The sequence below is a fragment of the Zootoca vivipara genome, chromosome 1 (assembly GCF_963506605.1).
Source record: "Zootoca vivipara chromosome 1, rZooViv1.1, whole genome shotgun sequence".
In the NCBI taxonomy this organism is placed as follows: domain Eukaryota; kingdom Metazoa; phylum Chordata; class Lepidosauria; order Squamata; family Lacertidae; genus Zootoca; species Zootoca vivipara.
In genome coordinates, this window is record NC_083276.1 from 46,627,322 (window position 1) to 46,915,679 (window position 288,358).

The window sequence follows — 288,358 nt, forward strand, 5'->3', positions numbered from 1 at the left end:
AGTGCTGGAGCCGGTGCCCAACGCCCCCTGGGAAACTCCAATTGTCACACCCGTCAAGCCTAACGGTTCGGTCCGCATCTGTGCAGACTACAAATGCACCATAAACAAGGCTCTCACGGCCCATGCATACCCAGTGCCAGTGGTCAGCCATGTCCTCGCCACCCTGGCTGGGTCAAAAATCTTTGGCAAACTGGACTTGGCCCAAGCATATCAACAGTTGCCTGTGGACGAAGCCACAGCAGAGGCTCAGACGATTGTGACGCACAGAGGGGCATTCAGAGTAAAGCGGCTGCAATTTGGCGTTAGCGTGGCACCAGGCATATTCCAGAATCTAATGGACTCTCTCCTTAAAGGGATTCCTGGCGTCACCCCCTTCTTCGATGATGTACTAATCGCTGGGCCCACACCAGAGGAATTTGAGGACCGCCTCCGCTCCGTCCTGCACCGTTTCCAGACGGCGGGCCTCAAGGTGAAGCGGGAAAAGTGTTTACTGGGAGTGCCGCAGGTGGACTTTCTGGGATTTAAGGTGGACGCAGAAGGGGTCCATCCAACCGGTGACAAGGTACGGGCCATTTGTGAGGCCCCAGCGCCCAAGAGCAAGCCCGAACTTCAGTCATTCTTGGGACTATTGAACTTTTACCATGCCTTCCTTCCCCATAAGGCAGCGGTAGCGGAGCCCCTACACAGACTCCTAGATAAAAGGGCCCCTTGGGTGTGGGGCCAGCGACAAAGGGCCGCATTCCAGGCAGTCAAGGACTTGCTCGTCTCGAACTCGGTCTTGGCACACTTCGACGAGAGGCTGCCAGTGGTGCTGGCATGCGACGCCTCTCCCTATGGCATCGGCGCTGTCCTGGGACACCAACTCCCGGATGGAAGAGAGGTGCCGGTGGCATACTTCTCCCAGACGCTTGCTGCAGCCGAACGAAACTACTCACAGATTGACAAGGAGGGTCTGGCAATCGTGAAGGGCGTAAAAAAATTCCATGATTTCTTGTACGGGCGCCCCTTTACCATAGTGACTGACCACAAGCCGTTGCTTGGCCTGTTTGCCCCCGAGAAGCAGACCCCCCAAGTGTTGTCTCCACGTGTCCTCAGGTGGTCAATTTTCCTTGCCGGCTACCAGTATGCACTAATCCACCGCCCTGGGAAGGCGATGGGCCACGCAGACGCACTCAGCAGGCTACCACTACCAGAAACAGGCCCCGACCCAGCGCCTGCGCAAGAGGTTATGACCCTGGAGCTGCTTCCCGACCGACCCATTCAGGCACAAGAAGTTGCGCACCATTCCACAAAAGATAGGGTCATCTCCCGGGTCCTGGACTGGGTGTGGCGAGGATGGCCCAGCAGCAGCCCCGGGCCAGAATTCGCTGGCTACACAAACCGCAAACATGAACTGTCGGCCCACAAGGGGTGCCTGTTATGGGGAGGCAGGGTTGTTGTTCCCCAGCCCCTCCGCAAAAGGGTCCTCACAGCCCTACACGAGACACACCCAGGGGTAGTGAGGATGAAGGCCCTTGCCAGGAGTTATGTGTGGTGGCCGGGGATTGACAGAGAGATAGAGGCCTGGGTCCAACACTGCCAGACCTGCCAAGAATCCCGCCCGGATCCCCCAAGGGCCCCAGTCCAGCCCTGGGAGTCCGCCCGACATCCATGGTCACGCTTGCACGTGGACTTCGCTGGCCCCTTCCAGGGAAAAACATTCTTCATAGTGGTGGATTCCTACACCAAATGGCTGGAGGTCGCACTGGTACCGTCCACTTCTACGGCGGCAGCCATCCGGGTACTACGTAAGCTGTTTGCAACCCACGGGCTCCCTGACACCCTCGTCTCGGACAATGGAACCGCATTCACGTCAGAGGAGTTCCAGACCTTCACAGCGCAGAACGCCATCCGCCACATCCGCTCAGCACCATTCCACCCTGCCACCAATGGCCAAGCGGAGCGCATGGTGCGGACCACCAAGGACAGCCTCCGCCGCATAACACAAGGGGACTGGGAATACCGCCTTGCCGCATTTCTTCTAGCACAGCACAGCACCCCAAGCACAACGACGGGCCGGAGCCCAGCTGAACTACTCATGGGCCGGCGCCTTGCAACTAGACTGGACCGACTTCACCCCGACAGAGCTCAGGATGAGGTAGTGGTGGGGAAAGGCAGGAACCCCCGGACATTTGTGGCCCAGGACCCAGTGTATGCAAAGAATTTTGGGGCAGGCCCAGCATGGGTACCCGCCACAGTCACCAAGGTGACCGGTCCCGTGTCGTACGAGGTACTAACGGAAGGGGGGCAATGTTGGCGCCGCCACTGCGACCAGCTACGGCAACGATTCCCAGGAGGAACCCGGGAGGAGAGCGGGACAGAGGGGTCCCAAGGGGACAGCAGGGCAGTGAGGCCTGTAGAGCGAGAGGGGTGGGCAGGGGAAGAAGAAGCAGTAGGCACAGAGGGGCGCCCCGAGGCTGGAAGGACACCGGAACCAGAGTCACAACCTAGTGGTTCAGTGGCGCCAGACCAGACAGCCCCGGCACAGCCAGCAGCCTCGGAACACGAGCCAGAACCAGAACCCCTGACCAAGGAACACCCCAGGCCACAACGCACACGGAGGCGGCCAGCAGACCTTGGGGACTACGAATGCAACTTCCCGGGCAGGACTGGAACTTAGAGGGGAGGGGTGTTATGTACTGAGCTGAATCCTAGAACAATAGGATTCAGAATCAGCGGGAGCTACCCAATCCAACTCCAGGTGGAAGTGAATCCGCAACCTGATTGGCCTGCTGGAGCAGCCAATCAGGCGGCTGGCAGAAGTGAATCTGCTACCTGATTGGCCTGCTGGAGCAGCCAATCAGGCGGCTGGCAGAAGTGAATCTGCTACCTGATTGGCCTGTAGGAGCAGCCAATCAGGCTGCAGGCAGAAGTCAATCCACAATATAATTGGCCCACAGGTGTAGCCCTGAAGTAGCCAATCACGCAAGGCCCATTGTGTAAATAATGTATATAAGCAGATGGTTTTGGGAAAAGAGCCATTCGTCTTCTCTTCTTCTCCTTGATGAATATGAGCTGAATAAAGAGCATGAAATTCACTCTCGACTCCGAGTATATTTCAAGAAGTCTCCTCTACCTCCTGATATAAGGACTTCACGCACCTATACTCTTTCTACATGCAGGTTTAATAGACAGAAACTGATACGGCACAGTTCTCTCACGATTCTACCACCTTAAGGCCAATTCAGACATGGATGATTAATTATCAACATCATGCAGAGAATTTAACGTCTGAAGTGTTCATATTTTAAGTCTCTGAGTGCTCATTAAACAGTTCCAGCACAAGTGGAATGTATGATGCTATGGTTGGAAAGATTTGGACTTGGTGCCATATACAGAAACTGCATGAAATGGTAATCAAATTAGTTTTCATATTAATGTATTTGCGTGGTGTTACATATATAGCCAAGGGATCCTGCTTTAAAACAAACAATTCCTAGCTCATGGTTCAAAGCTGGCCATTGCTTTAAACCAGAATCCCTGGTTTATGACGCTAACTTGAGATTTTTCAAAAGTGAACTAAACTTAGCAGAAGCCCAGTCAGGTGGGAAGAGAGAGGGGGAAAGCATGAAAGCCGATGCTTCATTCAGACTCATAGACATTCATCCTTCCGCTATAAGGTGACCCCATGAAGGACTCTTTAGGACATTGTAGGGCCCATACTAATGTCAGCATGCAGGCAGCACCTCAGTTCTCTGAGATGACACAGACTTGACAGGCAAACAGTGGTACTGTTGTGCTGAGGAACAATTCACTAACATGAGTCTTGCAACAGTCATGCAGGCCATGACTTTCTCTCCTGCTGTTTCTATACAAGGACAATTCAAACCAGGTGGAAGAGGCCATGGTCCCTCTCATTAGCATTCTCCTAAAGGGAACCATGTTTGCACAAAAGGGTGTGCTCTCAAAACTGGTTTAGATCCTGGGAACATATACACACCAGAATTCATGTTGAGTTGCCATATGGGTTGCATGTCAACACTGAGCTCATGCAAACTATGCAGTGATGCAGGTCAGTTGCGCAGTGCCATGCAGCTCATCTGAGAATTGATACTGTGCATGTTAACTCAAGAGTAAGTCCCACTGGGTGGTATTCAACCACCATGTCCCATCAGCTCAAGGATTTCCACTTGCACAATGGGACTGCTGCCCCCCTCCTCCTACATATTCCCTGCGTCCTTCCCAAATGTTCTCCAGAGGGCTGGGGTACTACTAGAACTGATTTAGGGGACACACCAGGGGAGAAGAGGGGGAAGACATTCCATTGCTCAAGCAGAAGTCCTTGAACTAAGAACATTCATGTAACACCACTCTGGCTGCAATCCAATGAGTTCAATGGGCTTATTCCCACACAGATATCGACAGGAGCACAATCTTAGCTGGGTGCACGGCAGTCACAAGCTTTCAGCCAGTAGCAAAGGGGCAAAGTGATAGGCTCTAAGTCTGCTGAGAAGAGTGACGGGATCAGGAGGAAATCAGCAAACGGTCCAAGTTCATGTTTTATACTCCAGGGAGGAAGAAATAAATAAACACATCCCAGGAAAGTTGGCCTTACCTCGTGCATGGATGCAAAAGTTTGGCTTTGGTCGCGGGAACAGACTGTGAAGCAACTCCTTTGGTCTTAAGAAGGAAATCCAGTTCTGATTGATTTGTTAACATGGGCCAGGCACAAGAGCACAAGCTGCGCTTACAAGAATATGGTAAATAATGTAATGGGTTGCTTTCTGCATGTGAATGCATCTCTCATGCATGTTGGTGAAGGCAGAAGGGGATGATATTTGTTCTCTTCTGAGCCCTTCAATCCCTTTCGCTTAGCACAGAAAGCACCAACACTTTTAACACAGGCTGTCAGTGCAATGTTATTGAATGCTTCTGGATGAGACTTAATGGATGGTTCCCTAGCAGCTGCTGCCTCACATTTATCAGTCTCAAGAGTGACCTCCAATAACCTATCCACTATAGCTTAGGCATTCATTTTCTGAACATTGTTTTCCTAGTGGCGGAAGAAAAGAGGTAAAGACAGTACTAAACAACAAAAAGCATCACTTATGCCGCATCCTCTGTAGGGGAAAAGGGGACTTTTTGTCTATGTGCTTTCAGACAGCATTTGTGCCTCAGGACTCAATTTTTTTAAAAATAAAATAAATGAAATAAAATAAAATGAAAATACCAACAGACCATTTAGCCAGTCAGGGTTTTAAGTTTCTTCCTGCAATGTACCACCAACCCTATCAGAAACAGCAAAACAAGAAGCCGTACAGAGAATCTCTGCGATGAATTATATTAACACACGCCAGTGAGGAACCAAACACAGAAACAAAACAAAAAACGACAATAAAGACCCTAGCTGCTGCTTCTTTCATCCCCCACCCCCCACAATTAGGCATCTCCCAATAACTTAGCCACAACAATTCTTGATAGTTTTCTCATACAGCATTTTTGTACAACACACATGCAAAATGAGAAGTGATGTCAGGTCGAAATGCCAGTGAAGCCAAACAAATCCACCAGGAGTTCATATTAAGCGTTGTCACAGACATCCATTGCAACAACTCCATGGGGCCAGAGAGCACAAGTTTCCCTGGAGAGAAAGGAATGGAGGAGAAGAGCTGTCAGTCAGTCTTAGTCACACCTAAGTCTGGGCTACTGGGCTGCACCTTTCCTGAGCCGTGAGCTGCTGTGGAGTTTCTTATGGAGTTAATCACAGGGGGGGAACGGCTAGCAGATGGGCTATTTCCAGGGATCTTTCCATTTATCTCGGAGTGCTTCGTTAATGGATCCAAAAAACACTGACATTTCAACTGAAATAGTTATCGGCTGAGGCTCACAATCAAAATACTTAGGGTTTAAAGATAATCAAACTTCATTCCCCACCCTAACCCCTTCCATTCCCAAGAGTCTCATGCAAAAGCATCAGAGAAGTTGCCCGGCAACCATCATGTGGCTTGAAGCAGCTGCCATTGTTGGCCCAATATGTCTGACTGGCAGATGTTGGTCACTAGTTTGCTGGACTGGCTTTCTAAGCAAAGGCCACTGACGAAGTGCTGGATGAAGTTGCCTTTCATCTTCCATTTCTGTGAGAGGAAAGAAGGGAAGGAAGACAAAGAACAACATCAAGCGATTAAAGCTGACCCCTTCTTTACTTAAGTCTCTTGCTTGTTATGTTTAAAGCACACAGCTGTGCCTGTGACACTACACACTCAAGGAGTGCTAAATAAATCATATTTGTTCACGGTGTTAATTAGTGTCACCATTTTTAATTTCTGGCATGTGCATGAAAGTTTCAAAGCTTTCCCCTTCTAACTCAGTGGCACGTCTCAGTGAGAAAGGTATCCAAGTTCTTCCAGCGTCTCCAATGGTTACAATAGTCACAGCACTATGCCATGCACACTCACCACAGAGCAAGTCCCATAGAAATCTTATTTCTGAGTACAGTAAACATGCATAGAATTGCAAGTGTCAGTATGAGGCTTGGGACATCAAGGATGACCTGATTAAGGGGGTGGAGCAAGTGGAGAAGGCATCAGAAATTTGGATCATTGGGATTCTGACTGGGAGTGGGGATGAATGGCAACCAATCCTCTAGCTTTTGGAATCACATATATTTTGTACAATCAGTGGCATTGGGCTGCTACACCCCCCCCCCCCGCCGCCGCCGCCCCGGCAGATTCTCTGTTATCTTTTTCCTCTTGTGAATTGCCTCCAGCAAAATTTCCATGTCTTGACTCGGGGCTACTTCTTACGAGGCAATTTATTTTTAGGCACTGCTACCCAAGTTCTAAAATACCGAAGTGTTGCTTGGATTAGTTAGGATAAGCACACATGAGTATAAATCATATCCCCCCACTTTCAAATGTTTTTGAGTGGACCCAATGGTCTCCTCGTCATCACCCACACATATTTATTCACATGGACACTTCACGACTGAGATAATGTGCAAGCATTTTGTGCCTGGATATGTGTTATCTGAGTGCAAAGCATCTCATAAGAAGATGCAGCCCCGAACCTCTTGGCGCAATGTGTGCACAAACTCTAAGTTTCTTTTAACTAAGGACAGTTTGGCTTATTAATATAAAACCAGTAATTTATGTGACCAAGTGTCATTTTCTGCCCTCCCCTACAGCTGTGGCTCAGCTTACTTACTCAATCCTTGTAAGTGGCATTTTGTAGTGTGTACACATTTCTGATCTTGTGGCATATGGTGGTGCAAACCATTGATTTATTAAGGGCAAGTGAGTGGGCAGCTGATTCTGCCAGACTTGGCTTGCTTCCAACTGCATAATTCCATTTTTAGTGCAGGGCAAAGATGGGCAATCTGTGGTCCTCCAGATATTGTTGGATTCCAACTCCCAGCACCCTTGATTATTGGCCATGGGAATTGGAGTCTAGCAACATCCCTGTTATAGGTTCTTATAGCACGTGAAATTAGACCCTCTCTCCTGCCCCAAACATGGCCGCTTGGTGTTTTAACCAGTCCTGTGTGCTTAGAAGCCAGCTAGTATAGCTGTGAAAACTCCCCAATGCCAATTCTGTGGCACGTTAGAGGAGACTGCTCAGCAGTTGAACGGGCTGAACCTTCCCAATGGCTTGTCTTTCCCCTTTTGCTTCTTCAGCCAGGTATGACAGAGGGCCAGGGTGCTCTTAGCAACTAATTGCCATTTGTCTCAGCTGCTTGATTGATGAGGGCAAAAAGGGATAGCTCATCAGCCTCCAACCCCATGGCACATCCAGGTAGGAAATGCTGAGAGCTAGCAGTTCCACCCAGTCTGCCTGGCCCCTTAAAATCCACGCTAGCACACAGTACACATTCATAACGAGCAATTCTTCTCAGGTTGACAAGCTGAACAGTTTTAGACAACCAAGACATATGCCTTAGGTTGTAGGGCAACCAGCAAACGTCCAGATGTTAAAATCTATAAACACTTGAAGTAAAGGCTTCATTAGCCATTATCATTAGTTCATTCTCTTGGAAGTACCACATGCTACACCTGATTTCCTTTTGCAAGATCATTATTTGTCTTGAATCGATTGTGCCGTCTTCAAAGCACTCTACCTGCTGCCATGTTGCGGAATCATTTAATGATTTAACATTGGCATCCTATACATTGATATTTAACCCACTTCCATGATCGGACTCCTTCAGCTCTGTTGGTGGACTGACCATATCTCCCATACAAGCAGAACCACCCAGTCGAGCAACAGTGTGCAGGAAGGTGGTGAAGAATCAGCATGAGAGACAGAATTAAAACTCTCCACAAAAATCCAAGATGGGCCCCCCTTTCTAATAAACCTATTTGATCTCAGTAGCCACTTTTTATATGGTAAGGTTGTGTCAGTACCAGATGTTCTCTTTGTGATGATTTGAAGGGAGGGGTGGCTAACACCCCAGAGGACAGGATGACACTTCAAAATGACCTTAACAGATTAGACAACTGGGCCAAAGCAAACAAGATGAATTTTAACAAGGAGAAATGTAAGGTACTACACTTGGGCAAAAAAAATGAAAGGCACAAATACAGGATGGGTGACACCTGGCTTGAGAGCAGTACAGTGGTACCTCGGTTTACGAACACCTCGGTTTACGAACTTTCAGTTTACGAACTATCCTAACCCGGAAGTTAGTAAACCGAGGTGCCGGAGGTCTACTGAGCGTCCGATGCCTTCGGGGAGGCCGGGCCTTTGCTCCGATGCCTCCTGGAGGCCCGCAGCGAAGGCCCGGCCTCCCCGAAGGCATCGGAGCAAAGGCCAAACCTCCCCAAAGGCATCGGAGCGTCGGATACCTTCGAGGAGACTGGGGCTTCGCTCTGATGCCTTTGCGGAGGCCGGGGAGCGTTTCCGTGACTGGGCTGCAGTCACGAAAGTGCTCCCCGGCCTCCGCAAAGGCATCGGAGCGAAGCCCCAGCCTCCGGAAGGCATCGGAGCCGGGACTTCGCTCCGATGCCTTTGCGGAGGCCGGGGACCGCTTTCGCGGCTCCCCGGCCTCCGCAAAGGCATCAGAGCGAAGTCCCGGCTCCGATGCCTTCCGGAGGCCGGGGAGCGTTTCCGCGATTGGGCTGTGCAGCCGCGAAAGCAGTCCCCGGCAACCAGAAGCTGGGGACCGCTTTCGCGGCTGCACAGCCCAGTCGCGGAAACGCTTCCGGCCTCTGCAAAGGCATCGGAGCAAAGCCCCAGCCTCCGGAAGGCATCGGAGCTGGGACTTCGCTCCGATGCCTTCCAGAGGCTGGGGCTTTGCTCCGATGCCTTTGCGGAGGCCGGGGACCGCTTTCGCGGCTGCAGCCCAGTCGCGGAAACGCTCCCCGGCCTCCGCGAAGGCATCGGAGCAAAGCGGTTAATCCGTTCTAGGGGGTGTTTTTCCTCGTCTAGAACGGATTAATCAACTTCCCATTACTTTCAATGGGAAAGTTCACTTCGGTTTACGAACACTTCGGTTTATGAACAGACTTCTGGAACCAATTGTGTTCGTAAACCGAGGTTCCACTGTACATGTGAAAAGGACCTAGGAGTCTTGGTAGACCACAGACTTGACATGAGTCAGCAGTGTGATGCAGAAGCTAAAAAAGCCAATGCAATTCTGGGCTGCATCAATAGGAGTATAGCATCTAGATCTAGGGAAGTAATAGTACCACTGTATTCTGCTCTGGTCAGACCTCACCTGGAGTACTGTGTCCAGTTCTGGGCACCACAGTTCAAGAAGGATATTGACAAGCTGGAACGTGTCCAGAAGAGGGCAACCAAAATGGTCAAAGGCCTGGAAACGATGCCTTATGAGGAACGACTTAGGGAGCTGGGTATGTTTAGCCTGGAGAAGAGAAGGTTAAGGGGTGATATGATAGCCATGTTCAAATATATGAAAGGATGTCATATGGAGGAGGGAGAAAGATTGTTTTCTGCTGCTCCAGAGAAGCGGACACGGAGCAATGGATTCAAACTTCAAGAAAGAAGATTCCACCTAAACATTAGGAAGAACTTTCTGACAGTAAGAGCTGTTCGGCAGTGGAATTTGCTATCAAGGAGTGTGGTGGAGTCTCCTTCTTTGGAGGTCTTTAAGCAGAGGCTTGACAGGCATATGTCAAGAATGCTTTGATGGTGTTTCCTGCTTGGCAGGGGGTTGGACTGGATGGCCCTTGTGGTCTCTTCCAACTCTATGATTCTATGATTCTATGAAGGACACCCAGTACCCTGTTTCTCATATTTTAAGACATACCCATAAAATAAGCCATAGCAGGATTTTTAAGTATTCAAGGAATATAAGCCATACCCCGAAAATAAGACATAGTGATAGGCGCAGCAGCAATGTCGGCCGCGGCAGGAGGAGGAGGAAAAAAATAAGACATCCCTTGAAAATAAGCCATAGTGTGTTTTTTTGAGGAAAAAATAAATATAAGACGTGTCTTATAATATGAGAAACACGGTATCTGCTCTGCAAACACTTTGGAATCTGTAAAACAATAGGGTTACCACGCTGAATGTTAAGCGGCTGCAGTTCTTCTGATGACCAAGAGTGGCAGGTGTGATTTGCAGAACACTGGGCTTGGTGAGGTCGAGAGCTTCAAACCTGTCCACTTTAGCACTATTTCCCTGTTGTGGTTTTCCCCCCCCTTTTGCCTTCACGTCCAAAATTGGTGTAGTCTTGGGATTTGCTGGGGGTGGGGACTACCCCTTGCCTGGAGGCAGCGAGTATAGACCCCTGATCTAGAGGCAATGGGAGAGGATGAAATGCTTCCTATAAGCTTAGCCTGGTAGGCCAGCTGTAGACTTTCCTGGAGAAGACAGTCACTTAAAAGAGCTCAGAAATTTCAGCCAGTTCAAAATGCTACTGTCTGACTAATAACAGGAGCTGGCTGGGCAGGGTATATTAATCTGATACCATTTCGCTGGAATTGGTTGCCTATTTGTTCCCAACCTCAATTCAAAGCGCTGGCTCTTATTTTTAAAGCTCCAAGTCAGGAGTGGGGAACCTCTGGCCCTCCAGCTGTTGCTAAACTACAACTCCCATCAGCCTCGGCAAGCCTGGCCAATGATGATGGGAGGTTGCAGTTCAGCAACGTCTGGAGGGTGGGAGTTTCCTCACGAGGGTCCCCTTAACTGCTTTTAGTGGACTAGGACTACAGTGCCTGGAGAGCCACCTTTCCCTATGTGTCAGCCCCCTCCCCATCTCAGATCCACAGATCTAATGCATAGTCTTTTGACAAAATTCTGGTGGGTTAGACTTAATCATCCTGGTACTCTTTACTGTCTGTAAGGGGACCAGCTGTGATTTATCAAGCTCTTCCATTGTACAGAGATTGCTGACAATGGTAATTAGCTGGGGACATTTCCCTTCCTTTGTCCCCCAGCAGCATCCTGGCCCCTTTGAGAGACCCATGTATCATGCTGTTTTTCTGGACTAGAGGCCCACTGATCTGTAAACCTCTTTAAGCAGGATTGATATCCCTCGCTCATTCCTTAACAGCGGCTTGCAGCAGTAGCAGGGCACCCAGCAAGCATTTTCTCCTGCTAATGAACAGCACCAAACGAAAAAAAACTCCTCTATTAATTGCACGACTTGCAATTTCAAAAACAGAATCTTTTTCAGTCGTTCTGATTCAACAGAAAGGTAAGGTTGAGAGAGGGCACAAGAGTGAGAACGGAGGGCAGGGGTGACATGTAGGGAACTGTATTACCGCAATTATTGCCATCTTGTAATTAGTTAGCTGTAAATGGAGGGCTTGGTTTCATTAACCTCCCACCCCCACCCCGTCTCACACATCTAGGCTTGCCACTGCATTTTCCAGGACACGGCCCAAAGAGCAGCAATGTGACTGTACAAGACACAGCTTCGTTTGAAATTTCACATCTGATGGCTTGAGTGCACAAAAGAGTTATTAAAAATAACCCAGCCTTGGGCCAGCAGAGTGGAGATGAGATCTTCCATAGCAAAAAGAAAGAAAGAAGAAGGCACTCCAGTTTGACCTTGGCTAATATTGTAGGTCTGAATCATGCATGCAAACTGGGTGGCCGTTTGCAAGCCTGTGGGCCCAGATCTACATCAAAATTTCTCTAACGCTGGGCCTCACTGAAATGGTGTCTTCTCACGAGTGTCTAGTCTTTTCACAGGCCATGCTGTGCTTTTTTAGTTGGACCAATGCGAGTACCAGCAGTTCCCCACATGCTGAGTAAAGGTGGTTGGGAGAAAGGGATGGCTAGGAGCAGGCAAGGAAAATAGGCTCTCCCTCCGCTGAAGGGAAAGGCTCAGAGGCTGAATGAAAGAAAATTAGAAAAAAGGTAAAATGTTGATCAGAGTTTTCCTTCTCCTAGAGCGGCTAACTTCCCAGGTTGATAAGGCCCATCTGCCCCTCACTTCTCTCTATACTAGCATGTGCATAAACTGCATTAAAAACAAGTGTTCTGGAATCAAAGATTGTGTAATACGTGGACTACAAATGCTAATCTCTCTCATTCCCACTTTGAAACCCTTCCACTTCAAGCTATGCACTAAATAAAACCAAAAGAATTTAAGCTGTGGGAAGCTAATGCCTACTAAAAAAAAACCCAAGTACTATTCTGCTGCAGGGGTCACATTCAGAAAGGAACGTTGTCTCAGCACCTGAAAAATCTCTCTGTGTGTGTCTGCAATGGCAGAGTGTCTGTCTGTTCCTGTAGCGTTCCATTTCCCCCTCTCTGGAAGCAAGCAACAGAAGAAACTGCATGATAAACTTCCATCACTTTCCACTAGCAACTAATGTTTCATACCCAATTTGTCCATAACAAAATAAGATTTTCAGACTACTTGGGAGTAGGTGTCACCCTCCTCCTCCTCCTCCTCCTCTGAGAGTACCCAGATACTTATCTAACATAGAATAATTACTCCTCAACGTGGCAATTAAGTCATTCCAGTGCAAATATTATAGCAGGTTAAAAAAAACACCTATTGATAACACTTCAGAAATACAGCAAAAATATTTTTAATGGAAGAACAATTTTCCATTGTCCCAATTCTTACATAAAAAGAAAATGTAAGAAGTTTGGAATTTTAAGAATCATCATCTTTGCCTTGTGACAAACATAAACCAAGTAGAAAAGCTGACAAAAATAGGATTGTTTGACTAGTCAATAGATTTATTATAATTATAATTATAAGATTTCTTACTCAATATAAAAATGCAATATTAGAACAATTTATGCTAAGAATAAGGTGGATTCTAACATGTATCTATCTCAGGTGCCAAAGACTAGGGAGAAGAGATGTTCCTTCAGCGGATGTCAGAAGATATACAAGGGACTCTGCCTCTTGGCATCAGGCAGGAAATTTCACTGTACTCTTTTCAACACCAACTTAAAATATGTTTGTTTAGGTGAGCCTAGCCAGACATGTAGAAGTTGCATGTGTTTTATTTCCTTTTAGCTATTGCAGATTTTAATCATCTTTTGGATATTTTTCAATACAGTACCTGCTTTTATTGTTGAGTCTAACGTTTTGCCAAATAATATTAAATCATAGAATCGTAGAATTGTAGAGTTGGACAAGGGTCCAACCTTCTTCAATGCAGGAATCTCAGCTAAGGCACCCATGACAGACAAAATAAATAAATAAATAAATGAATGAATGAAGGTGCCAGACATTTGTCTGCAAGGAGGGGAGTCCACAGTTTAGGGGCAGCAGGAGAGAATGTCCTCTCCCTTTGAAAGATTGATATAACTACCACATGTGCAATTTTAAGCTATCTCTGGTGCTACTCTACTTTCAGTGCTATAACGTTGCTGACCCCGCTCACTGCTATTGAGATCTTATCTGGTCCCCACAAAAGGGATTCGGCTTTACTTGTTTATTCATCTGCCACAGTTGCTGATAAAAAGGGGAAATGTGTGTTAAAAATTGCAACGGGTATTTTTTTGTATCAGTGCTGGAATGAGAATGTCTTTTTTTGGTATCTTTTTTGGATGGGGTGCAGGTACTCATATGTTGATAAAAGTGCTGGGACTCAAAAAGGGGGGTGCTGCGCTGGTACTCATATGCTGATCAAAGTGTCATGGGTGCTAGCACAAAATGCCTGCCACAGGCAGCAGAAAAAACAGTGCTAGTAGTCCCTACCAGTGAGTGCTGTCAGGAAAAAACAACAACTGTTGTGTGTGTCTTTAAACAAACATGTGAGACTTTCAGCATTAAGGGGAGTAGGAATGGGGAAGCTTCACTGTGCTGGTGTTTCTGCACAACTAAATTGGCTGAGACTTGGGGGTCCCCCCCTTGCCTCCCACCCTCAGAATGGGTAGCTTTTTCCTGGGATGCTTTGCTTTGCTCTTAATTGGTCCATCCACAACCCAGCTTATTTCAACGCGTTGCCACTATTTCCAGTGTCTGTCCGAGTCAGGGTCTAGTTTGTTAGCCACAGCACATCAGTGGCAGCCTGATACAAACTGCATGAGTTCTACCAACTGTGGAAGATGGCCATATATTTTGGGGACATTTTGGTACTGTGTTTAATAATTGTTATTTTTGTACAGTATATGTTTGTGTTGTATCAAATGCTTATTGTGGAGGGCTTCATTTGCAGAATGCCGTATGGTTACCTGCACTGCTGTTGTGATAGAATTTCTAAGCACTGCTATAAAGCAGCTCTTTTAAATGAAGTGATGCCAATGGGGAAGCTACAGGAATCCAGTGATTTGGGAAGGATGCCATCTGGGATTCTTAAGAATGATGGAGAAAAACGCCAATGAAAAATAATAAAATCAACAGACAGAGCTCAATGCCATATCCACAACATCTATTTCCTTTCCAGGCCAAAACAGGATTAGCTTATTTTCTTACTTTAGCCCCCTCTTTGCCCTGGTCTGTTCCTGAGACGAGTTTTGAGTTTGTGCATACAAAAAGCAGCACGGGAATTGTTGTAGAAACATTCCTTGCTAAATGGCTCATAATAATGAAGGCTTAAAAAAATAAAATGAAAAAGAACAGTGCTTCTGAGCTTTTAGATTCCATTTGAATCCAGAAGACTGCAGAGTACTGGTCTCCTACACAAGCATGGCTCATTCATTGTTTCCTTTTCAAAAAGGACACCGGCTAAGAGCTGCAGGTACCGCAGACAGAGAGTTGGCTTCTTAGGCACAAGAGACAATGGAGGATGAGTTCTGCAGCAGCAGCAAGAGTTCGCTATGCCACAGGGAGGAAGATTTTGTGAAAGCACTTAAGAAGAAATTAGTGACCTAGTTCCAAAGCAGGCCAGTGTGCGTGTGGTCACCAGCAGAGGAGGAAGGTAGGCCTAGGCAAAAACAACTCACTGGGGACATTCACACAGCCCAAATTTCAACGGCAAGAGTTTATCCAGGGCATGTGTTGTGACAGTTTTTATGGGCGCTCCTACATTAGCCAGAGCTCTTGGGAAACTTGTGCTTATATTCTCTATGGGCAAGGTTTTAAAAGGATTTCAGTTTTTTTTATATAAAAAAAACCAAACACAACAGAGACGTATAGGCAATTAGGAGTACCTGAACAGGTCGATACTGCTGGAGATGAAGGAGGGGCTGCACATATTTAGTTTAGGCTTGTCAACTCCCTCATGCAGAACAGATTCATTCTGTGTCGCAGCTATTAATAGACATAGAAAAATCTCCCATACCAGAAATTCAGAACCTTTTCTGATCTATGGGTTAGATGAAATCCCACCCCTACTTTCCATCCATTTAGCAGGTAGCAAACTGTGGGGAGGGTTGTCAATTTTTGGAGGGGGACTGGAAGAATTCAGGGAGGCATTTTTCAATGGTTTCTCTCTTTTCTGCCCCTTTTCTTATTTAAAATCCCCTTGAGGCTTCAAATTGTATTTTTGCTGCCACCCGTGTAAGTAGCTACAGCAACAAGCGGGGCTGCTCTTAGAGACCACCAAAAAGCAACAGTTATTTTGCTGTGACCTCAGAAAAGTTATTTTGCTTTGACCTGGAACAGCACTTTGTCATGATATAGCTCTGTTCCAGGGGTATTCTGGAGAAAAAATAGGAGTTGCCAGTCATGGTCATATGTCTCCCTCTCCCCCCCCCCCCAGCTCCCTTGAAATGACACTATGCATAGTTGAGAGGAGCTATAAGTTGCAGGAGGGGTGGGGCATGTAATCTGGCCACTTGTTGAGGGCTGCTATGAATAACTGTGCTTCAGCCATCCCACCTTAGGTGATAGCAAAAATACAGATTATTATAGTAGGGTTCAAAATTGGGAAAGGAGTATGACAAGGCTGTATATTGTCTCCCTGCTTATTTAACTTATATGCAGAATTCATCATGTGAAAGGCTGGACTGGATGAATCCCAAGCTGGAATAAAGATTGCCGGAAAAAATATCAACAACCTCAGATATGCAGATGACACAACCTTGATGGCAGAAAGTGAGGAGGAATTAAAGAACCATTTAATGAAGGTGAAAGAGGAGAGTGCAAAATATGGTCTGAAGCTCAACATCAAAAAACCTAAGATCATTACCATTGGTCCCATCACCTCCTGGCAAATACAGTGGTACCTTCAACAACCAAACGACTCGACTTCCTAAGGTTTCGACTTCCGAAGTCGACAACCCCGGAAGTCTTTTCGCCTGCACAGAAGCGGTGCTTGCGGTCGGCGCATGTGCAGAAGCGCAAAATCACGCTTCGCGCATGTGCAGAACGGGCGCTTCGAGAACCGAAGACTTCGACTTACGAAGATGACCACAGAACGGATCGTCTTCGAAAGTCGAGGTACCACTGTAGAAGGGGAAGAAATGGAGGCAGTGAGAGATTTTACTTTCTTGGGTTCCATGATCACTACAGATGGTGACAGCAGTCACGGAATTAAAAGACGCCTGCTTCTTGGGAGAAAAGCAATGACAAACCTAGACAGCATCTTAAAAAGCAGAGACATCACCTTGCCGACAAAGGTCTGTAAAGTTAAAGCTACGGTTTTCCCAGTAGTGATGTATGGAAGTGAGAGCTGGACCATAAAGAAGGCTGATCGCCGAAGAGTTGATGCTTTTGAATTATGGTGCTGGAGGAGACTCTTGAGAGTCCCATGGACTGCAAGAAGATCAAACCTATCCATTCTGAAGGAAATCAGCCCTGAGTGCTCACTGGAAGGACAGATCGTGAAGCTGAGGCTCCAATACTTTGGCCACCTCATGAGAAGAGAAGATTCCCTGGAAAATACCCTGATATTGGGAAAGATGGAGGGCACAATGAGAAGGGGACGACAGAGGACGAGGTGGTTGGACAGTGTTCTCGAAGCTATGAACATGTATTTGACCAAACTACGGGAGGCAGTGGAAGACAGGAGTGCCTGGCGTGCTCTGGTCTATGGGGTCACGAAGAGTCAGACACGACTAAACGACTAAACAACAACAACAACATAGTAGGGTTATTCAGACACAAAAGTAGTTGAGCTTATAGCAATAGCCCCTCTGGCGCTCTTGAGCCAGGGTTGCCTGTGCCAGAGCCAGACCTTCAACAAGAGCCACACACACACACACACACACTTTTTTTTAAAAAAAAAACCAAAATCCAGGGCACTTGCTTTAAAATGTAAAATTCCCCCCGGATGGCCATGTAGGACCACCAAAAAAGGACATGTCCAGGAGTTCCCGGACATATTGCAAACCTATATTATAGTAGCTGGGGGGGGGGAGATAAGTCACTGCCACTCACCACCAGTGGTAAGTGTCATCACATAACCTTTCAAAAAGTTCTCCCCAAAATTCCACCCTCCGTTTTGAGATACTCCCCCCCACCCGAAAATTTGAACCAGAAATTTGAAGCTGAGCCCTAGTTTTCAAGACTCATGCAGGGAAGCAGCCAGCTTTTACCTTTTCCAGTATAACATATGCTATAGCAAAGCAGCACATTTCCGTATCCTTTTCTATAGAGTTGTACCAGTGCCATGAACACATATTAGATATGACCTGTGCCATGTACTGTGATGTGCAAACCAACCCCACCATTCCTGATACCTGTGCTGTAGTGTGACTTCTAAAATTGCTACTAGTGTTCTTTATTTATTCTTATTTTAAATGCCTTAGGGAAGCCTTTCCCAACTGGATGCCCCAAATGTTGTCTGACTCTAGCTCCCATCAGCCCCAGTCAGTGTGGCCAGATGGCACTCACATCACACACACACACACACACACACACACACACACACACACACACACACACCAGCTTTATGATATCACCATGGATTGTATCCCATCTCCGGAGCCAAACCACCCTTAAACAATAATTTTTAAAACTAAACTACAATGGCACCACAATAAAACAGGGGAAGTGTGATTAAGGAAGCACAGTACCTGTCTGCCATCTTTCTGATTGCATGCCTCAATTGTGATCTGAGAGCCAGCAGTGAAAGAGGTGATTGAAAGACACTTGTCCTGCTGCCTGATTAAAGGGTCACTGAATATCCACTCCTTTGGAAGATAAAGAAAAAAAACAGAGTTCGGTGATGGAAACACAATACCTCTTTCAGACATCAAGTGCTCAGTGCATGTTGCTTTTGCTTGTAAGAAAAGGGCTGACTCGGACCTTTTCTTCACCTGAATTTCTCTATGCAATGGCCTTTGGGCACGCATGTTCCTGTGATCGCAAGGACAAAGCATGGTGCGATATAGCAGGAGGGGTCCACTTACTTCTTCAGAGGTTACTGAACCTGCAGCAGCAGCAGCTTTCAGTATAGAGGGGAAACATAGCAGGAAACAGTCAAGAAACACTGCATATGTGAAGGACACTTATATCAGACTGAAATCCTGATATAGTTTGGGAAAGATTGGGCACTCAAAGAATTCAGGGTTCAAAAAAAGAGCTTTTGGGGTGTGCTTCAGAGGATACTAATTGGCTCTCCCTCTTGTTAGACAACAGCTTGTCCAAGGATTTCAACCTTTCCCCCCTTTTCCCATGATTGGCAGAGGTGGTAAGCCAGGGCATGCGGGGAAACACCTTTCACCTAAGGGCTACATCCTTTTATGGAAAACCTCCCAGAGGTCACATGACAGTAGTGGGTGGGGCCAGAGGCAAAGGTGAGCAGTGCCTATTACCTTCCATGCAGTAGCCTTAAAGGTAAAGGTAAAGGGACCCCTGACCATTAGGTCCAGTCGTGACCGACTCTGGGGTTGCGCGCTCATCTCACATTATTGGCCGAGGGAGCCGGCGTATAGCTTCCAGGTCATGTGGCCAGCATGACAAAGCCGCTTCTGGCAAACCAGAGCAGCACACGGAAACGCCGTTTACCTTCCCGCTGTAGTGGTTCCTATTTATCTACTTGCATATTGACGTGCTTACGAACTGGGACCAAGCAACGGGAGCTCACCCCGTCACAGGGATTCGAACCGCCGACCTTCTGATCAGCAAGCCCTAGGCTCAGTGGTTTAACCACAGCGCCACCTGGGTCCCCCTATGCAGTAGCCTTACCTTAAAGGTAAAGGTAAAGGGACCCCTGACCATTAGGTCCAGTCGTGACCGACTCTGGGGTTGCGCGCTCATCTCGCATTATTGGCTGAGGGAGCCAGCGTACAGCTTCCAGGTCATGTGGCCAGCATGACAAAGCCACTTCTGGCGAACCAGAGCAGCACACGGAAACGCCGTTTACCTTCCCGCTGTAGCGGTTCCTATTTATCTACTTGCATTTTGACATGCTTTCGAACTGCTAGGTTGGCAGGAGCTGGGACCAAGCAATGGGAGCTCACCCCGTCACAGGGATTCGAACCGCCGACCTTCTGATCAGCAAGCCCTAGGCTCAGTGGTTTAACCCACAGCGCCACCTGGGTCCCCAGCCTTACCTTACAGCAATCCAAAAATCAGGTTTGTTTGTTTTTTCCCTACATACAGCCCATACACCTCTTTCCATCCGGATCAGCAAGAGGCAGTATCACAGTGCAAGGACACATTCCATGCAAGAGCATGCAAGGAAGGGACAGAGTGGGACCAGTGAGGGATGGGGCTTAGGGAGAGGCTTGGGGGGGGGGGCAAAGCCTGGGCACCGTTCCAAGGGTTTGATGGAGAGATCTGTAAGGACACATTCAACCATCAGGCCTGAGGATCCCCCCTTGCTTTTTCTAGAACAGGCCACAGCTTCTACTTATCTTCCCCAATAGGGAAACTTATCAACCTGTTTCTAAAACACGATAGAGTAGCTATTGTCTATGGTGGGAAAACATGCAATTTATCATTAGGGAGACAGCATAGACACCCACCAGTAACAAACACAGAGCAAGAGGGCAAAGCCACTTCATTGATTTACCCTCCCACCTAATAACCATCCTTCCCAACAGACAATTAACATTCGCCTTCTTCGCTGGGATAATTCCCAGGACAGAGATACAGTTCAATGAATTTCAGCAGTTTCAAACAATGTCAAAATAGCACAGCAAGTCAAATCAAACAGCTTGTTGGACGCTGTCTGCCGGCTCATTCCCAACCATTAACAGATGTGAGTGAGCATTTGTTGGCATCCAGTATCCCACTGCGACCTTTTGCTGACTCAAGCTGCTTCCTTGCTATCTGAATGAAGGGTTCCCAGTCAAGATTGTCAGCTGGAATAAATTCCAAAGAAGCCACTGAAGTTTAAAGGGTTTTTGCGAAAATCAAGATTCTGTAGCTACATGTTATGTTTGTGGCTATTTACTATGTACTCCAATAGCTTGTTCTGTATTTTATTCTGTATTGTTCTCTTTCTGGGAAATAATTAAAAATATATTTTTTTAAAAAGTACTGTATAGAGGATTTTGCCACACAGAGCATGAGCTGCTAGGTTACAGAGCAGTTCTATTATGAATGTCCATAATGAATTATAAAGAAAGCAGCTACTATTTCAATTTTGAGAGCATTTGCAACTGATTCTTATTCAACATAAAGGGGATTTTCTACCTACTCCAGAATAAGCAGAGCCAATATTTATTCACAAAGAAATTCCCCCTGGGTGGCTTACAAACAAAACAATACTAATACATTATAATCAGCAATAGAAAAAATACAATTTTGTTGCAAAAGGGAGAAGAAACACACACACACACACACAACCAGGAGATTTAAAACACCAATATAAATGAAAAGGCTCTGTTGTCTGGATCCAATGCACTCCCAGCACTGCTTTGGGAAGCAATGTCCATACAATCCACATTTCTCTACAGGGGTGTTCAAATTTTTTCAAAGAGGGCCAGATTTGATGAACTGAAGGGCCGTGGGGGCCAAGCAAAGTTGTTGAGCTTTTTTTTAGGGTTGACGCTGTTGAGGTTTTTTAAAGGATTTTACTCCAGATCCACAGGGGCCGGATTAAACCGACTGGCAGGCTGGATTAGGCCCCAAAAACGGACTTTGGACATGCCTGCTAGAGGAATCCAACATCCTGCTATGACCTAGCTGCATTTTAAACTGGTAATGTGTGCACAGCCTTAAACAGATTTAGAGCAGTAAATTCTTTACAACAATCTGTCGCCATAACTTCTAACTCCTACTACCTATAGGAACTAATTCTGTGCCTTGCATTCTGTGGGATGCTCTCCCCGGAGAAGTTCGCCAGGCACCTTCATTATACACCTTTAGGTGCCTGGCAAAAACGTTGCTTTTTAACCACACCTTTAGTTGATCTGATTGACATCCTATGCCCTTTTAAAATGTGGCTCTTTATTTGGGGGAGAGGTGTTATTGGGTGGTTGTTTTTATTTTGATTGGGATTTTTATGTTGATCTTTTCTGTGAACCGCCTTGAGACCTCCAGGTATAGGGTGGTATATAAATTCAAACAATATTAATAGTAATTCACATGTGCAACCACACCTAGGATCAACATACATATATTCCGTGTGTGATAGTAGTGCCATTAACTTTCGCACACCAAACAGAACTGGTGAAAAGCTCAGGGGGGGAATAAAGTGGGCATTATTCCCATATCCAAAAAATCTGGTTGATTAGGAGCTACAAAATGATATTTTACATGGCATCACTATTTATAGAGTTCCATGTAGGGAAAAAGTGGTCTGTAGATTCTGACCATCACATCCATGGTAAACGTGTCGCCTCCCCATGTCTTGTACATGTGATGAAATAAATGTGTGTGCGATCACCACAGCTGCAGATATTACACATTGATTTCACTTCTTTTGTCCTTCATTGTAGTTCAGGAAAACTGTGTACTGTGTGAAACAGCCTCAAGACATAAAAGTTTGTTTTCACAATACCATAGCTCCCAATGTCCTTTAAATAGCTGCCTCCTCCTCTGTTGGACAGCTCCTGCATGTGGCAAGGGACTTTCTGTCTCTACGTCTGAACTATGTCCTTAAGGCAATAGTAAAACAGAATAGCAATGGAAGTGTAAGATAATAAGTGGATCTGGGTCATTCTTCACATTAACTCTCCATTCTCTTCCCTGCTCCCCCAATTCCAAACAATGCTATGTGGGCACTGTAGCTCAACTGCTGCCCACACAATGCTGGAACTCTGAGGGCTGGTTTCTGTGAGTTGCTCTGAATTTTCTCCCTCTCCCTCTCCCTCTCTCATCCGTTCTGGCTGTACACCTACAGGCTGTGCTGATTTTCAAGGGCCAAGGAAATGGCCAGAGGGGAGATGTCTGACTGGAAAAAAGCTCATGCCAAGCAGCACCTATTCAACCAGGCTTGGCCCAAGACATATTGGTACCTGAGGCGAACCACAGAAGGCCTCCCCTGCCAAAGAAGAAGGGGCGAGTGAATATCTACATCAGGAATAAGGGTGTGGGGAGTGAAGATCAACAATGGGAATGGGGCCTAGGCCTAGTGTCCACAAATCCAGCCAAGGGATCCACCGAGATCACCATGCTTCAAATGCACACATTTATCTCCCCCAGTAGGTAGTCGAAAAGCACCAGAAAAGAATAAAGGGACCAACTTCAGTTCACCTCACCTGGGTGGTCACAGGATTGTTCACTGTCCCTTTACAGCTTCCAACCCCTGCTAGAGAATTCCCTGCTGTATCCTGTCCCTGAGACTCCAAGCAATTTGCTCCTTGTTTGATGATGCCGGGAATCAGCTCCTTTTCTGGAACCCTGAGAGACAAAACAAAACCAGAACACAAATTGCCAAATTATCAATACCATCTCTATATTTGATGGTGATTATCCAGAAGAAAATAAAAATAAATCTTCCATATACATATGAGAATAGTATCACACGACACAGAAATGCTATCCCACCTCCGGAGTGAAACACAGCAATAAAAAGAATATTGCAATCAACTGAAGTCACCAAGGGAATTCAAGAAGAACACCAAAGGGCTGTGAGAATGATAATACCACGTTAAAGCAGGTATATATATGAACCGTTTGTTTTTCTTGGGCTACAAATAGAATAGAATAGAATAGAATAGTTTATTGGCCAAGTATCAACCATACTTGGAATTTTGCTTCGACTACATTGCAATGTATTCAAATTGTATACAAGAAAGTCTGTTTCCCCCAAGATTAACTATGCCCCTTAACTAACCCACTCCTGCTCTTTTGTACTTCAGTAATTAAAGGAGTGAGGTGCATCTTACACCACATTTACCTCAGTGATACTACCGTAACTAGTTTGCACCAGTTAAGCAAGCACACTTTTTGATCTTTTTCAAATTATGGCAAAAGGTTTCAGAATCAGCCTTATTCATTTTAATTACAACAGATGATAACTTCTAAACATATTACAACATATATATGTTTTCTCATTTCCATTACTCCAACTGATGTACCACATAACTCCATTGTTCTCTGAGTGGGTTATATATATTTTTGCCTTCTAGGATGCCTCATGAAAGAAGGCTACACCTTGCTTATGAGGGTCTGATGCTTCTATCCTTTCACAATAAATTAAGCTCAACCCAACTGTGCCTTCTACCGTTTCCCATACCAACTTTTCAGAAAACCTGATCTTTACCACTGAATCAGAGCAAACATCAATCGTGTTTTCTACAGATTTATGTTTGCTCCAATTCAGGGCTAAGGAGCAGGTTTTCCCAGGAAAAGCAGCAGAGGAAACAGAAAACCGCTCGGAACCATGCCTAGAAACTTGAGCCAAGTGGAGAATCCCTTGGACTTATGCTTTCTGGGCACGAGACAAAGCAGAAGTGTGGATGAGCTCCCAGTTGTCTAATCCCATCTCAAAAGTTCAAGCTGCCATAGTGAAGAGGCATGGGTTCAAACAGAGCCATGTCAGACCCATGGGTGGGAGGTGCTGAGATACCTGTTCCAGAAAAGAACCTCCAATTTGCCATGCATCTTTCCAATGTGCTACAAGCATGTTTTACCTCTTGGGAAGGTACCTGCCACTTTCCTCCCTCCCACAACGTTAAATACACATCCTGCAGTTTTACTTGAGATTCAGAGGATAACTCACTTGAGCTCAGGGTAGACATTCTCCAAGTACCACTGGAAGGATTTACAGTTCAGTTTTCTGCGCTGTTCCACCCGGTCCACAATACTGGAAGCAAAAGCAAATTGTTCCTATCTTCGTTTGTGAATGTGGACAAAAGAGATTCTCATAACACAGGCAGAACACAAGCAAAGATTATAAAATGCCCAAATGTGTGAAGTACAGTCACATGCTACTGAAACAATACAATGGCACATTTTCACAACACCTATGCTAACAGGTCCTAGCAGAGGTGCTTTTGTAATTTCTATTTTAAGCTTAGTGCAGGGGGAGGGGAGGAATCTCAGGCTGATGGGCTAAGTCAGACCTCTTCTGCCTGTCTCTTCCTCCTTTCCCATGGCATCTATTAATGTAGTCCCACTCCTCTGTTCATCTTGAACCCTTTTGGGCTGCATGGGCCAGATATGGGTGTATCCTGCGGCTCACTGTGAGAAACTGAAGTAGCATGGGTGTGTTAATTCTGCTCCCAGTAGCATCTTTCTCCTTCCTTTGCCTAGGACAGTGATGGTGAACCTATGACACGCGTGTCAGACATGACATGCAGAGCCCTCACTGCTGGCACGCGCCCTATCGGCCCATTCATGCTGTTGTCCCCCCCATTTGTTCTCCCGCTCCTCCTCACGCTACAGCTTGTCTCCGCTGTTAAAACCCCATATCCTTTTTTTGTTGTTGTTGTTGCTGGTAGCCAGAGATTGGTTTTTAACCCTTTCTGTGCTGTTTTTTCTGGCGCTTTGGCAGACTATGATTGCGTGTGACAGTGTTCATTTTTTAACCCATTCTGTGCTGGTGCCAGGGGTATGGGCAGGAGTCAGGCTCTGGGGCCTGTAGTGCTTTGCAGGACTGGGGCATGCCTCAGCTTGTGCTGGAGAAGCAAGGCGTGGCCACACAGGTGAAGTCCTCAGCTTGTGCTGGAGAGGCAAGGAGTAGTCACCCAGGTGAGGCCACTTGAGATCTCACTGCACCTGGTGGCAGGAGCTGGGAGGGATAAAAGCTGAGCATTTCCCTTCAGCTCTTTGCCACAGCAACGCTATCCTTGCCTGGTTGCATCTGACCTCCTGCTCCTTGGACCCTTGCCTTGCTTCTTGTTCCTGGATCCTCCGCCTTGCTCCTTGCTCCTTGGACCCTTGCTTCGCCTTCGCCTTGCTCTTGCCCCGTGGACCTTCGCCTTGCTTCTTGTTCCTGGATCCTTCGCCTTGCTCCTTGCTCCTTGGACCCTTGCTTCGCCTTCGCCTTGCTTCTTGTTCCTGGATCCTTCGCCTTGCTCCTTGCTCCTTGGACCCTTGCTTCGCCTTTGCCTTGCTTCGTGCCCCGTGGACCTTCGCCTCTGCCTTGCTCCTCGACCCTGCTTCTTCACCACCATCTTGCCTCTGGTCCTGACGCCCGCCGACCGGACCGTAACAGCTGGTTTTTTTGGTGCTTTGGCAGACTATGTCGGTGCTGCGTGTTAGTTCCAGCGAAGGTATTATTCGTCATTTGTTTCTGTTCTCTCCCCCCCCCCAAAAAAAGTGCAGCAGCTTTGGGGCATCCTCCCAGAAAAAAGAAAGCAACTTTTGCACACACACCCCTAAAAAAACCTCCAAAACTTTGGTCAGCAGCTCCCCCCAGAAAGCTCAACAACTCTGGGCACTTTGTGATAAATAAGGGATTTTTGGTTTGGTTTGGTTAAATAATTAGTTTTGGGTTTATTAAATATAGTTATATATTAAAATTATACATTTTTGTCATTTAAACTATAAATATCGTGAAATTATGGTTTTTTCCTCGAAGTGACAAACCACCCGAGTTATGCTTGGTTTTTTGGTAAATTTTGACACACCAAGCTCAAAAGGTCGCCCATCACTGGCCTAGGATCTAGTTATGTAAGGGTAAAGAGAAAGGTAATATACAGTAGCATATGGGGCAGCGCTGGTTACCTAACCTCCCAAAGTCTCCACAGCCTGCTGCAAGGAGCAAGGCGGTGGGGAAGTTGGCACTGCACAAACGCACCAGCTAAGCCAATGAGGTTCCACAGCAAACAACCTCTTCACCGCCTTGCCTACTCTCACTGCCAGGAGGTCAGGGAAACGCCGTCACCTCAGCCCAGGGTCTGTTTATGGTGATATAAAAAGTGAAGTCACAATGGATCCCTCAGCTGCCAAACAAATCTCATTTGCTCAGGCTTCACAAACTGAAAAGCAGACATACATACAAACAAATCATATGCTGGTACATTCACTGGTGTTGCCCTTCTCTCAAGATGTGCTTCCTTTTTATGTTTTACAAGTGTGATGCATTAATTTGTTGACTTAAAGGTAAAGGTAAAGGGACCCCTGACTGTTAAGTCCAGTCACGAACGACTCTGGGATTACGGCGCTCATCTCACTCTATAGGCCGAGGGAGCTGGCGTTTGTCCGCAGACAGCTTCCGGGTCATGTGACCAGCATGACTAAGCCGCATCTGGCGAATCAGAGCAGCGCACGGAAACGCCGTTTACCTTCCCGCCAGAGTGGTACCTATTTATCTACTTGCACTTTGACGTACTTTCAAACTGCTAGGTTGGCAGGAGCTGGGACCGAGCAACGGGAGCTCACCCCATTGTGGGGATTCAAACCGCCGGCCTTCTGATCGGCAATCCCTAGGCTCTGTGGTTTAGACCACAGCTCCACCCGCGTCCAATTTGTTGACTTAGTTTAAAACAAAAAACAAAAAAACCCCTAACCTGTAATGGTATTTTAAAACGCATAACTGTTCTGGGGGTGAGAGATTTCTTAGGAACATGATGTGTGACAGCCAATCAGTGTCATATATAGCAGGGTTCAGCTATGAATCTGCAAAACATTTTTTTTTACAAAAAAAATCCCCATAGCAAAATCCCTTGCTTGAATCCCTGGCAAAGCGCTGCCTTGTCAGGGTAGACATTATGCCTAGAAACATGCTAAGAAGAGCCCTTTTTGATCAGACCAACAAAAGGCCTAGTATCCTATACAGCATCCTACAATGGCCAACCAGATGCCGAAGCCCACAAGCAATAGCTTTCTCCTAGAAATGGGTATTGAGAGGCATATATATAGTAACCCCGATCCCAGAGGCAGGGTATAACCATCATGTTTATTACTGGTCACTTTTGATAGGCTAAAGCTCCAAAAAAATTGCCTAATCCCCTTTAAAGTCATCTAGTTCAAGCCATTTCGATTATACAGAGCCACTACCATAGGAAGCAGGAGATGAACTTCTGTTTAAATATAAAACAAATCAATACAAGAATGTGTTAATCTGCTGTTCGAATCATGTTTCCAGCAGCATGTTAGTTATGGGAGAGTGCCTATGCTGTCAGCTCTCCCTAAGAGTAGCTTATAAGAGCTATCTGACACGAATACCCATTTGCCTGGTTTGGGATGCTTACCTTCCAAATGACTTTCCAATGGCAGATGGCCGGGCCTCATAGTAATACTGCTTGTATTCGTCCATCCATACTTCTGCTGTACGTTTGGTATTTCTGCAGATGGGAAAGGTGAACCACCGTTATTTACTGTACCGCTTGTAACAACATGGAATTAAGTCACCCTTATGGAAACTTCAACCTTCCCAAATTCTCATCGCCTGCAAATTTGGAAGCATGGGGATGTCATCACTAAACTTGTACATTTTCCCCCAAACAGGAACCAATTGATGAGTGGTGGTGTTTGCACCCCACCTCTGAGCTTGCAAGGCCACAACTGATTGTGGTGAGCTGAGCTTGGGAGACACTCTGTAGGTTTTGTGGTTTTGTCTTTTGGGGCTGTGTGTGAGTAAGTTTGTGTGCTTATTTGTTTTCTTACTTGTTTGTGTGCTTGTGCTGGTTTTCTAGGGCTGCTGCCTCTTGGATTTGGGTGACTGTCCAGGCTTGTGTGGGTGTTTGTTTCTGGCTGTGACCTTGTTTGTTTCTGGCTGTGACCTTTCACCTAGAAGTGTGAGTCAGGAAGTTCAGGTGATTAGCTGTGGGCGGAGCTAGTCAGAGCTTGGAGTGCAGCGGCGCGCGCCTAGCGGCGCGCGCAGTTTAACCCATCTTTTTGACCTAGGGCAGCAAGTCTCATACGTTTGTTAGGGGGGACCTAGGCCTCTTCCTCTTTCCCCCTTGACCTCAAGGTTTTCAAGATGGAGGTGGAGGGAACAACCATTGTCACCTGCAATTCCTGTGCAATGTTTGTTTTCTTGCCAAAGGATGTGGGTAGCTACACCTGCAACAATTGCAAGTTGGTTTCCCTACTAGAAAACAAGGTTGCCCTTCTGGAAGAGAAGGTGCAGCAGCTTCAGGGGCGTGTATCTACGCTCCAGAGAATTAAAGAGCTGGAGCTTTTCTCGGATGCAGCAGAGCACACTGTCTGCACCAAGGAGGAGACAGGGGATCTCCCTGAGGAGGAGGTCAGTTCCCCAACACAGCAGCCAGATGTATGGAGGAACGTGACTCATAGAAGTAGAAGGCCCAGGGATCGCTCTGAGTGCTTAGAATTACACAACCGTTTTGAAGTGCTCATGGAAGACGAGGAACAGACTCCACCTGAGGATCTATCCCTCATCACAGTTGATGAGGAATATGAAGACGAGCAACCAAGTCAGTCCTCTGGAAATATGCAGGTAACCTTGGAAGGGACAGCACATAGAAGAATCCCAACCAAGCCTATGAAGAGGCGTGTAGTGGTGATTGGGGATTCCCTACTGAGGGGTACAGAAGCAGTGATCTGTGGGCCTGACAAGATGTCTCGAGAGGTGTGCTGTCTACCTGGGGCCAAGATCAAAGATGTAACAGAACGGCTGCAAGGAATCATAAAACCCACTGACAAATACCCCTTCCTTTTGGTGCATGTGGGTACCAATGACACTGCAAGCCATAGCTTACAGAAGATCAAAAATGATTATGAGGCTCTGGGCAGGAAGTTGAAGCAATTAGATGCACAAATTGTCATCTCTTCTGTCCTCCCAGTTGAACGACATGGCCCAGGGAGAGAGGGAAAAATAGGGGAAGTGAACAACTGGCTTCGCAAATGGTGCAAACAGGAACGGTTTGGATTCCTAGATCACGGTCTGCAGTTTCTTGAAGATGGACTTCTGGCAAGTGATGGACTGCACCTCACAAAAGTTGGGAGGAATGTTTTTGCCACAAAACTCAAAAACCTCATCAGGAGGGCTTTAAACTGACTTATGTGGGGGAGGGAGACAGTGGTCCTGAAGGTAGGAGTCTATCAAATGCTGAAGATGATCATCCAAATGTCAAGGACCAAATGGAGCAAGCAGCATGCAGACCTAGTGGTGGGACAAAAATATCCTTAAATAAGAGACATGGGGGAATGATCAACGGTCTTCAATGTCTGTATACTAATGCACAGAGCATGGGAAATAAACAAGATGAACTTGAGCTCTTGGTACAGCAAACTAAATATGACATAATAGGCATCACTGAAACCTGGTGGGATGAGTCTCATGACTGGAATGTAGTAATAGAGGGATACAATCTATTTAAGAGAAATAGACCAAACAGGAAAGGAGGAGGAGTAGCTTTATATGTTAGGGATATGTATACCTGTGAAGAGATCCAGGATTTAAAACTTCAAAGCCAAATTGAGAGTATCTGGGTCAAAATTAAGGGAGAGAAAAACAACAGTGATCTCATTGTGGGAGTTTACTATAGATCCCCAAGCCAAACTGAGGACACAGATGATGCCTTCCTGGAACAGATGGCCAAGCATTCCAAAGGAAGTGAGATAGTAGTAATGGGGGATTTCAACTATCCTGATATTTGTTGGATGTCAAACTCAGCCAAGAGCATAAGGTCGAACAGATTCCTCACTGGCCTTGCAGACAACTTCATTGTCCAGAAAGTGGGAGAAGCAACAAGAGGATCAGCCATTTTAGATCTGGTCCTAACCAATAGTGATGACTTGGTTAGTGGGGTAGAAGTGGCAGGATCATTAGGTGGGAGTGACCATGCTCTTCTGGAGTTTATTATCCAGAGGAAAGGAGCAACCAAGCATACTAAGGTCCAAATTCTAGACTTTAAGAAAGCCGACTTCAGAAAACTTAGGGAAACGCTGGGTGAAATCCCATGGACAGTAATACTAAAAGGGAAGGGAGTTCATGATGGTTGGGAGTTTGTTAAAAGGGAGATATTAAAAGCACAACTTCAGGCAATACCAATGAGACGGAAACATGGAAGGTGCCTAAAGAAGCCAGGCTGGCTATCTAAAGAACTTTTGACTGAGTTAAGATTTAAAAGGGATATGTACAAAAAATGGAAAAGGGGGGAAATCTCCAGAGAGGAATTCAAACATATAGCCAGCACGTGTAGAGACAAAGTCAGAAAAGCTAAAGCACAGAATGAACTCAGGCTCGCTAGAGAGGTTAAAAGCAACAAAAAGGGCTTTTATGGGTATGTCCGTAGCAAAAGGAAAAACAAGGAAACAGTGGGGTCACTCAGAGGAGAAGATGGTGAAATGCAAACAGGGGACAGAGAAAGGGCAGAACTCCTCAATGCCTTCTTTGCCTCAGTCTTCTCCAAGAAAGAAAACAACGCCCGACCTGAAGAATATGGAGCAGATGATTCAGCAGGGGAAACACAGCCCAGAATAAGTAAGGAGGTAGTACAAGAATACTTGGCTAGTTTAGATGTATTCAAGTCTCCAGGGCCAGATGAACTACATCCAAGAGTATTAAAAGAACTGGCAGAGGTGATTTCAGAACCACTGGCAATAATCTTTGAAAATTCCTGGAGAACAGGCGAAGTTCCAGCAGACTGGAGGAGGGCAAATGTTGTCCCTATTTTCAAAAAGGGGAAAAGAGAGGACCCAAACAATTACCGCCCAGTCAGCCTGACATCAATACCAGGAAAGATTCTAGAGCAGATCATTAAGCAAACAGTCTGTGAGCACCTAGAAAGAAACTCTGTGATCACTAAAAGTCAGCATGGGTTCCTGAAAAATAAGTCATGTCAGACTAATCTGATCTCATTTTTTGACAGAATTACAAGCCTGGTAGATGAAGGGAACGTTGTGGATGTAGCCTATCTTGATTTCAGCAAGGCCTTTGACAAGGTGCCCCATGATATTCTTGTAAAGAAGCTGGTAAAATGTGGGCTAGACAATGCTACCATTCAGTGGATTTGTAACTGGCTTACTGACCGAACCCAAAGGGTGCTCATCAATGGCTCCTCCTCATCCTGGAGAGTAGTGACTAGTGGGGTGCCACAGGGTTCTGTCTTGGGCCCAGTCCTGTTCAACATCTTTATCAATGACTTGGATGATGGGCTTGAGGGCATCCTGAGCAAGTTTGCAGATGACACCAAATTGGGAGGGGTGGCTAACACCCCAGAGGACAGGATCACACTTCAGAATGACCTTAACAGATTAGACAACTGGGCCAAAGCAAACAAGATGAATTTTAACAAAGAGAAATGTAAAGTACTACACTTGGGCAAAAAAAATGAAAGGCACAAATACAGGATGGGAGACACCTGGCTTGAGAGCAGTACATGTGAAAAGGATCTAGGAGTCTTGGTAGACCACAAACTTGACATGAGTCAGCAGTGTGATGCAGCAGCTAAAAAAGCCAATGCAATTCTGGGCTGCATCAATAGGAGTATAGCATCTAGATCAAGGGAAGTAATAGTACCACTGTATTCTGCTCTGGTCAGACCTCACCTGGAGTACTGTGTCCAGTTCTGGGCACCACAGTTCAAGAAGGATACTGATAAGCTGGAACGTGTCCAGAAGAGGGCAACCAAAATGGTCAAAGGCCTGGAAACGATGCCTTATGAGGAACGGCTTAGGGAGCTGGGTATGTTTAGCCTGGAGAAGAGAAGGTTAAGGGGTGATATGATAACCATGTTCAAATATATAAAAGGATGTCATATAGAGGAGGGAGAAAGGTTGTTTTCTGCTGCTCCAGAGAAGCGGACACGGAGCAACGGATTCAAACTACAAGAAAGAAAATTCCACCTAAACATTAGGAAGAACTTCCTGACAGTAAGAGCTGTTCGGCAGTGGAATTTGCTGCCAAGGAGTGTGGTGGAGTCTCCTTCTTTGGAGGTCTTTAAGCAGAGGCTTGACAGCCATCTGTCAGGAATGCTTTGATGGTGTTTCCTGCTTGGCAGGGGGTTGGACTGGATGGCCCTTGTGGTCTCTTCCAACTCTATGATTCTATGATTCTATGATTCTATGATTCTATGATTCATCCATCCCAACGGCTGCATCGACGTAAAACAGCTATTCAACTGTTATTTTCTCTAAGGTTATTTATATCCCACAGAACCTTGGATATGCAGGGAAGAATTCAACATAGTTACTAAGCTTGCCTGATGGAATGACTGGCCTTCTCCTTCCCCTGCATGCTATTGTGGGGGCTCTCCTAAACCTACCCCAGAGCCAATTTGGGGGAGCATGCATGGAAAGGAGGGGGGGGTGTTCAGATGGAACAACACCGAGCACATTCCTGCGAGAAAACCCCTGTAAAGGAAGAGGTACACTGGTTTCCCACCATGGTAGCTAACGAAATTCTATGGCAGTTGCCCTTCCTGGGTTGTATCCAGTGGTGTTTGCGTGTGAATGGGACAGAGTTCTACTTGCACAATGGGACTTCTCCATCCTCTTCTCTCCCTTTCAGCTCTCTGCTCTGGAAGATTGACAGCACAAGGGACTGCAGAGGAAGGGGAAGTCCTACATTTCTGAGCACAGTTCAAAGTGTTGGTGCTGACCTTTAAAGCCCTAAATGGCCTCGGTCCAGTATACCTGAAGGAGCGTCTCCACCCCCATCGTTCTGCCCGGACACTGAGGTCCAGTACCGAGGGCCTTCTGGCGGTTCCCTTGTTGCGAGAAGCCAAGTTGCAGGGAACCAGGCAGAGGGCCTTCTCGGTGGTGGCACCTGCCCTGTGGAATGCCCTCCCATCAGATGTCAAGAGAAAAACAGCTATCAGATTTTTAGAAGATATCTGAAGGCAGCCCTGTTTAGGGAGGCTTTTAATGTTTAATAGATTGTTTTAACTCATTTTTCTGTTGTAAGCCGTCCATAGTGGCTGGGGAAACCCAGCCAGATGGGCGGGGTATAAATAATAAATATTATTATTATTATTATTATTATTATTATTATGCAAGCAGAACTTCGTTCACATAATGTTGGATTCAACCCATTGCCTCCACTCAGAGCTGCTACCACTCTGTAGCACATGTGGAAGATCCAGGCGCCTCTTAACCCTCCAACATACTTGGGGTCGTAACAGGTGCAAAATATGTAAGAGGGTTGAGACATCTGGATCTTCCACATATGCCACAAAGCAGCTATGAGGGGAGGGTAATTGAACAGGGATTCACTGGCTGCCATGTGGGGGTAGAAAAACTTCTGTTGCTGGTGAAGAGAAGAGGAAAACCGGGGCTGCTGTTTTTGGCAGGAGCCGCATGTTTTCCATAATGTCTTATTCTGGCCAAAACATATCAGCGGTTTGTGAGAACCCACACAGAAATTAACACTGGGTTACTATAGACCACAAGTATCGAGCCTGTGCAGCTGTACTCAAGCAGTCACCCTTAATTTAAAAATCATATTTTTACATTAAATAGGGGCTCATTGTCAAATATACCCTATTTAATTAGGGTATAGCTCACACACTATTCTGAATTAGTATAGTGGGGTTTCCCCCCCCAAGTATATAAGTATATACCCAACGTATATAGAGGCTTTAAAATACTACAGTATTTCCAGAGTATTAGAGAAGTGTTTGCTATAAATACAAATAAACAAAAACAGCAGGAAAAGAGATAGATTTAGCCAGGAATATCCAAGCAGCTTTCATGAATTCCATTTGGGTTCATACTCAAGCCCCTGAGTGAAGGAAGGCAAACTGGCAAATAACTCAAGAAGTGTCTTTTCTTTCCTTCAGGCAAACACTATATCCTACTTGGGCCTAAATGCACTCTGCCACCCCCGTTTCCTGAACTGGGATCAAGGAGTCACCCATTCCTACTTGATATAGGTCAGCGCATTTCCCTCAGGGAAGTCATACGGATGGCGCTTCCTGAAAACGTGGCCTACTCGGCTGCAGGGAACGATCTCCAAGCTGCCTCCACACATCCAGACGCGGAAAGAAAGCTCTAGAAAAGATCAAAGACAGCAGAAAAAGAAGGTGAGAGAAGAAATGTGAAGGTTTTACGCCTTATTTTTGCACTCCCACCTCACCTTGTACATGACTAATACAATGAGAAACCACAAAGGCAAGAACAGGTAAAGTGATTTCTTAAAGCAGAGATGATGCTTCTTGCTGAGGGGGGAAATAAATGCATTTCCAACTGATTTCCCCTCCCTGGTCCCTCTGATCAGGATAGTGATGAGCTTCCTGGCCTTTTTAGGTGGAGTCTTGGGACCCCTCCAGACATCCTTTCAATTACACATTCAAGATTATTTTGTGCGTATGATGCTATCAAAGTGATCACATGTGATTCCACGTTCAATACTTTTTGTGCCTGCAGAAGGTTTGCGGTGGTCACACTGCTTCATTTCCAATCAGTGCACATCCAGTAACTTCTTGCTGAAATCCTGTAACTTTATAACCCACAGATGTTCTAGTGTATTTTTTTTATCCCACTTCTGTTGTCCCGTAGTCTCTCTGGACAGCAATAACGTGGCAGCATTTGGGGAAGCATCGCAGAACAAACTAAAGCAGAACAAATCTACCACTAATGCACTATTATTGTGTCAAGAACATGTTGTAGAAAACACCCACAATAAAACACCAGTCAGGAGGGGCCTTCCTGTAAGCTATCAATATGCATGGCATTATGTCGTAACAGTGACCAATTAAGATTCCAACAGACTTGTTCATCAGAGTAAGTTTTTCTTGATATAAATGAGCGGAGTTCTACTCCTGCAATGGGACCTCGCCTTCTTCTCCCCTCCCCCAGCAGCCTCCTGTGCTTCCCCCCAAATCTACTTGTGGGGTGTGTGTCCCCCAACCCCCCAGAGCACATGGGGGCATGCAAGAAGCTGCAAGGGGGAGGAGAGGAAGGAGAAGTCATGATGCCAGAGACAAACTTGGTTTACACAGTTGGATACATTCCAGAGGGTCTAAAGGGAAAGACAGTACATATTAGAGAAGATTGTTAGAGTAAGATGAAAAGAATCAATTTCAAGGGCTGAATCTGTGTGAGAGTACAAAGCGAGGGATAGGAAATGGAAGATGAATGCATGATCTTAAGGGCACTGGTGAAAATAGGCATTGAAAAACATTGTGGTATTCCAAGCAACATGTTTCACATTTGAAATTAAAGAGATGCCAAAAGATTGCGGGAATTCTAGAAAAACGTGTAATCTGCTTTAATCACTGCTTAGGGGGATGTCTGCACTGGTCAATGTTTGTGCTTTTTAAAATATCTGGACCACTAGAGCTTGTGCAGGTCCACACATATTATGGGAATCAACACTGGAACGGCAAACACCTGGAAGCATAACGGGCCAAAGAACCTGTCTGACACCTTCCCTTTTCTTAAAATTGGAGTTGTCTCTCTTTATTGTACAACCTTTCAGTAAAACCCCAAACCCACTACTGATTCACTTGCTAAGCAACTCAGTTTCCTACGGCAGCATCTGACTCTGTTTATTTAAACAGATATATTCTCACCCATCCGCCTTTGCTTCTAGACGTTTCGCTGCCCTAAAGTAAAATTCACTTTTATTTCTTTGTTAATAGGATCAGAGGACCACCAGGGCTTTGATGTTCAAAAGCTCATTTGAATCACTGAAGAGAGGTGACCTTGCGAAAGCTTATGGGCCCATCCTCCTGTGCTTAATATCTGCCACTCTGGTCAAGCTCCCTATTTGAATATTTATTTGGAGGCACAAAGAAAACACCAGGGAAGGGGCTGCCAGATCAATCACAAAGGAGGGGAGGGGCTGTAGAAAGGGCTTTCATGGATATTTCATATTATGGATTGCCTTTGATATGTTCTTTTGTCTGGCCGCTGAAGGTCAATACATGATGGTGAAGACCAATAGCAGCTACTGCAACAGGTGAAGTAGGAAAAATAGACTTAGCACCATCCCCAACTGATATGGATCTTTGCCTTTACCCCAAGCCTCTTGTTCCTGCCAAGACCCACTATCATTGGAAGAGTGGCCCTTACCGGGAACTCCTGGGAGAGTTGGATCTGGCCAGCATGTTGCAGGTTTTTTCTTTTTTTAAAAAAGTAGGTGAAGACCTTTCTCACCACCCTTTTATGGTAATCTGGTTTTAATGAGCTGAGTTGGGAAACATTTATTTGCATCTTTCTTCTATCATTACTGATTTTGTGGTGTTTAATTAGGATTTAATTATGGTTTTTATTGTGTTTGAATTGGATTATTTCTATAAGCTGCTTTGGGAGCCTGCTGGCTGTAGCATGGGATAGGAATAAATAAAACAGACCTGTGGCCAATATCTTAACTCAATTTCCCCTCAATCTGGAACACTAGAGCCCTTTGAAAGCCCAATGTTTGTTTTCCAACTATGACCCAGAACTGTGTCCAGTTCTGGGCACCACAGTTCAAGAAGGATACTGACAAGCTGGAACGTGTCCAGAAGAGGGCAACCAAAATGGTCAAAGGCCTGGAAATGATGCCTTATGAGGAACGGCTTAGGGAGCTGGGTATGTTTAGCCTGGAGAAGAGAAGGTTAAGGGGTGATATGATAGCCATATTCAAATATATAAAAGGATGTCATATAGAGGAGGGAGAAAGGTTGTTTTCTGCTGCTCCAGAGAAGCGGACACCCAGCAATGGATTCAAACTACAAGAAAGAAGATTCCACCTAAACATTAGGAAGAACTTCCTGACAGTAAGAGCTGTTCGGCAGTGGAATTTGCTGCCAAGGAGTGTGGTGGAGTCTCCTTCTTTGGAGGTCTTTAAGCAGAGGCTTGACAGCCATATGTCAAGAATGCTTTGGTGGTGTTTCCTGCTTGGCAGAGGGTTGGACTGGATGGCCCTTGTGGTCTCTTCCAACTCTATGATTCTATGACCCATTTCCTTCTCCAAGCTCCTAGCTACCACCACCCTCCAGCATCATGGTCAAATCCGTAGCAGTTTTGTACTAATCTAACTTACAGTTTCTATGACATTTCCTGTTTCTGGACCCCTTTCAAGCTCCAAGTATGTTTCTGAGCACAATGCAAATGTTGGCACTGACCTTTAATGTCCTAAATGGCCTCGGCCCAGTATACCTGAAGGAGCATCTCCACCCACATTGTTCAGCCCTGACGCTGAGGTCCAGCGCTGAGGGCCTTCTGGTGGTTCCCTCACTGCAAGAAGTGAAGTTACAGGGAACCAGGCAGAGGGCCTTCTTGGTAGTGGCACCCGCCGTGTGGAATGCCCTCCCATCAGATGTCAAGGAAATAAACAACTACCAGACTTTTAGAAGACACCTGAAGGCAGCCCTGTTTAGGGAAGTTTCTTATGTTTGATGTTTTATTGTATTTTTAATATTTTGTTGGAAGCCACCAAAAACACATATGCATGCAAACCAGTAATAAAGGTCTTGCAAACGTGTTGTCTAAGAATCTATAGAGTGAGACTGACATATACAGTGGTACCTCTGTTTAAGAACAGCCCTGTTTACAAACTATTCAGTTTACGAACTCCGCAAAACTGGAAGTAGTGTCCCAGTTTGCAAACTTTACCTCAGTCTAAGAACGGAATCCGTACAGTGGAAGGGCACTGGCAGCAGGAGGCCTCATTAGGGAAAGCACGCCTCGGTTTAAGAATGGTTTTGGTTTAAGAACGGACTTCTGGAACGGATTAAGTTTGTAAACCGAGGTACCACTGTACATAGATCTGCAGAGCTTCCATCCCTGGTGGCTGGAAACAGATCCTCTCCGTCTGCAAGTAGTTTCTTAATGAGGGTGAAAGCCACAATCTACGATGCTCGCAACCAGAAGGAAACATTGTGTGACCAGGTGACCTGGGAAGAACTGAAGAGAGTAGACAACAAAAGTAGAAGTCACCATCAACTCACCAAAGTTCTCTCCTCCCCAGATGTCCATCTGAGTGTCATATTTTCCAAGATGGTTAAACCAAGATTTATCTATCACAAAGATGCCTCCTGCTATGACAGGTGTTCTAGGGGAAATGAGGGCAAGAAAGGATTTACACATAATATCAGGGAAATATATTTAAATGCAACAGAAACATACTGCATATATACAGCAACATGTTCCATCTAAAGTCATTTAGAAAGAAGAACCATCAGACTCCAGAATTTTCTATGAGCTGGTGCAGACTTAATTAGAGTACAACCTTGACTGTAGTTAAGAGACAGAAGCAAGTGCAAGATCACTCATGTTCTTGCCCCGCCCATATATGTACATACACACAATCACACACACAGCCGTTAACTGCAGTTACATTGGCAGCAATTATAACCTGGTTTCTGCATAACCAGAGTATTGTATTGTTTAAGAACCAAGCAAGTAAGCCAAACAGAAGACCCTGAAGCAAAATGCAAGTTGACCGATTTCCCACACCCATGCTAGAGGCACACCTAAAGATTCAGCTGGCAGTGCAAACAGGCACCTCCATTGCCCCCAACTGAACCATCTAATCCCAGTTGGGAAGATAGGGAAAGGCAAGTAAATGCTGCCATATTAATAATAATTATTATTGATAATAATAATACAGTGGTACCTCGGTTTACGACCGCAATCCGTTCCGTGGAGGAGGTTGGTCACCGAAGCAGTCGCTCCCCGAAGGTACGCTTCTGCGCGTGCGCGAAGCACCAATAGAGCGCTTCTGCACAACCACACGCTGCGTAGATTACTTCGCATGCGCGAGCTGCGCAGATCGCGTCTGCACATCCAATGCTGCGGAACCCGGATGTAAACACTTCCGAGTCTGCGGCGGTCGCTCCCCGAAGCGGTCGTAAACAGAGGTAGCCGTAAACCGAGGTTTGACTGTAATACATTTATATCCCACCTTTGTTCCAAGGAACTCAAGGCAGCACTCATGTTTCTCCCCCTCTCCATTTTAACTTCACAACAATCCTGTCAGGTAGGTTAGGCTGAGACACAGTGGCCGTCCAATGGGTTTCCTCATGGAGGAAAGGGCTATTGAAGGCTAATACCCATCATAGCTATGCCCTGCCTCCACAGCTGGAGGAAATAATGCTTCTGAACACCAGTTGCTGGAAACCACAGGAGAGGAGAATGTGCTCTCCTGCTTGAATCCTGCTTGCAGGTTTCCCACAGGTACTGTGAGAACAGAATGCTGGACTAGATGGGCCCTTGGCCTGATCCAGCAGGCTCTTCTATTGTTCTCATGCTCTTAAGAGTTTCATGGCTTAGTGGGAATTTGAACCCCAGTCACCTAGGTTCAACACCCTGACCACTACACTGAACCACAGCACAAAAGTCAGGCAGAAGAATGTACAGACCTTGTGATTGTCCCAATCAGCCAGGTGGACCAGCAGACACTAGAACAAACTTAATCATCCTGGATGCTTAAGACTATAGAAGTTGGGAGTACTGTACTAGAGACCCAACACCCACAAATTCAGGCAGACATTTCCAATATGAGTGGAAATCAGCTGATAAGATTATGCTTCAATCCACTTATAATTCTTCTTTTAATATGCCTTGATTTGGTGGTCCTTATCTCCATTATAGTATGTGTGGAGAGAGAATGTGTGTACAGTGGTCCCTTGACTTACGAAGTACTCGACTTACAAAATTTTGAGTTACGAATGAAAAAAAATGGCCGCACACTTACGTTTTTTTCGACTTCCAAAAGGAAAACCATTGCAGTTTAGATGGAGTTTTCTCGACTTACTAATTTTAGATGTGGTTTACTCGACTTATGAATTTTTCTGTTTCCAATGCATTCCTATGGGAAACCGCTTTTTTCGACTTACAAACTTTTCGACCTACGAATGTGCATTCAGAACGGATTAAATTCGTAAGTTGAGGAACCACTGTATATATATCAGAATTAATCAGGCAGTGAATATGTAGCTCACCACCACAGAATGTGCAAATGGTTTTGTTGAAACCTTGAGGAAAAAGGATGGCCTTGTGTTGGTCGCAGTAGACCCTATTCTGGTCACACGCCAGCTTGGAAAAGTTCATTGTTCCTGCTAGACAATGGTAACAATTTCTAAAATGAGGGCCATGACATCTCCCCTGCCTCAGAAAGGTGATGGCCGCAAATATTCATAACAGCCTGAAAAACCAATATACTATGCACTGCATATTATAGCAGTGCAGGCCACTCAAGCCAACAGATTGAGTTGCAAGTATTTGTCAGGAATATTAAAACTCTTCAGGGAACAATAGATATTGATTAACCGCAGCTCTTAAATGAACCACACATGACCTCTGAACACTTCCTGAGGTAACATCAACAAATGGAACAGCTTCTCATATCAGACAAAAAGATGAAGTTGTGAGCAAAAGAGCTTACCTGATGGACTCAGTAGGATCTGTTCTGGACAATTTTTGCTCAATGGGGATTTGCTCCCACTTGAAGTGAAGGCTCCAGTCAAACCCTAAAATGTGGAACAGAGTAGAACATGTTTGCAATTTCTCAAATACAGAGGAAAACCAGAAACTGACAAGAATTTCTGGAAAATGTGAAAATAGGCTTCAAGTCTCCATTTAGGATACATTGGGAAGAAGCTTAGAACACAGCAACACATGTTGTTGTTTAGTCGTTTAGTCGTGTCTGACTCTTCGTGACCCCATGGACCATAGCATGCCAGGCACTCCTGTCTTGCACTGCCTCCCACAGTTTGGTCAAACTCATGTTCGTAGCTTTGAGAACACTGTCCAACCATCTCGTCCTCTGTCATCCCCTTCTCCTAGTGCCCTCCATCTTTCCCAACATCAGGGTCTTTTCCAAGGATTCTTCTCTTCTCATGAGGTGGCCAAAGTATTGGAGCCTCAGCTTCACGATCTGTCCTTCCAGGGAGCACTCAGGGCTGATCTCCTTCAGAATGGATAGGTTTGATCTTCTTGCAGTCCATGGGACTCTCAAGAGTCTCCTCCAGCACCATAATTCAAAAGCATCAATTCTTCGGCGATCAGCCTTCTTTATGGTCCAGCTCTCACAGCAACACATACTGCTTAGCAATAATCAGATGGTGTTGACACTGCTTATTCGCACATGATCTCAGGGCAGCAGGAGACATGCAGACTTGTGTTAGCCAGGCCTCGAGGTATCCCTATAGATGCGCCCTGTTCCTTAGCGGTATTTATCTGAGCTCAATTGCATTCCAAATCTTCCAATGTGTGTTCCCAGAGAGAAATGCAATAATTAGTGCTTCAGCCTTCCACTCAGACTGTCCTATGCCTCATTGGCCGCCAAAGTTATGAGACGTTAATCAGCACTCTCAGTGGGATGACATGTATTTCCGGGAACAAAGTCTCTCTGTTCGCTGTAATTGGCTTTTCCCCATGCGCATCACATAAAATGCTGCCTGATTTACCATTTTTGCAAATTGGGTAGATCCTGTGGGAAGAAAGGTGAATGGCAGGAGCTGTATGCAAGTGGGCTCTGCAAAACTGAGCGGGAGGGGAAGTTGAGACCTGCTCTTGAGTAGAAACAGTGTTTTCCCCAACACTTGGGGGAAAGGGTGGTGGATGTGTAGATGCCCCCCCCCCCGCAAGAGAACAGAGTGGAGCAGCTGGACTTCTTGCATTTGGGTTCCTTGTCAAAAAATAGGGTGGAATAAAAGGACATTCTAGGGACTTATCAAATATAGGGCTTCCCCATATAAATCACTTAGTATGCTGGTCATCTGTATCAGTAATCTGTGGCAGGTGGCACTGAATGGGGAAAGACATTTGTGTTTTCCAAAGCAGATTCCTCTCCTTATTCAAGGAAATATTTGCTTTCCTCTTCCTTTGTTTTTTTGTTATTTTTATTTTTCTCTTTTACTACTCTTTTTTTAAAAAGCAAGTTCTTCTCTCCCCCCCCCAACAATCAACCCCCAACAAACATGCATAGATCAGCTGAGGAGGAGGATAGTGCGCATACAGCATTTTCTAAATTCAAATCTGGTTCTCTCTTTCCCTCCCTTGTGTGTGTATGTGCTAGGAATGTGTGTTAAGGGGGTTGTGTGTTTGTGTATGCTTGACCTTACCCACTGGTTGGAATACGGCCTCTGAGAGCTCTCCATCCAATAAATTCAGCTCTTGGGCCGAAACAGCTTCTCTAAGACATCACAGGCTTTCCCTCCTCTAAGAATCCCTTACCGCTCCATGTATTGCCTCCTCGATTAACCTACAACCGTCTCTAGGCACACCAGCCTTTTCCCTTGACACCAAAAAGTGGGTCTTTCCTGCGATAAATCTGCTTGGCAGCAGCAGAAGAGAAATATCTCCCCAATTTGCACCTCTCTTTTCCAGTTTCTTGCCTTGGCAAGCATCAATGCCATCACCTGCCTATGGGAGGGTTGCACCACATGACAGCTCCTGATTCATGAAATTCCCTCCACCTGTCAATCTCCCCCCCCCCCCCTTCCTGGCGGCACAGGATAAAGGCACATCTGTGAAGACTTAGGCCAATTGCATGTAAGCCTTTCTTTTTGAAATTTAGTCTATAACCTGCACTGTTGTGTAGAACATAGCCTGTTTTGTTTGATTTTGTATGCTGCTTTCTTAATTTCTATCCTTTCCCTTGGAGCCTGATAAAGCCTTCTCTGCTAGAGTATGTAGTTTGGCTGCCTTCTTCTGCTAAATGGGAGTAAGCAAGGAAAGGGCTGGAGCTTTTCCAATCACATCTGGTGATCAGCTGGAGGTGCCCCTCTTCCAAGTTAATAATCCATAGGCTATGGGTAGCTCACAAGCCCAAGGGGTAACTGCTGACCACAGGCTCATAGAATTGGAGAGCTGAACAGGACCACGAGGGAAATCTAGTCCAACCCCCTGCAATGCAGGCATATTTTTGTCCAATGTGGGGCTCAAATCCACAACCTTGAGATTAAGAGTCTCATGCTTTACCGACTAAGCTATTGTCAGAACTAATTTAAAAAGAAAGGAGACTGTGTGGCACTCAGCCAGAATCTCTTTCACAGTGCATATACAGTGGAACCTCGGTTTATGAACACCTCGATTTATGAATTTTCGGTTTATGAACGCCGCGGACCCATCTGGAACGGATTAATTCACTTTCCATTACTTTTAATGGGAAAGTTCGCTTCAGTTTATGAACGCTTCAGTTTATGAACAACTTCCGGAACCAATTGTGTTCATAAACCGAGGTACCACTGTACAGTATATTATTAAACTTCATTTTAAGGTGTGTGAAATTACATATACAATAGATGGATCCACAGTATTAAATGCAAAACGAGAGATAATGTCATGGGCTTAAAACAAGCATGAGCTTCTTTTTAGAAACCACAAATTAAGGGTGTTTGGTCTATAAGGTTGAGGAATAAGGATGGGGAACAGGGAAGGAACTGACAGAGAGGTGATTTCCCCCCATTCAGTTGTAACTTGAACCCCCTTCCAAGATTCTTACTGTTTTCATAGAAGTTGCCAATGCATTTTCAGGTGTTACCCACAACAACTATGAAAGGCTAAATGCTACTCTCTCTCTCTCTCTCTCTCTCTCTCTCTCTCTCTCTCTCTCTCTCTCTCTCTCTCTCTCTTTCTGTGTGTGTGTGTGTGTGTTTTAAAATGTGAAAGCTGGATTCTGCACAAACTGTACAAGGCTGTACTCCATAATCACAGCCATGAAGATTTGCAATTACACACATATACACACTCTGAGCACAGGCTCAACTGCTGATGAAATCCTAGGCTTTTATTCTGGCATATTTGGCATCAAGATCAAAAAGAACCAGCTAGGTTGGGCCTATCCAGAGGGAGGGAGACTTTTCTTAAGAATTTACTTATTCACCTTACCTACCTCCCCTCAAATCTGCTGATGCTGCTAAGTAGGCAAAATTTTCCAGGCTTATCACATCGATGATAGGACTCACCACTCGAGTATAATCCTGAAAGAAAAGACAAGGAAGGAAAGAAATTAGAATTTTGCCAGGAGGGAGGGAGATTAAGCGTCAGGAAATCAGAGACCATGAGATTTATGCACATAGCGGAATGAGAAGCATATTTGCATACTGCCTTACTTTCTTAGTCCCAGCACGGAACCTGGAGATAAGGAAGGGACAAATCTGTGGCTTTTGGGGGAGATTTTAACCTCTCAGTGTTTTTTTTTGGGGGGGGGGGGGCGGTTCCAGCTTAGATTCAAAGGAACTTCTTCCACAATTAACAGAAGGACAAGGAGGAAGAGGGGGGGTGGAGATTCATAACACAATGGCTACTGGTAAAATGTCTGTTCTTGATTTTCTGGTCACATATGCAGGACATGTTTTCAAAGGGCTATTGATCAGAGTCACTATCAGATCATACAGGTGTACTGTTAAGCTTCTTTGATTTCCTACAGTCATCCTAGGAAAGCTGTTGACAGGCTAGAATTATGCAGGTGGGAAACTGATGCTTCTGACAGAAGCCATTTCCCTTTCTGATTCCACGAGAGAACTTGATGGAGAAAGCCCCCCCCCCCTTTAGCACTTGAGATGCACGGTCGTTTAAAGCCATTTTATCCGCATCCTTCTCCTGATTTTGCTCATACCGGTAGTTTCGTGAAGTCTGCTTGCTTAGGCAATGTTAATTGTTCCACTGAATCATCTTGCAGGGAAATCTGTCTGTCTCTCCAACTGTTCTTATTACTTCTGTGGGTGCATCCATACCAGATGTTCCCAGAGATTCATCCCAGGGACAGCTGGTGAAGTCTATCTCGTATCCCAAGTGGTGTCCCTAACTAGGGCTTTAATTCCAGGTTTCGTCACTGCAAAGTGAATGCCTCATTAAAGAGATACTCAGTTGCCCTGAAATGGCCTTGGTAATTAGGAACATTTACTCCTAGCAAGGTTGCTGCTTGAAGCAGCCGACAATGGGTGCTTCCTGGCGGTTGCTATTTTGGGGTGGGATTCCGTCACATACCATTAAATTCAGGCTGCACAATTATAGTTGATTGGGTTGGTTTGTGCAACAAACCCACTTCCCCAAAATATCAGACTTTCACAATAATAAAGGTGATGGGGAAATGCACTGGGAAATAAAAAGAAAAAAGGTAAAGGACCCCGGTTAAGTCCAGTCAAAGGCTGTTGTAGGGTTGTGGCACTCATCTTGCTTTCAGGCCAAGAGAGCCGGCGTTTTTCCGCAGACAGCTTTACGGGTCGTGTGGCCAGCATGACTAAACTGCTTCTGGCGCAACGGAACACCATTATGGAAGCAAGAGTGCACAGAAATGCTGTTTACCTTCCCACCGCAGTAGTACCTGTTTATCTACTTGCACTGGCATGCTTTCGAACTGCTGGGTTGGCAGGAGCTGGGATAGAGCAACGGGAGCTCACTCCATCACAGGGATTTGAACCGCCAACCTTCTGATTGGCAAGCCCAAGAGGCTCAGTGGTTTAGAACACAGCGCCACCCGCTGGGCTATAGCATAATACTTGCTGTGGTAAGATGCCATTTAACCGACTCTCCACAAACAGATCAGAATGAATGCTCATTAAACAGCCAATGCAGTCTTATCTCCCGGTCAACAAATAAGGACAAGCATTCAATAAACAAGCCATTTGGAAGCATCCTATGCCAGGTATGTACTCACAGGCACATCTAATCATGGATAGACAGCCCAAGAGACTGCAAATTTTGGCTCTAAGGGTGGGAAGAGAATGGCACCTACCCCCTTAGGAGTGAATAAGGTGACTGTTTGCAGGAAAGTAGGACTGGTATCCAAGTTTGGCCTGGCTACTGAACTACCGAGGCCCAGCCCTTTGGAGCTTCTGCTCATAGTCATTGCAACAAGCTTGTTCACCCGCCTCTTGCTCTGGCCCAGACAACCATGGAGACAAAGGAGGATCAGCAGATGTCACTGCCTGCTTGCTCACTGTCAAGCAGGGAAGGTGCTGAGATCTCCTACTGGCAGGCAGGAACATCCTTCAGCCAGAGAATCCATTAATGACGAATCATTTAAGCAGGCTCAGGACTTGGGTGAAGAATCCCTGTTGTGCTTTTTAACACATGCTGCCTGCAAAATACAAAAGGCAGCGCAGAAGCCTATGAAGTGAAGACAATGGGAGTTTGCCCCAGGCATAATTTTTGAAGGCTGTGCTAGAGCAGGCACAGCCCACAAGGAAAACCCATCGGGAGGGTGGTTAATTTGGACAGTCGGGGGCTGCCTACCTTTAGAAGGGGTGAAACGAGCAGGCAAAGGGGTCAAAAGCTGTCAAAAGCTGGTCTCCCTGCAAAGTGGTTGGAGGCCAACAGACAAGACAGATGTTTCATGTCTAGGCAGTAGAAGCCTAGGGGTCAGAGATAGCTGGTGTTGACAAGCTCCAAGAGATCTAAATTCTAACCAGCTCACAGCACATCAGAGGCAGCAACTTCAGAAACTGCGACCTTGAAAATGGTGTGGGAGAGATGGCTGTGGCAAAGTAAGGGAAGGGGCCTAGACCCTAACTCTTTGTGACACTTAAGACACACGTGGATTTTTGAGAATACCAGGCATAGCGGGAAGAAGGGAATTGCCCTCAGAAACGCAGCACATGGTCCGGAGAGGTTCAAGCCTCTCTTTCCCGAGGGCCATGATAGTGCCTCCAACAGGGCAACTTACACTAGGAAGCGAGCGCCAAGTGGTGTTTTCCTAATGTAAACTTGCCACATGGAAGGGAGCAGTTTTCACTAACATGCTAATTTTACTAACAGGCTTCAACCAGGGTGGGGTGGGGGGAACCTGCTGCCCTCCAGATATTGCTGGATGCCAATTCCCACCAGTGCCAACTAGCACGGCCAGTGGCAGGGGATGATGGGTCCCGTAACTTGCAGCAGAACACAGATTTCCTCCTCCTGACTCCTAGCTTAAACTTGCCCTCACCAAACACCACATTCCCAAGGGCAATCACTTGCCACCTTCTGCACTAGGCATTTAATTAAACAACAACACAATGTAGTTGAGAATCACATCACCTGCATCACATATAGTTAGGCTCTGAGATCTGGGTGCAAAGATGAAATGAGAGGGGGGAAATGTCTAAAGCTATGGGGTTTGGGGGTTGTTGTTTTTCCATGTGTCTAGGTATGTTAAGCCTACTAGTTTATGTTAGTTTATATCATAACTGACATTGTTCACCCCCCCTCACCCACCCAAATAATCCTGGGAATTATAGTTGGGCGACAGTGCTGAAAATTCTTTTAGAGGCTCCAAGCTGCCCTCACAGAACATCAGTACCTGGGAGAGGAAAGGGCTGGTAAATATGCTCTACTATCTGCAGCACAGATATATAAGCAAATGTGTTTCTTGGCACTGAAACAGGCGTGCACCTGACAACGAAAAGGTAGGCCTGCAATAGAGAAACTCAAACACAATAAACTTCTTGAAATGTCTGGACTCAAATCCTTCTCTGCTGCTGAGCTGTCCGGGCACATTTCCTTCCGTGCAAGAGCAGTCAATGAGCTGCCACTGCTATTGTTGGTCCTGCCAGCAGCATGATTTTATGAGCAAATATAAAGCAGACATTTATGGGCTACTGAGAAGGAGGATTTATTGAGCCGGGGCTTTTTAAGTCACCAGTTCTAAGGTTTCACCTTCTTCCTCCCTTTGGCATTAAGCTGAACATACATGTAATTTGCATCTATAGCAGTTCCTCCCACCTGCCTCCTGGGCCCTGTTAACTACCTAAAAGCTTTCCCTCCTCTTCTCTTGTCTTCCTGAGGAGAAAGCAGGCCTTAAATGCGGCAGGGAGATCGGCCCTCCCCTCCCAGCTCCGAAACGGCAGAGTTTTCAGCAGCACTGTCACATCCTTTCGCTGACCCTCTTGGCACAGGCAGGATGAGAACTGCCAACTCAGCTGCATCGTTTTTCTCTCTCCATCTACCCTGGGGGCTAGCGCCTCCCCCCCCCACTCCCAAATGAATGCCACACAGTGCATTATTTATTACACAACTCCGGAAAAAGGACTCCCATCTTGGGCTATATTTCGGTGTAACGAATGCATGTGGGGAGAGGGAATTCAGTCATAGGAAGCTCTGCTTTTCTCCCTCTCTCGTAACGCTAGAGCTCGTGGACTTCCAACGAAGCTGAATGTTGGAAGTTGCAGGACAGATAAAAGCAAGTACCCCTTTGAGCAGTGCAACTATGGAACATGCTCTCATGGGAGGCAGTGATGGCCACCAACGTGGATGGCTTTCAAACAGGATTAGACAAATTCATAAAGGAGGGAGCTATTGATGGCTACTAGCCGTGACTCTGCTGGGAGGCAGCAATGCTTCTGAATACCATTTGCCAGGAGTCACAGCAGGGAAGAGGGCTCTGGTGCTCAAATCCTGCTTGCAAGTTTCCCACAGGCATCAGGTTGGCCACTGGATGCTGGACTAGATGGGCACTGGCCTGATCCAGCAGGCTCTTTTCTATTTGCAGTGGCTATAGTCAGCCCCACCGTCATAGGGGTCAGGAGCTGGTAGCCAGCCAATAGCAAAGAGGGTGGCGTGAAGCAAGGCCAGGAGGCCAGGCTGCCCACACTTACCTCTTTCACTCTCTGAAGCATCGGCTGCAGCCATTCGCTGTTGACTTCACAATGGCTGTCCAGAAAAGTAAGGATCTCGGCAGTTGCCGTATCAGCACCTCGCACACGAGAACGGATCAGTCCTGGAAAAGTGTAGAGAAGAGAGCTGATAGCATAAAAAAGGGAGAGTGGAAAAGAAAAAGGACGGGACTATTTAAGCCGATATGGCCCTCACCACTGAGCCTGAACCCAGTCTGGAAAGCATCTATATAATCAGTATCATCTAGCAGTGCCTGCAGCTGAATTGACACCTCCCTTCTGAGCACTTTGCCCAAGAAGAGAGTATTAACATTGGAGTGGTAGTTGTCAGTGACCTCTGGGTCCAGGGCAAGGCTTTAAAAAAGAAAAGAAAAAGGAGTGGACACCCCACCTAAAGGGCGGCAGGTGGCACTCCTTCATGCTGCATCAACCGCCCCCTGGACCCACCTGGCCAGTCTCCCTTGGCTAGCTTGAATCAGCTAAAATGGGTAAAGGTCAAAAGGGCAGGTGGTTGGCCAAACAGCCGCAAGCAGTTTGTCCACATCATCAGCTGCAAAAGCTGGAACTGGCCCCCCTAAACCAGACCAGATGGCGCATTGGATGCATTTTTTTGGACCTCTCCCGACCACGGCATTTTAAGTAGACTTGCAAGTTAGCAGTTTGATCCCCTTGAACATTCTCCTTAGCTAGGAGAGGAAGTAAGCTTGGTATGGCACCCAAAGACTTGAGGACAGGTGGGGGAAATTACAGGTGTCTGGTTTTCCTAAAGCATCATCATCCTGACATGGCTGAGACATGCATTTATAAGCGTCTGCATTGCAGTTCTTTTTGCTCTGCTCTTGGCTTACTTTACCATGCAGTGCACCTATCCCTTTGCTCACAGTTAGGTTCATTCAGGGGCAAACAGGCCCTGCACAGGGATGCACAGAGTGCCACAATTCTCACACTTCCCCCTCCTGCTTCCCCGTTTTCCTCTCACCATGGGAAGCACTGAGCTGAATTCGAAAGGGCAGCTGTGGTGACTCCTTTTTAGAGACGTGCAAAACACCCCTGAGAAATGTCACCTGTCTTGTTAAAACCCTTTTAGCTTCCCTCAGAAAACCCTCTTCGGACATTTCACCACAAATTTGCATGGCATTTTTGTTTTCCGTTGTTAGGGTGAATGCAGCTGGGGCAATGAACCCATTAGGATGGCCTTATGGATTCAAATGGCCTCCAGATAACCTTGGGAGGTTCTTTTAAACACTGATTTTGCCAATTACTTTTACTGCAACCTTGGGACAGGATGTTGGCAGGCGGCTGACACAAGAGTTCTCAGGCATACTTTTCCCGCCTGCCAAGGCACAGGCCTCACCATGGCTCAGTAGAGTGTTCTGTACAATGAGGCAACAGGGATGACAGCTTGAGTGCAAATAGAGGAAAGCCGACAACAAATCTATCTGAACACAGCTTAGAGGCCACTTGAAGACCTGTTCCATGGTGCTATTTCTTCTCGCCTACCATTGTGTCTGTGCAACCTTACCCAGTGGAGCTTTTCTGAGCTTTTATAACTTATTATTATTATTATTATGATGATTATTATTATTATTATTCCCCGCCCATCTCTAGGTGGCTTCCAACAAAATATTAAAAATACAATAAAAAAACCTAACTCTCCTTCCTTGGATTGTTATGAATCCTCAGGCCTGCTGCAACATTTCTGCAATGTTCTTTGTGGACACAATCGCTCCTCTCTGCTCTGACCTTCACTCCACTGCAGACGGAGTCAATAGCAGGTGCATCATCCTCTGGTCGGGTTTTATTGGATTAGTTTCAGCTTTTAAAATCCAAAGATGTAGACAGAATACGTAGATCTGCACATACCACTTTGTCTCAGTCTGACCTCTGTCCCCAATTCCTAGATTTAATAAGCTGGGAGAAAGTGATGGTCATCTTGTGGAAGATAATCGAAGGGGGTCTTTGTACCAACTAGCCCTGTGGTGGGAAACCTGTAGCTCTCCAGATGTTGTTGGACTCCAAGTCCCATCAGCCCCAGCCACAATGGCCAATGGTCATGAAGGATGGGCGCTGTGGTTCAGCAATATCTGGAGGGCCACCATCCCTGCTGCAGCAAGACCATTGCTAAAAGAAGCCCTCCTTGGATTCCTATGAATTGGGGAGGAATATCCAGTTTATTTTCTAGCCAAGTTGGCTGAACTGTATTGTGGCCAAATCTACAGTTGCATGTAGTGCTTCCCATATCTAGACCCGTTTCCACCTGATTCCTAACTAGAACTCGGGACTGAGACTCTCTTAGTTTATTATCTGTGCAAGGAGAATTACCAGGGAGTGTAACTCTGCTGATTGTTTTGAACTTACTAGATTTTTTTTTATCACAGCAATTTTCTGAATCAAGAATATGGGTTAGGAATAGGAAGCTCTGCTTTATAGTAGTTCTGCTCCTAATTGCTGGAAAATTCCAGCTGATTGCTGTTCCTCCCCCATGTGCTTCCCTGTGGAATACAACAGACGTCTATCCTTTCCATCATACTTTTTCACAGTGAAACCACTGGGAGAAGTCGTGCTGAGTTTTGGAGCAGATTTTTTATCAGTGTACTGATGGCACCTAGCTCTATTTATCTTTTCCACCTGAATAAATTGTGGTGCTTTTTTTGCAATTGAATCACTGCCTGAGGTTTGCAATGGGGTGAAATGCGAGTGAATATATTGAAATTCAACTCAGACAAGACAGAACTTCTTGCCGGCGATGGCTCTTCGTCAGATGATGATGGCAATGAAACTAGATATAGGAAAGGGACCTTGTTGGTTCAGAGGAGGAGGCCCACAAGTATTAATTTGTGCTACCATTGGGTCCTTCTAAAAGTGAACGATTCTTGCAAAATCGGTCATACTCACCTTCTCGCCGACTGTTGCGAAGACACTTGACCTTTGGTATCTTGGTAAGGAGCTGGCAATCCTCAGCTGAAGAGAAGAGAAAACAGTTGGCGCCAGTGCCTAGTTTGTTTGGCATCGACATAAAGCTGCAATTAACTCTCCCCATGTGTCTCAACAGAGGGCAAAGCTTTGCTTTCATTTATGATATTAATCAATTTGTTGATCCCAAAATAAATGGCTTTAATCCCATCGCCTCAAGTTATCACCCAAAGAAGTCTGCTCACCACTCAGCACCTCCTCCCCTGCCTCAAAGGTTTTAGTCAGCATTTCTAAGATCTGTGGAGGCACACTACACACTACACTGCAGCCATGGGTTGCAAAGTCTAGCAGATCCTTCTCCTTCTCCAAGCTCCTATAGAAAAGGGCGAGCTTTAGAGTAGGAGAGAAGGGAGTGCTTAACCTTTCCTCTGCGAGCCTACTTTCACTCAAATTTCCCTCCCAGCGAGGGGAAGAGGAGAAGAGGGAAAACAACTGGCAAGGAAAAAGTTAAGCACTTCCATTGCCACTGTGTCTTCTCTGAAGCAAATCATTCTTTCAGCGTACGCTTAAAAGCAGGGGTCACCAGCTTTTTGGAGGCCCTGGCACATTTGCACACCGGAGAAAATGTTGTGGGCACCCCACACACCCCACAACCAAGCATGGACTGCAACCTATTTTATTAGCTACTACAACAGAGAGCTGCTTTCAAACCCAACTGCAGGCAGGAGGGAACCTGCCTCAGGATATAACAACACGGCACATCAGAAAACATGTGTTTCGCAAACACATATTTGGAGGTTAATGGTAAAGCAGGGAGGAGAAACAGCATGGAAGAAATGGCAGACTGATTTAGCCCCCAAGACTCCAAACCCACATTTCCTTTTTAGCTCAGCCAACTCCAGGGCTGGAAATATGCCTGCTTGTGGAGAAAATGGGGGGAGGGGGAGGTTGTGAGCAGAATCAGCAGGTGGAGGAAAAGTTCAGCTCCCCTATTCATGCCCTGACTTTGCCAGGCAAACGCCACTCTGATCCCTGCGTCACCATTACTACAAGACAAAGAGTTAGGGTCCTTGTGTTTACTCTGTAACATGTAGCTCTGCCTGTTGACCTTTAGGAGACACATGAAAGAGACTTATGGCAGAGGGACAGGCTGGATGCTAAGAAAAAGAGAGGGAGTGAATGCAGTGAAACAAGAAAAGAGTTGAGAGAGGAGCAAGACATTCAGACTCAACTCTTTTATCTGTCAAGATAGACACAGCAGGACATATCATATGGCTCTAATGCAGAGCTGCCAGTCTACATGCCACATAAAATGAAGCACAGTTGGATAGGATAGCTATTCTTGGATGGCCGTAATGGGGATTAGACGAATTCAAAGAGAATAAGGCTACCTATGGCTACTAGCCACTATGTCTGTGTAGTGTTGGGTGCAGTATGTGTCTGTAAACCAGTTATTGGGAATCGCAAGTGGGGAGAGAGCTGTTGCACCCAGGTCCTGCTTCTAGACTTCCCATAGGGATCCTATTGACTGGTCTGAGAAAAGGTGCTGGACTAAATGGACCTTTAGTCTGACCCAGCAGAGTACTTAAGTTCTCTCCCATTGGTTCTGCTCATTCTGGAGTATTTAATACAACAATACTGTAGATGATACATATATTTCAATGGCTGACCACTGAAAAATGGGCTTTCAGAGGTCTCTGGAACAACACATTCCAGAGACAAAACTTATCTCTCTGTTCACCACTTTGATACTCTCTTACTACCCAGCACCAGCAGTGTTTCGATTGTGTGCTTTGAGAAGCCCCTCGCTTATCATCTTCCCACAGCTTCAGTATCCTGGCAAGACACACAAAGGCTACCAGCCAAAGTACTTTTCTTGGCACTTCTATCCTGGAGCGTCTCCATTTCTATAGCTTCTTGCCGCCTGAAATATTGCTCTGGTGAGGGCAGTTTGTCATGAGCTATATTGCTGAGATGCAGTGACAGGAACACTTGATTAAAGGATACTGAGATATTGCTGGACATGTGCTCAGCAAGGAAATCCACGTACAAAAATAGCCCATGAATCCATTTTAGGTAATTCACACTCCAAGAACACAGCAGAATCCCATTCCAGTTATATTAGCAACATCCATTCGAAGGGCTTCATTTGAGATGCTACCTTCATAGGTCTGATAGCAATTCCCATATTGTTGAAAGCATATGTTGAAAGGTGGTTTGGAAATACTGCTAACGAAATGTAAATAAAAATAATGCTTAGAGAAAGTGGAGATTTGGAGAGTAATTCTGTATCTATTTGGGTACAGTGCTTTATAATTGCATTGTACATGAAAACAATGAAATGTATTCCAAGACTATCAAAATGCAGCATGTGCACAAGTGAATTTCAGGGTCTAGGTATCTGATATGATGTGACATGGCATCTTCTGACACATCGAGGAAAGCGAGGGAAGTGAAATGACCTCTTTGGCTTTCCTGCGAAGTCAAACCTCCGGAGAATCACAGCGCCCGCTGTGGCTGCAGAGACCGTAACTTCTAACTGCTGCCTCCTATGTTGTTTTCTCTGCATTAGCAGTACCAAAGTGACTTCTCTGGAACATAAGCCTGAGCGGCGTGTATGGAGGTCCTGGGCTGCCCAGACCACAAGACCCCGCTCTCAGCCTTGCTGATGTGGTCCAAAGGAAAGCAGAGCAATACATTTGGCACCAGCTCGGCTGCAGGAGTCGACAGAAGGAGGCATACAAGGCGCCATCCAACAGTTTTGGAACTGCACTCTGGATTTGTGCAGGATGTACTCCTAGCCTTTCCTTCTCCCAAATACGTCCCACAAGGCAGCGGATACAGATTGTTCTTCAGGGTTTACTCCTAAAGTCTTTCTCACAAATGAGTATAGCCACAAGGCAGCAGAGGTTTAGCATCTGTTTCCCTTCTCCTAGATGGGCTACCTTCCCAGGTTGACGAGCCCCATCTTCCCCTTCGCCTGCTGCATTCCCAATGGAAATCCTTCCAGCTGAAATTAGAAGCAGGAATTCTTCTATTGGTGCTAATAGGAGCTTTACTTGCAGGGCTAAGAACAACTGGGGGGGGAGATTTTCATCATGACTGGGGGGTGGGGTGGAATTAAACCTCCCTTTCTTGTGTGCCATGACCCCAGTGAAACCCCCCCCCCCCCCATTCCTGCTGTTAATGATTTGTTTTCTCTCTCTTTTGAATACAGACATGGGCTTGTATCCAATGCAGTTTTAAGTAAGCATCCTGTCACCGCAAGGGTTTCTGCTTGCACCTTTACCTGCTCTCTTTCCCCATGCACTCCCAAAATTTGTTCCAGAGGGTTACAGAAAACCTCAGAACAGACTTAGGGGCTGCACAGGGGAAGGAAAGTCCCATTGTGACATGGACATTGTTGCATTGGGGGGGATGGTTACTTAGTGCTGCATTCGATACAAGCCATGATTGTTAATGACACATTTGGCCCTCACTTTGGTTTTACAAAAATTGAAGAATTGAAATTTCCTAGCCACTTCTTTTTATTACTGGAGAAAGTCACTTAAAAGTCCACCTTCAAAGCTGGAACAAACATTTATTCTCTTGTGCTGTTTTTCTCAAGAAAGGATAGTGCCTCTTGCAGCAGAATTCCAGGTGCTTATTGTTCTGGCATAGTTTTGCTGTATGAAAACCTCAGCAAGAATTTGTGGATAACAGTCTTAGTCTGCCAAAACCACAGTGCAGCATACATTATCTCCTCCCCTTTGAACCTATATAATTGGGGCTCCTAGCTGTGCACACCACTTGTTATAGTTACAATAATGACCCACAAAATGGTGGTTAATGAAACCAAACTGAGCATTCTGGCTTCCTGGGCAGGGTTGTCACACTGAGAATTGACGGAAAGACACCATAACAAGAGAAAATTGGCTAGTTTCTTTTCCTCAGGTGGAAATTAAAACAAAGCGCAACAAAGCTTTGCTCCTGCCTTTGTTCTCGCTCTTTTCCTCAGATGAAAAAGTGAGGAAACATCCTGAGCGGAGCAGAAAAAAATGTATACAGCCACATGAAAATGAATAAAAAAGGAAATAAGATAATTAGAGAAACAAAGAAAAGTAATACTTACGATCGGAGCTGAAGTCATCCACTAAAATTATTTCCTGAATTAGGTTGACAGGAGTGCGGTTCAGTACACTAAAATGAATAACAAGAACATCAATTAAAAATATAAGGGTTTGCCTTTGATATTCTAAATAAAATAAGCCCTCTTTAATAGTCATGATCCGCCAATGATCCCTTTCTCGCCTGCAAAAGGCTGCATTTTTCTGAGAGCCGTTTCAGCAGATTAGACAGCAACAATTGCCACTTACCGTAAGTTCCCCAGGAGCAGTGGTTTGTGGCCTGGTGCAACCATGGCAGAGCCGGGCGCCATCTTCCCACCATCCTATGTGGCAGTTGAAGGGGGGGGGAAGGCCCCTCTTCCTGTGGCCCCATGGGTTCGCAGGAGCCTGCCTGTTAGAATGGGCCAATAGCAGGCCGCCCATGGGACGTGATCACATTGTCAATAAAAGAGAGTCGCGATAAAAGCTGATAAAGGGGTCCTAGGGGGGGTGCTCATCCTGATGCCCCAATGGGGGCTGATGGGCCTTGGCACCCCTCCTGAGTGGTGGCTCTGGCAGGATCGCCCTGATTTGATGTACGTCATAGGGTCCACCCAGGGTTCACCCAGCCAAACAATCTATCAGCAGTCAGGCTGACTGATTCAGGATACATAGCCAATGCCTATGTCAAAACCTACTTACATCTGTAATCAATAAAGTTGTATGTAGCCTATTCGAGCCCAATACTTTGTTCTGTGTTCATTCACCATTCCTTTCTGGGTCCCCGCTGGCTGCGTGCACCTTGCGCCTGAGCCCACAAATTAAATCCTAACTCGAATGAGTACATTTTCTTACCGAATGTGTGTTTTCAAAAACCTGTTTGTTGGGGTGTCTATTCAAAATAATTTTAGATGTATACTTTAAAACCTGATTTTTGACAAGGTCCTGTGAATCTTCCATATGAAACAGATTGAGTGCTTTTCCAATCCAGAAATTTGTGACTGCAAATCTGGCCTTGTGACAGCAAATCCCTACCCCTCTTATCTTTTGCTTGAAAGGGAAAGTCGTGGGGGGGGGAGGGAAGAGAGATTTAGGAGCACTGCTCATTCTGCAGATCTCTGGGAAAGGATGCCTATCTAGTTATCTATGTTGAGCGTGTGCCCTCTCTGCTAACGGAAGTCGTTGCAACCAGATACAAATATCAATTGCTGAACTATATTTCAAATCCCTGAACTCTGTTTCTTAATTCAAATGGTTGTTTGTTACGGACCCCTCCATATGCCCTCTTTACTGAGCATCCATCATGATTTGTGCTCACGCTATTTGTGATGGTTATACGTGATTGCACTTTCAATACTGTAAGGGGGAGAGATTACAGAGTACCTCCCCCTCTCATCAGAAGCAGTTCGTCCCCAAGCAGCCATGAAAGCGCGGGGTCTGAAGGGGCTAGTCAGGAAGCGGAGGGAGAGAGCCAGGTCTCTGGCAGCATGGGAGAGCCCCTGCTCCACAGGCGGGAAAGGAGAGAGACAGAAAGGGGGGAGAGGGAAAAGACGGAGCGCAGACCCTTTCCCCCGGGACCGGAATTAAGGAGGAGGAGAAAGGGGAGGAGATTCGCTGTCCCGAGACTGCTATGTTGGTCCAAGTCACGAAAAGGGGCAGTGCCGGATTCTGAGACGGAGTAAGCGGACCTGAAACCGACAGCTCACCACACTGTAAATAACGTGCACCAATTAAGACTCTTTTAAAGACAAGTATGTGGAAAGTCGTTACTCAAGAGTAGCCGTAACAACATCTGACAAATACCATTTGCGTCTGCAAATGTTTTGGGTTGCTCACACTGATCCTTTGCGCTATGTTCCTGTCCCATCGCTCCCTGCTAAAATCCTGCAATTTTTCCTTCCACATTCTGAGTGTTGCCTGGGTGCTTGCCCCACTTTTGATGTGTTATAGCACCAGAGTGCCCCTCCAGAGAGCAATAACACCGGGGAAGCATGGCAGAAAACCTAATAAAGCAGAAGAACATGTGGATAAATCCAGCATTAATGCACTATTGTTACATGAATGACATGCTGCAGAATATACCTACACACGAAAAACAATCATTCTGGAGGGGCCCTTAGTCATATTTCAATCACCTGTCTCCTATCAATATTATTCCCTATAGATCTGAATTCCCATTAGCAACTATGGGAGTAAAGCAAAGGCAGTTAGTGTGGGCGATTAGCAGCCAAACCTAAAAAATGAATATTCTTGCTAGTTAGCATGAGAAAGGGCTAAGTCCACAAAGGTGTACTGCTGACAGGCAGATACTAAGACCATAGAAACACAATTCATAGAGAGGACTCTGTGTGATGTCATTTCCCTTCCTCACCTAGAGAGGAAGGAGTATATAGTACTTCCTGTTCCTCTCACCCCTCCCTCTTCCTTTGAAACATTGGATGCAGATATGCCTCTGCTTGCTCCAGCCTTAGGCATGTGCCTGAAGTAAGTACAAGTATTTTGCTTGCACAATTTTTTATTGCTGCTGTTGCTGTGATGTAATGCATAAAAAAATAAAGTAAATTTTATTTTTATTTTTAAATTTACTTCCCAGGTTGTTTCCTGAATCTTTATAAGCTGGGTAAGAAAGGGGAACCAGCTTATTTCATAGCTGGACTTGCTCAAAACAAGGTTTTACCGCGTAATTCATATGCTTTTAATTTTGCTGCCAAGGATGGGATTTTGAAAAGCTGTTCTCAACTCACATATGTGGGCAGCTGGATGGATAAATTGCAATTAATATATCCTCTCCTACCCATTACAACCCATACCACCATTGGAATCTTCTCTCTAATTTTGTTCTTTGAAATGATCCTCTCACACAGGAAGAATCCCACTTCCCTCTGGCATCACCAGCTCCTGATTTCTGAAATATAATCAACCTCTATGACATCCCAAAGACAGAGTTCTCTCTCTCTCTCTCTCTCTCTCATTTGTCCACACACCTAGTGTCTATTTCTTATCACAGATGTGTCCACTTTCTGGGGCAAGGAGGTACGATCTACGTGCCCTCCTCAAATACTTTTCCTGGTACCAGATTCCTGGTACGATCTACGTGCAAATAACAAGTCTTTATTCTTTTGGCTTCTGCTCCCCCCCCACACACACACCACACCACAAGGTGGAGATAAACATTACTGAACCACCTTCAGTTTTGTGGGGTTTCCAGAAAAAAATTATTGCAGAATAGGGAAATTTGCCTAAGGCAATCAGAAAAAATATAGCGCTCTAGAGCAGAGCGGAGGAGCGATTTTGCTGCCTGAAGCCCACATGCCTTTATGGACAAACTTCCAGGGGCTCCATCCCAGGTGTGAGCAGGGCCAAAGCAAGGACAGGCCAAGCAAATGAGGTGACTCTTGCCTTTGTATAGAAGGATAATGTTTAGCCTTGCAAAAGCCAGAGGTTTATACACACACGCGCGCCTCTCCCCATCCTCCATTGAGGGAAGCAATGGGCATTATCAATGTTCAAGGTTACGTTGCAGCCAGACAAAAGTATTTGAGGAGGGCCACAGAGTGGGGGGATGAGGGATGGAAGGTGGCCTGGACTAGGGAGATTCCCGAGGGCCAGACAGAGAGGCCTGAAGGGCCCCATTCAGCCCACGGACCAGAGGTTCCCCAACTTTATTCTAGAGAATGATCTATTTCTGCACAATCATTTTTCCTTTACAAAGGAGATCTAGTTGTGTGGATCTAGTTTTGCTGACTGCACTACATCAGTGGATTTCTAGTTTGAATAATAAGGAATTGCTTTATAGAGATGTTTTAAAATTTTATATATTGCATTTTGTTGTTGTATTTTATGTAAACTGCTTTGGGAAGACTTATTCTTGAAAAAAATAAGTACAAAAGAGGTACCAAAATAAAGAAGTAAAATAAAACACCTTAAACAAAGCTAAAAACAGCCACACTTGCCTACTGTAATTTGCAGTTTGCATCCATTCTTTGTTGAAGAAGAAGAAGAAGAAGAAGAAGAAGAAGAAGAAGAAGAATAGTAGTTTGGATTTGATATCCCGCTTTATTACTACCTAAGGAGTCTCAAAGCGGCTAACATTCTCCTTTCCCTTCCTCCCCCCCCCAACACACACTCTGTGAGGTGAGTGGGGCTGAGAGACATCAAAGAAGTGTGACTAGCCCAAGGTCACCCAGCAGCTGCATATGTGGAGGAGAACCCAGTTCACCAGATTACAAGTCCACCGCTCTTAACCACTACACCACACTGGCTCTCGTGAAACAGACAATTCTCCATGAAAGAATTAAGCACTAGGAAACACACACACCCTCATCACTGCCTACTTCACGGGTGTTGTAAGAAATGCTGAAATAAAATGTTAAATAACCACTTAATGTTAAAATGTTAAATAACCACTTAATATTATTATGAGGGGCTGATTTCCCTGAGACACCATCCGGGATGAAGTCCTGTAGACTTCACCACCTGTTCCAGGATATATCTTGGAGCAAGTAGTTGGTGTAGACACACTTTCACTGACACGAGATCTTCTGCAGAGCAAGTGAGGGGGTGGGGGATGCCAAATGAGCAAGCAGTTCATGAGAGACAGCTGCTTCTTGCGATGCAAAAGATGTCAAGCAAACAGGCCAACAACCACCACCACCCCACCACCCCCTGCAGAGGACATGAGACGCCAATGGGAAAGCTGTTCAAGAGGCCATTTAAATGTTTCTGGAAGACAGGCTGCGCCTGCACATCACACTTCAGGATCCCTGCCCTGCCAGTACTAGGGCTCCCAAAGGCACAAATACCTTAATGTTCAGCAACAGCAAAATTTTACACAAATTTTGCCTGGATCAGATAGTTGGAGATCTGTTTCCCCTAAAACATGCTCTATTCTCAAGAAGTTAAGCGCATTCATCCCTTTGCACCCAACACAACAGCAGATGCAAACATGTGTGCATTAATAGCAACACCCATGAGGAACAAAGATAAACCCTCAGAGAGTGAACGGCTTAAGACAATCCTTGCCAAGTAAATATTTCCTCAGCACAAAATCAGGTATGTAATTCTGAATGACTTTTATTCTCTGTTTGTTTTTTCCACTTCTGCAAAAAATAAGGAGCCCCCTGACTCCAAGCTTTAGGTCTCTCTTACCATGTTTGTGCCCCTCTCAAACACAAATCCATAATTTCAAAAGGGGCTGTCAGTATATACATTATTTCTCCTGGCAGTTCCTCCATATCTAGTCCAGCTTGCTATCACACTAGAAAAGGGGAAAGGCTTCCGATGGCAAGATTAGTGAAACGTATTATTCCTGCTTTATGGAACTTTAGACTCCAACTTCCATAGTTCCCCTAAGTTCTACATTTAGCCACACATCAACATAGCTACTTAAATTGCAACCCCTTTTGTGTGAACTGTGGATTATGTTCACTATGCAATTCATTAAACTTAGATCATAATAGCTATTCAATGGTTGACAGCCCATGGTACTTGCTTCCTGCATGATGTGTGCCAACGATTGCATAAATCAATGACTGTGTTGTTTATATGCACCTAGAGATAAAAGGCAATTAATAGCCAGACTTTCAAACCACATTTTCCACTCAAGGTTCTGGAATTGTATTTTTTTCCTCCCCACCAGACTGTAGCTCATCAGGATAAGGCGGCCTGTTGTTTCTATGGTAGTGGAAGCTGGCCTATTTGGGCAAATGGGGCACTGCCCCACCAACCTCAGTCTGCCGTCAGTGAATGCCCATGTGCCTGTCTTCTTACCTGCAATCTGCCCAGGGGTGGCCCTGCCTGTCAGCCACCTCCTCCTGGGTCTCAGCACTACCTTTGTAGAACTAAATGAGGATCAGCATGGGGGACAAACCTAGAATTGCTTCCATCTGTCATGGGCTCTGGATACTGTTGGCCTCCCTACTTACCAATCTCAATTCATAAACTTGTTGCTTGTCAATCTGTACATTTAGACCAAATTGTATTTGCACTGTTGGTATGAAAGTGAGTGGCAAAATGTTAATACACTATTGGATCTTCTTTTGGGGTGTGTTGTTGTTTTTTGGACCAGTTTATGATAAGCCTAAAAACCTCAATTTGTGTTCTCAAAGCAGTGGGGATTTTTTAAAATGTCTAATGGTGTTAATGTTTTAACATCAACCATCAATGTTGTTGTTAATTTATATAAGGTCCCAGAGTGGGTTATGCCATTACAAACAATATTAAAAACAATTCAAAACAACAACATTCCCCAATAGTAATAGCTTCCTCTCACCCCACTCCACCCCCACCATGGGCCACTTGAAAATTCCCAAGGCTTTGGCAAACTACCGCATGGTTTTTCTGCCTATTGTAGCACCTGCCATGCCTTGTGCTAGATGCTTTGATATTTAATTGCACTTCATTGTTTCTTTTATTTCTTATACTGTATTTTATTGTGTTACATAAAAAAATTCCTTCAGTAGCACCTTAAAGACCAACTAAGTTTTTATTTTGGTAAAACTTAGTTGGTCTTTAAGGTGCTACTGAAGGAAATTTTTTTATTTTACTTCGACCCAGACCAACACGGCTACCTACCTGTAACCAGAATTATTGTGTTACATTTGAGTTCCGTAGAATCCCACGGAAATTCAAATTGTAAGTGTTCTTCACAAACATGCCAGGGGCCCCTTCAAGGAGGTTTGTGATCTGTAGACCCCGGTCTATAGTACATGCCAGTATTGTGAGACTGATTCCCATTCCCATTCACTTGTCCAATCCAAGAAGACAGGTTCTCGGTCACTGCTGGATCTCCTGTATTGCAGCCATAGGTGACCTGCCTTCCCCACCAAGCCTTTGCTCCCTGCTGTCTCCCATCGTATCTGCAGACATTGCTTTCACGCAACCTCCAGTTCTTTGGTGCTGCACTGCTTCAAACGAATTGCCCCACATACTGGCCACTCATCAGCAATAAGGCTTCATCCCTGGCCATCCCCACCCCATTGCAATTTCTCTCTCTTTGGGCTCCATGCTCAGTCAGACCTACCTGATGCTCCTCTCCCTGCATCCTTTATCCTAGCCTAGGCAAGGCCTGAGGCAACTCCAGCTATTCATCTAGAAGCCTCCTTTAACTCCACTTTGCAAGTTCGAACGCCCACCGGCTGGCGCTAATCAAAGCCCTCACTACCACGGCTCCTTAAGAGGCCTGTAGCATTACTGGTGTGCCAAGGGCTATTAGAAGAAAATGTAGATGTGGCCATCCCTGCCTGGAATGCTTCAAATGTACTGTACAAGATGAATACAAAGGAAATGTCAATGGCTCTGTCACCCATGAGGAAATGAGGAGGGCCATTAAAGTCAAAGAACAATTAAACCATGACCAGGGAAGCGCTGTAAGAAAATGTTGCCATGTAACCCTGGTGTGCACATGTTAACTGTGCAATTGGCTGAGGGGGTTGGCTATATTTTATACGTGTGTGTGTGTGTGTACATACACTTTCCCCTTCTCAGCAGTTAACGTTCTGCCAGCACTAAGCACGCTCAGTGTCTGGTTTGAGGGACACCCCCCAACACACACTTTGAATCCCCCGCTTTAAATTTTGGGATTGCTCTGAATCTGCTGATCCCTTCCTCTTATGCTTTGCTGTGTTGGCTCCGTAAGTCACAGCACTCAGATCAAAATGAGAACCTAGGATGATTTTTAAGATCTACTTAAAGGCAAGAACTAAAGCACAGGAATCAATATTTTCCAGAGGATACTAGAAGAGACACCAGTAGTGATAAACAACAACAATTAGCATTTGAATTATATAGCACTTTAAACAACTCAATCCCTTACAAGGACACTTTTAAAAAGGTCATAATTATTATCCCCATATTGTGAGGCAGAGTACAACTTTTCTATTCCTTTGACCATTCACTGCAGTAGGAGTGAGATTCAAAGCAAGGACTCTGGAGTCTTAGCCGCAATGCTACATTCAGCTCAGCGTGGAAGTTTATTTTCAGACTTCCCAGTTGCCCCCAGATTTCAAACAGACTGGTTGGGATCTCATCATCTTTGAAATAGGAGCCCCATGGGGCATCAAGCCACAACTCAGGCATAGAAACTCATTAGCCGGTTTTATAGATTTTTGGCCTTAACGTTAACTCGTCAATCGGACTTCTTCACCGCTGCCATTCCCCAAAGTGAAATTAAACTTCTGTTTTGGAAAACAACTCTGTAATCATCTATAACAATTTAATTACATATAATTTTCAACAGGTGCTACTCGAATGGCTGATTAATCAAAATCAAATCAACCCCTAATTGTCACAGAAGGCCAAATCCACCTGCTGTGCTTTTGGAAAGGAAGCAGAACGGCATCAGAAGAGCCACCACAAAATAGGCAGGCAGCACAATTTTTACACCATCACCTCCTCCTTGCCTGATTTTGCTGCGGTCCTGTGCAGGCTTGCAAGAAACCAATAGTTGGAACAGAGCAGCCCTTTTCATACTTCAGGTACCCCACAGCACTTTACAGTAATTACTTAGTGGTATGGACTCCGGCTGTGTAGGCGAAGGCAGCAGCAATTATACTCACAGTAATAATTCATGCCCAGCCTAGTGCATTCAGATCCATTTTATTGAGATACATGGCTTACCTCAAGCACCTTGAAAATTGCGCCAGAGTTGTTGTTGTTTCTATTTCTATCAGCAAACCAAGAATAACAAGTGAACCTGAGCAAAAGGGAACTTTATGTTTCTTGCTGGTCTCATGAAAAAGGCACAAACTGCTAAAGTGTACATGAGCACCATGGTTTCATTCACATATGCACAGTGCAGTGGTACGGAGGAATTTGCCCCCACAGCAACAAAATAGCATGCCAGAACCTATTTCCCCACATGAAATATCAGATGGTACGGCCCCTTTTGCCATGAGAGGATGTTACGAGGCTCATCAGAAGCAAATTGTGTTCCACGGTTTCCGTGTAAATAAAAAATAGGAAACAAAAAAAAGGTCCGATTGGTTCTCATTTGTTACTTCACACTGGTGGAGCTCTAATGTAAATAGGACTGTGGCTAAAACCAGGGCCATCTTTAGCATATGCAGCACTGGGGTCCAAAGATCCGCCCAGCACCCCAAAATTTAGGGCAGCCTGGAGGGAGGGAAGCCAGCACCGTGGTGGGTGGCGGGTTCCCCCGGGGGTAGCGCGCACGCGGTCGGCGGCCAGGTCAGGGGCTCCACCGTGGACAGCAGTGGCGGCAGCTGTTGCTCGGTCTCCGAGGTGGTGGTGGTAAGAGCGTAGGCGGCTTCAGCGGCGGGTACCTGGCGTCCCCCAGAATTTGGCACCCAGGTGCCCTGCAAGCCTTGCACCCCTGGATAGAGACAGCCCTGGCTAAAACAACAACAGTGCTCCCTTCAGGGCATTGGGCTTGGGGATATGTGTCCTCTTCAAGAAAGGGTGCTGTACATGCAGGATATAAGGCCTTCTGAGGAGATTCAGACTCTGGTTTTTTTCTGGCTGGAGTCTGATATCTTAGCTCCACCACTTCCACTCGGGTGGTGATGGTTGCCCAAAGACCTTCAGAAAAAGGAGGAAGGAATTAGGCTGCGGGTGTAAGGCTAAGAGATCAGGAAAGGTAATTTCTTGGTCACAGAATTTCACCAGTCACAGAAAATTGCTGATGTGTTAACCAGACTGAACTTGGTTGATGCAAACCCTGTAGATACACCAATGGTAACAGGTTTTCAGGTGGAAGATAGACAATGAAGCATTTTCTTATATTACACTGTACAGCGGTGTTCTAGGCAAACTAAACTTCATTGCCAGATGTTCAAGACCTGATATTGCAGTCAGCACTAATCTGCTGAACACACACACTAACAATCCTACAGTTAAGATTTGGAAAGCACTGAAGCGCATAGCACATTACCTGAAAGGTACTATGCACTGCAGACTGAGATACACTGATCAAAAGTCTGGAGGACTTGAAATATTTGCAGATGCAAGTTTTAGAAGTGACACCACAGATGGTAAAAGCACATCTGGAGTTCGCTACATGTACAACCAGAGTCTGTTTAACTGGTCGTGCGCGATGCAAACAACAGTGAGCCTAAGTTCTTGTGAAGCTGAACTCAATGCTCTTTCATATTCACTTATGGATTGTGAATGGTTCTTGCAATTGTGTAAAGACATGAGAATTCATGTAGAGTGCCCTATACAGGTTTATCAAGAGAACAAAGCATGTTTGGCTTTGCCAACCTCTGAGAGTTGTAAGCAAAGCACAAAGCACTTGCAGTTAAAATTACGATGTGCAAGGGAATGTGTTCCGAACGGACTCGTAACGGTGTCCTACATGCCAGGAACTGAGATTCCTACAGATTTGTTGTCCAATGTCATTCCCAGGAAACGACGGGGTGAGCTCCCGTTGCTCAGTCCCAGCTCCTGCCAACCTAGCAGTTCGAAAGCATGTCAAAATGCAAGTAGATAAATAGGAACCGCTACAGCGGGAAGGTAAACGGTGTTTCCATGTGCTGCTCTGGCTTGCCAGAAGCGGCTTTGTCATGCTGGCCACATGACCTGGAAGCTATACACCGGCTCCCTCGGCCAATAATGCGAGATGAGCGCGCAACCCCAGAGTCGGTCACGACTGGAGGAGACATGTTTTTCTTTTGTTCTGCCCTACGCTTAATAAAGTAGCTTTTAGTACACAACCTCAGCCTGGCTCCGTCTGCATTTTATCTCTGCTGGACTCTGAATATGTGCTCAGTGTCTCCAAGACATGAGTCACAATAAATCGTTGGGAAGAGCTGTCAGAACTCCCTAGAGCTGCACACTGAACACTGATGGGAGAGACAGGCTGGATTCGTTCCTGCATTATGCCTGTGGATCATTCCTGCCCCCGGCTGACCCAACAGTGTTGACTTCACTACTAGGTGGTGCCTCTCCCTGACATCCCATTGAGCCCAGCAATGGGGCAAACCCTGGCAGGATGTCACAGAGGGCTCCCTCCAGATGTTCTTGGCTTGCGACATCCATCATACCTCACAGTGCTGGCTGGGGCTGATGGGAGTTGCAATCTAAAACATCCCAATGATGGAGAAGGTTGGGCTCTATATCATCTCAATTGGCATGTTTGAACCTATCCTCAAGATTAGCTGGCATGTTTCATGCATTACCCAATGTAGCACAGCAGCTGCGATCTTGTGATTGTTCTCACAGCACTCCTGATAATTATATTTCTACAACTTCTACCTATATAAATAGGGCAGACCTAAACAGACTGGTGAAAGTTAAAAACACTGCAAGTGTTTTGTAGGAGAATGATGGGACAGTGACTATCGCACTACTCCACAGGAAATGTATCAAACAGGCCACAGGCTTTTGTGTCCCTGCAGCACCTTCTCATAAGGATTTGATGACTGACCGTTCTCAAAGCTGACTTCCTCATTGGCCAATTGGCGCCTTTGCTTTCGGCCCCAGCTGCACCACAGACACGCCACAATCTATTGATTTATTTACTCCATTTATCAAGCGCCCAACAATAGTTTTCTGGGTGACGTATAAAATAAAGCATTAGAAATCACAGTTTCAATAAATCAAGAATCAATAAAGCAGGAAATAAAGCAAATTAAAAAAAAGAAAACCATTCCAAGGAAGAGGGTCTAGAGATTAAAACATCACAGCAACAATCAGCTAATACAGAAAGCCAAGAGATAAGTTCCACAGAACGAAAGCAACCATGCTCAAACCATAACGTTATACAGATTTTTTTTTTAAGATCTTTAAAAGCCTGGGTGTAGTAATGAGTAATTATAGAGCTAAGCACCATCTCAAGTTATTATGGATCCTAAGACTCTACAATTTAGCTTGTTCTTGTGGTTACTTTTATTTTCCTATCTAGTTTTGTGCTAAACTGTTCATCAAGAGGCTGTTGCCTCTTTTCTCAGTCTTAAAATATAGTAACCGGGTCTTAAATATCAAATTAGAACCGTGGAAACAAGAAAAAAAAATCAGATATCCTATGGGAGAATTAAGGGATTCAATCCAGAAACAGAAGAATGGCAGCAATATGTGGAAAGACTAGGCCGCTATTTCTTTGTTAATGAAATCATTGAGGGAAAACAAAAATGCCTATTCATCTGGTATCAAAAAGATTCTGAGGTGGGTCTCTGATGGGGCACCCTACAGTTCACTATTCACTAAATGTTAGCATGGGGGAGCACTTAAGAGACAGGCCTCGTTTGAAGATCTTGGGGTCTTTGAAGAGAATATCTTTCAGATATTGAGGAATCAAGCTATGAAGGGCTTTAATGGTGGACTTGGGCCTTGAAACGGGCCAGGTGCTACTACGGAAGCTTTCAGTACCTTCCAGCACTGAGTCTCAGCCTTCTGGTTGCCATTGCAACCCCATACCATCCCTGGTTCAGTCATAACCTTAACTGTAACATTTTGCTGAAGGTCAACTCCAACCATTCCTCTGATTTAGATAATGCAAAGTCCAGGAGATATATGACTTCATGGATGATTGCCTGCTAGCCTTATACTTTACCCTTGAGTGTAGCATAGCCACAATTTACACTTTATCACCATGAGCAAAGACTTGGAGCTATAAGTATTCTCTTAACCGTAGAAGACAATGGGAATTTAATAGGAGTCAAGATTCGCCACGTCTTAATCCCAGAACCTGTTTTTAATGCTGTGGTTTAGGCTCCAGAGATTTCAAAATGATGTGACTGGCAGAATGCCTCCCCCGCCCCCCCAAAAAACCTCCTAACAACCAACCCTCATTCATTTAGGGGCAGGTTATGGGGAAAGAATCTCCAGAATGGGAAGGAATTATGACCCACTTCATTTCTAGCCCATTCCTAGTTGGAATTAGAGATAAGAAACCATTTCTAGTCGGAATTGCAGTCAGGTTTAGGTGTGCTATGAAAGAATAAAAAATTATCAGGATTTATCCCTGCCCTTGCCTCGAACCTAAGGTCTCCTCAGGTGGAGCAAAGAGAGCTGGACCCTCCAGCAGATCTCCACCCTGCAATGATCCTGAAGTGCCATCAAACCTGATATTCCTGCCCCAGCCATGATGATTCCTACACCAGCTGCCTGAGCTTCTGGCTGGCTCTTAGAGCTCCCCTCATCTCCTCCAAGGGCTGGAGAAGCAGAAGAGATGGTGAGAAATGCAGGTACTTCAGAGATTTGAAGTTCCCAGCCCATGACGTTGCTCTGTGATTGAGACCCAAGAAAGGGTGGAATCCGCAGCTCCTATGTAGGCTTACCATTTGAGTTGCTCCCCTGATTAGGGTTGCCATATTTCAAAAAGTAAAAACCAGGAGCTTTTGAAAAACACACACACACACACACACACACACACACACACACACACAAAAGCGATTTTTTCAATTGACTTGCCTAAGATCCAGGACGAAGTGCAGCCTTTCAGAAATCCCTCCCGGACGTCAATTCTGCCTTTGAAATCCAGGTAATGTCCAGACATATGGCAGCCCTACCCTTGATGAAGCAACAGCTCTCCTCAATGCTCCAAGCTTCAGCCTTCCTGGCCTGCGGAAATGGCCCCAAAACAACAGCCATCCAGGAATACTTGAGACCTGGCACCTGTCATTCTGGAAAGGAAGCACTTAGATGGGCAATATATTCCCATCTAAGTTGTATAGCTCCTGCATTGCACTGCTGAACCCAAAAAAGTTCAGCTATCCTTGCTGGGAACTAAGCAGCTATTCAGCTGATGTGTGCTGTCAGTGCCCCTGCTTCGAAGGCTGGCTTTATTTTGAGGCAGTTATTGAATATGATTGTTTTACTGCTGAGGGGGGCACATAAAGATTGTGGGTCCGTCCTTCCAGCTTAACTGCCTATTGTTTGGAGCAAAAGTTTTATGCTCCCCAGGGGCAGCCTCCCCAAGACCAATACTACCTTGCAAAAGATTTGTTCTGTTTTCACCAATGCACAAAAGCACCCTTGCATTCATGAAGCCCAGCCAGGATGCACTCGAAAGAACCTCTTATTTATTCACAAAGCAGTCTTCTGCAAGACCCTAAGACCTGGAGTGAGGGAAAACAGTTCCGATGAATAATGCATCACTGCCAGAGGTACTCTCAGCTGCCTTCCAGCTGAGAAACACTCTCCCTTTCTCTCTCCCTCTCCCTCTCCCTCTCCCTTTCCCCACCTCTGTGTCCACAGAGAAAGCATTTCTCTAACCTGGAAGACTGCTTAAAGGACACTTTTAGCAAAAAATTAATATCTCAAAGGGAGCAGAGGACATTTTCTCAGGAAAAAACAACAACCCCCAAGAGTAAACAGTCTTGCTGCATTCTTTAGCCTGGAAAGATATTGGAGGAAATGGTCATTGGAAATGTTTATTTGCAGCAAAAAGAAAACCAGAAGCAGCCAAGCCAAGGATGCATGAAAAGAATATATATTAAAAACTGGATTTGTCACACATGCTTGAACCCTATTCGGGGCTACTTGGCCTGATGGAGACTAGGCAGGCAGGCACAAGGTCTGCTAGTTTGCAGCAGAAACCAGCTGTGCCCAGCACTGATTGGTTGCTGCTTTGTGACAAATTCCTCCTCCTGAGAAAAGTTTTTCAGCTGAATTTTTTTTTTACCATGTTTCTCCGAAAATAAGACACTGTCTTATATTTATAAGTGACCAGAGGAGGAATGACCGTCGGGAGGAGCGCAGAAAGAAGAAACGCCATGATGCATCTGCAGCAGCACAACTGGACACCTTCATCTGCCCCAGCTGCAACAAAACCTGTCTCTTCTGTATCGGTCTCTACAACCACAGCAGTCGCTGTAACTGTCCAACAGTCTGGGTTCACCCAAAAGGCACACACCTCCATTGTCTCTTGAGACAGATGGATGGCAATATTATTATTATTTATTATTATTATTGTTGTTGTTGTTGTTGTTGTTATTGTTGTTATTATTAGGAATGCACTGCATGAAGAAGCTCCCAGTTCAATCCTCACACCAAAATACCTCTCCCCATCACTACCACATCTCCATCTGCTGCTTCATAAGTGCCCTGAATTACTCTGGGGAATTTCTCAAATATATACCGTGTTTCCCCTTTTTTAATACGTAGTCAAAAAGTAAGGCATGGCAGGGTTTTTAATCGTTTGAGAAATGTAAGACATACCCCGAAAATAAGCCATACTCCCGCGACGTGCGGAGCAAGACCACCTAGCGCCCCAGCCAGCTAGCGGGACCCAGTACGCCAGCAGCAACAGGAGGAGGAAGCCTGCCGGGTTGGGTCGGTGCCCGGAAGCGGTGGCTGCTGCTGCAGCGCTGATAAAGCGTGCAGCAGTGCCGCACGGAACACTGAGGGCACAAGCCAGCAGGACCCAGCTCCTGCAATGCCGGCCGTGGCAGGAGGAGGAAGCCTGCCAGGTCGGGTTGGCGCTCGGAAGCGGCGGCGGCTGCAGCGCTGACAAAGCGCGAAGCAGCACCGCTCTCCCTCTCTGTGTGGGTGTCAGTCTCTTTCTGTGTGTGTGTGCGCGCGTCTCTCTCTCTCTCCCCCCGTGCGTCTTTCTCTCTCTCCCCCTGTGTGCGCGTCTGTCTCTCTCTGTGATCGCGTCTCTCTCCCCCCCCCCTGTCGCGGTCACACAGACCTGCACATCACCCCCGGACGTTTGACGGTCTATTGGTGATGTGCCAACGACAAACAAATACTCTCAATCACTCACACACCTCAGACCAGGATATAGTAAAATAAAACAAGTTGGTTTATTGAATGTTCTTATGCGTATTGGTTACTGTACAAAGCTTAAAACAGTTTCAAAATCACAGATGATTCCTATACCGGCCTAATACCTCTAAATAAGAATTACCGGCCTATTACCTCTAAAAATAACTAATAATAATTATCACTAAACTCATAACACTATATCCTGTCTATCTCACTATTTAACTGCCACCACAATAATAACCAGCACCAGCTCCTCTCAACTATCTCACTCTCCTCACATCTAACTCTCCCAACTCTCTCCTCTCATCTCATCTAACTCTCCCTCAACTCTCCTCATCTCCCGCCTGCCTGCTTCTCTCTATATACACTCTGCTTCTGGCTGGAGAGCTCCCATTGGTCGTTTCCCTCCCTGGCAACTTAACCCCTTCTAGGCCCTCTAGAGGTGAAACGCCACATACCTCCCCCCTTAATTAAGTTTGAAACAGGAGGGTTAACTTCTTACAGTTACTCTCCTGTTCAAACAACAATAGTTCAAAATACAACATTTATACCTTTACCTTTACCTCCTCCCGTCCAAATATACACATATACATACCACTTCTAAATGCATAAAACAACTTTTTCTTTTTTTCTTTTTTTCAATGTCCACTCAGTCCTCTCCCTCCGGTCTCCTGGACAAGGCATCTGCCATGGTGTTCAAGGACCCTTTTACAGTTTTTATGGTAAAATTAAAGTCTTGTAGTTGGAGGGCCCACCTCATTAACTTACTGTTATTGTTCATTGTCCTCAACCACAGTAATGGTGAATGATCCGTACATAGGGTGAATTTCCGGCCCCACACATACGGCCGGAGTCTCTGCAAAGCCCAGTAGATCGCAAGACACTCCTGTTCCATGGTTGATAGATGTCTCTCTCTTGGAAGCAACTTCTTGCTGATGAAGGTGATTGGGTGCAGGTCATCTTTCTCGTCTGGTTGACACAGCACGGCCCCAATCCCGGTGTTGGACGCATCTGTGTAGATGGTGAACTCCTTCTCATAATTGGGTGCCACGAGGACCGGTCCAGATGTTAAGGCACTTTTTAAAGCATCAAAGGCCTTCTGACACTCCGGCGTCCACTGCACCTTATCTGGCTCTTTCTTCTTGGTTAAATCAGATAAAGGGGCTGCTATCTCACTGAATGCCGGTATAAACTTTCGATAATATCCAGCTAGTCCTAGGAAGGCTCTAACTTTCTTTTTGGTGGTAGGTGTAGGCCAGGTGGCAATGTCATTCACTTTAGTTTCTAACGGCTTCATCACACCTCCTCCTACCATATGTCCCAGGTATTTAATAGTGGAGCCTCCTATTTGACATTTACTGGCTTTGATTGTCAGGCCAGCCTCCTTAATTCGGGAGAACACTTCCCTTAAATGCTCCTTGTGACTCTCCCAAGTTGGACTATATACAGCAATATCATCTATATACGCCATCGTGAATGTTCTTAACCCATTCAGGATTTTATCTACCAGCCGTTGAAATGTTGCTGGTGCATTTTTTAACCCAAATGGCATGACAGTAAATTCAAACAACCCTAGTGGACTTCTAAAAGCTGTCTTTTCTTGGTCTTTAGGATTCATTTGTACTTGATAGTACCCCTTTGTCAAGTCCAAACAGGTGATATACTGACATTGGGCTATCACCTCTATTAGATCATCTAGTCGTGGCATTGGATATGCATCTGCCTTCGTCACGTGGTTTAATTCCCGAAAATCCAGGCAAACTCTCAATGATGCATCTGGTTTCTCTACTAATATTAGGGGGGCCGCCCAGGGGCTTTCCGATGGGATTATTATTCCCGCTTTCAGCATCTCCCTGACCTCTTTGCTTACTTTATTCACATACTCCCCAGTTATTCTGTAAGGGTTTATAGCAATTGGCTTTGCATCCCCGGTATCAATACAGTGCACCACTCCCTTAGCTTTCCCCGGAGTGTCACTGAAAATACTGGCATATTCTTGCAGGATCTTGGTAGCCTCTACCCGCTGTTGTGGGGTTAGTGTAGGAGCCATTTTTATTTCTTTTAATGTACACCGTTGCTCCCCAATCCCCTCCCAACATTTTATTTCAGTCTCTTCTGGATCTTCCTTCAAAGCATATAACGTCCAGCATTCAGACCTAAAATATGGCTTTAACATGTTTACATGTACTACCTTCCGCCCTTCTTCTCCTTTTTGGATGACATAATTCACTTCACTCAATTTTGACACTATCTTATAAGGTCCTTCCCATGCCAGTTGCATTTTGTTCCCTCTAATTGGTCTCAATAACAACACCTCACTGTCGGGTTCAAACGTTCTTTCCCTGGCTTTCTTATCATACCAAGTCTTTTGTTTTGTTTGTGCAGCCTTGAGATTTTCCCCAGCTATCTCTAGTGATCTTTTTAAAGTGTTTTGCAAATCATACATGTAATCTGGTACTGTTTTTGGATCTTGTTCCGGATTTTCCTCCCAATTCATTCTTAGCAAGTCTAACGGCCCCTTAACTTTTCGTCCTAACAACAACTCGAATGGACTAAACCCGGTGCTCTCTTGAGGTATGTCGTGATATGCGTACAGCATAGGTTGCAATTTCCTATCCCAATTGTTAGGATTCTCAGCTGCGTACGCTTTGAGGATCCTAATTAATGATCCATTAAATCTTTCCACTAAACCATTGGTCTCAGGGTGATAAGGCGTTGATGTTATATGTTGAATCCCACACATCTCCCACAGTTTTTTCATCGAACGTGAGGTAAAAGATGTTCCTAAATCCGTTACAATCTCACTTGCAAATCCTAGCCTGCTCATATAATTTATCAAAGCCTCAGCCACTTTCTCAGTATCTATGCTACTCAATGGAATTGCTTCAGGGTATCTTGTGGAATAATCAATAATCGAGAGAATATACCGATTCCCTCTCTGGGTTGCTCTGGGCAAAGGTCCTATTATATCCAGTCCCAGTCTCTGAAAGGGAGTGGATATCACTGGTAAAGGACATAACTTTGCCTTTGTTTTGTCATTGCCTGTGCCCCTACGCTGACAAACGTCACAAGCCTGGCAATATTGTTTAATCTGCTTGCCCATGTTTGGCCAATAGAAATTTTGACCCACTCGCTGTTTGGTTCTGGTGATCCCCATGTGCGCTCCAAATAAGCTGTTATGCGCCTGCTTCAGGATCCTTTCTCTGTAGACTTTTGGGATCACTAGCTGCCTTTTAATCTCATTTCCCTGTCTAGATGGTCTGACCAGGATTTCTCGATATAATAGTCCATTGCTCAAACAAAATCTGTCAGGGCTTTCAGGAGTTAGAGGTTTGCCTGCTTTGGCTGCCTCAAAACAAGTTAACAACTCTGAATCTTCTTGTTGCTCATGAGCCAAACTAGATTTTTGTTTTCTTATAATAGGAACCAACAGGGCTTCATTTCCCCCCTCACAGTTTAGTTCCTCAGCTCTAGCTTCATTGGCAACAGTAGCAATCTCCTCAGCGTGAGGTGACTGCTGACTCACTTTAGTACGTGTTAATACAAAAGAACTCTGTACGTGCTCTATGAGATCCCATCCTATTAACACGGCAGAGGGAATCTCTTCAGATATTGCCACTTCCCATTCTCCTGACCAATTCTGGTACTGAATTTGAAGCCGTGCGACTTCCAGCACCACTGGCTGTTTAGAAATTCCTTTTAATCTCATCAATTTTCCAGGGATTATTTTAGAGGGACAGACCAGATCGGCATGAACAATTGTCACCTGAGATCCTGTATCCCGAATCGCAATAACTTGCTTCCCCTCAATCCCAATAAATTCCCCAGCATTCTTCAACAACTGATTTTCATATTTAATGGTATAGCAATGAGCTACTGTGTCTTCAACTGCCACAGCATGAAGGCTGAGTGGAGCTGCTGTCGTCGGGGTGACTGGGCTAGCTTGACTTGCCTCAGCTGACTGGACACAATAAGCTTGCTTCTGAGGGCTAACACTTGGAGCTTTGTCCTGCTTGTTTTTACAATGAAAACTTTTATGGCCAAATTGATTGCACTCCCAACATTTTATTTCTTTAGGATTTGTGTAATTATTTTTCCTCCCCTTCTCTTCATTACTACTAGTGCTGCCTTGGGTTCTGTTTCCTTTCTCTGTCTCTGAGGAAAGGTTTCTCTTCACTGCCTGGGATTTGTTTTTGGGAGACCCCCACAGTTTCCCGCCAAAACTTGGGTCATCAAATCTATGGTCCCGTATTTCATTTATCTGATCAGCTAAATTAGCAGCTTCTTGAAGGGTTCTAGGGTGTTTCTCTTTTATTAGATATCTTAATTGGCCGTGTATAGTTTCATAAAATTGTTCTAAAGCAAACACCTCTTTTATTTGTGATGTGGTACTGGCTTTCTCTGTGTCTAGCCACTTGGTGAGGTAATGTGAAATCTTGGTGCCCAGTTGAGCATATGTTTCCTCCTTCCCTTTTGTCACACTTCGGAACCTCTTTCTTAGCTGTTCTGAGGTAATTCCGAAATGGGTAAAAGTTATTTGTTTAAATAATTCAAAGTCGTTTGCTTGCTCTTCTGGCATATTAGCATAAATTTCAGCTAACTTTCCGCTAATTCTAGCCCTTAAAATGATCATTTTCTCCTCATCTTTTACTTGAAAATCGTTACAGGCTCTCTCAAATGATATTAGAAAAGCTTCTGGGTTATCTTTCTCCTTAAATTCAGGGAAACGTTTCAAATCTACCTTCCCTTGTGTTTGGGAATTAGTATTGTTGCTATTATTTTGATTTTCCTGAGCTGTTAATTCTAATTTTTTCATTTCAATTTGAAATTGCATCTCTTTCTCTCTCAGTTCTCTTTCCTTCTCAATTGTTAACATCATTTCTTTCTCTCTCAGTTGTCTCTCTCTCTCTCTTTCTCTTTCTTCAGCTTGTAACTTTTCTAATTCTAGTTTCAAACTATATTCTTTCTCTAATTTCCATTTCTCAAATTCCTCAGACATTTGTGGAACCCTCCCCTCAGATGGGGTTTCACTAACTGTATCAACTCTAGGCTCTTCAATTTGTAAGGACCCATTTTCCTCCTGGGTTCTTTCAACAGAGGTTTCCCTCACAGCTGGTTTACTTTTCTTAGCTGGCATTTTGTGTGAGAATCTCTATTAAGCTTAACAACTCTAGAGAAATTTCCTCTCAGTTTCTGTTCCTCTGGTTAGGCTCTTCAAGATTCCTGTCACAAAGTTCAGCTAGGGGTTTTCTCTCTCACCCTTTAGCTAACTTCCACTGACTCTGAATCTAACCCACAACCCGAACAGCTTTTGAGTTCTCTTCTCTTGTTGTTACAGCTTCTTCTCAGTACCTCAGAACCACACACTCACACCCCCAGGTTAGATAATTATTCCTCAGATTATCCTCCCCTCCAGGTGTAATGTTGTCCCTATTGGTACTAGTGTTCTAATTCGAACCCGATGCTGTCACTTTTACAGCGTGATAAATCGGATCCCGACGCTGCCACCAGTTTATGTCGCGGTCACACAGACCTGCACATCACCCCCGGACATTTGACGGTCTATTGGTGATGTGCCAACGACAAACAAATACTCTCAATCACTCACACACCTCAGACCAGGATATAGTAAAATAAAACAAGTTGGTTTATTGAATGTTCTTATGCGTATTGGTTACTGTACAAAGCTTAAAACGGTTTCAAAATCACAGATGATTCCTATACCGGCCTAATACCTCTAAATAAGAATTACCGGCCTATTACCTCTAAAAATAACTAATAATAATTATCACTAAACTCATAACACTATATCCTGTCTATCTCACTATTTAACTGCCACCACAATAATAACCAGCACCAGCTCCTCTCAACTATCTCACTCTCCTCACATCTAACTCTCCCAACTCTCTCCTCTCATCTCATCTAACTCTCCCTCAACTCTCCTCATCTCCCGCCTGCCTGCTTCTCTCTATATACACTCTGCTTCTGGCTGGAGAGCTCCCATTGGTCGTTTCCCTCCCTGGCAACTTAACCCCTTCTAGGCCCTCTAGAGGTGAAACGCCACACACCCCCGACAGAGAAAAGGTGCCGCGCAGGTTCCTCTTTGGCTCGTCATTCAGCTGCCCCAGCCTCCTCGCCGAGAGCTGACGCCGCTCCTCTCCTCCTCCTTCCCTTCCCCCCCCCTCCTTCCGTCGGTCCGTCAGTTGGGGTTGCGTGCGCCAGAGCCGCAGGCCCAAGCCTCGTCCCCCTCGCGCTTCCCTCACTAGCGTCTCGGAGCGGGACGGGTCCCGGCCTCCCTCCTCATTCCCCGGCCAGCGTGAGAGAGCCCGGGGAGCAGCCTCTATACCTCTGCGCACACACACACACGGCCGCCGCTGCCTTCGAAGCCATGGCAGCAAGCGCCAAGCCGAAGCAGGAGGAGAAGCACCTAAAGCTGCTGAGGGAGATGAGCAGCCTCCCAGTGCTCCCACCCAATCGCGAGTGCTTCGACTGCGACCAGCGCAGTCCCACCTACACTGACATGACGGTGGGCAGCTTCGTGTATACCTCCTGCTCCACCTCACAGAGTGAAGTCCGTCCCGCCCCCCGTGTGCACGTCTGTCTCCTAGGCAGGTGGCCATCCAGCCTCAGCTTAGAAGCCTCCAAGGAAGGAGAGCCCTTGATTCAGGATGGGGGAGGAGGGGAAACGGAGAGAATAGAAGAGACAGAAAATGCGCGCGGGAGAGAGCGCCAAGTTGTACCGGCACTTAAATAAAAAAGACACCCCCTGAAAATAAGCCACCGTGTGCTTTTTTGAGGAAAAAAAGTTGTAAGGCGGTGTCTTAAAAAGGGGGAAACACGGTAAAGAGTTGTCAGGTAGAAATGCTACCTATTCTGGAATTTCATACCGTACGTTGAAGTGTTAAATTACTTTGTTACAGGGCAGAAATATATTGTGTCCCTGCTCAAGCACACGTCATCATTCATGCTTTGCCCAGTTATACCTTGTATATTGCAGTCATATAAGATATTGCCTCAGGCACCATCGTAGCCAATGAGGTTAATCTGAGGTTCAATTATTGCTAATTGAAAACTTCTCCTGGCTTAATAAATGGTAGTCTATAAAAAAAAACCAGGAAAAGGAGTTAAGGCTGCAGATTCCTCACTTCCTACTTTGCACTTACTTCAGCTTTTCAACCCTTGTCTACTTTAATCTATTGCATTAGGGGATTTCAGTCTGTGAGCCTGCATACATATGTCCTATACATGACTGATGAACATATAATCTGGTCTCTAAAAAAAACAACTGGGACAACCCAAAGTTCTTATGACAGCCTATTTGGAATGGTGGTGACAGCCGACAACTAGAGTTTGGGGGACTTTAAATGAGTTTAAACAGGGAATGGGATGCAGGTATATTGTTGGGAGTTGGTTTAAACAAAAACAAAACCATTTTTTGGCCCCGAGTCTCTAACACGTTGATACCAATGCTGTGATTCAAGCAGAACCAAAGTTTATGAAAGAGATGGTTGTGGTCATAGCAGGCAATATGGGTTAACTCCCATCGCCAAGCATCCAGTGAGCAAATGGTCTGCAGGTTTATCCAAAGAGAGGTTCAGGTGCTTTTTTTGACTATCAAATGAGCTAAACAGCTCGATTGTAACCAAGTTACTTGGGCATAAGTCCGGCTGAGCCCGGTGGGATTTTCTTACTACTAAATACACTTGGGATTGCAGTCCCATCGGCGCTAAAAGCATGCCTTACCTTTTCACTGTGCGGAGCAAGGTGGAACGAGCCTCATTATGGAAAGTGATAATGATGCTGGTTGCTGGCAGGTCGGCACCGTAGTGCACAGAGGCACACCTGTAACAAACAGAGAGAAACAGCATGTGATGAAATGGGGGGTTTGCTAGGAAAGTAAAACTCCCAAAACTGCTGCCAAGCTCACAAAATCCCGTGCACATCTTTACCAAACACCCGATAACGGAATTTTGGTGCCCTGCCAACCTTTTCCCCATATAGCTTCTTTTATTACGGGAGTGCAATTCATCACACGCTGGCAGTTCCGACAGCAGTACTTAGTATCCATCGGATTATAACTGCCAGTAACACCAGTTAACAAGCATGTTGGTTTCAAACAGCACTAACAAAAAAAAGTTGGTAGCAACCCATCCTTTTGGAATCTGCTTCTTGCTCTGTCCAAAGGGCTGGGAGAGGGAAATCTATGGCAATCTATGGCTCTATAGAAGCAGCTGCACTGTTGATTCCTACAAGGCCCAGCAGCAGCTGATAGGATGATGTGGTAGGATGTATATGAATTGGCCATAATTATGGAGAAGTGGCGGTTCCAAGCTTTTATTGATGGGAGTCACATAGTGGTGCTAGTGGTGCAGGGCACCATCCAGACCAGCCCCACACCACATGGGTCATCATCCTCATCATCAGTTCAATTTATACACCGCCCTGTACCCGGAGGTCTCAAGGCAGTTTACAAACAAGACCACAACATATAAAATCAAACCAAAAACAATAACCCATTTCCATTTGTTTCAGCTATTACTCTGCAAATAGCTCCAAAACCAGTTTCAAAATGGTTTCCCCTGCATTTTACTTTTTAAAAATGGGGGGCTTGTTCATGAAGCTAGCTCTCTTTTTAGCGAAAAATAACAAAAAGGCATTTTTTTAAATAAATGATCCTCAAACCAGTCAAAATTGGAGTTCATATGTCAATTTTAAAAGCTACGTTATAGAATGCACATTTAATGTACAAGTGGGTCTATTGTGCTTTGCAGTCTATGTTAACAACAGCCCATTTTGCATGTAAATGGCTTAATGTAAATTAGCAGTGTGTTAGTACCACAGGCAAAACAAACCAGAGTCTGGCTTCTATTGTCTGAACCTGGCTCATGGCTTGTTTTTTCCCAAAAACAAACCCGTAAGCAGTCAGCCAAGAACAAACTTTGGCTACCATTCATGGTTTGTTTGAGAGAGAGCAATCACAAGCCCAGGTTCAGGTGACACAACCAAGTGACTCTAGCTTGTCTTCTCGGTGGTGTGGTAGCACCAGCCCACTGCACATTCTCATTAAACTATAGTTTGTTTTAAGCTATTGTTCAACGTGACACATGAACCAGGCCATTGAGACCAACAGCTGCTTTTAGCATTATTTGTGAAAACACTCTTTTAAAACACAGATGAGGACATAGGGGAGAAGTGGGCATTGGCAGAATGAGACAAAGGGCGCCAACAGATGTCACAGACCCAACTTGCAGGGCGGATCCAACACATTAAAGTGCTGAAGCATGAAAGGTCAGGAGACTCCAGAATAGGGGATTTTTGGAGCATGGTACAGCAAAAGAGAAGACATAGAGGGGGCATTGCAAAGGAATAGGGGTGTGACAAAGGTATATATTTGGCCAATCGGGGCTACTTTTACAGTTCCTTTTCCCCAGGAGCTGGGAAAGATAGCTGTTCTGCCCAGGACTTATTTGAACTATATATTGCTCTAGCATTTATTAGTATTGGTTTATGGCTATCACTAAACTGCTACTATTTTTTATCCCAATGTTCATTGCTTTTGTTTTATGGCCGCTCTAAGTGACAACTATTTTTTAACGCAGCATTTTATTACTGTGACAGTGGCCTATTACTGCAATTTCTAAGCATAAAAAGACGCTCTGATGAAGGGTAAGTGGAAGAACTAGAATCAGGCACAAGACACATTATGTATATCATTGCACTAATTCACATTTTCTTTTTCTGCTGTTTTTTTAAAAATGCTATTAAGGCCACATGATATAGAGAGAAATGACAGGCATTTTTATTTTCCAGAGGGATAGCTCTCATAGTAAGTCTTGTGGAGCCTTAAAGACTAACAAATTTATTATGGTACAAGCATTCATGAACTATAATCCACTTAATCCACTTCAGCATAGGCATGAAGTGTTATCCTGAGTTGCAGGTATATTACACACACACACACACAGACACACACTGTGGAGAGGAGGCCATTTGTGGATCATAAACAACAGAGAGAGTACATTACATAACTAACAGTTGCAATTTGCATCACAGTTGCTAATAATACAGATATCCTGGCATTGGTAAGCCAATTAACATATGCAACGTGCTAAAAATCATTTGTCTTGGTTCTCTCCACAAGTTATAGCACTGAACCACTTGATGCATTGTTAATTCTGCAGTTTTGCTGCCTCCCTCCTGAATGTCCTTTGCTACTTTAAGGGAATTTGCAGGTGTCATTGGAGGGTGAAAAGTGCCCCCACTAGCTTTTGAATATTATCATGTCTGGTGTCAGATTTGTATCTGTTTATTATTTTGCATAAATACTGGTCTGTTTGTTCTATGTAGGATATAGATGATGGGGTGTGTGTGTGTGTTTCACAAGGGAAGATGAGGAGGCAAATGCTTAAACCCCTATTGTTGTTGTGAATAGCATTATTAGATCCTGTAATAGTGTGCATGTGGACATAGCTGGCATCTGGGTCTGCCGCAGGGGCAGGTAGCCTGTTGTTGCCAGTGTGTGGGTGTTTTTTGTTGGGAGGCTGGCTGTCAGTAAGCAAGTACAGCAAAACTGACTATCTGAGGGCAGTGTCACTAAAGATACTTGGAGCAGTTTCAGCTGATGTTCTGGTTTTCTCTTCTGTCCTGGTATAGATTGTTCATGGCTACTTTTCAATGTTACATTTCCTTGTAAAATGGCTTTTACCTGATTGTCTGCTAATTTAAGTACTGCAAATAGTGGAGCTTGCATCTCCAATCCAAAGCTAGTGCATGGTATAGTACCGTATATGGCTTTGGGGTTTGTTTGTTTTTTAATGAAAAAGCAGTACAGTGGTATCTCGATTTACGAACTTAATCTGTTCCGGAAGTCTGTTCTTAAACTGAAACAGTTCTTAAACCGAGGCATGCTTTTCCTAATGAGGCCTCCCACCGTCGGTGCCCTTCCACCGTTCTGCTTCCGTTCTTAGACTGAGGTAAAGTTCTCAAACCGGGACATTACCGAATAGTACATAAACAGGGCTGTTCTTAAACCAAGGTACCACTGTATCTGAATATCCAAATAAATATTACAGTTCATCCTCATCCTCAGTGTGGGGGATGTAATACTGACTTCCTTGATAGTGTGTTGTACATGTTATAAAGCCTCTTAAACGCTTAAGACCCAGTGGTGTGATCTAGTGGTTTGAAGAATGTTCAGTCAGGACATTCCTTGTGTGACCATGAGACAGTTACCATCTCTGGGCCTTGCCTACCTCACAGAGTTGTGAGGAGAATACATTGAAAAGGAGAATGATGTGCATCACACCGAGCTTTGTGGAGGAAGGGCAGGATAAAGAATAATGGTGTCATAATAATCGGTAGTTAAGTTCCATGCATGCCTGTGAAAGCACTCTAGTGACCTGAATCCAGCAGCTTGGCTTGGGCAATACAGCATATACCTAGCTTGGTCCAGGTAAACCAGGCATTTTCAGGTAAACATGGCATTTACATAGCACATCCACACATAGCTGCCAAGTTATCCCTTTTTTAAAGGGAAATTCCATTATGCTGAATAGGCTTCCTCGTGAGAAAAGGGAAAACTTGGCAGCTATGCATCCACACTTAACAAACCCAGAGTAATGAACCTAGGCAGACAGGGCGCTATAATGAAGTTAAGATAAAGGGATTACATATACAGTAATGATATGTAGCACCTCCTACAAATATATGGCATCATATTTTCTGCTACTACTTTGCTATTGCTGCATTTGTTGGAATGTTTTTATTTTGTCCTGAGAAGAAATCTGGAAGATAAGCCATATTCTGCTGTTAGGAAGACTTGCACAGATTTAACAACATTGTTTCTTTAAGCATTTGCATAAGCCTTACCACAAACACCTCATAGTATGGTAAATATGCACAAAGAGCTACATGGATACATGCATAATTTTTATTTTATTTTTTGCCCAACTTTCCATAACTCAATCATGGAAAAATGCATAATTACAACATAACAAAATGGTCATAAACAAAACATTTAAAAAATGCAGAACAAAATCAATTTCCACTTAAATCATAAGATCTAAAATAAAGGTAAAAAATTGTATCGACAACAGCAACAACCCCCCACCCACCCAACAAACCCTGCTAAACAATACTCTAGTCCAATATTCAGTTCAGCAGCCTCAGCTTTTGTAACTGGAGTCAGTCAGGGCCCTCCCCTCCCAGGTGGAAAAAGGTCAGGTGGAAAAAGGTCTGCAAGGTAGGGAGCAGTTCTTCCAGGACTCACAACCAAGATCTCAAGTCGTAGGGAACAGCTGGCCTTTTCTTTTTATTTTCTTTTTACCTTTGCAACTTTGTATTTTGTGTTCCGTTGAGGGGGGCAACAATAATTTTGTGAAGACACTAACAAAACACTCAGATTTCAAATGTATGGTCTCCAGGTATTTGTCAGCAATCTCAAGACCCCATCAGCATTGTATATTTAATGCAGTATCATACCGCTTTAAACAGTCATGGCTTCCCTCAAAGAATCCTGGGAACTGTAGTCCATGAAGGGTGCTGAGAGTTGTTAGGAGACCCCTATTCCTCCCAGAGAGCTACAATTCTCAGAGTTCCCTGAGGACCACTCAGAGGACCACTCTGGTATTTATAGTTCTGTTAGGGAAATAGGGGTCTCCTAATAACTCTTGGCAAACACGTGGCGCTGTAGGTTAAACCACAGAGCCTAGGGCTTGCTGATCAGAAGGTTGGCGGTTCGAATCCCTGTGACGGGGTGAGCTCCCATTGCTCGGTCCTAGCTCCTGCCAACCTAGCAGTTTGAAAGAACATCAAAGTGCAAGTAGATAAATAGGTACCGCTCCAAGCGGGAAGGTAAACGGCGTTTCCGTGCGCTTCTCTGGTTTGCCAGAAGTGGCTTTGTCATGCTGGCCACATGACCCGGAAGCTGTATGCCGGCTCCCTCGACCAATAACGCGAGATGAGTGCCACGTTGGTCACGACTGGACCTAATGGTCAGGGGTCCCTTTACCTTTACCTTTACAATAACTCTTGGCACCCTTAACAAACTACAGTTCCAAGGTTTCTTTGTGGGAATCCATGACTGTGGTATAATAGTGCTGTAAATGTATGTTGCAAATGGGGGCCTGAATTGTCGAAGTATTCATATCCTGCTCTTGGCTTTATGCTAGATAGACCTGCCAACTCAATTGCTTTGAACAGTAGCCTGCTGATAATAAAAGTAATCTACAGTCCAAAGCCTCAGAGTCTTATCTGCCACCTCATCTCTTTCAAATAATCTTATCTCCTGATGCACTTAAATAACTGTGAACTGGTAAATGCTGAGATGCTTTCCTCTAACATCATTCTTTAGCTTACAATTCAGCGGAGATAGCAATGCCTCGAATTATCTGCGGATGGAGGGGGGAATATTCAGTCCTTCAGCTCTTTTGTACAACTGCCGGTCCAATCTTCAACAGTCCAGTCTTGCAACGACTTGCAAGGTAGTTAGAAACGGTATGGAAATCAAGGCTTGTACTTAGTTTCTGTTTGTGAATGCATAATGCAGTGGAGAAATGTGAGAAACGGCAGTAAACTACGCTGGAGAAATGGAAGAATATACACAGAGCACAGTGGGGAAATCGACAATAATCTGGTGTCTACAGGTTTAAAACAGGATTGTGAGCAGTAGCTTCAAAACAGCAATAATGAAGACTCATATTGGTACTCATGTTTCCATTCTCAGAAATTGCTCTCTTTGGCTGAAGTGGGGCGGATATGAGTGTACTGTACATAGCTTTTTTTCATGTATTTCTGATTTTCTTCTAACTGGTCATACAATGAATGTCCTAAAGCAAAATTGGTGAAAGAATGAACAAAAAACCATATTTTAAAAATCAATATCAGTATCCAGCTCAGATGCCTCATGCAGCAACTGAATTGAAAACACAGCACTCATATCTCAGTTTAATAAGCTGAGGTATGAATGAGCTTGTTGCCTGTACATAAAGCCCCTTCACTCCTCTTTTCACAGGCTGATCAATTAAACCAAGAAGCCATCGTTTCTACTTTTGTCTGAACTAGGAAACTAAGGGTTACCAGCCAAAAGCCTAACCCAATTCCAAACCCTAGTTTAGGGTCCTGGCTTGTTCCAAAAGTGGCAATTACATGTAAAAGCATTACCCTGCTGCAGCATTTCATGAAGAATAATTAACATTTAAAAGCAACTTATCCACTGTGCTGGTCTAAGCAAAACAGTACTAAAAACAATCAATATGAAAAAGCAACAGCTACACAAAGTTAATCAAAATCAGCATAAAACCACACAATAGCATGAAATCAGTAAGCAGCTCTTCAAACCAACAAGAGATGACAAAATAGTTCTTAGAACTAAAAGCATGAAATGTAAACAATCTGGGAGAAGATAAAGGTATTCAGCTGGTGGAGAAAAACCTGGTGCCAGGCAAGTCTCTGGGGAGAGTATTCCATAAGCAAGGAACCACCCCCAATAAGACCCTCCTGTTCCTTTGAAACCACCTACCTCACTTCATGAGGTAGAGCAGGGGTCCCCAGACTACGGCCTGTGGGCCGGATGCGGTCCAATTGGCCTCCCAATCTGGCCCGCGACGACCCCCGCCGCCCGCTGCCGCCGCCTGCTCTTACGGCGCACAGCACGGCGGCGCTCTTCCAGGTCGGAAAAAAGCGCCGGAAATCGTTTGTGCGCATGCGTATGGGCCTCTCCCGACCCAGAAGAGGTCATTTCCAGTGCACTTCCGGGTCGGGGGAGGCCCATACGCATGCGCACAAACGATTTCCGGCGCTTTTTCTGACCTGGAAGCACGCCAGTAAGTGTGTGTGCGCATGCGCATGGGTGCGCACTCCCCCCGCCCTCCGCGCGATCAGCGCGGCGGGCACCGGCCCAAAGCCAGGTAAGTATGGGGACCCCTGAGGTAGAGGAACCTAGAGAGGCATATCCAGTTAAGGTCTTACAGTCAGGGCAGCTACAAATGGAAGGAGGTCATCCTCTGGGTATCACAGTTGTTGTTTTTTTGCACCCTCCACATAGAGGCTGAAACACTTGAATTCTCAGCTTCAACCTCACTGCCAGCCTGCCCCACTTACCAACCAGCCAGGTAGGTAGGAGAGACCCTGCTGTTGCAAGAACATCTTTATGGCACCATGCCAACAAGTCCTACTTCTACAAAACTATATACAATTTGTTTCCGGTTAGGTTCTGCAGACATGGCTGGACCTATGGCCAGCTTACATTTTTAAAATGCCTGTTCTTTGCGTTGCATGCAGTCTTTAATAATCTTTGCATGTTCAAAACAGAAAAGGAAAGCTTGTGCAAAGCTTTACTTGTGAACACTACTTTTGTTGGTAAATGCTTCTCTCCATGAGGGAGCCTTCCCAGACCCGCTGAAAGAGGCGGTTATTAAACCGCTTCTTAAAAAACCATCTTTAGATCCGGCCAATATGGCCAACTATCGCCCAGTCTCAAATCTTCCATTCTTGGGCAAGGTGATTGAGCGAGTGGTTGCTGAACAACTTCAGGCACGCCTGGAAGAAGCGGACCATTTGGATCCCTTCCAGTCAGGATTCAGGCCTCATCATGGGACTGAAACTGCCTTGGTCGCACTGGTCGATGATCTCCGGCGGGCTAGGGACAAAGGTAAGAGCTGTTTCCTTGTTCTGCTGGATCTCTCAGCGGCTTTTGACACCATCGACCATAACATCCTTCTGGACCGTCTAGAGGGCTTGGGAGCTGGGGGCACTGTCATGCAGTGGTTCCGCTCCTTCCTCCTGGGCCGTGTTCAGAAAGTGGTGGTGGGGGATGAGTGTTCAGACCCCTGGGCTCTCACTTGTGGGGTGCCTCAGGGTTCTGTCCTCTCCCCCATGCTTTTTAACATCTATATGCAGCCGCTGGGAGAGATCATCAGGGGGTTTGGGCTGGGTGTCCATCAGTATGCTGATGATACCCAGCTCTACCTCTCTTTTAAATCAGAACCAGTGAAGGCGGTGAAGGTCCTGTGTGAGTGCTTGGAGGCGGTTGGAGGATGGATGGCGGCTAACAGATTGAGATTGAATCCTGACAAGACAGAAGTACTGTTTGTGGGGGACAGGAGGCGGGCGAGTGTGGAGGACTCCCTGGTCCTGAATGGGGTAACTGTGCCCCTGAAAGACCAGGTGCGCAGCCTGGGAGTCATCTTAGACTCACAGCTGTCCATGGAGGCACAGGTCAACTCTGTGTCCAGGGCAGCTGTTTATCAGCTCCATCTGGTACGCAGGCTGAGTCCCTACCTGCCCACTGACTGTCTCTCCAGAGTGGTGCATGCTCTAGTTATCTCTCGCTTGGACTACTGCAATGCGCTCTACGTGGGGCTACCTTTGAAGGTGACCCGGAAACTACAACTAATCCAGAATGCGGCAGCTAGACTGGTGACTGGGAGCGGCCGCCGAGACCACATAACACCGGTCCTGAAAGACCTACATTGGCTCCCAGTACGTTTCCGAGCACAATTCAAAGTGTTGGTGTTGACCTTTAAAGCCCTAAACGGCCTCGGTCCGGTATACCTGAAGGAGCGTCTCCACCTCCATCGTTCTGCCCGGACACTGAGGTCCAGCTCCGAGGGCCTTCTGGCGGTTCCCTCACTACGAGAAGCCAAGTTACAGGGAACCAGGCAGAGGGCCTTCTCGGTAGTGGCACCCACCCTGTGGAATGCCCTCCCACTAGAGGTCAAAGAGAACAACAATTACCAGACCTTTAGAAGGCATCTCAAGGCAGCCCTGTTTAGGGAAGCTTTTAATGTTTAATGGATTTCTGTATTTTAATGTTTGATGGATTTCTGTATTTTAGAATTTCTGTTTTGTTGGAAGCCGCCCAGAGTGGCTGGGGGAACCCGGCCAGATGGGCGGGGTATAAATAATAAATTATTATTATTATTATTATTGTCTTCCTCACAGGAAAGATGACTCAAGGATTGGCAAAGATAGTCTAGCACAGGGGTCAGCAACCTTTTTCAGCCGTGGGCCGGTCTACTGTCCCTCAGACCATGTGGTGGGCCGGACTATATTTTTTTTTGGGGGGGGGGGAGATGAACGAATTCCTATGCCCGACAAATAACCCAGAGATGCATTTTAAATAAATGCACACATTCTACTCATGTAAAAACACTAGACAGGCCATACAAATAACCCAGAGATGCATTTTAAAGGAAAGGACACATCTACTCATGTAAAAACATGCTGATCCCCTGACTGTCCGTGGGCCAGATTGAGAAGGCGTTTGGGCCGCATCAGGCCCACGGGCCTGAGGTTGCCTACCCCTGGTCTAGCACAAGGTGATGGTTTGTAAATGGCAGCAGTCTGATACAGTACCTGTAATGCCTCGTGTCTCGAATGGGCCGGTCGCTGCTGAGCTTGTCACTCTCTAACTGATTGAAAGCATGTTGCCGATAAGGATCTTCTCCAGCCTTCAGCAGCTTTGAGGAGACATATGCCTTTTCATCAAAACCCCGTAAGCCACTTTTCTCTGCTTGTGGTGGCCTGGATGCCTAGAGGGAGGCAAGACCAAGATTTAGTTCTGCGTATGAAATCAAAGCTTTTTAGGACCTATCCTATATAATAAAGTCCCTGTGTCTCTGCGTCCAGTTCCCTATGTCCCTGTGTCCGCGCTACTGCGCATGTGCCCCACGGACACAGGGATTAGACGCAAAGACTGCAGGCACACACACGTGTGCGCTCTCCTCCACCCCCACCCCTCTGCCAACTGCTGCTCCCGGCCGGACAAGCACCTCACTGCGTGAGGAGGCTGCTTCCTTTGCCGCCGCCGCAAAAAGAGGCCTCGGCCTTCTCCTGGGCGCCCGCTGGCCAGCTGGGCTCAGCGGAGCGCCCCAACGAAGTGGCGGCCGTGGGAGGGGCCAGCCGCCGCAGAAAGAGGCCGAATCGCGACCTTCTCCTGGGCGCCTAGAGGATCCCCGTCCCCTCCCGCCGCCGCCTTCATTGGTTGCCCGGGAGAAAAGGAGGCAGCGCTGCCGAGCCAGGAACAGGACAGCCGTTGGGACTTGGAGTGCAGAGACACTTCAGAGAGGGGAGCTTGGTGCCCACTCGGCCCGGCAGGGAGACAAGCCAGGCTGAGACGGCGAGGCGGGCATGAGGACCGCCCGTTCCCCTTCGCCGGGCGCTGCTGCTGCTTCTTTGTAGGCCCTGACGGGAGAGGCGGGCCTGGCCTCCTCAGGGCGTGGCTCGGCGGCTCATCCGCGCGAGGAGCAATGCCGGCGGGAGCGAGAATGAGGCGGGTAGGCCGCTGCGGCGCTCAAGCCGGGCTGAGGTAGGAGGTCCGGGAAGGGAATTCGTAGGGCCGCTTGCTGGCCTCGGTGGAGGAGGAAAGAAAGCGAGGCCTTCTCCTAACTCCCACCCCATCGGTTCAGTTCTATCCATTGGGACTTGGAGCGCAAGCCCGCCACTTCATCAGCTCTGCGCATGTCCCCGAGGTTGCTAGAGCAACAGGTCTGCTCTAGCACCCATTATTTTAACGGGCTTCATGACACTAGTTTTACATAATATAGACCTTTCTATACAAAGACCACATTGCATGGCAATGACCTCAAGGACAATCTCAAAGAAGATGGTTATCTAGGTAATTATCCTGCTACACAATGACCATGTAATTTCTTATGCTCATGACAGGAGAAAGGACTATTTTTCTCCTTGTACTCCATTGACTGAGGGTGTCTCCGCATTCACTATTTTCCAGGTAGGATTCAAGTGTATACTGGAAATGTAGGCTTGCCCAATTAAAGTGGACTAAAATCTCACAAAACAAATCCATATAACCCCCACCCCTCTACCCTGAGATAGGAGCAAAATTCTCAATTTGGTTTTCATAGTTCCTCAAATCAGGATGCTATGCTATTTTGTGTGTGTGTGTCGGGGAAAAACTGTACTTTAAAAAATGTTAAAATGCAACACACCTGCATAAGACTCGGTAGAACACAGTTTCTACCTGCGGTTGAGTGCTGGTTTTGGTCTGGGAAAGAAATCAATCATCTTTGCCCCCAGAACAGCTGCCTCTCCTCTGATTGGATTTCCCAAAAAAAAACACGAAAGGCCAGGAGCCTGGTTGCAACACTGGGCACTATCTCAGCCTTTCCCAACCTGGTGCCCTCCAGATGTTTTGGACTACAGCATGGTGACTGAGGCTGATGAGAGCTTTAGTCCAAAGCATCTGGAGGGCACCAGGTTGGCAAAGGCTACACTATCTGGTGTGGAGACCTGGCTGAGCACCGTCAAAGAGTCCACTAAACTGCTCAAAGAATCTGTAATAAGTACAGAATTTACAGTCTCATACAAACATGATGTGGCAAGTACCCCACCACTTGCCTTGTTTGAACAATGCCCCCCCCCCCGTTGGTACAATAGACACTTTCTCCTCACCCCAGGCTGAAATGAGTGTGGTTGCTACAATAAAGGAGACCTAAAATTGTTAGGCGCTGCATAGAAAGGGTGATTGATTCCACAGTCCTGAAAGCTTTTCTCGGAAGTGCAGCTTCACTGAGAGAAAGCAGAGTGCACAAATGAAGAAAAATATTTGTTAAAATGGCAGAAGAAAGCCATTTTTTGAGCCTGTTGTCAGTAACTGCTCACACACCCACAGAGAAGAAAGCCAGTGTAATAAAATGAACAGCCTTGGAAAATGCATCCTATTTTGATTCACAGAACACAGAATACACATCTTTTCTTCCAGCTCTAACGATCCCAGCGTTGTTGGGTTTTTTAGCTTTAGCACATTTAAAATAGCTTATTTTCAATATGGCTGTTGTACAATTGACTGTTCAGCAGAGGATAATGCCAACATTTAAAAACTCTCCATGGGAACGTGGGAGGACAATAAGACGTGAGCAGCATAAAGCTTTTACCCCCTCTAATGTACTGAAGGGGACTGGAATTTTGAAGGGGAAAATAGCATCTAATACGATTCCTTAACCAATAGGAGGTAGTGCTTTTTTGTGTAGGGTCCTGTCAGGCTTGAGGGCAGATGGCTGTGGGCTCAACAGAGCCCTAGCTGTCATATCACCATGAGTGTGCCACCCATATATGCCTGTTGTCTTTGTCCATGGAGTTTTCTTGGCAGGGATACTGGAGTGGCTTGCCAATTCCTTCTCCAGGTGGATCACGTTTAGTCAAAACTCTCCACTATGACCTGTCCATCTTGGGTGGCCCTGCATGGCATAGCTCATAGCTTCTCTGAGTTATTCAAGCCCCTTCGCCACGACAAGGCATTGATTCATGAAGCTGGTCTGAAGCTCAACATCAAAAAACCAAGATCATGGCCACTGGTCCCATCACCTCCTGGCAAATAGAAGGGGAAGAAATGGAGGCAGTGAGAGATTTTACTTTCTTGGGCTCCTTGATCACTGCAGATGGTGACAGCAGTCACGAAATTAAAAGACGCCTGCTTCTTGGGAGAAAAGTAATGACAAACCTAGACAGCATCTTAAAAAGCAGAGACATCACCTTGCCGACAAAGGTCCGTATAGTTAAAGCTATGGTTTTCCCAGTAGTGATGTATGGAAGTGAGAGCTGGACCATGAAGAAGGCTGATCGCCGAAGAATTGATGCTTTTGAATTATGGTGCTGGAGGAGACTCTTGAGAGTCCCATGGACTGCTAGAAGATCAAACCTATCAATTCTTAAGGAAATCAGCCCTGAGTGCTCCCTGGAAGGACAGATCGTGAAGCTGAGGCTCCAATACTTTGGCCACCTCATGAGAAGAGAAGACTCCCTGGAAAAGACCCTGATGTTGGGAAAGATGGAGGGCACTAGGAGAAGGGGACGACAGAGGACAAGATGGTTGGACAGTGTTCTCGAAGCTACGAACATGAGTTTGACCAAACTACGGGAGGCAGTGCAAGACAGGAGTGCCTGGCGTGCTATGGTCCATGGGGTCACGAAGAGTCGGACACGACTAAACGACTAAACAACAGTGCCACCCATATATTCACCTCCAGTTTTTACACATATTGCTCATGGGGATCATAACTCCTTCACTTCTTAATTTTTCACATTTTATGTCCTATTTTCCCTCCAAACAGTATATATAAGGTTATCTAATTTTACCTTCTCAACTACAGTGGGTGATACAGGCAGGTGTTCATAATGGGATGGTGTTCCTCATGCATGCAAGTTTAGTTCAATTTTGCTGCATTGTGGTTGGCATCAAAATGCCAGCCCTTATTCCCCCCCCATTTAATTCAGAAAACCCGATAAAAATTTTTTTTATTTTTTTTTCATTTATTTTATTTATATAACAGAAAATAACAAAAAATAGTCAAAAAGTAATAATAGACTTACATACATACATGTCCATCATTTACATCGTACAAACAAATCTATATTATTATTATCCCTAATAGCAATTTCCAAGGTTAAAATCCCAGAAAAACTAAAACTTGGCAATTGTGTCAAGAAGGAGAAAAGCGGAGAAGAGAGAGAGGAAAGAAAGAAGAAAGGGGAAAGAAAAAAAACAAAACAAAACAAAAAGAGAATAGTAATAACAATAATAGTAATAGTAATAATACTATTATTAATAATAATGTTGATAATTATCATAAACGAAAAGGGAATCAACAAGGAAAAGGAAGAAAAAGAAAAAAGAAAAAAAAAGAAAAAAAGGAACAGACAAAGGAAAGAGGGAGGTAGAACCTGATTGACTGATTCAACAGTCATACCTTACTTAGTTACATTTTCTTCTTCTGTCGCTTCCACCGCGCTTTGCACAGCATTTTACTCTTCTACATTTCTATATCTTGTCCTCTTGATGTTTGTTGCACTGACTTCTGTTAACAAGACAGAAGTCTTCCCATTCCTACACAGTTATTCCAAGCACAGCCATGTTCTATTGCCCATTCCTATGTTCTTTAGATAGTCATTTAGACACTCCCACTGTTCCTTAATTTTATCTCTAGATTTATTACGAATCAGATCAGTTAATTTTGCCAGCTCTAAATATTCGCAGAGTTTATCAACCCATTCTCCTCTCGTTAGTATCCTAGGTTCCTTCCACGTTTTAGCAATAATCATCCTTGCTGCTGTTGATGCATAGAGGTATACATTAGTCTTATCTGGAGGTATTTCATTATTAAGAATTCCTAACAAATAGGCTTCTGCTTTTTTATTAAACGGAACTTTAATTAATTCTTGAATTTCCCGGTGGATCATTTCCCAAAATGTTTTGATTACTGGGCATGACCACCACATATGATACAATGTTCCGATAGCTTGCTGGCACCTCCAACATTTGTTATTACTATTTTTATTTATTTTGGCTATCCTTTCAGGCGTTAAATACCACCTATAGTGTATTTTCATGAAGTTCTCTTTTAAGGCATAGCAGGCTGTAAAGTTAATTTGTTTGCTCCAGAATTCTTTCCATTTTTTATATTCAATCGGATGACCTAGATCTTTCTCCCATTTTTCCATATAATTATTCTTTATTTCTTGTTCCCATTCCTGTTCATTTAGAAGTCGGTACATTTTCGAGAGGGTTTTTCCTTTGCTGTTTAGAATTTCTGACTCAAATCTCGTTTTTATTTCTCCAAATCCTCTTTCCTTTATGTCTTTATCAAATGTGGCTTTTAATTGATAGTATTCCAACCAGGATATTCCTCTGGTCTTAAGATCTTCGTATTCTTTAAGTTTTATGCTACCATTAACCTTTTCAGTAATTTCTCTATACGTGGGCCAAACCTCTTTTTTATAGCATCTTAATGTGGCATTCGCTTCCACAGGTGATGCCCACCAGGGAGTTCTGTCTATAATTTTATCTTTTGTCCTCTCCCAAACCTCCCATAGGGCCCTCCTTAAAGTATGGTTTTGAAATTCTTTATTTTTCTTTCCTTTTTCATATAGCAAGTAACCATGCCATCCGAAGATCTTATTTACACCTTCTAGTTCCAAAATATCCAATTTTTTTAACATTAGCCAATCTTTTATCCAGGTCCAGCAGGCTGCCTCAAAGTATTTTTTCAAATCCGGTAGGGCAAATCCTCCGATCTCTCTAGGATTCGTTAGTATCTCTGCTTTCATCCTTGCCTTTCTCCCCTGCCATATGAAGTCCGTCAGATCTTTTTGCCACTCTTTTAAATATTTAGTTCCAATTAATATGGGGATGTTTTGAAACAGAAATAAAATTTTTGGTAGAATCACCATCTTGATCATAGATACCCTACCCCAAATAGATAAATTCATACATTTCCATTTTGCCAGTTTTCCCTTTACTTCTTTCCATTTCTCAATATAGTTATCTTTCAATAAATTTGTATTTTTGTTCGTTATCTGGATACCTAAATAATTTACTTTTTTTTCAATTTTAATCCCTGTTATTTTTTCCAATCTCTCTTGGTCTTTGGCTCTCATATTTTTCGTTAACATTTTAGATTTGTCTTTATTTAACCTAAATCCTGATACCTCTCCAAATTTCCCCATCTCAATCATTCCTGTTACAATTCCTTCCTCCGGGTTTTCAGTCATGATAATTAAATCGTCGGTGAACGCTTTAGTTTTAAAACAGTAAGCTCCCGACTTTATTCCTTTGATTGCATTGTTTTTCCTAATTGCTATCAGTAGGGTCTCCAGGGTTGTGATAAATAACAGGGGGGACAGGGGGCAGCCCTGTCTTGTGCCCCTCTCTATGTTAAATTCTTCGGTAATTTCATTATTTATAATTATCCTTGTTCTTTGTTCTCTGTAGATTGCTTTAATTCCCCTTAGAAACCTTTGTCCCAGTTTTAAATTCTCACAGGTGTTTATCATGAAGTCCCAAGACACACGATCGAAGGCTTTTTCAGCGTCCACTAAAAGCATTGCTGTTTCCATGCTTGGTTTAGAATCTAGGTATTCCATTAAGTCAATAATCACTCTGATGTTGTCCTTAATTTGCCTCTCTGGGAGAAAGCCCGCTTGGTCTTTACCAATTATCCTAATTAATACGCTCTTTAATCGATTTGCTAATATTCCGGAAAATATCTTATAATCAATATTTAATAAAGATATCGGTCTGAAGTTCTTAATTAATTTCACACTTGAGTCTCCTTTGGGTATCAAGGTTATTAATGCTTCTTGCCAGGACCTTGGTAGTGAGCCTTTTTCCAAAATTTCATTCATTATTTCTTTTAGTCTCGGTGTCACCACTTCTTCTAATATCTTATAATATTTGACGGAAATCCCGTCGGGACCTGGCAATTTTCCTTCTTTCATTTTCTTAATCATATTTTTTATTTCTTCCTCCTGAATTTCAGCATTTAAAAGTTGATATTCTGTCTCATTAATTTCTGGTAATTTATTTTGGGTCAAATAGTTCCGAATTGCTTTCTCATCTTTCCCTTCCTCCTTGTAAAGTCTTTTGTAATAGTTTATAAAACTTTCCTTAATTTGTTGTGAGTCCGTAATTTCTTGATCTTCCTCCATTATTTTGCTTATTATTCTATCATTTTGTTTTTCTTTTATTAACCAAGCTAGCATTCTCCCGGGCTTGTTAGCGGATTCAAAATATCTTTGTTTCGTCCAGAGTATTTTATTTTTGACTTCACTGTTTACTATCTCTGAGAGGTGGTTTTGTAATCTCTTCACATGTTGTCTTAGTTCCTCATTATTTGGATCTTTTACTAAATCTTTTTCTTTGTCTCTTATTTGTTTATTCATTTCCAATATACTTTTCCCTTTTTCTTTTTTTATGTTTGTCATTTGTTGAATACTAAACCCTCTCATGTAGGCTTTACTTGCCTCCCAAATTATTTTTCTATCTGTATCCTGTCTTTCATTTATTTCAAAGTATTCTTTCAAAGTCTCTTTTGCTTTTTTTGCTCTTTGTTCATCCCTCCAGATCTCATCATTTAATCTCCACCTTCCCCTCGTGTTATTCCCGAACTTCATTTGGATCAGTACCGGGTTGTGATCTGATATCGATCTATTTTGTATTTCTGCTTTTTCTAACTTCAACATTAGATTTTTCGTTAACCAAATTGAGTCTATTCTTCCCCCTGACCTATTGGCCTCGGAATAATGTGTGATATCTTTTACCGTGGGGTTTTTAGTTCTCCAGGCGTCGTACAGCTCAAAATTCTCAATTAATCGGAAAAAAGAGAGAGGCAGTTTACCCGAGTTGCTGGTTCTATCTTTGGATGTTCTATCCATTTCCATGGAAATGACCCCGTTCATATCCCCCATCAGTATTATGCTTTCCCCCATGTAGTCCCATATCCTCTCCTCAACATTTTGGAAAAACTCGTCTTTCCTAGTATTTGGGGCATAAATCCCTATTACAATCACCTTCCCCGCCTTGGAACATATCTCCACTCCTATTATTCTCCCTTCTTCGTCACTAAATAGCAACTGCGGTTTCAGTGATGGGTTAATATATAACACCACCCCCCTTTTTTTCTCCTTTCCTGCTGTCACGAAATCTAGTCCCAGCCTACTATTCTTTAGTACTCTCACATGGTTATTACATATATGTGTTTCTTGCAAACACACTATGTCACATTTTTTCTTCTTCAGTAAATGTTCTATTTTGTTTCTTTTGAATTTCCCATTCATCCCGTTCACATTCCACGATAAACATTTCATCCTTTACAGAACCTTTATTATTATACTAATATGGGCTACTTTTATGTTCTTCAGACTTTAATCCTCACCTTAGGATTTCAGAGGCAAGTCCAGAAAATCAAGGGCAAAAGATTGGTTGCCCCCCCCTCCAGTTGCGTCAACCGAAAAGGGAAGGAATACAAGACAAATTAACATTAACCAAGAAACAACAACAACAAAAAAAGAAGAGGAAAACAAAAAACAAAAAAAACAAAAAAAACACCAACTGTAAAGTAAGATACGGAAGTCGAAGAAGGCAGGGTGATCTAGTCCCCCTGAAATTGGGTTTATCAGTATAAATCATCTATTTTGGTTCAAAAACCACTGTAGTTCTTATTCCAGTAGTTTTTCTCCGCCTAATTCGTCACAATACTTCCTCCAAAAGCTCTTCGTGTCTTCTACTGATTTAAAATAACGTCTCCTCTCCTTATAAGTAAACGAAAGTCCCTCTGGGAGTTCCCATTTAAACAATATGTTGTTATTCCTCAGCGCCGTCGTTAAAAATTTATAATTGTCCCTTTTTTTCAATATACGAACTGGAGTCTCTTTCATTATCTCAACCCCCCTTCCTTCTATAGTTAGTGGGTCGGTCCTGCTTTTTTGTAAGAGTTTGTCCCTCAACAGTCTTGAGTTCAGAAATAATAAGCAGTCTCCCGGACCCCTCCTTGTCTTATTTTTATTTGTTCTTACTCTGTATATTTTATCAATGTCAAGGGTCAGGTCGTCTTCTTCTACCCCCAACCAAGCTGCCAGTTCTTTGATCAATTTAGTTGCTATTTCCTCGCCCTGTGTTTCTTTCACTCCTTTCACGCGTAGAATCATCTCTTTTTGTCTCATTTCCAGCATTGCCATGGAGTCTTGAATTTCTTCTTGGATTCTCTTTAACTCGCCAACTTCTTCTTTATGCTTTTCCTGAAGCCTTTTCAATTCTCTTTGTTCCTGTTGGACTTTTTTCACTGTATCATCCTGTTTCTGTAATTTAATCTCAGTTTCTTGAAATGATGTTTCTAGCTCTTTGAATTTTTTGGTTTGTTGACTAACTTGTTCTGCAAGATCTATAATTAAATTTGAGTTCTTTTCAATTTTGGATCCCATAATTTCCATTTTCCCATCCATTGTTTTTATGTTTCCATCTAGGCTTGATATCTTATCGCCTAGATTTTTCTCCATTCTTTCCATCAATGCTATTAGTTCTTTCATATCTGTGTTGGATTCTCCCTCCGCAATCGAGGTTCTACGCAGTTGGTTTTGTGCAGGGCCAAATCCACTTGTCGTTTGGTGTTTCTTTGAGCCCATCTGGTCTTGAGCTTTATTTCTTTCTTTATATCTTCCTTTTATTTAATTTCAGAGGGTTTTAACTTCAGAGGGTTAATTAGGCGATTTTTGCACCTGGGAACCCCCTTTGAGTTAATCTCTAGCAATCCATATTGTAGTTTTTAACTGTCCTTATTTTAGGGTATGGTTATTCTGCTTTGGATGTGTTGAGCTAAGTTAATGTTTCTCTCCTTGAATTATTTATTGTTCTTCCAGCAAGAGTTGACAGTCTTTAGTTATTTATTTTGAAATTTTGGTTAGGTTTGGGTGTCGTTTCTCAACTCACCACTGGTGTCACTGTTGTGGGAGGTCTCTTTTTGCGCGCTTCTTTCACTGCTCTCCTCTCTCTCTTTCCTCTTTCCTCGTTGTTCTATTCTTCTGCTGATGCTGATATCGCTGGCAGTGTTTGCTGTTCTTAAAGGTATCTCCTCCCTTTTCTTTCTTTTCTCCTCCCCCAGGCACTCTTAATTGATTCTCAGTCTCTTAATTTCCCAGTTGATGTTATTATTTCAATGGTTGTTGTCTCAACGATTTCAAATTTCTGTCTTTGGAGCTCAGTAGAGAAAGTACTGTAAAGATCTCTCAAATCGTATCGTCTCTCCTCCCGTACCGTCTCACGAACTTACTCTCGCTTCCCCTGTCTCTCACTCGTTCTTGGTTGCTTTCTCGAATCCTCCAAGCCTCCAAGTCTTGTTTTCCAATATAAAAAAACGTCTGTGTATATTATTTGGACATTCAGACGCTGTGCTTAGCTACGGTCCCCTTCGCACGTCTCGGTTACAATTTGTTTAGTTTGAAACGCTTTTATATCTCTTCCCCCTCTCGTATCCCGCAAGTTCTCTAGCAGCTTGGCGTTCAGGTTTGTCTTTATCACCCCTTATTTTAGTCCTTTGTCGGAGAGGGGGGTTTAAATTTGCTGTTATTAATTGTAAAGCTTAGGAGAGCTTGGCGTTCTTTTGTCGGGCTTTACGGGCGTTTCCGCAGGCAAAGAGTTGTTGCCCTTTAGCGCCGGAGTTCCCCGCTTCCCTTTACTTTCAACCTTTCGGGGTTGAAAGCTGGGGTGTTTTCAGGGCTCCCCTTCTGGCGCAGCCTCGGGCTAGTGCCCTCAGGATTCCCCCCTGAGGTCGGGAAACTTACGCCTAGTCCCCGTTTTACTTTGCCGGCGTTCAATCTGCCTCAGAAGTTGCCGGAGCGCAGATCTCCGCCCGAACTCCAGAGCGCCATTCCGGAAGTCAGAAAACCCGATAAAATTTTAATGCCCTTCTGAAAATTGGCTGCCCAGATAAATTTGTAAACATCATTTGGCTCCTCCATGATAATATGACAGCAACAATCACAGATAACAATGGCTCTCAAAGTGAACCATTCACAGTGGGATCAGGTGTTAAACAGGGTTGTGTTATTGCCCCAACTCTATTCATTATTTTCATTGCCATAATCCTACACTTTGTCGAAGGGAAACTCCCCACCGGAGTAGAAATCATATATTGAACAGATGGAAAGCTCTTCAATCTGAGCAGGCTGAAAGCAAAGAGTAAGGTTACCGTAACTACCGTCATAGAGCTTCAGTATGCTGATGACAACGCAGTGTGTGCACGCTCAGAGGATGACCTCCAAACCATCCTAAATATCTTTGCAGAAGCTTACGAAAAACTTGACCTATCACTCAACATCCAAAAAACCAAAGTGCTGCACCAACAAGTACAAAATAACCCATCTGCAGCGCCGCAGATCCAACTCAATGGTGTAATATAGGAAAATGTTGATCACTTCTCCTAATAGGCAGTTACCTTTCCACAAGGGCCAACATTGATGCCGAAATTCAGCATCGCCTGAGCTTTGCAAGTGCAGCTTTCTCCCGATTGAAGTGCAGAGTGTTTGAGGACCAGGACATTCGCAGGGAAACCAAAATGCTTCTTTACAAAGCTATTGTACTACCAACCTTACTATATGCTTGTGAAACATGGACCACTTATAAATGCCATCTCCAACTCCTTGAAAGATTCCATCAATGATGTCTCCGAAAATTGTTACACATCACTTGGGAAACAGACACCAAATTTGCATAAAATCTGCATGGGGCTAATTCTCACCCTTCCCATCTAAAAACAAAACAAACTAATTTCTGTCAACATTAGGTTTAGAAATTTCAAAATGAACAAGCAAACAAATGAAAATAATTGCATTTCAGGCCTGGATTCATTTAATTTATTAGCAAAGGATTTCTGCTACCCCCCACAGCCAGATTTTTCTACCCAATGTTTAGGAGAGAAACCACGTCTTTCATTCTCTAAGAAGGGAGATGCGTGAACATTTTCTGTGGCAGTGGCAGCGCTGTAGCAAGTCTCCTGGAGCCATTATAGACAAATGGTTTCATCTAATTCATCTAGAAACTGTGGCTCATGCGTTACTACTGACATTTAAAGAAAATAACATTTGGAGTGGCTTTCAGCCAGAACTGTTTTCTGGCATCACGTGCTCAGCTAATTGCTCGGCTTTTCATATTCTAAGCACCATTACGAGCCTCCCTTGACATTCTTTCCAAACCTAAAACTTCTAATGAAACCAATGGAAATTCAAATACTCAGGGAGAAACAAGTGCAGTGAGAGGTAACTGGCTGGATTCCAGTTGGTAGCACTGGGAAAACCAATCGTCAAGAAAAATGAGAGTGAACCAGCTTCTTCTCTATCCATGACTAAGCCAAATACTCTGTGGTTGGAATCCTTTATCTCCTGATTAAATGCAACAGGCATGTCAGTGAGAATGTATATCAGCTATGGTGAGATTTTCTAAAATTAAAATGTGAACACCTTTACACCTCTGTCCTAGAGCTTTTTTTAATCGACTAAACCAAAAGGTCACATTCCAGAAGAAAATCACATAGTGTAATTGGTTTTTTGAGTAGTCATCTGTGCAGTTCCACAAATGTTGCCTATAAAGTGGTACCTCGACTTACGAATGACTCGACAACTGAATTTTTCGACTTATGAATGGGGGTAACGCTTATGAATGTCTCGACATTCGAAAAAAAACCGCGGCAGTTTTAGATAGGGGTTTTTCGCCTTACGAATTTTTAGATAGGGTTGCTTTGACTTGCGAATTTTTCCATTTCCAATGCATTCCAATGGGAAATCGCGTTTCCAATGGCGTTTTTCGACTTATGAATTTTTTGACTTACGAAGGTGCCTTCGGAACGGATTAAATTCGTAAGTCGAGGCACCACTGTACTGTGGAGTGCAAAGTTTAGAACCTTATAGAACTTCCTGATTTTGGTGGAAAGCTCGCCCCTAACCCTCAAAGCACATGCTAAAGTTTAATGGCTCCTTTCCTAATGATCACTAACACGAATATGCCTTTTTCAAAGATGCCACACACTGAATCAACTTCTTCATCAAACTATCCACTACAACCCCAAAGTCCTGGTTCAGTCCAGACACCATGAGTGTCTTACATGGCTACAAGTGACTGCCAAAGAGTTAGATATTTGAAATTAAGATTTTTTTGCTCCAACATGCATCACTTTACAGTTGTTTACATTGAATGACATTTGCCATTTTATTGCCTATTCAATTAGCTTGGTGAGATCCTTTTTTAATTGATATTTTAATATTGTTTTTATTCTATTACTGTTTACTTTTTAATAATTATCTTTTCTATGTTTTAAACTTTTACTATTTTATCTGTGTTTTGTATTTTTATCTATAAGTCTCATTGAGTCCCGGTCTGGGAAAAAGGTGAGCTATAAGTAAATATAATAATAATATTTTTTTTAGTCCTACTGTCCTACTCTCTACTTTGTGCTGCATAACCAGTTCCTGATGCACAAAATCCATCTCTTCTCTTATTCTATAACTGCTTACCTTACTCAGGAGTCTTTGGTGAGGGACTTTGTCAACAGCTTTTTGAAAGTCCAAGTAAGTACACAATGTCAGTCACCTCAATCCATATGCTTGTTGACACTCTCAAAGAATTCTAATATGTTAGTAAGCTCGGCTTATTCCTTCAGAAGCCATGCTGCTTCTACTTCTGCAAGGCTTGTTCTGCTGGACCCACTCTATTCTTTTGACCATTATTTGTCATAACTGATTTTAATATTGTGCTTTTAAATGGTTGTAGCTCACCTTGGAACTTCATGCTGAAAGGCAGGTAAGAAATCGAATGAATGAATGAATGAATGAATGAATGAATGAATAATCAAGCTCGTGTATGTCCCATATAGAGCAACTGTACAAGAGATGGGACAGAGAGGAAAAGAGAGCAGAGAGGCCCCTCCAACATGCCTATGTGGCTTCTTATGGGCCTTCCAAGTCTAAGCCGTAAAGGATGGTGTAATCCTGTTGGGAGGAGAGAGAACCAGTGCATACAGGGAGGGAGTGCATCAGGAATCATTATAGCATATGGACAAAACTGAAACAAAGAAAAAAAATTACTGTTGGGATCAAATCAAAGGTGACTGCTCTAGAAAGAGAAAGTAAATGTCAGAAGACGGAACAACGTACAAATGTTCAAGCCTTTCCACATCTTATATTGGCATTATCATACAGTTTTGTACCACTATGAGATCTGACTACACTTCCTACTTTAGGAAGGAAAAAGACTTTCCCTCTAATAAGGCCTTTTATTTGCCTCAATGCTAGGGTTTATTCAGTTTATTAGGATTCAGCACAGCATTTCCATTATCTGTTCATCCTGCATACTTGTGCTTCCTTATTCCTGCTTGGGCTGATAGCATCAGTGGCCATTATCTCCTCACTGTTATACAGAGCAGAGATTATTTTCAATTACCAGCATCCCAAGAACTGTGCTATGTGTAAGTCTGAAGCCGTAAATGTCTAATTTTTATGATGTTTGAATGAACTTGCCACTTTCTCAAATGGAGTACTCAATCTTATTAGTTGTGTGAAAAGAAAAGTACTGTTGGGGTGGATAAAAGCTTTCTAATATGCAAAAAGCGGCTATACGCTGGGATGATAAGAACTGGTGTTTTCTGTGGCTATTAGGACAAGGAATGCAGCTGAATGATAAAGGAAAGACTGAAAGAGGATTTTCAAATCAGAACAATCAGGAAATGGAATTACGAAATAATCAGGGCTTTGCATATCCTGAGCAGATAAGAGTCAAAATTCTGTGCCAGGGAAATAAAATGTGATATAAGCAATGTCCATGGCCATACTAAATTTGCACCCCAAGAAGCAGGGCTGTCAATAGGAAAGGTATAAGACAGAAGCAAGCATAGCCAAATCCTTCCTAGGATGAAAAGGCTGAATTCTCTTCTGCCTGAAATGGGTTATCATCAGATCCTACTGTAGCCAGAATTTTAGGAATCAAAAAATGTTTTGGTTTAGTCTGAAATACAGCATTGCCAGCAGAAAGGACTTATTAATTTATAAAAGTGCATCTACAGTATATCAAGGCGATATACACTAAAAACGTAGAACATCATCTGATTCTTCAAATATATATACACAAATAGTAATAAAAGAAAACAAATAAAAAATTAAAGAGCTGCAAAGGCCCATCAGCACGACAATGTTTTCAAGAGGAGCCTGAAAGTAAAAACTGAGAATGCTTGTTGACTGCTACTGGCAACGGTAAACATCCAACCTCTGGTAGAGGCCCATCAGGCCTCTACTACACAGGGGTAACTAGGTGCTACTCACCAGGTTCATAGCGATCCACCTTCCACTACTGCCCTTTTTCACAGGGGGCAAATCACGGGAACCCCCCCCCCCATGTCTGCTGCCCGATAAGCCAGACAACCAGCCGCCTGCCCTACCCCATCCTATCACAGTGGCTAGGCCTCACTGTGCCTGCGCCGCCAACTAGCTGTGCACTCATGGGCTCACAGAGGCGGCATCTACACCATACCCGCCAACTCCCGGATTGAAAAATCCGGCATCAGCCGCGGCACGGCACCAGAAGTTCCAGACATGCATAGAAGTGACTTCCGGTGCCGGCACTGCCCGATTTCCAATGCCCAGACATGGGCAGAGCGGCACCCAAAATTGGTTCTGCGCATGTCCAGACATGCGCAGAAGGAGCCTCCCTGGCCGGCAGGAGCTGCTTTGAAAATCTGGGGGAATTACGGGATATTTCGCCATTTGGGACAACAGCAGGAAACGGGTTTAAAAATGGGGGTTTCCCGCGAAAAACGGGAGACTTGGCAGATATGATCTACACCCCTATGCCCCAGGCTTCTTCTTTTGCCCTCCTTCCATGCCCCCCAAAAGCTCCAGGCCCCACCCACTGCCAGCTAAAGGGTGGGAAGGAAGTGTGCATGTGTGACAAGCTCCTGTGTGCCAGGCTCCTGTGCCATGGGCACCTTTGAAGCCTTGCCCTATTGCAAGGCTGGGAAAGGGCAAGGGGATAAAAGCATTGATGCTTGCCTTTCCACCTAAACAGCCTTTTCTTAGGATCTGGGCATGGGGGATGAGGGTGGGAATGGTAGAATCGTAGAGTTGGAAGGGAACACGAAGATCATCGCAATATTGAAGGAGGGATGTGCCAGTACTGTGTACCGTTGGGTACCACCAGAAAAAAAGCCCTGGATGATCTCAGTGATGGAGCTGGCACATAAGGGCTCTAGGAATCCTTAAGGTATCCTGGGCCCAAGTTGTATGGTCAATGGTCTACATCAAATATGCTTTGAATAGCCCAGGATCCAGGCTGGAGCCTGGAGTGGCTCCAGTTTCTAAATCATCTTCGCTCTTTGTGTCAGATGAGGGTCCACATAGCTGGCTCAAGACATTTTGCTGCCCAAGGGAGAGCAGCAAATGGTACCCCTCCACAGTGCATATAGATGCATAGCACTCAAGGCTAGTCAGAAAATCCCACTGGGGCAGCAGCAATGCAACACAGCAACAATTTGCTGCCCTTTCATGACACAAAACGAGCTGTCCAAGGTGGCTGCCTCACTCTGCTAATGGTAAAGCTGGGCCTGAAGGAGCACTCATCTTTCTTTCACTTTGGCCACAGTACTCTGCGTCAGAGCTGTGCAATGTATAATCATATTAATAATAATAATTCTGCAACAGCAGCATTGCACTCTTGCGAGCAATCTTTTTCTTTTTAAAGTCTAGTGAAATCGGTACTTGAGTACAAACATGCTTCACACTTTATTTGGGTGGCTTTACAGTGATACAACAGTTACAGTGATTCGGACTCAGGAAGGGGTTTACATCAGAATCCCCTGTGAAAATGAAGGGGGGTAATTCATTTGAGCAGTACCACAGAAGGTGCTTTTAAGGTCTGACTTGGAGACTCCTGTCAAATATAGCCTGCGAGCCAAACAGGTTCCCCACCCCGATCTGTAAGAAATAGAGATTCTAATAATTTTCAAACAGTGTTTTGTGGATAACCTCCACTCACCTTCTCAGCCATATATGTCCTCCCTCTTCCCTCTCTCTCCTTCCACTTCCTCCTTCAGCTACTGAGTACTGCTAAGAACAAAGTTCTCAAAACTCAGGGTTGACAGAGTGCCACACATTGCTTACACATAATGCTGAGTCATGGTTTAGTGTGATGTGCAAACCAGGCTGCTAAGATCTCCTCTACTGTACTTTCCAGGCTCGACCCCCTTTCGGATTTGATCACCCTAGAGAATGTCCGTGTAGCTGTTGCTTTGCATTTAAGCAGACTGCTTTCTCTATAGGGCAGTCTTTGAAAATGAAACCTGTCTGCAAATAAAAGCCTATGAACCGTCAGCATGTATTGTAAACCTGCCTCACAACAGACCCTATCAATATACATGCAGGACACTGAGTTACTCTGTGATTGATGGGATTCTCAGAGACAGCAGCATCTTCATAACAAAAGACTTTCCAAAGGGAATAAAGCATGATCTAAAATGTAACTCTTGACAGCACCGCTATAACTAAAAAACTCAATATTTATCATATTGCCTTCCAGGACTACTGTCCTGCTCTGTTAGGGAATGCTGGGCACATTTTGCAGAGTCCACAATTCTGAAAACAAAAGGCGTACAAGCTGAGAGGCAGCAACTGCACAAGATAAAGAGTATAAAGATAAGAGGAGACGTGCTGGAGAGTTAGGAGTGCTTTAGACAGAAGCAAAATCTGGCCTTTAATTATTGGGAATTAGCTGGGTAGTTCACTACAATCCACAAATGTTGTTGTTGTTGTTGTTGTTTAGTCGTTTAGTCGTGTCCGACTCTTCGTGACCCCATGGACCATAGCACGCCAGGCACTCCTGTCTTGCACTGCCTCCCGCAGTTTGGTCAAACTCATGTTCGTAGCTTCGAGAACACTGTCCAACCATCTTGTCCTCTGTCGTCCCCTTCTCCTAGTGCCCTCAATCTTTCCCAACATCAGGGTCTTTTCCAAGGATTCTTCTCTTCTCATGAGGTGGCCAAAGTATTGGAGCCTCAGCTTCACGATCTGTCCTTCCAGTGAGCACTCAGGGCTGATTTCCTTCAGAATGGATAGGTTTGATCTTCTTGCAGTCCATGGGACTCTCAAGAGTCTCCTCCAGCACCATAATTCAAAAGCATCAATTCTTTGGCGATCAGCCTTCTTTATGGTCCAGCTCTCACTTCCATACATCACTACTGGGAAAACCATAGCTTTAACTATACGGACCTTTGTCGGCAAGGTGATGTCTCTGCTTTTTAAGATGCTGTCTAGGTTTGTCATTGCTTTTCTTCCAAGAAGCAGGCGTCTTTTAATTTCGTGACTGCTGTCACCATCTGCAGTGATCAAGGAGCCCAAGAAAGTAAAATCTCTCACTGCCTCCATTTCTTCCCCTTCTATTTGCCAGGAGGTGATGGGACCAGTGGCCATGATCTTGGTTTTTTTGATGTTGAGCTTCAGACCATATTTTGCGCTCTCCTCTTTCACCCTCATTAAAAGGTTCTTTAATTCCTCCTCACTTTCTGCCATCAAGGTTGTGTCATCTGCATATCTGAGGTTGTTGATATTTCTTCCAGCAATCTTAATTCCGGCTTGGGATTCATCTAGTCCAGCCTTTCGCATGATGAATTCTGCATATAAGTTAAATAAGCAGGGAGACAATATACAACCTTGTCGTACTCCTTTCCCAATTTTGAACCAATCAGTTGTTCCATATCCAGTTCTAACTGTAGCTTCTTGTCCCACATAGAGATTTCTCAGGAGACAGATGAGGTGATCAGGCACTCCCATTTCTTTAAGAACTTGCCATAGTTTGCTGTGGTCGACACAGTCAAAGGCTTTTGCATAGTCAATGAAGCAGAAGTAGACGTTTTTCTGGAACTCTCTAGCTTTCTCCATAATCCAGCGCATGTTTGCTATTTGGTCTCTGGTTCCTCTGCCCTTTCGGAATCCAGCTTGCACTTCTGGGAGTTCTCGGTCCACACACTGCCTAAGCCTGCCTTGTAGAATTTTAAGCATAACCTTGCTAGCGTGTGAAATGAGCGCAATTGTGCGGTAGTTGCAGCATTCTTTGGCACTGCCATTCTTTGGAATTGGGATGTAGACTGATCTTCTCCAATCCTCTGGCCATTGCTGAGTTTTCCAAACTTGCTGGCATATTGGGTGTAGCACCTTAACAGCATCATCTTTTAAAATTTTAAACAGTTCAGCTGGAATATCATCACTTCCACTGGCCTTGTTATTAGCAGTGCTTTCTAAGGCCCACAAATCCACAAATGTATGACCTATGAATGTCCTTTTAATGGCTTTTCTCTTAGCCACTCAGGATAAGGGCTGTGGGAGATTAATAACTCCACAACACACTCATAGTTTGGTATTCCACATCCATGGATCAAAGGCTGCCTTGGAGACACTTGTGTATACATTTTTCTAGCATCCCGTATTCTTCCCAAGCACAGTCGTCTGTAATTGTTTTCTGAAAACCAAGGTGAGGACTCCAAGGAAGCTTATATCGCTCTCATCTTCCACCACTGGTATTAACTCAGAATCAGCACCACTTATTCAACAGATGGAATGAATATATATATATAGCTGCTTGGACAAAGCTGGGTGTGTGAGGATAGGAGGAATATAATCCTTTCTAGATGTTAGTTACACAAGCTGGTCTAATGATCTGTTTAACAGGAAGGAAAGAAGAATGTGAGGTCCTTAGGTACCTGAGAACAAAATCGGACAGGTAAAGCAAAGTGTGTCAGGGATCAGATTGTCTTGCATTAGCTTACTTCTGGGTTAACACTGAGCAGCTTCTAACTTGTGGGAGAAAAATGACTATTAGAAGGGAGCCAAGGAGAATTATTTTTTATTTATAAGGGCTAACTCTGAGGACAAGGTGCAGCAGTATATTCAAGCATTATGTAAATGGTGTAGAAGACTCTTTCTGGCACATTTTTTAAAACACAGTTGTAGGGAAAAAAATGTACACAGTCAAGTGTGGCTACTGGTATCTATCTTGCCAGGGCTAGGCATGTTTCGAAGCTGCAAGATGTGTAACACTGACAGTGTACACGATTTCCCATAGGGGAAGAACTATTATTGGAAATAGGGAAGTTTCTCTCTCTCTCTCTCTCTCTCTCTCTCTCTCTCGTAGCTTTTGCTAATCTCAAAAACTTTAAATTATTTAGGAATGAGCTGGTGTAACTACACTACACACCGTCTTCTTTGTTGCTTGACAATAACTGTGTTTTGGTGCTGTAAACCAGCTGAGCTGGTTTAAGAGGCTGACCATATATACCACCATCACCTTCCCCCCCCCCAGAAAAAAACTTATAAGAGCACATCCACAACTCTTAAACTTGTATAATAGTGCTTTAAATGTATGCGACCTATGGCTAAAGCAAACCCAAAAATTCTACTCCTGAACAGATCCTACAAGATGGCAATTTTTATCATGTCGACGAATGTATTTTATTTGTTCCTTCATTTATCAAATTTATATTCTGCTCTTCCTCCCAAAGGAGCCCACTTGTACCTCATTAACCTGTAATGAGAGCCATACATCAACATTCAGTACACAAGGTACACAATGGAAACTGAAATCACAGCGAGGACATTTCCCTTCCCTATGTTTCTTAATTGCATTATTGTGTTGTGCTGCACACAGCAGAGAAGGAGTGGAGAGGCCTTCACTCGATGCACATTACCTGAATCATTTCCATGCACCTGCAACCCATCCCCCCCCCAAAAAAACTCATATTCAGTGAAACTCTCATATTTGCACACACTGTCATCTGTGCATATACAGTGGCTGTCTCAAATGTACATACCACAGCTTAACCCTAGCTTACATTTTCAAATCAGATGGAAGCTGGTTTAAGGGATAACACACAGAATTTCTCAAGAAACTACTGTATAGGATGCATATGGGTTCTGGCTAATATCACGTGCATACAGCTTCAGACACCAGTAGTGAGATTGCCAGAGTAAACAATAATGTGTTGAATGGCTTAAGGTTGCCATCATAGCCATGTATACTCAGAAGTCCCATTGAATTCAATGGCTCTTACTCCCTGTTAAGTGGAGTTAGGATTGCGGTCAAAATGATGAGAAAATGTACAACAAAGTGTACAACAAAGGCACACAGCCATTTGACTATTTTTCTACTGCATTGTTTCTGCAACTGTAGCAGTGGCAAAAAAAAAAAATCAGCATTTTCTCCATGAACCAATGCTTCAGCTGAATCTAAATTCAGTCCTTGTACAAGAACAATGCTGTGGCTGCCCTTTTCTTTTGCTACAGCTAGTGAGCATGACTACTCCACTTATGAAAAGTCATGTTTCTTCCAACAGTATAAAAAATTCACAGTACGCTATGTGACGCCTAGCACACAGCAAATGTTTATGGCTATAAGACAATTAGAGCAGGTATGAAAACCCATTTTGCACAGCATAACTTTCCCCACAGGCCTTATTGCTTCACATTCTACATAATTTTCCCCCTTTGCAGCTCCGGGAAGAATAAGAAATTGCAATGGGGGGGGGGTTCAGGGTAGCAGTGGAAAAGCTTGAGGGAACATGTCCATCTTTGTTGGAAAATATCTCTTTTCCATTGATCCAAGGCAATCGTTAACATGGTCAAGCTGGTCTGCTTGAAGTGCTTATTGATTAGGAGTCTTAAGAGGAAAATGTTTACATTTTTGTTTTTATGAACATTTGGAGAAGGCTTCTAAGCCTCTCCTCTACTATGAGAAAAGTACATGTATTCCTCTTCCTTTTATCATTTGTAAAAGCTCTAGGCTTCTAGGAACAGCTTAGAAAAAATGTTTGCACACTATAAGTTATCACAACAGTTATTACCTGCTTTTTAGGAATCTTTGTCAGGCCTAATTAGTGTGAATTTTAAAAGCCATTTGAAATCCTTTAATTAAAGTTACTGTAAAATATTATTTTGCTTGTCATTCGAGGGCTCCTTGCCAATGACCTCTAGTGCAAAAAAGACCATTGTAGAACAGATGTTACAGAATACTGATACCAGCTTCCATCTAGACATTTATATAAGCTGGGGGGGGGGGGAAAGCTTTTGCAAGGGCTTTAAAAAGCTATTGCTATGATTTTTAGTACATCTTTTGACAGATATAGAGGACATGAAACATGGGCACTGTGCCCTGTTAGCATCCTTTTCATGAAACAAAGAAATCACAGTCTATACTTGTGCAGTATTCCTCTCTATCAAACAGGTGTGTGTGCACGCACACACACACACAGAGAGAGATATTAGCTTTGCAAAACAATTTCTTTGCTCCGAGAAAGATAGCATTTGATTAATTCAATTACCTCAGAATATGATCCCTGCCAAAACAGAAAATAAAAGGTGTTTCTATGGAGACCAAAAGACAAGCCAGCTGTTTCAGCTCATGTAGCTGTCCCAGCTGCCCCTCCACCCCACCCGTTTCTTGAGTGACTGTGTATATAGAACAACACGGAAAAAGGAACATAGGAGCCTGGCAGGGGACATTAGCAAAACACACCTTCATTCAATCTTGGGAAACTGCTTTTATTACTGGTTAAGTGCCATGGAGAAGTCCACATTTTCTCCAGTAGACTGTTTGTACTTTCACACACAGAGGATGATCTCATAATTTGTAGACTTGTTCTTTTTCCCAGAACATCACATCACCATTGGACAAAACCCCATTTCAGAACATCCAAAATAACCAGCCACGTAGCCCTACAACCACCAACAAACAGGGTCTCTGATTATGAAATTCTCATCTAGCAGCATGTACTCATACGAAATTTTGCTCTAATTTTAATCACTTCAAAAACTATTTTTCCCTGCTCCATTCTACATATGTGCTTACTGCCTTTGGTAGTCCTGTTCTTCATTTTTCATTAACCCTTCCTCTTTATTGCTCAGGTTTTATGCCACAGGGACCTACTAGATGAGTTTTTTCTTGCCCTGCTAACCTGCTTGGATTAATCACCATTAGAAACTTCAGCTGCTTGCTTGCTGAAAACCTGCAAAATCTCCATTATGCATTTCCACACAAATGAGGTATGCTTTAACCATAGACTCTTAGACAAATGTTAAGGACATTGGGTGTATTAATAGCATGTAATGATGACTGTCTGGAAATCAACATGTATTCTTGCTGCAAATAGCATCAGATCTCTCTCACCTTCCACCATAAGCACCTTTGGCCAGCACAGAGTAGGAAGCTTAGCTTTTGGCTTTTAAATCTCTTTAATTGTGAACAGTATTTCTGAAATATGAATATATAAAGAGAGAAAACAAGACTGTGTACAAATGCATTTTAAACAAATTCTGATGTGAAAGATTATACAGCTGAGAAATTCCTGCATTTATTTGCATCTAGACAATAGACTTAAGAGTCTTAGCCTTGAAAAACATTACTGGCAGGTTACAGGTAGGTAGCCGTGTTGGTCTGGGTCGAAGTAAAATAAAAAAATTCCTTCAGTAGCACCTTAAAGACCAACTAAGTTTTTATTTTGGTATGAGCTTTCGTGTGCATGTGCATGCACACGAAAGCTCATACCAAAATAAAAACTTAGTTGGTCTTTAAGGTGCTACTGAAGGAATTACTGGCAGGGAAGCTGTGGTAATGTGACCTAAATTGGAAAACTTTGCACTGGAGTGTGGAAGTAAAAGGACTTCTCCCAGGGAACACCATTCTCTTCTGCACATTTTCTGAGGAAACCAATATACTGTATAGGGCAGGCATCCCCAAACTTCGGCCCTCCAGATGTTTTGGACTACAATTCCCATCATCCCTGACCACTGATCCTGTTAGCTAGGGATCATGGGAGTTGTAGGCTAAAATATCTGGAGGGCCGCAGTTTGGGGATGCCTGGTATAGGGGGTGGGCTGGTGGGAGACTATGGGAGGGACTCATCAGTGGAAGCTCTGCACAAGGATTTCAGCTTGTGCAATGGGACTCTCTTCCCCTCTTCTCCCATGCAACCTCCCTGCCCCCCCCCTGCATTGCAGTGTACAGATGGAACAATCCCCCTCCCCTCAGCAGTGGTTTCTCCTGCCCTCCCAGAGCCAATTTGGGGGCACATGGGAGGAAGAGAGGGAGGAGCTCTGTTGCACCAGCAGAAGTCCTTGGGCAGGGCTTTCCGCCATTGGGGCTCGTTAGGTGAACCCTGGCGAATGATAACTCTCTATTATTTTTTAAACCAAATCAGTATCGGTGATGTGCCTGTATAAATATTCATACTTCAAAGGAACAGGCTTTTGACAGCAAGGCTGGGAATAACGTGGTTAAAAGAGGACATACCTGCTGCCTCTTTAATAGTTGCCCAGAAGAAGAAATATAAGCAGGTGCAGCTTTCATGGCAAGCTACACCTGCTGAAACCTCCTCTTCTGCACAACTGTTACTAGACCTAGTTGAGAGAAAATGCCAAATGCTTGTTTCTATGCATGAGCATAAGGAAAAGAAAAGCCTCTTGCATTAGATGCTTCTAGTGCTGGCCAGCTGATTAGTCTAAATTGACTATAGAGCCATTCAAAAGCACTTACCTCCTATGTACACACTTGATGATCTCCTCAATACTTTTATGCTGCTAAGGCAGGTATCCCCAAACTGCGGCCCTCCAGATGTTTTGGCCTACAACTCCCTTGATCCCTAGCTAACAGGACCAGTGGTCGGGGAAGATGGGAATTGTAGTCCAAAACATCTGGAGGGCTGAAGTTTGGGGGTGCCTGTGCTAAGGCATTATCATTTCATAATTAGTGGTAAGTAAATTTTAAATGGGGGTGCCACAAGGCACTTAATCTAATACTAATACTAAGACCCCAAAAATGCCAATTCCCAAAGGCATATGTTTAAATCACATACAGCAAAGGTTCTGCTTTCCCCAGATGCAACCAGTCCTTAAGTTGTTGTTATTATTATTATTATTATTATTATTATTATTATTATTATTATTATTGTGTGTGTATAGGACTGCATTTTCAGACTGCACTTGTACACACACTATTCAATGGGACTTTCTCCCAAGGAAAAAAAAGGTCACAGGATCAGGCTATAAGTCTAAGAATAGCATACAAAGGAAGTCTGAAAAGGCCACATTCAAATCAAGTGTGATTTACTACACTTGTCACAGAGCGTAATGTATTTCCCCCTTTTTTTAATATATTGAGCATTATACAGACTTTCTGTGTATATAATATATGCATTATACAGCTGCAGGAAGATTGATGCATATTACATTGTATATAAAAACACATTAGGCTGCATAATAATATATCTTAAAAGATAGAAGAGCTCCATTTGTCTTTTAGATGGGAAGTTATGCAGTAGAGTGAAATTTGTTTCCAAACTGGAGATAATCTGTAGTAACTCAGAACTCTCACAACTGTGAAGGATTATGACAAGATCAGTCATCCTATCTGCATGAAATACTTTCTGCTATATCCTCCTTGCCTCTCCCTGAAATCTGGTTTTCTCTGTTGTTAATCCTTTTTTAACAAAATAAAAAACTTTGACTTTCCTGTTAAGTTTTTAAATGGGTGAGAGTGTGTGTATATAACTTGATCCTCAGAACTCCCACTGAGGTCAATGGGGTTACTCCCAAGTAAGTGCACACAGGTTTGCAGTCTTAATTGGCTAAAAAACACACACACATGAATTGACACTGAAGAAAGGTGTTGAACAGAGTTAAGAGCACGTCTTCAGAAATTAGCAGTAGCATGAAGGGCAAAGGAAAAGGAAAAAAGAGATTAATCGAGGAGTATACACTTTTTCCCTTTTCTTGACGAGTTTCACAGTTCGTACAGTTCCTTGATGACATCCGACCACAGAGAAATGAGACAGAAGCAAAAGAACACGGATGGAATAACTAAGAGCTTAGGCTGGGCATACTGGATGCAGAACAAAACTGCAGCAGACCCCTGCCAGTATTACAGCATCATCAAAAATGAAATCCCAGCAGGAAGCAGCTGAGCACAAGACTCCTGCAGGATATAAAAATGTTAGCCAAAGAGCCAAAAGTAACATTTTGGACAGCAAACTGTTTGAACTCAAACATGTGTTAAGAATCACATTTCTGCTTCCCTCCACCTGAACTGCAGAAGGCGGAAGCAATGATCAGCGCTCAGCAGGTGAGTGGTTCACATCCACACCGCGTTGATTTGGGGAGGTCACTTCCTATTCTGATCATTGTAAATCCAGAGAGGCTAGCAGAATCAGCAAGGGAGCTGCAGCTACTGTTTCACTACTGTGGTACCTGACTGCAAAACCTCAAACAAGAAAAACAATTGGCCTGTATGCAACTGTGTTAGAATTGGGCCTGGGAGACTAGGATTCAAATCCCCACTCAGGCGTGAAGCTCGCTGAGGGCAGTGGCGTTGCAATGGGGAGGCAGGGGGCGGTGTGCTCCTGGTGCCATGTCTCTGGGGGTGACAAGGCGGTGCCCCACCGCAGCGGCGCGAGCAGCCATCACGTCGCTGCAGCCGCATGTGGAGGATCCTCCGTTTGCGGCTGCAGCCGCAAGCAGAGGATCCCGGCACCGCGCTGCCAGCAAACCGCTACGTAGCGTGCTTGTGGGGCGTTGCTACATACGGTGCATGCTCCTTGGAAAAGGGGGAAAAGGGAGATATAAATGCAAATAACAACAACAGATTGCCTAGGAAGACCTACAACCTAGCCTCAATGTGTATAGAACTATGGGGCCAGAGTATGTTGCATAAAGCAGCATAATGTTTAAAAGGTATGCTTTGGGAAGGGATGATGGAAGGGAAAGCACACAAAGGATTATAATGTGGATTATGCTTCTTATATGGATTAGGGTCCCTATTCCCCCCCCCCAAAAAAAGTCACTCCCCTCCGATTTGCCTCCAAAGCTCCTGTTTGCTATAAGCAGCATCTTTAGGGGCAAAAAGCAGCCTAGGGAGGGTGTTTTCTGGTGGATATCCGATGCAGGGCCACAATCTAGATCAGGAGTACAATCTGGATCTGGGTTTACATGGCTGCTCCTGCTTCAAAACAAAAAGGCACATCTTCAGCACACTTTAAAAAAAAGTTCATCATAATAAGAAATACATATGCCTTAATGGTGCAATCCTGCACCTGCTTACCAAGGCACAAATTAGGCTTACTCCCAGGTAAGTGGGTATAGGGTGACACTCTTGGATGTGCCTAAAACAGTCACTGCCATAGCTGCCAAGTTTTCCCTTTTCTCACGAGGAAGCCTATTCAGCATAAGGGAATTTCCCTTTAAAAAAAGGGATAACTTGGCAGCTATGGTCACTGCCTGTAAGATTCAGAGGAGAAGAGTTGATTTGGCAGACACTGAGTACACCAAGAACCGGAATTTTTTTAAAGGTGAGGCCCTGAAAGGAAATTTATTTGAGCTTCTTCCTTTATTAATTGTACAAACTGGGGAGATCAAATTGCTCCTTTAGAGTTATCTGCAATTAAACATTGGGGAGCTTCTTTGGTTATTAGACCCACAAGCCTTGTTGTGCATTAGCTCCTGCCATGACACGTTGTCTGTCTGTGCTTTGGTGTATACAAGATCTGAAGGCAAACGGAGCCGTAGTGTAAGGGCTGGGACCCTATTAACATATGCACGTGTTTTCATAGTACCTCTACACTCATGCTATCAGCAGACACGCACACCAAGCATATTAATTCATCTCCATTTGCTCATTTATTCCCTTTGAACTCGGATGACCTACATTCAAAGCTCTCTTCCTCCCAGTGATTCATGTCTATTCAGAGCAACAGCTGGGTGCAGACTGATTAGTTTCCCCAGGAAGGGCAAATGGCACTTCAGACTTGGCAAGGGGTAGGGCAATGGCTCAGATTCACTGCTGAGCTTTGGGTGATTATGGGTGTCCCCCCCCCCCCTGCAAAGTCTGTGTGACTGTCTGACAAAAAAGGAAGGGGGGGAAGTGCCCAAGTAGGGAATAAACACATCGGAATTCATAACTCAAAGAGCAGATTTGACTTGCATGTTAAAGTCCCAAGCAAGGAGGAGGAATCATAACCGTGTCTCTAGTCTTGTGAACTCAGTGAAATTAGAAATCAGAACATACTTGCTGGCTTGCTGGCATTCTCTTGGCTGTGTTTTTTGTCAGCCTTATCCCAGGTCCAGGTTTGACATTTTAAGAAACAAAATTACAGTAATAGTAATTGCAAAACAACGTAAAAACCGCAAAAGTCTCTAACAAGATTCAAGCTCCAACTTTATCCAAGCTCCAACTACAGTACATTCAATGGTAGGCAAGGGGCAGCCATGGACTGTCCCCAGCTTGCCAAAGCTTTTCTGTAATCCTGCACAGGCCCCGTCGTACTGCTACTTTTGTGCCGTAGCTCCAGGAGAGTTTGTTCATTTTTTTGTGGGGGCTGGAGGAGGAAAAGGGAAGAATGTTTCTCAGTTAGATATCCCCCCCCCCCCGCCCACCTGGCTTCAGGCTTCAGCCCCAATGGTTCCTGATAGGCACCCCCAACTCCAGTCAAGGTGTACAACATGAACTCCTCACTGAATGCAGTTCCCATAATGGAACTGAAATGGCCACATGAGTGTTGGGGGGGGGGGGATAGCTAGTGCATGTATGTTTGCATGTGTGTAATTGTGACAGTGGGATGCGGGTGGCACTGTGGTCTAAACCACTGAGCCTAGGGCTTGCCGATCAGAAGGTCGGCGGTTCGAATCCCCACAACGGCCTGAGCTCCCATTGCTCGGTCCCTGCTCCTGCCCACCTAGCGGTTCGAAGGCATGTCAAAGTGCAAGTTGATAAATAGGTACCGCTCCGGTGGGAAGGTAAACAGCGTTACCGTGCGCTGCTCTGGTTCGCCAGAAGCGGCTTAGTCATGCTGGCCACATGACCTGGAAGCTGTACGCTGGCTCCCTCGGCCAGTAAAGCGAGATGAGCGCCGCAACCCCAGAGTCATCCGCGACTGGACCTAATGGTCAAGGGTCCCTTGACCTTTACCTAACTGTGGCAGTGGTAAAGGCAGAGGCAGCCAGGTATGAGAGGCTTCTGGTGTTGTTCTTCATATCCCCTGCCATCATTGATGCTCTGTCTCTCACTGTGTTACATTGCCAGGTGGTGCCCCCTCTTTTCTGCTTCTCTACCTACACTTTTATGCCTCGTTTGCACCCCACTTTCTCATGCCATCCCCAGGAAGGCAAGCAGTTAAGCCTGCACCCTGAATCTATTCAAGGAAGCAGCAAAGATAGTAGTATTTACTGAAAAGTTGTAGATGGAGCTACTCAGATGCACATGTATACACTAAGAATTAGCACTTTTTAAAAAAAAGACCTTTAGGTTGCTGGTTCTGCAGGACTAGAGCTACTTTCACCAAAATAGTAATAATACTGTGCTGTGCAAGACATGACCAGTGGCAGTAAAGTGCAGTAACTCAAAGTCGGCACAAAATTGGTCTGAGAAAGCTCAGAATAAATTGCTCTGTACTCAGGGTTGAGTACTTAACCATAGCTTCCCATCATGCACTAACCCAGAAACTAGTCAATGGTTTCAAAATAACTCAGGATGTGAAGCCATGGTTCAAAGTGGATTGTTTGTCTTGGGGTGGATCTACACACAGGAAAAAACCACTATAAATAAGTCAGAAATTAAATTGCTATAACAAAAGAAAAACACTATGGTAAATTGCTTAGAATTTTTTCTGCTCTCCAACACCATTTGGTGTTGCATGTTTATAACAGATTTAAAACACTGATTTTTGACTAATGTAGCTGAGTCCTTGGCTTGCTTTGAAGCATACAAACAAGAAGCTATAGTTAAGGGCTGGTTATTTGGGCTTGTTTTGCTGTTTACACAAAGGGAGGGGTGAAGGGACTGCCTGCAGGTGCAGACCACTTGTGTGTATCAGACAATATTTTTGGCTTAGCACTACATGCAAACATGGTTATTGTCAACATTTGTGAGATAAAGGCAGCCACCTCTATGCTGGCGCTGTGTTTATTGAGCGTTACAAGCACTTAGGTATACAGCACGTCTCTTGCTCATCCAGTGGCGGAAAGGCTTCGTGCTCCATTTGCCAGTGTGGATTTCAGACGAAAGGACTGTTGGCATTTTGTTCAGGAGCCAAATAAAATTCAGTTGGACTGATTGAATTTTTGCACTAACCGCATTCCTTCAATTCCAGGGCTCTGAGATCAATTTGAACTGACAAGATCTTCAGCAGTGTGTTCTTTGCCTGCCTGCTGCTTGGGACTTGCTGCACAAATGGCATCAAATCCGGCCCATCCTGGCATGTGAATAAAAAGATTAGCATGCCCCAAGGAAGAGCAGCATGGAGGCCTCATTTGTCCGAATGGAACATCCTCCACTGACTAAACCAGGGGTCCCCAAACTTATCTTGCCAAGGGCCGGTGCCTCCAGCGCTGATTGTGCTGTGGGCCGGAGTGCGCGGAAGTGCGCACCCATACGCGTGCGCACACACGATTTCCAGCGCACTTCCGGGTCGCCAGAACACCAGAAATAGTTTGTGCGCATGCGCCTCCTCCGGCCTGGAAGCGCGCCGGAAATGACGCTTGCGCATGCACACAAGCTATTTCCAACGCTCCGGGGACCCAAAAGTGGGCAGGTGCAGCATGCTGTTAAGAGCAGGTGGTGGCAGCGGGCAGGGGGGTCTCCGGGGGCCGCATAAAAGAGCCTCAAGGGACACTTCCGGCCCCCAGGCCTTAGTTTGGGGAAGCCTGGACTAAACCATAGTTTAGCATTATGTGTGAACTGTCCACATGCTGATCTTTATACTTTTGCAGGCTATATGTGCTTCTTCCTCATGGGCCGTTACAGCAACCAAATTATTTAAAAGACAGGGCAAGAGGAACCTGATTTCCCAAGCTTTTGTCCTATATCCTGTGATTTGAATGAAGCTAAAACTGTGCCTATTCCAGCAGAAAGAAAGAAAGAAAGAGAAAAAAAAGAAAAGGAATCTTTCTAGCGATACTGTATATTCATGGTAGCCATAGAAACTACCCAATCCCACATCAACTCTTACTGAGGTGAGATTCTAAAAAGCAAATAAATAACAAAAAACATCTGCAGCAAACAATGCCACCCATTTCAAGAAACATGTTTTATCTAGTTGCCTGGGGCACCACATCCAAAAGCCTGCCTTCCAAAAAGAAAGACACAGTAGCTTTTAGATCTCCCTGCAGTTACGCAAAGGCCTTTCATCATTAAAATAGTTTGTATGCCACACACACATGGTAAATTCATGTCTTTGGAAAGCTGCGTTGCTCTCTCAAATGAGGGCCACACTCGGCAGGTACAATGCAAAAACGGAGTCTGTCATGTACAGTAACTGAGTTATTTTGAAAGCATTTTTAACAAGAAACGGGTTTTGGATGTCTGCCCTTGGGTTTAACGGGAAATTTTGGAAGTTAGTTTACAGTGGGGTAAATGGAAAGACATATTACAGGAGCTCAGATTTGCCAATACTGTAATGCTTTGTTGTCTTCATGAAATGTTTTCAGTCCCAGATTATTAATATTATTGCCCAGATCAAAAGATATACCTCACAAAATTGCCATCCTCATTAAAACTGTGTCCCAGACACCAGCTCAAGTTACAGCCTGACACCCTTCCAAGCTGCACTTCTAACCTTCACCCAATTAAAGCTGCAATCCTGTGGACAAAAAAAAGGCAAACCACAATCGTATACAGTATACACCTACTTCAGAATAAGCATGCATAAAATCAGGCTGCAAATTTATTAACCAAAGTACTATTCCCCTTCTGGATGAACTGTGGACTGTGTAAAAACTGTTTTCAACAGAACATATAAGAACTGTTTTCACACAGCTGGAAGCACAGCAAATATTGTGGAATAGACACATTGAAAGCCAGTGTAAAGAAAATAATTGACAAGCAAGCAAGTGGTCCTCAATTACGCTATGTGAAATTCTATTATTATCTTTTCTTCTGACAATGTTCTGGAAAAAATGTTTCTTGTACTAATCAATCAGAAATGGTCATGTGTTGGGAATTAAATATATTTCTACCTGGCGGTGTAAATTTGTTCCAATACTGCACAGAGTGTGGCCCTACTTGCACTATGCATTTAGAGCAGTATTATGCCACTTTAAACAGTCATGGCTTCCTCCCAAGAATCCTGGGAACTGTAGTTTATTAAGGGTGCTTAGAGTTGTTAGGAGGAGACGCCTGTTCTCACAGAACTACAATTTGTGGAGTGCTTTAACCAGGGGTCAGCAAACTTTTTCAGCAGGGGGCCGGTCCACTGACCCTCAGACCTTGTGAGAGGGGCTGGACTATATTTGGGGGCATCGCTGTCAACCCCCGGATTTGAAGGTAAGGAATCCTATGGGGCTGTCAACTCCCGGATATGAAAGTAAGGGCACTGAATAAGGGAATTTCCCCGCAAAAAAGGGAAAGTTGACAATGAATTCCTATGCCCCACAAATAAGCCAGAGATGCATTTTAAATAAAAGGACACATTCTACTCATGTAAAAACACGCTGATTCCCAGACCGTACGTGGGCTGGATTGAAAAAGCGATTTGGCCGGATCCGACCCCCGGCCCTTAGTTTGCCTACCCATGGCTTTAACAGTCAAATCCTCTACCCAGGGTACTTTGGTTACTGACGCCTGCTTTTTTTAAAAAAAGGCAAGCCTACCCACATATGTAATTTTTTTGTGTATATCTGTTGTTTAAAATCTATATTTTGATAATGTAGCAGTAATGATTACTGATGCACATAGAGACCTATAAGCTCAGCTAGCTGGCCAGGCTAGAGGCCTTGTGCCTTATCTTGTGCTATGAGCAGCTTTACTCCCAAGGTTGTTAGCACATAACGGCTATGTATATTAGCAGGCCCCACCCTTTTGGGCTTGCTCAGCTTTTGGAGAGTGATCCCACTGAGCCTTTATTTCTAGCAAACACCCTTTTGTTATTCCTCAACGCTGGAATTTTTCCATTCAGCCCAGACGTTTATTTTGCTACATTATTATTATAACAGTCATACCTTGGTTCTTGAACGGAATCCGTTCTGGAAGTCCATTCAACTTCCGAAAATATTCAAAAACCAAGGCGTGGCTTCTGATTGGCTGCAGGAGCTTCCTGCACTCAATCAGAAGCCGCATCGGACGTTCGGCCTCCAAAAATAGTTCGCAAACCAGAATAGTCGCTTCCAGGTTTGCGGCATTCAGGAGCCAAAACGTTTGAGAACTAAGCTGTTGGAAAACCAAGGTACGACTGTGTTGTTGTTGTTGTTTTATTTGTACCCCGCCCATCTTACTGGGTTCCCCCAGCCACTCTGGGCAGCTTCCATGTTTACTGTTTTAAAGTTGGTTTTTACTGCTATTTTACTGAATATTTTATACCATTTTACGTAAATGTTCTAGTTACAGGTAGGTAACCGTGTTGGTCTGCCGTCGAAACAAAATAAAATAGAAGAATTCCTTCCAGTAGCACCTTAGAGACAGTCTCTAAGGTGCTACTGGAAGGAATTATTCTATTTTATTTTTATTTTTTTAAGAGAAATGTTGTTGATAATATAAATCTTGTTAAATAAATAAGCAGCTAAGCATATCTCCCTTTTGAACCTATGAACAACAGATGTGGCACATGGTTCTCAACCATGTGAGTTGTACTCCAAAACTTCTGGAGGGCACCAGGTTAGCAAAGGTTGCTTTTCAACAAGTGGTGGTGATGAATGGAAGTAGCAGCTGCAGGAAACCTCAGCCATTTTACCCTTTAATACCCATACCATTACAAGAGTTAGAGTGTTCTAATAAGACTTTGCTACATTTTCTCTTAATAGTTCGTTTTCTGTTCTTGCAGATTCACAAAGAATTGTGGGGGCTAACAACGAAGGCTGCCTACTTGCAGGCCTCAGGGGATAATGCAGAGTGCAGAGAGGGCTTAGAAATTCTTTTGCAATATTAAAGAACTGCCACATTCTATCTGAGGTGATTTCATTATAGATGTAGGAGAAATCATCCCAATATCCTTTGGGGACTCAATATCTGGAAAGATGCTGAGCAGAACACAAAACCCCTTCTATTGACCGACATGCATTACTCTGTGAAGGGAACAGGACGTCTTGGAATTGTTTATTCACTCCACAATTTTTCCACTTTGGTTGCCTGGCCTAATGCTTATTTTCTGTTTGGACTGAATGAAATAGGCAACCAATCGGGAGCCCTGACAAGACCAGGCAGAGATTTAACATCTTAAGAACAGATAATAGCACATCGCTTTCTGCAAAAATTGAGGCGAAACTGGAGTGCAATGGAGAACACCTTTCATTTCTGGCCACAAATTGAGACAGCCTTGAGGGGGCAACCTCAGGCAGCCAATTAAGACTGTTAAATCACCAGCTATTTATCAGGAGGAGGGATGCGGGTGGCGCTGTGGTCTAAACCACTGAGCCTAGGGCTTGCTGATCAGAAGGTCGGCGGTTCGAATCCCCGCGATGGGGTGAGCTCCCAATGTTCTGTCCCTGCTCCTGCCAACCTAGCAGTTCGAAAGCATGTCAAAATGCAAGTAGATAAATAGGTGTCGCTCCGGCGGGAAGGTAAATGGCATTTCCGTGCGCTGCTCTGGTTCGCCAGAAGCGGCTTTATCATGCTGGCCACATGACCCAGACGCTGTCTGAGGCCAAACGCCGGCTCCCTCAGCCTATAGAGCGAGATGAGCGCGCAACCCCAGAGTCGCCCACAACTGGACCTAATGGTCAGGGGTACCTTTACCTTTACCTTTTATTTATCAGGAGGAGGGCTATTTGGATTTCCCACCTCAAGTACCAAAATTACTTGGCTTTGCTTTTGTTTTATTTTTGACCTAATTTATAACAAGAGAAAGGGAAACATTAAGGTCATTATTTGGACTTTCCACAGGAAAGGGGATTTCTGAAGTTGCCTCCACTGGGACAGGTAGGACAGAAGGCTCAGAGGCCAACCATAGGCGAAGCCAGAGCTACTTGCAAGTGGTGCTAACAAGTTCTAGTTTTGCCCCTATCATCTTCCTCAGTCACCACACCGAGGGCTCATCCACACTTTGCCCCTTTGCACGTTCTAGATACAGGCCTGCACTTTCCTCGTCTGCTTCTGACCACTTTCCCCAAGAAAAACCGTTCTTTAGTGCTGAATTGGAACACACGGCAACATGGGTTTTCTGTGGATTCCTGAGAGCATTAAAGAATGGGGGGTTTTTTGTGGGGAAAGTGCTCGGACATGGACGGGGAAAATGTGGACCTGTATCTAGAAAGTGCAGGGGAAAATTACTGTGGATGAGCCCTGAGGCTAAGGGTCAGGAACCTGACAGACAGTGTCACTCCTTGGACTGGTTGTATGTAAGAAGTCAAGGGAAATGGAGAGTGGCTGAGGGCAGACGGTGCTCCAGTCATCTTCACAACATCAGAACTTTGTGTAAAGATTTGAAAATGGAGGCTGCAATTATGCATTCACATACAATCCGGGCCAACTCCAAGTCTGAGGAGCGCCATGGGAAAATGTCCTTCTGACTGAGGCTGATGGGGCTTACAGGTTTCTAGAGGGCACCAGGTTGGGAAAGGCTGCTCTTCACTTCACTTTTATTCCAAGACAGATTTGCCAGGAGATCCCTGACAAACATCGCGGATCCAAAAGGCGCCAGGTTGCCCCCAAATTGAGAGGGCCCATCACAAGTGTGCAATATGACGTGCATCGTGCACTGTGCACAACAGAGGAGGCCGAGGGCTCTGAAGGAGCTGCCCACTGGACCTGCGACGCCACCCACATGTGATGTCTGCAGGTCTGCCTCAAGATTGAGGGGGCCAAGGTGTCTTCGGGCCCCTAGTGTTGGTGTGGCTGCTGGGTACTTTGCAAGCAGGAGAGCTGGCAAAGAGTATACATGCTCTGCAAGTGGCGTAAGAGCCTGAAGGGTATTGTAATTATTTTTAAAGTAATAATTGTAACTGTGCTGAATTATACACCATTGTTTTCAAGTTAATAAGGTGCCTGTGGTCAACGTACGGTAGTTTATTTACACAAGGACTACACTTTGGGAAGTTAGCAGCAGGCAGAATATATATTTCTCTTAACTGACACCCATTGTTGGTTACTTTTCCCTCTCTGAAAACAGCCACGCAGGCCGTAGTGGAGTAAGGTGACAAGAAAAGGGGGGGGGATGCTCTAAATATCTGTTGCCAAAGTGCATTGTTCAGCTGATGGACTGTGAAAAAAAAGACTGAAATCATAACTGCATCCATCATAGCCTAGACTAGCAAATCTGAATGTTCTTTCAATGCCTTGGCAGGCAAAATTGGTGCAATTTATATTAAATAATAAGCAGGTATGGATCATTAGCATGTCAAGGACATCTATCCTAGAACTGAAAAGGGAAATAAGAATGACACATTTCTCAAAGGAGAAAACCCAGCCAGTATTTTTAAAGGTGCAATTATTAAACTAAACTGTAATATTGAAAAGAGAGAGAGAGAGAGCCTTTCTTTTACACTCCTATTACTATTTTTTTTAAAGAAACAAGGGGATCATTTTATTGCAAAATTCCCTATATTGTATTAGTTAAGAGTGCTGGACCTGGCAGACCAGGGTTCAAATTCCGACTCAGACATAACGCTCACTGCGTGTCCCTTGGACCAGTCCCCATCTCTCTAGCTAATCTAGTTTACTAATGCTGCTGTGAGGATAAAATGAGGAGAGGCACATTGCACTGGGTTCCTTAGAGGAAAGGCAGGATATAAATGCGCTAGAAATAAATAAAATAAATACATAAATAAATTGCATACTTTGGGTGGCCAGCCTGCAGCATGGGTGTCAAAATTGCCACTCAGTCAGGAGGTTCGTAGCAGTCACAGCCTAGAGCAGACGGGAGCACATGACTGGCAGTGTAATAGTCAGGCCTTTGCTAATAAAAGCTAGGAATTGTGTGATGGATAGAAAGGAAATGGCAGTGCCTACAGGCATTCAAAAACAATCTCCCATTTGCATTCTGAAGTAGTAGAGTTCAAAAAGAGCTGCATCACAGGATTTTTCTGAACATGCTGAATAGCTCCAAGAAGGAAAAATGGAACAACTAATTGCCTTAGTTTTGTAGCAAGACATACATGGCATACTCTCCCAACTTTACCTATTCTTAAAAAAAAAATAAGAGTACTTTTTTATTCCCGCTGTGGCCCGTTGCAACTTGAGAGTATGACTTAAGTGATCAGCAGTACATCGTGGGGCTTGCATGCTGTCCCCCCACACACACCCTCCTTACATCTCTGGTCAAATTTCTTTCTCCTTTCCCTCCTTGACATTAACCATGGTTAAAATCTCCGATAACAAGGCTTAACTAACGCTAGCTAAAAAATGGAGTTCAAAATCGGGGTTTCAAGCTGGTTAGCAGACTATGTTTTACATCAGTGGGAGAAAGAGGTGTGGAGGGGGGTTTACAAGCTGCTCCAAACTTTTAGCCATTATTTTAGAGATAACCTCAAGGTTTCAAATGGGGGGGGGGGAATAGAGGCACAGGTCTGTGCGGGACAGACCTGCCCTCAAGCCCCCTTCCCCACTGGCCCAACCCTGCATCGAACCAGGTGGTCTGAAGCAAGATTCTCCACGCATTTGGGGAAATGTGCTTAAAATCTTTCCCATCATCAGGAGCTCTGATTCCACGGGGTTTCCCATCACAGGGAGAATTATGAGCACAGCCAGCTGAAGAAGACTTCCCCCCCCTCGGTCCTCTCCACTCAACGTGGGGCAGCATGCAGCCAGCAATGATGGGGATAGTGGTTTGGGGCTGAGGCCCCATCTACACTTTATCCCACATTCGTCCCCCACCCCACAATTTTTTCTCTCTGAATGCCTGAATATGGCTAGTGTTACATCTGCATTGGGCTGGTGCAGATAATTTGCTTTTGTGAACCGAATTTTGGACCAAATACCTGGAGCTTAAGCTTAGCACAAAAGTATATTATCTTGTTGCCAGGTAATAGGATAATAGCACTAGTGTGTTGGATTTTAACATTTTTAAAATATTAATATTACAGGAACATTGTACAAACATTTACGACGTCTAAATGTGAAGAAAAGAAGTTTTTAGGCTGTAGTGCATATTTTGAGGGGGAATGCATATTTTGAAGTTAATGCGCCAAAAAAATGATTTAACGGGGCCTACTGCCAGGCCCCGTTGAGGAGGTTCTCTCACTTGGCTTGATCACTACCATGCTATGAATGGTCCGTTCACTTAATGTAAAACAAGTGTACCTATTTTCCTCTGACAGATGTTGAAGGGTATGCCAAAGTTGTTCCATTCCAGCACAGCTGAAACAATGAGGCATTTTCAGATTTACAAATCAAATTTTACAGTTTGTGCCAGAAGTCTGACCTAGTATAACAACCAAATAATGCATTAAACCTATTTTGCTCAATGCTTAACTCAAGCCAACGACACTAGTCTATTTAAGATTGCCACATTTTCTCCCTGATGGAGGCTCTGTGCCTAAACAGCTGCAAGACCAACAAACACCCAACAGGTGCACTCTTCCAGAACTTGAGATGTGTACAATCTAGAGCTATTGAATGGCTACCTGTCGCACACATTTTAAGGGCATAGGAATCAGAAAGAAAGGTGGAGCCCTAGATACCAGATCTGACTTCCACTGTGATATCCATATAATTTATCAGATTCCTTAGGCACTTTCTGGCAGCGTTCGAAACTCCCATTGTTCTCCAGGCACATTTCGCAACAAGGAATTTCATTAACGCGAGCAGTTTCTGAGGTCTGGGCACAGTACTGCGCCTAAGATTTCAGAGTAAAACTGCAGAGTGGAAGGAAAGGAGGACCTTTTTCTGCCTCCCCACTTCCAGCTACTTCCTGAAGACTGGAAAAGAGACCCTCTTAAGAATATTGGGGGTGGGGGTGGGCAGGGAAAGGATTACACCATGTGAAAAATGAACGTAATATTTTAGCTGCAGTTCATTCATTTTCAGCTTTGTATTCTAGTTATAAAAAAGTGTGCCTAGACATGCCGTTGTTGCGCCCATAACCTAGGTATAAAGTACCATGTAGCTCCTAGCTTTCATATCTTAGTTTCTATGTTTGCTTCCATGGAAGCAAACAATTAGAATGGGACAAGAAAGTCCAAAGAGGGGGGGGGGGAGCAAAAGCCTCTTCTTGCAAATAGTTTCTTGGAGTTGGAAGCAATCGAAACAGCCACACACAACCACTTACGGTATTTAAAAGTACAAAGCATATTTGGGTAGCAATCACGGTAGATGTTGGGAAAGTCTAAAGCATTTTATTATCAGGAACACATTTCTATATCATGTAGTGGTTACAATTAAGCAGCATATGCATTTTGTTAAATAAAAGAGTTAAATAAATAGACAAATGCTGCAACATATTGATACAGCCGTGGTTTTTCATAAGCTACCCCCTGCTTTCTGGGCACAGCTGGCCATCAAGCAGACAGTAAATAGATCCAAATTTCTCCTAGAGAGATGGAAACATAAAGGAAGTTTCGCTAAAGGTAGCATAAGAGGACAAGGCAAGGTATATTTGGAAATAGAAGACTAAGGTCATAGGCAATCCAAAGAGTTCTATTATTGTGAAGCTCACCCACATGTCATAATCTAACACTCCAGTGCACTCTCATAATGCCTCTGAAATGAATGTATGACTTCATCTTTGGAAGAACTGCCCCAGCACAGCAGTCAATATAACCCTGATTTGCTGTCACTGCCATTCATGTTCAAATGGGTCAATCGTCTACGGCACTTTGCCACAGAGATTATTGCAAGCAATTCTTCAGCTACCACTATCAAGACTAATGGTATCAATACCAGTTCAGCCAAAGCTTTTGGGATGTCTATCCAGATATTTCTTGCAGCAGTTCTGTGTGCTGTGACAACCTCGTAGTCTGAGGCATTTCAGGCTGTGTGAGTGAGTGGCAGCTATCAGAAACCTCATTACCCAAGTCATGCTCACATGCTTACCTCAAGCGTCTTTTCTTTGGGGCTCATCTAGACTTCCTTTTGCACTGTGCTTTCCAGGCACCAGTCCTCACTTTCCAAGTTCTGTGTCTGAATGGTGATTTATTTATTTTTTGTCCCACCACTTTTCCTGAGAAAACCGTCTGCATCGGAAAAAACAGTGTCCCTATTTTCCAGGGACAGTCCCGCAGATTTACAGAAGCTCCCTGGGTTTCTGATTTGATCCCGGAATGTCCCGTTTCGGACATTCCTTAGGACATCCCTATTCATCAGAGAGGGTATGGGGTTATGTGACCCACGGAGCCAAGGAGATAAGTAACTATGCAACCTTCAGAAGACATCGGAAGGCAGCCATGTATAGAGAAGTTTCTTAATGTTTAATGTTTTATTATGTTGGCAGCTGCCCAGAATGGCTGGGGCGAACCAGTCAGATGGGTGGGGTATAAATAAAATAAAATAAAAATAATATCCCTGTTTTCATGCAAATGGCAATTGGGCTTTCCACAGATTGACATTTGTTCTGATTTAGCGGTAAAGAGCGTTTTTTCCCCAGGGAAAGCAGTAGGATAAAAATAAATAAATAGCCTGCCCAAACCTGGAAACCTCAGACCTGTGTCTGGAAAGGAAGGCCCAAAAAGAAGTCTGGATGAGCCCTTAGCATGGAGAGAAACACAAGAATGCTAATGTGCTCCCACCAAACCTATAACTCACTGTGGGAAACAGTTATATGCCCAGATGTTTCAGGCAATACTTTCACATTTTTCAAAGAGGGGCCACATATAGTTGTATCCCACATTATGCTGTAGGTATGGTGGGAGTGTGCAAACATTTGTTCCCCTCCTCCCCACACCTTTGCTAGAGGGGTGGGTGCTTTTGGTGAGCGTATGAACCTTAGCGACGGGCATGTCATACCGTAGGTGTTCCTTCCTCAAATGAACCGTCTCAGATGTACCGACCGACATACTCCTTTTTTAATCAGCCTTACCAAAAACTAGCAGTACACCCTGATCCCCTTAAGGACATTATGGCCAAAACATCTGTTTCATACAGACAAGGAGAAGAGAATGACAGAAGCTTTTAGAGAACCAAAGGCTGCCTCGCACTAAATATACTATGGTACCTTAGCAGATCCTATTTCGCCATTTATTAGATATGTCAGTCACAATTATTCTCTCAGAGAGGAAGCATCCCATTGACCTGCTGATTATAAAAACACGCCACAGGTCAAACTGCCTGCCATTTATTTTATGTGTATCACTGGATGATATTACCGGTGGAAATTCATCTTTGCCCAGGACGTTTCAAGCCCAGAAAAAGAACTGCAGGTTTAAAAAGTGTATATTTGCATGTGATTATTTATTTAGTATTTCACGACATACATAGCAGCAGACAAAAGAACTGGTGCCATTAGTTCTCAGGAGGCAATTACAGCAAAAGTGATAGTTGAAGTCAAGAAATTCGTATATAATTAATGCAGTTCCTTATTAAGCCGCTTGACCATTAGCCTTTTTCTGCTGATATAAATGTGCAATTACAACAAACATACAAAAATCAAGCAAGTTAAAAATAAATGACTATTAAAACAGAGGGAGGGGGGGATGTTGGTATTGAGCGAACTTCCTCAGCTTGACTCAAACTGAGCGTAGGAGAAAGTAGTATCATTACAATTATGTGAAAATATTCTGCCCCCCTCCTAGCCTATACATCTCTCTCTCTCCAGGAGATGAAGAGGATTTATGCTAGAGAAAAATGATTAATGACTTGGGCTTGGTGGAAAGAGGAGGATTGTCAGGATCTCATCAGACACAGAGTTTTTGGAGGAAGAGGTCTGGGACTCTACAGAGGGCCCCAGACAACCCCACTACAACTCACAGCAGTCCAAAGAACCCCATCTAAGAGAAGCTTCACCTGGTCCGCCCCCCCCCCCAATAACCAACTGCACCCCAAACTTAGCCTTGATCCTCAGTTCTCCCCTATGCACACAGCCTCAAAAGCAAAAACAGCAGTGAACCTGGTGGGAAGTCCAGCCTGCTTGGCTGCCAGTTGCTGGAAGAGGAGTCAGTGGTAAGTATATAAGTCTCTTAGTCTCCTCTGGAACTTTGTTGGGTTAATGGTTTCATTTTCAATGCCCAGCTCTGGAACACTCTGGCTCAGCTCAGGTGATGAACAAATACAGTGGTCTCCACCAAGGAAGGAAAGCCCATTTAAGGTATTTTGCCTGAGCACCCCACCAAAAAAAACCACCCTAGACTTGGCACTGCCCCTGTTACATCAACAGGAGCACAACAGTCTGAACATCTCCACATTTCCGTAATCCTTTCCCTTTCTTCTAAACTTGGTGGTAATAAATCAGGAAGGGAAGCTTTGTGAGAGACAGAACCTCCTTTGGGTCCTACCATACTGCTGCAACATTGTCCCAGGGACAAGGAGCCATGGAGAGGGCATGCTCCATAGTTCCCGGTGCTCAGGAGGCTGCTGTCTCAGGGCCTAGAGGAGGCCCCTTCACCAGTTCCCACAATCTCTGCTGCCATCACTGTGAAGGAAGTTTGCATGAGAAAGGAATAGCAGCGGTACTGGAGGCTTAATGACACGGCAAGGCAAACCAGGTCTGAACTCTGGGGACATTTCACTCCAGTTTATTTATTTATATTTTATATTATTTTATTTATATGTAAGTTATATATCACTTAAGATAAGCAATCTCTTAAGCAAAATATAAAAAAAATTCATTCCAGTAGCACCTTAGAGTTTGTCATTGGTATGAGCTTTTGTGTGCATGCCGACTTCTTCATATACTGCATGCACATGAAAGCTCATACCAACGACAAATTTAGTTGGTCTCTAAGGTGCTACTGGAAGGATTTTTTTAATTTTGTTTCAACTACGGCAGACCAACATGGTCACCTACCTGTAACAATCTTTAAGCAGTTCACAAATGGAACATACAATAATTAACAAACATACAGAAGAAAGACCCATACCGTAACATTCAAGAAAACAAATTAAAATTTCAAAGCAAAGGAACACACACAAACCAATAAATGCGCACCACAAGGAACCATAAAATTCAAGAAAATAAATTAAAATTTTAAAGTAAAACAGTGAAGTATCAACAATGTGTGCATAAATATAGAACAGAAAGTAAATATAGAACAGACCTAGCTAGCATCTCTGACCTCCCTCCAATTCCAAGGTCCATCTGCTTTAACTTACACATTTCGTTCAATAGCCAGAGGAATTGCTGAGGTCTACACTTCATCCCTCACCCCTCCCAATTGTCCTTTATCAGTACTCTTCACATGGCTGCTAATACCTCAGGAAAAGGAGTATTAATTTCCCCACAAGTTCCTTTTATTGTGTCTGAACAAATGTTCCACAGGGTTCCGAGTCCAAGACAATGTCCCACCCATTTGAGAACAACACCAGAAAAATAGCATATGTTATCGGCTGGAAGATCATCAACTAGACACAACAGAGGATAAAATAGGCCTGGGAACATAATTCTAACCAGTAATCTTCAAACTGTGCCAGGTGCTCTAGTGTGGCAGAAGACGACTGCTGGCGTCCCACAAGAAACACATTAATTAAACATTTAAGGCTACCTCTGAGCAGTGTGCAGGTGCAGTTAGGGGCCAACCTCAGGGTCCAAGGGCTGGGGCTCCCATGTGAACCCCCAGAGAGGGGCAGGGGCAAACACTCTCATGCTAGAACCTGATCCAGCATGGGCTCACTGGGACTGACACTAGTCAGTCCACAGCATCCTGGTTACAGATGTTCATGTTGCTTTTACTTTAAAAATGTATTATCTTTTCCTGCAATAGAACCGTGTTTATTGCCAAGCGAAGGTATTTCCCATGACAGCAGCGGAAGCAAACCCCATTTTATTCTAGTAGTCATGGCAGTGCTATGCTTTAAGTGAATTTAACATGTGAAACTGCATACGCAGAGTATTTCTATATCGGCTCCAGCAAACTGTTTCCCACTCTAACACATGAGGAATGTAAACGCAGCTGTAAAACATGGAATGAGGGGTGGGAGGGAGAGGGAATGAAGAAAATTGCTAATTGTATGTTCACAACCAACTAAACTATCTAAAGGGCCCCCACTGTAAAACCATTGTGTCGGGTCTAAAATTACCTCTGAACCCAAAGGAGCCAACCACAGAAGAGGCAGCCTGCTGGGTCTCTGTGTGAGTCACTCCTCTGGCCCTGCTCTTTTCAATCAGCCCCTGGTTTGGGATGGGTAATTCCGATATTGCTGTGATTGGGACATTCAGATGCAGTGGAAAGCTGGCTATTTTACCTTAACCAGTATCAGCTTCCCCAGTGTTGTGGAATCGCAGCAGTAGCCTCCTGGCAGAGGCACCACTGCTGCTTATTGGAAAGGGTGTGTTGGCAGCAAGGTTGGAGCTGTGCAGACACACCAGCGGAACCAATCCAGTGTTCTTTCCAGTGTGCCCATACAGCTCCCCCACTTCTCCCCTCCCACTAAGTGGCAGCAACTTGCCAGGAGGCTATTGCTGCAGCTGCACCCTAGCGGGCAAGTCACTCCTGAACTTTCCATGAGGGATTTCTCCAAGGCCTCTTTCAACTAACATACAGGTTCAGATCAGAGACTCTTGAAGTATCACAGAGGGTGGCTCTTCCGATTTATTGCTATTAAAAAAAGGAAACCATTTCATACCAGTGGCGCTGTGGTTTCACTGTCAGTGTTTTGAGCTCATGTAGTTTTCTTGCTGCAGTGGCTCAGAGATGGAGCAATAAAGGATGGTTTTGTCCAGGGGTCAGCAAACTTTTTCAGCCATGGGCCGGTCCACTGTCCCTCAGACCTTGCGGGGGGGGCGGACTATATTTTGGGGAAAATATGAATGAATTCCTATGCCCCACAAATAACCCAGAGATGCATTTTAAATAAAAGGACACATTCTACTCATGTAAAAACAAACTGCTTCCCGGACCGTCCGAGGGCCGGATTTAGAAGGCGATTGGGCCGCACCTAGCCCCCGGGCCTTGGTTTGGGGACCCCTGGTTTTGTCTGAAAAAAAACCATTCGATTTTCTCCTGCCCAACACAATAGCGCATGTCTCTGGTTTTTAAGTCAAGAGCTAATATGTCTCAGTTACCAGAAGTATGGGAAACAGTGGGTTAATCACAAGATGACTATTGGCCGACAAAATTACACAGATGGCAGATTTAATTCCTGGAAGCATTAGACGAGGCATTTCTGCTACGGATAAAGAAACATTGGCTGCCTTGTACAAGACCCTCATGAGGCCACATCTGTAACACAGTGCAGTGTTTTGGTCACCAATTTTCAAGAAAAATGCATTCAAGTGGAAAGACATTCAAAGAACAACGACAAAAATGCAAACAAGAATAATTTGATTTATGCAGCTGTTATGTACTGAGCTGAATCCTAGAACAATAGGATTCAGAATCAGCGGGAGCTACCCAATCCAACTCCAGGTGGAAGTGAATCCGCAACCTGATTGGCCTGCTGGAGCAGCCAATCAGGCGGCTGGCAGAAGTGAATCTGCTACCTGATTGGCCTGTAGGAGCAGCCAATCAGGCTGCAGGCAGAAGTCAATCCACAATATAATTGGCCCACAGGTGTAGCCCTGAAGTAGCCAATCACGCAAGGGCCATTGTGTAAATAATGTATATAAGCAGATGGTTTGGGGAAAAGAGCCATTCGTCTTCTCTTCTCCTCCTTGATGACTATGAGCTGAATAAAGAGCATGAAATTCACTCTTGACTCCGAGTATATTTCAGCAGCAAAGATTCAAAGAGCTTCTCCTATTTAGCTTAGACCATGAGGAATGCTTGAATAGGCTAAATATAAGCAACCCATGGCCTTTGATTTGGTTAACTTCACCTCTGTCAATCAGTGATGCCATTAAATATTACTACTCACTGTTGACGAATACCTGTGTAGTTTTTTCTGTCTGAATTCTCATATTCTCCACAACAATGATCAAGCTGAGTGAAGTAGAAAACTTTGCTGTGGAATTAAAGATATTTTGTAGCATAGATAATGAGTTGCTGACATGGCACCTAGATGTGCCTGCAGAGTCCTTTCATGGCAGCTATGGGTGCATTTAGGCATGAAAGAGGCATTCGGTTTTACCCAATAGAATAGGTTGTGGTGTGTGCTTGGCTGTGGTATGTATGTGATGCCCACAAGAGTTTGTTTTGTGAACATACCCACAGATCCAGAAACGTTTGGCAACCCCTATTGTAGACTATAGAATCATTATCCAAAGTAAGTGAGGAATGCTCAGTGGATCTGGCCAGTTCATTCTCAAGTGGAAAAAACAGAGCCCCCCCAAAAGAGCTTTAGTATAAAAAAAGAGGCAACCTTGCAAAAGATCTTTTGACCTTCATGTCTTCAGTCTGCTGCCCTTTTTATAGAATTGCTCAACATGGTCTAAAAATCAATGCACCAATTTTGTCTTCACTTCTGTCCTGGATTCTTGAAGTTGACTGAACAGTGTGTGCTGGGGTCCCTCATGACCTCTGCCTGGTCAAATCCTGGCACCTCTGTTCTATACTTACCCTTGATGTTTCCCTCTCAGGGTTGCTTTTGAAGCTGTTGATCATACTTAGTTATACTTTCACTGAGTTTTTGTAGAAGTGTCCCTTCAATATATATAACCGCTGTCAGTGGTTTTCTTCCCCCTGATCATTTTTAATGTATGCTTAGTAGAAGATCAGCCTTTTATGTGTGACAATCCCACAAAGCCCTTTATGCTTTATCCATTGCCCTTTATGCTTTATCATTCATCTTCAGGTGAGCATGCCAACTCTCACAGCTTTCAGCTCTTTGCATTTTTGTGCCTGTAACTCCTAACTTATTATTGCTCAGGAAATAAGATGCTTTGAGTCCTTGCTTTTAGGTTTGAAACAGATTGATTTCATGAGCAAAACCTTGCTTCATCCAAATTAACATCACATGATCATTCACAAGGTGGAAATGCCCTGATTGCAATGTTATTGGAGCACTTAAATTTGGTGAGAGGTAGCAATGGGAAGCAATGTCTAGAGATGGTTGCAGATGATGGATGGAGAATATACACTGAAAAACCTTCCTTTCTAATGCTTACATATGGTAACCATTCACATTCCTTCTGGCTTTGAAGACTGATAGAAGGACAGTCTCAATTTTGTGCGGCCAATCCTAAATGTCTAGATGCTTTTAAATATTGAACCAAGGAAACAGAAATTCTGCAGAGGAAAAGGCAAACTCTTCTCACTCCAAATCTCAATTTCAACCCTAGGAAAAACCCATCTGGGGATGTTAAGCTTTCTGAAACAGTTTCCAATCATTGCAGGACTGATAACATCTTAAAAGAAAGAGTGCTTTTCAGGACTCTTTAATTACCCAGCCGAAATGTGACTTTAACAGCCTTTCCATTCTCATAAGGTAAGAAGCAACACCGGGAGGTAATCTCTGAGTCACTGAGATTACCTTATATCAGAACTAGTGGGAAATCATCGAAGCCCATCATCTGTCAACTATTCCTCCACTTTTACTCATCAATCCCCATACAACCATTCCAGTTTCATTGAAAAGAGTAAGTGGGTTCAAAATGAAGGCGTAGAAATCAGAGAGCACTGATCTGTTCAAAGTTATAATTCCAAGCTGTGCTGCTGTAGTACAGTATATGATTTTATTATATGAGGCATCCTGCAGCACATGAAACTTGGCTGCTAGGCTGTGCAGTGAAGCCTTGCGAGCCCTATTGATTTCAGGAGCTCAGGCAAAACTTTGCAAATCACAGCACTGAAGCTTCATACTGACATCAGCTCGGCTGAAATTATCTACATCTGCCATATGCCCTCCAATCGGCCCTTGCCAACTGAATCCTATCTAATTAGAAAAAAGTTTAACTTGATTCTTTCATATATGCTTGAAATGGCTTATATGCGGTATGCATACTCTATCCTCCTGTTTACCAGGTATTTCCCAATCTATTTGGTTCTACAGTACCTAGATATTTGTATCAGGGAGTGTGTGTGCAACCCCCCAGGGGCTTCAGTTTGGGGAGAAGGGGGTTGTGTGTACCTGACCCCACCACAAAGGCTTGAAGGTGTTAGAGCCTTTTTCCTTAACAAAGGGGAACCAGGAGAACCTCTTCATTGGCCGATTCTTCCCTCCTTTCAAAAGAGCATGGCGAGCCACACCAGTGCAGACTCTCCGGCTTCTCATGGAACATCAAAGATGAACTACAAACTAGAGTTGTGCGCAAATGGCTTCTCGAAACCCTCACCCTATCTGTGCACAGAGAAATTGGGTGGACAATTTCACCAGATTTCTCCACCAAATTTGCAGTTGCCTGACTACACACTTCTGGGGTGGATTGTATTGTTTTGTTGTTGTTTTTAAAGATATGCACGCAGCTATCTGCACACATGCCCTGTTGATCCTGAATGGGCATAATAGGATCAAAAATTAGAAGGTAGTGACAGACACAAAAAGGGATGTTTACTGGTATGAATGGGAAAGACTGAAGTTGCTCCTCATGGGCAGATTCATGTAGATAGGAGGGTGGGCCCTTCTGGTCAAATTCAAATTGGAGGGAGTGGTTTAAGAGTTAGGTAAAGGTAAAGGGACCCCTGACCATTAGGTCCAGTCGTGACCGACTCTGGGGTTGGGCACTCATCTCGCATTATTGGCTGAGAGAGCCGGCATGCAGCTTCCAGGTCATGTGGCCAGCATGACAAAGCCGCTTCTGGCGAACCAGAGCAGCACACGGAAACACTGTTTACCTTCCGCTGTAGCGGTCCCTATTTATCTACTTGCACTTTGACGTGCTTTCGAACTGCTAGGTTGGCAGGAGCTGGGACCGAACAACGGGAGCTCACCCCGTCGCAGGGATTTGAACCGCCGACCTTCTGATCAGCAAGCCCTAGGCTCTGTGGTTTAACCCACAGCGCCACCTGCGTCCCATGGTTTAAGAGTTAAATAATGCTAAAATGTGGGCAGACTCCTATTCCCTGAATGTGGCCTGTTCCTTGCTGAAGCTGAACAGGTCCGAGTCTGGTCAGTGCCTGGATAGGTAAACTACCTAGAAACCTAGAAAGAGTACACGACTCCATGATTGAAGACAAGCAGGATATAAGTGTAACATAAATAAATAAAATTAAACCACCTCTCTCATAATGAATGTTAGAATTCAAGTGAACCATAATAGTGTTGTTTATTTAAAGCTCTGTTTTAAAAGCACAATATCAAAATGTCAATACATAAGAAATATGGATTTTGCATACAGTGCTTGTCCAAATAAACTGGATATTTGTCTGGCTTGAACATTTCTTCTTCGGATGCAGATTGATACAACATTGGCTGGGGAAAGTGGGACTAGTTTGGAAACGCCCTCCCTGTGTGCTGTTTTTCCTTTCCAGCTTAAAGCTAGAGGTTTGCAGCAAAAGCCAGCTATGGACTATTGGCTACAGCCCCATGGCATTACCAAGGCACACCCTCTCCTCAGAGCAACTTTGTATTTGGGGAAAAAAACACCTTTCTAAAACAAAACATAAAAGGGCAAGGAATATACTTATAAATGGCGCTTTAAAAATATAAAAAAGATGAGCAGTCTTCTAATTGTAATGGGGGGGAAAACAAGACTGGCTCTGAATTAAACATGATGAAATGTTCATCTGCCGTGCAAATTGTGAAGCACGAGGACAAAGCTACTGTGTTTTCTTTTTAAAGATTATGACTGAGCTCACCCTAAAATGGCCATGTCATTTATTTTCAGATCATGTCAGTTTCAGCTAGATACATAAAATCTATTTTATCCACTTTTCAGATTCCAAACTGGAAAAGCAGGCTGTGAAATAATAAATCTTCTCTCCTCACACCCACCCACTGGGACTTGACTGTCCCTTAAATCAGCTCTTAGAGATAGGATATTTTACTCCTTGGACTAAAAAAACAACCATCCTCTTCTATGATTTGTGGCACTTTGCTTATCATGTGGAATAGCAAACACAAAGATTACACTGGAGCATTAAATGGAGGCAGCAAGACAGGCTTTTAGTGGCATTCCATACTACCAGGATTTTAGGAAATGGAAGATAAGGAGAAAATTGATGCTGTAATGTGCGCTCCAAAAACTTAATTAAACTTAATTAATTTGTCACAAGGATCAATTGCAAGATCTTCATCTCCACCTAATAAATGAAGCTGTATCATTTCCTCATTGCTCAACTTCCCATTAAACAAGTTGTGGTTATAAGAGGGCAAGAACTGTAGTGGCATAATGGCTATTATGCTGTGATTTTGCTACTTTGTTTGAAGATTCATCAACTAGATTTATATCGATTTAAATCAGAGCCCATCTATTTTGAGGTAAGGTAATCAATCTGAGATCGCAGACAAAGGGTGACCGAAGAGATTCAGCTAATAGTTCCCAATTATATTTCCTCAAAACATCCTGCTCATCAAGAAACTGAATTTAAAAATGCTGTGAGATCCCAGATCAGGTCGGAAGTCACATGATTTAGAAACCTTCCTGAAGTTATGCAAGTTTGGGTCTCAGCAGTGCCGGTACATGGGAGATTGGCTGGGAGCCCCATTACACAAGCTTGAATTCTGGCTGATGGCTAGAGCCAAACTGCACTTGTTCCAATGATCATGCAACCAAAAATAAAAACAAAGTACGTGCTGCAACATGTGAATTAGAAACCACATCTTGCTGCATACCAAGTTGTATTGAAACATGGGGCATGAACATGAAAGGGGCACACAGGCATTAAATGATAAAGTGTGACATCTTTATGGGACCAACTAAGTTTGTCGTAGGTATGAGATTTTGTGTGCTTGCACACTTCTTCAGATACATTGAAACAGAAGTCACCAGACCCTTATGTATAGTTGTTTCAAATGGGGGGGGGATTAATCTGTGCAGCTTCTACTGTCATAGCATCCCAGTGAGAAGAGCAGCTACCGGTACTCCTGCCAAAGGTGACCTAGAAATTCTTGGCCACTTTTAAAGGTACTGGTATGCTGGCTTGTGTCAACTCTTGCAGCTGTAGGCTCAGTATAAAGAGACAGGGCTCTAAAATGAAAATGCCCTGGGAACAGCTGGCCCTGCAGATGCTGTTGGACTCCAGCTCGTATCAGTCCCAGCCAGCCAATGGTCAGGAATTATGGGAGTGCAACAGCATATTGAGGACCAACAGCTTCCACATCACTGCTTTACCCTTCTCTTCACTGTAAGGAGGACATATGTGAGAAATATGTACAGGGACATAGACAGTTAAGTAAACCTAGGTCGAGTTGGCATCAGTAGGCATCTGCCAAGGCTTACTGCCAACCCACAGAGCCAACAGAGCCTGCTGTGACTCCTTCTTGCTGTTCCTATCTTCTCCCTTACCCTCTTCAAGCAACTGAGGATGAGATTCTGCTTGCCTTGGTGTGGTGGGTTAATCCCAGAGGATTTCAGCAAGCAAACGGGTGGCAGAAAAATGAAGGAAGTGAGTCTACTTACGGGCACACATGCCCCATGGCGTCTTGCTCAAGGCACCTCAGAACCTGGAGCTGACTGTGGATAAGACCCTTCACTAGAAGAAAGCTTATCCGTTCTGGCCTGCTAAAGGAAAATTCTTTTCACCTTGTCAAAGCTAATACTGGAGGTTGATAACTAGAAAGGAATTTGATATGGTGCTGCCAGAGGTTAACAGCTTGGAAAGTATCCAGTGTAGCAGTTACAAGGAGACGTACTGTAGAGAAGACAAAATCTCTTGTACCTTCTTCAGTGCTTGTAGGAAGTGGTAATACTTAATTTATCAATTCCTATCCCCTCTTCACAGAGTCTCTGAGGACACATTCAGAAAAGAAGAAAAGCATATAGAACAATCCAATCTCCTTTAAGCTCAATGCAACAGCTATAATCCATTATCAAAACGGAGGGGGGAGCGAGACACTTTGAGATGAATTGTGAGAACTAAATCCCTGTTAACTAGGACACTGTAACCCCAAAGCAGCTGAAAAAAAATTAGTAAAGGAGCGCTGAATAATGCACCAGCAAATAGGTCTCACACCAATGAGTTGGTTTGAGAGAAAGTGCTCAGCGTCATCAGAAATTATAATGATATGACAGGGTGAAGATACAACTTACCACTAAAAGGTAAAGGACCCCTGGATGGTTAAGTCCAGTCAAAGACAACTATGGGGTGCGGCAATCATCTTGCTTCAGGCCGAGGGAGATGGCATTTGTCCACAGACAGCTTTCCAGGTCATGTGGCCAGCATGACGAAACAGCTTCTGGTGCATGGAGGACTGTGATGAGTGCCAGAGCACATGGAAATGCAGTTTACCTTCCTGCCGCAGTGGTACCTATTTATCTACTTGCACTGGCATGCTTTCGAACTGCTAGGTTGACAGAAGCTGGGACAGAGCAACGAGAGCTCACCCATCGTGCAGATTCAAACCACTGATCTTCCAAGAAGCTCAGTAGAACTACGTTGCTCTGTTCAAAGGCATTTCCCTCTAGAAACTCTGCTTATGTCTACAGCCCATGCCACTCCTTTCCTACAGAAGCAATTTTGACACCACTGAAGTACAAGCTTCTTTTCATTAATGGCAGAACAGTTAACATGGAAACACTATTAGCTTTCACTTTCCTGATCTAGTTGAGTAGAAAACAGTATCAGCACCGGCCATCAAACTTCCTTTGGGAAGGCCAATTAACTGCGTGTATCACACAACTACTTGGTGTTCACCATGAAAGCCCAGCAGTTGCAACTATAGAAATCCTGCAGTGCACTGAGAGAGCCCGGTTTTCTTTCTTTTTCAAGTTACAAGGCAGCTGACATACAATTCTGCTCTTTTGCACCACCTGAATCAACAGTACAAAGCAACTGAAGTCAGTGCAGGAGAGTCTATAAGTGGCAGAGAAACGATCAGTCCCCAGGGACAAATGGCTGCCTATCAAGTCCCTAGATTCAAGCTGCCCAGAGAAGTCAACCATTTTCTGAAACCTTATGTGCAACAAATGAAGTTGCTGCCTATAATTCATTTTATATGTAGTTAAGCCAATAAACTGATTCCACTCAAATAATGGTGTCAGTCCCCCCCAAACCAAAATGACAAACATGTAATTTACATGTATGTACAGCTAGGAATCCTGATAGGGGCAGATACTCATGATTGTAGTAGTAGTAGTAGTAGTAGTAGTAGTAGTAGTAGTATAAAATTTAATAAATGGTTTAATTTAATAAATAAAAAATACCATTTCTAATGTGTTTGGGGAGGGAGGTTTATTGGTTTCTGCTTTTTGTTCTTGTTTTTTATCATGTACTTTTGCAAGAATCTGGGCATATTCTTGGCTTGCATGCTGGATTTATGTCAGATATGAATGCAGTCCCTGAAATACTTGTTAATTGCTAAGCATCTTGGAGGCATCAGACGAATATGAGCGTTCTCACTTCGCTCTTCACCTAACTTGTGCTTTCACATGCACATATCTCCAAAGAACCATTTTGGTACCCTGATGCAGTCCAACATATATGAAGCACTACTCAGCTCCAGTTATACTGAATTCTCCATTATATCCAATGCCTGAATGTGAATTCTCCCCAGCATCCTGATCTGGCACTTATCCTCTGCAAAGTGCTTATAAACAGTAACCAGACAATGAAAGTTCAGAAAGATGGGGCCCTAGATACCACATAGGACTGGACTAGGGCTATGTGTTCTCTAGAGGTACGTTTGAAGCATGTCAGAAGAGAGACTGATTTCCTGCCCTGCCGTCACCTGACCAAGACCCCAAAATGTATGTTCATGAATTGAGTTTTTGCAGGACCCAATGATGTGATGGCAGCATCCGCACCAAAAGGAACCCTCGGGGAACTCTTTTATTTATTTGCTGCAAGTGGGGCCTGCAATAAAATGTTGCAATGTAACCTAAGCATCTTGCAGGCATGTTTGAGTGCTGGGTTCCTCCTGCCAGCCAGCCAGCCAGCCTACCGACTCAAGGATATCAAATCCTCAAAAACAGCTGAACCAGGGCATTCTAATTCCCTGCTTTTCCCATTTTTGCTTTTCCAACCGAGAGCCAACATTCTGTGGGTACTAAGAATAATCAGTCCTCAATAAGCTATTTCAGAGGGGCTATCCCTTAAGTCCCCCCTAGTTTTTCTACTTCTGCAAACCTTGGGGTTCCCCAGAGGATGCCGATACTTCCCTCTTGATTCTTAGTGGCCCTGTTTGGGCTGTTGTTCTGTTGGCCCTGATTTCACCGGCAGAAGAAAGGATATACATACAGGCAGCAGCCATTTTAGGCACGTCCAACTGTTGTGCAACCACACACACACTTGTCGTTGCTGACCCAGAAGTGCCCCCTGTACATAATGGTCGCCACCTGTAAAGTCCAAAGCGTTTATTAGTTGTTGAATGGTCACTGAAGGCCACGGTAGAGAACAATGTCAGTTAAACACTGTTTAAGAGAGTTGTGTTTAAATGTATTGCAGTGTGGCATTAAGAACATCCTCTCAAGAGAAGGCAGACTGGTGGCAGTAGTCATTTCTCTACCCCTCTAATAAAGTCTTTCTCAGAAAACTACGAAGCCTTTCTCAGAAAACTATAGGGAGACTTCTTGCCTGGAGAACAAGGAGTTTCTTTCAAAAGGGATACTTTGTACACTGGGGCGATTATACATAATTAATAGCACTGAGCACAGTTCACAGGGACTGCATTGCAAAGCCTGTCTCCTCTTTTTGCCACCTTACCTGAGAAATTAAAAAGAAGAACGAAATAAGCTGCTTCTGCTCTAACTGAGCTACGGTATATTGCACCTGTCAGTGACTGCAGAACATATAACTTAATTATTTGAGTTAGAAAAACACACAGCTCTGCAAGCACAGGGTGGGGGAAGGGGAAGCGGACAAACTAAACACAGTAGAGGCAAATGCAATGAGGATGATAAACAATCTGGTCATTGACTTTAATCTCCTTTCTTATTTGGGTGTGTCTGGCTGTGCTGAATCCAGCTGAGGCCCATGAATAGGCTGTAATTGAGGAGCAGCATCTGCCCTACAAATGCATAAATGTGCTAAGATCCCTAAACATCCCTACCGTGAAGCAAAAGCCTCTGAACGGAATGGGAGCTTACATCTGAGAAAGTGTGCCTTGGACCTGCCTGGAAATCAACACGATCTTTTAACTGCAGCCCTTGAATGTGCTTCGGCAGATTTTCATCACAGCATGAAAACTTCTCCAGCTATTACAAACCTATATCTACAATATCTGGTTTAGAAGCCATAATTTTGAACTCTGTCATCCCATGCCTTCCTTGTGTTTTTCAGTTTCCCGTTTCTGATTTTGTCCAAATAGTTTACTACTCCTATAGGCTTTCCCGCAGGCATCTGGTTGGGCACTGTGAGAACAGAATCCTGGACTAGACGGGCCATTGGCCTGATCCAGCAGACTCTTCTTATGTTAACCTCATCATCATCACCATAATTTTATTTGTATGGTGTCTCGGTGAGTTGGGGACTTCCCCTGTGTGTGAAGACAGGCTCCGGCTGATTGAGCAGACAAGACCAACAGTGGGTCCAAAGGTCAATAAGGTGGTTTTTCCGCACATGCTGTAGAGGGAAGCGAGAGGCAGATGGGGCTCATCAACCTGAGAAGGTAGCCCATCTAGGAGAAGGAAAACTATAACCCCTAAACCTCCACTGCCTTGTGGGATATATTCAGGAGAAGAAAAGACAATGGAGTGACACAAATTGGGAGTGGAGTCCCTAAGATGGTTGGATGGTGCCTTGTACGCCTCTTTCCAGCTACTCCTACAGCCAAGCTGGTGACAAACGTATTGCTCTGCTTTCCTCTGGACCACATCAGCGAGGTCAACAGCGGGGTTTTGTCCTCTCGGCAACCCAGGACCACCATACACACTGCCTAGGCTTGCACCCTGGGGAAGTCGCTTCAGTGCTGCTAACACAGTGGTTTGACTTCACCCCCGGAGGCGCACTCCATTGCCTCTTGAGACAGGTGGATGCCAACAACCTATGTTGATAATATGTCACACATTGAACAACCCTGTATTTTATATTCCAGCGGAGAAAGGAGCAATGTACCAGCTGTTTTCAATGGAAGTTCCAAATTCACCGTAAGAACTAATTCCATCCCTAGCAAAGCCATGGTTTGGGCTAAGCATGTCGTCTCAACCCCAGGGTCATGGTTTGAGATGTAGCCAAGTGCTCATGCTAAGCCAAGTGCAAACTGGGACATCGACTGAGCATCACCTACACATTACATGCGGAGTTTACTAATGGTTATCATCGGTCGAGCTTGTCTTTTCTCTCTAAGGAACCACCAATATGCTTACAAGGTATGTCCCGATTCTCTGAAACACATTCCAGAAATTCATTTTTATCCTGTACAGTAGCTGGCCATACAGAATCTCCTGTGTGGATAAGAAAAATCAAGGAATGGATGGTGTAAGAAGAGCAGTGAAAACCATGTTTGGGTTGGGGAGATCATAAAATGTACAGCTATAATTTGTGGAACTGCTCTCTATAAATGTCATCCTATTTATTACAGAGCCAACACACGGCACAGCGCCTTCCAGCTCCTTACTCACCTTAGAACCATTCATCCACCAGAATGGCAACAACATGAGATCAACTGAGACCCAGTGGACTAGATAAGGATTGCTTTAAATTACTGTGATGGTTGTTCTTGCTCTTGTTTATTTTACATTTTTTAAACCCTACGAGCAGTGCAGGAACAAACTGAATATAAAATTATTTTCTGCCATTTAGGCAAATAGCGGTCCCTTAGATCCAGAGTGTAAACACAATAAATAAATAAAACTGTTGAAATGCTCATTGAATCTCAGGCTTATGGTCGCATTCCTAGAAAAGAAGAGAACTACCTGCTGTCTCTGTACCGTAGAGCCAGCAAAATCCTCTCATCCTTTTTGGATTGTGAGAAACAGCCAAAAGCCAGATTCAGGGTGAGCATAAAAAGGTCAAGCCCAATCAGAAATGGCTCTGACACAACAAGCCGCAAATGCCAGAGGCTTGTCTTCCCTAAATTGTCTGAAACAGACCACAGACAATCATAAGGGCTTCCCCCGTAGCAGATGTGTCTTGAAAGGAAGCCTGACAGGAGCTGGCCAGGGACTGAACAGAGCTCCAATTTAAAATTACACAACTCATTCCAGATAAGAAAGTACGCGTATAATTTATTCCAGCTCAAATGGCAAGCAGAATTTAAGGAGGCTAAAATTCAATTATGCAGACAGATTTAATGCTCTTGATAAATTCCGACCACCTTTGCTGTTTGGGCAGGGAGAGGGGGAATGCCTTAAGATTTTTAATGGCTAGATCTGCCCAAAAAATTTACTCCAAGGCTATGCACACGTTACCCTTTACTCCAGCTCTACTACTCTCCCAGTGCTGGTGTTTGAAGCTGAGCACACAGGCAGGCACGGTGCTAGGGCTGTTTGCGCCCTAGGCTAAATCACCTTCTGGCGCCTCCCCCCGGCACATGCATCATGACGCGTGCGTTGTGCATAATGTCGCACGCGTCATGACGTGTGCACAACGCCTCCCGCCTATGGAGGGGACGCTGTGAGCTCTTCAGTGGCCACGGAGGCGAGCAAGCAGCGGCGTCGGCAGCAACAGCGCCCATAGCTGAAGGCTTCAGCTACGGGCGCTGCCGCTGCCACCGCCACTGCTCCCTCGTTGCTCCCGGCGCTGGCGGCAGCGCGGCCGGCCGGCGGGCAGGATCAACAGCGCCCCCTCCATTTCGGCGCCCTAGGCCAAGGCCTAGTTTGCCTAAATGGAGGCACCGGCCCTGCACACAGGACACCAGACACAATGCATCTGTATCCTGTTGTTTCTCAAGAAATACTCCTGTTTGATACAAGTGCAAATGCAACTTAAAACACCGCAGGGGAATGGGGAATGAGCTTGATGGGTTTTAAGCCATTCTTGTGAGCATACCCTGACTCTAAGATTCAATGAGCTAAATGGGTAGCCCCAAATGAAAGAAAAAGTTAAATGCAACTCGTGGTGCAATTAGGCAATTTTAGACTCTGGACTTAATGGTGCCTTATGGGAGCCCATGCTTTAGACGGTAATGTGCATTACCTGTTTCAAGATGTATTGAGCCATCCTTGCTGCGTTTGGATGCCCACCTGCCCATTTTGCTGGTTTCCACCCTAAACTCTTCCCCCGCCAGAACCAACCTCTCAGAATGTCAAATGGAGCCCCTCTCTCTACCTGTTTTGTATCCCTCAAGAAATCTATGGATATGGTAGTAATAATATATATAATTAATAGGGTTGCAACGTTTAATCCATTAATTGATTACATTAATCAATTAAACACCTTCAGGTCCACTATAAAAGTGCCCTCAATTAAGCAAGCAGAAGATTTTTTTTTGTTCGTTGTTTTTAGTAGATACTTAATTAAAAAACACACAGTGTGAAAGATACTGTCTTAGAAGTAGCATTCTCTTGTCTTTCACCCACAAGATATATGGCCTTGCCTAAGATGGTGTCTACTGCCACACATGTGCGTATCATAAAGTAATCTTTCTTCTTTGAGAATTATTGTTTCATTTATATGTAGATGTACAGAAAGTGCAATTCTACACTGAAGATTTGCCAGCTAAGGAGATAAAGGGTTCGGTGGGGAAGCCCCATATGACAGTAGAATGCAAGCTATGCCACCATCACAATGGCTATGCCAGCAGAACAACTCAGATACTGGTAACTGCGTGATACACAGCAGCATCAGAGCTGTTCTGCTGGCAGCAATGTGCTGGTGGAATAGCTACAATGTGCCACAGGAGTGGAGCACATGGAAGCTCTATCCTATAGTCTTCCGGGAAATGAGCATGCCCCTGTTGACAGCACAAGTTCATACCTGCCCCAGACTAGGAACAAGTAATTTACCGGTACATCCCATTGATTTCATTGAGAGGGTTTCCCTTTTTAAACAGCAACCTCCATGTAGATGGCAGCTCCGCTCATGTCCAAATGTAGGATATGTTGTAAGTGAGCACCCAATTACAAGAGATCACTGCCAGTCACAGGGAGACCACAACTTGGATGATAGGGTTCACAGCATGAAGCTGAGCTGCAAATCTCTGGCTTTGTGTGAAGCACACTTAAGAGGTAATCGGGGGAACACTAGTGAACTATGGAGAAAGGGAACTCTGCAAATAAAGGGAGCCCTGTTCACAAAAGAATCTGGCCTTACAACAAAGATAGGAACTTCAGCACTTTGAGAACAATTCTCTGCTTTAAACTTGAACAAGCACCTTCCCTTTGGCTCCTTACACAAACACCCAGTGCCATCTAAGACCTGAGAGTGCCAGGACAGACTGCCCCACACATGTAAGTGAGCGGGGGGGGGGACTTGTTGCCAAGTATAACTGCTGTGTCTGACTCCTGTGTCTCTCCTGCCTGGTTTCTTGGTGGTGATGCAGAAACACCTTCTAAGGATTTGATTAGGTTTATACTTGTGGGGGGCGCAGGGGGCGCTGTGGGTTAAACCACTGAGCCTAGGGCTTGCTGATCAGAAGGTCGGCGGTTTGAATCCCCGCGACGGGGTGAGCTCCCGTTGCTTGGTCCCAGCTCCTGCCAACCTAGCAGTTCGAAAGCATGTCAAAATGCAAGTAGATAAATAGGTACCGCTACAGCGGGAAGGTAAACGGCGTTTCCGTGTGCTGCTCTGGTTCGCCAGAAGCGGCTTTGTCATGCTGGCCCCATGTCCTGGAAGCTGTACGCCGGCTCCCTCGGCCAATAATGTGAGATGAGCAACCTTTATGCTTGTGGCAGCAGATCTGAGTTTTGCAAAGCACTGCAAAGGTGCTGCAGGTCTTGAATAGCCAGAACGGGTACACCAAAACTTTGGGACTTGGATAAACTCACATGCCACCGCAAGTCACTAAGAAACCCAAAAGCAACAGATTCATTTTCAACAGTTAGGAGTGACTTTATTCATTTTGCTCATTGGGAAGGCAGTGAGACACAATTCCCAACCAGGTGTGCAAATATGAGGCTTATAAAAGGTTCATTATTCAGATTTGTAGCAGAAGTCCAGAGTTGGGGGGTGCTGCTTGTAATGATAATCCTGACGATTACCTAAATGTAAGAAAAATGCAAAAATATAGAAATCCTTCTCGTTACCTACACCTGGGTTTTGATGTTATGATGTGTTGTTCTATATCGCAATGCCATTGAAATGTGTTTGTGCCACATGCTATTTTAGATTATTATTTGATTCTTATAATAATAGTTTTTCCCATTTGTTGAAAAGTTAAGTTTGCTATGGGTTGTCTCCCCCAACCATTACCCCTGCTAGCCACATTCGTGAGCACTTTTGTGTTGCGTGATCACCGCCCAGATACAGAGTATGGGACAAACAATCAACAAGATATACCTTTATAAAGGGGGAGGGAATCCTTCCGAATGTTGAATGACATCACATCCTATCACGGGACAAAAATCCCCAGACTCTTTTGAAATCCTCTCTGCTTAAACATTGATACTGTTTCAGGAAATCAAAATTGCCTTTCAATCACGTTAACATAATTAGACTGTCACCATGGTTATTGACTCAAATGTTTCCAGAAGAAAAGCTCAGATTTAATTTAAAGGGATGGCAGAAAGTAGGTGCAATTGTTTCAATATACTTTAAAGAATACAGGGACAATCTTTGATCATATGCCATCAAATTACAGCACAGACAACCTTCCTCAAAGACATGGCACATCTATACGGCACACAATTTTTATCATATTGTTACCATCCTGAGCTCATGAGATGGGGCAGACTAGACATTTCAATAAATAAACATTGTGGGGAAAGTCTACATCTTTGTATGTAAGTCTCAGCTTCCTCCCCACAGCCAGTTTTGGTGGGGTGGGGTGGGGTGGAGGTAGTCACGTTTTATTATTCTCCCCCCACTGCCAGTATAGGGCTTTTGTTTTTTTAAGAAACCAAAGAAATTGGTTTGCATGAAGGGGAAACCTGTCATATTATGCCCACAAACTGATTGAATTACCGGAAACTATATCAATTTTTAAAAAAAGCTAGAAGAAAGCCTCGGCTAACAGAGTAAATTATATTTGCTATGTGAGAGTCATGAGCATATTAGCTGGGAAGAGGCAAATTCTAATGGAATCAAATACAGTGGTACCTCGGTTTACAAACTTAACCAGTTCCGGAAGTTTGTTCTTAAACGAAAACCGGTCTTATACTGAGGCGCGCTTTCCCTAATGAGGCCTCCCGCCGCCAGTGCCCTTCCACCATTCGGATTCCGTTCTTAAACCGAGGTAAAGTTCTCAAACCGGGACACTGTTTCCGGTTTTGCGGAGTTCGTAAACCAAATTGTTCTTAAACCGGACTGTTCCTTAACCGAGGTACCACTGTACTTCTGTCCCAATCCTACTCACTCAGCTCCTAATCTGAGCTATGGAGCAGCTTTCATAATTAGATTCTGCCTCCCCAGCAGCACATACGGTACAAAATAAAAACTGCATTTCATAAGCCTAGCATGACCCCAAAGAGGAATGCTGTGTGTGTACCATTCCTCTCTTTTCAGCACTGAAACCAACAAGAAATGCCTGGAGGAGAGCCTATGAGGCCTGGTGGAACAGAAGTTTCTGCTAAATAAGAGAGATCACTTATTGATCCATGAATGATGCAGTTTATCCCAGTTGTGAGCGAAACAACGCCTCTGGCAAACAAGCGGGAAAATATCACCACTGTGCATTGCTGTTATTGACATTGACTGCAACCACCCACCTTGTCAGATGCGCATCCATCCCCCGACGAAAGACGGGCACTTCCAAATGTTCATCAGAAAGTACTAAAGAAGATTTACAAGCCGCTGAAGAGAAGCAGGGGATAAATAATTTAGGGGAGGCTCCAGTTAATTATGCAGCAGGGGTGTCACGATGGCTCAAGATAAATCCCCATTCACATGTGGGTCACAACAACTGCACATCAGGCTCTTCCTTTTGCGGCGTTGCTGGAGTGCATCTTTGTTACGCTGTGGTGTGATAGTCCCACAACATGAATAGCTTTTTAAAGCACTCTTAAAAGACAAAATGCTCAGAACAAAATAAAACAAGTGCACTGGATTATCAAGAAAGACAAGGAGATGAAAAGCCACCTGACATCTTGTCGCAGCCTCCTAAAACAGGATTTTGAAACTGATTTCACGGGCTGCCTCATGTTCCATGGAAGCAAGAAAGCAGGGAAAAAGAGACAAATTCTCACTTCACACCGTGTCCTGGGGGCACAGGTGTTCTGAATAGCAGTAGCCGGAAGCCACAGGAGAGTGTTTTTGTGCTTGAATCCTGCTTCCAGTTTTCCCCACAGGCATCTAGTTAGCCACTGTGAGAACAGGATGCTAGGCTAGATGGGCCACTATCCTGATCCAGCAGGCTCTTCTGTTGCTCTTATGCCTCAGTAAACATGTAATGTTTAAAGGTGAGCTGTGTAGTGTATCTCCAAATACATCACAGGTGTGTGGTTTTTTTGCATATGATCTCCCAAAGAGTTAATCTTTAAGATCAGCAGTACAAGGGTATGAAGACGACAAGGCCTGGGCGGCTCCTAAGGGCTTTTCTACACTTCATTTGCCCCGCAGCTTTTCCCCGGGAAAACCTGCTCTTTACCACTGAAATGAAGCAAATGGTAAGTGGGTTTTCAGCAGATTGCTGTTCGTTCCAATTCAGCGCTAAAAAGTGGGTTTTCCCAGGGAAAGTAGCGACGCAAGCAGAAAACCACTCAGACCTGTGCTTAGAGAGCCTGGGACAAGTGGAAAACCTCTCGGACCCATTCTTTCTAGGCACAAGACAAGTGGAAGTGTGGACAAGCCTTCACAGTTCTGTCTCTGTAAGGTTCAAGTGGAACGGACTTTGCACATTATCAGGGATAATTTGCTGTATATCCTTCTCGCAGTATTCCCTCCACTCTCATGGGTGTGACATAACTGCTGTGAGATGAGAAGGGGAAAGTTCAATTTACCCAAACGGCAACTTGTGGGGAGGAATTCCCTTACACAGTGGTTTATTTAGCATGGCTCACTTATGCCTTTGAGTGTGCCTGTCCTTTACTACCCTACCCATTAGATGCCAAAAAGAGAACCCCCAAGGCCCAGAGTCAACTAACCCAGTGCGCTAGTGGAAGCCAGCACAAGGGTTCCCACCAATGCAATGGGGCTTCCCCCTTCCTCCCCTGCTGCAGCTCCACCGAATCTGCTCTGCAGGGTTGGGAGAACCCCTAGAACAGCATATTGCAGGGGGAGGAGGGGGGTCGTTCTGTCTGGCAAGTAGAAATGCTTGCACTCACAGAAAGATCATAAGGGTGTGACGTTGAATCCCTCCCATTGCGTTCAGCATTTGGTTTGGACTATAGAGTGGAAGTGTTCGATGGGGAGGGGGGAGTCCACACAGCTGAAAAGGTGGTAAGCAGAAAGGGTTTCAAAATGAACCAGAATTACAGCATTATAATACTGTTTCATTTATGGTATTTCATTAATATAAACAGGGCAATACTGTATAATGGTTCCCGGTGCAAATAATATGTGCTGAGCTGTGATCTCAATGCACCTGCCTAATACTTCATTGCCCACTTCAAAACCATACCTCTTTAAACAGATGGTAGAGTGGCACTAAAAGCTCCTACACCTGTGGAGATGGTGCTACTCTTCCATCCTTTTTTGTTTTTGTTAAGTCAGATTGTGCTAAGGAAGAAGGCAGGAAAAACACTGGATCATCTAGTCCAGCACGCTATTCTTGCAGTGGCCTGTGGCAAGCCCACAAGACAGAAATGAGTGCCATAACACTCTTACAACATCATCCTAACCCCTTGATCGGCACTGCCGGAGAGGAAGTGGGATTAGGTGGAGGTGTCCCTCTGCCAGACCTTCCTGGGTCTTGCCAGTGAGCGTCAGGATTTTGTTCAACCCAGATCCTGAACAGACATTTCGGAAGAAGAGGCTTGGGGTTCCATGGAGACTTCAACAGAAGTCCTGGAGAAACCCACAGTAGTCTAAAGGCAGTCGTCTATAACACTGCCTTGCAGCCATCTAGTTCACAGTTCTGCTTCCCATATCTGCCAGCAAGGTTTTTCCAGGTTGCCAAAAGAAAGGCTGTTTGGCACATTCTATGATAGCAGGTATTCTATTCTTGTCCAAAATCTTTGTTTTTCCTATATTAGTTTAATGAGCCAAGACATAATGAGCTTTGTGCCCACATGTGGCAGCTGTTTCCCTCCTCCCTTCTGGGTGCACCTGAAATGTGGAAAGCTTTAATTAGCTATAGTTTCCAGGCAGGAAACTATGGTTACCTGCTTCAGAACCGGTCAGGATCTTAAACCAACTTCAAACCATGGTTTAAGATCCTGGTTTGTTCTGAAACTGGTAACCATAGTTTCCTAGTTCAGACAAGGCGGGGATCTATGGTTAATTAAGGATTTCCACGCTGCATTCTAGTATGCCACAAAGGAGCTGTGTGGGCAAGGAGCTTATTCATAGCTTGGCATATTGGGCAGATATATTAATGTCTAAACTAGGCCACCGTCTTTATGTTTCCAAGTCTCTGCAAGGACAATTTGACATTAATAATAATAAAGCTGGGATTCATAGGAACCAACTTCAGTGCCGGATACTGTATTTCATGCCTGTAGACTACAGTGTAGAGTATGTGTGCATTGCGCACAGTCTCAAACACACTCTGGTCCCCTTTAAACACTGCCACAGCCTGTGGGAGCTGCTTTTGCATCTGTTCATTTGTATGATAGTGCCGCAGTGATGTCTAAAGGTCAATAATCATGTGAGTGGGACCGTTGCATAGAGTATTTAATGCGTCCATCAATATATTTACAAAGCTGAGACAGGTCTGACTTTTGCAAGTGGTTTGTTACAACTAAATCACAAATGATGATGTCATCCAGTTCCCGGGCAGAAGGCTAACTGTTTCTACTACGCTTAACAGAGGATGATTACCCAATGGGGATCAGGAACAACAATTTTGCTTTAAGGCTTTGTGCACATGGATGCAAGCCTTGAAATCTTACTTTAGCACCACGGGATAAATCCAGGGAAAAGTGGCTCTTCTGGCGCTGCAGTAAACTTTAAGGAGACCAACTGTTTCAGTGGGGAAGTGAAGATTCTTTATACAGCATTCTGAATTTTTTGATAGAAGGCAAAGCAATTGTTGAAGGGAGAAGGTGTTCAGAGTGATTTAAGTGGAGACATACAAGCAGTGATGGGATTTCGGCAAGGGAACTGTAATGGTGGTGATTAGGCAGGGAGATGTATCAGCTCTTGAATTATCTGGTTGGGAAAAGGAGGAGCACTACATGGTTTGACATATTTGAAATTGAACAAGACAGAGCAGCAGAGAAAACAATATGGAGCAATCATGGACTGCTCCTAGGAGGCATTGAAGATTTATTAACTGGTTTTGTTTACCTTTTGCTTCTTTAATCACTGCCCCATGACTAAGCGGCTCTTGCAGTGCCTCCAGAAACATTCTTGGGAAGCAAGAGCCACCACTATACTCCCTGGTCCTGAACCGGGTAACTGTGCCCCTGAAAGACCAGGTATGCAGCCTGGGAGTCATTTTGGACCTCCAGGTGCAGGTCAATTCTGTGTCCAGGGTGGCTGTTTATCAGCTCCAACTGGTACACAGGCTGAGACCCTACCTGCCCACAGACTGTCTCATCAGAGTGGTGCATGCTCTGGTTATCTCCCGCTTGGACTACTGCAATGCTCTCTACGTGGAGCTACTTTTGAAGGCAACCCGGAAACTACAACTAATCCAGAATGTGGCAGCTAGACTGGTGACTGGGAGTGGCCGAGACCATATAGCACCAGTCCTGAGAGACCTACATTGGCTCCCAGTATGTTTCCGAGCACAGTTCAAAGTATTGGTGCTGACCTTTAAAGCCCTAAATGACCTCAGCCCGGTATACCTGAAGGAGCGTCTCCACCCCCATCATTCAGCCTGAGGTCCTCTTCTGATGGTTCCCTCTTTGTGAGAAGCAAAGTTATAGGGAACCAGGCAGAAGGCCTTCTCTGTAGTGGTTGGGGAGAGGGAGAGCACTAGAGCCCTAGATGTTTGAGGGCCATCTGTCATGGATGCTTCAGCTGAGATTCCTGCATTGCAAGGGGTTGGACTGAATGACCCTTGGGGTCCCTTCCAACTCTACAATTCTATGATTCTCTGCTGGCTGGGGCTGATGGGATTTGGGAATCCAACAACATCTGAAGAGACACAGGTTCTGCCCTAAGTTTTACTCAGCAGCCTAATTTAGGGAAGGGGAGGAGTTGCTGCTTACTGCTGAAACTTTCCACCATGAACATTAGAAACTCTTGTCAAACTATTGCAATTCAGCCATAGATCTACCAGAAGATCATGACCTACCACCTGCCAACTCCTGCTTTAAAGGTTTTCTGCAAGTTTTAGATGGTTGTAACCTGCCTGGAAACCTACTAGTGAAGGGAGGGTTATCACCATAGGCTTGCCGTATTTCAAGAAGTAAAAATACAGACGCCCCCCCAAAGTTGTTGAGTTCATTTTAGGAAAAACCCCAAAACTGTCTAGCTTTTTGTTATGAAAACACTATTTCTCAGTTGTTTACTTGCCAAAGATCCAGGACAGACCACTGCCTTCTGGAAATTCCTCCTGGGTGTCACTTCTGCCCAACCAGTAATGTCAGGGAAATCCCAGACATATGGCAGCCCTATATCAGCAGCAGCATCCAGAGATGCAGCCTCTGAGCCCCCAGTGCTTTTTTCCCTATATATAAAAAAAGTTTTAACTCACCATTTTATAGTTCAAATTGGGAAAAATAATTACAACAAATGGACAAAAGTACCAAGATTCACAAAATGTTTAGGGATATGTGTCCCCGTGCCCCCCCCCAGGAAAAAAGGCACTCTGAGCCCCCATTTAGGCAGACCATAATGCTGCACAGTCTCCAACATTTGCCAAAAGAAACTAAGCATATCTGTTTTATATAGATGAAATAAAAGGTTATAAAAGGGCAAATTTTCATAGTATCTGTTAATGAGCTCCTGCCAAGATATTTTTAAAGCACAGTTCAAAATATTTTCCCACAACTCGAGAGAGCACATTTTCTTATTTAGAGGACATAGATAGATCACAAACCGCGTCTCGCACCCATTATATTAAAATGCTTTAAAATGCCAACATCTTAGTACACGCTCACAGCATTGCAGCATTCGGGCTTTCAAGAAAACCAGAGAGTAAGCCAACCTTGGCAAGGATGCCGTGATGCACACCAGCAATCGGCACGTATAGTGAGGACACAAATATTATGCCTTTCCAAAGGTGCAGCTGGAGGGTATGACACATCTGTGCTACGCTAAATGCTCTGCGCTACAAGCATGAATGTTGCTCCAGCTGACAAACTGCAACAAAATCCCTTCATTTATCGGTGCCAGATTCCATCTTGGATCGCTTTTAGAACTTCTGACAGGGGAAAGTCCCATCGATGCAGCTGTTTCCATCTCAATATTACAAAATGATGGAGGGAAGTACAGCTGCCAAATACCTCATTGTCACACAGCTATTAGGCGCTCAGAGGTTCAGGCCAGGTTGCAGTCTAGCAAGCTTATATACCAGGGATGCAGTCAAAAGGATGTTTAACTTCCCCATCGCTCCTCATGGTCCCTCGCTCTCTTTCCCCTTTTCATTTCTGATCAAGGAACGGCAGTCAGGGCCAGAACTAGGTCTCTTGGCGCCTGGAGCAAACAGCATGAATTGCGGCCCTAAGCCAACCCCATCTTTTGCAATGTACAAAATTAACAACAGCTGTAATGAAATGATAAACAAGAAGTCTGTATCATTTAAATAGGTTGTTTCGATTGTGGTAACATTACAATAGCAATTAAATCAGGAAGACGGAAACATAAATCATTATTCCAATGTTGTATTACATGAGCAGAAAATGTGTAAATATAATGTGGAGTATTTATTAGCATATAATAGTATTGACAAAATAACCAATAAAATAGAAAATCAAAGAAAAGTAAACCAGTGCCTCTACCTAGTCCTCTGCTAAGTCACTTGCTGGAGTCAATCCTTCCTCCCAAGGAGGTCCCTGCTCCTCAGAAGACCCCTGCCAATAGTGCTGGTGTAGCAGCCAACAGAGTACTCCACCTGCAACTTTGGACTTCCTGTCTGCTCCACCACCATCTTTGAGTCCTGAGCCTTGGGCATCATGGGGGAGAATCAGGGATCAAAACAGGGCTTAAGATGGGGTCACTGGAGGAGAGGCTTCTCTGAAATGGGGTTCCCCAGCCTTTGGACCAGTGTGGGTTTCTCCATGTCTTCAGTGGGAGTTGGGTGTTGTGTGAAGCCCCAAGTCTCTCTTTCCGAAGAGGTCTCTCCAAGGTCTGGGTCACTACAATGCATTAAATGTAAAGTCTTCATTGACTTCATTGACTAAAAACTTCATAGACTTCATTGACTAAAAACTTCAGTGAACACAAAATATGTTCAGCCTGGAAAGGAGGAGATGATACCCATCTTCAAATATCTAAAGGACTGTCACGTGGAGGATGGAACGAGCTTGTTTTCTCTTGCTCCAGAGTCTGGGATTTGAACCAATGGATCCAAGTTACAAGAAAGTATATTTTTGGCTAAACATCAGGAAGAACTTTCTGACAGCAAGAGCTGTTGGACAGAATCCCACAAGAGGTGGTGGACTCTCCTTTCTTGGGGGTTTTAAAGCAAGGGTTGGAAGGCCACCTGTCATGTATTATTTAGTTGAGATTCCTGCGTTGCAAGGGGGTGGACTAGATGTCTCTCAGGATCCCTTGCAACTTTACAATTTTATGGTCTGTGTTAAGAACCTTGTAGCCCAGGACTTATGAGACTGAGTGTATAATGCCCATTTTTTGCCTCAGCAATACTGACAGACAACACAGTCCAACTTGGGGGGTGGCGGCAATGACTTAGGGTGCCCTGAGAAGAAGGGCTTCAAATGAATATTCAGCCTTCAGGGTCTCTCAGAGGCTATAAAAGGGCTTCCAGTATGTTTCTAAGCACAATTCAAAATGCTGATGCAAACCTCTGAAGTCCTAAAATAGCCTGGCATCAGGGTATTTGAAGGACTCTCACAAAAACCGTCCCATATTTTAAAGATCTTCCTCATAGGCTCTTCCCCAAGGACCTCCCCCTTCAAAGATTAGGTAGATGACAGCTGGAGAAAGTTTCCTCAGAAACATGTGCCTGGTGTCATCATAGCTACTTTTCAGGTTTCAGATCATGAGGCACATGAAGTATATTTTTGTTTTTATTATTCTATCAGTCTCTGGTCATCTTTTTAAGGGTTCTGTCTTAAAAGTGTCCCTTCAATCTGTGTTAAGGAGGGCAACCACAAGGAAAAAGGCCGTTTCCACAGCACCCACCCCATCCTTAGCTATAGCTATGGAATGTCCTCCCCAGCGAGACTCACCTGGTGCCTTTAAAAATCTGTAGGCCCCTCCGGATTAGCATTTCATTGCTGTTGTATTCTGCAGCATGTTCTCAACACAATAATAGTGCATTAGTGGTGGACCTGCTTCCCAGTTGCTATCACATTATTGCCATCCGGACCAGAGTGGCTATAGCATAGCAAAAGCGGGACAAGAAAAGAACTAGACTTTAGCAGGAAGTTACGGGATATGCATTACAGTAGTTGGAAATGAATCAGTGTGACTCATCCAAAGCTTCTGCAGGTGCAAACAGTATTTAAAGTTGGTTCCTGTGTGACTGCCCTGAACGCATCAAGAGAACAAATCACAAATTATTATGAACATGAAATAAAAAGGATGTCTGGAGGAACCCTGTTTGCAAATTGGCTTAAAGTTGAACATTTTTACATTCATAATGGTGTCACTATATCCTCCAACCCCGTGAAGAAGCTCTTTTGTTGCTCACCTCATTTTGATTGTTATTACAGCTAAATCTGTTTTAATCCCTGTTCGCTTATCTGCTGCTCTGTTTTATAGTGTGCTGTTATTTACTTTGGCATTTTATTAGAGTTTTGTGATTTTTATGGTGCTCCTCCCAGACAACTTTCATTAAGGGGCAAGCAATGAATATAATAAATAAATGCAGCTTCTGGTGCTGCTGTCTGTCTGATGTTATAGCTATTATTTTTAATTGTTTTCAGTGTTTTTATAGATTTCATTTATTGTTGTTATCTGCTGTAACCTACCTTGGAAATGAGATGCTGGAAGGTGGGATACAAACACCCTAGATAAACAAGGGGACAAAACAAAATGACTGACAAGGCCACGTTGCAAAGATGGATTATGAAGCACTTACCAGACTCTAGAAAAGGTCCAGAATCTCACCTCACATTTTATATGCATTTATTTTAATAAAGTTTCCTCATAAACCCAAGGCATCTTACATGTATAATCAAAATAATAGTGATGTGCCAAAGCAATAATAAAAATATTATAAAATCTTGAGGAAGGGGGTCAACTCTTGCTTTATGAAAAGCTTCTGGGGCTGAATTTAAACCAGAGGTTATCAAGAGTAGGGCTCAAAACCTATGGCCAGTTCTATGACTCAGCCTGAAGAAAGCTGTTAAGCACTTGAAGAAAACCATGCTCTTGTCATTGGGGGGACCACAGTCAGCTCACACACATCTCGGATTGTGAAGGTAAACCAGAGTGTGGACCCTCCTGGCACTCTTGAGCTCCAATTTTTCATATCTTAGAGTACTGCCAGACAGGAGGCTTAATATTGTATAAGAGTCATTAAGGTATCGTAAATGAGTTATTGGCAACAAGGTTCCCTCCCCCCCCCCAAAAAAACCTTATTAATTTTTTCCTGGAAAGGGTAAATCCAGATTAAATGGGGAGAAACTGCAGGCTGGCAATTTGATATTGTTGTGTGGATCTGAAAAATAAAAATAAAAATAAAAATTGTTGGATGAAGAGCACCCATCACACAGTAAACAGCTGCCTGGAAGCATCCTTAAGATACAAAGCGCTGTTTCTTTTTATCCTACAGTGCAAAGGCTTTCAAGAACTTGCTTTCTCACCAAATTTTAGCTGAAATATACATATATTCTTTTCTGTCATACCTGAAGAGAAACACACAGATATATCTCACTTCTAAATAGCTGCTGCTGCCCCCAATGCTTGGGTTAGCTTAGCTCATGTCGTACCACTTTCCTGGAAAGATAGGACAGAACATATTGGTTGCCTTGGCTCCTCAGCATTAATACCTCACAGCTGATTTGATTTTATCCTCCTGTTTCCAGGAAGGGGGGGGGATGGGGATGACCAAAGCCACAGTAACTTTGAAGGGGTTTGAAGAAGACAAATACTTGTATTTCACATACCTGTATACAGATTTTAAAATTCACATTTATTTACTGTTCAGTTGTTTATCACACGGCATCCTGCCCTTCCACGGAGCCAAGAAACTCATATTCCATACAACGCTCACAGCCCAGCTCTAACCACAACACGCACTTGCAAAGTATGCTGATTAGATCTGCACCCCGTATTTCAAAATTGTTAATGGCACTGTTGAGATCTGGTTCTCATCCTCTCTCTTTTTCAGAGAAACGAAAATAAAACCTGAACAACTGACCCAGTTCAGCTTTGTTGTTATAGTTGTTGTTTTTCAGATTTAAAACCCCTGCACTTTTTCACAGGCCCTGCAGGTTTGCCTCCCTCTCTCCTCCTCATACGAGGCCGGTTGAGCAATTTCTATTGCCAGTTTCCACTTTTTCAATGTGTGCAAATGTAGGGTTGCCGTATTTCAAAAAGGAGAAACCAGGAAGACCCGCAAATTGTTGAGCTTTTTTCAACAAACCCCAAAGTTGGTGGGGACAAAGTGCCACCTTTCGGAATGCCAATTCCGCCTTTGTAATCCCAGTAATGTCTGGGAAATTCCGAGCATATGGCAGCCCTAGCAAATGTTGTATATTTACGATCTCAGAAAAAAACCAAACCATGAAAGCTTGACTACAGAGCCCTTTCAAGACTCAAAGGAAAAAAGAAGGCAGATCTCAATGGTCTGAAGTCTAGTTAATCTTTCATAAACTATTATTTCAAGCAGCTTTCATGGAATCTGGAGAAAGAGATTTGCTGAGTTTTAAAAACTGCAGTCCAGATCTGAAAGTGCAACAACTGCTTTATTTCTGTTTTGGCCAATACAAAATTAAAAGAAGTATTAAGTATGGGGTGATTTTTTTTAAAAAAAGAAAGCTTTTCATCCACTTGATATTGCTGATTCAGTACATACTGTACATCAGACTAGATCTGGCTAGTACAGAAGTCCCAACCGCACATGACTTGTGTGATGGCGCTCCACACAATTAATGGGAAGCCGAGCTGCAAGACTGAACCCTCCACTGACACCATGCACCACCATGCCTTATCCCACTCCCACAACTTCCAGGCATCCATTGAACATGGGGGACTGAGCAGGGGGAAAGCCTGCAGCTTCACTGCTTGAGATTTCCACACCACCCAGAGATCTACAGATGAAGGATGGTATACAAATTTTAATCATCATCATCCACTGGCCCTCCAGATGGCCTGCTGGACTGCAACTCCCATTATCGCTGAGCACTGGCCAAGCTGGCTGTAGCTGATGGGAGGTAGAAGGCAAATTTGGAGATCTGCAGGTTAGCCAGCCCCGCTGCAAAATTTTCCCTTTTTCATCAAGCAGCCCTTTGCTGCTTTCCCCTGGAGTGACTTTTCTGAGTGGATGATACCTTTTCTAGCTTTTTTGTTTTAACCTTATTTTGCTATGATTGTGGGGTTTCCCACACACACTCAGAAACATGCTGAACATGCTGAAAAAGCCTACAGCTACTTTTAAATATGTATGTATATAAATATTCTAGTCCATATAGGGTGGGTTCTGTTGTTATATTTCCTCCGGTCTGTAAGTGCTCTGTGTGCAGGAATCTTTTAGACAGGGTAAAACTCACAATCTTCAACCTATATACTGAATAGCACCATCCTAGAAACTGTAAAATTCATCTGCATGTGAGTCCAGATAAATACATCTGCTCCTACATACACACATATTGACATGGCAGACCACCTTCCTGGGCCTGACTCACCACTTCCAACTTCAGAAGACTCTCAGTGGAGTGTTTATTTTTAAGAGCGAAGGAATTCATGCATGCATTGCTGTAAAATTGTTTCCCGGCTTCCATTGTTGCTTTTCATCCCTCTTGCTAGAAGAAGAGTTTTCACAACTGATGCTGGGGATGCCTTTTAGACTGGAATGTGTCTCATGTGAACATTTGTAACGAGAGGCAGAAAGTGGAAGAATCCGTTTTAGCTGCAATGCGACTTTGCAAGTAAGTCCGCACAGGTTCTTATCCCCCAGCTCATTCAAAAAGCAACAGCACTTAGCCCCCTTGCACTGTGTGGCCTAGCTCAGTAGCAGAGCATATGATCTGCACACGGAAGAGACCAGGTTCAACCAGGGCACTTCCAGGTAGGGCTGGAACCCCCCCCCCCCCCGATTGAAGTGCTGGAGAAACAGCACCAGTCAGAAGAGACAAGACTGAGCTATGTAGATGGACCTTTGATCTATCTTTGTATAAAGCAGCTCCCTGCACAGGTTCTTGCACACTGATTCCCCCCCCCCCCCCCGGGCCAGATGGAGGTGATTCTTCTGGTCGCCTGGATGTGATTCTTACTCACCATAGGTAACCAGGCAGGTGACTCTTGAGAAGCCTGTGCAGTTCAAACTAAGGAGGTGAGAAGTGCCGAAAGCAAATAATAATAATAATAATAATAATAATAATAATAATAATAATAATATTTTTTTATTTATACCCCGCCCATCTGGCTGGGTTTCCCCAGCCACTCTGGGTGGCTTCCAACAGAAATATTAAAATACACTAAAAGCATCACTTGAACAAATAGTGAGACTACGGTTACCAAGCAGCCAAACTAGTACATTCCCAGTTCTGCCATGCCAGTGTTCTTTTCAATAGGAATTTTCACTGGAGTAGGGAATGAACTCAAAAGGACACTAGGCAAAGAAGCACTTTCAACCTGTATCCACTACCTGGCAAGATGTCTTCAGGAGAATAAAAGGCTAAGGAGTAAACCCTACATAAATGCGGAGTGGAGTCCCTTAGACAGTTGCATGGCGCCTAGTACGCCTCCTTCTGGCAACTCCTGCAGCCAAGCTGGTGCCAAATGTATTGCTCTGCTTTCCTTTGGACCACAGCAGCGAGGCCAAGACTTGTCGTCTGGGCAGGCCAGGACCTCCATACACATTGCCCAAGCTTGTGCCCCAAGAAGGTCCTTTCAGTGCTCCTAACGCAGCGGTTTGACTTAACCCCCAGAGGCACACTCTAATGTCTCTTTAGACAAGACAGGTACCACCAACAGTACCGCTACTCCTAAAACTCACTGGCTCCAGACTAAGTGCAATCCTAACTATGTCTACTGTGAAGTAAGTCCAATTGAATTCAAAGGGGTTTACTCCCAGGTACCAAGGGGTTAGGATCACAACTCCAAATTCAAAGCTGTCCTTGGGACTTACAACCCATCAAAAACAGGAAAATTGGACATAGAACTGGCTGCTTGAACAGTGATTGGCTCTTACATTCTAGTAAATCCTCTCCTGTTGTTCTGTAGAGCTGCTAGTTTATTAAGGGAGCTGGAGCAAGACCAGTTTGCAGGAATTGGGAAGTTACATACTCACTTAATCTGTAGACTAGGAAAAAATGGGGCAGGGGAATACAATGTACACTATGAGAATCTACAAAGCAGATGAAAGCAGTCTGACTCTTTCTTTCACTCCCACTTGACCTCCAAGGTATTCTCTTATTTACTACGTATTTAGCAAGGCAGACAGAGATGACTTCCAGACAATTGATTTATTGAGCATTTATCCTGATTTGTTCGCACAAAGTTTGTGGGAAAGTTATACAAGGGCGGCTGTTTATTGAGCTGCCATCTCCATTTCCTTGTAGGGAAGTTATATGACATTGTATGAAGCAATTGTCAACCCCCATTTTCCAGTGCATTTCCCCACTGCTTTCCTTACTGCAAAAAAATTCAGATTCTTTTTCTGGGAAGAGGATTTGTTGCACAAGAATGCCAAATCCATTTCAACAACCCGAATCTGCCAGAATTCACTTACCGGTAAATCCTACCCAGAAAATAGTGGCAGTCTGGAAGCGCCCTTGTAATCTTTGGCCCCCACCCTGCTTCCCCTCCCCTCCCTGGGCTTATTGACCATTCATCCGGATTTGTTTGCACAAAACTTGCATGGAGGTTATACAATGTCTATCCTTTATTGAGCATTTATTCTGATTTGTTTACGGGGAGGTTATATGGCGATGAGTAATCATCCCATTGCACAGACACCATATATCTTCCCATCAATCAATCACATATCTAACTATTTTTTTTACTGCATTTCCCCTTCACTTTCCTAGCCCCAAAAACCCGCTTTTTTAATAAAAAAAATGGATTTGTTGCACCAGAGTGACAGAACACTTTAATCCGCTTTAATTGCACAAACTTATATTTCCAGTACTGTATGCGACTGATTTAATTTCTTGCACAAATCACTGACGGCCTGGAGGCGACCCTAGACTCTTTGCCATTCACCTCCTATTCGAAGAGAGAAAGTACTCAAGTGGGCAGTTAATAGCTCATAAAGCTTTCATCACACTTAACATTCAGGAATCAGAATGGGCAGAAGAGCAAAGAGACCCTGTTCAGAGCTAGAAAAAAAGTCAGGAATAGCAGCTTTTCTTTCTAGTCTGTTACTGGGGTCCTTTCTATGCAATGCTCTGAACAATATGCTCTGGAGGGGGCAGTGTGAAAAGGGCAGTGGTGGATTTGAGTTCACTCAGAAGGGACGGGCTCTATCCTGCCTCTGCTCCCTGACCCATCACAGCTCCATGTTAGAGCTTAGGCAGAAGGTCCCAGATTCAATCCCACACAGGGTCTGGAATGGTTCCTGCCTGAAACCCTGGAAAATCACTGCTGGTCAGTGCTCACAATTGATAGACCAATGGTCTCATCCATTATAAGGCAGCTTCCTATGTTCTGCCAGAACATATGTTCGGACAGTTTTTACCTTGCCTCTGCTTGTCGATGACCGGACCCCTGGCCTCCTCCAGAGGGTCAGTCTTTTTGAATTAAAAATTAGCCACCCTGTCTAAAGGCCCAGCTGCACTGTAACACCAGTGAAGAACAATGACTCCCTCCAAAAATATTGGGAACTGTAGTTTGCTATGGATGCTGAAAGTTGTTAGAAAACCCCTATTCCCCTCACGGAGCTATAATTTATAGAGTTCACTAAGAAGAGGGATTGACTGTTAACATGTCTGGAGAGATATTGGGGTTCAATACCCAATGTCCTGCAGGTTCAGCCTATAAGGCCAAGAGAATCCAGACACTCTGTCATTTATTTAGGCACTGCAAGACCAGTGTGGCATAACCTCAACCAGCAAATAGATGAGGGGTGGACTGACAATTGGAGTCTGGATCTTATTGGCTGTCCTGGTTGAACCCACAGGGTACTGGGTATTGAACTTTAATATTTCCCCCCAGCAAAACCACTCCGAAACTGCAACTCTGCAAGGGGAACAGGGGGCTCCTGACAACTCACAAAACCATTAACAGACTACAGTTCTCTTGATTCTTTGGAGCAAGACATCGCCTTTTAAGTGGAATGAAACTGTTTTAAATGTATAGTGCAGATGGGGCCTGAGACTGGGGGAAAAGAGTCTGGGATTCACACCGAAGTGTGAACAGAACAAGTACCTAATGTGTTGAGAGCTAAAGGCCTCAAGTTCTCAAAACATGAAGATCACCCTACTGCCCATTCAAGAAAAACAGAAGACAAAGGTGCCATTCCTTCCCCATCTGTTCTGTTCTGCTCACTTGCCTTTCCGCTTTGAGATTTGCTTTCCAGCCTATCTACTTTCCCCTCCCACATCAAGCAATCTGGTGACCAATGGAGCTGCTTGTTATTCACATTACATCCCAGTACAGTCCCATTACCAACTCACTACATTGCCAAATCAATAAAAGCACAACTGCTTGAGGTCATGGCAGCAGGAATATGGCATTTTTATTGGCTTGATGCTTACAGCGGTAGCAGACAATGTTGTGGAAACTACGCCGTGTATGCACTGGAGGGGGCAGGGACACAGCCGTTCATAAAAGAGTCTCTATCTCTCCACTCTGCTTCATGAAATAAAGTGATCACTGGTCAAGTTCAGAAAGAATATATCACCAAGATTGCATTACAGAGAATATGTTGCTACATACTTCAAAATCATCCTTATTTCTATCCCTCCCCCCCGCAAAATGAAGCAAGTATGAGGAGCAGGCATACCATCAACTCAGATACTTAAGGGAGTGAGGGAAAAGGTAGAAATGTCTCTGTTTCAATAGGTGTGAAGAGTAAACCCTGCTTACATCCAGCAATAATAATAATCCTACTACTGCATCTTACTACATTTGCAATATTACTCTGTCAATGCTATTCTACTTTGCATAAACTTAAAATTACACCCGCTTGCAAGTGTACCTTTTGCACGCTTCTGTGCAGTCCATGTTGTAATAACAACATAACCCTTTTCACCACCTTCCATACAAAATCTTCAGAGAAATATTACGGCCATCCACATGAAATATAAACCATTCCTGTGTCATACAATATATATTACTTTGCTGCCTGGTTCTGAACACAAAAATAAATGGAGGCGCAATTGTTTCCCAAGGTTGCTGGGTGTTCCTCAAGAATATACCGTACCAAAGGGCTAAGAAATGCCACATTTGTGTTCCATGGAGGTGCATGTGCTAAATCCTTAGACCACAATAGTACCATGTTCCTGGATATATGATGATAGCAATAGAGGGAAATCATCATACTATAGTATACTATATATATATATATATATATATATAGTATATATATATATATATATATATATATATATATATATATATATATATATATAGTGTACTATAGTACCCAAGTGTTTGGAACATTAAAAACTATTCCCCAGAGTTTATTAGACCCATTCTACAGCTGAGACTCAGCAAGGAAGGCAGCCCCATCCTTGTCACTGACAAGTCTAAGACCCACCTCCTAAGATAGATAGATAGTTTATTACGGCCATAGGCCCATATTCAATACCAATATACATTGTACAACAAAGCAAATATGACAAAATAAAATTAATAAAATTAAAATACATATCTAAAATCATAAATTTCTAGATTCCATTAAAATAAGAGCAATACAGCACTTAAAATATCAGATTATCACTATAAATCAGTATTATATAAGCGAGATCAATAATCATAAAGTAATCCATTTTTCCTCTTATAAGCTAAGACTTTAATCAGAAACCTGGCAACAAAAAGGGACCTACTCGGATCAGAATCTTGCAGTAAATGTGTTAACTGTGTTTCCAAGGAGTCACCCGAGGTTTCCGATAATAAAGGGAACAAAAATCTGGTCCTAGAAACTGAATGCAGTGGGCAGCAAAATAGTATATGTTGTAAGGATTCAATAGATCTATTATCACATACACACACAGCTGAAATCTGACCTTTGGAAAATCTATTGTTCATAACATTGGAAGGAAAGGCATTAAATCTTGCCTTAATAAAGGCGTATCTGTGGACCGCTACAGACAAGGAAGTCAAATAAGATGGTATCTGCTGGGAAGGCACTATGCCAAGATTTAGTGGTGAGCAAGTGCCACTACCCAGAATGGTGTTTTGTTGGAGGTCAATCTCCTCAAGTTTTTGAATGAGGGTTCTTTTAGCCGTGGCTAGGTCCAGTTTTAATAGTTCTGATGGGGACAATCCATAGGTCACTACTTTAGAATGGATCTCTCTTGCCCATGGGCTGGGAAAATCATCCCTCCAAAGACATTGAATCAGGTACAGATTCGGGAGCCTATGCCATAAGGACAACCAATAGCAAAGGCTGCGCCTCCAAAGAGTATTTTCTAAAGATGTAGTTTTTAATTCTAAGCGAATAGCCGCATTGCTAACGCACTGAGGGAGTTTTAACAGCCGTCTTAGGAATTGGTTTTGAATTACCTCCAATGGCATCAAATTTACTGCGGTCCCCCATAAAGGGACAGCATATGCCAGTGTCGCGATCACTTTGGCTTTAAATACCTTCAGGGCGGATGGCACATGAAGAGCCCCATCGGAAAAGAAAAAGCGCAAAAGCGCAAAAGAAAGGGCTTTAGCCTTATTTGAAATATATGCAATATGCGCCTTCCAACCCAGATTGTATTGGAGAAAAACTCCCAAATATTGAAATTTATAAACCTGTTCAATAGGTTTTCCATCTAATTGCCACTTATAGGATTTTCGACTTTTTGAGAAGATTAGTACTTTTGATTTAGATTGATTTATAGTAAGGGAATTGGTTTTACAGTATGAAACAAATATTTTAAGTGCTCTCCTGAGGCCAGTTCTTGAAAATGACAAAATTACTGCATCATCAGCATAGAGTAGTAATGGGCATCGATAGTTTGCAAGACGAGGGGCATGAATAGTTGTCTCAGATTCAGCCAATGGTATCCTCATGTCACTAATAAATAAATTGAAAAGAAAAGGAGCTAGGATACAACCTTGACGGACTCCTCTGTTGATGGGCACAGAGTTTGTCAGATCGCCGGCTGGGGTTATTCTCACCCTAGCAGCCGACCCCTCATGCAGCTGAATTATTAGCCACAGAAGTCGTCTGTCAATTCCCCATCGAACCAACTTTTCCCAGAGTAACCTTCTGGGGATGCTGTCAAATGCAGCCTTAAGGTCGATAAAGGCCGCACAGAGTTGGCCTTGGTTTGAAAAAGAATATTTTCGGGCTAGATGGTGCAAAACTAAAACATGGTCCGTTGTTGACTGGTTCGGTCTGAATCCTGCTTGCTCAGGGCCTATCAGTTTCTTTTCTTCAGCCCATTGAGTAAGTCTACGCAACAGAAAACGTGCGTATATCTTTCCAATTATTGACAATAGGCTAATATTCCTGTACCCACCTCCTAAACATCCAGTGCCTTCACTTTTAAGGCCCACAATGTGTTTTCATTTCTTTTATTTCACATTCATCTCTTCATCCAGGAAATAATTTGATACACAGATTAAATGACGTACTGCAATTTCTAAAGTGCTTTTAAGCCAGGTCATCCCAAAAATGTTCTGTTAGTTTTATTAGAATGTATTTCTTTTATCTTAGGATATTTTCCAGCCTGAACAAGAGGCAGCTTTCTTCTGGCAGAGGGAAGCCTTCATCTAGCAGAGATGAAAGGCTTCTATGATTTCCCTTCACACAAGGGAGAGCAGGAGCCTCCTCGCATCGCAACAGCATGATGGGAGGGTCACCAAGAGCAAAGTGCAGCTCTTTGCAAAGGGGACTGTTGATACAGTACCCTGTACAACAGACAGAATCCAGAGGCTGCCAGCTAGTTTGAATGTATGCATAGAATTTTGCACAGAAAGAATATGCAAAAGACCAAGAATGCCTCATCATAGTTTTGACCATTGAGCAAGCAGGGATTCTTGTGCTCTGAACAAGTGAAGCTGTGGTTTGACTTAGTTTGCACATTCATATATTTTTGCCATTGTGGCAGCTAGTCCTGTATGATCAGCTAAACATGTAGGAACTGTTAGTGGGTTTTCTCTGAGGGCATCTTCACACATTACAAATGAAGCAGTTTTCTATTTGTGGTGTGGCGGTTAGAGTATTGGACTTAGCCATGAAGCTCACTAGGTGACCTTGACCAGTCCCCCCCCCTCTATCTTTCAGCCTCATCAACTTCACAGGGTTGTTGTGACTCAAGGATAAAGCAGAGGGGATGGAACAATGTAGCTACATTGAGCTCCGAAGAGAAGTAGAGATATAAATGGCGTGATTACATTTATATCCTGTGCTGTCTATCCTGGATGGCAGCCTCTCTCCAGAGCACCGGGCAGGTGATGTTCCCAGCCCTGCCACCTCTTTTACTTTAACTGGAGATGCTAAGAATTTAGCATGGAACCGTCTGCATGCAAAGCACACTGCTGAGCACTCCTCTCTGCTACTGAGGAGTAGAGAAAAAAAGAAACTGTGTGACTCATTCATTGCACACACAATGAGATCTGTAAATCTTGGGACACTCTGGAGCTCGTGGCAAGCCTCATCTCACACATCTCAGTAGAAGTGAGGAAGGAATAAATCCAAATCAACTGGATAGCGCCTCTTTTTTTTCTCTTGGTATGAACTAATACCCAGCCCATTTGATGGCCACTTTTGACATGAATGTTACTAGTGAATATGCCTGATGTCAGACCCGTGTTCATCTGGTTCCCCACTACTAACATAATGCCAAAAGCACCAGCATGAGGACCTCACCTTGCATCAGATGGACTTTCATAGCAGGGCACAGGATCCCTCTCTCCTTTGGCTGCCACATTGCTAGCAGCGATGCAGAGCCCCAGGCGGAATCCCAGCTTGCAAAGGAACATCCCAACTGGCCCTTAAGGACCCAACATTTCACAGCTGGGGAAGCCAGCCAAATCGAAGTATTGCCAATTTTGACATGACAGCCTCTCCTGCCTGCAGACACACAGATGCCTCTTTCATCTGCCAGAGAAGCAGGAGCAAGACTTCCATCAGCCCCTCCAAAGCTGCTCACACCGAACGCAAGAACATCACCATCCCTCCTCCCCAGTCCTTAACAGGTCAAAGACCCTAGAATCCGCACAGGCGCCTTCCTTTTGTGAGCCACTAACTCCAGCCCCATTTGCAACAGGCGCCCTCCTCAATATTTATGATTGCATTTATCCTTCGCTTTCCGCAAGGCGCCTCAATTAAGGCGGCGCACAAAAGACGTGCATCTTTCGCAATGGCCGGATCCGGATTGCAAAGCCACCTCTTTCCCGGAGCTTGCTGCTCTTCCTCCCCCCCCCGCCCCGCCCCTTAGCAAGAAAAGAAATCCCGTTGTTCTTAACCAGAGGAGCTGAGCTGACCCCGGGGGCAACTCGGCGGCCAAGGCTCCCCGCACTTTCCGGAGGGAGCTTTCTGCTCTCCTCCCGCCACTCCGTAGCTCTTCCCCGATTGTAAATGCTGCCATGGTTACCCAAGCAAGAATGCGAGAATAAATACAAAAGCCCGCCATGCAAAGGCAACTCTTCCTCCGTTTTCGTTTCCCGCTCCTCCATCTCTCCCCCCCCCAAAAAAAATCCATTCAAGCAGCCGCTGCCAATCTCTCCGCAAACGAGATTAATGCTCCGGCGGCGCCGAGCATCCCTCGCGCTCCCTGCGCAGTCGAGCAGCAGCAGCCGCCGGAGCAGCAACCCGAAAGCGAGCTGCGCCAACGCAATTGCACCGCGCTCGCCGGCGCGGAGGGTTTGTTGCTGCTGCTGCTGCGAGGATGAGGATGAAACCAAAGGTCACCCCCCTCTGGAAGATCACCGTGCCACACACTTACGATGAGGGGGATAGTCCTCTCTTCTTTGTGGATCTCGGCTTTGCCCGTGGATCTCTGCCCATTCCTGCCGCCGCCGCTGCTTGGCGATCGGCTGGATGCAGCTGAATGAGGCTTGTTGTCCTGCCACAAGTAATAGAAAGTGCCCAGGATCCAGGCTACGGTCAGGATGGCGATGGCATTAGCCCGGATCCTCCTCATGCTGAGAGACCCGGAGTAAACTGAGAAAGCGGGATCTGGGAGTGGGGTGGGGATCAGATGTATGAGAGGTGCGGGGGGGGGGAGAGAAGAGACTGATGGGGGGGAGTGGTGATAGGATATTCTCTCTCTCTCTCTCCCTCTTATTTGGCTGGCTCGTACAGTCACAGCTGTTTGTTTTAGCTCTTGTCTCACTGCTCAGTCCTGCAGAGCGAAGAGAGCGAGCGAGCGAGAGCTCTTCAGGGTCCTAATGCCCTTTTTAGCAGCTACATATATATATATATATATATATATATATTATCATCCCTTAACAGACCATCCTACAGGGGGCAATCTATCTTAGCATTTCCGACTGGCTCAGAGGGACAGGGCCCAGCATTTATGCCCTCCATTTTATTAATCTTTTTAGCACCTGCCTTTGGCATTTTAAAAGAGAAGGGGGCATATTTCCCTTTGTGAGTTGTATTTTGGGGGAGCTTTGTGATAGTTTCAAGGCCCCATGGGGGAGGGGAGGGTGCAAAGAGCGCAGTGGGCTTTGCTTACCGTACTCATAAAGCAGCAGGAAGCGATTCATTCGTTCGTCATCCCATAAGCCTGAGTCATAGCTGCCAAATTATCCCTTATTTTAAGGGATTTTCCCTTATGCTGAATAGGCTTCCTCGCGAGAAAAGGGGAAACTTGGCAGCTATGGCCTGAGTAGCGCCGCTCCTCGATTGTGAACACAAATTTGACACTATTTGCATGCAGTTTGTTTTAAATCTGGTGCTGCTGGACATGTTGCATTTCCCAGCATGTCAGGGACTGCATCTTACCCAGCAAACACAAATATTTAAAATCATAGAATCGATAGAGCTGGAAGGGCCCCGGGGGTCATTCAGTCCAACCCTCCCTGGCAGATGTCTGACCACCCTGTGCTTAATAGCTCTAGTGAAGAGCAGCCCACCACCTCCCAAGGCAGTCTGTTCCATTGCAAAACAAATAAGTCCCTCCTAACATTTCACTGATATCTGGATATCTGCTTCCCTGCAATCCACCCAGTGGTTCTAGCCCTGCTGCTTGGAACAACAGTGCTTTTTTCCTTAAAAAAATACTGCCCCTCAATGAGGCCAAACTTAGAGCCACAAAATGTTTAGGGGTGTGTGTACCCCTGCGTCCCCCCAGAAAAAAAGCACTGATAAGCCTATTCCATCTTCTTGCATGCCAGTCCTTTCAGATATTTGAAGACTGCCATCGTGCCCCCTTAATCTTGGTTCTCAGACCTCTTAACATCCTAGCTTCTCTTCTCTGGCCACAGGAGATTTGAAAACATGAGAGATTGTGGGGAGGGATTTTGCCTCTTGGAAGATGAATCATGCAGAAAGCCTTGCCGTCACACTTTTGATGTGCCCTTGCAACCCCAACATTGGGGGGGGGGGAATTAAATACCAGAACTGCTGTTCCCACCAAGGTAACAAGAACATCCGAGGAAAACAACACTATTAGAGGGGGGGGTGTCGCTTGCAGCCTGGTTTGTCATTGATAAATGCACTTATAATTCCAGCCCTGGATTTCTGCAAAGAGGATGAAAGTGAAATCTTGATGTCCCTTGAAATTATGTATGTTATGACCATGGAAAATCTAGCCATCCTGCTAGAATGAAAAAGCGTCAACACAGGTATTAAAATGTGCTTTGAAAGGGAACAGGACATGACCGTGTTGCAGACAGAATGGCCCCTTTTGTGAGCAATTGTGGTATTGATGATTCAGTAGGAATGATTCAGACTCCTGTCTCAGCTAGAATTGACTGCGCAAACAAACACCCCAGGAGGATGACATTAGATGCAGAGTGGCAGGGAGAGGCAAGTTCTGGTGGATCCTTGTATTCATAAAACTTCTGTTACACCTACTAGGAACACGGAGTCAGTCTGAACATCCTAGTCAAATGCTCTTGAGTTGGGCTGTGCAAGTTCTAGTTGCTCAGCCCAACTCCTTTGCCCAAAAGACTTTGGTGGGAGCTGCTGCTACCTAGCAACAACAACAAAAAGGGGGGAGAAGCTAAAGATGGAGAAATTAAATGCTTCCTGCTTAATCCTGGTTCCATATGGACACTCTGTACTTTTTGTTCCTATACTAGATGAGAGTGTGGCTTTATTATGATAATCTTTTGATAGCTTCTTTAGGCTATATGGGTCAGAATCCACTAAAACAGGGGTGTGGAACGCCAGTTGTTGTTAGAGACCTGCTCCCATCATCCCTGTCCTATGGCCCCACTGATTGGGGCTGAAGAGAGTTGGGGGGGGGGGTCACAGTTTTCTTAGCCCTGCGGTAGAACTTTCTCCTCAGCACGCATAATCAAAACAATTGGGGAAAGTGCAAGAGCCTGGCTGTTTCAATTCAAGAGGACTCACGCAGAAAACTTTCCCAGGGAATTGTGCTCACACTTATTATTTCTAGGCCATATGGCTGCAGTTGAATATTTATTTTTAAACACTAAAACTTGAAGAATGCAGATATTCTGCATGTAATGTCATGGTCCCGTATTCCCTGAGGCCTTGCTGTGCTAGCAGCATGAGGGCAGTTTGGGGTGGGGGGTGGGGAGTTCCTGTATCTCATGATGGACAACAGCTTCGGAATATGGTAACTGTACTTCATCCCAAAGGCACACTGGAAGGGAGGGGTGTTATTGATGTGGTTTTTAATCTGCAGTTAGGGGCCTATGTCAGTCAGGAGGTGCAGTCCACGGGTGGGGTGCAGAATTAGAGAACAGCGCAGTAAGGAACTCCAACCAGCAGGCGGCAGGAGAGAGTTTGTAGTAGAAACTGGGGTGCATTGCAAGAGGGAACTCCAGCAAGTGGCAACAGAGAAGCTTCTGCAGCTCCAAGCCAGTAAGAATGGCTACACCTGCTCAGGTGGATATTTCGGAAATCCAAGTGAAGTTTAGCAATCCCAATTGAGGATGTGCAATACCCATGACAAGCAAGACCAGAGTGCAGTCAAACCATGGGAGATGAATCTCACCTTATTCTTATTATTTGTATCCCGCCCATCTGACTGGGTTGCCGTAGCCGACAGGTGTAAAAGCACAATAAAACATCAAACATTAAAAACTCCCCTATCTGATTTGTAATGAGCGAGCTTCTGTCTGTGGAGTGAGCTGAGGAGAATTTTGGTAAGCCAAGACAAGAGAGCAGGACAGACACAACTCCAACAAACAAGTAATGACTGTTAATCTGTTAAATTAACACCAAATGACACCTTGTAGCCCAAGGGGGTGGGTGGAGAAACTTTTCCGCACCAAGGGCCACATTCACATATGAGCAACCTCCCAGGGGCCTCTTCGTGGTGGTGGGTGTGGTCAGTGGCAAAATTGGGCTGGGCAACAGCTGTGACTCTTACCTCGTGCAGTTGTCCACATACCAGCCATGCAAAAGGCAAATGTTTCTACACACCTGTACACTCTTACCTCTCCATCCTCCCTCCAGGCAAACAAGAGGTGTGATCACAGTTCCAGCATACATTCCAGCCACAGAAGAGCACTTGAAAAGGGATGGAGCAGGGCCAGGGAGTCCTGAGGGACAGATAGGGAAGCCCGCGGGGGCTTTTCTGGGCTCTGGGCCTGCAGTTCCCTCCCCATTTTTCAGCCTGAAATGCCTTTTACAGTTACTGTTTTGCTATCCTGGCAGGAGACGGTCAATTTTAGATCAAGTACCCATTTCAGAAAAGGCAGGTTTACTTTTGAAGTATATATAAGGGAAATGAAAATAAAATAAAATAAAATAAAATGGATGCACTGCTTGAAAGTTTGTCCTAAGCTGTATAGTACCAAGCATAACTGCTTATCCATTCAGCACAGGGAAGAGGCAGACAGAAAAGTTCTAACTGTCCAACTTAACAATATTGGGGGGGGGGTTAGAGTGGTATACACAAAGCAAATGATAATGAATATCTATCTAGGCTATCTTCTTGAGGTGTTGCCTCCTCCACATTAGAAAACTGTGGCAGTGATATAATTAAAACTCTGAAACATTAAACATTTGGTCACACTTAATATGGGTCAGTATGATGTCTCTGTAGAGACACAAGGAATTCAAAAGGCAAGGCAATTTAAATATCTCTTGTAGCGGCATCATAAGAAAGGAGTTTAAATGATTCATTCCATCTGGCAGAAATATTTGTAACATGAGTAGGAAGACCCCCAAATTGTTGAGCTTTTTTCTTATGAAAACGCCAAAAATGGTGATTTTTCAGTTTACTTCTCATTTATCCAGCCCCCGCAGCCCGCTGCCCACTCTTATCGATGCCCACTTCCTGGTCATCAGAAATAGCTTGTATACATGCGCAAGCGTCATTTCCAACTCACTTTTCCAGTGTTCCGGTGTTCCAGAAACCCAGAAGTGCAGCAGAAATGATGCTGGCGCATGCACACAAGCTATTTCCGATGCTCCAGTGACCTGGAAGTGTGCTGAAGATCCAGGACAAACTTGCCAAAGATCCAGGACAAACCTCCACCTTCCAGAAATTCCCCCGGACATCACTTCTGCTTTGAAATCCCAGTAATGTCCAGAAATCCCAGTAATGTCCAGGAAAATTTATGGCAGCCCTAAACATGAGAGATGTGACCAGTTTTAAGTTATTATTATCAAACATCCCCACTTTCCCCCAGCACTGCATATATCTCTTCCTCAGTAGCAAGAAGAGCCATCTTTTGGATTCATTCAGACTCTTCTGTCACCTTCACCAGTAATCTATTCCAAATATTGGTTTCCACCAGTATCAACTGGTAAAAATCTCCCATATCACCACTTGCAGGTTGGTTGCGTGTTTTTTTAAAAAAAGATAAGTTCTGGTACCAAACATGATTTCAAGCTGAAGTATAAGGGGAAAGGTTTTATTATTCCAGTAACTCTTCATGGGCAGGAGGGTTTGAACATAATGGGGCATTGCCCAATCACCCCATCCAAACTCTAGAACCTCTATAGGAGCCAAATAAGGTGGTTACCCATTTGTTGGACTTGCAACCTTCGTAATGTAGAACCACATTCTCAACGAGCAGCTCCTATGTACAAGATACATTATCCCAGTCATCATAGGCGCATCTACACTATACATTTAAAGCAGCATCATAACTTTAAACCAGGGGTTCCCAGACTATGGCCCAGGGGCCGGATATGGCCCGCAAGGCTCATTTATCCAGCCCCCGCAGCCCGCTGCCCACTCTTATCGATGCCCACTTCCTGGTCATCAGAAATAGCTTGTATACATGCGCAAGCGTCATTTCCAACTCACTTTTCCAGTGTTCCGGTGTTCCAGAAACCCAGAAGTGCAGCAGAAATGATGCTGGCGCATGCACACAAGCTATTTCCGATGCTCCAGTGACCTGGAAGTGTGCTGAATATCACATGTGCGCATGCGTATGGGCGTGCGCTCCCACGCACTCCGGCCCGCCGTGCAACTCAGTGCTCGAGGCACTGGCCCAAGGCCAGTTAAGTCTGGGGGCCCCTGCTTTAAACAGTCATGGGTTCTCCCAAAGAATCCTGGGAACTGTAGTTTGTTAATGGTGTTGAGAGATGTTTGGAGGCCCATATTCCCCTCGCAGAGCTACAATTTACAGAGTTTGCCAGGAAAAGGAATCGATGGTTAAACCACTCTGCAAATTATAACTCTGTAAGGGGACCAGGGGCTTCATAACAACTCTCAACACCCTTAACAAATTACAGTTCTTAAGATTCGTTGAAGGGAAGCCATGACTCTTTAAAGTGGTATGATACTGCTTTAAATGTTTGGCACAGATGGGGCCTGATTCCAGTAACCCAGAGTTCAGAGAATATTGTCCTTCCAGGCTGCAGGGTTTTACGTTTCTCCACAGCTGGGATCCAGACTAGAGGTTTTTCAGTTTCTCCACAGCTGGGACCACAACCATTGCTTATGTGATCATGAACAGATGTGGGGGATTCTTAAGGAGCCCAGCACAAGGAACAGACCTGCTTGTCCATGAGAACTGGCTTCGGATTATTAATTGTACTATAACACTGTGCCTGCAGTGCAGTTCAGTTTTGGGCCAAAGGCCATTTCATATATTCCAGAATTTTCCCACCAGAAGCAGTTCAAGTGTAGGAAACTGCATACAAATATGTTGTTGATGACACACACAGAGAGAGCAAAATGTTTGTGCGGCTTTTGCTTCTGGTTAATTTAAATGCAGGACACTCAATTTGGGATCACACTTCCGTTACTGGGGGTGGAGAGCAGGCGGGGGCGTGGTGTACATCCCGGGGGTGTGGTGCATCGCCTGCAGGGGCATGGCACGCGTTCTGGGGCCATGATGCGCGCCTGTGGGGGCGTGGCACCCAGCGCATGGGGGTGCGCGCGGTGCATGTCCAGGGGAGCCACCGCGATGGCATCCTATCGGAATAGTGGTGCCGGGGGCACTCTGCTCCCTCCGCACTCCTGTTCCTCTGCCAGTGCGCACTTCATGCATCTGATGAAGCAGATTCTGTCCCATGAAAGCTAATGCCATAATCAATTTGATCGTATTTTAGGCACTGTTTTCACAATGCATGAAGTAAGCCCTTCTTTACAGCATACTTATCTTGAGGATTAACTCACCCTGATTCATGGCAATCGTTCAGACTCTACGGCCCCTTATATATATTTGTAAAAGCGCCCCAGTCTTTCCATCGGCAAAACAATAAAATCCTTGTACCTGTCCTTAATTTAGATCAACCAGAAATGAAATCAACTTAAAATGGCCATCCAACAAGCTTTCTGCGCAGGAGGAGGAGAACTGAAATTCAAGGGACGTCTTCCTGGTGGTGTCTTTTATCGTGTCAGTAGCATTGCACTGCAAGCACAGACACTCAATGGGATGGGGGTGGCTTCAATTTAACCTCACCTCTGGAAAGGCCACTGAGATGAACACCTGCTCTCCACTGTTCCTTTGGAATTGCTTACTAGACTGAACACAAGCAACTTCTGAAGGAGCACAGCACAGCCAAAGTCAGGGGTGGAGCTAGGGTTGCCAGACTCAGTAGAGGACAGGACTTCTGTGCCTTTAATTGCCCTGCTCTCTTTTGAGTCTGGAAACTTTAAAAGAGAAACCAGCAGACTCTTTGTTTAATTTCCAAGGGTCTGCTGGTTTCTCTTTAAGGTTTCCAGACTCAAAAGAGAGCAGGGCAATTAAAGGCACAGAAGTCCTGTCCTCTATTGAGTCTGGCAACCCTAGGTGGAGGTGGTAATGGCACAGTTAGGGCTAACAGCAAGTGAGAAAAACTTGGGAACACTAAGAAAAGGTAGAGGGCAGCCTGGATGTCAGGAGTAAGCAGATTTGGTACTCAAATCTAAGTCTCAAATCAGCCCATTATGCACACACACACCCCTCTCTTCTACTAGCTCAGCCTTGCTCCATATAAGCCTGAGTACCTTGTTAAATGCAAGTGAGCTTGATTCCTGAGCATGTAGTGCTAGTCTTGCATGCTTCCTGTACCAACTCTGTGAATGATTTAATTATGATCTAATAATTTAATGATGATTTCAGGTCCTAATCCTTATGCTGGTGTTTTGCACAAAGCATGGGTGCCTACTCACAAGGCACAAGAGAATGGATCAATTAACAGATACTTAATAGCTTTTAAAATAGGGTTTACCAAAGGGCCTTTTTTCCCTAAAACGCATTTGGAAGCTGTCCAGCAACAGCAATAGCTGACTTTAACATATGGCATTTATCCTTGGCAGTGAGCATTTCTGCACTTTTTGTAAGATCCAGAAGCCTTGCTACAAATAGTCAGCAGCACATGCTATCAGTTACTAATGAGCTTTTACTCCCCCCCCCCCCTCTGCTGAAGAGGAGACTCTCTAGTTGCAATCAGGAAGCCAGCCTCTCTAAGGAGCACAATATGTAGGAAACATTTACCCAGCTTTGGAATGGGAAACCCTTAAAGCTGAGGCTAATCCCAAGGACAATCAGTGAATCCATGGCAGAGAACCCGAACTGCGTATAGCAGAGCAGATTATTCAAGAAAAGTCCCATCTTCACAACACATTTAAAGCAATACCACACCACTTCATAGAGTTGCAAATCAATAATTATTAATAATACATCCCCTTGTCAGAAGGGTTGGGCTGGTAGATCTTCAATGGGGGCTAGCAAATAGTGTGTCTAATCTACAATGGGGCATTCCCAGGTATATCTAATCTGCAGCAGACATTTGCCATCTTCAGAGCAGCTAATCCTTAGATGCATATTTCCTCCGGAGCAAAATAGCAAAAACATTATCTGATTTCCAAGGTAATCATTAAAATCCAAGGTCTGATGCATGCTCAGAATATGGAGCCAGAGTGCTGATCAAATTAAATCATTCCCCTCCTGCACAACTCTTTTCCAGAATATGCCCAGTTTACATTTTTATCAAGGTAGAATGCTTCAAAATCCAAGGCTGCAGAGAAATCCTTGTTTGCAAATTGGGGATAACTAGCACGGGTGCATCTTCTAGATTCCTCAGACAACCCAGACGAAAATATTAGTCACTTCGACAAGGTCTGAAGAACCACCTCATGTGTTTTATCACTCCGAGAACAGATTCGCAGTTTGTCGTAACACACAATAAAAGACTTTTTCCTTCACTTTTTAAACTATGGACAGCCATGAAGTTCTTCTGACGTATCCTGACATAAGATAGATACACCTCTGGTGGTGCAACATCTGGAGTCGTCTAGGAGCTTTTCCTCAACACTCCTCTGATCTGAGAAAATCAGGGTTGGCAGCATTCACAGCCTGTGGGGGAGGACGTGCCATTCACAATAGCAGAGGAAGATCTGTCTAGAGCTCTGGAAACAATTTAAACTAAGTCATGCAGAGTTAAATTGAAAATATTTAATGCCACATTATCCTTCAATTGAAGTCAAGAGGCTGGAGCAGTAATAGCTTTAGCCGACTTCATGGACCTTTGTTAAGTTGAATTTTGTTGGGTATTATACACACACACACACACACACACACACACACACCTATGCAACCCTCCATTTTGTTTATAAATTCTATTTAGTTGCACTGCGTTCTCCATTTTCACAAATATTTTTTACATGCATAACCAGGACAGAAGTATTCCTTCTTTATCCCCCCTACTTTCCCCACAAACACATAGTGTGTGTTTTTTATTTGTTATTACATCAATATTTTTAATTGGAATAACAACTTTTTAGCTGTTGACATTATACAAAGGGTGTTAAGTACCGTATGCTTCAGAAACAGGATTGTCAGAATATCTGGCAAGCTTTCATAAAGAGACATGGGGAATTGCTACAAGAAGAGCACCCGTCAGGGACTGTGTTGCCCCAAACATTTTGCTGCCTGAAGCACAGCTCAAATGCTCCTTCCTCACACTTATAGAAGGCTTAATGGAATTCTCCCTCTGCTACCACCTTAAACAAGACCCTAAATCAGGCACCCCCAAACTGCGGCCCTCCAGATGTTTTGGCCTACAGCTCCCATGATCCCTAGCTAACAGGACCAGTGGTCAGGGATGATGGGAATTGTAGTCCAAAACATCTGGAGGGCCGAAGTTTGGGGATGCCTTCCGAAAATCTTTCTGCATCATGCAGTCACCAGTTCCTGCTTCAAGATTCCCCTCAATGTACTGCCTGAAGCAGGCCATTTAAAACTGCGGCATGATGGGGCTGGTCCTGGTTGGGTAACAGGTGAGTAACAGGTAAGTTTGCCACCCATCCCAGCCCTGTTTTTGAACAAAAGTTCCCCCTGTCCCATTTGGACTTCACCTTTTTGGACACATTTTTTCCTGTGTTTGAGCTCGGCCAGCCCCAAATGGCGGTTGCGTTGCTGTCGGTGCAGCTGACAAGGAGCCCGGCCTGGCATGAACAACAACAGAGAGAAAGGGGAAGGAGTGGCCTTCTTCCCTTGCCCTCTCCTTCCCTCTCTCTCACTGGTGCTCCTCCTCAGCCACCACCCGCTGGTCTAGCATGGTATGGGTCTGCTGCCCCTTGGCTCCATCTGCCACCCCAACCTGACCTCTTCTCCTCTGCACTCGTGTCTCTTCAGATTCCAGCATGGGCAAGAGGCTGGAGATGCGGCTCAACTCGCCCATGGGAGCTGGCTGTCTACTCCTGGCCCCTGCCCATCTACATGAGTCAAAGGGAAGAGAGGAGGCGGGAGGCCAAATGCAGGGGGGGGGAACCCCTTACTCAAAAGGAGGAGGATTTGCTGTCATGAGAGTGTGTGTGCTCTACAATCCCCACCCCGATCTCTCCTGTATCTTGCCCAACCAAAGGTGGCAACCCTAGTAACAGGGTCAGCAAGCAGAGCCATCACTGGCTGCCTCTAGGCCAGGCATCCCCAAACTTCGGCCCTCCAGATGTTTTGGACTACAATTCCCATCATCCCTGACCGCTGGTCCTCTTAACTAGGGATCATGGGAGTTGTAGGCCAAAACATCTGGAGGGCTGCAGTTTGGGGATGCCTGCTCTCGACTGTCACTATTTTGTAGGAGGAATGCAATCGCATACTGGAATTATTATTTAAAAGGTGCACAGTTTACCTGGTTTACCAGTATCTACCTGCATGCCACTTTCATGCTTAATGAACAGGTTAAAATCAACAAACTGGGCGGCAGGAACAAGCACAAAAGGGAGTGACGCCTAGTGGTAAGGATGGGAGCCAGAGGGTTCAGTCTTCAGATGCAAATGCAAGCAGGCGTGGGTTAAAGTGGTCAAAAAAAGAAAGAGTGGATTCTTAGCACATACATGGTTCTCCCCCCCCCCCCAAAAAAAAATATCCACCACAGTCCTGTGAGGTAAGAGAGATATTGTCGTCGTCGTCGTCCCCCACCTGGAGGATCACATTCCAAAGTCTTGGGGCCAGAATAAAAAAGCCTTTGCTATTCTTTGAGGTGACTCTGTCCTTCACCTGAGATGGACTTTCATTTAAAGATCTAATGTGCCCCAGCAGCAACTCATTTGGAACAAGTCATTTGCTCTTATCGGCAAGACCCAGACTATTTATGGACTGAGAGAATTCACTCAAAAAGAGCTGGCAGCCAGGTTGATGTTTCAGCTAGCATATGAATATGCTGACTCCCATATAGTGATGATATCTAGATGCAAAATGCTGCTGTTTTCTTTGGAGACAGGACATCTCCATTTCGAAGTAAAGGCTTTCCTTATTCCACAGTGAGCCTTGCCAACCATAATACCTTATGGAAGTACCCTGTTCTCCTTTACTCTACAATTCTGGGATGTGCAAAGTAAAATGCATTTTTGCATCTGAGCGACATTAGGTGTGCCACTGTGGGGACTGACAATCAGCATAGATTTTGGACAGGGTTTTTTGTTTGTTTGTTTTGGGTTTTTTGGTTGCTGCAAACTCTCTTCCCAAACGATCACAAATTATTTATTTATTACCCATATATGCCTCTCTTCCATATATGCCCTTCTTCTGGGAACCAGACAGAGGGCCTTCTCGGTAGTGGCACCCGCCCTGTGGAACGCCCTCCCAGCAGATGTCAAGACAATAAGCAATTATTTTGCTTTTAGAAGACAACTGAAGGCAGCCCTGTTTAGGGAAGTTTTTAATGTCTGATGCTGTACTGTTTTTAATATTCAGTTGGAAGCCGCCCAGAGTGGCTGGCGAAGCCCAGCCAGATGGGCGGGGTATAAATAATAAATTATTATTATTATTATCTTCCTCTGAGAAGGTCAGAGTAGCTCACATATGGCTTCCATGCATTCTCGTGTCTGCACAGTGTAGAGGGCCTGGCGTTTTTATTGAATCTACCTGCCTCCATGCATGGGGTTGTGTCAGCCTGGTACCTTTCAGATGTTTTGGATTACAGCTCCCAGCTAGCAGTTGGGGCTGATGGGAGTTGTAGTCCAAAACATCTGAAAGGCAAAAGGTTTAGGAACGGCTGGGCTAGAATGAGCACCACTCCTGGAGAGTGAGTTGTAGTTTAAAACATCTGGAGAGTGCCAGGCTAAGGAAGGCTGAGCAAAAATAAGCTACGCTTGTGTTGAAATGTTCCTTTCTCTTTTTTTGTTTCAGTAGACAAATCAGTGAGAACCCCTGCCTTTGTACTATTGCATTTATGTTAGCTTCTGGTTTATTAAACCTGACCACTCTTTCCCAGCTAAGAAGAAGAACATCCACGCTCTCTAGGTTGAAAGTGTGCGGCTTTCCACTGAGGATGCTGCCACCATGTGGCACGTCTTCTGTACCGAGGGTTCTTTGTATTTGCTTTTATGTTTTTTAACATTATCCCCTGCTGGTGACGCCCTCTCTGGGTGGTGTCAAGCAAGCCCCTTTTGAGATAGAGCCAAGTCACAGGTAGGTAGGATCCCAGCTTCTAGTCACAGGAGACGAAGGGTTTCTTTAAGACCAGCAAAAAAAAAAAAGTCAGGGAATTTTCACACATTCCCCAAGCATCATGCCACAAATTCTTGTTTGAACGCTCAGTGCAACACCAGTGGCATTTTTCTTTCTGTATTAAAATATTGTATAGCCCTTTCCCAATGCACACCGGCCCAAAACAAAATAAGACTGAGAACCACTACACCACCAGGTCCATACCAGAAACAAATAAAGTATCACTCAAAGCCCTCCGGAAACTGAAAAGTTTACAACCTTTGTGAAAGGATGGGAGAGAAGAAGCTTTGCTTACATGGTTTGGGGGACTGTTTCACAGTCTGGGGGGCAAATGCCAAAAAGGATCTGCTCCTAGCCATCCCCGTGTGGCTCTGTCAAATACAGTCATACCTCGGTTTAAGTACGCCTCAATTTGAGTATTTTCAGTTTAAGTACTCCGCGGACCCGTCTGGAACGGATTAATCCACTTTCCATTACTTTCAATGGGAAAGTTTGCTTCAGCTTAAGCACAAACTTCCAGAACCAATTGTGTTTGTAAACCGAGGTACCACTGTAGGTAGCACAGCTTCAGTTAAGGTATGACACATTTAAAATATATTACACACTGCAAAAGAAATAGATAAATGTTTAGCAACAAATTGTTAAATCGACAGCACTACGTGGCTGAGGCTATCAGCAGAACCACATTTTGTCCTTCAGATATAGTAAAATACTACTGGCATTGCCCATGGAGCTGTAAATAACTGCAGGATTCACTTTGCAGGAGGTCTGTCACCCACACGAAGTTTGGAATGTACATTCCCTCAGCCAATCTGATATCTGAATAATTCAAACAAATTGTCCACACATTGCACAGCAGAACACTCTCACACAGATCTTATCCTATTCCTGATCACTCGCCGTGAGGCTGGCTTGACCTCCATATAGCAAATTGGCTTTGAATTATGAGGGATTTTTAAAAAGATGAGGGAGAACAATTTTGCTAGAAGCCACAGCAACTAAAAAATAGTTTTCTGTCAAATATAACATTTCGGAGACATCTCTCCTTTGGACTGGCACAAAGCATGAGAAACTTTGTGCTGACTGCAGGCCAAATATAGGATGCAGGGGAACGGTCAGCCTTGAGAGCAAAAAAACAATTAATCAAGCTCTGCAGTTGTGCAATCTCTGCCTATTTGGAGGTGCCTGTGTGGGAACCCCAGGCAAGCCCCATTTAAATGACACAAAGTCGCGCAGAAGCTGTGCCTCCCTTAACTATTTTGCCACAGGATTATAGCTCTTAACTGTAGAGAGGAAGTGTGGTGTAATGGTTAGTATATTGGACAAGTAATGGGGAGTCTGCCCAGAATCTTCACTTGAATTTTTGTATGCACTGAATTCCCGCTATGCAATTAGGGTAAAATAAATACTTCTGTGAGTTTCACACATGATGCTGTGTCTCTAGAGGAAACTGATATGAATCCCAAGTCCCAGAGGCAATTTTAATGTATTGTTCTTTATTTAAATTATTCCTAATAATATATCTAGTTGAACAATTCCTTCAGTCTTGTTATACCAATACGGGACAAAAGTGCTCCACTTCTAAAGAAATACATTATCAAGTTGTTTGTCTTCCCCCGCTCTTTTACCACGAGACAGTTCTCATAGTTTTACACAGAGATATGTTTCTCCCATTTGAAACATATTGCTTTGCAAGCATCCATTAACAAGTATGTTATCAGTTCTGTGCCCACTGGTAGTACTGTATATCTTTAACATATCCATAGTGAATGGGTTACTGGTAAATCATAATTTTAATTCCATTTATTAAAATCATTATTTTGGAATAAGACAAAAAATAGGAAGCATGCCACTGTTCAATGTGCCACCTCTCCCAATATGTGTTAGCTGCTCCATTGGATACATGTCTAAGTATATGAAATAATTTGAAATAATTACAATTATCTAAGCAGAAATACATCATACAGGGGAAGATTGTGACCAGGTGACTTGTGTGCCTACTCAGTCTGGATGAGCAACTTTAAGGTCCTTGCTCTCCTTTCTTCGGGGCAGCCCTTCAAAGAGAGGACTCCTTCAAACAGAAGACTCTCAAAGCAGGTCACCTGACCATCCTGTAAACCATGGTTTGAAATTCGCTCGTTTCAAACAAACGATAGTTTAAATTACCGTACTTTTCTGTGTATAAGACTATGTTTTTTTCATTAAAAATCATGCTTAAAAGTGGGGGACATCTTATACATGGGTAATGCATAGGGTGGACGTTTGATTGGTTGTTGCCGAGGCTGTCAGCGGCTACTGTGTGTGCTATTGGTTGCTGCGTCAATGGGTGGTGTTGATTGGCTGATGCTCTAGCAGTTGGGCGGGCGATTGGCAGCTTCTGCCGGCGTTGGGACAGACAGGAGGCGGATTTAGCGACACTTGCAGTGAGCAATTTTTGGCAATCCCCCCCTAAAAAAAGCTCAACAACCCTGGGTAACACCCCCCCCCCAAAAAAAATGTTCAACTACTCTGGGCAATCCTCCGCACACAAAAAACCCTCAACAACTCTGAGCCATCTTCCCTCATTTTCTCAAATTTGGGTTCCCAAAAATAGGGGGCATCTTATACACGGGGGCTTCTTATAGACAGAAAAGTACGGTGCGACATACCTCCCTTTCTCTATTACTAGCAGTGTGCAGAAGGAATTCAGTTATTGTTCAAACAACCCACTATTCCTTCTTTCTCCCAAATAAACTCCCTGTTTTTATATGGGTTTGCTAGTACATAGAGTACAGTTCCAGCTTTCCAAATAACGTGGCTCTGTATCCTTAAAAAACTCCAGGCAAATGTTACAGGAACAGTCTTGTGCCCTCAGTAAGGTTTCCCTCTCAACTCAGGTTCACCTCAGCAGCTGTTTGCCTCAGCCCTTTAGCTACTTTGTGGCACTCTTTCCCTCCACTTGCCTCCCCTGTGCCTGACTTTGAGATGCAAACTATCCACCTGCTCCTCAGGCTTAGTTTTATCTCCCCTCTTCAGTCACCACCCTTTTGAGTTTAGATACGTTGCTGGAATAAGGAGGAACATCCAATTTGACACAACATAGATGAAAGCTTTATTTAACTGGAAAACATGTATATTTCTTTATGTTTTCATTTGTTTAAACTCTTAGTTCATCATCTTCTTTTCATATAACACAGACTTGTTAATACAGCTCCTGCATCCCTTTCTAACACTCTACTCTCCACAACCACCCACACGCTCACGCTCCCAAAACCCTCTCAACTGAATTAACGGCTACCCATCCCCTTTAAACCAGTGGCTGTCCCGCCCCTCATGGAATGGAATGCGCCAATCAACTAAGAGGCTGGGTTTAACACTTAACACCCTGGAGTTCTACTCAGGCCAGCCCAATCCGTCACATACGGTAACCACAGTTTGTCAAGTTCTGATAACATGGTGAGCCTCGGCTAATGAAAAAGCTCCTGAAATCTTCCGAAATCCTTCTAGTGACACCTGAGGAGGATGGGGGAGCATGCGATCCCAAGGCTCACCTCAGCTCATTCTCATCAGCGCAGGCCACTGGGAATATCCGTGTGCCCTATTTCAGAGCATCAGTGGTACACAACACTTTATATAGTGTCTCTAATACGAAGCTTGATCCAGCCACCCTACTCCTACTCTCTGTTCATAGCTGCCAAGTTATCCCTTTTTTAAAGGGATTTTCCCTTATGCTGAATAGGCTTCCTCGCGAGAAAAGGGAAAACTTGGCAGCTATGCTCTCTGTTTGAGGTATCCCAAATGCCTCTGATGTGTCAAGCTTAAACACAGCCTAATGGGAAAGTTTTGGCAGTGGAATGTAATGTTTCCATGGTTGCCTCCAGGGATGGAGCCGACATGTTGGCTTTGCACAGAAGTTTGACAAGTTGTGGGCACCTCCTTCCTACGCAAACACACATCCATGACACACACTTTCTCAATTAAGGCTGCAATCCTATGCACACTTCCCTGGGAGTCAGCCTTATTCAACACAGTGCCAATTTCCTCTGAGTAAACATGCATAGGATTGTGCTGCATGATTATCAGAGTTTTAAAAGACATAGAACAGAACGCAACAAGAACAACTCATGTGTACAATCAGTGATGCCTTCTAATAAAGAGGGGGCCATTGTGCATGCCATGCAGCTAATATTTGTATGCCTGCCTCTTCATGGGTGAATCTGCCTCAACCTTTTGTCAAACCATCAGTTCATCTCTCTGAATGCTGCCAGCGTTTTCAGCTGTACACAGTTATTTCCCACATATTCAATAAACGTTTCCCAATCTTCTCTAAACATATGTTCTTCTTGTTCTCTTATTCTATACGTTAAGTCTGCGAGCTGTGCATATTCTGTCGATTTAAGTTGCCACTCTTCTTTGGTTGGGATCTCACTCGTTTTCCATTTTGGGGCCTAACAAAACATGGGCCGCAGTAGTGGCATACCTAAATAACCTTTTTTGACACCTGGGAATTTCAGTCGGAATTATCCCCAACAGAAAGTTTTTTGGGGGAAAGTGGTTTTGAACATTTTTTTCCAATTCATTATGTATCGTTTCCCAATACTCCTTTACCCCTTTACAAGTCTACCACATAAGAAAGAACGTTCCCTCTACCTCTTTGCATCTCCAGCACTTATCTGACTCAGTCTTACACATCTTAGCAAGTCTACTTGAAGTTAAATACCACCTGTAAATCATTTTCAAGTAGTTCTCCTTCAAAGAATAACATGCTGTGAACTTCAAATCACTTTCCCAGAGTTTTCCCCAGAGGTTAAAAAGTGTGTGTTCTGTTTCCACCCCATCCTCCTCCCTGCTTCACCCTACCAGGGCAAAACAAAAAATGAAGAGGAGCAAGCTGACAGGCATTATCACCCCCCGGGCTGGTTGTGAGAAAAATGGAAAGCAGGTGGGGGCTGCCTGAACGCAGGCTGAGGTTGCTGGGCCATATGTCCTATTTTTTCCCAATGAACCAAGATCTACTGGCATCATCTCTCCAGGGTCTCGGAGAGAGGCTTCTCCCAACCCTCCTGTCTTTTAAGACATCTTTACCCAAAGCATTTGCTCTGCCACAGAACAAACAGCCTTGCCCCTATTTCTTCCCGTGGCGATTCAGAAGGAGTAGCTCTATATTTTAAAGTTAATTTATTGGACTCTATTCCTTCTTCAACCTATAGAATAACTCCATCCTGGTGACCTTCTCTGGCCTTTCTATAGATTGAATATCCAGGTATAACAGTACCCCATTGATTTTCACTGTTCCACTAAGTTTCTGATGTGCCCACTATATATCTAAAGTGTATATTCTAGGTACTCTATTTCATCCATCTTGGATTTCAGGCTTCTGACATTTATAAGCCATAATTGTGGCATCAGAGTCTTCGGCCTTGCAGACTACGTCATTATTTAATTAATTGTTTAATTAATTGATTTGTATACTGCTGATATGCCAGAGTGGCTAGTTAGTTAGAAGCTGGGTCCTTTTCCATATAAAGGGTTTGTGTCAATTAGTGACATGTCCTGGTTGCAGCACATCTATCTACATAATGCGGTGTCAGGATGCGGGTAGCAGAGAGATACAACAGTCTTTCATATAGGCATTTGCAGCAGGTTGGAGTATATGACCTTTGAGGTACGTTCAAACTCTATGGTTTTATCTTGCAAAAGGCTATAGGCTGGTTGCCTTGCAGTTGATGCCAACCACTGCAGTTATTACTGCTGGATTGATGAAGTCTCTGGACATCTTTATGCTGCCTTTGACACAATATTGCCAACTGTTAATTCACTCCCCAAACTGGAAGGAAGGCTTATTTTCTCTCTTCACCCCAGTTCAAAGCGATCACTGTCTAAATACGCAGTTGGTTAAAACAACACCCAGCAAACAGCCTATACAGAATTTCATGCCCAACAGGTGCTGTCTCTTAGAGGAATGTCACCATAGAATGGGAAATCTATTTGAAATAAGAATACTTTGTCATTTAGCCCAAAGCCAGAAGATTTTTTAAAAAATTATGATAGTTCCAAAGAAAAAGAAGCCACTGATTTTCCTGAAGATGCAGTGTGAAAACTTGCCTGCAAGTAAATGTTGGTTCTGTTTTAAAATAATAATAATCATTATCTAGCTCAGACTCGGAACTTTATACAGGAACCAGAGACTCCACCCATTCCTGGCTCTCAGTCTCTAATCTGAAAAGGTGTCTCCATGCAGCTAACTTGGTACAATGCTGGCAGCTCCGAAGTTCTGTCTGGCTCACCAGTTACTCTGTTCCCATGGTTCTGGGGAAACTGGGTGTGTGCCTCTAAGAACCAGTCAGGAATTCATCCAGTTTGTGGGAGTACCTCCAACCCTGGGGTAGGGACCTCCTGAGTCCTTGGCAGTGAGGAGACCTACTGGAGGGTCCTGCAGCAGGGCTCAACCCTGGCATCCAGTTAATATGCATGGAGCAGCATCAAGCCACCAGTGTTTACTTTCAGGAAGAAGGGGGCAAGGCAGTGGGAAACACCCGGCTGCTCCTGTTGAGGCAGAGTAAATTGTGCCCCTGTCAGACCCCTGAGTATCTGCAGACACTGAACCTTCAGGAGACGCCAGCCCTGATAGAGATACAGTATATGCTTTCATTTGGATGCCTCAACAGGTAGAGCTGTGTGCAGGCAGGGCTCTCCCTCTCCCCACCGTTGAGAACCCTGCAGAGGCAAGGCTAACAATCTGCGGATCAGAGGTGGAGCTTGTAGAGATGAGGAGGTGGAGTGCCTGCAGATACAGAACTCCTGAACTGGGCTCCTGCAGTTCCTACAATATTTTAGAATGCGGCGGCAGCGCCTTTTGCTAGTTGACATGGCTTCCACATCCCCCCCCCCCCCCGCAAAGGCTGGCAGCTCTCTGAACTGTTGTTGTGTATTGAGCACAAGCTGCAGGTCTCAACAGTGACATTTTATGGTCTGGGTCACATTTATACATGATTCTGTGTCTGCAGGATTTGTTGGCGTCTCTGCGCCCAGAGACGTTTTTACTTGCTAATATTATGTAGCTCTTTTTTTGATTGCAAAAAACAAAAAAAAGAAACACCCTGCATTTTTTTTCTTTTAACAAAAAATGTGAGTGATGCAGAATTGGCATCCCGGGAGAGTCTGCAGACAGTCTGCAATACTAACCAAAGGATCAACGTTGCCTTATCCATTTTGATGAATAAATCTCAGGGAGACAATTTGCATGGCCTGAAGTTTCAGAGCAAAAAAATATATCCTGTTAGTTTGTATTCCAGACTACAAAACTAGCATATTAATTTGGGGGAATGTGAGGTTTTCTATATGTCAATATCTATTTTTATGTGGCAGAGCATTCTTTAAGCATGCAGTTCCCTTTTTCCAGTCTCAGTGGTACATCTCAGAAAATACTCTCTGTAGAGCATGAGAATCTTAATCTCAGGGTTGTGGGTTTGAGCCCCATGTTGGGCAAAAAGATTATTGCAGGTAGTTGAACTAAATGATCCTTGTGGATCCTTCCAACTCTACAATTCAATGATTCTTTGCTCCATCAGACTATGTGATTCAGCTCAAAATCAGCCTGGTTGGCTGACATGATTTCCAGCTTGTCCCCAACACCTACCCTCAGAATACAGGGCCAAATATTGCTCCTCTGCCACGTTTCATACATTCGGTAGCCCATGATGCATTGCCAAAGAAGAGAATCTGCATCACTGAAAAGAGAATGACAATCTGCATTAAAATTGCACAAAGTAATTTATATGTATAGATGCAAATTTAGAAAACATTGCTATAATTTAAATAGATATAATCTCACCATAGACACCAGATGTACCTGCTCAGTCTGTTGACTAGGTGCTGCTGTCTTTTGATAGGCTTCTACTCTCCCTTTTGATGGTTCCTTATTATCTCTAGAAGCTTGGACACTTCAAATAGAGAACTGCCCTCATATGACACATGGTCACCCTAGCCGTACCATTAGCTATTTTAAATAGAGAGCAGGCAATCATCTAAGTGTTGGATTTCTATTCTAACACACCTGCGCACACACTACCCTGGGTTTTGTGTTCATAGTTTTTCGCTGAACAGGCAGCCTGATTCACAATCCAGTTAAATCCAAACAGTTTATGGGGCAAAGCAGTCTTAAATTCAAGTAATTTAACTGAGTTGTGAAACAGACCTTGGAAGCAGGAAATAAAGACCTTGGCTTTATTTACATATGTTAACAAGCGCTGTAAAGATGTAGCCGGGGAAACTAATCCTTTGCATGTTGATTTGCATGTAAGTCACACTGTGTTTAATTGGGCTTACACCAGGTAAACATTTATAGGGCTGTAGCCTTGATTGCCTTCACAACTATTTTTATTTATGTATGTGTAAAACATCTTCCTGTCTGAACAGAGCCCTAAGGCTGTGCACAATTCATTAAAAAATGACTGGATCAATAAAAAGGAAAGCAACAATGCATAAAAATGCAGAGGACATTTCTCAGCTGCCAGTGCTAGTGAGAGTAAAGATACCTGTCATGTGGCTCTTGGTTCTGGAGCTGCGGTGCCACCACTAAGAAAGCCCTGCACCGAACCCCACAGGATTTTGCATCACACAAAAGGGTAGAGTCACATTCATAGGCACCAATTCTGTGGGGCTCTAGCCCCTGCTGCTCCCTCGTAAACTATTTAGGGTAGGGACACCACCCAATATTTTCTGCACATTGGTGCCTCCCTCCCTTGGGCAGCCACCTCCCCCTCAGCCAGGCGCTGCCATCTTTTCCCAGCTTGCCTCTCAGGTTTCAGTGCCATTTCTGAGCATGTCTGAGCCAAGGCAGCTGGGGAGAGGCAAGTAGGCAGTGGGGGCAGGAGGAGAGTGGGCAGAAACTTCTTGTATGCAGGTGGGGGAAGGGAGACCTGTGCTCAGTTGCACGTGGCAGAGCAAGGTGTGCTTTGCAGAAGTGCGGGGAGGGGGGAGATGTGCAGGGGGGGCAGAGGGGAAGAGGGTCTCCTCAATATATTGTTCAAGTTGCGCCTGTGGTTACATTACTTGGCTGTTGCATACAAATTGCTGTTACAGTGGCGGTTCATTTTTAAATTCTATTCTTAGGAAAGAAGCTGTGGCTTTTCAGCTTATGTCCGCATGTCAAGACCTCTAAAGGCCTGGCTTCCACCATCCCCCCTGCCGCTAGTTTGACAGGAACCAATTTTTAAAGGCAAGAATACTGTCAAATGAGTGCCAACTCGAATCTGACATCTGCTAGGCTCATTAAAATGAGGTACAAATTAGATTGCTTACATGCATGCAGCTAATGTATTCCAATCACCTGTGCTCCCCCAGGTCTGGATGCGGCCTTTAGTCCAGCCCCCTCCTCTGCAGTGCTGGGAGTAGGAAGCAGGCATAGCAAAGTGCAAGGCTTGTGAAATAGGCATTTGCTCTGCAGCTCCAGGAGCAGAGAAGCCGCGGGGCCAAGACGTGGTGAAGTTGCAGTAAACTCAAGACAACCAACTGGGATTTAAATAGGCCACAACTTTATTGATTACAGATGTCAGCAGGTTTTGGCACAGGCACTGGGTGTGTATCCTGAATTAACCGACTCATGCACTGCCTCCTTATTTGGCAGGGTTAATCCCCCTGGATCCATTTAAAGGGATGCCCTGACCCCTAGGATGTGGGGGGCTGCCAACCCATCCATGTCCACCTAGACTAAGGATCCAACCCTATGTTTTATCCGCCGTCAAATTGTAACAATTGCTATGAGGTAGGCAAAAATCCAGACAAGCGCAAATTGTCTGAAGGCGAATTCTTCCCTGGCCCCGAATGCGGTGTCCCACAACATGAAGAGTAGGGTGTCTGGGGACTCCAGTATCCACTGAGGCTAATGTCTGGGGGTAGCTAGCTTTCATAGTCAGGCAGCAGGCCAGAGGGACGAAGTTTTCCCTCTGGTCCGCTCCCCAAACTACACCCCGTAGCTAGGCTGCAACCACAGGCGAACCCCAGTAGCCAGGGCGGCTGGTGAAGGAAAAAGTGAGGTCCTCCCCCAGCAGCGACGAAGCTGGAAGATTGCCCTGAACCACTGTGGCTGCACCGGACCACAACCACAGCTCCCCTACAGCTCACAGTAAGCGGCCCTTGCAGGTGGTGACTATGGACGTGGATGGCCTGTGGTCTAAACCACTGAGCCTCTTGGGCTTGCCGATCAGAAGGTCGGCAGTTCAAATCCCTGCGACGGGGTGAGCTCCCATTGCTCGGTCCCAGCTCCTGCCAACCTAGCAGTTCAAAAGCATACCATTGCAAGTAGATAAAAAGGTACCACTGTGGTGGGAAGGTAAACGGCGTTTTTGTGCGCTCTGGTTTCCATCATGATGTCCCATTGCACCAGAAGCAGTTTAGTCATGCTGGCCACATGACTCAGAAAGCTGTGGACAAACGCTGGCTCCATCGGCCTGAAGCGAGATGAAGAGTTTGGATTTGATATCCTGCTTTAGTCTCAAAGCGGCTAACAGTCTCCTTTCCCTTCCTCCCCCGCAACAAACACTCTGTGAGGTGAATGGGGCTGAGAGACTTCAGAGAAGTGTGACTAGCCCAAGGTCACCCAGCAGCTGCATGTGGCGGAGCGGAGACACAGACCCAGTTCACCAGATTACAAGTCTACCGCTCTTAACCACTACACCACACTGGCGCCGCACCCCATAGTTGTCTTTGACTGGACTTACCCATCCAGGGGTCCTTTACCTTTATGATGGCTGAATGCACATCATATATGTAAAGCACATTTAAATTACACAGATTCAAAAAAGAATCATGGGAACTGTAGTTTACCCTTCGCAAAGCTACAAATCCCAGGAGTGGGCGGTGGGCAGCAGAATGCGGTTTAAATGTGTTTTAAATGTATTGTGTGTATGCAGCCTAAGAACTGCTTCCAGGTGCTTGTGCAAGGAGGTATAAGGGAAAAATCAGGAAGTCTGCTTCTTTTAGCCAAGTCACACATATGGAGTTACACAGGTAGTTACCGGTTAGTGGAGACTGCTCACTTCTGTGCATTTATTTAAAAAGTGGGCTTAACCAAACTACTTTAGCACTGATGTAGAGCTGCCAGACACTGACAACGAGTCTTTCATTGGGTCATAAGAGAACTTAAGGAAGTTTCGAAAAAAGAACTTCTCCATCACCTGCAGGCACCTGTGCCCCCTAAGAAGCCTCTCCAGGTCGCGGGGGTCTTTCTTGAGAATCACAGAATCTTAGAATGGGAGAGTTGGAAGGGACCATGGGGGTCATCTAGGGCATCCCCCTGCAATGCAGGAATCTTCTGCTCCTGAACAATAAGGGACTCACCAGAGGGAGCGTGGAATCCCAGAGGGCGATTTCCCCTCCCAAACAGCCCCCTGCCACCACCCCATGTTTAGGAAGCCACAGTGCCTGCAGGAGAGAGGAAACTTTCCATCTGCTACCTTCATTTATTTGTTTTAGGATCACAGAGTTTGGGATGTATAATAATAATAATAATAATAATAATAATAATAATAATAATAATATATTATTTATAACCCACCCATCTGGCTGGGTTTCCCTAGCCACTCTGGGCAGCTCCCAACAGAATAGTAGTAGTAATAGTAGTAGTAGTAGTAGTAGTAGTAGTAGTAGTAATAAAGCAACAAAACACCAAACATTAAAAACTTCCCTAAACAGGGGTGCCTTCAGATGTCTTCTAAAAGTCAGATAGTTGTTTATTTCCTTGACATCTGATGGGAGGGCGTTCCACAGGGTGGGTGCCATCACCAAGAAGGCCCTCTGCCTGGTTCTCTGTGACCTTGCAGTGAGGGAACCACCAGAAGGCCTTCGGAGCTGGACCTCAGTGTCCAGGCTTAACAGTGGGGGTGGAGACGCTCCTTCAGGTATACTGGGCTGATCTTATGCTGCTACAATTAAAAAACAGTTCCTTAATCACGATTGCTTTTTAAATGTCAACCATGGAATTTTTAGGAGAAAAATATAGTGGCTCAGCAGCCTTAGGAAAGAGGGAAAGGGGAGATGAAATCCTTCCTTCTGCACAGTCCCTCCGACTGCACAGTCATTAAATGTTCCTGCTGAACAAGCTCTGAAGCCTGGTCCCTATGGAAGGTTGCAGAGGCTGTTTGCATCCACTGTGGAGAAGGAGGCCATCTGTCCAATCTTTTTATCACTTCTGCTGCTCTGGGCTCCTCTGCACGTTTGTTCTCCGAGTCCCCCGAACCCCCTTCATCGGCACCACTCTCGCTTTGTGTATCTCACCGTTGCCTCAGGCTGAAAACTGTGCTTTGATGCACTGGTGCAGGGTCCCTTCTTGCGGTTTCTTGCAAGTGTATGGCATAGGAAAGGGAGAAATAGCTCCCTTCTATTACAATGAACCCAAGAACAAGGCGTGTATTGCAGCCAGCACACAGAGGCTGGCTGAAACTGCTCAGCCTGATACTTTGGGTGCAGAGGCCGAACATGGGCACTGGACTATTTCTCCATGTGCCCACAAAGCCTGCATACAATGCCATACATTTAAAGCACGAGACTCCCCCCCCCCCTACAAAGAACCCTGGGAACCATAGTTTGTTAAGGCTTCTGGGGATCGTAGCTCTGCAAGGGGTAAACTATAGTTCCCATGATTAATTGGCGGAAATGCTTAAATGTGCTTTAAATGCATAGTGTGTACGCAGCAGAGGAGTTCTGCTGGCTAGATCAGTAAAACTTTGGCTGGCTGACCACCTTTTGTTTTAGGCACCTTTGCCTCTCCTCTCCTCTGAGACCTGCTTGCAAATTAGAAGAAGAAAATAGAAGCGTCGGTATTTTTACATCTCTTTATAAAAAGAAACAAACCCATTACATTATCTTCTTGGCATCATTGTTAATTCTGCTTGCTTAGACCACTGGAACCGAATTCATGTTGATCGATTGTATATATACGGTATCTCTACATATTTGATTGATTTCAAATTGATTTCATGTTTGATCTATCTATATATTTTCATGTTTATTTGATCAATTGATTCTATATCTCTGCATTTTAGACTATGCTCTGCATATCTGTGGCTTATTTTGGAGATCAGGAGATTGTTTATATCTTGGTTCCCGCATAGCATTTTCCAAGATGCTTCTGGGGTTCAGAGTATCTGCATCTGTCCCAGATAAACATAACTGGACAATGTTCCCTTCTCAAGAGCAGAATCCTCTACCTTTACCCAGCATAGAGAGGTAATTCTAATACAGCCACACATTTGTTTTCGGCACAGGGGCAAAGCAGAAAGGAATGATGATGATGATTTAATCCACCCTGTGCTGTTGTGGGAAAAAGATGAACGTGAAATATTATAGCGCTGGGACACAAAGCCTTTGTTTTTCTTTTGAACTATTCCATTTGTATCCTGCCTTTCCTCCCAAAGGAGCCCAGGGTAGCATTGGTCTTGCTGGCTGCCACTGATGGGAGTTGTAGTCCAAAACGTATGTTGACTCTTCCTGACTTCTGTGGATCGATGGCCCAATTATTTAGTGGCTTAAGACAGAAATAAAAATTATGAATGTGCCAAATTTCCATGGCTGTCTTCTCTTTCACCTTCTCATTTTCTTCTTCCCTCTCTTCTTCCGCTCCTTATAATGGCTTTTAAAAAATCAACCTAAAATGCAATTCCAGTTTGAATTTGGAGGCCTTCATTCTTTTTAATCCACGTGCTATACTAAAACATTCAAAACATAGCCTTGTATGGCAGTGGAGTTTCTTCATGTTTTGGCTTTATTTTCCAAAGGATAGCTTTTTGGAAACTTCTTAAGCGGCTATATAAAGTAATAAATTAGTTTCCAAAGCCCCCTCCCCCCCACTTTGCTAAACTCAAGCCATATGTTCTTAGTGAAGCATTTGGGCTTTTGGAATGAAGCTGAAGGCTGGATGTGGTCAAGGATTTTATATGGCAATCTGCGTGACTAGTGGAAGTGGACAGCTGTGTGGTTCCCAAGAGGTCATTTTACAAACGAATGCATCAGAATTGGGAGGATAATATCATCTGGAACATCAGAGACCATAAGATAGCACCTTAACAGCTATATATATATATATATATATATATATATATATATATATATATATAGTTTATGCCATAAAAATGGAAAGCATGCAAGGTGCAGAGAGAAAGGGTAGAGAGTCTCGGTGCTACCAGCGAAACAACAGGATGCCATAATATTGGCTGGAGTGAGACAAAGATGCTGGACACTCTGACTGCAGAGGAATGGAATGTGGAAAGAAAATGAATCTATGGCAAGTGACAATGGCCAGAGTGGTGCTTCCTAACCTGGACACCAGAGTCACAGAAAACCCCAGTATAAAATTGCCATGAAGTTTGGGTCTGACAGAACAGAAGGCTGCCCTGAATTGCAAACAACTCCCACTCAACCCCACCCAACCAAAACCTAAAAAGATATATTGAGCTCCTCCCACCCCGATTCTGCACTTGAGTAAGTATGAATGTACTGTAGTTAGCATTGTGAACAAAATTAGTATTTGTTAACACTTGCCATCCTGGTGTTAAGAATTTAAGAGGTTAATTCATTACTGCCTTGAACTTCCTTCTCCACAAGATTCCTGCAGTGGCCTGATCGCCAGAGGGGATTTCAAGAGATAAAATGACTGACAACATTGATTTGCTAGCAGTTAAGGATCCCAAGTTCATTGTTTCTAGAAATACCCCAAGTCCTGGCCTCAAATCCCACCTGCTTTGAAGGAGCATACTTTGCCTTCTGTCTGCTTAGCCAATAAATCCCGGGTAGAAAATTGGCACTAAGGCAGGACATACAACTTCTGTTTCTTCATTCTCTTGTATATTGTCTGTAAACTGTTTATGAAGGAAGGCTAATGTAATGAGCAAGCAGACCTATCCCTCACCCCTCACTTTTAAAAAGCAAAGTCAATTTGATGTTATCTTTGTTTGGGAGTTAATTGAGCATTGTGATATGTCTGCACAAGTCTTGTAGCACCTTAAAGACTAACAATTTATTTTCTGGCATAAATTGTTGTGGACCCTTCAGGACTTCTTCCTCGTGCTCCAGTTTACCTGTTGCCTATGACTGGAGTGGTCCCTTGTTGCTTTCCAGATGTGGTGGAAGTGTGGTTGACAGTGACTAGAGAGCGGAGCAACACCCAAGTCGTGGAGCACCTTACCCGTTAACATGTGGCTGGCACCACCTCTTAAGAGTTTTCAAGACCTTTCTACTCCAGCAGGCTTTTGCCTTGCAAGGTTACTAACAGTGATGGCTGGGTCCCATTGAGACTGGTGCGGTAGAAAGCAGAAAGGCCCAGGGGAGGTGAAGGCAGATCTAATTCTACTTTTGTCCCCAATCTCTTCCCTGATGAAGTCTACTAAGGAAACAGTGAGATGAAGGAGGAGAAAGCTAACAGGCAGCGCCACCCTCTGGCCTGCCTGTAACTAAGACAAACAGATTGAGATTAGCAAGGCATCGTTCCAGACTCCATTGGTCATTAATGGTTTTAAATATGGAGAATTGTTTTATCCACCATTTCTGTCTCTATTGCATTTTGCCAGTGCTTCAGTTTTATTGTGCGATTGTAATTTTCATTGTCACAAACTGATCTGAGTGACACGTAGACATCAGAAAGGTGGGGTAAAGTGATTTAGAAGTGGGAGGAGTGGAGAAGGGTCTAGGGGGTTCTAGGTCAAAGAGGCGTGAAGAATGAGGCAGGCAACCCTCCACTGTCTTCTATTAAAAGTCAAAGGGAACAGACTGAAAAGGTTCAAGCCTAGATGGCTCGGCTGGTGAGAGCAGGGTGCTGATAATGCCAAGGTTGCAAGTTCAATCCCCGTATGGGACAGCTGCATATACCTGCATTGCAGGAGGGTGGACTAAGATGATCCTCAGGATCCCTTCAAACTCTACAATTCTATGATCTATGATCTCTAAGACTAGAAACGTGGAACCTGTGGCCGTCTAGATTCTGTTGGACCACAACTCCCATCGCACCTGACCACTGGCCATGTTGACAGGGGTGGATGGGAGTTAAGAGCCCAACAATGCCTGGAGGGCCACAGGTTTCCTATCCCTGTTCTTCTTTAGGATCCAGGTGAAGGTGGTACACTGCACTGGAAGCAGAAAGACACCCTTTCCAAACTTTGCAGCAGCAGCAGCAGCAGCAGCAGCAGCAGCACCCATAGAGGGTTACGGGACAGCTTGCATCTATTCCTTCCTTTTCTAGTAGTTCCTGTCTTTGAAACATTAATTACAACATTAAGATTCCTTGGGTGTCATCTTGTGACTCACTGACATTAGGTTCCTTTTAGCATCAGAATCAAGTAGAATTCTGTATACTCTGAAGGGAAGGGAAGACACAGAGAGGGATGGAGGAGGAACACTGTAAGATGGGAATTGAAAAATATACCTGCTTAGACATCTCTTAGGGGCTATGAAAGAAATTCTGTTTCTCTCATTATCTTGAGGGGAACATTCACTTTTGCTCAAAACACAATACTCATTCATCTAATGAATTTAAACAGTGGGGAAGGGGAAAAAGAGGTAGAATAGTTTTGAAAGAAACAGTCAGAGTTTTCATCACGAATAGCTAAAACAGATCAGTCAAAAATGGGTAGTACTCATGTGCCTGGATCCAAACCTGTTAATGCAGGCATCCCCAGACTTCGGCCTTCCAGATGTTTTGGACTACAATTCCCATCTTCCCCGACCACTGGTCCTGTTAGCTAGGAATCATGGGAGTTGTAGGCCAAAACACCTGGAGGGCCGCAGTTTGGGGATGCCTGTGTTAATGCAACAAACATAGGCACTTCGGCCCATGCATGTGAGCAATGATTTATTGATTTCCTTCCCTTGTTTCAGCTAGGGTTCCACAAGGAACTCAAGCTTTGCAAATTTGATATGCACTGTTTTGATTCGCACCTCCCACACTGATGTGTGGATTAGAACAGAGCTATTTGGTTCTGCTCGTCTCCAAATGCTGCAACACAATTCTTAGCTAATTACAAAAACGTATAAAGTATTAAAAGTGTCTAAAGCTCATCTTTGGAGAGAAAAGGAGCTTTGTATCCTTAAAGAAAATGTTCACAATGTGTGTTTAAATGCGCTGATTTTCAGGCAGGTTGGCTTTTAAAAATAGTAAATTATATGTGGAAAATAAGACAAAAGGTATTTATGAGTGAACAGATGGGAAAGTGACATAGGCCCTAAAGAGACAGATTTGCCCATTCCTCTTTGTGGCCCTCAAAAGTCACTTAAAGTGCCCAAGGGACTCGTTGGAGGGGCATCTGGTGTGGCAGGGAGCTGCAGAAATATGGGTGACCTTACCAAGCACTTAACAGAATTTCCACTCAAATTAATGAAGTTTGGCGCCAACCCAAAGAGAAGAAAACAAAGCAGCTGGTGTATCATTTCTTTAAAACTAAGATTTATTCAACAATGTTAAAATGCGCCAAAATGTTGACACTCCAATCAAATATTAATGGTGAACACAAATAGCTGGTAGCACAGTTTTTCTTTTTTTCTTTTCTTTTTAAAAAACCAATTAAATTCCCTAGTATGTATAAATAACAGTTAGACCTCACAGCACCCTGTGAGGTTAGTTAAGTAAAGATTCATGTAGCCATTCCCCCCTTTCCATTGCAAGGCAGCTTGTTTCAATTTATTTACAGTATTTGTATGCCGCCCAATATCAGTGTTCAGGGGGCAGCATACAGCAATAAAACACTAAAATACAGTATCAATGAAACAATAAAAACAGCAGCATAAAAATGTCAGCAGCGGCCAGTAAAACAGTACAAGATGCACAGCATCACTAAAAGTACACTGCAGATCTGAAATTCATTGCATTAAGAGGCAAAGATTTAAAATGCCTGGGTAAATAAAAATGGTCTTCCTCCTACACCAAAGAGAGTGTAAAGGGGACATAATTTGGTCAGACTGAGAGCCAGTACAAGCCTGGCAAACCTCAAACATCAGGAGTTTTAAAATCATGTCAATGAACTATCAGTCCAGATGCTGGACTAAGCAACTGAATAAAAGTCTTGTTTTTAGTTCCAGCTCTAGGGATCTAATTGTGGCAAGCAGAGAAGACCCTATCTTGTAGCTTGTTGAGCGTATTAGGATTCCCCTCACAGAACTACAATTCCCAGAGTTCCCTGGGAGGAGGGAGTGATCATTAAACCACTCTGGCAATTGTTAACTTTGAAAGGAATGGGATCTCTTAACAAACTACAGTTCCCAAGATTCTTTGGGAGAAGCCATGACTGTGTCATGGTATGATACTGCAGATGAGGCCTTAGCCACTGAACTTCTCAAAATTCATATGCCACAGTGTTCTTGGTTAATAAGATAGCAGTCGGTTTTTGTTTAATTTTGCAGTAAGTTTTAGTAAGAATCTCCTCTTCCATGTGTCTGAAGTAGGGATGGACAGACCTGTCAATCTCAGTTCTCTCAGATTCATATTTCTCCAATCTTAAAATCAGTTTGTTGCATTTCTGCAGCCATTTGTGGGTTTTATTTTTTTAAGCCACATGAAAATTCATCAGTGTTTCAGTGTGAATTTATCCTCTCTCACACACACATTCTTGTATAGAGTTTTGACCAATGCACATTTTTTTCTGCAAATATAATAATTTTTCTGCACACTTTCCCCTGATATATGTGTTTCTGTAAACATTGTTTGGCTGGAGAGCAGCATCTCAAAATTCAGTCAGGTGTGCATTTTGAAGGCTTGCTATGTTTTGGGTCTCGTAATGTTCTGGAAAGTTCAAACTTAGGTAAGCTCACATTTAAATATGAACTGAATTTCAACACTTTCCATTCTGTCATTATCTTCAATTGCATACAAGGCTTTTTTCCTGTTACCACAAAGGTAAAGTTTAAAAAGGCTTACTGCGGTCCACTGAGGAGACTGGGACCAGAGGGAACAAACTGGTTACTTTAAAACAGTATTCATTGCCACCATGACATCCTTCGTGATCCTGGAAGTCCCTCCCTGGCTACTGTAGCCGTTGTGGAACAAAGCAGCAGAGAAACAATGGGTTCAAATGGTACTTACAATTTATTCAGAACTTTTTAAAAAATGCGTTTTAACCATTACTCACGGTTTTGCCGATTTGACACAGTTGACCATTTCCTAAGCGACAGGCAATCTGAGCAGGATCCTGCACAGCCGCTCTTGGCGCGTAATGGAAAACAAAGAGCCCCAGTTTCTTTCCCAAGTTTCCCAAGTATATTTCCCGTCACCTTCTTAGTGTATTAGTCCTCATTACGCTTCAAGAAAGTTCGACCTGGAGATCCTCCCCATATTTTTGGATCAGCTTCTCATGATTGTGACTGACAGACCACTGTGTGGGGAGATACCTCGGCTGCATAACGTCCAAGAAGTGTTGTCGCCAGCGCCTCTCCAGCTGCATGAGGGAGCGAAGCCCCCCGCGGGAAAAACCCTGGACCACTTTTAGGCCATGTGGCATGTAGCTCTCGTTGCAAATCCTGAAAGGGCGTAAAGAAAATGTGGATTCAGATACAAGGACAGGACCCCATGGAATTCCAAACCACACACAGGCCTGTTATGTTTTGGCCTCCTGTATGCACTTTATAAAATTATCTGTAACACGAGTAGGCGGGGGACAAACAAACAGAAGCCTCAAGAGGGTGTTGAAAAGAAACAGGCAGAAATGAGAGGTGTTAGGGGTGAGGATCAGGTCTGGCCTGTGGTTCTCCATCACCCCTGCAACCTAGACACAGAGCTGTCAGCAAGCTAAGTTTCCGACTGTACCTGGTTTCCAGTCCAGCTGCTTCCTGCAGCATCTCCGGGGAAACGGTCACAGAGTCAAAGTAGTCCTTGATCACCTGTAGCAACTCCTCCTTCCTGGCATTGGGAAGACTGTCTGCATTCAAGAGAGCCCTGGCGCCTGAGCGGACCTGCCTGCGGATAGGGTCTTCCAGGAGGCGGACACCCTCCTCGCAACCAATGGGAGCGCCAAACTCCTCAGCCAGCTGCTGCTTGAGATGGTTGTCATAGTAATTGGAGATGGCATGGCAGGAGGTGCAGAGGAGAAGCACGTCATGGGAGTTGTGGTCCTTCATCTGGATGGGGAAGTGCTTCCGGTACTCGTGAGGAACTATGTTCTTCCTGTTGAGGAAACAGCAGCGGTTGCCAACAGTCAGCTCTGAGCTTGCAACAACCCAGTGACAACCTAATCCAATGTGGTATCCTAGCTTGCTCATCCCCAACTCCTCATCCCTAAGGCAGTTAATGACACAAGAAGTCAGTGTACAGAGCAGCAAAACACAATAAAATGAGCAAAGCGATAAAAAGGTAGGGTATACTGTACATGTTTAAATTTTGAAGAAGTGTTTTTTAGGGTCTACAATCATGCTTGGTCCTAGTTACATTAAAGCAAATGCAAATAAAAGCCCTTGTCACGGGTCCCTTGGTTTCATCAGGATTGGGCATGGGGTGGGAATCCCAGACAAGGGGGAGAGGATGGAGTTGGAGCAGATGAGGGGCAGGAAGGTGGGCACCTGGAGGTGAAGAATGCAGGTCCGACCCCTTTTTACTCTAGATATCAGCAGAGAGGCTCATTAGGAATGGAGAGGATTCGGTCCAGCCTGAGGGGTGAGCTGAAGAAACAGGAGCTTGAGGCAGGCAGGCAGGAAAGGCATTTTGTTGAGATCTCAGGACCACCTTGGTAGGTGGGATTGTTAGGCATCGTCTTACACATGAGTAGGACCTTGGCAAAGACACATGCCTGACTGGCCTGTTCTCTTCCTCCTGGTCAATCGTTTGGGAGCTTCAAAAGCTTTCTTCAGCCCGAACATCACAGCGACCGATGCCAAAAAGCATTAGCATGCTTAGGGATCCGCAGAGTCTTTGCAGTTTGCGTAACAGACCTCAGGCAACTCAGCATTTGGCTAATCTATCTTATTTACATAGAAACACACATGGAGCATTGCAACATGGCTCCCTCTCTCTCTAGCATCAGACAGCAAATAAAGAAAGAACAAAGGACAATAGTCCCACTTCACGGAACACAGTAACACAAACATCCTGTCTCCATCACTTCCCACTCTGTGGAATGAAAACATTTACCGTCATGTGATAGACAACAATCCCATGACTGCAGACACGGGGAGTGAATATTCAACAGGGATCAGTTGCACCCGCCCAGGAGGAGTTGTGCTGGTGCACATGTAGGACACGAGAGTCTCATAAGTGAGCACGCCCCACCTCATCTGAGAGAGGTGTGTCAGGAACATCTTCATAGTTCCTGTTCAGTTATGACTCTCTTGTCTTGCTCATGTCCCCTGAACTCTTGACTCATGGACCTTCTGTTTGCTTCTGAGCCCACACTGCTATTAGCCTGAGTAAAGATCTCTTCCTGACCCCGAAGGAAGCGCCACTGTTGTTGTGTTGTGGGACAGGAGCCTGACAGCCCTTGGCAGACCTTCCCTGACCAACATGGGGAAGGCCGGAGATTGAGTGGGCAGGGCGAGGTGTATGAGGGCATTGGGGGATAGGGCACTGAGTGCACCCCTGCCCCCATAAACAGTTTCAGCAAACACCTGATCCCCTTTCAGCCTCTAGTATTTTGCTCTACCAGAACTGAATGCCTCCCCTGGATTACTGGAGAACTCACCGAATATAAGACTCTCTTTTGCCACACACAACACACAGGTTCTCTTTGACAGTCAAGTAATAATCCACTTTAGATTCAGGGCGCCCAGAAGGTTCAAACCGTAGCTTCACAATAAATGGGTCCATGCTCACTAACTCTGTAATGGCAGAAAAAGGATGTTAAAATGTTTAATTTCTGCTTACGTGCCTTCTCTAAATAATGGGTTGCACAAAATAATAATGAATGTCTGAAGATGAATGCTTAGCAGTGGCAGGGTGTGGTGTATGTGGCAAATCTTGTTTTCCAAGCCAACATCTTCAGCCTCTGCATCTGTTTCAGTGTGTTACAGGTAGGTAGCCGTGTTGGTCTGACGTAGTTAAAACAAAATAAAAAAATTCCTTCCAGCAGCACCTTAAAGACCAACTAAGTTTTTTATTTTGGTATGAGCTTTCATGTATCTGAAGAAGTGGGCATGTACACGAAAGCTCATACCAAAATAAAAAACTTAGTTGGTCTTTAAGGTGCTGCTGGAAGGAATTTTTTTTTATTTTGTTTCAGTGTGGTTCAGCTTTAGCCCATAAACCTCTAGTTGCCTTTCTGATACCTTTCATCCCTCACTTCCTTCATCCAGACTGAGGGATCTAGATCCCACATTGGAGGAAGAGGAACAAAAGAAGATAGGTCATGTGGCCAGGACTGGGTTATGAAGTGAAGGAGGGCACACTGTGGTGAGTCTCAGATAAGCAACTTGATGGATTTTAAGAGGAATGGATGGGAAGAGCATCTGCACCCCAAGAGATAGACAATCTCTTGAGAGATATGGCCCAAATGCTGATGCACATTAAATAGTGGGCTGTTTTCCATATGTAGCTGAGCTTCTAAGTCACCATAACATTGGCCAAAAAGCTCAGTGTTGTTGACTAGTAAAATAACAGGCTCACAAACCTCCAATGCCTTTGTCAAGGTACCACTGAGCCTTCTTGCGATCACAAGTGCATAGAGGCTGCCCGTCTGGTGCATGTAAGAAGCAATTGTCATACAAGGGAGATTTTCTGCAAAAACAAATGGATGTCACAGAGAAGAAAGTTTAACATACATTGCCCAAAATATACAGTGGTAGTACCTTAATACTTCCGCTTATTGCACACAAGTTCACATGTAATAAAGGTAAATAATACTGTCACCTCAGTCTTTGGATTGACAGGGAAGCAAGACCTGCTAATTTCAACAGGATTTCCTTCCAAGGAAGACTGCAATTTTATGCACACTTACTATGAAGTAAGTCCGACTGAACCTTTGAGTAAACTTTCACAACATCAGCCTGCAAGTAGATGGCCCTTGCCCATTGCAGGCGATCACCTGCCTGTTCATCGCCACCACTAACAAGCTGGAGAAGGTCTGCAGCTCAGTGGCAGACCACCTGCTTTCCATGCAGAAGGTCCCTAGTTCAATCTCCATCATCTGCAGGTAAGGCTAAGGATGTCCTTAAGTCTGAAACCCGGGAGAGCCATTGCCAGTCAGTGCAGCCAATACCAAGCAGATTCTGATTGGGTATACAGACAGCATCCTATGTTCACAAGTTAACCTGCGGGGTGGGGACTTACGGTAATTTTTAACTGGTGCCAACTGCCCACTATTTAGTGAAAAACTATACAAAGCTGCACACAGTTTTACCTAACAGAATATCCAGTGCCCAGTGGCTTTTGCTTGTGCTTCCGAGGATCCTTTGATTCTTGGTTGACAGGGGACTGTCCATCGTTTACTGACTTTGGAATGTTTCTTTTTTTCTTTGGGCCTCCTGTGTTTTCGTCATCTCCAAAGCTACTCCTGTTTATTCCTTTGAAAGGTACATCTGCCAAACCCTGACACATCACAAGGACTTTTTCCCAACCAGGAAGAAGAGCATATTTGCTGCCTGCTGGAAGGAAGGGCAAGTTCAGCAGGTGGAGGAACAGAGCTACTGACACCTGGGTATCCCTGGCAGCATAAGCAACCTGAAGAGGAAAAGCAAGAACTCTGTGTTATAGTATGCAGGAGTGATTCCAGTACTCAAGAGGGCCCAAGAGGAAGAATTCCAAACATGAAAAGAATGAATGCAGGTTAATAAGATGAGGAAAGTAAGTTCCCTTATTCTACTTAGAACCCCCACACTAAAGTGTCAATACCAAAGCTCCATGAAGCTATAGTAAAACTGACTTCCAACAGTGTAAGAAAGCACTGCTTCCATTCTGCTGCAGTTCATCTTCCACCAAAACTACACTATTTGCCTCGCTGTCTGCTGTTGAAAAATAATGTGACTTACGTAATAAATTATGTACGTTAGGTTATCACTACATTATTGCACCCCATTCATTTCAATGTAAAGGAAATGCAATTCAGATTGAGCGGGGAGGAACATAATCAATTACATATCATTTGTGGATTGAAAGCAACACCATCAATCATTGATTGTATTCACTAGATTGATTTCTGTTCTGGACAAACAAGCAAACACCAGCAATTTCCACTCCCATTTCTGTTTTCACTACGATTTTCTGACATCCCTCCGTGCAACACAGCCACAACTGCTCCCGACCTTCATTTACACCCTCTGTTCTGGCAGCTCCTTAGGCCACTTTTTCTCTGTTTTTACGTCTTCAGATCCTGGCTTAAGCAATGCAGTCCTAATCCAAATCAGTATATATATATTTAAATCCTTAAGATGTGCTTCAGTCCTCCTCATATCTGTTTCTTGCAAACTCTTGCTCCCCTTTTCCCGCGGGAAAAATGAGATGTTCCAACTGCCACAGTGAATAACTGCAAAACTGCTGTGAGCTGCCTTGGTGACAAGACTCTCCAACCACTAACTACTACCAGTGCCGTGATGTGAAACCAAACCTGTTCTGGAGTTAGTTCTTCTACTTCCCAGTTGCTGCAGCGCAGGTGAAAAGACTTGTCAAGTGGGTAGCTGAGGATCCTCTCAGAAAGAGCTTTGAGGCTGAGTCCATTTTGGGGAAGGGTCTTACTTTAGGTTTTGTAAATGGGAGAAAGAAATGGGAGGAAAAGTTATTTTTTACACAGAAAAACTAAATGACTTCGGAACAGAATGATGCATAGGTTTTTGCAACCACTATAAGAAAGTGCCATCTGTGTCTAGAACTTTCTTGGCCAAGTGTAACCACTCACTGTTTAATCTGGGGATTTGACATCTAAATTGTCAGTGTTATTAGCATGAAGTTATTTCACAACTGCAGTTATTTGAAAAGAGTATATAAAACAAATACAATTATTAAAGAAGAAAAAGCAGGCGATCTTCCCTTATGTATATACGAGTTTTCTATCCCACCTTTCTTGTGCCAGTGCACTAAAATCCTTCCAGTAGCACCTTAGAGACCAACTAAGTTATTTATAAATATATTCTTCATTGCTGTTGTATCCAATCTGGATGCTTGGCAATGACTTTAGTAAAAGCAACAACACACACATACCCTGGAGATTTACATTGCAATCTTAGGTATGATTACTTGGAAGTAAGTCCCTCTTGGTTTAGCATGCCTTACTCCAGGTATCCCCAAACGATTCCCATCATCCCCGACCACTGGTCCTGTTAGCTAGTGATGAGGGGAGTTGTAGTCCCAAAACATCTGGAGGGCCGAGTTTGGGGATGCCTGCCTTACTCCCTTATAAAAATGTTTAGGAATGCAGCCTTAAGATCTAAAACATCTTCTGAATTAGAAATAACGGGGTATTTTTCAAAGCGTTAATAGTAAATATATCAAATGTGACTACACTGGTCAGAAAGAGAACTGTGGCTCTAAGGAGAAATAGGGAAAATATGCAGGACAACCTATTTTATAAGCTAAATGGGGTCTATATTGGGAGGAATATATGTTGGCAGAATTAGAGGAAAATATTTTCAAAATACAGTATCCGTGGTATATAGGGTGACCACTTATGCACAGACAAAAAAGTGGCCAGATAGGACACAACTTTCCATTTGTTGATCTCTCTCTCTCTCATTACTATAGTGGGAAAGACTGTGATCAGGTGGCCTAAGGGCCCACTCAGTCTGCTGTCCTGATGCATTTCAACTAGAAGATTGTCCTCAGAAAAACAGGGCACATGCCCAGCAGAGTAGTATTCTATACATCAGCAAATGTGAGAGGCTGGGAGGAGAAAGGAAAGATCCTAGGCAAGAGCTGTTTACCTTCTGCAGGTAGTAAGGGTTAAGATCTACAACCTTTAAAAGAGGTCTCTATATTCTACTTGTACTTTCCTTAGCTGTTTTTCTTATTCTTTTTTATTCGCATTAGTTTTCTATATTGTATTATGAAAATCTTAACCCCTGCCCCCCGAAATGTGGCACATTTATAAATTGGGTAATGACTTTCCCCATATCTCCCAGGCATGCCTACTTATTAATCTGTTTTGGAGAATGATTGATATATAAGCTAAGTATAAGTGTGATAGTTATAACTTTAAAAAAAACAACTGAGCCCAAAGTGGTTTTGTAATATTATCTGAAGGATTTAGTCCCAGAGACTAATTTAGAATTCATTAGTAATTTAGAATTCATTAGTAATTAATCTAACTACAGCCAAGTTAACTTACCAACTACAGCCAAGTATCACAAGTACTTGGAAAAGTAATTCCCCCGACTTGGAGTGCGAGCATATGGCATGTTGCTGTGATGCCGAAGATAATTGGCAGAGCAATCCTAACAGAATTGCTGACTGTAGGCAATTAGGATAGAGAGGAGGGGTTTATTAGCTGGTTGGAGAACCATGTCTGCCGCAGAGGTCACTGTTACACCTGTTGCTCCTGCCAGCAATAACTGGCCCCAAAATGTGGCATTGTGGGGGATAAATGTAAAGATGCTATACAACAGTTTGTTTTCCCCTGTTTATTGGGAGTAAAGGTACCCCTGACCATTAGGTCCAGTCGTGACCGCCTCTGGGGTTGCGCGCTCATCTCGCATTATTGGCCGAGGGAGCCGGCGTATAGCTTCCAGGTCATGTGGCCAGCATGACAAAGCCGCTTCTGGCAAACCAGAGCAGCACATGGAAACGCCGTTTACCTTCCCGCTGTAGCAGTTCCTATTTATCTACTTGCATTTTGACGTGCTTTCGAACTGCTAGGTTGGCAGGAGCTGGGATTGAGCAACGGGAGCTCACCCTGTCACAGGGATTCGAACCGCCGACCTTCTGATCAGCAATATGGAATATATATTAAAAAATAGTTAGCAACACTAAAAGGAAAGACCGACACTATTCTGTACCAATTGCAATGAATAACACTCTAGGGAAAAACCATGCTAGCATCCTTCTGTGGTAATCATTAAAAATAAATAAATAAAATTGAAAACACAATTCTACCACCAGCGCGTGCGTGCACACACACACACACACACACACACACACAAATCTTTCTTGCAAGTATACATACTTCTGTCTCATGGCTAGATACCGAAGGTCCACGCTCCCTTTCACTGTTACACTGTAGCCATGAAGTAACTTGCAAGCATCTTCCCAACACCCTACCCCAACTTTCAGGATGCCACCATCTGCCAGAATGTCCAGCAAAGTCTTTGGAAGAACCTGTCCACCTCTGGTCAGCTGGGGCAAGCGAAGAATAGTGCAAAAACCACTGTAAACAGCCAGTTGCAAGAGAGACACAGGTGGATCCTTCTTCCCTTTGACTGAGACCTTGAAAAAATAAAAAGATAATTTCTCCATTATATATATATATATATATATATATATGCCATAACAGAATGTAAGTACAGTTATTTTAAAAAAAGCTTTTCGGCTATCTAGAGCAAGCCTACTGGGAACATTATGCATTTTCAGTCAATATTTCTTGCCTATCCTAATGTGAATTGATACAGGCTGCATCACCACTCGTTAAATTTGCAAACTGACTCTGGGCTCTAAGACTGCTAAACACTACACCTTGTAAGGCACACAGCTTCGCCCTAATTGCATAATGTATGGGGCTGGCAATGCACAATCTCAGAAGCGCTCCCATATTCAGGCAGTAACATCATGCATTAGCCATTATTACAGTCGTACCTTGGAAGTCGTACCTTGTGGTCTCTTCCAACTCTATGATTCTATGAATAGAATCTGTTCCAGAAGTCCGTTCGATTTCCGAAACGTTCGGAAACCAAGGCGCAGCTTCAGTTTGGTTTCCCATTGTGCAGGCACGCCGGAAACAATAGTGGAAGCCGCTCTGGATGTTCAGCTTCCAAAAAAATTCCAGAAACCAAAACACTCACTTCCAGTTTTCGATCATTCGGGAGCTGGAACGTTCAACGCCCAAGGCATTTGGGAGCCGAGGTATGACTTATTGTCTTTCAGAACCCTTAGGCTAAAATCCTAGCCAGCAGCTAGTAGTTCTTTTATTCTGGTGGGCCACTGATCTATCTAGTGCCATAAACCTATTATACTTTCTGTCTTTATAGATTAGTTATATTTTAATAGTCTGCCATAAAACATGTGTTGTGATGTGTTTTTAGAAAAACACCAAAGGGACCTAGACAATTGCATCCTTTTTAACATCAGTAATAACAATGCAATTGCATTGGTAACCTCAAGACTGTACTATTGTAATGTGGTCGTCAATCATCTGTTTCTGCCCTAAGATATTAAAGGAACAGACCTTCCCATCATTTATGACTTACCCACTCACAGTCGATTCCAAGGACTGGACAACACACCAACATTTTCTGAATAAAGGGCTCCACTTCATTCCACTGCTCTGCCTCAGAAATTACCACTACTTCCGCCCCAAGAATCTTCTCCACCCAGGGGATTGTGGCGGAAGAATGCAGTGAGAGAACATAATCTTCCAAGGGGTCTTCCTTTTCTCCTTCTTGAACTGCTCTTCCTAGGTTAAGTGCAATGCAAGATTTGTGTTTCTGACGGCGGGTGACTTTCCAGAAAATCAGGCCTCCTGCTGCAATGCCCAACAGGGAGGCCACAGTAACAGCAATGGTTGTTTGCCTTGGCATCTTTCATTCCCCATACATCTTCACCTACAGGAAAAAATGGCATTATTTAGAGTTACCTTGTAACCTCCAAACAAAATATTAAGGAAAATATATGAAGTCCTAGACAGGCTTCTGGGAGAGGGGAACATTATGTCTCCAATCTTATACCTACTTACCTGGGAGTAAGTCTCACAGAGCTCAGCAGAATATACTTCTGCATAAACATAGGCAGGATTGTGTCATATATTATTTTTAATTCCATCAAACATGCAACTGAGAAGTTCAAGATCTGACAAACTAGCTGTTTAGAGCAGGGGTCAGCAAACTTTTTCAGCAGGGGGCCGGTCCAGACCTTGTTGGGGGCCAAACTATATTTTGAAAAGAAAAGAAAAAAATTCCTATGCCCCACAAATAACCCAGAGATGCATTTTAAATAGAAGCACACATTCTACTCATGTAAAAACACCAGGCAGGCCCCACAAATAACCCAGAGATGCATTTTAAATAGAATCACACATTCTACTCATGTAAAAACACCAGGCAGGCCCCACAAATAACCCAAAGATGTATTTTCAATAAAAGCACACATTCTACTCATGTAAAAACACACTGATTCCCGGACTGTCTGTGGGCCGGATTTAGAAGCCAATTGGGCCGGATCCAGCCCCCGGGCCTTAGCTTGCCTACCCATGGTTTAGAGCTTACGGTACTAGGTTAGGAGGCTTATAATGATATAACCAACACAGTCTCGACCCAATATGGTCCTTTTCCAGGAGAACATCCATTTTAGGGAAATAAACCCAGCTTCAACTTCCTGCTCTTCACCAGATGCCTAACCCCTTAATGATACCATTTCTATTCCTCCAAATCCCTCCTCAATACTCTACTTTGGCACAATCTCCTTTGCCCTACAGTAACTAAATCTATGTATGCAAAATGCAGTAACTGTGCATTCTCCATCCTATTTCCCTTCTCTCCGTGCCCCTCTCCTTTCTCTGTTGTCTCCCTTGTGTCCAATTTCTAGACAATTAGCACTTCAGCGAAGGGATGTATCCTCTCATTCATTGTAAGATGCCAGATTCCATGGATGGCACTGAATGCATAAATAAATAATGCCAAACAGTAAAGGAAAAATATTAATATTTTAAGTTATAGTGAGGGCTTACAGCCAGTTAAGTAACTTTGAGTTGTTTGAATGGCCTTTTAACAAAATCAACTAATTAAATTTAAATGAGCATGTAACCCACAATATATACATTTTTGCAATCCTAAGCTCAGGGGAAATCACACATTGTGCATGCTTGCTCACCATTACAACTTTTCTCTTCACAGAACTCCAGGGTTCCATGGAACACAGTTTGTAAAATGCTGGACTAATTACTGTAATTCATCTACTGAGTAAGGGCCTACTGTATCCAGGCCTCGTCATAACAATCTATCATGTATTTTCTAAAATCATGGACCTCAAGTTTCAAAATGAACTATTTTAAAAGTGTATTGCTTAGTTGTGTATGGTTATTTCACTGCCTAAGACTTTAAACTGGTATAGTATTGGTTAGGAAATACTTTGGTATTTGGCACTCGACTGGCAAAGGAATTAGCTCTGCACTTGGTTGTGGAAACCCAGATTTTATTTTTATTTTTGTGGTTTTTTCAGATTTACAATTACACCTTTTCCCCATGCTATATACTGTACCATAATTCTGTTTGACTTCCCACCCAGCATTTCATGACAGTTCTTTTTAAACTTGTTTAACTGCATATATACCCTGTTTCTCCGAAAATAAGACGTAGTCATAAAATAAGCCTTAGCAGGATTTTTAAGCATTCAAGGAATATAAGCCATACCCCGAAAATAAGACATAGTGATAGGCGCAGCAGCAATGCTGGCCGCAGCAAGAGGAGGAAAAAAATAAGACATCCCCTGAAAATAAGCAATAGTGGTTTTTAAAGGGAAAATAAATATAAGACGGTGTCTTATTTTCGGAGAAACACGATATTAATTCCTTCACCCAATTTTCCACACTCTCTTATCTTTCATATTATCAACTGTGGGTCACAAAGTACTCCCTACCTGGAATTTATATTTGAGGTCCAATTTTTGTAAATATTCTACTCCCATCTCGTCAATTTGTCATCTTGACTTCTTATTTTAGATGCAATACTGGCAAGCTCTGCATATTCAGCTAGTTTGTACCGTATATCCTTTGTTCTTTCACTGGGATATCTGTTTCCAATATCTTGCATATACTATCCTTGCTACTGTTGCGTATAAAAATAAGTTCATTCCCAATTATACCTAGAAGAAATGCTTCCGGTTTCTTGGGAAAGGTAAATTTAAAGATTTTCTTTAACTCATTGTACACCATCTCCCTAAATTCTTTTGCCCATTTACATTTCCACCATAGCCGAATAAAGGAACCCTCTACCTCCAGATATTTCCAGCACATTTTTTATTTTTATTTTTATTGTATATTTTAGCCAGTTTGACTGGAGTCAAATACCATCTATACTGCATTTTGGACATATTTTCTCTTATTTGATAACATGCCAAAAAGTTCATCATTGAATTCCATAATTTTTCCCACTCAACAACCTCAATATTATGCCCAATATAAATAGCCCATTGTTATCATTGCCTCCTTAAAAAGTTCATCTTTAGTCTCCCACCCTAACAATAGTTTATATATTTAGAGATTTGTATTGGGCCCCAAAATCACTTTTTCAAATTCTGATCCTTCTTGCACAAATCCTTAGAAACCCATTTTAGAATCCAACGGAAGCGACAGTTGAAGAGAGTTAGGAGGAAGGAGGGAGGAAAAAGGGAGGAAGGAAGGAAAAAACACAATGGGTTTAAGATAGAAAATGGCATTTTTTAAAAAAGGATTGCTTGGGAGACTGCTCCAGAGTTTTAGCTTTATCACTGTGTTTCCCATGTGGTGGGATATAATAAATGTAATAAATATTTTCTCAATGCCAGTTTGTGTCTTCGTTGAGCAGAGTGGCTTCAGTTTCCACTGTAACAATTTTGAGTGGCGGAGAGACTGCCACTCCATTACAACTGACCAACCTTCCTTATGTTTGTAAATCTTAATAGACTCAAGGTATTTGGCTTCCCAGTCAGTCAGTTTCACTACAAGAGCTACCGACTGTTTTATTTCACCATTAAGGTTTCTTAAATGGAGTTAATGGCCAGTAAAGTGAGCTTTGCAAGAGCCAAGCGTTCGGATCAGGCCATTTCACCTTATAAGACCTCCCTCCCTCAGAGGTTTTAATGCAGGGACTTCTTTTTTTGTTATCTGTATGGTGCTTAGCATTTTTAGGCACTTTGAATGTGTTGCATAATACGTTCTCTATAAAAATAATAATAATCCGAACACACATATAGCGTTTGCATGACAGAGTTAACAGATAACAGCTAATACTGTGGTAATAATAATAATATAGGTAACAGTTTAATCTCTCCCCCTACACCGTGGAACTTTGTTGAAGCTGAGAGAGGTAAGAAAGGCGATAGGTGAGGAAAGATCGCACAATATTCTTTAATTGGGGAATTGGATGCTCCTTGTTGATTCAGGACCAGGTTAAGAGATCGCATAAGGAGCAGCAGGGTGCGGCTGCCTTCAGAGTATCCCAGCTCCACTCGAGTAGACCCGATTTGTCTAAAGCCCCCTTTGCATCTTGAAGTTTTTTTATTTTAGCATTCTTAGGGCTACAGTCGCAGACAGAAGGAGAGAGCTCCACCAACCTCTGAACGATATTATAACAATCTCTAGGAAAGCAAACTACCACGCGACGAGGAAATCAAACGCAAGCATCTGACGGCGATTTCCCCCTCCCGCCAGACCCAACAATCTCGCTTTTTTTAATCCTCCCCAAAGGCTGAACCTTTCAATAAACCCGTATCTGCTATCAACAAAGGACACGTGCATGTTACCTGCTTCTGTTCCGTGGGGCAGGAACTCCTTCTCCGTGGTGTGCGCGCTTCCCGGAGCCTGCTCGTACGCGAACGCTTCCGTCCTTCGGGGAGAGGAACGTACACGTGCGTTGCCGGAGCTCCCATTAACGCAGGGAGTCGCCATGTTGTACGGCAATTGTGACTGTGGTTCCATCTGTCTGAGCTTCCGGGCTGCTTAAAGGAATAGCGCCTGGTGGACGGAGTTCTTCTTAAAACCAGGCCAGCCTTTACTAGAGAACAAGTGCGGTTGGGATTCACTGGCGTGTGTCTTGCGCGGGCTGTGCAATCCTATACACGCGTTAAATGTATTTCGGATCTCACTAACCGAGCTTTTAGAATGAGTGCGGAAAGGGAAGGTCCTACTCAAGCAGCCCGATCCTATCACGGTTTGTTTGGAAAGTTAATTGCGACGGGGTTCAAAGGAAGCGCCCATAGGATTGCATCCTTGCACCTCAGTTTACAGAAGAAGGGAAAAAAATCGCCCTTTGTGCCTCATAACTACCTCTGCTGAGGCAACATGTTGGAAACTGTTGCCGTGTGATTTCCTTCATTTTTTTTAATGTGTGCTTGTCGGTGATTTTATTTTTTAATGTAGATCCCTGTACAGGAGGCAGGAGTTCCCCAACTATCAAATTCGCAGGTTGCACTACTGATAATGATTACATCACGGGAGAGCAGAAGGTAGATTGGTATCTGGTACAGATCTTTGAAGGAATTGTAGACCAGCAGGATTCAGATCCTGGCCCTCTTCTAAATTAGACTGCAAAAATGGAGAGAATGGGGCTGGGGAGATTTTCGTATGACAGGATTGTGACCTCCATTATGATGCTGACAACAAATTTCTGGGTCCTTGGTGACAACCTGATCAAGAGCACCTCTGTTTTGCTCCTGGCTCTTGTTGACCTTAAAATAAAAAAAACATCCTGCAAGCATCAAGTCTTCCCTCACCTATCAGAACAAGGAGCAAATAATCAAATTAGGGGTTCAGACAGCAGAGCTGGCCCCTGTGCCAAATCTAGCCAGAAGGTTGCTGCCTGGTTCTTCATTTAGTTGCCAAGCCAGAGAGAGACAGAAGTGCCTGTGCCATAGAGCTTCCTGGGAAGCTACTGTTCGGAAGAGGGTGGAGCTTTGGTCTCCTGTCAGATAATAATGTACAGTATACACAAGAACTTATTATTTCAGTATGTATTAATTTATCAGGAAAAAGTACTAACCTCATATTCTGTACTCCAAGACATAAACGTGGATTAACCAGATTAAATAATAAACTGACAGGCATTGGGGTAGCTGACATTTACCCAAACTTTTCAGTTTCTCTGGAGAACAGAAGGGGAGGTAAAGGAAACAGAAATGGAACAGACCAACATGATAGTTGTGAGCTTGCATTTTCATGGCAGATGCACTGAAATAATGTGAGGGGCACAGGACTTCATAGTCTAGCCCCTCCCACACCGCTATATGGCATGGTCACACCTACACTGTAGCTTCCTGCAATGTGAAATGCTTACCCAACATCCATGTGTTTGGCAACATGAGCAAGGCATCTCATTTGGAGATGTAGTAAACCTGTTGTCTAGTTTAGCATGCGGTGAGCAGCTTTAATCTCCTAAGAACTTCACAAATTTGTCACAGTAGGCCTCCAAGTGCTCCACATTTCATTGGCCAGGAGAAATGACAAAAAGACTCGTGACCCCATGGATCAGCGCACGCCAGGCACTCCTGTCTTGCACTGCCTCCCGCAGTTTGGTCAAACTCATGTTCATAGCTTCGAGAACACTGCCCAACCACCTCGTCCTCTGTTGTCCCCTTCTCCTAGTGCCCTCCATCTTTCCCAACATCAGGGTCTTTTCCAGGGAGTCTTCTCTTCTCATGAGGTGGCCAAAGTATTGGAGCCTCAGCTTCACGATCTGTCCTTCCAGTGAGCACTCAGGGCTGATTTCCTTCAGAATGGATAGGTTTGATCTTCTTGCAGTCCGTGGGACTCTCAAGAGTCTCCACCAGCACCATAATTCAAAAATAGTCATGATTAAGAACTCTTAATTCATGTTTGGTCATCTTCACAATGAGATTTCCACCATCTGCACTCTAGCCATCATCTGACCTTCATTTTCCACAGTTCCCCAGAGAGCGAATGTGGGTTCATGATGTCAATGTATCTTCAGGAACCATAATTCAAGTGGGCTTAGTAGCAATTCTATCCTTGTTCAGGAGGCATAAGTCAGAAAGGAGGAAAGTGAAAGCAAAATAACAGCTGTTGGATTGGAAAGCTTTTATTCTTCATAATATCATTATCACAAACATGTTCCCCAGTTTAACTATTGTAACAGAGTATTCAAGCATAAATGTTGAATGAAAAATAAATGGAAGCAACTGATGCATGAGCTGATTCGGGTATGGGAAGCAAAATTGAAACTCCAAACTAAATTTGACTGGCACTGCACATAAGAGGGAGATGGCCACCAAGCTTTGGCCAAAAGCTCATCTGCGAATGTTTGTGCTTGAAAGCAACTGAGCTGCCTTCTCAGATAAAATATATATATATTTAACTTTCAAGTATTACAGAAGATGTTATACAACACTGCCAATAAATCAAATCAAATTCCTCATTTTGTGATCTTCTGTGGCACATTAGTTGGTACCTAACAATTAAACGTGCATATAGGAAACAAAGAGGATTCTTTGGTGCTTTTTCTGGTATACATCAGGGCTCTCCAACATCCTAAGGTGCTAGAAGAAATGTTAGAAGTACTGTATTTTGCTGGGTATAAGACTAGGTTTTTAAACCAAAAAATTCGGTTTAAAGTTGGGGATCGTCTTATACACAGGTAGTGCTGAGGGGTGTTTTCTTAATTTGGAGTCCCCAAATTTGGAGTCTTATACATGGGGGCGTCTTATACACGGAAAAATATGGCACAAAGATATATATTTTTCTGAAACACATTTGAGGTCTACACCCACCATTCTTTCTATAATGTAGCACACATTTGGGGATTCTCCCCTCTACATTTTTACCACTTCTTCCTCTTAAAAAAAATGTATGCACTCTTATCAGTTTTACTAACGCCAAGGTCTCCCTTCTCTGATTTCTGGTGAACCTGACAACGCTGGGGGAAAGCTTAGTCATTATCCCTTTGCTCTCCTTGTTCTCAATGAAACAGGAGAAGGTTGGGTGAAGGCCTTGTCAAGGTCACCAATACAGGAAATCTTCCATCTGCCCATCCTTTTCCCTTCTCCTGCTCCAAGGATCAGAGGATGTGTGTGTGTGTTTTATTTAAAAAGTAGTGTTTGTGCGCAAAATAGTTTAATTTTAAAAATAAACTGGCAGGCATTGGTGTAACTAATAAGACATTTCCCCAAACTTTAAGTTTCTCTGGAGAACAGAGGGAGGGATGAAGGACAGAGAAATGGAACAGGCCAAAATGATATTTGTGGGATTGCATCTTCAGAACAGATTGTCTTGGGACAATGAGTGACAGATACTGACAGTTGACCACAGTTTGGCCGGGTGGGAATAACTGACTGGGGGAAATTAATAGACTCACTGAGAAACAGCTTGATCTTTTGTCAACTGCTTGGCTCTGGATTTTATCCACTGTTTTGCTTTTTTGTATTTTGTTGTTGTTGTTCTGTTAATGTTATTATAATTCTGTTGCTTTATTGATTTTTGATGTTCTCTACCTTGGACATTTTATGCAAAGGCAGAACTGTAATGTTTAAAATACATAAATATTGGTCCCTGAGCCAGTCACTCTTGACTGTCACACCGCACCATCATAAATGCATCTCTTCCTAGTCAATTTTCCTGGAATAACTTGTTTGCCTCCTTCCAACAACTCCTTCAGCCAAGCTGGTGCCAAACATATTGCTCTGCTTTCCTTTGGACCACACCAGTGAGGCCAAGAGGGGAGTCATGTTGTCTGGGCAATGTTCTCCATACACACTGCCCAGGCTTGTGCTCCAGGGAGATTCCGTTACCTCACTTGTCACAATGAGGGAACCGTCAGAAGGTCATCAGAGCTGGATCTCAGTGTCCAGGCTGAATTATGGGGGTGAAGATGCTCCTTCAGGTATGCAGGGCCAAAGCTGTTTAGGGCTTTAAAGGTCAGCACCAACACTTCGAATTGTGCTCAGAAATTTGCCAAACGTACTTTCTTTGTCAAATAAAGTAAGCTCTATTTGATGCCACATCCACCCCATGGCTCTAGCTACTTACCCTCCTGTTTCATTGCAAAAGGGCCACTAAAGTAACAACATAACATAATAATAGCTTACTGGATCAGGCCAATCACCCATCTATCTAGCATGCTGTTCTCGCAGTAGCCAACCAGATACCCGGGGGCAGCCCACAAACAGAACCAGAGTGTAACAGCACTCTGCCCACTTGTGATTCCCAGTGACTGTCATTGGGCAGCCTTGACAGGAGCAATTGTGTCAATCTCTCTCTGCAGCCTACCATTCCACAGTGTGACAAGAGCCTTACAGAAGCACCAGTCACCAGATGGAAATCCCTCAAAGCATTCAGGAATACATCAGATTCTCTATGGGTGGACTATCTGATTTGGTTTTCCAGCACTGCAGAGTGATGTCATCTTGCGTTTTAATTTGTTGGAAGCCACCAAGTGGCCGGGGTAACCCAGTCAGATGGGCGGCATATAAATAATAAATTATTATAATTATAACTGACTTCAGCCCAAATCTCAACAGTAATCTGTCCATGACAATTCTATCAGCTGAGTATTGAAAGTCTGCCTTGTGGCAAATACCGCAAATGAAGTGGGAGCAGTGAAATAGCCATGTTTGCTGTTACAATATGTTTTTCCCCAGAATTGCTAAAACAAAAATGGATTGTAAGGAGCTCCAAACTGGGTGAATGGACACTAAAATGGGGAATGCAATTTGAAGTAAGCAAGTGTAAATTGATACAAACTGGGGCAAAAAAGTCTTAATTTCACATATTCTAATAGGGTCCGAGCTGGCAGTGGGTAACCAAGAATAAGACCTTGGAGTCATATTGGGCAGCTCAACAAAGACATCTGCCCAGTGTATGGCAGTTGTGGAAAAGGTGAACTCCATGTTAAGGATCATTCGGAAAGAAACTGAAAGCTGTCCATTTCATCATACAAATCTATGGTGTGGTCACACATGGAATACTGTGAATAACTCTGGATGCCACCTCTGGTGTGGAAAACATTCAGAAAACGGCAAGCAAAATAATCAAATGGGCTCAACTTCCATATAAGGAACAACATGGGGGTTTAGCTTAGAAAAAGAGTGAGTTAGGGGGAACATGGTATTAAAAAAGTAGACAAGTCCCCCTCTCGTAATACTAGACAGAAGACAGGGTCATCCAATGAAGCTGAATGGTGGAAGATTTAGGAAAGGCAAAAGGCAGCACTTCTTCACACAGTGCATAATTAAATTGTGGAATTTGCTACACTATGTAGTGGTGCATCATGTTTCTATTGTAATTATCTCTAATTTTTTTACTAGATCATATGTGTGTGAATTTAATTCCATTAATGTTTAACTGTTCTCATTTTATCTGTATGCCACCTGGAGTCCCTGTCAAGGATAAAAGTTGGGTAAATAATAATAATAATAATAATAATAATAATAATAATAATAATAATAATGGTTCTATAGTACCTTCAAGCATCAGAGGTGATATGCAAGTTGCTGAGGAACACAACTATTGTTATTACTTGTTGCCTTGTGGGAGGAACAGGATGCTGTACTAGAATGGTCTTTGATCTGATCCAGAATGAGTCTTTTAAATTTTTACTATGTTATAACCTTTTATGGACTTGGGTCCACTTCATCTGATACTTGTACTGTAGTGTGATTCTCAGTTAAATGTATGTTGTTGTTTTTTGCTGCAGTACACTGACCCAGTCACCCCTCCAAAAATATTTAAAATTTTATCATAATTCACAATTATAAAGGCACATTCTACAGAAATCCATTTTTAATCTTCTCTAAAATTGAATTGATAAATAAATCCACTGTTTTACAAAACCAGTGGCATTCCTTGAATGTACTGCTTAAGAAAGAAAAGTTATGTACATTTTAGATTAGTTCCTATGTCAAACTTGTCTTCATTTATTGTTCTTTCTAGCTAATGCCTTCAAAACGTGTTCCCCATTGACCCCTTTCTCATTGAATCTGCTTTGTCTGAATCAATTTCTAAGAAGTCCTTTGAACAGATGAAATACTGGAGATTTTAAGAAGACCCTTTGGTGATCCAAAACAAACTTATCATGTTTCCATTTCATCTACAGGGAATATATTAAATGCTACCAACTGTCTCAAGAGATGGATTAGAAAGAAACCAGAAAATCCGGGAAGCACACTCTTTCCCCCAAAGTTTCTTCCACCACATTTCTAATAAGGCTCAAGGAGAAGAGGCTAATGTTGCCATTGCCAGCCAAGCAAATCAATCTTCTTTCCGATTTCAGTCCTCGGATGGGCTTTGGCGATGGTAGAGAGATCAAACTCCAGCAGGGAGTTTGAACCTGGCTGCCTCTTATTACGTCTGTCCAACTTCATAATAAAGTGTTGCTTTAAATTATTATGAGGATGGGCCCGAGGGAGGTGCATCGGCGGTTCCAGGCTCACCGTCCCGTCCCGTCCCCATCTCTTTCTCCCTCCTGTGGTCCCACCCAAGCGATCTAGCGCCTTCCTGCTGTTGCAGCCCCTTAAAATAAAAGTGGATCCAATAACACGTTGATCCCTAGCGGGAGAGGGATGTACTTCCGCAGATTCTTCTTGTGGGGAGGGGAAGGCGAAGGCGACTGATACAAGAAGTTAGGCAGCGTAAATATCTTTATCTATTTAAAAAGCGGGGGTTTGGGGGCTCCGCCTGGGATCGGGGGCAAGTGAGACAAGAGCCACAGTCCAAACCTCCAAAGCCATTGACACCCCCGAACAACGTTCAGTCCAGGGCAGCAGCCGGCCGAGGAATCGCATTAGGAAAGGGGCTGCAGCTGTGGATCAGCTGCTGTTGCTGCCGCCGCCGCTGCCGCTACGAGGCAGGGGAGGAGTTTAAAGGGGATCAGGAAGCAACGGAGTGTCTAACACCTCTCCCCTGCTATGGCTGGCTAAAGAAAAATCATCATAACCATAACAAGAGGGGGGGGGAGGCGGGGAGAAGGCAGAGGGAGTGAGCCAGCCGAGCAAGCGAGGGGGTGGTGGGGGATCAACAGCAGCAGCATGAGAAGGCGAGCTGATCTTGGGGGCAACATGAGGTCAGTGGTGGGCTTCTTGTCCCAGAGGGGCTTGCAGGGAGACCCCCTGCTCACCCAGGACTTTCAGAGGAGACGCCTGCGAGGCTGTAGAAACCTCTACAAGAAGGATCTCCTGGGCCACTTCGGCTGTGTCAATGCCATTGAATTCTCCAACAATGGAGGCCAGTGGCTGGTCTCAGGTAATGCAACCCCTCCCCCTCCCTCCCCAATTTTTATTTTCTTCTTCTCTTCTCTCCCCACCCCCCCCCCCACCCCCAGCCCGCATCCCCGAGCCCGCATCGGAAGACAACCGTAGCGGCGTTGAGAGGCGTATTCTCTCTCCTATACACACAAACACCCCTGATGTTTCCCAAATAGAGATCTAAAATGGTTGACAGGTTTTTTGGGGGGGTTGTTTTTGTTCCCCACCCCAAATCCTGTTTATGGTGGCGGTCTGGTTTGTGGGAGTGGAAGTTTCCTTTTCCCGATCAGAAAGTGTCGGCTACTCTGCGAGGCTTGATAGTTTTTTTTAAAATAGAGAGATAAAAACGGATGTATATTAATAACTGACTGCCCAGTCCTCCTAGTGTCGGGGGTGATTGGGAACAAGATGGATAAAGACCCGAAGGAATCCCAGGGGCAAATGACAAAAGTAAATAACGAGAGACGCAACATATCCCAAATGGAGACCGGGGTCGGTTTTTGTGGCCGGATCCGGAAGGATCCGTTGTCCTCTCTCTCTCTCCCCCCCCCCCCACTTATGGGGCGCGTATGTTTTTGAAGGCAGCTGGCTAATTCAGGGAGGGGGCAGCACTGCGGGTGGGGGCGGACACTTGTTTATTTTAAAACTGCGGGATGATTTTATTTTACGCAGCGCCTTTCTGGAAAGGGGTGGTGCAGACACTCGTTTCGTATTCCACCCCCTGGTTTTAATTGTAACTGGGGAAGAGTGTGTTTGTGGGGGGGGGGCTTCTTTATTGGGAGGGGGATCTGCTGTCAGGTGTCGGGGAGCCTCGGAGTTGACGCGAGAGCTGCGCCCGGGTGTGTGTGGGGCGTAGGGAGGCGCCCCTTCGGGACAGGGCCCAGGGAATAACAACCCCTTCGGCCTGCCGCCCCCTTTCTGCGCCTGGCATCAGGGGCAGACCCCCGAGAGGTGGGCCAGATCCGTCTCCCTCTCCCGCCTGCCCCTCTATAGCCGCCGCTCCCAGCTCTGAGAGGAAATGGCTAACTCCAGGCCGGGGCTTGAGTGGGAGCTGCAGGCCTCGCTCTCCTTGAGCTCCTCATAGCGACAGGCCTGGGAATCGATGGCCTATCCAGGGAGGGGGAGGGCGACACGCGGGTGGCACCTCGCAGCCCTTGCGAAGTGTCTCTCCCGTGTGTGTGTTTAGGAGTCGGGATTTCCCCCTCTCGCAGCCGCGGCTGGGGGTGTCTTGACAGGTGGCCAAAGGGAGGCAGCCCTCGCCTGCATCTCCCTCTCCTCGAGAAGGAAACGTAGGCCACGGATAGGAGAGTCAAGATGCACCAGGGATGCTTAATCCGGAATAACTACCACCAAATGGTTCTCCACGCCATTTATAGTCTCAAACTTGGCGGCTTCATCCACTCGAGTGCCTTCTCTCTTTAACCTATCCCGGCTTGGAAAGTGGCCCAGTGGGTGAAGCCTGTTTAATTGGTAACTAATAATGTTAAGGGAGCCCTTTCCCTCTTTTTCCACGCTGAAGACTTGTTGCATCCGTAGTATGGAGGCAATTCAGACACAGCAAACCCTTTCTTCAAAATGAAGAAATGGAAACTGAGGCAAAGGGGAACATTGTATATATTATCAGTTGCTTTGAGATCCTGAATAGTGGCATAATCAAGGAAATACAGGAAGCTGCCTTACAGTGAGTCAGACCATTGGTCCAGATTGCTCAGAGCCGTCAATGCTGAATGGTAGCAGTTTTCCTGGGTTTCCAACAAAAGTCTTTTCCAGCCCTGCCTGGAGAATCCAAAAATTTAACCTGGGACCTTCTACATGCAAAGTGTGTTCTGTACTATGGAGCTGTAGCCCCTTTCCTAAATATTTTTCAATGCATTCATAACATGCTATGATAGGGTCACTGTTTCCACTTCTCAGATATGAAATGGAAACTAGCACAAATTATTTGCCTGAGGCTGTCTGCTGAGTCCATAGCTTAGCCCTTTATAGTCATCTGCTTAGAAGGTAATCTTTCTCAATATCAAAGGGTATTTCTGCTATTACTGTTCTAGCAATAATTATGTTCCATTTGATTTAGCTGGGCTTTAAGGTTGTGAACAGATTAAAAAAATAGCTAATTTTCATTTTGTCTAGCTTTCTAGTGACTTAAATTTGCATATGGTAAAAGACAGTGTGTGTGCTAGGAAGGAACAGTTTTTGTGAAGTGTGAGAGGTTTTTAAGTGGAAAAACACAAAACTCATTGTTTTGATGAAAATGACATCTTTATTGCTTTGCTACATCTCAGACTCAGAATATTCCATATTCTACTAACATGCCAGAGCTAAAGTGCTTTCAGAAATAAACAAGTTCAATGCCCATCATTATTGTGGAAGCTCCAAGTTTAGAAGACATGTTAACAGAGATTTTGAGAGAGCCCTCACTACTTCAGGTGTGTACTTCAGGTATTTGAAGAAGTGTGCATGCACACGAAAGCTCATACCAATGACAAACTTAGTTGGTCTCTAAGGTGCTGCTGGAAGGATTTTTTTCTTTCTACTTCAGATGTGTGATCTATATTTAAAGAAACAGCAATTTCATGCTGGAAGTTGTCTACATCCCTGCGCACTACTGCTAAAAAAAACAGCCTTGGTGTGTGGATGAAAGAGCTGCTGTGTAATGTGCAATATGATTAACCCTTTAGAATCTTGTTTTTAGTCCCTGATTATTGGTAGGAAAATGTTCACCAACTTTTAAACACAAGCTAATCTACCTATAAGAGGCAATAATCCTAAACTACTCCTGCCCTGTTTTCAATATTATTCAAAGGCTGCTTTGTTGTGATTAACTAAGTAATACATAGTAATCATATTTAGGTAATTGCAGGTTCCACCAGCTGCAGCTCCCAAAACTGGGGTGGATGGAGTACTATGCAGTATGTGAATGAAGAGGGTGAATAGATTGTGGGATTATGATTTTTCAGGACAGGAGAGTGCATAAAACTAGCCTTGGTTGCAAACCCTTTCCCCTCTCTACAGCAGAAATACAGTTAGATGGCCAACATGTTATTTAATATTTTATTTCTCAATGATTTATCAGTATCAATATTAAAACATACTAGCAGCATTTATGCACTTTTGACCATATCTGAATGTTATGGACAGAACTGTAATGAATACTGGGTTTTGGCTTCAAACATTCATCACTTGTTCTAGAAGTGTATCCAAAAAATGTGGACTTGTAATGTTTTTGAAACTTAAGCACTATGCAGCAAAGGAAAGAATGAGCTCTCCATTGAAAAGAGTATGGCTGCAGTTTGGGTGATTAGGTAGAAATATATGGGAAAACACACATCTTATTTAGAGACCAGATGTACAAGACTATGGTTCCTGGAATATTTGCTGCATAGAAGAGGACTGTTGGCAGGTATAGCCTCCCCCCCACCCCCGTACTAATATGACAGGATGTTTCACTTGCAGACACTCTCTGAACTGCCCAACTACCGGTAGTAAATGTACTGGACCCTTGTCCTCCTCCACAGTTGTCAGACCATGAGGCAACTCACTTGAGATCCCTATAGTGGCTCTCGCATATCTAGTACAAAGTCTTTAACTTCAGAGGTTTCTGTAGCCTTGCTCCATCTCCTGCCTTAGTTCAGGTGGTATCCCTGCACCTGACCTTTGTTATCCGACTCTTACCAATTGTCTAAAAATCTGCAGTTTGCCCTCCCGTCTCCAATCATTCGACCCATTCTCTCCTGCTGCCCACCCATGGCCTGTATCTTTAGTTCCCCAGCTGCCATCTTGCTCTCCTTTGGTAACTTTGCTTCTCCTTGATGTTTAATGTCTGTTGACTGCTGCTGTTCTACTACATTTGAATCCACCTTTCCTCCAAGGAGTTCAGAGTGATGAGCATGCAGAAGTGTATCTCGGGGTTGATGAAACTGGCCCCTGCCAGGAGTGCAGAGCAGGGTGCAAAAATCACCTATCGGGCTATGGAGTGTATGATGTATATGTGTTTGGTAATGCAATGCCACTGTTGCAGTGAGATCAAACACAGGCTTTCTCTGCAGTAAAGTGATTTTTTTAGGGGGGAGAGGATGCCAATACAGCTTCTTGCCTAGGGCTTAAGGGACCCTTAGCACACTTCTGCCAGCATAGTTTTCCTTCTTCCCATTTTATCTTCCTTAACTGGCCTGTGAAGTAGGTTGGCCTGGGTGTATTTGACTGCCCCACTAAGTTTCATACCCAAGTAGGGATTTGAACTTAAGTCTCCTCCGTCTTAGTCACACATGAGCCAATATTCCACACTGTCTCTCTCTTTTGTCTACTTGACAGAAAAGTTGCTCACTTCCTAAACTTGTTACTAGGCTCTCCTAAAGTGAATAGATTTCCTTTATCCTGAATGAAATAAAAGGGTTAGACTACTTTTAGGGCTTGATTCAATGCATCCTTAAAAGCACACCTTAGAATATTTGCCTTGAAGTAATATTCTGATTATGACTGTCCCTTCTGTGAAACATGAGCAGGTTTTAAATATGGCAACCATTGGTAAATTTGCAGCAGTCTATATTCTTTAGAAATGAAAAGGAGATGGTACTGATCTTCAAAAGTGAATTTTATTTATTTGGACTATTAATTTTATTAGAGTGTACATTGGTAAGTTATTTGCTTGATATAGACAAATTCTTAATGAAAAGTGTAGCAACGTAATTTAATGAACAGAATGTGCTTAGGCTTCTCATGTTAACTGTTATCTTTTTACTTGCCTTCTGCATTCCAATCTTGACCTTCTTACTTGTACCCAGAATTCTTCTGCTAGAATTATCTGTTTTTGCTAGTTGGTTTGACCACATCAAACAGTTGTTGTTTTCTCTTTCCACCCCAGCGTCTTTCCTTTTTGTGTTCAAAATACTTCTTTTGCTCTCTTGCTTTTCCCACCCTTCTCTCTCTCTCTCTCTCTCTCTCTCTCTCTCTCTCTCTCTCTCAAATTTAAATTAACTCCAGGTTCTACCATTCTTACTCATTCTCCCATCTGTCTTTCCTCGATCAATCCACAAAAGTCCTGAGTTCTTCCTGAATCATTGGTTCAGGTCCTACTCTCTGGTCTAGCAGAAAACCAGTTTGTTCCATCTTCCATGGATGGCCCTTTAAATATTTGAAGATGGCTGCTATAGTATCTCCCAGTCTTTTCTTCTCCAGGCTAAACATCCCCAACTCTGTAAACTGTTCCTAATAATAGTACTGTATTTGTACCCCACCCATCTAACTAGGTTGCCCCAACCACTTTGAGTGGCTTCCAGCATATATAAAAACATAGTAAAACATTGAACCTTAAAAAGCTTCCCCATACAGGGCTGCCTTCAGATGTTTCCTCAAGGTTATATAATTACTCATCTCCTTGGCATCTGATGGGAGGGCATTCCACAGGGTGGACACCACTACTGAGAAGAGCCTCTGCCTGGTTCCCCGTGGCTTCACTTTTTGCAGTGTGGGAACCGCCAGAAGGCCCTTGGTGCTGGATCTCAGTGTCTGGGCTGAACGATGGGCGTGACTTCTAGACCTTTTGTCATCTTTGTCACCCTCTTCTGCACACATTCCAGCTCGTCAATATCCTTAAACACTGGTGCCCAGAACTGGACACTGTACTCCAGGTGGGGTCTGACCAAGGCAGAATACTATTACTTGGCTTGTGCCAAGTAGATAGATCTGTGGCAAACAGTTGTTGATACACTAGAAGGGCTATAGCTGTGTCCAAAAGCTGAAATAGACCTGTAGTGCTCACCTCCAAACACTCAATCTTCGGTGACATCTTTGGAAGCACTGTTAGGAGTTACAATTATGCCTGTAAATAGATGAGATGTGATCTTCGAGTTGTGCTGCTCACAAGTATCTCATTAGACTTGCTGCTTGGATTTATTATTCTGGCAAGCTGTGTAAACATATCCAAGTATATTCAGCTCATAACAAGTCTACTTAAAAGGGCAAGATTGGAGATTAAGTACAAGCCCAGTAGTAAAACCTGACTTTTCTCAAGTCTCCTCAAATTGTAGCCTGAGGTTGTCAGAGGATTTTGTAGGCTTTTGTTTCTTCCATTGAGCACATGGCAGATATCCATGATTTAATTGTTTTGGGAGTTAATTTACCTTAAAAACTTTTCACTTAATCATGGTACATGTTAGAAAAGTGTTTCCTAGTATGATGTGGTGGTTAGACTTGGAACGGGGAAGCTGGAATTCAAGTCCCTACGTGGCCATGAAGCTGAGTGGGCGACTTTAGCCAGTTACACTCTGCATTGCAGGGCTGTTGTGGACAAAAACTTATATGCTAATATTGAGCTCCTTGGAGGAAGGGAAGGATATAAATGCAATAAAACATGTGGTAATGTTGACTCTTTGTCTGTAGTCACAGATGATGCAATTGCAATTTATGATAGCTTCTTTCTGGAACACTGAGCAACAGTGAAGAGATTTTGCTTATAATGGGGCTGTTCATAGTGCCGCAGCAATAGAGGCTCAGTAATTTAGATTTCAGGTTGTAAATGCTGGTTTCAGCAGAAATTGTGCAGGTGCTTATAGTGCTGCTTTTCTCCACTCTCCCACATAGGTGGAGATGACCGCCGAGTTCTACTGTGGCATATGGAAGAAGCCATCCACTCCAGAGTCAAGCCTGTTCAGCTGAAAGGGGAACATCATTCGAACATCTTCTGCCTGGCTTTTAATAGTGGCAACACCAGAGTATTTTCTGGAGGTAAGGAAGAAAAGCTTCAATGGGAAATTAGGGTTTCAGGACCTTTCCGTGCATTTATTTTCTTTGCAGTATACTTTTGGTCTTTCACTTGTGTAGGCTTGGCATCCTAACAACAATCCCTGCTGAGGGAATGCTGCCTCTTCTGAGCATAATATTTTGGATCTAGGAGAATGGTGTTCTTCCTCCCACCATAGGCTACCCAGCCTTTAATTAGGCTGTCGATTCAGAGACAGGCAAAACCAATGTTGAGCAGCAAACAGGAGTTCTGATCCTGTGTTTTCCTCTAGAATGTAATGTGATGGCATTGGCAGGACCAGGAGGGTAAGTAGGCTGGGGAAATGCTTGAGCTTCTTATTTCCCAGCCACTTTCCCGCACTCATTGGGGGCTAGCACCTAACCCTGGAACCAGGCAGAGGGCGATATTGCAGAGGTCCGAAGAATGAGCAAGCAGAGGTGGATTTCGGGGAGCGTGACTGGTTTGGTCGCACTTGGGTGGAGGGTGCTGCAATTATGATTTATAATGGAGTGCAAGAGGTGGGGAAGCGCTGAAGTTTGGTGATGCACAGGGTGCCACTGAAATTTGAGGCTGCCAGGTATACCACTGCGAGCAAGCACTTCCTCCCTGCATGTCTTCTCCTGGACAAATGTCATCTCATTTCTGCTACTGGGTATGTCCAAGTCAAGCAAGCAGGGAATTGGGAGGAATCTTATCCTGGACATCTTGTCCTGCCATGAGAAAAAAGTAGCAGGCTCATCTCTTTTCCTTCATCTTTTTTTCTTCCAGAATGAAAACTGCAAGCACGTTATTTCTCAATTTTCATTACTAATACGCTATCAAATTGTGTTTCTTTATCTAGGTAATGATGAACAAGTGTTGCTCCATGACGTTGACAGGTAAATGCATTTCCCGCAATGCCTGAACACTCTTGATGTGTGTGTGTGTGTTTGTTTCCTAAATGCTAATCGGTTGTTGTATGACATTTTCACTAATACAGGGGTTGCCAACATAGGGACATCCAGATGTTGCTGAAGTCCATTTCCCACCATCACTAACAATTGGCCATGCTTGCTGAGGCTAATGAGAGTTGAGAGTTGAGCAGCATCTGGAGGGCACAATGTTGGCTAATCCCGGCCATGTTGGCTGCAAAACATCTGAGTTTAAAGAACTAGTGATTTTTATGGATGGTGTGGGAAAATAAGTTCTGTCAGGTGTATAGGACTAAAAATATTCACTTTGCACACCAGGTCCCATGTGTGTTGATATTTCCTGCTAAATTACAGCCAATTCTATGCACAATAGGTTGGGCTTATTTTATGGGGCTTACTTCCAAATAAGTGTGCATACAATTGCAGGGGTAGGCTACAATCCTACCCTCACTTACCTGGAAGTACTAAACACAATGGGACAATGTTAGTGGACATGTATAGGATTGCACTGTTCAATCTCCAAATCTCTACTGTTACTGTATATTCCTGTGTATAAGACTACTTTTCAACCCAGGAAAACCTTCTCAAAAGTCGGGGGTTGTCTTATACGCCGGGTCGTATTTCTTATACAGCGAGTATATCCCAAACTCTATATTTTAACTGGAAAGGTTGGGGGTCGTCTTATACGCCCAGTCATCTTATACACCAGAATATACGGTATATTTTCTACCTACTGCTACTCATACAGGATAATGGACTTTACGTACTTTCAAGTGACATTTTTCAGTGCTACCTGGCAGGCTGTCCTGCCTAACCTTAAATGAGAAAGATGAAAAACAGATGTCTGTGTCTTTTTCAGCGGTGAAACCTTGGATGTATTTGCCCATGAAGATGCAGTGTATGGGCTCTCTGTGAGTCCCGTGAATGATAACGTTTTTGCAAGCTCATCTGATGACGGCAGAGTTCTCATTTGGGATATCAGAGAGTCTTCGCAGGGAGGTGAGGGCTATATCTGAGTGTGAATGATGGTGAGCGCTCTCATTGGAGGGAATTAGTCCTGAGATGTGAAAATCCAGGGGAAAAACAGAGCAAGAGGGAGAAAGAATACCCTTCTGGTCTCTCGCCCTGCTTTTCTGAGGACATTGTTCAAACTTTCCAACAGAAATAAACGAACATTTTGGGAATGTTGGGGGGACTATTTTGAAATGTTTTCCCTTTTAGAAATAATGAAATGCTTTACTGTAATATGTCTATTATATCCACAATCCATGTTACTTTACAAGTGTCATTGTATTCCTGCTAATAATTTCAACCGTTTACAGTGGTCTCTCAAATATGTTAGAAGGTTATTCCAGTCTTTTAAGAATAGTTGGTCTTCCTGATTTCTGATCTTTCCCGTCAGTCTAGCCATTTCTGCATATTCCATCAGCTTGGTCTGCCACTCTTCTCTGGTTGGTACTGCTTCTTCTTTCCATCTCTGGGCAAGAAGCATCCTTGCTGCTGCCGTTGCATACATAAACAGGCTTTTATTTTCTTTTGGTATTTCCACACTTATAATGCCTAACAAAAAAGCCTCCAGTTTTTTTTAAACAAAAGTTATCTTAAACACTATTTTCAGCTCATTAAATATCATTTCCCAGAAAGCTTTTACTACCCCACATGACCACCACATGTTATAAAGCGTACCTTCTTTCCTTTTACATTTCCAGCACACATTTGAACTGGTTCTATACATTTACACAATTTTACTAGCTGTCAAATACCAACAGTACATCATTTTTATATAATTTTCTTTCTGCGAACAGCAGGCTGTAAACTTCAAATGCTCTTTCCATAACTTTTCCCATGAAGAAAACTGTATATTATAACCAAAATCTCTTGCCCAGTGTATCATTACTGATTTAACTTATTCATAGGGTTGCCAGACTCAATAGAGGACAGGACTTCTGTGCATTTAATTGCCCTGCTCTCTTTTGAGTCTTGAAACCTTAAAGAGAAACCAGCAGACCCTTTGTTAAATTTCCAAGCAAAGGGTCTGCTGGTTTCTCTTTAAGGTTTCCAGACTCAAAAGAGAGCAGGGCAATTAAAGGCACAGAAGTCCTGTCCTCTATTGAGTCTGGCAACCCTACTTCTTCAAGAGTGATCATTCTTATATATGCTGCAGACACAGACAACATGCAAATTCAGGATGCATTTCCGCACCTAGGAGGTGTTGTCATATCCTAGAACCTTAGTTGCTTGTGAGTTGCTGCTTGCCACCTTCTGGTGATCTTTGATCTCATTTGGAGATACCTGAATGAAGAATATGCCTATATGCTGTCCTTTTGGCATGACCCTTCACATCTAGTTGAACTTTCCACCTCCTCCCTAAAATGACATCATGCAGACACCTTGCTGCATAAGTAAGCCATTTACACTTCTGAGGCTTCAAGCCTATCCTTACCTGGGAATAAGTGCCACTATACTTCTGAATAAACATGCATATGATTGCTCGGTAAATTTTAAAAAATATGTTAAATAGTGCAATTTTATATGCAAAGTTAAAATGATGCATTCCATGTTAAAGCAGTAAAACAAGTGAAGGTTTAATAGGAAAGTTAGTATTGCATATATTTAAATCATTCTGGAATTTATTCTATGTTCTTGAAGGGGAAAGGTCCTCTTTCCACCCCTGCCCCATGGCTTTGAGATTTCCAGAAACTTTACATCTCTAGAGTGTGTTAAAGGGTGAAATGGATTGCTTTATCCCTGTTGTGGTGGAGTCTTATTTGATTTTACAAGTATTTCTAGGGCAGCTGACACTAATAAAAACCAATGAAATGAAACTCCCACAAGAATAAAAGATCAGGTCCATTGGTACTCTAAGCCAGTATCAGTGGAGATTTAAAAAGCCTGGGGAAATGAAACATCTGTACCGTGGGCCAAAAAATAATCATCATAATCCTAGGAATATAAGTGTTTGCACTGAATTTTGTGTTGGAGGGGGAACTAATCTTATTGGATTGGGGGGGGATGAAGGGAGGATTGTTGTTAATTGTAAGATTTTGTGAAAACCTGAATAGAATGTTAATGACATGTTAAAGCCTTTCCAGCAAAAGCAAAGGAAGATAATCGCAGCCAAGCAGTGCCCCCTTCACCTCACCTCATTGGGTCACCTAGAGGAGGGCTTACAAAGATTACTTTAGTATTGTATGGGCTGGTTCATTGGGCATAGGCCCAAGGATGAACTGTGTCTGCCAGGGTTATACCTCTGCCTTTAAGTCTTTTCATGCACTGATTTTCAGAATGATTCGCTGAGCATTTACAATCGCTCCCTGTGCTTTGTAAACTGGAAACTTGCCTATTGATCTGCAGTGGACTCTGTTGAATTTAACTCACTGGGTTAGGTTTTGGACAGGGGTTGTGTAGAAGCCATGTGTGAATTCTTCAAATTTCCTCATTTAGTTGAGAGTTCAACTAAATAAGATCTTTTCTACGATGTTGACTTGGAAGCTGCTATTAAGATACCATACATATGGGTACAAAATGCCCCCAACTGCGAGTGATTTAGGGACTGGTGAAAAGAGAGTAGGGGAGTAGATGGCCCTTGAATATATTTCTGCATAATAGAGTTGCTTTTGTTGTAGAGTAGAAAGGGCACTACCTCCCGAGGCAGCTTAGCTTGATCACTGTCTAATAGCTCTTGTTCATTAGGAAGTTTCTCATCTTACTAAAGTAACCTATATACATAAGTAGAAAATGCTTCTTTACTTACAAAAGAAAAAGCAAATCAAGGAGCAGTGCACAGCTTCTTGAAGGATGACCATGTCTGGACCTAAACCAAAATCTGCTTCCCTGCAATTTCTACCCATTGGTTCTAATCTTGCCCTTTGGCAAAGCAGAACACAAGTCTGATCCATCTTCCACATGACAGCTCTTAGATATTTGAAGATCTCCATCATAGGTCCCTGTAAACACAGGCAGTGACCATTTTAGATGCATCTGATGTATGCACATCGTGCTCAACCTGGAAGTGACCTGAAAACGCCGCAGAACGAGGCAGGGGTGGAACAGGGTGTGTTTGCAGGCTTTTTTCAATGATGTTTCAAATATACTTGATTTCACTTAAACGCATGGTGCCTTGGAATGTAACCAACACATAAATTGGGAGTTGCCTGTAATGTAAAGGTGGATCCTTGAGGTTTGAAGATTTCTGTAGACTAGGTGTGGCTATTCTGTGTACCTCTGGAGATTGTTGGATTCCCAACTCCCATCTTTCTCAGCGAGTGAATAAGCTGCAGTGAAGCTTGGCATCACATGCTCCCCCAGCTCCTGACTTCCTTATGCACATGTATGAGTAGTTCAGAAGTTTCCGCCTTCTTTATTTTTTGCTTAACTACTTTTGCTTAGCTACAGCTTGTGTCATCTGAGGTCATGTACCATGGTTTGTTAACTATATTTTGCAACATAAGTCACATTGAAATAAAAGGGGGAGTATTTGAGCTAAAGGCTCCCTCTGGCTCTCTTTCATAATGCTAAAGCTTTGGTTTACTGTAATGTCTGTCCATTGGGTACAGGATTTACAACTCAAAGAGGCAAAAAATTTATATGACTCTTGACACAATCCTAAGCATATTTACTTAGAAGTGAGACCAGTTATGTTCAATGGGTCTTATTCCCAGTTGAGTGTGGATAGGATTGCAGCCAGTGTCTGATAATTCACAATTTTAAATATGGGTGTCTTCAATGGTGAAGGGATTTGTGCAATGAGGAATTTTGTTTGTCATCTGAGTGAAGTCTGTCTGTGATGATTTAGGGAATGGAAATAAATGGGTCAAATAAGGAAGCAATTGTACATTGAATCCTAGATCTTGACCTATATTTAGAAATGTTAGACATTAAGGATTTTATTACAAACAAGCTTTTGGTAGAATGGCGGGAATGCTGGAAAACTGAGTAACAAGGAAAGTGTATGGATTTGGCAAAGATATTTGGAATTCGGAGTTCTCTCGGCAACTTGGACAATACCGGTAATTCCAGCCTTAGGATGTTGATGGGGCAGCTACACTTGCTTGTTGTAGCACATTAAACCCATGAAATAAAACTGTTGAAAAACCTCTACTCTGTTGAAATAGTTTGTGTCACATTACTTTTAATGCCATAATCTAGTTTTAATTAGATGGAATGTCAGGAATTTATGAGAAGTTCCCTTGTGCTACCGCAATGTTTTGTGCGCTAGTAAATGCAATGTTTATGGATTATACTAAAATAATTTATAAGACACAAATCTAAATTAAAATATTTTCCACACTCTGTCAGAGTTCCAAGATCTCCCACTTAGTAAAAAATGGTTTCTGTAGCAGGTACTACTTCATTCGTACACTAGCACTGTACATTTGAGCCACAAATTACCAATTTGTATGTGGGAATTCTGTTTAATGCTAGGGAAAGATGCATAAAACCTGACTACCGACACTAAATAAATTCTTGAAAAGGTTGACAAATGTCCCATTAAGAAAAAGCTTACCCAGCCGTCAGCATTGTACAAGAGGTGTTGTGCCTTTAAAAGTAAATTGATCTTATCTTGTTTTGTTAACAGAGCCCTTCTGCTTGGCTAATTATCCATCAGCCTTTCACAGTGTGATGTTCAATCCAGTGGAGCCCAGGCTACTTGCCACTGCCAACTCAAAGGAAGGTGTAGGACTCTGGGACATTCGCAAGCCTCAAAGGTAAGACGACTCTTTCTTATGTCTTTTTTTGTGGGAAGACAGAAAGAAGCTCCTTCTGGAACTCACAGTTGAACTTGGTGCTTGGTAATGTTGTGGGGAAAATACCCACCCAGCATTCATTGCCAGGATTGATCGATTAGGCAAAGAACGCTGAGTGGATCTTTCCCCCCACAACAGTAATGTGGAGTAATTAAACTTCTCTAAGTGTGTATTTTTTTCTTTAGTTTATAAAGCTAAGTAATATTAGCTTCTCTGTTGAAACATTTCAGACAAACTGGATATATGTGTGACCATGATTGAACATAAATCTGTAGCAGCTTTGGGTCAGAGAGAAACAGCAGGTTGATCTGTATTAGGCTTTGAGGCTTTTAACTGCATGTTAACTGCTTCGACTTCTTAATTCCCTACAGCTCACCAATAGCCCCAATAAGTTTTGAACTGCCTGGGCTGTTCATATTTGAAATTTCCATGGACCACATTTTTATGTTGAAAATTATGTTTGACTAAGTAGTTCCTTGACTAGTAGTTCTCCACACTTAATGGCAATTGGTTGATGTATCCATGAGCTCTGTATATGTTGTCTCAAATCAAATAGAAGGAACCTATGGACCATCTAGCAGAATTAACTGCTCAAAGCGTGATAGTCTATTCAGACTTTATTTTGAAAACTGCTAGTGAAGAGGGCATCACTAAGCAGTCTCCCAGCCTCATTCTGTATGGGGCTGTCCTTTATTGTCACTGAAATGTCCTATTCAATCCAAGTGTGTTTTTCTTCTGGCTTTGGAATTTGTTCCCCCTTGCCCTATTCTAGAACAAATGAAATTTACTAAATGACCTATTGAACCCCTATGCTTCCACTACATATGGTAGTGCTGGGTGCTTCCATGCTGGTCATTTTTCTTCTGTAGTTGACATGATTTGTTCACTCAGGTTTCATAGAGAATTTGGATGATATTGCTCCTAAACTGTTCCGACATTGTCCTCCCACTTACTTTCTTGGCCATTTGTAATCAAATGTTTTGGCTTCCAGCTAGAGTGCTCTACATTCCTTGCATACAGGAGATTGCTATAACGCTGTCATTTCTCCTTTTTTGGAAGAGACTTGGATGATGTGGGCAGCGATGTAGCTGAAGACCGTAGCTCTATCTACATCGCCCTATATCTTCAATTGCCTGCCTGCATCTCCGCCACTACCTTTCCTGAAATGTGCTTCTCCCCATCATTGCCTCTTCCTGGCTTGAATCTGCCAATTTTAAAATCTCAGTACAATAGTGCAACAAAAATTTAAAGTGATAACAAGCATGTTAAGTTTCACTGATAATATTATACAGACATACGAGCTAGGTTCATCCTGTCTATACTACACAAACTCCCAGGATGTACAGAATGACTTTGTATCTCTCTACTATTCCAAGGGACCCAGGTGGCGCTGTGGGTTAAACCACAGAGTCTAGGGCTTCCTGATCAGAAGGTCGGCGGTTCGAATCCCTGCAATGGGGTGAGCTCCCGTTGCTCGGTCCCAGCTCCTGCCCACCTAGCAGTTTGAAAGCACATCAAAGTGCAAGTAGATAAATAAGGACCGCTCCGGCAGGAAGGTAAACAGTGTTTCCGTGCGCTGCTCTGGTTTGCCAGAAACAGCTTCCACGTGACCCGGAAGATCCCACCAACCCCAGACAGCATTGCAAGTGATTGTGGGCTATGGGAATTGTAGCTCAAGAGCATATGGAGGGCCAAAGGTTCCCCACCCTTGGATTCAGGATTTGAGACAAAGGAAAAATAGGTTCTGTGGAAAGTGAAAGAACACTGGCTGTATAAGCCCTTGTGTAAAAGCACCTGCTATCTCCTTCCAGGCGCCAACAAAGGGATCGTGGGAATCATTTACTGAATTTATTTCTTCTTCTCCAGAGTAGCAAACAGATACACAATAAAAAGCAAGAACATTCTAAAAGAGTTAACATGTTCTAAAAACAATTATAGTTAAAAACGTCTTCCAACCATGCATGCTACCTCCCAGCCTCTCTCCTCTCAGCCATGAGCTTCCCTTTCTCCAGCCTTGACTACATAAATGTTTTTAGGTTGGTGCAAACATAGTTAATGCTTGTCAGAAATGCTGGGGAGCTGCTGCCAGTCAGCATAGGCAATACTGAGCTCAATGGACCACAGGCCTGACTTGGTGGAAGGCAGCTTCCTGTGTCAACAGTGCACAACTCCTATCCAAAAGAACCTCTCAGAAATGGAATGCATGTACAGTGTCAGCAAAAGACATGGCATGGCTGTCCCAGGCCTTTTCTTGGTTTCTTTAGAAGGTCATGCAGGCAACCTCTGCTCTTGTTTGAGACGACAGGCAAACATTTCTCTTCTGAATAGCGTGGGTGGTTTAACAAAGCTGTTATGAGGTTTCTCTGCCACAAGGAGGTGCCAACAAATCACAATGTGCATAAGGCCAATACATGGTAGCATATACTGTATAGAACTAAGTGTGGCAATTTATACATTGGTGAATATCAACCATCCAAATCCTAAGGCCACAAAGCATGATCGTTCCAGGACTGTTTTCTAGACTTGGACTTCCTAGACTTGTCGATAAAGGTTTATGCCATGGCACTGCCTTGTCGTGGCGAAGGGGCTTGAATAACTCAGAGAAGCTATGAGCTAATGCCGTGCAGGGCCATCCAAGATGGACAGGTCATAGTGGAGAGTTTTGACTAAACGTGATCCACCTGGAGCAGGAACTGGCAAGCCACTCCAGTATCCCTGCCAAGAAAACTCCATGGACAAAGACAACAGGCATATAAAAGTTATGACGCTGGAAGATGAGCCCCTCAGGTCGGAAGGCGTCCAACATGCTACTGAGGAAGAGCAGAGGACAAGTACAAGTAGATTCAGAGCTGATGAAGCGGCTGGGCCAAAGCCGAAAGGACGCTCAGTTGCAGTTATGCCTGGAAGCGAAAGGAAAGTCCAATGCTGTAAAGAAAAATATTGCATAGGAACCTGCAATATAAGAACCATGAACCTTTGTAAGCTGGATGTGGTCAAAAATGAGATGGCAAGAATAAATATTGACACCCTGGGCATCAGTGAACTAAAATGGAAGGGAATGGGCGAATTCAGTTCGGATGACCATCATATGATTCTATATCTACTACTGTGAGCAAGAATCCCGTAGATTGAAGAAATGGAGTGGCCCTCATAGTCAACAAAAGAGCGGGGAAAGCTGTACTGGGATGCAGTCTCAAAAATGATAGAATGATCTTGATACGAATCAAAGGCAAACCTTTTAACATCACAGTAATCCAAGTTTATGCACTAACTACCGGTGCTGAAGAAACTGAAATTGACCAATTCTATGAAGACTTACAACGCCTTCTAGAAATGACACCAAAGAGGGATGTTCTTCTCATCATAGGGCTCTTCTCATTATAGGGGATTGGAATGCTAAAGTAGGGAGTCGAGATAAAAGGAACAACTGGCAAGTTTGGCCTTGGAGTTCAAAACGAAGCAGGGCAAAAGCTAATAGAGTTCTGTCAAGAGAACAAGCTGGTCATCACAAACACTCTCTTCCAACAACACAAGAGACGACTCTACACATGGACATCACCAGATGGGCAGCATCGAAATCAGATAGATTATATTCTCTGCAACCAAAGATGGAGAAGCTCTATACAGTCAGCAAAAACAAGACCTGGAGCTGACTGTGGCTCAGATCTTCAGCTTCTTATAGCAAAATTCCAGCTTAAACTGAAGAAAGTAGGAAAAACCACTGGGCCAGTAAGACACAATCTAAATCAAATCTCTTATTCCACACAGTGGAAGTGAGGAACAGGTTTAAGGATTTAGATTTGGTGAACCCCATTTTTCCATTTCTTCCCACAACAGTCGGTACCTGCGGAACATGCTTTTAAATATTGTTTTGTGCTTCTTCAAGCCTGCTTGTGGCTGTTTCTTGTGCATTGATGGTGCCATGTAAGTTGCATAAGGGAGAATTGCACTGGGAGAATGAATTTGCTATCTGGGATGTGGTAGGATAGGTCTGTAAGTCTGCACAAACTCCATTCCACCTTAAGGCAGTTTAAAATCCTGCCTTGCAATATCCTCTTCTCCCCTACCCTTTTGTGTGCTTATCATTCACCTTGATAAACCATTTTGATCAGGCTTAGGCAAATTCGGCCCTCCAGATGTTTTGGGACTACAACCCCCATGTTCCCCAGCTAACAGGACCAGTGGTTAGGGATGGTGGGAATTGTAGTCCCAAAACATCTGGGGGGCCGAGTTTGCCTATGCCTGATTTAGATTAACTTTACTTTTCCTGTTTAACTTTTGGGTCTGCCCCCCCATGCCATTCTGACTGTAAATCATTATTGCACAGTCAAAAAAATATCAGGTGGGTTAAAATATTAGCTTGCCAGTTGTATTAACTGTACTGTGTATTAGTCTGCTTTTGTGTGTTGAGTGTTCAAGGCATTGAATCCTCTTTTAAAGGCATTGAGCCCTCCTTCTCTTCTCTTCTCGGCTTCCCCCACCCCCATTATACTGTAAACAGCAGTGCTAGAAACTGTCAACTCTTTCCTGCCCATTCCTCGGCCCTTTCCTCCTCCGCCTCAGTGACTGTAATTTCCTGACACCACTGGCAAGCTTGCAATTCAGTCAGGTGTGTCAGATCAAGATATGCAGATTTAATATTATGAATACAGTTGTGGTCATTTCTTCCTCTTTTCTTTTTCTTTTAAAAAATGTCCCAACTTCATGCTATGCCTTCCTTCTTTGCACTTTGTTGGCAGTTGTTAGCTGTTTTCAAGCCTCAGGAAAACAATCCATCCATAAAACTTGCCAAAAGGGAGAAAAGCTTTATTTAGACTATCTTGTCTATTTTTCCTGGAAAGGAAACCATTAGCTGATGCAGACAGTAGCTCCCATTTGTCATATCCTCTCTCTTCTCATTTGTCTGTTAGCTACTGGTAAAAACTGATTTAACCTTTAAAAAATCTATTCTTGGATTAAGACCCAAAATGTTGCTGTTCCACATATCCTGCTTCATTTATCATTTTGTATAGGATCTGTGTGGCAAATGACATCATCATGGCCTGTTCACATATTCTGCTGCAGGGTAGACGGGGAAAAGTTAAATGTTTAGAATCATAGAATCATCAAGTTGGAAGGGACCGTGAGGATCATCTAGTCCATCCCCTTGCAATGCAGGAATCTTTTGCCAAATGTCTAGTTCAAATCCTCTTCAGCTGAGAGACCAGCTGAGCTAATCCAGCTGTTTGTATGAAGATCCTCTTTCGATTAACGTAGACATATGGTAATATATTTGCGAGTTTAATAAACAGGAAATACTTTATATGTAGAGGAATTCATAATATAGAATCATAGAATCGTAGTTTTGGAAGGGACGACAAGGGTCATCAAGTCCAACCCCTTGCAATATCAACTAGATCAGGGCTTCAGCAAACTTTTTCATCAGGGGGCTGGTCCACTGTCCCTCAGACCTTGTGGGGGGCCAGACTATATTTTGATATGATACAAGAGCACCACGAACCCCTGTGGCTGCTTACCTGTGTCTTGCGAGCGGCAGGGGCTGGCGGCAGCAACAGAGGGAAAATGAGCAGCGCGCAAAAGGGCTCTGGAGAGGGGCTACTTAAAATTGCAGCCGCTTGATCGCGGCTGCTGCTGGCACCAACAAAGCCCAGCCCCCTTCCTCCTCTAGGCAGGTCAGGGAGAAGCCAGGAGGAGGCGCTGGCCGCTGTGTGAGGGAGAGGGAAAGAACGCGCGCTGGCGATCCACATGATGATTCCCGGACCGTCCGCTGGCCAGATCCAGAAGGCAATTGGGCCTTATCTGGCCTGCGGGCCTTGGTTTGCCGTCCCATGTACTAGATAATACAGGGCAGATGTCCATCCAAGGAAGGAGAGTCCACCACCTCTCATGGGAGTCTGTTCCCCTGTCAAACAGCTCTTAGAAAGTTCTTCCTGATGTTTATGTGAAGCAACAGAGTAAGGCTAAAGGAATTGCTGTGGAATAAGCATCTTCTTGTTTATATAAATTGGGATGGGGGACCAAGCTAGGTTTTCAACCTGCTTTAGCTGCTGCATATTATTATTTAGCACCAATCATATAGCTGGGGCTCCAGCCAGTGTGGTCTAGTGGTTAAGAGCTGGGTGACCTTGGGCTAGTCACACTTCTTTGAAGTCTCTCAGCCCCACTCACCTCACAGAGTGTTTGTTGTGGGGGAGGAAGGGAAAGGAGAATGTTAGCCACTTTGAGACTCCTCAAAGGGGTAGTGATAAAGCGGGATATCAAATCCAAACTCCTCTTCCATCCTTGCCCAGAATATTTAATTTACCATTGTAGTTTGTATACAGTACTGTACGTTCTGTTTAAAACTCTTAGTATTTCCAAGCAAATTGGCATGTGAGAAAGGGGGAAATAGATTGATGATAGGGTTGCTAACAGACCAGGAAAAGAAACAAAGCTTGGCTTGGCCTGTCACTAACAGCAGGTTTGATCTGTAGACATTAGCAGGCAAATCTGTTCACTTTGCTAATATCTACAGGTCAAGCTGCTATAATAGTAGTAGTAGTAGTAGTAATATAATAAATTTATTATTTATACCCCACCCATTTGGCTGAGTTTCCCCAGCCACTCTGGGTGGCTCCCAATCGAGTGTTAAAAACAATACAGCATTAAATATTAAAAACTTCCCTAAACAGGGCAGCCTTCAGATGTCTCTTAAAAATAGGATAGCTGCTTATTTCCTTGACATCTGATAGGAGGGCGTTTCACAGGGCGGGCGCCACTACCGAGAAGGCCCTCTGTCTGGTTCCCTGTAGCCTCACTTCTCGCAACGAGGGAACCGCCAGAAGGCCCTCTGCGCTGGATCTCAGTGTCCAGGCTGAACAATGGGGGTGGAGACGCTCCTTCAGGTATACAGGACCGAGGCCATTTAGGGCTTTAAAGGTCAGCACCAGCACTTTGAATTGTGCTCGGAAACGTACTGGGAGCCAATGCAGACCTCTCAGGACTGGTGTTATGTGGTCCCGGTGGCCACTCCCAGTCACCAGTCTAGCTGCTGCGTTCTGGATTAATTGCGGCAAAACAAAGGATCGGTCCTTTAAGAAGTTGACAACTGTACTTGCCTAAGGAGTAACCAAGAGAAGATTGAAGAGAGGTTTGAAGGGGCAGCAAGCTGGTTGGAAATGAGAAGGAAGAATCACATTCTTTTGGCTTCTCTGACTGTGAGACTTCCTGTGGATGAACTGAAAACTTTTTAGTTACGATGACATTCAATAGCTGGGAAAGATTGATTTTCAATAGGTTATTACTTTTACCACTGTTAATTTAAAATTCTAATCCTGCTGTATGTAAAATCATTTTGTGCTGGCCCCCATGGTACTTCTATCAATGCGCAAACCAGCATCTCATTTTTTTTACCAAAAGAAAAGCACTGATTATGATACAGTGAGTGAATGAGCTATGAATGCTTTTGCCACAATAAATTCTGAGGTCCACTGGGAGCCAAACCCTATTTATATTTACTGTCTTTGTTAATAGTTCCTCTGTAATTCGGATGAACAGTTTGTATCCATCTGATGCCATGCATTGAGTATTCTATTCCCAATTCTTTGGCATGCCTTCCTAGATGTGATCAGAAAGGCTCCCTCCCTCTTGAACCTCAGAGGCTATTCAACAGGTTATTTAGTTTCCTGTTTTGGGATTAATTTTAAATTGATTTTATCCACTGTACATCTTTTGTAATTTTTATGTAGTTAGTTGTGGCCAAAGTTTTAGCAAATACTCTTAACTGGATTTGGGACTTGAAATAAACATTGCTACTTGTCTGAGATTTTGCCAAAAATTTAACTGAAATTTTGCTACACATCTAATTCATAATTTAGTCCTTAAGTATAGAGCTTGGGTGGCTTATTGGATCCTCAGTAATGTTTCCTTCCTGGAAATTTATTTAGGACGTCTGAGTAATATAAGGAGAAGTGTGGTTCATGGAACACAGTTACACATCTACAGACATTCTGCCTCCTTTGAACTCCTTCCTGTCTTGTTGTGATAAGGAGGGATGGCCGATAGATGCTTCATGGTAGTTAAATTGCGGCAGCCCATCTGATTCTTTTTGGTTTCTTGTTTCCTAGTTCCCTGCTCCGGTATGGTGGGAATCTATCGCTTCAGAGTGCCATGAGTGTGCGGTTTAACAGCAATGGAACACAGCTGCTTGCTCTCAGACGTCGGCTGCCACCAGTCCTTTATGACATCCACTCCCGTCTGCCTGTCTTCCAGTTTGACAACCAAGGATACTTTAATTCTTGTACTATGAAAAGCTGCTGTTTTGCAGGTGATCGTGATCAGGTAAAGAGCCTCAGTTGCCAAGTCTATGAGCTGAATAAATATTTCATTTGTGGTATTTATATCCCACCTTGCTCTCCAAGGAGCTTAAAGTGGCATATATGGCTCCCTCCCTCCTTGTTTAATCCCCACAACAACCCTGTGAGGTAGGTTAGGCTGAGAAGGAGTGACTGATGCAAGTTAATCCTGTGAGTTTCATTGCCAGATGGGGGCTTGAACCCCAGTCACCTAGGTCCGACAATCTAACCTCTACACCATACTGGCTCAATGGGCACTTCAAGAGCATTGATGGCATGGAATTAAAACACAGGGTCAGTGTGCCTATATTTAGGTTTCCCCCTTGCTTAAAACAAAGAAGGGTGTTAGCACTGAGAGACCTGGCCAACATATCCACACAACTTAGCCAACCCTGTGGGGTGAACTAGGCCGAGAGATGGTAGCTGACCCAGGTTGTCCACTGAGCTCCTCACCTGGGTGGTCATTAGAAACTGTATGTCTCTGGTTGAAATCCACTGTCCACTTCACCCCACTAACGTGACTTTCAGACTAGACACATTAAAGGGAGGGGGAATGAAATACTTTGATACTAAACAGGGTAATGGAACTGTGGTAGCTAAGGCTCCATTTCTACTCCCATCAATGCATCATATGAGTTTGTTCCAAAAAAGCCCCAGATAGCGAGCTGTTTTAGTGCATACAGCTGCTTGCAACATGGCTCTGCTGCGTTTTCACCATATTACTGTGGTATGCGAGAACTTGGACCGTGCTTCACAGCAAATAGCTGCAAGCAAATGGCACACCATGCAGAGCTGTTACATGGCTATATTTCCATACGAATCGTGCCTTGGCTAATGCAGAAATGTTAATTGGGAGGAGGCAGTGCACCATGTTGCCTTGATTTGAGATGGCTGGTGCAAATGTTTAGAAAGATGATAATGTGCTTATTTGCTTTCCCTTTGTTTCTACCTGTTTCTTAAACTTATATCCCACATGTTTTCATCATGGAATCCAAAGGGGTGTGCATGTGGTTCGGTCACCACCTAGGCACCGAGCAGACTCTAAGCTGCTTTGTTTCTACATGGTGATGACCCCATGTGCCTCCAGACCTACCCTTTAGGATATTGATCATCTAGTGGGTTATGATGACTTACTAGCGGGTTATCTGACCTCACGTGACTGAGACCAGTTGCACCACCATTTTGGGCGGAAGGGGGCGAGTGCTTTCCTTTGTTAGAGGGGGAGGGAAGAAGGCTGGTGCAGTATGGTAGGGAGAGGGGGAGGGGGCCGGAGAAAAATTAAAAAGGAATGCTGTTGGGAACTTGCATATATTTTATTTAGGTAGCAGAAGGGAGAGGAGAAAAAGTAGTCTTCAGAATGCCTGGTTTTGGTGGCATTATGGGAGGTGGAGTCTAGTTTTTTGTAACTGCACTAATGCTCTATCTCACATAGGTGCCAACTCTAAGGCGCCCAGGTCCCTTCACCCCTCCCATAAAATATTGGAGGGTGCCACCCCAATTTTGAGAACAATCAGTTGCAGAGGAGGCCGAGTGTGGAGCTGAATGCAGTGCTGATTCAGTGGTTGGACGCTTCTGCTGCTGCTGCCACAGAGGGGAAGCAGTCCTGGGCCGGTGGCAGGAGGAGGAGGCCAAGCTCCAGAAAGGAGGAGCCACCAGCCATTGAAGCTGCACTGCTGTTGTGTTTGGCTCTACCCCCTGACTCCTCCCTGTGTCACACAGGAGTCATGCATGTGTCATCTCCCCCCCCCATCCCCCATTTTCTACTTAGGTTGATGCCTCTATCAATAAAAAGTGAGTAAAGTTTGGTGAAATACGAATTTCTTTAGCACGATCTCAGCATTTTAGGGAATGACTCCCAAAACTTGACGAAAAATTTCCTTTGTTTTAGATCAGTGCTGCCTCTTTCATTTCTCCTTAGTTCTGAAATCCGTTTTCCCCGCCCCCTTTTGCTTTGCTATAGATGTAGCAAAGCTCCGGGCCACCAGTAATAAAAAGCACTACTTTGCTGCTTTTTTCAAGCAAGAGTTAATGTATGCTCTCTGAATAAAACTAAAATTATCTTTACTCTGTGGCATGTCCTCAGACATTACATCACCACTCAGTCTCCTTTGTTGATATTATGCATGTACAGGGAAGTTTCAGGAATGCATCAGTCACTGGGTTGCTCTTCCAGCATTCCTTAGGATGAGTCCTAGAAAGAGCAGTGGCTAAAACAACTCATTTACATGCTGTTTTGTTTCATGGGCGTACCCAGGATCAAAACTAGGGGGGGCAAGGGGAGGGGCCAAGGCACGGAAGGGGAGGGGCCACAAAGTGGGCGGGAACAGCGAACTCGCGCTCCGCCGGGCTGTGCCCCTCCCTAGCAGCAGGGCTGGTGGGCGGAGGCGGAGCCCAGCCCAGCGGAGCGCGAGTTCAGCGTTCCTGCCCGCCGCGCCGCGCTCTCTGGTTCCCCGCCGCGCTTGGCCTTGCCTGAGGGCGCGCCGGGGAGCTGGAGGGAGGGTGCGGCGCGGTGCGGCGGGAATGGCGAACTCGCGCTCCGCCGGGCTGTGCTCCGCCTCTGCCCACCAGCCCTGCTTCTAGAGTAGGGCAGCTGCCCTAACTTGCCGCATGGTGGGTACGCCCTTGTTTTGTTTTGTTTTGTTTTGTTTTAAATAAACTAGGGAACTTGCTCAGTGCCACTTAAGAATAGAACTTAGAACTGGCAGCATCCTCCCCCCCCCCAAGTCAACTTTGGGGGAAAATTTTTTGCATGCTTTTGCAGCACTAGGAATTTGGTTTGGTTTAGGGTAGGAAACATTAAGCATTCTGAGGCTCGTTCAAAAACGGAAGCATTCACTTCCGGGTTTTCGGCGTTCAGGTTCCGAATCGTTCGGCTTCCAAGACGCTTGAAAACCGAGGTTCCACTGTATCAGTTTTAGTCGGAAAGGGCAGGCACTTGACTACTTCATACCACGTGAATTCCCTCTCAGAAGCAGTGCTGCTCTCTAGTTTAACTGATAAGATTTCCCAAATTCCACCAGGCTTGTGTTTTCAAATTATAAACTAGATGTGGACAAACCATTTACAAGCCTAATGTTGAAACAGTTGTATTTCGATGATGAACAGGGGAATGCAGGGAATGATGACCTAAATACACCCTATGAGGGTTTTCTGATTATCTTCAAATGCATTTACAATGATTAATTTTGAATGTTTTCATTAAGGCCGTAAGAAATATATTCTTGGTAACTTTAAGCAGCGAGCTTACTGAGGTGAAACACTGACATTGCCCTATACTGCCAGTGGGGGGCAGCAGTGGCTATTATGAGACCTATTACTGTACATTGAAAGCAAATATAGACAGGGCCATGTATTTAATTTCTGATATTGACATGATATATACTGTTCAAACAGTTAAAGGCTAGGATTTTTTGAAGAATTATTTTTGAGTGGTCAAAGAGAGTGAGGGACTTACCGAACATTTGAATATTGATGAATTATTTTTTATCCCCAATTGGCTTACTCTTATTAGCATACCTTTATTTTATGCCTTTTCTTGCTTCCAGAAATATGTCGCTCCTGATTTTCTGCCTTATCAGTTGTTATATTTTGGGTGTACATCTGTGTGTGATAGAGCTGTAGCACGTGTTTGTTTAAATAAGCAGCATATCACAAAACAGAACAATTGGTTTTACCGTTACCGTTATTGAAATTTATAGCAACCCTCCTTTGCTTCAAAACTTATGGAATTTTATATATCTGAAGAGATGTAAAATAGGAAGCTGCTCTTCTTCCTGTGACTATTTTGAGAGTGGAAACTGGCTTTTGCCACAGACTTGTTGAGATTTCATGCAGATGAGCAACCTGGGAAACTTTTTCGAGTGCTGCTGTTGGCAGGGGGGGGAACTAAGGGAAAGATTCAACGGCACTTAAGTGTGAAGATGGCAATCCAAACTGAACCACTCTTCTCTTAAGCCCTGGTTTAGTTGTCAGTCATATCCCATACCTGTGGTGTCAAGCAGGCCATCCATTTTTTAAAGCAACATTTGTTTGTTTCCTTATTTAAACAACAACAAGCAATTATTTGAAGTGTAAAAGTGCTCTGGGGAGGACAGGGGATTTCTTGGTGTCATAGCTGAGAGATTAAGGGTTAATAGCACCCCACTCCTCTGCACTAGGGTCCTGATAAGAATTGGGAGCCCTGTGCTGGTGAACTGTGTAAAAACAAAAAATCTTAAAGGGCCCAGTTATGTAGCTAACCTAATGTGTAATTTGGCTCTTTAAGATGTAAGAAGCTCTGTCAGTCATGAATTGCCTTACACAAAAGAAGCAAGCAAATGTGGAGCAAGAAAAGAAGGCTGGCTTTAATTTTCCTCTTTAATACTTTGCATTCAGCGAAACCTACGGAAATATAAAAGCTTCAAGATGCCGACTGTTTTCCAGCAGACAGTAGTTAAGAAAAAATTATTCCTGTTGGTGGCTGAATTCCAGAATGTGCAAAAAGCACTGCCATTAAGACCACAGTAACCGCTGCTGATCATATTCCATTTTGCATAAGTTGCTTGTAGTATGTTCTCCTTTTGGGGCAGAAATGGGAGGGAAGGAAGGCAGGCAAGGAAGCAGCAGAGCCAGCAGTCTGAGGATGACTCATTCTAAACAATTGAGGCATGTTTATAGAGTTCTGGGATTGCTGCTTTGTGCAGCAACAGCTATTTAACCATGCCTGGGAATTTTCTTCCTTCTAAGGCAAACTTCTGAATCAGCAGCTTGTCATCCAAAGGCCTTTCCTCCCCTCCCCTTTTGGTTGTTTGCAGCTAGTCACAGATAGAGGATGATTTACATCTTTGCTCATCGAATAACTGAATATTTCCCCAAAAAAGACTGTTAATGTTGTGTTTGAACACATTCTCTTAATGTTTGGAGAAGTTGATGGGAGTAGGAAATATGGAGGAGGGGAGGGTTGGCATAAGAAGTACTTTTTTTTTGCTGCTTTAGGTCACACACTTGGGCCTGATTTGCATGATACGCTAAGCTAAACCTTGAATTAGGAAAACAATGCAAGTGTGCAGGATCAGTGGCATAGCAAGGGAGCGGTCCACCCCGGGTGCCACCCTGGAGGGGGTGACATTTGGGGTGCCGCACGCCAGCGGCACCCTGTACGGAGTGCGCACGCGCGGGATGCCACACTCTGTATGGGGTGCCGCACAGGCGCTGCACCGGGTACTGCCTGGGCTTGATATGCCACTGTGTAGGATCCCAGAGAGGAGCTTCTACCACCTTTTCTCCCCTCCAGTACCATTTGCTGCATGACTTAGCATGTTGTCTGAATGGGGGTTGTGGTTCACCTCTCTGCTTGCTAACCACGAGGTTAGGAAGGAGATAGCTTGGCACAGTGCTGCAGCAAAAAGGACCAGGGAGGAGCTCAGTGGCTATAAGCTTCTCTCCAGGAGCCAACACAGGCTTACTAAGGTAAGGTTTGGTTTTGCAGGCCTTGTGAACCAGGCCATGATGTCACACGTGATGTATCCTCAGTGCTGGAGATACAGCAGGCAGCATATATTTCTTAACAACTTTCTTCATATTATCCTACAAGAGCAGCTTCTCTGACCACTCTCCTAAAAAACAACAGACTAGAACAGAGATGGGTCTTCATTTTTCTTTCTTTTAGGCAAGAGGTGAGCCAATTTTAGGCTTGTCAGTCTACTAGAACCCCTAAATCTACCAGCCACAGTCGTGCAAAAAGTATATAGAGTTAAAATTAAAGAACAGTGGTGCCTCTGAGCACATTATGAGGTGTGTTATGAATGGTAGCAATAGGTGTATTTTTTCCTCAGTAGCCTACCAGAGGTGCACTGAACTTACACATGCACAGTGTCTACTCAAGTTAGTTTTCTTCATTTCAACAACAGCCACATTTAGATGAGGGGGAAACCATTTTCTTGTTGCTTTTAAGGAGTCAGAAATACTTTCCTATGTTGCAAATCAACCAGAGATCAGATTCAGATTTATTGCGGCTATAAGCCCACACAATCAAAATTACATTGAAACATAAAACACAAACCATCTATCAGAAAAACATAGACATAAAACATCTGTACAAATTTACACCACAGCCATTTGGGTGCACACAGATATATGCATAATTGCCAAAAGAAAATAGAATAAAATATGTAGAACTTTCAATAATCATACAGCAGTCTCTTATGAGAGAGGACTGAGATTAAGAACCTTGCTACCTGCAGAGTTCAATGGGGGTCATTATCTTGTAGGGTAAGTGCAAGGTATGACTCTGCTGGTTTGTCATCAAATTCCTGGATTATTGGGTTCAGTATATTCGTCCGAGCCGCACTATACAAAGGGCAATTGAACATTATATGCCGGAGGGATTCTGTCGACTTATTGTCATAAACACATAAGGTGGAGGCTTGGCCTTTAACAACCAGAGATCTGCATTCTGCCCTGCTTTCTTTCCTTTCCTTCTTTCCTTTAATTAATTTTTTTTATTAAAATAAACCAAAGACAAAGAGCATAAAGAAATACTATTACAGCAGGTTGGAAGCAGCATACTGTTGGACATTATCATCAAACGTGTTCCAAAACATTGCAAAAAAATACCCTTTTTTCTACAAACCTGTTAGGTTGGTTTTAAAATTAGAGTTGTGACCTCTTTGATGCAAAAAATATGGGAAAGTCAGGAAAGAGAACAAATGGAAAATTCTATTTATCTCTCATAAATGCCTAATTGCAAGATTCTATGACCTTTGGTTAAACTTGGACCGGAACCAGGATACTACATATATGAGAAAATGGTTGTGAGATTTGGATCAGAGAATAACCAGGAAACAATGGAACTGGGTTTAGGACAACCTCCATTATAATTTAATTTCAGCAGATCCAAAAGAGAACTATTTTAAAGCTCTCTCTCACTGGTATTAATGCCTTATAAATTGAATTTAATATACAAGTTAGGGTTGTATAACAGGAGTGCCTGGCGTGCTCTGGTCCATGGGGTCACGAATAGCGGAAACTACTAAACAGGGTTGGATAAATGTTGGGGATGTGATTAAGCAAAGCAAATTACATACTTATCTTCTGGAATTGTTCTCAAATAAAAATATTCTGGAAATTGGTTTGGGTTAATATCTTTGATATGTTAGGATACCACGTCCACTAGGAACCTACAGTATTTTTGCTTGGTTATCTAAAAGATGTCATTCGAGATAATGACCAATAAATAATGTTTAACCTTATAACTTCTACAAAGTTTATAGTAGCTAAAAATTGGGGGAAAGCATATCTCCTACTATATCTGAATGGATTGAGAAAATTTGTAACTTTGATTAAAAGTAAAGGTAAAGGGACCCCTGACCATTAGGTCCAGTCGTGACCGACTCTGGGGTTGCGGCGTTCATCTTGCGTTATTGGCCGAGGGAGCTGGCGTACAGCTTCCAGGTCATGGAGCCAGCATGACAAAGCCGCTTCTGGCGAACCAGAGCAGCGCACGGAAACGCCGTTTACCTTCCCGCTGTAGCGGTACCTATTTATCTACTTGCACTTTGACGTGCTTTCAAACTGCTAGGTTGGCAGGAGCTGGGACTGAGCAACGGGAGCTCACCCCGTCACAGGAATTCAAACTGCTGACCTTCTGATTGGCAAGCCCTAGGCTCTGTTGTTTAACCCACAGTGCCACCCGCATCCCATGATTAAGCTATTACAAACTTTGATTAAGCTATTATAAAAGAATACATATAAACCAACGATTCTGTTCTACTTTCTGACCCACCCCTTCTGTAGGCTATGCTTTCTACCTCTTGGCTTCAGAAAACATTGCTTGGAAACACTTTGTGTGCAGATCATTTGTCTCTTTTGTATGCAGGCATCCTGCATTAGATGTGTGTCTTGCAATTGCTCATGATGAACTCTTTTGAGGAAACTTCTCTTCATACAAACATGGGTGGGGAATAAATAATAAAAATTTTATTACTACTACTGCTACTACACTAAGACTATTAAACTGAGTGACTATGCTACAACTGTGTGTTTAGTGAAACTCACCAACCACTAGCACAGTGTCGGCTGCATTTGGCTGGCTGTTAAGTGCAAGATACAGTACTTTTTAGTTATACTTTTAGTTACACTTTTAGTTATAAAAAATAATGTGTAGGTTGCATTCACACCTACAGCCTGACCAACTTTCCTGTGCTAGATCCTTTTTTGGACATTGTTAACATTTGCCAAAAGAGACTCTGCTGGCAGCACTTCTCTAAAGCTGTCCTCTTACAAGCACATCTCTAAAATTCCACATGAAAAGGAGTTCCTTGTGTGACTGTTTTCTTCTGGCAGTAACTAGGCTGGAGAGCCAGAGCACCTTGACTTTACATCTCTGGTTAAAATTGAATCAACTTTGTATAAGGGGTAAAAACTAAAGTTTTGCCTTATTTTCCCTTCTTTCTTTGTGCTACTGGGTTACAAATATGAGGAATTCTTTGTTGGACATCAGATTGGCACAGAGTGGAGATTGGTCAAATGTTGTAAAAGACATAACTTTCTGTATCCCCACAAAGTTGCTCTCAGGTGTTCTACCTTTATTCATAAGAACTTCAGCTCCATATGCAATTTTAAAAATTGTGGTAGGAAATGCCCAGTTCATTAGCACTTGCCTACCTCTGCAGTTTTCCAATTCTTCTATAAGTGTACAGTAATTGTGTTTTATTTTCTTTTTTCAGCTAAACAGACTAGTAATGTACTTTGAGGAAGTAAGCTTTTAAAATTATCAGTACTGTACTTTGAACTTTCATAAAGTGGGCATATTGAGTAGAACAGGGGCAGGTGTTTGACTTGTGTAGCATGATTTTTATGGGTATAATTTCAATGGGACTGGAAAGTAAATATGCATTGGATTGTAGCTTATCATTTTTGTAGCCTGTTGATTTTTAAAATCAAAGCCTTCCCTCCCCCACTGGTTTATCATGAATCTCTGGTCTTTATATTTTCAGTCCTTGACCTGCCGCCACACGAACAATATGAATTCTAGACATGTAGAATATATATGTATTGCATCATATAATCAAGCTATTGGAATCTTCCAAATATGTATATTTCAAGGGTTGCCTTAGTGGTGAATTTGTTGTAACTTACTAGTATTTTTATTTCTAACAGTACATCCTCTCTGGCTCTGATGACTTTAATTTATACATGTGGAGAATTCCTCCGGATCCAGAAGCAGGTGAGTGTTCCTGTAGAATCTTCCAAATTAAGTTACTAGCGCTAGGAAAAGCAGTCTTCTAGAACAGTGTTTCCCAAAGTGTGGTGTGCATACCCCCAGGGTTATGCAAAAGAGTTTCAAAGGGTACATCTAGTCTAGATAAAATAATAATATTAAAACTACAAATTATCTTCTCCCAAAAAGGCCTACCACTGGTATAACCTCTCAAAAGAGGTATACAATCATTGTAAGTTTGAGGGACACTATTCTACAATATTACCAATTTGTGCAAGAAGGTGCATTATTGGGGCCGCCTTTCTGTACATGCATACCTTTGGGGAAACTCAGTGATATTTGCAATCCTTTACATGTCTGCTTGGAAGCACTGAACTTCTCCTTGTTTGTATGTGACGTGTGTGTATCCTCATCCCCATCGCCTTCTTAATCAAAATCATCTCTCCCCCCTAGCTGCTCTTTGCCTTGTAGGGGTGGGGAATACAGGTTTCTGTATTTTTCACCTAACACTGTGCTATTCATTGATGCAATCAATCAGAATATGTAACAGTTTAGAATTGCAACACCTAAAACACAAAAAAGCACTACGTATTCACAATATTAACAACTACTGAAACACACATGCACTAAGCTTAGCGCTTTAATTTTAGCTCTTTGTTGGTCTATGTATGTTGTCATGAGTGTCACTGCTTTCTCACTTTTGTGTCCCCAACATGGCTGTTTTTTACAAAACTAAGTGAAGGTTCCTTCATGTCCCACTTCTGGGCTTCCAGAGGCATCGTTTGTTGAGCAGTGACCAAGCTGAAATACATGAAGTAATAAGTTCTTTACTGTGGTGCCAAGCCTAAAGGTCCATGGTTTTGGTAACCGAACCAACCCAGCCTTATATTTGTATGACCAAGTGAATGTGGTTCTCCTGTGATAAAGGAGGCACAGACCTGTTGGGTTCAGAGGCCTGGGACTCTTAGAAACATAAGAACCAGGACGTGTACTGTGTCTTATTAGATAGCAGGTTTGTTTTAGAGTTCCTTACTTACTTGCAGCTACATGCAGATTGCTGTTCTTCCTTCCAGAATTCCCTTTCCCCCTGTCTGCCTATTGTAAGTCCTGGGGTGAACTAGTCTACACTTAGAGCATCCTAGAATCCTGGTTTGGATCAAGGGGTGGATCTGCCATAAGCATTACAGGGACTAATCCGTTGGTAAACCACCAAGAGAGTAGATAAAAACAAATGCATTTGTGTTGGCTTGTCCTTTACTTGAAGGTAGCTTTTCTTCCCATCTATGTTGAGACCATCACTGCTTCACCTTCTGGATAATAGTTAGTACCAACAGTGTAGTAAAATGGAATGGCCATCTACTGTATCTGCCTGCCATAGTTCTGAAGTTGCTAAGGGAAAGACTGCCTATGATTTAGAAGCTTCATCTGATGAGAAATGCTGCTGTACGCCTTCCACCAGACATTCCTGTCTTCAGCCTCTTCTGTTCCAGTTACATTGGTTATCAATATGCTGTTTTTCACAACTATCTGTGGTATGCATGCATGCAGGCTTACTGGAGTTTTTGAATATTTCACCACTGGCATAGTCCAGAGTCAGGGTGTCCTTGACTTAAGGCAGTTTTACTTGCTGCCAATGAAATAGTGACTAATTTAGTGGAAGGTGCAGAATGGGATAAGGGCAGTGGTGGACTTACGGCCTGTAGCTGTACACAGCTAGTGTTTCAAATTCAGTGCAAACAAGCCATTCTCTGGTATATGGAGCTATTCTCTTCTGTTGCTGGTTTTTTTCCAGGTGGAATCGGAAGGGTGGTGAATGGTGCATTTATGGTATTGAAGGGTCACCGTTCAATTGTGAATCAGGTCCGATTTAATCCCCACACCTACATGATCTGCTCCTCAGGTGTGGAAAAGATTATAAAGGTGAGCTCTTTCCCCCTCTTTGCCATGGCTGTTGAGTATCCTCTTCTCAGATCTTAAAGTAAATGAAACCTCTTTTAAATGTGTAAACGTTTCCTTGCTCATTCTCTGTGATGCATGTTCTTAAGCAGAACTGTTGGTTGCTATGATAATGCGGGACTTGTGTTTTTTGCTAGAATGTGCTTCATATTCTTCATTTATTGGGAAATACAAGTTAAGGCAGCCACACACACCAGCAAATGGCATGTTTACCGTAATATAATTGACTAGTCAAAGCTGGTACAGTCAAGACACCCACACACTTTATCCCACTCAGTGAGAACCAAACTAGATACAATGTTGGCAGCCTGCTCATGTCTCCCACATGTTTGGGTTTTGTGGGGGGGTTGTTTGTTTACTGAAATGCAGCCATGGGAGGAGGGGTGCTGAGAACTTGATCAAGGAAACAAAGGCTTTCCTTGAGCTGATTATTATAATATTTATTCATACCTTGCTTTCCCCCCTTATAGGACTCTAAAGTGGCTTACAGTTAAAAACATGACTCGCTAAAAATATATTTTTTAAAACCAATTAAACATCAATAGAATTAAAACTATATACATACCGCTATATGAAATCTGTTTAGAACATAACAAATAATTGCAATAAAAACCACAACTGAGTTGTCCAAAGCATTTAAGCATTTGTCTTTTATGAAGAGCAGCAACTGCATTGAGGGGTGCATCTTGAGAGAGAGTGTGCACAAAGAAAGCATATCCACTCAGGGAGCCCCTCTTCATAGAGGCCTTTTCAGTGTCCATGGACGAATACATGCCCTCGGAGGCCTTCCCTGACACCTGCAGGGTCCCATTCTCCCACCCCTTCCCTGCTGATATTTGGCCTGGGAAAGTTTAACATTTGCTCCCCAGCTGCACACTCTGGGTTGGTCACCCCCACTTAAGCTTAGTGGGGCGCCAAAGGGCGTTCCCAGGGCTAAATACTGGCAGGGTGAAGGGGATGAGTTTACATCCATGTGCATGGTTGGGGAATGTACATGGTGTCCCCAACAGTTTCTCCAGTTTGTAAATATGTCCATAGCTGGCACCCCCTGCTCTGTGGGTAAATAACCCTTAAGATCTGAAACAACACTCAGCTTCTCCAGATGTTCATGTTGTAAGGAGTGATAACTTTATAAATATTTATGAAAATAGTAGATGGTCTGAAATGTTTAATTGCTTGAAACACTTTTAGAGGCTACTGCATGTGCAGCAGTGAGGGTTTTTTTTTTTGCTGGGTTGAGATTATCTGAGTCAGGTGCAAACCATGACATTAGCTGTTTTAGGGATGGTGCACAGACTTTGTTTGGGTTCTACCACACAACACATTGACCGCATTTGCGTCACCTTCCTTCAAATCCAGGATTTTACCCATTCTAAGCTCCGAACAAACCTGTGAAGTAGCCATTTAGCTAGGAGAGAGTGAGTTTCATGGGTGGAGAGGGGCTTGAAACTCGCTTTTCCTGGTCCAAGTCCCAACTCCCTTGTCACTGCACCACACTGGCTCACTGACGTTGAGCTGAACCCTTGAGTAGATCGTCTTGTGCTCTTTTATGTATATACAGGTGCCCTGCAGGCTTAGAAAGCAGGTTCAAGAGGATTTAATTCTATGCCTGTTCTGTTTTCAACCATCCGCTGAAGAGCTTTGTAAATGTCTTTAGGGCAGATGGCAGTAATTGAGGCATATCATGTAAACACTTTAGTCGGTTGCACATTGATTGACTGACTGTAACCCTGTTGGCCATTTACAGGCTGGGGGTCATGGCTGGCCCAAATCCTGCCAGCATGGTCCACTGCCTGTCTGCATAATACAGTACCAAGAATCTATATTCAGTCTGTGTCTCTGACTTGCTCTTTGAGTTTGCTACTGCTTTCTCACCCTATTCTCCAGATACTAATGCATATTTTAAAAGGGATATATCTGGCGGCAGCACAAGCAAGGGTTTTAATTACACTGTGTTGTGTACTATCGAAATGCCTTGTTTCTTGTTTTTGAGACGTCTCCCCTAACTGTATTTACACCAGTTTCTGCCAAACGGGTATACGCATAGACTTAATTGGTTCAGTTTGAAGCCTCTTGTGACATTTGAATGTAATAACCAATGAAGCTCTGAATCTTTCCTGGGTGACAATGTTGGATTAATGTAAGAATGTAAACAGCCCCTGTGTTGCTTTTGTTGCACCTATATTTTATTTTTAATTTTTTGCTGGGGGGGGATATTGATTCAATTAAGTGTCTTTTTCAAGAGCTCTCCCAACCTGACTGTGGTGCTTGAATGCCTCTGGAAAAGAGAATTCATGTTAGGTCATAGGTTAAGCATCTGTATCTTGTGAAACATGCTTATCTTTTCTAATGTACAAGCTTAAAACTAATTATGAGGAAGAAATATTGATGTATGTAACTGCCATGCTGGAACTCCAGTTTTTCTGTGCCTTGTCCTCATTTTTGCAAGACCTCCTATTTTGGGACAAGAATGGCTCAGCTTCAGATTGTTTGCACCTAAGCTCATATCCTACACTCACATATTGTTGACCAGCCTTGTAAGCCCCTTACAGACTTTCCCACCTGTTGAGATCAAAATGTGAGGCCCTGCACTGGAATTTTCACCTGGGGAAGGTTGAATTGGCAGGAACCCAACAGAGCAGTTCTTTGCAAGGGCTCCCAATTTTAATAACCCTTCAGTAAGCTGATTTATCTGGCTCCTAAATCCTTAGAGCGGTTGCCAAAACTTGGCCTTGAGAGGAATTTGAGAGGTGGATGAGTGGATGTGGACAGCAGCTGGTGACTTCTCTGTTTTGGTGTGTTATGAATTAAAAAGTAAATTTAAAATCCAGCTTTATTTGAATTGTTAGCATGGCTTGACGGCAGAGTAATTTTGTGTAAAGTTTTTATGTGGAAGATAGCCTTTGAGAAGAGACTTTTAAGCTAAATGGAGATTATGAAGCAACGCTGTGATTCAGAGAGAACATAATGGGTGAGTCAAAGGAGAGGACTGCAGAAAAGCTTACTTGGCAGGCAGATGTTGCTCTGTAAGCAATAGAAAGGTAGGGTTGTGTACACTATTGAGAGAAACTGACTGGTCTGTAGAGGGCTTGACACCAGGAGGGCAGTCTTGAACTGAATACTGATGGTAGTGGCAACTTGTCAAACTGTGTGGGAGGGAAAGTTGTAAGGTATTGCTGATTTATACTTTAATGAAAATTGAAATGCACTACTATGTAAGAGATGGAAGGTTTTTTTCAGCCATGTTTCTATGGAGACAACCATAGAGGCAAGCTACTATCTGTCTCTTGCTTTTATAGGATAATTTGATGTAGCACACCTAATTATACACACTTGCAGCAAAATCATAATTTAGCCTACCTGAACACAGCATAAAATATCTTGTTGGCTTGTCACTTAACCTGACATCTCCGAAAGGTCACCTTCCTGCATGTAAAAGGAGTCTGAGGCTTTCCTGGCAACTGCAGGTGATTGTAAAAAAAAAAGGTTGCTCCTTTGAAGGGCTTTGCTTGCTTCTCAACTTCTATCCCAACTCTAAAATCTTCCCAAAGAGTAGCTGTGCTCATCTCTTGCAGCAAAAAACAATCAGTCTTGTGTCTCCTTCAATACGAATGCATATATTGTGACATAAGCTTTCAGAGACTCAAGCCCACTTGTCAGATGCATGAAGGGAAATCTTAGTTGGCAGGTCAACAAAGGAGAAAATGGTATGGTGGGAGTCATGTCTGTCTTGTTACATTCTTTGGTAGCAAGTGCCTTTAAAAGGATTTCTTCTGCAAAGTCATGTTTTTAGGACTCAGGTTTTCAAAGTGGGTGTGGGGACTAGGATTGAGGGTGGTATGAAAGAATGTAGTGAGGGAAGGGTGTGAAGTTCCTGACTTTATTTTCAAATACCGGTAATTGAAGGGGAAATTCAATAGCCATTAAATTTTCTCCCTTTTGATTACTGCCTAACCTGTTCTTTGGTTTTGATACTATCTTTCTAACCCAGACTTCTACAGAAGCATGAGAACTAAAGACCTGTATGTATTTTTTTTTCCTTACTGACATTTGGAATCTCCCCAGATTCCACATTCATGTTGTGATCCAATGGGCGTTCCTTGCAGGTCTTCCTCAAAGTTGGACTCTTCTGTTATTATGCAACTTCTGTTATTGTGCAGAATTAAACTAGGAACAACCTCCACGTGTCTGTACTTTTTCTTCTGGGGGAAGTAATTTGAGGGAGGCATTTCTGAATTCGGCTACTTACTGAACTGGTTCCTTTAAGGACTGTTAAGAGGACCTATCAGGACTCAGCAGCACTACACAACTATACCAAGTCACAAATATCCCCTTCTTGGGCAAGGTGATTAAAAGTGTGGTGGTGCTCCAGCTTTAAGCCGGTTTGAAGGAAGCTGAGCATCTGGACCCATTTCAGTCTGCTTCCAGGCCTCTTCATTGTACTGAAACTGCTTTGGGTGCCTTGACTGATGACTTTGGTTGAGAGAGAAGGGGAATGCAACCATGTGCATTCTCTTTGACTTCTCTGACTTTTGGTAGTGATGACTATGGTATTCTTCTGGACTGAATGGGGGGGGCACCATTTTACTGGGGTTATGTTCCTACCTCCAGGGTCACTTCCAGAAAGGAGCAATTGGGGGGAGGGGTTGTTACTTGACTCCCTAGAAATTGACCTGTGGAATTCTGCAAGGGTCCATTCTGCTGTCTGTCCTGCTGTTTACTTGGCCTGGCCCCTTGGGGTGAAAGGCTGGTAATAAATAGCAGAACTAAAATAAGATAAATATGTAAAGCATGTCTCCCGAAGGCCCAAACCCACAACTTAGATGAAGGTGGGGAGGTAGGGCCTGCTACAGAAGGGCTGTCAAGCAATTAATTTTTTTAAGAAGCAGATTAGGATAAATGGGCATTACCACCAAGCCCTACTATGCTGTTTACTGTTTACCTCCCATGTGCATAGATCTGCTAGCAAAAGAGGATGGATCATAGATGTACACTAACAGGCATGCTCATCCTCTTTTGCAGACACAGCCTTCTGCCTGGGAGGTGAATGGTGTCAGGTGGTTCTGCTCATCTGTGCTAATTCAACCATATATTGGTCTTTTAGTGCTAGCCTAGGTGTATTTTTAAGAAATACTTGGTAGGACAGTGAAATTCTAAGCACCCCCATCAGCTTCATAGGCATACATGATTGGAAATGGCTGCACTGCTGTTATCATGGCATTTGAGTATAGGGGAACCAATACAACAACAACAACAACAACAACAACAACAACAAGTAGTAGTAGTAGTAGTAGTTTATTATTTCTACCCCACCCATCTGACTGGGTTGCCCCCAGTCACTCTGGGTGTCTTCCAACAAAATATAAAAGCACTAAGACACTGAACATTATAGACGTTCAGCTTACATTGTGGAGGCATCCACAACTGCTGAGATGCTGAAACATGCAACTTGAAACACCACAACACGTCTCTAAAACAAGCTCTAGCTCTAGTTTCCTGGGAAACAAATGCCTGCCTTACTGCCTAGACTTTTATTCAGAAAGCAACCAAGTATTCTTACCACCTCCTTTCTCTCCTCTCCCCCCTCACTTGTAAACACCTATTAGATAAAAATAGAGCTCTGCAGTCTGGCGTTCATTTCATTTCAAGCTAGGGGGCATTTTATGAGTTGTGAATCCTCAAGTGTAGGTGGGGAAACATTTTGCACGTGAAATGGAACATCTTTGTGAAACCGAGTAAAAAGAATTGTTCTTTAAGATCAGCCACACCAATAGTCTTGCAAAGTGATATAGGTTGCTGGAAAGCCTTAAAATAGCAACTGGGTGATATATATAAAGCAACACTTCTTTTTCTTCTTTTTACAGATCTGGAGTCCTTACCGGCAGCCTGGTTGCACAGGAGATCTGGATGGTAAAATCGAGGATGATTCCCGTTGTCTGTACACACATGAAGAGTACATTAGTCTTGTGCTTAACAGTGGCAGTGGCTTGTCTCATGACTATGCCAATCAGTCAGTCCAAGAGGATCCACGGATGATGGCCTTCTTTGACTCCTTGGTCCGTCGAGAGATTGAGGGATGGAGCTCTGATTCCGACAGTGACCTTAGTGAAAGCACAATCCTGCAGCTCCATGCAGGAGTAAGTGAGCGTTCGGGGTATAGTGAGTCTGAGTCCTCCACGTCTCTGCATCACTCCCCACCTCACATGACAGAAGAATCTGATGAAGCTGCTTATAACTTGGGAACCTTGAGATCTACCGAATCTCCACCAGCCAGAGAAGCTGTGACTTCTCGCCAGCAACGTTTGTCTGCACTGAGGAGGTACCAAGACAAGCGTCTCTTGGCCCTTTCTAATGAGTCTGATTCTGATGAAAATACTTGTGAGACGGAGCTGGATGCTGATCTCTTCCCGAGGCCCAGGTCCCCAAGTCCCGAAGAGAATGACTCAAGCAGCTCCAGCAGCAGCAGCAGCACAGAAGATGACGAGGAACTGAATGAGCGCCGTGCCTCAACCCGGCAACGCAACGCACTAAGGCGCAGGCAGAAGCCACAAAAGGAAGAAAGGACTAATGCAAATACCAGCACAGAAAACGCAAGCACCTACTTAGGCGAAGACCTTTATGATTATCCCCAGATCAAAGTGGATGACCTCTCTCCTTCTCCAGCCTCATCTCCCGAAAGGAGTACTGCAAATACGGAGGTCCGCAAAGAGAAGGTCTCTCCTTGCTCAGAGAGTGAATCTGTAGACAGGAAGATCTACAAAGCTTTCAGGTGGCTCCACTATTCTTATATGTCTTACGCGGCTAACAAAGATGGCGAAACTTCGCATGGAGGTGGTGAAAGTGAAGGGAGACCCGGAACGAGCAGAAAAACCCAAGGTGGGCAGGATCCCTCTACTGAAAGCCGCAACAAGGAAACCTTCAAGGAACGTAGCTCGGCAGAAAATTCTAGAAATGGTCAAGATCATGAATGCGATAATCAGCGGCAGCTGGAGGATCAAGAGAACGTCACCCAAGGGAATGGAAGCAGTGGGCCTGTGGAGCATTCGTTTGAGATGAAGAAGCTCAATGGAAAAGCCACATGCAAAGGCCGAAGTAGTTGCACTGAAGAGCCACGCAGCCAGCCTGCAGGATTTGTGGAGCAGAAAAGTAACCAGAATTGTCAACCTGCACCCAGCCACAACCTACTGGTTGTCTCCAAGGATTCATTTTCCACCGCTGCCACCTGTAGTGGATCTGGAAATTACTCTAGAAACCCAACAGATGACAATGAGGACAGGAACACGGACAATTCCTGTGCAAACCACAATAATGGTCACTTGCACCCTCGCTCTTCTTACCTTAGTAACGGACAGAGTTTTGGAGAGCAGGAGGCTGTGGCCCAAGGAAGACAATTACACTTAAATGCTGATAATGGCAGCCTTGTGCAGACATGCACATCCTTGCACAAGGAATGCAGCCTGTCTGCAACAGACTCTCCCAGTCACACCGTGAGCACGAAAGAGGAAGCTGCCGAGTTGCATCTTTCAGGCAGTGATGGCTCGCAGATCCGTGGGCGACAGAAAAGGCATAGAACAGAGTTTGAAGACACAGATTCTGAGAAGTCTTCCTCGGAAAAGAAGTTAAAAACACACACAGCCTGGGTTTGAAATGTCACAATTCCAGTTCTCCATTCCATTCTCCAGTGGGTCTATTTTAAATTGCCAGGGGCTATGTTGTATAAAAAGATCTAATCAACCTTTAAAATGAGACTGAGTATAGTATACCCTTACAAGATTCTGTTCAAGTAAATCCTTATTCAGACAGTTGACTTATTCTCGTGTGACGTGTGGTGTTTGTTCAGCTAGCTACCTAACGTGGCTGTTGTAAATCTTACTCTTCTGAAGAGAATTATTTGCGTGTTGATACTGTGGGTTTTATAGTCTCATTGACTTGAGGGATAGGCAACTGACATCTATGACTGATGCTTCTGGGGTGTTTTTCTGCACATGAGAATGGGAGCAAATTGGGTGCCGCCTTCTAACCCTCTCCCGTGCTTCTGAAGTCTTAAAGAAGAGTGACTGTTTGATTTGGTGGAAGCATCCTCATGGTTTTTGTATGTAAAGTAACATCACACAGCTGTTTGTACTTAAAGTAATCCAATTACTCATTCAAGAGGCAGGGGATGGTTTTGTTTGAAACTGTTAAGGTAGTATCCAGAATGACCTTGCTTTTCCCCCTTCTTCTAAAGTTAAGCCTCTCCTACCGCAAAGTAGCCATATTTGTCATTGGATTAGAATATAGACTCCACACCAATTGAAATTCACTAGAGGTATAATCTGGAAGCACTGCTGTACTTCCCATGGCTTCGTCCCTAAACTATTACCTGATTTACAGAATAACTTGCAGCAAAGCTACATGAATCTTGTATGTAGCTACAATTCTTGTGTCTGCATGATACTGGTGATACAGTCCAGGAAAGATGGTTAGCGTAACTCGGAGGAGAAAAATGCATATTGATGTACCTAACAAGCTAACTGTGAGCGTAAACTGAATCTTGAGACCCGGTTCTCTCTCCTTTTCTTTTCCTTTTTTTAAAATAATTGATCATCTTGGGAACAGTAGGCTGACTTTAGAGACCCTGGTTTTACAAGTCCTGCACTACAGTTCAAAAGGTGCAGATTGATGTATGGTTTCCAATTAAACAAATATTTTTGTGTGTATTGACTATCTTGTTTTTTATGGTAAACCATAACATTGGTATATATTTTTGTAATAGTTATATACTGGAGAGGGGATGGCCTTGCAGTTCAACACTTGACACTGGTAAATTCTTCTGGGATTCCAAGTACAGTGGTACCTCGACTTACGAATTTAATGCGTTCCGAACGCACATTCGTAAGTAAAAAAAAATTGTAAGTCGAATCCCACAGGAATGCATTGGGAGAAAAAAATCGTAAGTCAAAGCAACCCTATCTAAAAATTCGCAAGTCAAAAAAATCCTACCTAAACCGCATCCAAGATGGCGGACGGAGCTCCGTAATTCGAAACATTTGTAAGTTGAGTCATTTGTAAGTCGAGGTACCACTGTAAACAGAAATGTTAACCAGCCAATTTTCGTATGTTATCTGCAGAGTTTTTTTTTTAATAATGGTGCCGGCACAACCATACTCAACTGGGTGGGGGAGGTGGGAGGGACTCTCCTAGATGCTGTTACGATTTGTACTCTGCTTTTGGGTGGTTTGCCTGTCCCTTCCCACATTACAAAGTAGGTTGGTAGGTGTCAGCCCTACTGCTGTGTCCTTTAGTGATAGCTGGAGCTCTTTTCCTCGAATACTTCACTGCTTTTAGCGTGTCTTAATGATACATTTTGGAAAGTCGAATATGGATTAAGAAGGAGGAGTGGGATGGGAAGATTTTCAGTAGGAGTCCTACTGCACACATGTTTAAGATCTCTTCCCTTTGGTCTCTTCCAGATTTTTGTACATATTGAGCCATTTATGAAATGGCCACCTATACAAATATAAAGGAACTAGTCACAAAACAAACAGCCATCTACTTTGCAGCCTAGTTCTATGCATCTTTAGTCCGAAGCAAGCTCCACTGAGTACATCTGGACTTAGTGATGCATCTAACAAGCAACCCTATCTAATGGCATCCCATTTGCGCAAGGACTTCTGTGCTTCCCCTATCATGCTCCCCAAATATGCTCTGGTGGTGCCCCAATACTAAAGAGCAGATTGGGCAAGGGAGGGGAAGGTTTGCTGGGCAAGCAGAAGTCCTTGCAACAACAGGACCACTTCATTGGATACTGCCCTTAGTCCCACATAAGTTTGTGTAGGATTGCTGGCATAGTTTGCTGCACAAGATTAATGATGGCTTTGTGAAACATTGTACTGAAATGTCTCTTACCCAGGGCTTTCCAAACTAAGTACAAGGACCAGAGCTTCATTCAGGAGGCCCACAAAAGCTCTCCTAAAAATACAATTAAAAACCATACAGCACCTGGCACGGCACATTACAATTACAGTACTACAACAAGGGGGGGGAATCATTAAGTGGCACCAGTACCCTCAGCAATATTCAAGCGGCATGTTTTGGGGGTGGGGGGAGTTTGGGAACACTGTCTTAAAGAATAAATAGAAAAATAAAATGCTTAGCATTGTGACGGAGCATCACTAGTGCTTGAACCTTCTCTTGGAATTTGAGGAGTTCTCCACGTTCCTTGGATCATCGCTTGCTATGGGATTCTTCGAATAGAAGCGTCCTACATTGCTGGATAAGTGTTTTAGAACCAAACCAAAAATGACAGAATGAGGTGCCCTGTTGTGTAGTATTTTGCACAATTTTCCTTTGTGTATATTGTATGCTACTGTGTCAGTGGCTGAAAGGTGGGGGCAGTCATTAATTTGGGGGACCTTTTTAATGATTAATGATGAAAAGGAAAGTGTGTCTCTTGACTCTATTAACTGGTGCTTAGCTTTTCATGCAAAGGGTCTTCTGTAATACACAGCTGCTCAACTAAGCGCTACAGCCCTGGTTTTGGAAGCATTGCTTTATGGCTAAGGTATCACTGGGGAAAGGGAAGGGGCATGAAATGAAAAGGGGGATTTCAGAAGAACTGGAAGACAAGGTAAAGGAGATGAAAGAAAATATACTGCCCAAGGGAGAAGTGGAAGAACAGTGAAAGGTAGAGTGGATATGCTTCAAGTCGAATAACTTGATCTGCTTTACAAATAAATAATATTAATCTGATTGTGGTGTGGTGAGTGTGTAAGTGCATTGAGGAGGGAGTTTCTCCATTGCAAAGATTTGAAAAAGCAAATGCTTATGGTTTTGCAATTGAAAAGCATTGTGCAATAGCATAATAGTTAGCAGATAGATTTTCCTCTCCTGTCAGTGTAACCTGGAACAAGCACAAACCTTGGGGTAATACTTTTGTGTGTGTTTTGTAACTTGAACTTGTTCATTCTGTAGTTTGGAGATTTGCAGCTCTTCCCCCTCCCCCTCCACATTTTATCACTTAAGAAACTATGCTTTACAGGCACATACGTTGGCACTCAAAACAGGTGGAGTTGCAGAGCAGCAGCTCCCAAACCCAACCAAGTCAGCAAAGACTTTTCCTTGAGGACTATGTTGTATTGACTGTTTTTCCTCTCCACCTCTCATTCCTCATTAGGAGACCTTATAGTAAGGTGCCAAAATTTCATTGACTTGTATCTCCCCAAATAAAAAAATTTCTTCCAGTAGCACTTTAGAGACCACCTAAGTTTGTCATTGGTATGAGCTTTCGTGTGCATGCACACTTCTTCAGATACACAAGTGTGCATGCACACGAAAGCTCATACCAATGACAAACTTAGTTGGTCTCTAAGGTGCTACTGGAAGGAATTTTTTAATTTTGTTTTGACTATGGCAGACCAACACAGCTACCTACCTGTAATTGTATCTCCCCAGTAATTTTAAAGAAAATGGGAACAAGCTTTGGCATTTAAAAAGCCAGGAAGTTACTGATATTTTTACTTTGAATATAAAATCATGGGTGGTTATGAATCATGTTGACCAGAATTTCTATGGTAAAAGGTCACATGACCCCAGTTGATAGGACTATAGCACCACCATGCCCATAGATGAGAAATCCCTTCTATCATTTGGCTAGTGAATATTGGGAGACATAACACTGAACCAGCTTAATCATTGGTTTGACAGAACATAGCAGTTATTACATTAAAAAACAGCAAAAACATGACTGCAAGCTTTAACTTATAGCTGCATTGCTTGACCAAATCTGCAATTGATTTAAAGAAGGGTATATTTTTAATAAATGCAGAGTGGTCGTGTATGTGTTGGCTAGTTTGGCTCTGTTATGTTTCTCCTTATGGGGAATGAAAGATAATATTGCAGATGGCCTTTCCTTCCAATGATAAGTAGCAGCTTTCTGGAATTAAATTCTTTTACTACTTTCAATGTTCTCAAAGAGACATTTATATTTTGGTCATAGGTATGCTTGAACACCAGATAACTTTTAATCTAACTGCAGATAGCTCTAGTTTGTGTAAAAATAGATTAAAAATATGCCATGTTAACTGCTGCAGAAATATTCAGCAACCATCTGTGATTGATCCAGGGCTCAGCCATGTGAAAGAAAATACCTTCAGCAAAACTTTTATGGATATTGTACAGATGGTTTGAAAGACTTGTTGCAAAACCTAAAATAATAACATAGCTCTCCAAGTTACCTACTTGCACTGTAAATGAGAACCTCTGTTAACCTAAGATGCTGTAGGAGCATGGCATCCTTAATTCTGCTGCAGAATTAAATATTGCATCTTAGGCTAACCTGCTTAAATTGGCAAGTTGCACTAAGCCAACTTAGACATACTGTATTGTATTCAATGGGGCATGTTCAAGCCATCCACATGTTTGTCACTAGCAATTCATTTACAGTATAGACAATTGCCATCAACTGTAATCATGACCATTGTATATTTGTCCTGCCTTTGGGAAGACTAGCTACTGTTCCTCTATGAACTTTTTTTTAGTTCTGGGACCTGACTGTAGTGTGCCAGACATTGCTTGGTATTCTCCATTTCTCCACGATTAAAATGGCACCCTTCAGGAAACCTCTGCTTCCTTCGATGGCAGCCTTCGATATGGTCGATCACGAACTTTTAGACCACTGCCTTGCCAACGTGGGGATTCAGGGCACAGTCGGGGACAGAGGGTGGCGCTAGGGAGGGAGTTGTTGCCGCGGCACTCCTTGGTGTGTGGAGTCCCGCAAGGCGCAATCCTTTCCCCGATGCTTTTTAATATCTTTATGCACCCCCTTGCCCAGATTGTCCGGAGTTTGGGGCTGGGTTGTCATCAATATGCTGATGACACCCAGATCTATCTGTTGATGGATGGCCGCCTTGCCTCGGCCCCAGACACACTGACCAGGTGCTTGGAAGCCGTGGCGGGATGGCTACGTGGGAGCCGACTGAAGCTAAATCCTTCGAAGACAGAGGTCCTCTGGCTAGGTCGGGACGACTTGCGGCTGGGGGGGCCAACTCCCATCTCTTGCAGGGGCTTCTGTCAAGAGTTTGGGTGTAACCTTCGACGCCTCCCTTTCCATGGAGGTGCAGGTTGCATCCACAGCAAAGGTTGCATTTTTCCATCTCCGCCGTATTAAGCAGTTGGTCCCTTACCTCTCTCGCCCTGATCTGGCCACAGTGATCCATGCGACGGTCACCTCCAGGCTTGATTATTGTAACTCGCTCTACGCGGGGCTGCCCTTGAAGCTGACCCAGAAACTCCAGCGGGTGCAGAATGCCGCGGCGAGGCTCCTAACGGGGTCCCGACCGCGGGATCACATTCATCCAGTGCTTTACCAGCTGCACTGGCTCCTGGTGGAGTACAGGATCAGGTTTAAGGTGCTGGTTTTGACCTTTAAAGCCCTATGCGGCTTGGGACACGCGTAACTACGGGACCGCCTCTCCTGGTATGCCCCGCGGAGGACCTTAAGGTCCACAAACATCAATATTCTGGAGATCCCGAGCCATAAGGTGGCTAGATTGGCCTCTACTAGGGCCAGGGCTTTTTCAGTATTGGCCCCAACTTGGTGGAACGCTCTTTCACAGGAGACCAGGGCCCTGCGGGATTTGTCATCTTTCCGCAGGGCCTGCAAGACGGAGCTGTTCTGCCTGGCCTTTGGGTTGGACTTAGTCTGACCCCTGCGTTTTTCATCCCTCATGGCTTGAATTTGACTACTCAAAATGAGGCTGCATTTTAAATTTTAATACTGTATTTTAATCTGTATTTTGATTAATTGCTTTTTATGTTTTATTGTAATTTTATTGGTGTGAGCCGCCCTGAGCCCGGTTCTGACTGGGGAGGGCGGGGTATAAATAAAATATTATTATTATTATTATTATTATTATTATTATTATTATTATTATTTGTTTTTCAGCTTACATTGTTACAGAGGAAAGAGAGAATGATATGCTTGAATTGTGCAAAGTATTTCCTTCCCATTTCTCTTCACAATAACCTTGTGAAGCAGGCCAGTGCTGCTACAATTTGATATAGATGGAAATGAGCTGAAAATTTGTGACTTGACTGAGGAGTTTGTGGAAGAACCAAGTAGAAACGAGGATGTGTTGCCCCAGCATAGATAGAAAAATAGGCAAGATGAATAAACCTTTACAAGTATCCTACTTGCATAAATGTACAACTTGGGCCTAAATTTGTTTTCAATTTGAAATAAATAGATCAAGAGTTATTATGCAGCCAAACTGGTCTGCAGTCCACTAGGTTTAACTTAACAGACTTGTGCTGGCTAGAGGCTTATGGCAGCATTAACATCTGAAGAGACAGATTCCTCCATATGTTCTTATTTGTTTCTGGAACTTAAAAATGACCCAGCCACATGTGTTTGGGGTGAAGCGTGTGCTAAATTTTCTTTCACTCCAAGAGCTAAATTAATTTCGTGCCAAGTTCTGCTCTTGAAAGCAAGAAAATTGACTTGGCCATAGTAGGGGTGTGTGGGGTTTTTCCTCTGTTCTGAAGAACACAATGATTGGCTTCAAGATTGGAAATCTCTGCTGAAGGCTATATTTTATGGTTTGAATCTAAAGTCATTTTGTAGCTGAAATCTGCTGAACTGTTGTAGTCTCACTGCAACTGTAATCCTGATTTCAAAAGGTGGAATAAATTCAATTTCTGGCAACATGTCATTAGGCCATGCCCTTCTAAATAAAATTTCATCAACAGTCTCTTGAAAAAAGTCGTGGCTTCATAGTTTTTTCTCAGTGAATGTCAATAAATGGTCATCATTTGGCATCTGATCTGCATAATAATATTTTTTAAAAATTTCTATACTGCCCTTCATCCAAGAATCAGGGTGGCTTACAACATAAAATCACAAAAATACATAACATAGGAACAAACAAAACCAATAGTCCCTCCACAGTTCAAAAGGCCATAACTGTTTAATTGGTGAGTACAGTAAGACCTTTGAATGGAATAAAGTTTGAGACAGATTAACCCTCCTGCATGTGGTTAGTAAAATCACTCTTGTATCTGATAGTGGACCCAGACACAGTTCCACTTCTAATGTGAATCTGATTTTAGCCTGGCCAGTTCCTGGGAAAGGGACTTGACAAGAAATCATGTAACTCTCAACTAGAGAGAGGACAAGGTCCACCACTGCAAGCAGCTACCATTAGCCGTACCATGCCAGCTATTTTATTAAGTCAGCTAGGTGCATTCATCGTTACAAGATATTTTGCAATGTTAATTAAATTTCTAAGGTAGGACTGGAGGACCTGTAGTTCTTCAAGTGTTGTTGGACTCCCAAATCCCATCATCCCTGGCCGCTGGACATCTGAAGTCCAATTACATCAGTGGGGTGGGAGTTCCCCTTAAGGAATAACTTAGAGCAGGGTGGTTAGTAGTTGGAATTTCAAATTTATTTTTTAATAGAAAACTATACCCTACACAGAATTAACAGACGACAACCATGGTCTTTCATGTCCTCTCTCGCCTACCCCCCTCTGCCCTGCTATGATTAACATATCTTCTTGAACAGACCTGCTCTCTGTCCCAACCGGAAACATTATGGCAAAGACTGGCAATTGGTTCAGCATGTCCTACTAAGCAGATTTCAGTGGCCCTCTGCTATTGACCAGCTTTTGGAACTGATATGGTACAAAAGCCTTCCCCAAAAGTGACAATTTTTAAACGTTTCATTAGATGTCCTAAGTTGGGTTTCCAGAGTCTTCAGCTGTCCTTGTGTGCTGTTTTTGTCATGGCTATGGCAGCTGAAATCCTTGCCCTGATACCTTTGCAAAGAATGTAAGCACCAACCGTACTTTTGCACTAAGTTAAAGCATGTGTGAAAGCTTTACAATTTATTTAGAGTACCAGAGTTCAGGAGCCCTATATCTTTTTACATCAGACTTGATGAAAGGGCCTTTATGTTTAGAAAGCTTGCCTGTTAATATTGCACAGCCAGGCTACCAGACTTCAATATAATTCCCAAGGCGTCTTGAATAATAACTGCCTCTCTGGGTGTCTTGGTTTGGATCGAGAGACGAAAAGGAGAGCACACAGGAACAAGTGTTTCTGGTGCACAAACCAAAGCCAAAAGCATCTATCTCTGATTTGCTGGAAATTTAGATGCTCCTTACCATGAGCCAGCCAAGGACTGGAACTGAGCCACATCAGTGTAAGTATTCCTGAGAAACATGTTGAAGCCACTCTAATAGATAAAAAAAATGGAATGGCAGAACTGGTTTGAAGTCTGCAGATCGACATCATTTATTATTTTTGGCTGATGAGCAAGTAGCGTCATTATGCATAGAATTTAGTGAAAGACCTTTAACATGTCTGCCTTCTCAGTCTGTGCACTAGTTGCTTGTGAGATATAACCTATGTTAGTCAACTGAGGCTGTTGGTTGGAAATGCTCAGTACTTAACCAAGTTTGCGTTTTAGTTAAACATAGGAGTAATACCCCACTTGCTTTTGACTAGTGTTTCTCTATGCGGTATAAAAAAGAGAATTAACACTTCAGACATTTTTGTTTCACCTGACTGCTACTGTCCCACAGGCCCTTTATACATGGCCCCAAAAGAAGAAACAAGTCTCACACTTGTGTGTGAAAGAGGACAAAGCTGGGCCGTGACTTTGACTAAATAGATGCATATGCTCATCTACATGAGCAGATACTATAATTTAATTTAAATACAATCCATTTCTCCATAGCAGGAGAAGAGTGAGCAGGTGTTAGCACAGAATCCTATACAAATGCTAACTGTTCAAGGCCTCTGGTCTCCCTTTGTCTTGAAAACTGGCATGAACTAGACAACCCTTTCAACAGAGGACTGCCCTCTGTGAAGTAGGAAATATGGAAATATGGCCACCCTACTAGCTTTCAGTTCCTTCATCAGTTGAAGGTTTGTTTGCAGAAGAAGCAGGAGCCATGCAATGACAAAGGTTCTCTGCTTACGAACACTCCTCTCTTATTTCAAATGTACAGAAATTGAGATGCAGTCCAAACTAATCAAGCTTAGTGGGCAGGATTTGGCCCAGGGGCCTCCCATTATTGATCCCTAGTCTATGACCCCCTGATTATGGCCTCTCGCTTACAGCACAATCCTTACCATGTCTGCTCAGGTCCTATTGAATTCACTGGGGTTTACTTCCAGGTAGGGATGAGGTAGATGGCCAATTCAGTTCACATTTAAAGGTGAATGGAATATCACATTCAAAATTTCCAAAACCATGCAAAAACTAAAACACACAGTTGTCCTTTGAAATTTGCACTCCTCTGAATTTTGTGATGTAATCCTCCAATGAATTTTTACCAAAAAATGTGGGTATTAGGGGAAAGTGTGCATAAAAATATGTTGGTGAAAATAATATACCAAAATGCATTGTATTGGGGGGAACTGTTGCACATATGTGTACATTACAAAAAAAGTGTCTATTAGAACAATTTCACACTAAAATGCTGGTGAATTTTCATGAGGTTTTTTTAAAAAAGTTTTCTAATTACTGCAGAAATGAGAAACTGAGAGAACCAAAATCGACAAATCCTCTCATCCTTACTTTCAGGTAAGTGGTGTTAGGATTGCAGCCTGAGTCCACAAAATGGGTAGATGAACATTAGGGTGCAAGAGAGAAAGAGGCCACAGCATTTTCTACTTTCTACAAGTATTTGGAAGGATGACTTCTCTTCTGTGGCAGACTCTTCTGTGTTAGGAATTTGGACATTCTTTTGGGCTGGAGATAGATTTTAGACATTCTTTGGACTAGAGATAGTTGCAGCCTCTCTCCCCAGTTTTTAAAAATCAGATGCAATCTCTTGCTTGGAGATCAGCAGCAGTGATAAAAAACCCACCATCTGGTCATGTCTGAAGTAAATATTTAAGAAAACAAAATGCTATATATGATTAATTGGGCTGAGAACTTGCACAACCAAATTTAATCTAGGTATCTCAAAGACAGCCAGCATTTGAAGATCCATCTCATTAGTACCTTTGGTGAGCTGAATCAGGCTCCATTTCATTTTTGTGTCTATCGTGATGTAGGAATTGATTAGACTAGCTAGAAAAGCTGTCACTGTGCAAACAAAGAAATGGCCTGAACTGGCACTAGTACAGGATATGTGGAAATCCACTGCACAGTTCAAATACATTAGCAAGGAAAGCAGACTTGCAAGAGTTGTGATTTTTTGACAGCCCTCTAGCTTACCCCTATGCACCTTTCCCTGGATAGAAATTATCTTATTTCATCAAATTTATATCTTCAGTGCAGGAATATGCTTGAATGAATATGCTGATTATACAATATTTAAACTATTTCAAAATATACTCAGTCAAGGATGCAATATACCAGACCCACATTTTAAAAGCAGGTGTCAAGTTTGATCCTGACTGCCATGACATTAAGCAGTTGGCTGGCCGTTGTATTTTTGTTTGCTAAATAGCAGCCAAGGGGCTTGATCCAGATTGCTGCTGTTTAAGAACCAGCGAGATGCACTGCTAACGGGGTGTTCCAGATCATAGCCTGCATGTGTACAATGAACTGCAGAAAGTACAAGAGCGTGGATGCAGGGGCGGAGGAAGGGGGTGCGGTGGAAGCAGGCTGTCCCGGGTGTCACCATTGAGGGGGGGGGTGACAAAATGCCAGCCGGCACTCACCGCGGGGCCTGCAGCGCGCCTGAGCCACATGACTCTCCTGGGAGTGGCGGGGTGGCTTGGGCACCCACAGGCTCCGCACTGCCCAAACGATCCACCCGCTGCCTCCCCCTCAGCTGTAGGGCAGCTGAGTGGGAGGAGGCAGGCAGACTCCAAGGCCCTGCAGAGCATCCTGCCCCAGCTGGCCCCGCCCCCGCCCAGGCCCCTGGTCAACTTGCATGGGTGACCAGACACAGGAGGGAGGGGCCACTGCTGGTACCTCAGCTAGTGGAAGGCTCTCCATGTCACAGTAGCCAGTTGGGTGTCCAGTGATAGTGTTAGATCAGCAAGCACTCACAAAGTACAAAGGAAACTTTTTTTTTATTGCAAAACTGCTCTAGAGATTCAGCGGCGGAGTAAGCCGCTGTGTCACCCGGGGGCAGCAAATTGCCGTGCTCGGGGTGGGCGTCGCTACATAATGATGCATGCGTCGCTACGTTACGAAGCTGCGCATGCATACAACTTAGAGGGGGATTGCAAACCCCCCCCCCCCCGCGACTTCAAAACGGAGCCTAAACAGAGCCTCCAGCCTCCTGGTAGAAAGTCTCGCTCAGCATGGTGCGCCCACTGCGCCAGCAGGCTTTCTACCTGGAGGCTGAAGGCTCCACTTAGGCTCCTTCTTGAAGTCACGGGGGATGCGATCCCCTCTATGTTGTATGCATGTGCAGCGGGATGCTGCGTATGCGTACAACGTAGAGGGGGATCGCGCCCCTGCGACTTCTAAATGGAGCCTAAATGGAGCCTCCAGCCTAGAAAGCTTCGCTCGGCGCGGAGGGTGGGTGCCACCCTGAAGTTGGAGGGGGGTGACAGTTGGTGCCCCCCGACTCCCGAGCCTCCAGCCTCCTGGTAAAAAGCCCGCTCGGCACAGCGCGCCGCACCATGCCAAGCAGGCTTTTTACCAGGAGGCTGGAGGGGCTCACCTTGGGAGTCGCTGGGTGGGGCACCGACTGTCACCCCCCCAGAGTGGAACCCAGGGCGGACCGCCCCTATTGCCCCCCCTTGCTACGCCACTGTAGAGATTGGTGGGAGAGTGGGACAGATGTAAAATGTGGGCAGGGTACTTGGCATGTCTCTTATCTTCAATCATCCTGCCTGCCTTAAGAGCTTTAGAGTCCCTAAGCACATAATAGATTTTGGTGCACCCATATCTACCTACCTACCTACCTACCTACCTACCTACCTACCTACCGACTTATTTCTCTATGACAGTTTACCAGTTACCAGATTCTAATTTTGTTGTATTTCCAAGATTAAAGTATATTTTATTTTATTTTATTGTGTGTACGTATATATGTGTGTGTTTTTTTTTCTTTTATTGTCAGAGCTTTTTTTGTGGAATTTGGTTCAGCTACACCATATGGTCCAAGGTAAATCCAGCACTGGAAAATTTCTGTGGCGCCCCCCCCCCCCCTTCCCTTGATGCCCTAAGCATGTGCTTATTTTGCTTAATGGTTAATCCAGCCTGGATCAGCACTGATTTCAGGTCTTGCATAGTGTGTGAGATCTCATGCGATTTCAGCAAGCTCTCACCCAAAATTGGCACTGGGGCTGACATTGCTTATCTGCCATCAGCAGAGGTGGTAGGGCAGGTGGCACAAACGGCAGCAGCGGCAGGGTCACACTTCCTGTTGTGCCTCAGGTCAGGCCATCCCTGTTTACCTTTGTACAATAGGCTACATTCCAGTCACATAAAAGCCAGAGGTTTCTATACACTGCTCCCCACCCCTTGGCAATATCTCTACATCCTCCAGGCAAGCAAGAGGCACAGTTTAAGAACACACTTCATCCGGGGGAAAGTGCTCAAGGAGTGTACAGAGCAGGGTCTGGCTGGGGGTGCACCTTGGGGAGAGGAGGCATGGCTTAGAGGTGGGGTTATTACCTGGTAATAACCCCAAGGGCCAGATCAATGGGCCTGGAAGGCCACATTAAGCTCACCTGAGTGCAAGATTAACTATCCATCAAAAATACTTCAGACTAGAAGCAAAAATTTTCATTTCTGCAGTTTTGAGCGGTTTAAGTGCTACTTTTGTTGTGCACTAGTTTAATGGCTGTCTGTTGCAGTGTATCCCCCCCCCCATAAAGCCAGAAAAGGGTGACATGGAATGTATTTGATTTTAAAGCAACCATGACAGAAGGCCTCCAGTTAGCCTCTCGAGTTTTCTTCTAGACACAACGTGCTCCTGAGGAGTGCAGGGCTTGCTTCTGTGCAGACTGGATGGAATGCCGACAGCTTCAGTATTAAAAGCATGACTAAATAGAAGAAACATTTGCTGTTCATTAAGCAAGTCCATAAAAGTGTTCACTACGAGAAGGGAGCCAGCATTTCTGCTTTCATTGTTTGAGGGTGGAGGAAGGAGCGTCTTGGATCAAGAAAGGAGTTCTTCTCTGTCACTTTTATCGCTTGGCACAGTCTCTGGTTTGTCTGCATCCAAATTGAAATGAAAAACAGGGGCTATCGCTAGGAATGCAATCCAGCATTCTAAAAATAATGTCCAGAGGAAGTTTCATATCATTTTTAGAACATGCTACTTCTCAGAACCAAGGGAAGAATCCAACAAAGCAGGAATGCAAAAGTGATCTTCTTTTGCCTGCCTGTGCAGCTGAGCAGCTCAACCAAGTGTATATATTCATATCTACAACTATGCAAATGTGGCTCAATATTGGATGCTGGGCTAAAAAGTCACAACAGTCAGTTTCAGTGCCGCTGAAGCCATGTGGCTGCCACATTCAGCTCTGCCCCCAACTTCTCCTGACATCCTGGCGCCGTGCACACATTGCGTGCAACATCATGCATGTGATGTTGCCCCCCCCCAATTGCCCTCACAAGCTGGTGCCTCTGCTGCCAGGCAAGTTTTCAAGGAGTATTCTTGCAGACTTAGCAGCATAGCTCAAGACCTAGCTTAACAAATGTGGGGTGGTCACATTCAAACAAAGAGGAAACCAATAAGCGTGGAGCCTATTTTGAAGAGAGCTTCCTGCAGTTCTGGCCCTCTAAATGCAATCACGTGGGAGTTAATATTTTTGCCCAAATGTGTAAACTATACTCTGATCTCTTCCCTATGCTCAAGCAGGTGAAGGTGTTCCTTTGGGGCAGTTCATACGTATATGGAAGTTAAGATAAACTACTACCACATTTTCCAAAATTGGTTGGAGGAGAGTGGAACACTGCCAATAAGAAAAGGACAACAGGTCCGAAGCGCCATGGGATGCTTTGCTGCTATTTTGCCAGGTAGGAATCATCATGTCTGAATGGAGTGGATCCAGAAAACTGTTGAATGCAGGGGAGACCCTGGAGGTGGATGAACTGCTCCAGAAGGTGCATAAATCTTACTCTTACACACACACTAAAAGTAAACCTTTTGTGTAATATAGGGTGGAAATGTGCCTCAAGTTTTAATTCCGGGAAAGGGTGCTTTTTAGTCATATCAGGCATCTGGGAAACAATTCCCTGAATGCTGCCTACACTGATGGTTTTTGTGCAGACAGTGCTGGCCAGAGGCTGGTCATGATTCCTGGTTTTGAAGAAAAAAGTTTGTTTAGAGTTTCTGCAGTGGAACGGAGCAAAGGGGTATGGCTGGCAAGACAGAACTTGTTCTTGAAATAATTCAGAGATCCTTTCGGAAGTGTAAGAAGGGGTGGGCAGGGGAGCACACAGGCTTGGTCTACAGAAAGACACATACAGTTTCAATGCCCAGCACTTCCGGTTCAACAATCAGGATGCGGGAAGGCTCCTTTCTGAAGACCCTAGAAAGCCAAAGCCATAAGACACTGCCTAAGAGAAGCCTTCTGCGCCACAGTAAAGACCTATCTAATCCCAGTAGCAGTATGTGTGGTGTGATGGATCCACTTTCCCAACACGGGTGTTGCTGCTGCTTACCCACTTACCAATCCAGCAATCCTGTTCATGCAACCACATGGCCCAACGTCCCCACTCGCCCACCCCCATCCAGGTATTCAGTGGAGATTTCAGTGTTGGGAGGGTGGATCTGCAGACACCCCACTATCTAGTTCCCACAGTGCCAACTAGATACCTATAGGAAACCCACGAGCAAATCATGAGTGCAATAGTACTCTCTCAGTATTGTTCACCCAGCAACTGGCACCCAGAGGCACGGCACATGGAGATAATACATAACAAGAATGACTAGTATCTAATGGTTGATTAAAGCCATTCAAGTTGGTGGCCATCATTACACAGTGCGGCTGAGTGGAGAAGTGCTTCCTTTTGTATGTCCTGAATCTCCCACCACTGAGCTTTGTTGGAAGATCCCAGATGCCAATATTATGAGAGAAGGAGAAGTGGGTCTACTTTTTTTTCTACACCACGTGTAATTTTACACACATCATCTTGCTTCCTACTTACTTGCCTTCTTCCCACCCCTGCCCACTGGCTCTTCATCCATCTAAGCCATATCTACCACTGAAATTATTCTTTGGAAAAGGAATCTGACTTTGAGGATATGCACCACAGGCCCCAGGGCCTTGAAACCCAGTTCCCCCTCCTCTTAGTATCACTTCCCTAACCCACTGGGCAAACCAAGCACAATGTGCTGCCCCCAGCCCCAGCAATATGCAGGAAATACATGCAGCAACCTTTACCTATTGTAGTTGGAGGGTGAAGAAAGGGGTCGTGCTGGCCCCTCCTGTTTTTCTATAGGGTCTCTTTCTTCCCCTTCCCCATATTCTACCATCAGACTCTGCCCAGGGATCTTCTTAAAATTGCACATTTCTTTGCATTCTTGAGGGTTGACCAAGTTGCCCTACCACACTTTTATAATGGCGTGTTGACCTTCTAGAGAGATGAGGGATATGGCAAAATTAGATGTTCAGATCACCATCAAACTGAGGATTCCTGAAACACTCCTTAGCCAATCTGCCTTCCTGCCTCTCCAGCACAGTTCCCCGTTTCCATAGCAATGGTGTATTACTTACTTTAAATAGGTTTCATTCCAAAACAATATTGTGGTTCCTTGTCTATTGTGGTTTAATTAAAAATAACCTTTCTTTCCCGAATCCCCCTGGCATAAGTCTTTGTTTTGTCTGCCGAGTGAGATGCTAGAGATGACCTTCTTAATTAGCTGACTCCTCTGTCCGAGGACTAGAGTTACTCATGATATGTTTTGTAAATGGTTTCAGAAGAGAACTGGACTTGGACTATCATGATTAGAATGCATTTTAAAGCTTCAGCAAGATGAGCTAAAATTATTTCTCCCCATTTCCTGAAATTTCAGTGAATGCAATTATTGTTCAGAAGCTGCACAGCTCAGCAATTGTCTTAATATGCTGTATCTTGCATCAGCATGTAACTGATTTTGCAAAGAGAAGATGTGGAGTCAGAACATAAGACAAGCCTGCTGGATCAGGCCAATGGCCCACCTAGTCCAACTCCTGTTCTTACAGTTGCCGACCAGATACCTGTTGGGAAGCCTGCAAGCTGGACTTGAGTGAAAAGGTATTCTGCCCACCTGTGATTCCCAGCAACTGGTATTCAGAGGCATCGTGCCTCTGACAGTGGAGGCAGAACACAGCCATTGTGGCTATTGATATTCTCCCATATTTGAATTGGGGTGGGGGGAGAAATACCTTGGAAGTATTGTTGCTTTCCTGTTGCTTGGTTGAACCATTCATCAACATACGACATTCATCAGCTGAAAGCTGAAAGCACTATAGTTGTGATCTGATTTGTTGCAACAAGGGTCATGGATAGAAAAGTATTCCCACATGCTGGAGGATATATAATAAACTAATGGTGAACTCAATTCTCTTAATGTGACCCCTTATGTAGCCAAAAAGGGACCATCTACACATAAGGGAAAGGTATTGGCTAGCTTAGGGGAACCCAAAGGTCTGCATAATGATTTTTTAAAAATTGAGGTGGGGAGCTTAATGGGGAACCCAAAACAGGTCAATGACCTGCTCTGTGGCCACAGAATGATGAATGTATTGAGGTTGGGGGAGAGAAAACTAAGGTATGGAATAAGGTATCCCAAACAAAGGCTTGGACACTGAACTGGAGCACTCCATGTTGCAACATATTGTTGAGAAGTCCCACTTGTGATGCCTTCAATAGAAGCTTTATTGCTTCCTTTATTTATTGGAATGGAAGGTCAGAGGCCCACTATTATAGTTAAGTGAACAGCATGTGGGTTCTACCAGTCTATAGCAAGCACACATAAAGAAGAAATGTAACAGGGAAGATCCCACTATGTTCACATAACAGGCTTCTGTTTTGAGGTAGTGTCAGATTCTTTACCGCCCTTTTGAAGAAAGATGTGAGTGGGATGTGCAAACAAAGCTTCTTTATTAAAGCAGAGTATGGATCAAAGGAGGAATTCTGTTCTAGCCCTTCTTTCTTTGTCCCTTTCTCCCTGAGAGTTGCCTGTTCACATATGGATAGGAACCACTCCCAGGCTGGCCTGGAAACCCAAACCAGAAAGAGGAAAGGCCCAATGGGAACTTGACTGTCACTCCTTCCCTACACTTAATTTGTCTGTTTGCACTCAGTAGTCAATATCAAATTACTCAGCAGACAACTCCCATGGCTTTGCTATGGACACTTAAAGATGTGTCAGTGAAATGTTGGCCTGTAATCTAGAGATAATTTGGAGAATTTTGGTAATGCTGGTATTTTCTTTTCAGTTGTATTCAGCACAACTTCCCTGCCCCTTCCTTGTGGAGAGAGGAAGGAAACTTAGAGCTGCACACACTGATTGCAGCCCAACAAAAATGCAAGTGTGCCCAGCCCATTCAATGGCTTACCAGTGGATAAGCATGCTTAACTCTGCAGTAGAATGTGGCAATGATAATATTTACATGTAAATGTTAAGTGTACCACATTAACGAGGCAAACAAATAGTGTTTGCAAATAGTGAGGCAAATGTGCACTCTGAGTAGATGTGGGTATTATATAAGGACGTTCACTAGGGAACTTTGATTATATGTACTTGGCAAATATTAACATCTTTGTGTGATGTGGCTCCCAGGCTCTCTTCATCTCATGGGATCTACATTTTCTGTCAGGGAAATAGTGGGGAGTAAAAACCATAGCAACTGTGGATGAGCCCCAGGGAAGAGCTGTAGCTCAGTGGCAGAGCATTTATTTTGCTTGCAGAAGGTCCCAGGTTTAGTCCCTGACATATTCAAGAAGAGCTGAGAGAGGTCCATCTGAAAAGCTGGAGAGCCTCCGCCAGTCAGTGAGTACATATTACTAAGCTAGATGGACCCATCGTCAAATGCACTATAAGGCATTTGCACCATACATTTCAGGCACTCCTATACAACTAACAGTCATTGCTTTCCCCCAAGGAATCCTGGGAAATGTAATTTGTTAAGGATGCTGACCCCACAAACTAACAGTTCCCAACTCCCTTAACAGGATTCGCCATGATGGTTAAAATTTGTATAAGATTTAATTCTATAGTGTGAGTGTATCCTATGTTTCTATCAATGCCATGAAAGGAAGCACTTCTTGGAGCTGGAGACAGCAGAGTCTATGATGGCGCAATCCTAACTCCATTTACCTAGGAGTTAGCTGCACTGAACTCAGTTGTTGTGGTTTAGTCATTTAGTCGTATCCGACTCTTCATGACCCCATGGACCAGAGCACGCCAGGCACACCTGTCTTCTACTGCCTCCTGCAGTTTGGTCAAACTCATATTAGTAGCTTCGAGAACACTGTCCAGCCATCTCATCCTCTGTCATCCCCTTCTCCTTGTGTCCTCCATCTTTCCCAACATCAGGGTCTTTCCCAGGGAGTCTTCTCTTCTCATGAGGTGGCCAAAGTATTGGAGCCTCAGCTTCACGATCTGTCCTTCCAGTGAGCACCCAGGGTTGATTTCCTTCAGAATGGATAGGTTTGATCTTCTTGCAGTCCATGGGACTCTCAAGAGTCTCCTCCAGCACCATAATTCAAAAGCATCAATTCTTTGGCGATCAGCCTTCTTTATGGTCCAGCTCTCACTTCCATACATCACTACTGGGAAAACCATAGCTTTAACTATACGGACCTTTGTAGGCAAGGTGATGTCTCTGCTTTTTAAGATGCTGCCTAGGTTTGCCATTGCTTTTCTCCCAAGAAGTCTACTCAGTAGACTTAATTATGAGCAGCCATGGTTAAGATTGTGCTGTTGGTGCCCTGCTTGCACTTTTGTGAGGACTGTTTCCTCCTGGTTTTCAAGTTGCAGCTCATGATGATGACATGGACAACAGATTACTATTGGAGAGGTCAAAATATAAGCAGATTTTGATTGAACTTGTAGAACTTTTGGAGAAATCACAGCAGAAAGTACCTTTAGGAAATGGAAACAATGAGAAATAGAAGTAAGTCACTGAAAGAAACCCCAGACGAAAAGATCTTTGTTCCTAAGAGCTTATTCACAAGAATCAGAGAATTTAGCCTTCACAAGTCCCAGTTCAAAGGCTACAGCAAGATTTCCTGCTATGCACTGGCTGAAGGTACAAAGCTGTTTGCCCCTTTAAAAAAAGGGGGGGAGAACAAACAAGGGTATGTGTGTCCTTTGTAACAAGAGAAGGAGCCCCCTACCATCAAAGAACTAAATAAAAGTGACAATTAAATAGGATGGGGGGAAGTATGTAGAAGGATGGTACATAGCTGTGGGAGGAAATGACTGGCGGGTGTTTGCTTTTTTCCCTTTTTTTCTTGACTTGTTAAACTGTTTTGCAATGTTGCTGTACAGGAGAAATTACATGTTACTTCCATAATTTCCCTTTTCTTTAGAATTGCCAATCACTTTTTACAGTGCATGTAGATGACGATCTTGTAAAATTGTTGCAGTCCAGGGTTTTCTTCCCCCAGATCAGTTTTCTGGCAAAATTAATGGTAATAAAATGTGGTCGCAGCACCAGCCTGCCCAGTGTGGAAAAGGAGTGCCGCTGTATAATATCGTATAAACCTATATTAAGTGCTGCTGGAACTTGCTCTAACTCTAGTTGCAGCTCATTTCAAAAAACACAAGGCCTCTGAAAAAGGCAAACTTTTAAAAGTCGCAAGATGGAACAGGAGGTCTATCCTGCCTTCCATCGCAAGCACAGCCCTGACTGAAAACCATAAAGAAAAGAACATCAAAGACATCTTGAGGAAGAGCGTTCCAAACGGAAGGAGCCCCAGGTGAAAAGCTTTTGTTCCTGGCATCCACTCACCTGACATCTATCAAAGAACAGAGCAAGGCCTTGCTAGAACGTCTTAACCTGAATCAAGTAATTACAGTACAATCCTAGCCATGCCTAAATTCTTTCCTACCTGATATTTCCTATGCCCAAGCTGTTGCTCGGTGGCTTTCTGGCTTTCCACAGGGCAAGCTTATTGGGGAGGCAGTATGGAGCAGGGGAAACAGTCCATAGGAAAAAGTGAAATGCTTCTACTCCCTACCATTTCTCCGACCCATAACGTTCAATTGTGTTGAATATAATCAAATAACTTACCTACGAAAGAGAAAAAGAATATATTAAGACACTTTATGTAACTCTGAAATACTTACCTGTTTAACCTGCTCTGAGACAGCCAGTAATACTTTTTCATTTATCATTGTTTTTGTTTATGCAGGTAAATAAAAATATATTTTTTAAAAGGATGAATGGGATGTTAAGTACATCTGCCTTTAATGTTTGCCTCAAAGACCTTCATTAGTTTAATGTAGTTGTTCAAACAAGCTGATCCATATAAGGCAGAAAGCTGTGCAGCTCCCCTCTACTAGGAGGCTGCAGTGTTGACATAGGAATTGCTTTGCGTGAGCACCTTATCTATAAGATTGGTGATAAACTGAAAAATTCCATGTGATCAAAAGAAAGCATTTCATTCTTATCTGAAGGAAAACCAGAGAGATGTGCATGAGATAGCTGGAGAGGAATGTTGGTGAACATGTTTCTCAAAAACTATTCTTGCTTATGGGTTGTTTGTTGTTTTGCTTTTGAACTGAATGATACCAATACAGCTAATGAAGGTTTCAAACCTCTTCCCACTCTCATCTTTTTAGGAATTTACGTATATCTTAAAGTTTAAACCCTGAATATCAAGAGTCCTGTTGTTACAGCAAACTTGATTTCACGTTAAGTTTCACATTGTGGCATTATTAAAATATTTATATTCCACTTTAAAAATATACTTGAAACAGCTTATAACTGTAATAGAAATCAGCTGTCTATAACAAATTCATGTAAATATTAAAATGCAAAACCAATAAAGTTCTGGCTTATTGGTGCTAATTTGTAAAGCGCTAACCTTTTAATGTTGTAGCACCTAGTTTTGGAACCCAGATATCAGGCTGTGTTGTTCTAAAGGATGCTGAAAACCTTTTCCCCAGCAAGTCTACTGGGACATATAATATAGTTATAAACATTTGCTTCAATTTTTTTCAATTTTTGTCTCTGCTTTATTGATAATTATCTAAGTAGACATGGTTACAATTGCACTGAAAACCAGTCATTTGCCACTGCAGGCCCCCCATGCAAGGCCCATGACTTCTGGGATGGGGGAAAAAACGACTTCCCTGTAATAGGGAAAGAATGTAAATCTGTATTTCTTTGTGAATCAGACATACTCATACCAAGCAGTTGTTCTGACTTGCAAATAGATTCCCCTGTGACTTTTGTACTTTTGCCTCTTAATCACTGGAGAAAATAATGGGGACACATCTATGAATAAACAAATGTCACCAATTATTATTATTAAATAATAATATAATGTGTAATGGTAAATCTGCTATATTATAAGCTTTGTTGGGAGTCTACACTACACCGTGTTGGTTACTGCTGTCTCTGAAAGCTCCTAAAAAATATTATTCGTACAAATGGAGCTATCATCTGGAGTCTTGTGGCAGCTCTTAAGTTTATAGTTCATGAGATATGACAGGCCCTCACTATCTGCGCTTGCCAGAAACAATTGAAAACATTTTTGTTCCAATGGGTTTTACCAGTGGGATGAACAGTTCTCTGCACTGGGTGTCTACTTTGAATTCTTTTAGACACATATTTGCTGTTTTCTACGCTGTTTTTCAGCTGTATATGGTGCATATATGTGGAGGGTGATGAATAAATAAAATCTAATGGTACAGCTTCAGAGCTACAGTGATGCTAACTGGAAATAAATAATTTCTGTTCTTGCACTGATCACATAAGTATATTTTCACTTTTAGGAGGATATTTTTTTTGTGAATCCTTCCCCCCTGAGTCAGACTCCTGACTCTGCTTCATAAGCATTTTAGAGCTGCCTGCTGAACTTCCTTTGTTTTAGCCTAGGGTTATGAAGTGACTTTGTAGATCAGTTACGGTAGGTAAGCTCAGCAGAATCTCTTCCTTGCCTTTGTCTTAAATGCAGAAATACAGCAGACATGGTTAAACCACCCAAAAGACAGAGAGTGAGCAATGTCTGTGGAAAACTGAAGATGGGTAGACAAGTTGTGCGCTGCAATCTTGAATTCAATGGTGCTTATCTATGAGTAAACATATATAGGATTACACTGTAAGTATCATTGTCCTTTCAGTTGATTTTATATAGATAGATAGATAGATAGATAGATAGATAGATAGATAGATAGATAGATAGATATATGAGATATAGATGTAGATATAGATATATAGATTTCATTCAGGTAACTAACCCAAATGTTTCTGAAAGGAAAATTGTTTGTTTTCAAAATTTAGCATTTATTATTCATCTGCGTCCTATACATGTTCATGTGGAGATGGGTTCCCCTAATATTTGTCTCAGCATGCTCTTAAACCAGGACTCATGGTTAAGCTCTCTCCTCACTAAACATGATCTCTGGCAACAAGAAAAACCCCTACACTTAGTTCAGCACAGCGGTAAAAAGGACCAGGGAGGAGCAAAGGGGCGATAAGCTTTGCCTGCAAGTTCTCAGGACCTTGATGTGCCATAGTTTGGTTTACCATGTCATGCAGATCAGATCAGAGAGTCCTACTAAAGTCTGTTGCACAATGATTTCCTTGAGCAAGGGGGTCCAAGTCCAACACTCCACCTTTTGGCCATGATTGGCTCTCATGGCAATTTAAATTAATTAACACATTGAATCCAAATTACTTAATCTCGGGGTGGGAAAGAAAACTCAATGCTCTTTAGCAGTGATGTGGGCTTTTCGGGGGGGGGTGTTGAAAATTCGGCTGCTTTGGTTAAACCACCCAAATTTCCTGATGCCCTAGTGATCTAATTTGTCATGCTTATTTTACTTGTTTTTATTAAGCAAAGGTAAGCACTTTGAAACTGCCCTGCCTGCTTAATACTGCACTTGCAGTTGGCATCCATTCATTTTTCCATGGAAAAATAAAGCATTCGGGGAAAACTGGACCTACATCTTTGCTGTATGCAGGCATGTTGAAGATTGTGATTTCCTTTTCAATCAGTCACCACTTGTGCATGGTATGTCAGTGGTGCAGCAGTAAAACTGCTAGAACATTTGCAAAGCTAAGCAAAGTCTGGTATGGTTTCAAATTGAATGGGGATCATGTGTTGAGATTTCTGCTTTGCAGAGTATTGTACTAGATGATCCTTGAGGTCCTTTCCAAGTCTATGCTTCTATATCAGTTAAATGACTGTATCATTATTTCTAATTGTATCATTATTTTTCAATCTTGCATTACTAAAAAAAAAACAACACTTGCGCCAGAAAACCAAGATAATTTTTGTACACCCTGTTTTTGGTAAGAGGCAAGAGGCAAGTACAAGGGGATGAATTAAAGGTGAAAGTCTCTCTAGGCCATGTGCTGTTCAGGCCAATTCCTTGAATGGGACTGTTGACTGATTGTGGTGAGCTGACATTGTCAAAGAACAGCCGCATTGTAGGACCAATCCAGACACCGTGGCTTTCCTGGAAGAATCTTTAGAGCTGTGACTCAACTGGCCCAGATATCCAATGGCTCCTATTGTGAAGGAATCACCATTTCCAAGCATTTTAAACAGCTAGACACAGTTG

At 44.0% G+C, this 288,358-nt stretch overlaps 3 protein-coding genes across 4 annotated transcripts; 1 reads left to right on the top strand and 2 right to left on the bottom strand.

Annotated features, from left to right (window-relative positions):
* Positions 1 to 3,106: 3,106 nt before the first annotated feature.
* On the bottom strand, positions 3,107 to 171,596 carry GALNT16 (polypeptide N-acetylgalactosaminyltransferase 16). Its single transcript, XM_035113536.2, has 15 exons — positions 171,335 to 171,596; positions 88,983 to 89,158; positions 79,371 to 79,469; positions 55,988 to 56,055; positions 51,859 to 51,924; positions 48,946 to 49,067; positions 44,262 to 44,349; positions 40,809 to 40,893; positions 38,371 to 38,474; positions 34,357 to 34,483; positions 27,775 to 27,867; positions 24,357 to 24,440; positions 22,891 to 23,032; positions 18,313 to 18,429; positions 3,107 to 6,113 (listed from the first exon to the last, which is right to left on the bottom strand). Exons 1-15 carry the CDS (start codon positions 171,530 to 171,532, stop codon positions 5,976 to 5,978), a joined length of 1,707 nt encoding a protein of 568 aa, XP_034969427.2. The 5' UTR covers positions 171,533 to 171,596; the 3' UTR covers positions 3,107 to 5,975.
* Positions 171,597 to 201,265: 29,669 nt separating this feature from the next.
* On the bottom strand, positions 201,266 to 216,450 carry EXD2 (exonuclease 3'-5' domain containing 2). Of its 2 annotated transcripts, XM_035113558.2 has the most exons (9): positions 216,388 to 216,450; positions 212,142 to 212,495; positions 210,905 to 211,164; positions 208,358 to 208,484; positions 207,155 to 207,474; positions 206,426 to 206,532; positions 205,502 to 205,637; positions 203,638 to 203,994; positions 201,266 to 203,351 (listed from the first exon to the last, which is right to left on the bottom strand). In XM_035113558.2, the coding sequence occupies exons 2-9, from the start codon at positions 212,469 to 212,471 to the stop codon at positions 203,135 to 203,137; spliced, it is 1,854 nt and encodes a 617-aa protein (XP_034969449.2). In that variant the 5' UTR covers positions 212,472 to 212,495; positions 216,388 to 216,450; the 3' UTR covers positions 201,266 to 203,134. The 2 variants fall into 2 exon arrangements, with proteins under 2 accessions (XP_034969449.2, XP_060129843.1); XM_060273860.1 differs by lacking the exon at positions 216,388 to 216,450 and having other exon boundaries at positions 212,150 to 212,356.
* Positions 216,451 to 223,203: 6,753 nt separating this feature from the next.
* On the top strand, positions 223,204 to 265,417 carry DCAF5 (DDB1 and CUL4 associated factor 5). The gene is made up of 9 exons (XM_035113580.2): positions 223,204 to 223,831; positions 230,413 to 230,556; positions 231,414 to 231,450; positions 232,343 to 232,482; positions 237,062 to 237,191; positions 245,336 to 245,549; positions 254,702 to 254,768; positions 256,555 to 256,682; positions 262,583 to 265,417. The coding sequence occupies exons 1-9, from the start codon at positions 223,618 to 223,620 to the stop codon at positions 264,362 to 264,364; spliced, it is 2,856 nt and encodes a 951-aa protein (XP_034969471.1). The 5' UTR covers positions 223,204 to 223,617; the 3' UTR covers positions 264,365 to 265,417.
* The last annotated feature ends 22,941 nt before the right edge of the window (positions 265,418 to 288,358 follow it).

Excerpts from the sequence above, each read along its gene's own strand:
- GALNT16 (XM_035113536.2), bottom strand. The coding sequence starts at position 171,532 with ATGAGGAGGATCCGGGCTAATGCCATCGCCATCCTGACCGTAGCCTGG. Across the intron at positions 51,925-55,987 it reads GGATGACTTCAGCTCCGATC|CTGAGGATTGCCAGCTCCTT; the intron begins GTAAGTATTACT and ends TCTTCTCTTCAG. Across the intron at positions 40,894-44,261 it reads ATCAGCAGATTTGAGGGGAG|GGTTTGACTGGAGCCTTCAC; the intron begins GTAGGTAAGGTG and ends TCCACATTTTAG.
- EXD2 (XM_035113558.2), bottom strand. The coding sequence starts at position 212,471 with ATGCCAAGGCAAACAACCATTGCTGTTACTGTGGCCTCCCTGTTGGGC. Across the intron at positions 211,165-212,141 it reads TTGGAATCGACTGTGAGTGG|GTCTCAGTCAAAGGGAAGAA; the intron begins GTAAGTCATAAA and ends TATTTTTTCAAG. Across the intron at positions 208,485-210,904 it reads TATCTAGCCATGAGACAGAA|TAAGACCCTTCCCCAAAATG; the intron begins GTATGTATACTT and ends CAAAACCTAAAG.
- DCAF5 (XM_035113580.2), top strand. The coding sequence starts at position 223,618 with ATGAGAAGGCGAGCTGATCTTGGGGGCAACATGAGGTCAGTGGTGGGC. Across the intron at positions 230,557-231,413 it reads CACCAGAGTATTTTCTGGAG|GTAATGATGAACAAGTGTTG; the intron begins GTAAGGAAGAAA and ends TTCTTTATCTAG. Across the intron at positions 254,769-256,554 it reads TCCTCCGGATCCAGAAGCAG|GTGGAATCGGAAGGGTGGTG; the intron begins GTGAGTGTTCCT and ends GTTTTTTTCCAG.